The sequence below is a fragment of the Esox lucius genome, chromosome 3, assembly GCF_011004845.1.
Source record: "Esox lucius isolate fEsoLuc1 chromosome 3, fEsoLuc1.pri, whole genome shotgun sequence".
NCBI classification, from domain to species: domain Eukaryota; kingdom Metazoa; phylum Chordata; class Actinopteri; order Esociformes; family Esocidae; genus Esox; species Esox lucius.
The window spans coordinates 35503268-35777858 of NC_047571.1; the positions used below are offsets into that span (position 1 = coordinate 35503268).

At 41.8% G+C, this 274591-nt stretch overlaps 12 protein-coding genes, 4 long non-coding RNA genes and 25 other non-coding genes across 60 annotated transcripts; 6 read left to right on the forward strand and 35 right to left on the reverse strand.

Annotated features, from left to right (window-relative positions):
• The first annotated feature begins 13647 nt into the window (after positions 1-13647).
• Positions 13648-32679, forward strand: LOC105007564 (CMRF35-like molecule 3). Its single transcript, XM_029119055.2, has 10 exons — positions 13648-13776; positions 16253-16470; positions 18569-18692; positions 19160-19241; positions 20830-20984; positions 24401-24472; positions 24837-24945; positions 25128-25219; positions 29781-29830; positions 32471-32679. The coding sequence occupies exons 1-10, from the start codon at positions 13725-13727 to the stop codon at positions 32549-32551; spliced, it is 1035 nt and encodes a 344-aa protein (XP_028974888.1). The 5' UTR covers positions 13648-13724; the 3' UTR covers positions 32552-32679.
• A 13593-nt stretch (positions 32680-46272) lies between these two features.
• Positions 46273-47444, reverse strand: LOC114838406. Its single transcript, XR_003781505.2, has 2 exons — positions 47027-47444; positions 46273-46982 (listed from the first exon to the last, which is right to left on the reverse strand). It is a non-coding gene; the product is annotated as an uncharacterized LOC114838406 (long non-coding RNA).
• Positions 47445-47869: 425 nt separating this feature from the next.
• On the reverse strand, positions 47870-52865 carry LOC114828694 (protein THEM6). Of its 3 annotated transcripts, none has more exons than XM_029115883.2 (4): positions 52744-52865; positions 50500-50724; positions 48996-49275; positions 47870-48625 (listed from the first exon to the last, which is right to left on the reverse strand). In XM_029115883.2, exons 1-4 carry the CDS (start codon positions 52746-52748, stop codon positions 48446-48448), a joined length of 690 nt encoding a protein of 229 aa, XP_028971716.1. In that variant the 5' UTR covers positions 52749-52865; the 3' UTR covers positions 47870-48445. The 3 variants fall into 3 exon arrangements, with proteins under 3 accessions (XP_028971716.1, XP_034144743.1, XP_028971722.1); XM_034288852.1 differs by lacking the exon at positions 52744-52865 and adding an exon at positions 50958-52711; XM_029115889.2 differs by lacking the exon at positions 52744-52865 and adding an exon at positions 50811-50923.
• Positions 52866-53338: 473 nt separating this feature from the next.
• Positions 53339-58977, reverse strand: them6 (thioesterase superfamily member 6). Its single transcript, XM_010866549.5, has 5 exons — positions 58701-58977; positions 55624-55845; positions 54888-55076; positions 54216-54306; positions 53339-54122 (listed from the first exon to the last, which is right to left on the reverse strand). The coding sequence occupies exons 1-5, from the start codon at positions 58853-58855 to the stop codon at positions 53943-53945; spliced, it is 837 nt and encodes a 278-aa protein (XP_010864851.1). The 5' UTR covers positions 58856-58977; the 3' UTR covers positions 53339-53942.
• A 5451-nt stretch (positions 58978-64428) lies between these two features.
• On the forward strand, positions 64429-78217 carry LOC105007562 (leucine-rich repeat-containing protein 24). Of its 6 annotated transcripts, none has more exons than XM_029116713.2 (8): positions 64429-64654; positions 72169-72334; positions 72671-72949; positions 73058-73226; positions 74396-74553; positions 74740-75486; positions 76226-76573; positions 77023-78217. In XM_029116713.2, the coding sequence occupies exons 2-8, from the start codon at positions 72173-72175 to the stop codon at positions 77227-77229; spliced, it is 2070 nt and encodes a 689-aa protein (XP_028972546.1). In that variant the 5' UTR covers positions 64429-64654; positions 72169-72172; the 3' UTR covers positions 77230-78217. The 6 variants fall into 6 exon arrangements, with proteins under 6 accessions (XP_028972546.1, XP_028972556.1, XP_028972557.1 ...); XM_029116723.2 differs by having other exon boundaries at positions 76226-76564; XM_029116724.2 differs by having other exon boundaries at positions 76247-76573.
• Positions 78218-82188: 3971 nt separating this feature from the next.
• LOC105007565 (E3 ubiquitin/ISG15 ligase TRIM25-like) lies at positions 82189-87814 on the forward strand. Its single transcript, XM_029116106.2, has 7 exons — positions 82189-82975; positions 83963-84058; positions 84967-85200; positions 85902-86061; positions 86240-86314; positions 86799-86918; positions 87418-87814. The coding sequence occupies exons 1-7, from the start codon at positions 82373-82375 to the stop codon at positions 87483-87485; spliced, it is 1356 nt and encodes a 451-aa protein (XP_028971939.1). The 5' UTR covers positions 82189-82372; the 3' UTR covers positions 87486-87814.
• On the reverse strand, positions 85141-85967 carry LOC114829906. The gene is made up of 3 exons (XR_003777714.1): positions 85881-85967; positions 85473-85794; positions 85141-85220 (listed from the first exon to the last, which is right to left on the reverse strand). It is a non-coding gene; the product is annotated as an uncharacterized LOC114829906 (long non-coding RNA).
• A 30-nt stretch (positions 87815-87844) lies between the features above and the next one.
• Positions 87845-96101, forward strand: LOC106023828 (tripartite motif-containing protein 16-like). 2 transcript variants are annotated; one of them, XM_029116083.2, is made up of 8 exons: positions 87845-89149; positions 89195-89564; positions 90032-90364; positions 90763-90849; positions 94321-94554; positions 94784-94940; positions 95164-95268; positions 95343-96101. In XM_029116083.2, the coding sequence occupies exons 1-8, from the start codon at positions 88620-88622 to the stop codon at positions 95915-95917; spliced, it is 2391 nt and encodes a 796-aa protein (XP_028971916.1). In that variant the 5' UTR covers positions 87845-88619; the 3' UTR covers positions 95918-96101. The 2 variants fall into 2 exon arrangements, with proteins under 2 accessions (XP_028971916.1, XP_028971915.1); XM_029116082.2 differs by having other exon boundaries at positions 87848-89564.
• Positions 90293-94376, reverse strand: LOC114829905. Its single transcript, XR_003777713.2, has 3 exons — positions 94317-94376; positions 90988-91058; positions 90293-90768 (listed from the first exon to the last, which is right to left on the reverse strand). It is a non-coding gene; the product is annotated as an uncharacterized LOC114829905 (long non-coding RNA).
• Positions 96102-96201: 100 nt separating the features above from the next.
• eef1da (eukaryotic translation elongation factor 1 delta a (guanine nucleotide exchange protein)) lies at positions 96202-113260 on the reverse strand. Of its 7 annotated transcripts, XM_029116085.1 has the most exons (11): positions 113159-113244; positions 112587-112612; positions 110905-111453; positions 106526-106646; positions 105836-105907; positions 104241-104312; positions 100048-100126; positions 99825-99916; positions 99464-99649; positions 99034-99228; positions 96202-96341 (listed from the first exon to the last, which is right to left on the reverse strand). In XM_029116085.1, exons 3-11 carry the CDS (start codon positions 111420-111422, stop codon positions 96303-96305), a joined length of 1374 nt encoding a protein of 457 aa, XP_028971918.1. In that variant the 5' UTR covers positions 111423-111453; positions 112587-112612; positions 113159-113244; the 3' UTR covers positions 96202-96302. The 7 variants fall into 7 exon arrangements, with proteins under 7 accessions (XP_028971918.1, XP_028971936.1, XP_028971925.1 ...); XM_029116103.1 differs by lacking the exon at positions 110905-111453; XM_029116092.1 differs by lacking the exon at positions 105836-105907.
• A 92-nt stretch (positions 113261-113352) lies between these two features.
• LOC105007560 (zinc finger protein 501-like) lies at positions 113353-118511 on the forward strand. The gene is made up of 3 exons (XM_010866536.4): positions 113353-113889; positions 114105-114167; positions 116792-118511. The coding sequence occupies exons 1-3, from the start codon at positions 113784-113786 to the stop codon at positions 117826-117828; spliced, it is 1206 nt and encodes a 401-aa protein (XP_010864838.1). The 5' UTR covers positions 113353-113783; the 3' UTR covers positions 117829-118511.
• Positions 118512-119471: 960 nt separating this feature from the next.
• Positions 119472-119554, reverse strand: trnal-uaa. The gene has a single exon. It is a non-coding gene; the product is annotated as a tRNA-Leu (tRNA).
• Positions 119555-121039: 1485 nt separating this feature from the next.
• trnal-uaa lies at positions 121040-121114 on the reverse strand. Its single transcript has one exon. It is a non-coding gene; the product is annotated as a tRNA-Leu (tRNA).
• A 789-nt stretch (positions 121115-121903) lies between these two features.
• Positions 121904-121986, reverse strand: trnal-uaa. Its single transcript has one exon. It is a non-coding gene; the product is annotated as a tRNA-Leu (tRNA).
• Positions 121987-122923: 937 nt separating this feature from the next.
• trnal-uaa lies at positions 122924-122998 on the reverse strand. Its single transcript has one exon. It is a non-coding gene; the product is annotated as a tRNA-Leu (tRNA).
• Positions 122999-124901: 1903 nt separating this feature from the next.
• Positions 124902-124976, reverse strand: trnal-uaa. Its single transcript has one exon. It is a non-coding gene; the product is annotated as a tRNA-Leu (tRNA).
• A 1903-nt stretch (positions 124977-126879) lies between these two features.
• Positions 126880-126954, reverse strand: trnal-uaa. The gene has a single exon. It is a non-coding gene; the product is annotated as a tRNA-Leu (tRNA).
• Positions 126955-127743: 789 nt separating this feature from the next.
• Positions 127744-127826, reverse strand: trnal-uaa. Its single transcript has one exon. It is a non-coding gene; the product is annotated as a tRNA-Leu (tRNA).
• Positions 127827-129689: 1863 nt separating this feature from the next.
• On the reverse strand, positions 129690-129772 carry trnal-uaa. The gene has a single exon. It is a non-coding gene; the product is annotated as a tRNA-Leu (tRNA).
• Positions 129773-130561: 789 nt separating this feature from the next.
• trnal-uaa lies at positions 130562-130644 on the reverse strand. The gene has a single exon. It is a non-coding gene; the product is annotated as a tRNA-Leu (tRNA).
• Positions 130645-131433: 789 nt separating this feature from the next.
• trnal-uaa lies at positions 131434-131516 on the reverse strand. Its single transcript has one exon. It is a non-coding gene; the product is annotated as a tRNA-Leu (tRNA).
• A 789-nt stretch (positions 131517-132305) lies between these two features.
• Positions 132306-132388, reverse strand: trnal-uaa. Its single transcript has one exon. It is a non-coding gene; the product is annotated as a tRNA-Leu (tRNA).
• A 2363-nt stretch (positions 132389-134751) lies between these two features.
• On the reverse strand, positions 134752-134834 carry trnal-uaa. The gene has a single exon. It is a non-coding gene; the product is annotated as a tRNA-Leu (tRNA).
• A 1863-nt stretch (positions 134835-136697) lies between these two features.
• On the reverse strand, positions 136698-136780 carry trnal-uaa. Its single transcript has one exon. It is a non-coding gene; the product is annotated as a tRNA-Leu (tRNA).
• Positions 136781-137569: 789 nt separating this feature from the next.
• trnal-uaa lies at positions 137570-137652 on the reverse strand. Its single transcript has one exon. It is a non-coding gene; the product is annotated as a tRNA-Leu (tRNA).
• Positions 137653-138441: 789 nt separating this feature from the next.
• trnal-uaa lies at positions 138442-138524 on the reverse strand. Its single transcript has one exon. It is a non-coding gene; the product is annotated as a tRNA-Leu (tRNA).
• A 1013-nt stretch (positions 138525-139537) lies between these two features.
• trnal-uaa lies at positions 139538-139620 on the reverse strand. The gene has a single exon. It is a non-coding gene; the product is annotated as a tRNA-Leu (tRNA).
• Positions 139621-140317: 697 nt separating this feature from the next.
• Positions 140318-140400, reverse strand: trnal-uaa. The gene has a single exon. It is a non-coding gene; the product is annotated as a tRNA-Leu (tRNA).
• Positions 140401-141669: 1269 nt separating this feature from the next.
• trnal-uaa lies at positions 141670-141752 on the reverse strand. Its single transcript has one exon. It is a non-coding gene; the product is annotated as a tRNA-Leu (tRNA).
• A 951-nt stretch (positions 141753-142703) lies between these two features.
• On the reverse strand, positions 142704-142786 carry trnal-uaa. Its single transcript has one exon. It is a non-coding gene; the product is annotated as a tRNA-Leu (tRNA).
• A 938-nt stretch (positions 142787-143724) lies between these two features.
• trnal-uaa lies at positions 143725-143807 on the reverse strand. Its single transcript has one exon. It is a non-coding gene; the product is annotated as a tRNA-Leu (tRNA).
• A 147-nt stretch (positions 143808-143954) lies between these two features.
• trnal-uaa lies at positions 143955-144037 on the reverse strand. Its single transcript has one exon. It is a non-coding gene; the product is annotated as a tRNA-Leu (tRNA).
• A 790-nt stretch (positions 144038-144827) lies between these two features.
• On the reverse strand, positions 144828-144910 carry trnal-uaa. Its single transcript has one exon. It is a non-coding gene; the product is annotated as a tRNA-Leu (tRNA).
• A 790-nt stretch (positions 144911-145700) lies between these two features.
• Positions 145701-145783, reverse strand: trnal-uaa. Its single transcript has one exon. It is a non-coding gene; the product is annotated as a tRNA-Leu (tRNA).
• Positions 145784-146572: 789 nt separating this feature from the next.
• On the reverse strand, positions 146573-146655 carry trnal-uaa. The gene has a single exon. It is a non-coding gene; the product is annotated as a tRNA-Leu (tRNA).
• Positions 146656-147430: 775 nt separating this feature from the next.
• trnal-uaa lies at positions 147431-147513 on the reverse strand. The gene has a single exon. It is a non-coding gene; the product is annotated as a tRNA-Leu (tRNA).
• Positions 147514-160822: 13309 nt separating this feature from the next.
• LOC105007477 (pituitary adenylate cyclase-activating polypeptide type I receptor) lies at positions 160823-190944 on the reverse strand. Of its 4 annotated transcripts, XM_020044350.3 has the most exons (16): positions 190675-190944; positions 190338-190526; positions 180140-180335; positions 174945-175041; positions 172935-173042; positions 172330-172430; positions 171956-172053; positions 171720-171846; positions 171324-171477; positions 171024-171084; positions 170520-170589; positions 169134-169225; positions 168045-168128; positions 167047-167176; positions 162901-162942; positions 160823-161880 (listed from the first exon to the last, which is right to left on the reverse strand). In XM_020044350.3, the coding sequence occupies exons 3-16, from the start codon at positions 180194-180196 to the stop codon at positions 161662-161664; spliced, it is 1440 nt and encodes a 479-aa protein (XP_019899909.1). In that variant the 5' UTR covers positions 180197-180335; positions 190338-190526; positions 190675-190944; the 3' UTR covers positions 160823-161661. The 4 variants fall into 4 exon arrangements, with proteins under 4 accessions (XP_019899909.1, XP_019899910.1, XP_019899908.1 ...); XM_020044351.3 differs by having other exon boundaries at positions 190474-190944; XM_020044349.3 differs by having other exon boundaries at positions 190338-190944.
• A 23175-nt stretch (positions 190945-214119) lies between these two features.
• On the reverse strand, positions 214120-214472 carry LOC117594264. Its single transcript, XR_004575628.1, has 2 exons — positions 214381-214472; positions 214120-214261 (listed from the first exon to the last, which is right to left on the reverse strand). It is a non-coding gene; the product is annotated as an uncharacterized LOC117594264 (long non-coding RNA).
• A 4644-nt stretch (positions 214473-219116) lies between these two features.
• Positions 219117-246906, reverse strand: fyco1b (FYVE and coiled-coil domain autophagy adaptor 1b). 3 transcript variants are annotated; one of them, XM_029119004.2, is made up of 19 exons: positions 246859-246906; positions 245237-245343; positions 243501-243607; positions 242723-242848; positions 236511-236617; positions 236117-236260; positions 235905-235989; positions 233732-234223; positions 232187-233482; positions 231491-231583; positions 230224-230342; positions 226889-227056; positions 224979-225122; positions 223627-223835; positions 222561-222696; positions 220900-220998; positions 220369-220579; positions 220030-220139; positions 219117-219352 (listed from the first exon to the last, which is right to left on the reverse strand). In XM_029119004.2, exons 2-19 carry the CDS (start codon positions 245295-245297, stop codon positions 219283-219285), a joined length of 3777 nt encoding a protein of 1258 aa, XP_028974837.2. In that variant the 5' UTR covers positions 245298-245343; positions 246859-246906; the 3' UTR covers positions 219117-219282. The 3 variants fall into 3 exon arrangements, with proteins under 3 accessions (XP_028974837.2, XP_028974838.2, XP_034147400.1); XM_029119005.2 differs by lacking the exon at positions 246859-246906 and adding an exon at positions 246191-246255; XM_034291509.1 differs by lacking the exons at positions 242723-242848; positions 243501-243607; positions 245237-245343; positions 246859-246906 and adding an exon at positions 242481-242665 and having other exon boundaries at positions 219118-219352.
• Positions 246907-248673: 1767 nt separating this feature from the next.
• LOC105007480 (chemokine XC receptor 1) lies at positions 248674-253447 on the forward strand. The gene is made up of 3 exons (XM_034291580.1): positions 248674-248869; positions 249457-249725; positions 251396-253447. Exons 1-3 carry the CDS (start codon positions 248864-248866, stop codon positions 252357-252359), a joined length of 1239 nt encoding a protein of 412 aa, XP_034147471.1. The 5' UTR covers positions 248674-248863; the 3' UTR covers positions 252360-253447.
• A 15049-nt stretch (positions 253448-268496) lies between these two features.
• LOC114838810 lies at positions 268497-269962 on the reverse strand. The gene is made up of 3 exons (XM_029118999.2): positions 269700-269962; positions 269350-269599; positions 268497-269219 (listed from the first exon to the last, which is right to left on the reverse strand). The coding sequence occupies exons 1-3, from the start codon at positions 269879-269881 to the stop codon at positions 268566-268568; spliced, it is 1086 nt and encodes a 361-aa protein (XP_028974832.2). The 5' UTR covers positions 269882-269962; the 3' UTR covers positions 268497-268565.
• Positions 269963-274591: the final 4629 nt, after the last annotated feature.

Genomic DNA, 274591 nt, shown 5'->3' on the forward strand with positions numbered 1-274591 from the left:
AATATTATGTTGCTAGATGTAGCACACTGTTCCCCATGATTAGACAGGTTTGTCTTACTCTACACATTCTCCTGGACATTTCCTACACTGCTTTCTCTGTGGAATATTCAATAGTTTATTAGTTATGAGGCAATATGTATTGTCACAACAGGTGGTGTAGTGATGTGTTGCAAGAGCAAGGAACCAGGTGCAGGCAGGTGTAGTCGGTGTTGAGTCTTTAATAGACAAGAAATAAACAAACACCGAGCACAAAACACACAAAAGCAAAGGGCTGACTAAAGCAGCAAAAACGACAATATACAATGGAACACGTACTTACAAACAACGGCAACACACACGACATCCAAACACGACAAGAACAATGAGCCACAATGTGGGGAGCAGAGGGGAAACATACATACACATACAAATTAGCTAGATTGGGACCTGGGGCCTGTTGCACAAAAGTAGAATGAAGAAATCCAGGATAACTGAAAAAGCGCAGCTTGACTTAGCGTGATCCGCTCATCGTGGCTTAATCGGTTGCATGTTTGCCGAGCCAAGATGAGAAGGTGACGCTATGTCAAGCCAGGTGTAGATAGTCGGGATAAGTGCACGTGGAGGGGGCGCGCAAGATGGCGACCGGTGAGGAGGTAGTTTTGAGATGCTGAGGATAAAAGTTTGTTCCTTCACCTCATATCGTTCTTTTTGTTTTATAAATTGACCAATCCGACGTCTGAATGTAAGATTTTAATATTTACCAGACAATTAACACGGAAAGTTGCTGTAAATTGATTTTGAACTTTATAATTAACCCGGAGAGACTGCACTGAATGGCGGAAAAACGAGAGAGGGAGAGTAACCTTAAAGTCAAAAAGAAAAGCCTAACAAAGTCGCTGACAAAGATGAAGGATAAAGATGATGAAATGCAAGTTTGCAGCACTGACATTCAAACAGAGCACTCGTATGTAGTGCAAGGCATCACAGTTTCTTTACCGGATTCAACGCCCAGCACTCCTGATCCGAAGAAAAGTAAAAATGAACCGTCTCTGTCTGAAATTCAAGAAAACATCATGCGTTGCATTAATGAAAGAGTCAACGGATTAGAGGAGCTCTTAAGAGCAAATACGGTGAGCATTGAAGCTTTGAAGAAAACTACGGAATTCCTCTTCAATGAAGTAAAGGATGTCAAAGATGAGGTGAACATTTTGAAAAAGGACACGAAGGCGATGCATGAGGTCAGTGATGCGCATAGCAAGAAAATGTCGGAGTTCGATTCCAGACTTAACGAGGTAGAAAGGTACAAAAGAAGATGGAATTTGAGATTGTACGGTCTGACTGAGCAGACCGGTGAGGAGGTAAAGGCGCAAGTGGTGGATATCTGTTGTGCAATTCTTCCAGAGCTAACCACCAAAATACAACAAGATGTAGACACAGTACACCGACTCGGAAGAAAACTTGATGGAAACGTCACGAGAGGGAGAACCGTCATCATCCAATTTGTGTCCAGATCCGTACGTGATATGCTTTGGAAAGCGGCGAAAACCAGTACCTACCTGAGGTCCAAGGAGTTACGGTTTGGAGAAGATTTGACTACTATGGACAAAGCCATACGCAGACAACTGTGGCCAAAAGTGGAGGCTGCTCGGCAGGTAGGAAAGAAGGCTTACTTCGTCGGCGTACAAGCCTTCGTTGATGGAAAGGAAATAGCTCCCTAAGGTTTTGTATATGATTACGTTCATAATTCTTGATAAAGAACTGCACATGGACACAATTCTGCACGTGTTAGTATACGGTTACAAGTGCAGTTATAATCTGGATGGAATTTTGTGACATTTACGACGGAATATTTCTGTCAGTTTACGGCCAGAGTTTTCGAAAGGTTTGATTTAGTTCAAGTAATATTAAGGTCAATTTGGGTTGTAAGTTCTACTTTTGAGGTGTAGGAACATGTTTTGTTTCATATTTGTTAAATCTTAAATTGCTAATATAGCATACTGGTATCTTTGTCATTTTTATCTTTAAATGTCAGGGGAATTTGAGATTTGCTGAAAAGGAAAGCAGTTTTTTTGTTTTGCAGGAAATTTAAATGTGATTTTTATTTTATTCAAGAAACACACGCATCTTTGTCAGATCATAATTTTTGGAAGAGCCAATGGGGAGATGATTTATGGATGTCATATGGGAGTAATCGATCAGCTGGTGTTGCAGTATTAAAAGGTACATTTAAGGGGAAAATAATTAAAACCAAAATGCATGATTCAGGTTGATGGGTGATACTGGTTATAGAAAAGAATGCTGACATTTTTATTTTGGGGAATATTTATGCAAGTAATTTTACCACTCAAAACAAAACTTTATTTTTGAATTTTGAAGACCAGATTGAAAAAATAGTGGAACAATATAACAATGCAAAATTAGTACTCGGAGGGGATTTCAATTCTATATGGGATTCTGAAAAGGATTGTTTTCCACCTCGGCTAGGTAACAGGTCTGTTCTTCCAGAATTTAATAATATATGTTCTACTTTGGATTTGATTGATATATGGAGACATAAGTATCCAGACAAACTTCAATTTACATGGTGTAAAGGAAACCTTTCTCAACAGTCACACATAGACTATTGGTTAATTTCAAGGAATTTATTGAATTGTGTTAATGAAGTCTCTATAGAGCCTTCTGTTCTTACAGATCACAAAGCTATTTTTCTCTCATTAAATACAACTAAATCCAAAGATGTAAAAACTTTTACATACTGGAAAATGAACCAGAATATTTTGACAGATGTGCAGTTTAGAGATAAAGCAAAAGAGGTTATAATAGATTTTTGGAAGAATAAGATTAGGACTTTAGCCATAAGGAGAGGAAAGGAAATAGCCAAATATAAAAGAGAAAATGAAGGAAAAATTATACAGGAAATTATAAGTCTTTCTGGAAATTGTAATATAGATCAAGAAAATAAAAATACAATTAGACTTAGATAAAATATATGAATATAAAGCAAAGGGTGCCTTCATAAGATCAAGAAAGAAATGGTTAGAGGAAGGGGAAAAAAATACAAAATACTTTTTTAATGTGGAAAAAAGGAATGTAGAACATGCATCTATGGTCAAATTGAATATTGATGGACAGTTAACAGAAAATTCAAAAGAAATATCAAGATATGTGGCTGAATTTTATGAGAAATTGTATTCTTATGATAACAAATTGAGTAATGCACAGTCATTCTTAGATTCTATTAAAGATGATATTACAAAGATAAGTGAGTCTTCTATTGAAATATGCGACCAGGAGATTTCTTTAAAGGAAATATCTCATTGTATTAACAAACTCAAAGACAATAAGTCACCCGGGAATGATGGTTTAATTAGTGAATTTTATAAATATTTTCAAAATGAATTATCCCCTTTTTTGTTAGCTGTATTTAGGGAAGCTATACAACAAGGTTATTTACCCAATTCACTAAGACAAGGTTTGATAACTTTATTACCAAAGCCCAATAAGGATATATTATTTTTAGAGAATTGGCGTCCAATTACCCTAATCAATAACGATGCAAAAATTTTTGCACGAATATTTGCAGAAAGATTGAAGAACTGTCTTGATCCCATAATTGATGAATGTCAATCAGGATTTATGAAAGGTCGTCACATCTGTAATAATATTAGGCTCATTTAGGTTTTAATTGACTACAATGAATTTATTACAGATAATAGTATTGTTTTATTTGTGGATTTCTTTAAAGCATTTGATACTATCGATCATAATTTTATGTTGGAGACCTTAAATTATTTTGGATTTGGATTATACTTTAAAAAAGCTATTAAAACACTGTACAATGACTGTAACAGCTCAGTTAAGTTATCATATGGAACGTCATCCAGATTTAAAATCAATAGAGGTATACGACAAGGCTGTCCCATTTCGCCATTTCTTTTCTTACTTGTAACACAAACCATGGCCCTACACATTAAAAGAGATGCATTTTGTGGTATTAGACTTTTGGAGAAAGAGTTAAAATGTTCTCAATTAGCGGACGACACTGCTATTTTTTTAAAAAGTGAAACTGAAGTTAAAAAAGCTATTGAGTGCCTTAATATTTTCTCTTCTGTATCTGGTTTATGTTTAAACATAAAAAGATTTGTGTTATTCCCCTTGAAAACATGTAATCATAACAACATTCTTGGTATTCCAGTAAAGGAGGTAGTAGATTATTTAGGTATTAAGATCTGTAAAGACCAAAAAGAGAGAAATCTTTTAAATTTTACACCAATTATTAGGAAAATTAAACAAAAATTTAATTAATGGTTAATGAGAGATCTTTCATTAAAAGGAAGAATATTATTATCCAAAACTGAAGGATTGTCACGCTTGGTGTATACAGCTCTTGCATTAGATGTTCCACAATCAGTTATAAAAGAGGTGGATACTGTTTTGTTCAATTTCATTTGGAAGAACAGACCACATTATTTAAAAAAAACTATTTTATGCAATCCAATTGAGGATGGTGGTCTTAATGTACTTGACTTTAATACTGCTAATTGTGTATTTAAGAACAAGTGGATAAAGAACTACTTGAACTCTAAAGGCAAAATTTTGAATATTATCCCTGAGTTCATTTTTGATAAACTGGGGGGCTTAGAATTTTTTTTGAGGTGTAATTTTGATGTAAATAAGATTCCGATAAAGCTTTCTTCTTTTCATAAACAGGTTTTTCTATTATGGATGCTCATTTATAAGCATACTTTTTCTCCACACAAATCTGTCATTTGGAACAACAAATATATTACATTTAAAAATAAATCTTTATTTTACAAAAACTGGTACAATAATGGTATAATTTTGGTCAGACAGTTATTTAAGAATAATGGATATCTTTTTAATTATTGCGAATTCCTTAACTATTATAAGATCCCTGTAACGGCTAAGGAATTTGCAGTAGTATTTGATGCTGTTCCTAGTGGCCTCATTCAACTTTTATCAGGCAATGTATCTTCTGAAGCTATCCCCAAATATATTAATAAACAGTTAAGTATTGATGGTGACAACATTATAGAATTTTTTTTTAATAACTTTTATATTAGAGAATTATGTAGAATTGCATTAGTGCCTAAATGCAAACCTTTTTGGAACTCAATGTATAGTCAGATTGAATGGAAGGAGGTCTGGAACTTTTTTTATTATTTTTTCCCCGGTGTAATTTTATTTTATTTATTTTTATTTATTTTTCTTTGATGCTGTTTCTAGTGTAATAATACATTGTGTTCCTCTGTATATGTATGTTGTTCTGAATAAAAAAAAATTAAAAAAAAGGGATAAGTGCACGTCCACGGCGTTCTTAAATAGACCACGGTATCGATCACAGATTCACTGATTCAGAGATGGAGAAGACACGTGCGGCATATTTTTCACCAGAGGAGCAGCAACTAATTATGGAAAGTTATGAGGAGGTAAAGCATATAATATGCAGAAAAGGAAATACGGCGGCTGTTATTAAACTGAGAGAAAAAGCCTGGCATACAATAGCGGACCGACTGAATGCGGAAGGATTTAAAAATATCTACTTTCTAGAAAAGTTGTACACTGTTTTAATTGCTTTTAATATGCTTGTTTTATGTGTCGGTTTCAGTGCTGTATCTCGTTGTGTGCTAAATGTGCTGGTTGTACTGTAGGTGTCTTTGAGTAGCCTTACATGTAAAGCACAATATAAAACTCTCATGCGAGAATGTTTTACAACCATGTGCACAAATCTCTAGAAGCTATGTCTAAGTCTAAATATCTTCCTACAATTAATGTTCATACAGAACAAATGTGACTGGGCAAAATGCTGGACCCCTTTCCTTTCTCAGACAGGCAATATTGTGTTGGACCGTGCAGGCTACAGTAATGTCACAGGCCCTGTCTGGGGTGACCCTCAGGTGGTGGAGACAATGAAATCGTTACTTGAGAAGGCCAAATGCCATCTCAATTCGGGCCCTTGTTCTTGCATGGCCAAGATTGTATCCTTGCTGTGCTGCTGTCTGAAGGTCTGCAAGGGGAGTGAGAAGTTATGTCTCACAGGCATAACCCTTGTCTCCCAGCAGAACGCCAGAGAATTCACCTGAGAATACAAAATGTAATCATTACAACTACACAAGTAAAACCTTTGATGCAATTGTGTTTATCAGTGAAATGTGTGTGGCCTACCTTGTGATGGTCGCTGGGAAATGGTACTGGACCTAAAAACTCGGGAGTCATGGACGGACCCAGGCCACTTTGCCACCACATTGGTAATGATGCAGGCAGCATCACAGATCATCTGAAACAATGCAATGTTTCCTATTCAGTATACATGTCATGCACAGAATACATTTGGCCTAGTTGACAGTAACTAAATAATTTTTACCTGAACATTGATACTGTGGAAGGATTTTCTGTTGACACCATCTCCCTCGTGGGCCCCTGAGGGGCGTTTAATGTGGATCTGTGCAGTCCAGCGCACCAATGACATTAGGGAAAGCTGTAACACAAAATAGTCTGAGTATATCCTGTGACTGTTGTAATGTAACACGTTTTTGTAATCTGTAATTCATGTTACCTGCAATCTTGTAGAAATCTCTTTGATGAAGCACATTCTTCTGTGGCCAGCGAAGGTAATAAAGATGTGTGCCAAGGATTTCAGTGCCAAACACACTTCTGACACAACGGCAAATAGTGCCTTTATTTAGAATTTCGGCATCTCCCACGACGTATAAAAACATGCCGCTTCTAAGAAAACGCAGTGCCACACAATAACGGATTCCATCTCCAGTAGGTACTCATGCAGGTACTCGTCGGGAAAAGCTAAAGGGTCTGATCTGTCCCGAAACACCCCCTCAAGTTTAAAAACACATCTAAATATCAGCGCTTCTTCATCCAAAACGTCATTCAGAAATGTGCATGCCATGGTGCAGGGAGAAACACAGGTGAATGGGACTTCATATATTGCCCTCATCACTGACTTAATTGAAATCCCCGTTGCAAATTCATCAACCACTACAAACCATCTAAACTGCAATAGTAGGATTTAAATCAAACTCGTCACAGCAATAGTGACAAGTAATGCATGTTAATAACAATAAAGCAGAACACATTCAGAAGACAACGGAACGACTGTTAAAGACGTTTATTTCGGATCAGAGCGGCAGCGGATTTAACACATAAGACTCCAGGATTAATCTTAGCCTGGCTGTTAGCCTGCTCTGGAGCAGGCTAGCTGCAAAGAATAAATCTCCATGGTTACTTGGCTGGGTTTAATTCAGCCTGCTTTTGTGCAACCAAGTCAAAGCTAAATTAATCCAGGATAACTTGGATATCCCGGCTTAATCACTTATCCTGGTTTTGTGCAACATGCCCCTGGTGTGGAAGATTGGAAACATGTGAGAGTCCGGGATGTGTTTGTGAGATATGGGAACTGAGAAACTATGGCACGGTGGCGCTGCTGCTCACCGCACCATGACATGCATTCCATATTCTGTCATTGGCATTGTCTGAATTTTACCCTTGGAACGTGTTTTAACACCCACTAACACCCACTTTTTATCGAAATTACTCTTAAATATGATCATATTTGAATTGTTGTCAATGTTTTGAGAGGTACATGTTCTCAAACAATTAATAAACTCAATTTATCTCAGTTTTTAAGTAATTCGTTGGTCTCTTTTAATTCCAGATTTTCGTGACCCGGAAGTATTTCTTTAATGTTGCTCACAAGACGCAGATTAAAGTAGGTTTTACATTCAGCGATTCAACAAAGTCAAATTCTTGTTTATTGTCATGTGAACAAAATAACATAGTGTCATTCTGAGCAGTGAAATTCTTATGACATGACATCTACACAGTAAGCATGAAGTAAAGTATAAAGACAAAAAAATATATATACATAACAATGTAAACTAGCATATTGAAAACTGCCCCAAAACGACTTAGCTACCTGAGGAGACTCAAGAAGTTTGGCATGTCTGTAAAAACCCTCACCAATTTCTATAGGTGCACCATGCATTGTAAGCATCCTCTCAGGCTGCATTACTGCCTGGTATGACAGCTGTTCGGCTGCGGACTACAAGGCCCTCCAGAGAGTGGTGAAGTCTGCAGAGCGCATCATAGGCTACCACCTGCCCTCCGTGCAAGGCATCTACAATACAGGATGCCTGAGGATAGCATGGAACATCATCAAAGATCAAAGCCACCCAGGGAATGGTCTGTTCACACTGCTGCTGTCTGGTAGAAACTACCGGAGCATCAGGGCACGCACTTCCAGACAGACTCAGAGTTTTTTCCCTCAGGTCATTAGGCGCCTCAACCAGCAACAATGATCTATGATCATACTGAAGTTATCTTTGATGAACACACCAAGGAACTTGAAGTCGGAGGCTCACTCCACTTCAGCTCCATCGATGTGTATGGGGGTGTGACCCCCCCTGCTGCTTCCTGAAGTCCACGATCATCTCCTTAGTCTTGCAGACGTTAAGACAGGGACAAGAGATATGCTTAAACATTTTTGGATACATTTTATAAATGCTATATATATGCTATAACCTTTTTAGAGGTCGTTATGGAATATTGAAATTATTATACAGTTGTGCTCAAAAGTTTGCATACCCTTGGAGAATTGGTAATATATGTACCATTTGTAAAGAAAACATGAGTAAGCAGGAAAAACTAACAAAAATTACAGAAAAAGTAACAGACCCCTGTTTAAGTCTGCATGCCCTTAGTTCTTAATACTGTGTATTGCCCCTTTAGCATCGATGACAGCGTGCAGTCTTTCGTAATAGTTGTCTGAGGCCCCGAATTAGTGTAGCTGCCCATTCGTCTTGGCAAAATGACTCCAGATCATGCAAAGTTTTTGGTCATCTTGCATGAACCGTAAGTTTGAGATCTCCCCAGAGTGGCAACTTGACCATGCAGCTAATTTTTGTTCAAGTATCGTAGTATAGTGCTTCTTGAAACAACCACACCGTCTTTTTCCAGAGCAGACTGTATACAACCTAAGGTTACTTGTGGGTTTTTCTTTGTATCCCGAACAATTCTTCTAGCAGTTTTGACTGAAATCTTTCTTGGTCAACCTGACTTTGGCTTAGTATCATTTTCCACTTCTTAATAAGTGATTGAACAGTTCTGACTGGCATTTGCAAGGCTTTGGATATCTTTTTATATCCTTTTCCATCCTTATAAAGTTTCATTAACTTGTTACGCAGGTGTTTTGACAGTTGTTTTCTGCTCCCCATAGCTCAGTATCTAGCCTGCTCAGTGCATCCATGTGAGAACTGACAAACTCATTGACTCATCACCTTGTGTGTCTGTAACAACGCCAAACATTTAAGGGTATGTAAACTTTTGATCAGATTTGGGTGATTTCGGTTCTCATTATGATTTGAAAAGGAGCCAAACCACTATGTGATAATAAATGGCCTCATATGATCACTATCCTTGAATAATATATATTTTTTGGATGATCTGTCAATACTTTTACAAATATTCCCGCCTAATATAGAATATTCTGAACTTAGAGTTAAGTTTCTATGATAGTCTCTCAGGGGGATGTAGGGGATATGGTATTGGTGGAAGCACGGGTCAGGGGATTTAGCCGCGAAAAAGAAGGAAAAAACATTTCAGTGTTTTACATGCGGCGATATAGGTTGACGGTTAGACGGGAATGTGTGTGAAAGGCTAAGCAAACGGGCTGGGTAGGGCAAGGTCTGAGTTCCCAAGGTACGTTAGGGTTAGGGTTAGAAAGGCTAAGCAAACGGGCTGGGTAGGGAAGGTCTGAGTTCCCAAGGTACGTTAGGTTTTAAGATTGTGTAGCTGTGTCTTAGTTTATGAACCTGCTAATGTGTATGTTGTAAATAATGTGTGGGTGTATAAATGATGCTGGTTGGCAACTTGAATACGTTTTGTATGTTGTGTCTGAGAGGAACAGATTTTTATTATAGCTGGTGTTCCTGTCTAATTGCCGAGGTGTCGAAGATGTCAGTTGAATGGCGCTGACTATATACGGGAGTGTGCTGGTGTTTGTCTGGTGTTTCTGCATTGTAGTATGTTGGAGGCTGAGAGATAATAATGTGTTTTTGTTTATAGGTGGCTGTATAAATGTTTGTCACTGTTTTTGTAGGAAGAAGGATTTTGTTGTGGGTCTTGAGATAGTGTTGTTTTTGTATAGTTTTTTTTATTTCTTTGATTTGACACATTGGAAGCCAACTTGTCCACGTAGATGTTTTAAGAATCTGTATTTATTAAACCAGATAATCGCTATTTATTTAACCAATTAGTAAACTTGACTAGTAAACTTTTGTAACTATCTGTTTTTTGTGTTTCTGATTGCCTGATATGGGCTTGCTCCAGTGACATAGGGTCACATTAACCTAGGTGATTACGGCTGTAAAAACGATTCAATACATATACAATACAAAGATATGAATACAGCAATATACATTCTGTCATTAAGGAGGTTCAAACCTAATTACAGCCTGATTACGGATGTTGGTACCAAGACGACGTGTGGGGTGTTACGATTCGTTACTCCCCAACTCTGTTCATTAACTGTATTAGATACTTTTGAAAAATGTATGATAGTCTACTTATTGGATTACTGCAATTGAAAAATTTTTTAAAATTGTATTTAATGTTTTAAAAACATTGTTATTTGAACCCAAATATTAGTTGCGCGCCTCTGTTGTGTGTGATCATGTGCGCAAATGTGAGCGTTCATAACCTGGTTAGTGACTGATAAAGCGCTAGAGTAATTTTCTCCAGTTTTGGCTGGGAAAAACAGAGTATACCTATGATTATAGCGCTCTGCCAAAGGATGATGCATTTGATGCAGCCACCTCAACTCTATACAGAAAGAGCGGTGTGAATGTGCTTGGCTTGCTCTGGATCTCAGAAATGTGCGATCATTGGCTGCTGACTTGCTCTGGATCTCAGATATGTGCGATCATTGGCTGCTGACGACATTGACCCTATGCTCAGAGTGCAGGAGTATAATCACAATTTATTTCTGTAATTTGCGTTTTGAAAACCCATGGCTGGTGGCCCTAATAATCGCAGGTTACGTTTGCGCCGGTGAAACGTATTTGTGTGCGGGTGTTCAGGATTACGAACGTGCATTCGCGTGCCTGGGGTCTCTGCAACGTTTAGACAATGTTGGTGGTTGTGGAGCCAAACATCAGACTACAACAGGTTTAGTGTATGTACGAAAAGATACAGACATCCTGATTTTTGTGTACAATAATGTAAGTACCCTGTTCGAGAAACTTGCCATTTCTTATTCAACAATGTTTTGAAGCAATAAACAACATGAAACGCAAATAACACAATAGGATAACACATCCTTCAATTTTGAGTTATGTTCAGAAAAGTCTGATTCTGGAAGATCGGGTTACTGGATAAATTGGAATTACTATCTGTCAGTCCTTTAGTGTGTAATGTAGAGATGTAGCTCAATCCAGGGGCGGAACTCAGCTTTCTCTCTTATAGGTGTGATCCTTAGCTGCGGAGACCCCTGACCCCTGACCCCCCCTCAGCCAAGGTCGTAGGAGTTACTCTGATATTGGGGGGGACACATTTGACTACAGTGTGAATGTTAATGTATTCAATAAAATGCCTATTTAATATGTAGTTCTTCCACTTCTAGAATCCACTTCAAGTTTGATTCTCTGTCCATGACTACGTTAGATATAGACACGCTCTGTTTAAAACAGGCGTTGGCATTACTGACCAATGAAGTGTGAATAGGACCAGTGCAACCGACAGTTTCGCTCTGAGGAAGTCTGGTTGAAAATACTGGGGGCGATAATTGTTTCAACAACACTACCATACTCGCAATACTCATTATGTCTAGAAAGGGTGTAGCTAGTAGATAGTTACCCAAAATAATGTTGTGTTTCTGTACCGAGGCCTTGCGGGTGTTGATAGGACTCAAGCGTTCAGTGTGAAAATTCCTGTCCGACTTTAAGAAAGTAGCGATTTCTGAACATGCAATAGTCCTAACTAGCACTGGTAAATTATACTGTGTGAGAATTTTAGGACTTTTCTGTGTGTGAATGTTGGAAAGCCATTTCAGATAGATGATAATGAAACCAGAGTGCATCTTTCAAAATGACTAATACTATAATGATGTTGGGAGCATCTCAGTCAGGCATAATAATCCAGCTTTACGTTTTCCAATCTGCTTCTATAGACCACCTTGTATTAATACTTGTCACTATCTTACCTGTTGGTCTTTGGCCTCTCTCTTCCTCGCTCTGCCTGCCTTTCTGACCTGTGTTATTGTTATGACAGCCTCTCTTCTGCATGAAGTAAACACATACAGACCACTCCTAAATTCAGCTGCTGTCCTTTTATCAGAGATCGTTTTCAATAATTGTTTGATTTACATGATGACATTTCAACAGTCTGTCTTAGCGTGGCACTTATCAATGGTTTACCTGTTGGTTTGTTCATGTCAAGTGACTCAAGGTAAGTGACTCAAACAGTCAATATAATGCCCAAGGTAAGTGACTCAAACAGTCAATATAATGCCCAAGGTAAGTGACTCAAACAGTCAATATAATGCCCAAGGTAAGTGACTCAAACAGTCAATATAATGCCCAAGGTAAGTGACTCAAACAGTCAATATAATGCCCAAGGTAAGTGACTCAAACAGTCAATATAATGCCCAAGGTAAGTGACTCAAACAGTCAATATAATGTCCTAGATAAGTGACTCAAACAGTCAATATAATGCCCAAGGTAAGTGACTCAAACAGTCAATATAATGCCCAAGGTAAGTGATTCAAACTGTTAATTTTCATCCCTAGGTAATTGACTCAACAGGGGAGACTAAATTATTTACACACCCGTTTCATCAAAAACAAGTAAAATTACGAAAACATTTCTGTCCATTTGAAAAATTTTGAAACTTTAAGGTCTGGACGGTCACCATAGGGTTACAATGGTTATAAGTTCTGGACAGTCACCAAAGGTTTACTATTGTTACAAGATTTGGACGGTCTCCAGAGGTTTACTATGGGAATAAGATATGGACGGTCTCCAGAGGTTTACTATGGGAATAAGATATGGACGGTCATCAGAGGTTTACTATGGGAATAAGATATGGACGGTCGATGATACTAATACACAGAGACATACTGATTCTAATATACAGAGACATACTGATTCTAATATACAGAGACATACTGATTCTAATATACAGAGACATACTGATTCTAATATACAGAGACATACTGATTTTAAAATATGGGGACATACAGTAACTAATATACGAAGACATACTAATACTAATATACGAAGACATACTGGTACAAATATACAGAGACATACTGATACTCATACGGAGACATACTCATACTAATACACGGAGACATACTCATACTAATACACGGAGACATACTCATACTAATACACGGAGACATACAGATATTCACATGGAGGGACGTACTGATATTAGATTACATTTTTCACTTTCACCTCATGGGCTTCTTAAATCCAATTTACCTACATATTTCAACACAATCAAATGTGGTGAAGTCCAAGGGGGTGAATTATCTGAAGAGCCCCTGTAAAAACAGTAAAAACAGTTATTGCTAGATGTGACATTATTAATAGATAAACAGAACTGAAACAGTTAACCGAAATTCAAGGTCATGTGACCTGAGGGAAATGAAAGTTAGGGAAGGGGTTGTTTTAGGAAGATAGCTTAGTTGGTGACCAACAGTCTGCAACATAATGACTCCTTCTGACCTGATCTTCAGTTTGGTCCTCATCACACGTCTCCCAGGTAAGAAATGATCGGTCTGATTTCCTTAGAGGTTCAGATGAATAATCCTGCTCCTGGATTAATCACGTGCTCTGGGAAGAATCTCTGATGATAGTGAGGGATGTTTTCCTATTCTGAGGAAACGTGCTGTAACCTTTTCAGCTTGGTTGAAATCACTGCTCATTAATATGTCAACTATAATGATGAATTAAGTACAGGAAAGCTAGTAATTAGATTACAGATTTTAAATGGTTGAGAAAGTAATTTTATATTGTTGAAGATTGTAACTTCCAAACCTTTTATTTTTAGTAGTGATAACATTATGTTGCTGTATGTTTATTATGACCAGTAAAGAGCTGGAGATAAAAATGAATGTGCTTTAAATTATCTATGGTTGCACAATCATGGAATTGTTTTCGCTTTCTAATGATTTTCACTGTGTTGCAATTCTTTGGCATTCCACACTAGACAGTGGCCCTCATTTATCAAAAGTACGTACACCAAATTTCCAGCGTACACCTGGCGTACACCCAAAACCACGGTGACTTTGAGATTTATCAATATGGACGTTGGCGTACAGCACTCTCAAATCCTACGCCAGCTCAGGAGGTGGTGTACGCACGTTTTGAGTTAGTGCGGAAATGCGCATGTTGAGTGCGCATATATGTTCTCATCATTTATGTTATATTATGTTGTTTAATTATGATACTGACTGTTGTATACCCAAAATTGTGCAAGAGTTAATTGTGCGCATGTGTGAAGAGACGGGACTTTTATTTTGACCTGTCTCAAGTAAAAAATGTGTAGCCGTATACTCAGCCCCTGCTGCTGTTCCCTCGTGCACTGATGCTATGCCAGTGCATTGAGATGTAAACTCAAAATAAAACAGTATTAATAGTTATATTTGGAGTGATCTTTGGTGGATGGATGACAACAACATATTGCACATGGACATGTCGGAGAGAAATGAAACCTCAATAGCGCAGAAAAGAAAATCCTAACGCACTGACAAACTAAAAGATGTGATATATTATGACTTACTGTAAAAAAAAAAAAAAAACATAATTACAAACTTCAGTGTTTATTTTTGTGCAACATGGACTTCAAGGTTTCATTTGTGTGACTTTACCAAAGGATTTGACTTATATGTATTCCTTCAGATGCGAGCCTGTGCGCTTTACATGACGTTTCAGGGTTAGGCCCGGCAGTTGCGAATGGACTGGGTTCAGTAATAAAAGGCTTTAAATTAACAAAATATAATTCAGACTGACAAAATAATAAAAATGACATTCTTCTTCTTTTAGATAATAATAGAAATAATAATAATAACGACATTCTTCTTCTAAATAACAATAAACGTCATTGATAAATATCATAAAATAATAAGACGAATATTACAAATTGTCATGCAGTTATTAATGTGAATGAATGGTACTCCACATCACATCATCATCTTTTATTCCGCTATTTAAACTGCCAAATGAAACAATTTTATTTCTTTCTACCTCCCTGGTGATCGTCTCAATCTCCACGTCAGAGAAGTTTCTCTTTTTTGCCGTCTTCCGTGTGTCCATGGCGTAAAATGAGGGCGTGGGGGAAGCGGAGACTTGAATATATAGGGGCGTGTTATTCTAATGACGATCGTTTTCAGCCGCGGCATTTATCAAGGGAAGGTATTGCGTACACCTGGATTTTAAAGGTACGCACAGTTTCATAAATCAGGCGATGAGAGGAGTGTAAGCAAAATCTTACGCCAACATATACGTCCGTTTCTACGCAATAATGATAAATGAGGGCCAGTGAGAGCAAAGATCAATGTCAACCCGTCTTTTATCACAACCTCAAGCCAGACTGACCATCTGAGTTCAAACCCCGCTCCACTGTTGTCCCACTGAGCTAAAGGCTCGGAAATCATCCCAAATCCTGTTTATTCCTGGTCCTGATGTGTCCTCAGCACTGATCCTTTTCCACATGTGGATTGGGTCCACATTGGTAGGCAGGTGTAAACAGAAATGTAAACAGTCAAGATCATGGATGAATGGTAGAGACAGAGCTTTAGAGTGCTAATGTAACCTTCAGGCCTCAGGCAAGGAACAGGAGCGGTCGGAGGAGTGGGTGGGGAAGGGGGAGGTAGATGGTGCATGAGGGAGGAGGAATTGACAGATGTGGTGACAGAAGCAATTTTCAAGAAAAAGAGAACCAGAAGTGTGATGGAGGGTTCTATTCAGGACCACGTCTAAACCACTAGACCGCAGGGTCGGGGGGAGCACTGGGGAAGATGTGTGAAGGATTGGAGGTCAGAGGTTAAGATATGGTGTAGGTTAAATAGTGTATGGTGACCTGGTAGCACTGGACGGGTCAGGGGTTAACATTAGGGTTTCAAAGAGATCATTTCCCCCCCTGCCTGTTGACTTTGTATAGGATGACCAGAGGGGTGACCTTGAGGGGTCAGGGGTTATTGTGAGGGTTACCACCCCCCTTCTCTCCCTCCTGGTAGGATGTTTCTGTGGTGTGACCACAGTAGAAGACCATTCGGTCCTGGAGGGTGAGTCGGTGGTGATCCCATGCCACTATGAACCCCAGTACGCCGGCTATGTGAAGTACTGGTGTCACGGCAAAATGAAAGACTTCTGCACCAGTCTGGCCCGTAGCGATGCCCCCTGGACACCAGCTGGACAGGGCAAGGTGGTCCTGTTTGATGACCCGGTACAGCAGGTGAGAGGACATTGGCGCAGTCAAAAACTCTGATCTAACCAAGTAATCCTGACAAATCAGTAATTATGTATTTACATAAACAGGCCCATAGTGAAGTTACTCAAGATCAGATGTGGCATATAGATACTATTGATACTGTATATTTATACACCACTTAACAAATGTCTTAGATACTGTAGATACTATAGATACTGTAGAAACTGTAGATACAATAGATACTGTAGATAGTATACTGTAGATACAATAGATACTGTAGATACTATAGATACTGTAGATAGTATACTGTAGATACAATAGATACTGTAGATACTATAGATACTGTAGAAACTGTATAAACTGTAGGTACTATAGATGCTGTAGAAACTGTATATACTATGGATACTGTAGAAACTGTAGATACTATAGATGCTGTAGATAGTGTAGGTACTGTAGGTACTGTAGAAACTGTAGATACTGTAGATACTATAGATACATACACCACTGATACTGTATATTTATACACCACTGAACAAATGTCTTAGGCCATTTTTTTCAAATCTATTTATCTGAGCAGTGTGTATTTGCTGTTACAAATAAACATTAAAGATGCAGTCAACAATTTCTGTCCGCTGGTTGTAAAAGTTGGTCTCCAAAAATGGGTGTACTGTTAACTTATGTGCCAAGATTTTGTACCATGTCATCAAAACCAATGACTGTCAAATGTGGAGTTTCACGGCGATCTGAGATATGATATTGACTCTACTAATAGATGATAGGAAATATAGACAACATATTACACATCCAGCCACAACATGCTGCATCCTTTAACACAATAAAAAGTAGCAAGAATTTACAACTAATGACCCAATTCCAGAAGCACCCATACATATCACCTCCTCCACCTTAACATATCACCTCCTCCACCTTAACGTATCACCTCCTCCACCCATACATATCACCTCCTCCACCTTAACATATCACCTCCTCCACCTTAACGTATCACCTCCTTCACCTTAACATATCACCTCCTCCACTCTAACATGTCACCTCCTCCACCTTAACATGGCACCTCCTTCACCTTAACATATGTTTTGGAAATTCCATCAATAAGAACTCTTTATGGAAGTAAGTACAGAGACAAAATAATCTTGGCACAATTAGTGGTTTTATTTACTTAAGGGAGAAGTGTCAAAAGCTTACAGAATAAACCTGTGAGAAATCTCTGAGGAAAACACACAACAGTCTGTATATATTCAGGTAAAAGGGTTGTGGTAAGTCTGCTCTTTTGTTCCTTATCCTTTCTGCCCCCACTTGTCTTCCTCTATCTGTCTTAGGTGTTTACTCTGAAGGGGGCAACGGGAACATCATAAGTCACTCTCAGACAGCTAGCCACATTCCTGAAGAACAAAAGACAGATAACCTTATTGGTTTAGGCAGATTAACAGATGGTCAGAGGACCCAATGATCCACTGATTTCATTCAGACAAAGACCATAGATACATCCAAGAATATACACTCACCTAAAGGATTATTAGGATCACCATACTAATACTGTGTTTGACCCCCTTTCGCCTTCAGAACTGCCTTAATTCTACGTGGCATTGATTCAACAAGGTGCTGAAAGCATTCTTTAGAAATGTTGGCCCATATTGATAGGATAGAATCATGCAGTTGATGGAGATTTGTGGGATGCACATCCAGGGCACGAAGCTCCCGTTCCACCACATCCCAAAGATGCTCTATTGGGTTGAGATCTGGTGACTGTGGGGGCCATTTCAGTACAGTGAACTCATTGTCATGTTCAAGAAACCAATTTGAAATTATTCGAGCTTTGTGACATGGTGCATTATCCTGCTGGAAGTAGCCATCAGAGGATGGGTACATGGTGGTCATAAAGGGATGGACATGGTCAGAAACAATGCTCAGGTAGGCTGTGGCATTTAAACGATGCCCAATTGGCACTAAGGGGCTTAAAGTGTGCCAAGAAAACATACCCCACACCATTACACCACCACCACCACCAGCCTGCACAGTGGTAACAAGGGTTTGAAGGTTGGCCAATCCTCTTCTGGCTGTGCTGATGATGATGAGGAAGATTACAATGTGTGTATTTCCCAAGGTGTTCACAGTGACTATGAAGAACCTGCAAGAAGCTGACTCAGGATGGTATTGGTGTGGTGTGGAGGTGGGTGGAGTCTGGAGTGCTGATGTCACAGCCTCCCTGCACATTAATGTCTTCCAAGGTGAGGAGAATCAATTCCCCCTTAATGTCTCAGTCCCTTTATTTGTTTTATAGGCTGCATTCCAATTCTCTACCACTCAGTGTCCACTCCTTCACTACTTTGTCTAAATGGTACTCACAATTTATACAGATACGTGAAAAGCCCATTTTGAAAACTCCTGATAGAATTGTCTGCATCATTGGTTGGGTGTTGTATGTTGGTGTTTTGTTGTCATCAGTTACCATACGGTAGTTAACTGGTATGGTAATCTAAAAGATGAAGTGACTTTCCACAGAGTCTATCATTTTCCAATATAATTAATAGAACCCTGAAAAGTTACCCACTATGTTTTACATTTTGTATGATATGTTACATGCTTAAAAATAAGAGTATTTCAATCTACAGAAAGAGTACATTCTCTCTACAAGTCTCTCTACAAGAGACTTATTGTTTGTACAATACTGTATATCCCTGTTTGTCCTGTACAGGTTTGTCAGTGGTGAACAGAATGCTGAGAGGAGAGGAAGGGTCCAGCATCACTGTCCAGTGTCTTTACAGCCAGGGATTGAGGTACTTACTGTCCAGGGTCTTTACAGCCAGGGATTGAGGTACTTACTGTCCAGGGTCTTTACAGCCAGGGATTGAGGTTCTGTCCAGTGCTTTACAGCCAGGGATTGAGGTACTGTCCAGTGTCTTTACAGCCAGGGATTGAGGTACTTACTGTCCAGGGTCTTTACAGCCAGGGATTGAGGAACTGTCCAGTGTCTTTACAGCCAGGGATTGAGGTACTGTCCAGTGTCTTAACAGCCAGGGATTCAGGCATTGTCCAGTGTCTTTACAGCCAGGGATTCAGGCATTGTCCAGTGTCTTTACAGCCAGGGATTCAGGCACTGTCCAGTGTCTTTACAGCCAGGGATTCAGGTACTGTCCAGTGTCTTTACAGCCAGGGATTCAGGCACTGTCCAGTGTCTTTACAGCCAGGGATTCAGGTACTGTCCAGTGTCTTTACAGCCAGGGATTCAGGCACTGTCCAGTGTCTTTACAGCCAGGGATTCAGGCACTGTCCAGTGTCTTTACAGCCAGGGATTCAGGCACTGTCCAGTGTCTTTACAGCCAAGGATTCAGGTACTGTCCAGTGTCTTTACAGCCAAGGATTCAGGTACTGTCCAGTGTCTTTACAGCCAGGGATTTAGGCACTGTCCAGTGTCTTTACAGCCAGGGATTCAGGCACTGTCCAGTGTCTTTACAGCCAGGGATTCAGGTACTGAAGTGCTCTAAAATCTCCTGGATGGCAGCATTGACTCTGGACTTGATAAAACACAGTGGACCAACACCAGCACACCCCAAATCATCACTGACTGTGGAAACTTCACACAGGGACTTTAAGCAACTTGGATTCTGTGTCTCTCCACTCTGAATCTGAAGAGAGGACTTTGGACCACTGAGCAACAGGCCAGTTATTTTTCTCAACATCAGAAGTAAGACACTTCTGATGTTGTCTCTGGTTCAGGAGTGTCTTGACACTAGTAATGTGACACTTGTAGCCCATTTCCTGGACACGTCTGTATGTGGTGGCTCTTGATGCACTGACTCCAGCCTCAGTCCACTCCTTGTGAAGCTCCCCCAAGTTCTTGAATTGGTTTTGCTTGATATTCCTTTCAAGGCTGCGGTCATTCCTGTTGCTTGTGCACCTTTTCCTACCACACTTTTCCCTTCCAGTCAACTTTCCATGAATATGCTTTGATACAGCACTCTGTGAACAGCCAGCCCTTTCAGCAATGACCTTCTGTGGCTTACCCTCCTCTTGGAGGGTGTCAATGAGTGTCTTCCGGACAACTGTCAAGTCAGTAGTCTTCCCCATGATCGTGATTTTGTGTACTGAAGGCTCTGGGAGAAAATTAGCTGATTAGAGCTCTTCTCATGTTGACATTTCTGTATTGTAAATGTTTTATTCTAATATTTTGAGATACTAGATTCTTTATTTCCATGAGCTGGAAGCTGTAACCATCAAGATTAAACTTTTTTTTTTTAAATGTTTCACTTTATGTGTAATGAATCTAAAATATATGAAGGTGTCACTTTTTGATTTGAAATTACGGGACAAAATGACCTTTTCCACGATATTCTAATATTTTGAGGTGCACCTGTACGTTGGCAGGCTGACTGAGAAGCGATGGTGTCGTAGTGGTGACTGGAGCTCCTGTGTATTAACGGACAGTGAGGGGAGGTATGAGGACCAGGCAGTGGAGATCAGAGACAACCTGACCAATGCTTTCACTGTCACACTGAAGAGCCTAGCTCAAAAAGACACAGGTATACATCATACTACTACTATACTACAACAGTATTACTACTACTACTACTATACTACAACTGTATTACTACTACTACTACTTTACTACAACATTATTATTACTACTACTACTACCAACCCTACTACTACAAAATGAGAGGCACACTAGGGTTGGGTATTAAGAACTGGTTCCAATATGGAACAGGTTCCAAATTTCCAAGAACCGTGGATTCGAAATGACAAGTGCATTTAGATTGTGCTTCGGGTCCTAACGTTTGCATTGCTGAACATGAGAACTGAGAAGAGACACTTCTGTTTACATCCTGGACAGTGGCTGGCCACAGCAAACATTTGAAAGTTTGGCTTAGCTTCACACATTATGACACATCAAAATGTAAGACCTGCAGTAAAGAAATAAAAATGGAAAAAGAGGGGGTGCAGAAATGATGCTAATAATGACATTATTCACCCTTGACTTGGTTGACATTAATAATGACATTATTCACCCTTGACTTGGTTGACATTAATAATGACAATATTCACCATTGACTTGGTTGACATTAATAATGACATTATTCACCATTGACTTGGTTGACATTAATAATGACAGTATTCACCATTGACTTGGTTGACATTAATAATGACATTATTCACCATTGACTTGGTTGACATTAATAATGACATTATTAACCCTTGACTTGGTTGACATTAATAATGACATTATTCACCCTTGACTTGGTTGACATTAATAATGACATTATTCACCATTGACTTGGTTGACATTAATAATGACATTATTCACCCTTGACTTGGTTGACATTAATGACTGATCTGCAAAAAAAAATATTTAAGGCAATGGAGGAAGCACTTTCAAAATGATGAAGCATTTATTTCAACACAGCGTGAACTTGAAGGATTGTACCGTTTTCGAAGTGTCTCCCAGTTCCAGTTGTAATAACGTCCCAGATACCGCTAATAGTAGCGACATCTCAATCTCAGGTACACAAAACACAGTAGCGCTGTCAATCCTCCTCTATAATACTATTCGAATTGAATTTCTTATTATTTTGAAAATGTTAGTTATATTTGTATATTAATCCTTAAATGTAGCACATCAACTAATTGTCACTTAGACATCATTAGCAACCGCAGCGCACGAGCCAGCGTGGAGGGTACTGACTGGTGGCAAGCTAACTTAGCTAGCTAGCTAACGTGAGCATACTACACTAATGTACATGGACACCAAGTTAGCTAGTTTACTATAATATATGTATATCATAAATATTATTATATTATATATAAACTACAAACTGGTCTGTGGGTAAATTAATGTTTGCTTGTAATTTCTTTAAAACCATTAGCCCGCTTATGACAGTAACATTAAATGAGCTAACATATTTTTGTACTATTTATTTAAATAGTTTTGGTTTGTAATTGTTTATGTTGATCATTCCTTATAAGAAAGAATATTTATTTTTTTTAAATGAAGGGAAAAAGAAACCATTGCCAGTTGACTGATTATGTCCTAAATGTGCAAAGAATAAAAGTTAGGCACATTTTACTTATTTTAATTTATTGTATTTCTTCTCTCCCAAAAATATTGGAATTGGAACCAGGATTCAATAAGAATGGAGATTCGATAAGAACCGAATTTGATAAGAGGAATCAATGAAATTGAAATGATACCCAAGCCTACATACTGCATTACCACTACTATTAATCCTATCAGTACAACATGAGTGACAGAATATATTATACTACACTATAGTTCTATACTACCACTAAACAGGAACGGGTCTGGAGAGACGGGAGACATGGAAACAATGTTATATAATACAAGTCTAATGTTATATAATTCAACTTATTATAATGCTATATAATACAGTATTGTAACGTTTTAGACCCCTTCACTTCTTCCACATTCTTTCAGACTTATGCTAAAATAGATTTGTGTGAGGTTCTGTTCCGTTAGTTTTTTTGTTTTTGAATGTAACCTTGTTATGTTTTGTTTTTGCTTATGTTCTTTGCCGTAGCCTGTCCTTATTGTTTGCACCTGAGTCTTGTTTGTCCTAGTTATCTACCTATTTAGTTTGCCCTCCTCTGTTAGCCTTTGGTCAGTAATTTTTTTATGCTTGGTTTATGTCTGTCCCTGCAAACATTCCGTGTTTTTGCATCCGTTCCGTTAAGTAAAGAAAAGGCTTTACTCACAAAGTAAAGCCTTTTCTTTACTCTTCGTGTCTGCGCTTGGGTCCTGCTTCAACTCTAATCGTGACAATTTGTTTAATCAATCTACACAAATTAACTTGTCAATCTAATGGAGCAGAACACAACAAAAAAAACAGACATAAAATGTACATGAGTATTCTGATCATTTGCTATGACACTCAAAATGTATCTCAGAGCTTAGGGTTGTAAACAAGAACCCAGTGGCCACTCTGACAGAACTCCAAAGTTCCTGTGTGGAGTTGGGAGAACGTTCCAGAAGATTAGATATACAAAATAATTTTTTGAGATTTGCCAACAATTGTCAAGGTCACCAGACTCTCCTCCTTTATGTAGTGGAAAACCGTAAGCAGTGGAAATAATTCTAGAGATTACAATCAAATGATGCAACACAGAAATGAATCCAGGTCTAGATCTGACACAGTGGACTTCCTGTATCTATAGCCAGCTGGACTTAAGGGACATATATATATACGCAGGAAACTGGTGAAAATACGGTACTGCTGATGATTTGCATCAATTATTATTATTATTATTTGTAGGCTGGTACTGGTGATGATTACAATAAATTATTATTATTTATAGGCTGGTACTGGTGATTATTACTGTAAATTATTATTATTTACATGCTGGTACAGATGATGTTTACAGTAAATTGTTATTATTATTTACAGGCTGATACTGGTGATGATTACCATAAATTGTATTATTATTTATAGGCTGGTAGTGGTGATGATTACAGTAAATTATTATTATTTACATGCTGGTACTGGTGATGATTACAGTAAATTATTATTATTATTTACATGCTGGTACTGATGATGTTTACAGTAAATTGTTATTATTATTTTCAGGCTGGTACTGGTGATGATTACCGTAAATTATTATTATTATTTACAGGCTGGTAGTGGTGATGATTACAGTAAAGTATTATTATTATTTACATGATGGTACTGATGATGTTTACAGTAAATTGTTATTATTATTTACATGCTGGTACTGGTGATGATTACTGTAAATTATTATTTACAGGCTGGTAGTGGTGATGATTACAGTAAATTATTATTATTTACATGATGGTACTGGTGATGATTACAGTAAATTATTATTATTATTTACATGCTGGTACTGATTATGTTTACAGTAAATTGTTATTATTATTTACAGGCTGGTACTGGTGATGATTACCGTAAATTGTTATTATTACTTACAGGCTGGTACTGGTGTGCTGCAGGACAAAAACAATTGCCTGTTCACATCTTTGTTGCTACACCTGCCACAACAGGTACAGAACAATAGTCCACTAGTCAGGTTTTAGTATTGGGTGGAACCACAAACAACTAGTCAGGTTTTAGTATTGGGTTGAACCACAGACAATGAGTCCGGTTTTTGTATTTGGTAGAACTACAGACAATTAGTTCGTTTTTTGTATTGGAAATGTGCAATTTACAGGTCAAATGTTCATGTTAAATGGATAAATGTTGTGGGTTGGATTTGGAATTTGGAATTAGAGGTAGACCTATAAGTATAGAAGTTTATGTAGATTACATTTAGAGTTAGTGTTAGGTGTAGGTTTTGAACATTTATTTTTTATTTTAAATAAAACTGAGAATCTAGCAAAGACATGACTATTTGTGTTTGTTGTGCAGTGCTTGTTGCTAAAATGACATCCACACCAGAAGACACAGAGTCTAAGTTTGTCCCTACTCCTCCTTCTTCTCCTCCAAGACTAATATCTAATGGAGCAGAACACCACAGGTAACAGTCTGTCTGTCCCTACTCCTCTTTCTCCTCCTCCAAGACTACTATGTAGTGGAGCAGATAATTACTGTTAACTACAGGATTGTATTCCAGATGTAATGATAACTAGTAGATGATAACTAGTAGACAGTTACAGCTGTCTCTTTCTCTCTCTCTCTGTGTGTGTGTGTGTGTTGTAGAACATTGTGGGAATATTCTCTGATGGTGTGTGGAGTTCTGTTCATTGTGCTGGTTCTGGTTCTACTGCCATGGAAGATTCAGGTCCAATACAGTAAGTCCTGAACTATTTAACCTACAATACTGGATAACCTATAACCAACTATGTATGGAATATACTGGTCGACTACGTTGAATGTGTTTATTATTTGCAATGACAGGATGACATGAATATGGATGCGTCAGGTCTTGATGAACTAAATATATTAAAGATCAAAATCTTTACTGTACGTTGTGTAATTCTTTGAGAACAAAATGACACCACAACGGTCAATGGAAACCAAAATCAACCGTTTTTTAGGGCTGGATTCAAACACCAAAAATCAATTGAAAAACGATTGAAATCACAGGCTGTTAAATCACCCTAACCCAACTTGCGTGAATTTCATCAACAATCAAAAAAGGTCTCTTCAATTTCATTTCGAAGTATGACTCAGGCTTAAGAAACTACCTCGCAATGCCACGCTCACGAGCCCGGAAATTCAGAACGAGTTGGAGTGTGTGGCACCTTTGTTACTAAGGAGGATAAAAGAAGAAGTTCATTCTGCACCATGTATTTTGCAATACTAGCGGATGAATATAAAGATCAGTCTAAACGACAAATTATTTCTGTTTGCATTCGATACCAGGCAATTGGAAATATCTGGCAACCATTTTAACCATTTATTTATCTATCTAACATTCTTTGATGAGGTGGCCTTTGGCTTGTACTAGCCTATGGAGGTCTGGATGGCAGGTTTGGTAGAGGCATTTGCTAGCATCAAATGCCACTATTTTGTAATACACTAACAGCAACTTTCAGCTGTGGCAACAGGACTGTTAGATGTTTCATTTTTACGTGCCTGTGGAGATTGTTGGTGGAGCAAGAATGAATGGAAAGTGTTTTTTTGCAAATACTGCATACTGCATTTTGTAAAAAACGTCAACATTTGAGATCTTTTAGGAGTGTCACTCATGTTGGCATCTTAGCTGGAGTCTTTTCGCGGGTGCCACGCAGTTTTTTTTATATAGGCTATATAAAAAATTGATAATTGAACACATTCACAGATAGTGTATATTAGATGGTAATACGAATTAACATTTTACAAATGTGTTTTACAAGTTTTTGAGTTTTTATTATTATATTATATTATTAAAGTTTATATGTACATTTATGAATATCCTCTCGAATTCCGTAATTGGCCAATTAAATCAGTCAAGGGTTACGTCTTAGTGGATTCAGGCTATTCCTTTGGAATTATATTTTGGTTCAACGTTATTCATTAACAGTGGGCAACATTCTGAACAACAAGTTTATTTTAAAAATTGTGGTTTACGGCAAATGCCTTTTGTAAATGTCTTCTTTTAACAAAACTTGCCTCAAACGTATAAGAACCAAATGAACGGATATTTTCATCGTTCCTCAAAAAGAGACATTTCGTTCGCGAACGGCTATCACTGAAGAGCAGGGGGTTTCGAGAAGGCGCAGATGAATTTTGAGAAGTCACGGGATTTTGTTTTTGTGTTTCTGCTCTATCTTGTGTGCACATGAGTTTTCAGACTGATGTGTCGCCATAGTAAACCAGCTACACACCTTTATGAGTGGATCCCACAGCATGCTCGATTCACTGAAGCGCAGAAACCGTTGTATCTCGATAGACCAAGAATCCAGCTTGAAAGATCTTCGGATGTACGGTGGAGTTAAAAATCAGGGTCTGTGAGTAAAGTGCTGTTACTGCTTGATGTCGTTTCAGAGGTTCTTGCACTGTTTTCCGAGGCTTGTGGACAAACCAAATTAGAAGCCGATGCCCTGTTACAACAAATCCAGGACAATACGTTTTTATTCCTGTTTGTCACGTTTAGGAAATTGTGATTTTGCTACAAATGGATTACAAAGCTTTACATTGTCTGTGACTGACTGTATTGGTTTAATTGAAATCCTCAAAAGCAGAGAGAACTCATGGGGAGACTTTGATGAAGTTCTCAAGCTGACTGTTGAGATGATGATTAAGCATGATATTAGTAATTGGGATGTGAGCGCTTCACAGCAGCGAAAACTGTCTGTCAGGCACTTTAGTCACAACTTCATTAGGGGAAACATCCAGCATCAAGAGTGACAGTGACATGAGGAACTATGGAACAATATTCTAGACAGACAGATTACTGAGTTGAACTCAAGATTTCAAGAAGACATATGGGATCATGCAAGCAGAAGCCTCCTTTTACAGAGAATCTAAGATATGAAGCAGAGAATCCCATGCAAGGCCTTAAAGAGCCACTGCAGACCACATACAATCATTATGCAATATCAATTGAGGATGCTGAATTCACTGTTATTATTCAGCAGTTGAGTCGCAAAATGAACATGGGAAAGAATGACCTTTCCTCCCTAATCAGTGTACAGCTGTCGTGATCATTTCCCTAATCTAAACTCTCTGTTAAGGGTCATATTCACACTTCCAATGACATCATACATGGTGGAGAGACTTGGCTCAACAACAACTAGGATAAAAAAAATCGTCTTTGCACATCAATGGTGTCTTTTGAGCCTGAACTGACATGTGGGATATGATTAAATCATCACGTATTCAACTCAAAGCCTCACCGTCTGCGACTTGGATGTAAGTCACGCTTTGATACGTCTGATAAAGGGAAGGCACCATTCTATACTAGCCTACTATAGTAACTACTATAGTAACTACTATAGTAACTACTATAGGACTATACTATTATACTACTATAGTCCACCATGGGATACATTGAAACATCAAATATAGGCCTGTTGGCCCATCGAGATTAAAGTGTGTCTGAAGATGATGTTTATGTTGTTGGCAACTGGTCTAAATATTACTGTCTTATTTTAATATGCTGGGGTAGGTAATTAGTTGTATATGTAATGGGGTTATTTTAATATGCTGGGGTAGGTAATTAGTTGTATATGTAATGGGGTTATTTTAATATGCTGGGGTAGGTAATTAGTTGTATATGTAATGGGGTTATTTTAATATGCTGGGGTAGGTAATTAGTTGTATATGTAATGGGGTTATTTTAATATGCTGGGGTAGGTAATTAGTTGTATATGTAATGGGGTTATTTTAATATGCTGGGGTAGGTAATTAGTTGTATATGTAATGGGGTTATTTTAATATGCTGGGGTAGGTAATTAGTTGTATGTGTAATGGGGTTATTTTAATATGCTGGGGTAGGTAATTAGTTGTATGTGTAATGGGGTTATTTTAATATGCTGGGGTAGGTAATTAGTTGTATATGTAATGGGTTTATTTTAATATGCTGGGGTAGGTAATTAGTTGTATGTGTAATGGGGTTATTTTAATATGCTGGGGTAGGTAATTAGTTGTATGTGTAATGGGGTTATTTTAATATGCTGGGGTAGGTAATTAGTTGTATATGTAATGGGGTTATTTTAATATGCTGGGGTAGGTAATTAGTTGTATATGTAATGGGGTTATTTTAATATGCTGGGGTAGGTAATTAGTTGTATATGTAATGGGGTTATTTTAATATGCTGGGGTAGGTAATTAGTTGTATATGTAATGGGGTTATTTTAATATGCTGGGGTAGGTAATTAGTTGTATATGTAATGGGGTTATTTTAATATGCTGGGGTAGGTAATTAGTTGTATATGTAATGGGGTTATTTAATATGCTGGGGTAGGTAATTAGTTGTATATGTAATGGGGTTATTTTAATATGCTGGGGTAGGTAATTAGTTGTATGTGTAATGGGGTTATTTTAATATGCTGGGGTAGGTAATTAGTTGTATGTGTAATGGGGTTATTTTAATATGCTGGGGTAGGTAATTAGTTGTATATGTAATGGGTTTATTTTAATATGCTGGGGTAGGTAATTAGTTGTATGTGTAATGGGGTTATTTTAATATGCTGGGGTAGGTAATTAGTTGTATGTGTAATGGGGTTATTTTAATATGCTGGGGTAGGTAATTAGTTGTATATGTAATGGGGTTATTTTAATATGCTGGGGTAGGTAATTAGTTGTATATGTAATGGGGTTATTTTAATATGCTGGGGTAGGTAATTAGTTGTATATGTAATGGGGTTATTTTAATATGCTGGGGTAGGTAATTAGTTGTATATGTAATGGGGTTATTTTAATATGCTGGGGTAGGTAATTAGTTGTATATGTAATGGGGTTATTTTAATATGCTGGGGTAGGTAATTAGTTGTATATGTAATGGGGTTATTTTAATATGCTGGGGTAGGTAATTAGTTGTATATGTAATGGGGTTATTTTAATATGCTGGGGTAGGTAATTAGTTGTATGTGTAATGGGGTTATTTTAATATGCTGGGGTAGGTAATTAGTTGTATATGCCCAGAAAAGGATGAGAGAACAATTGTCTGTGGCCACCACCTGTAAAACCATTCCCTTTTTGGGGGTTGTCTTACTATTGCCTCTCCAGTGCACATTTTGTCACTTTCATTTGCACCAAAACAAGTGACATTGATTCACAATCGCTTCTGCTTCCTAACTGGACAGATTGATGTCCCTGAAGTTTCATTTACTTGGTGTTATACTGTGATGACTGTGTTCCTTTAATTTTTTGAGAAGTGTATATGCCTTAAGTATAAAATATATTAACTTCACCATGTCCTTCCAGTAAAAAACAAGAGGAAAAGACAGGCAGAAGAGCTGAAAGCCAAGCAAAGTGTAAGTTAACTGCAAAAACATCAGCTGATACAAGACATCTGTTAAAAGATCTATAGACATCTGATACAAGACCTATAGACATCTGATACAAGACCTATAGACATCTGATACAAGACCTATAGACATCTGATACAAGACCTATAGACATCTGATACAAGACCTATAGACATCTGATACAAGACCTATAGACATCTGTTAAAAGATCTATAGACATCTGATACAAGACCTATAGACATCTGATACAAGACCTATAGACATCTGATACAAGACCTATAGACATCTGATACAAGACCTATAGACATCTGATACAAGACCTATAGACATCTGTTAAAAGATCTATAGACATCTGATACAAGACCTATAGACATCTGATACAAGACCTATAGACATCTGATACAAGACCTATAGACATCTGATACAAGACCTATAGACATCTGATACAAGACCTATAGACATCTGATACAAGACCTATAGACATCTGTTAAAAGAACTATAGACATCTGATACAAGACCTATAGACATCTGATACAAGACCTATAGACATCTGATACAAGACCTATAGACATCTGATACAAGACCTATAGACATCTGATACAAGACCTATAGACATCTGTTAAAAGATCTATAGACATCTGATACAAGACCTATAGACATCTGATACAAGACCTATATACATCTGATACAAGACCTGTAGACATCTGATACAAGACATATAGACATCTGATACAAGACCTATAGACATCTGATACAAGACCTATAGACATCTGATACAAGACCTATAGACATCTGATACAAGACCTATAGACATCTGTTAAAAGATCTATAGACATCTGATACAAGACCTATAGACATCTGATACAAGACCTATAGACATCTGATACAAGACCTATAGACATCTGATACAAGACCTATAGACATCTGATACAAGACCTATAGACATCTGATACAAGACCTATAGACATCTGTTAAAAGATCTATAGACATCTGATACAAGACCTATAGACATCTGATACAAGACCTATAGACATCTGATACAAGACCTATAGACATCTGATACAAGACCTATAGACATCTGATACAAGACCTATAGACATCTGTTAAAAGATCTATAGACATCTGATACAAGACCTATAGACATCTGATACAAGACCTATAGACATCTGATACAAGACCTGTAGACATCTGATACAAGACATATAGACATCTGATACAAGACCTATAGACATCTGATACAAGACCTATAGACATCTGTTAAAAGATCTATAGACATCTGATACAAGACCTATAGACATCTGATACAATACCTATAGACATCTGATACAATACCTATAGACATCTGATACAAGACCTATAGACATCTGATACAAGACCTATAGACATCTGATACAAGACCTATAGACATCTGATACAAGACCTATAGACATCTGATACAAGACCAGACATCTGATACAAGACCAGACATCTGATACAAGACCTATAGACATCTGATACAAGACCAGACATCTGATACAAGACCTATAGACATCTGTTGCAATGCCTATAGACATCTGATACAAGACCAGACATCTGATACAAGACCTATAGACATCTGTTGCAATGCCTATAGACATCTGATACAAGACCAGACATCTGATACAAGACCTATAGACATCTGATACAAGACCTATAGACATCTGATACAATACCTATAGACATCTGATACAAGACCTATAGACATCTGATACAAGACCTATAGACATCTGATACAAGACATATAGACATCTGATACAATACCTATAGACATCTGATACAAGACCTATAGACATCTGATACAATACCTATAGACATCTGATACAATACCTATAGACATCTGATACAAGACTTATAGACATCTGATACAAGACCTATAGACATCTGATACAAGACCTATAGACATCTGATACAAGACCTATAGACATCTGATACAAGACCAGACATCTGATACAAGACCTATAGACATCTGTTGCAATGCCTATAGACATCTGATACAAGACCAGACATCTGATACAAGACCTATAGACATCTGTTGCAATGCCTATAGACATCTGATACAAGACCAGACATCTGATACAAGACCTATAGACATCTGATACAAGACTTATAGACATCTGATACAAGACCTATAGACATCTGATACAAGACTTATAGACATCTGATACAAGACCTATAGACATCTGATACAAGACGTATAGACATCTGATACAATACCTATAGACATCTGATACAAGACCTATAGACATCTGATACAATACCTATAGACATCTGATACAAGACTTATAGACATCTGATACAAGACCTATAGACATCTGATACAAGACCTATAGACATCTGATACAATACCTATAGACATCTGATACAAGACCTATAGACATCTGATACAATACCTATAGACATCTGATACAAGACTTATAGACATCTGATACAAGACCTATAGACATCTGATACAAGACCTATAGACATCTGATACAAGACCTATAGACATCTGTTTATCATGAGTGTGTGTCAATATTGTGACTTTATTCTATGTGTGTGTGTGTGTGTGCGTATATGTGTGAATATGTGTGTGTGGTTGTGTGTGTATATATATGTGTGTGTGTGTGTGTGTGTGTGACTTCCCCCCAGGACCCCCAATGTGGAGACGACTGGAAGAACAGCTCTGTTATCTTATTTAACTCCACCTCAGATAAAATGTTTGGTTTCTGATCCCAGGCACCTTCACTCACTTCCTGTGTCAGGCCGTTATTGTACATGAGAATTTATTCTTAATTGACTTGCCTGGTAAATAAATAAATAAACTCACTATATTCAGGGTTGGATGCCATCTTGCTGCACATTCCTTCCATCCTTTATAACAATATATACTGTCATTTGGTATTAACACATTTGTTTTTTATTTGCCTTCACATAAACAGGTAAGAACAAGTTATTTTAAATATAGAGATGTACACAATACACATACAATTTCTGTGAGGGAATTTTCTGTGAAATGCATATATAATCACACACTTATATATATATTAATGTGCATGCATAATTATACGCTTTATAAATATAGTAATGTGCAATCCAGACACTCAGACAATGAGTTCTTGTATGGTGTATTCCACACACACTCAGACAATGAGTTCTCAGAAATGTATGGCCGTTATGGTGTGGGTATCTTATCCTGACACCTGACGAGTGTGTTAACAGCTGTGCATCTCAGCAGAGCAGCTTCCTGTGCCCAGACAGTAATGACCCTGAAATGTATGGCCTTGGTGTTCACTGGTGGTGTGACCCAAGTATGAACCCTGAGTTTGTCAGGATTTACTGCTCTGAACTAAAGACACTCAGGAAGAGATAGGGACCAAGAGGTAAACCCCGCCCCTGGGGGACTTCCAAAAAGGATGGTCAGATGGCGTGATGTGTGAAAGTTTTGTATAAAAAGTCGGCACATAGAACTTGGGGGTGTATCTACAGAAGGACCTGGCTTTGACGACTGTCATTGTCTTATGATTTTCATTTAAATCTATTGGATTCACAAGTTCCTGAGTTGAAGTGCTTTTTGTTTTAGTCAGAGTGGACTTGATTCTCCACCACATCACATATGAGTTTCTATATTATAATAGTTCATAATTGTTGTATTTATACATTGAACCTCTGTCACTTGGTTTCATTGTCGTCATGATTCCTAACGTTTTATAGAAGCTGGAGTTATATTGTTGACTAGAGGTTAAATGGGAGCGAATTAATTTAAACGGGTTAATTACTACTCAGGAACACTTCTGAAAACCAATGTCTGTGAACACAGTATATTGTTGCATCCACAAATACAAGTTAAAACCATGCGAAGAAGAAACCATATATTAACAAGATCCAGAAATGCTGCTGACTTCTCTGGGCCCAAGCTTGTTTAAGATGGACTGAGGCAAAGTGGAAAACTGTCCTGTGGTGTGACAAATCAAACTTTGAAATAAAGAGAGGGACCATCTGGTTTTTATCAGGACACAGTGAGACTGGGGTGCTGGATGCATGGAGAGGTATTCCACCATCCATGCATCCACTTTACTAACGGATGTGTATATATTACAAGTCATCATACTGTTATAGTATTACAATTTACCATAATACTATTAAATAATACTAGTCATAATGTTATAATATTACATTAAACAATGTTACATAATACTAGTTATAATATTATAATATTATAACTAAACATAATGTTAAATAATACTAGTCATAATGATATAATATTACAACTAACCATACTGTTATATAATACTACTCATAATGTTATAATAATACAACTATTCATAATGTTATATGATACTACTCATAATGTTATAATAATACAACTATCCATAATGTTATATAATACTACTCATAATGTTATAATACTACAACTATCCATAATGTAATATAATACTAGTCATAATACTGTTATTAATACCATTAGTATATGGTCACATGCAGTACATTCCGCCCCTTTCCCTTCTTCCACATTCTGCTAAATTACAGCCTTTTTATAAAATTCAATCTGCTCACATTTATTTACAAATGTATTGAGAAACAGAAATATCACATTTACATAAGTATTCTGAGTCAGACCCTTTGCCATAACACTGCAAATTGAGCTCAGGTGGCGGCCATGCTAAACTGAAACATTTGGCACCATTTTGCACTGTGTTGTGGAAATTCTTGCACTGATGTACACTCACCTAAAGGACTATTAGGAACACCTGTTCAATTTCTAATTAATGCAATTATCTAATCAACCAATCACATGGCAGTTGCTTCAATGCATTTAGGGGTGTGGTCCTGGTCAAGACAATCTCCTGAACTCCAAACTGAATGTCAGAATGGGAAAGAAAGGTGATTTAAGCAATTTAGAGCGTGGCATGGTTGTTGGTGCCAGACGGGCCGGTCTGAGTATTTCACAATCTGCTCAGTTACTGGGATTTTCACGCACAACCATTTCTAGGGTTTACAAAGAATGGTGTGAAAAGGGAAAACACACCACCTTGAGGAGGATGGGCTACAACGGCAGAAGACCCCACCGGGTACCACTCATCTCCACTACAAATAGGAAAAAGAGGCTACAATTTGCACGAGCTCACCAAAATTGGACAGTTGAAGACTGAAAGAATGTTGCCTGGTCTGATCGATTTCTGTTGAGACATTCAGATGGTAGAGTCAGAATTTGGCATAAACAGAATGAGAACATGGATCCATCATGCCTTGTTACCACTGTGCAGGCTGGTGGTGGTGGTGTAATGGTGTGGGGGATGTTTTCTTGGCACACTTTAGGCCCCTTAGTGCCAATTGGGCAAATTGGTTTCTTGAACATGACAATGAGTTCACTGTACTGAAATGGCCCCCACAGTCACCAGATCTGAGTTAGAGACTCCTCGGACGATTATGTTAGTAAGAGTTTTTGACGCGTCTCTCTTATTTGCAAATAATAAACTGTTAATTGTGCCAAGAGAATTCTGTCTCTGTTTCTTACTCCTTTAAGACTGTCAATCGATGGAATTACCATCACACCTGTTTTCTGGATCGGTATTTCCTTCCGTTGTGTTTTTTTTGAAGACATACATAAAATAAAACGTACATGTTCTTGGGTGTGGTGTAGTTTCTGTGTGTATAAAGGCATCTCTGTTACCTTAGAACATTATTATAAAACAGATTTTGTTTTAAATTCACTCATCAATCTACACAAAATTTTCTGAAAAATAAAACTGAAATATCAAATTACTATAAGTATTCAGTTTCTTTGCTATGCCACTTATTGACGGAATTTGTTGTGAGGGTCAGAGACAGGATTTTACTGAGGAACAGATATGGGGAATGGTACCAAAACATTCTGTAGCATTAAAGTTCCCCAAGAACACAGTGGCTGATTTCTTGCATTTGGAAAGAATTCAGATCCCTTCACTTTTTCTACCTTTTGTTACTTTACAGCCTTATTGTAAAGTCAATTGAATTTATATTTTTCTTCTTAATCCTCACACAATACCCTAAAACAACAATGCAAAATAAGATTTTTAGAAATGGTCCTGAAAGGCATTTTGGGTATAGAAAATGTAAGATGCATATTTTATGCCTTTTAAACCACGTTAATGCTATTATCCTGACTACACATTCATCTGCAGTAAGTCATACTTTGGTTTGTCTCCATCTCCATCTTCTTCCGCTTATCCGGGGCCGGGTCGCGGGGGCAGCAGTCTAAGCAGGGATGCCCAGACTTCCCTCTCCCCAGACACTTCCTCTAGCTCTTCCGGGGGGACACCGAGGCGTTCCCAGGCCAGCCGGGAGACATAGTCCCTCCAGCGTGTCCTAGGTCTTCCCCGGGGGTGGGACGGGACCGGAACACCTTCCCAGGAAGGCATTCCGGAGGCATCCGAAAAAGATGCCCAAGCCACCTCAGCTGACCCCTCTCGATGTGGAGGAGCAGCGGCTCTACTCTGAGCTCCTCCCGGGTGACCGAGCTTCTCACCCTATCTCTAAGGGATCGCCCAGCCACCCTGCGGAGAAAGCTCATTTCGGCCGCCTGTATCCGGGATCTTGTCCTTTCGGTCATGACCCAAAGCTCATGACAATAGGTGAGAGTAGGAACGTAGATTGACTGGTAAATCGAGAGCTTCGCCTTGCGGCTCAGCTCTTTCTTCACCACGACTTTGGTTTGTCATTGCAGCTAATTCATTCTTAACTATGGTACAAAGCATATTGATTTTATGAGCTCATGAGCACCAGTTACCCTGTCAGGTTGTACCAGTTTATCGGCCTGGTTGTTAAAGCTTGGCAGTATGTGCTGTCTTCCTCTTCTCACAACTGGTGTGAAATTTAGTAATCTATAAAACAATTTTCAATAACTGAAATGTATGATATAGTTTTTTGTAATGTAGTAGACATGGGATTACATGTCATTTTCAACAAACTGTTTTCACGCACTTCTAAACCACTCCTTAGTTGCCCTGGCTGTGTGTTTCGGGTCGTTGTCATGCTGGAAGACCCAGCCACAACCCATCTGCAATGCTCTTACTGAGGGAAGGAGGTTGTTGGCCAAGATCTCGCGATACATGGCCCCATCCATCCTCCCCTCAATACGGTGCAGTCGTCCTGTCCCCTTTGCAGAAAAGCATCCCCAAAGAATGATGTTTCCTCCTCCATGCTTCTCAGTTGGGATGGTGTTCTTGGGGTTGTACTCATCCTCCTTCTTCCTCCAAACAAGGCGAGTGGAGTTTAGACCAAAAAGCTCTATTTTTGTCTCATCAAACCACATGACCTTCTCCCATTCCTCCTCTGGATCATCCAGATAGTCATTGGCAAACTTCAGAAGGGCCTGGACATGTGCTGGCTTGATCAGGGAGACCTTGCGTGCGCTGCAGGATTTTAATCCTTGACGGCGTAGTGTGTTACTAATGGTTTTCTTTGAGACTGTGGTCCCAGCTCTCTTCAGGTCATTGACCAGGTCCTGCTGTGTAGTTCTGGGCTGATCCCTCACCTTTCTCATGATCATTGATGCCTCACGAGGTGAGATCCTGCATGGAGCCCCAGACCGAGGGAGATTGACCTTCATCTTGAACTTCTTCCATTTTCTAATAATTGCGCCAACAGTTGTTGCCTTCTCTTCAAGCTGCTTGCCTATTGTCCTGTAGCCAATCCCAGCCTTGTGCAGGTCTACAATTTTATCCCTGATGTCCTTACACAGCTCTCTGGTCTTGGCCATTGTGGAGAGGTTGGAGTCTGTTTGATTGAGTGTGTGGACAGGTGTCTTTTATACAGGTAACAAGTTCAAAGAGGTGCAGTTAATACAGGTAATGAGTGGAGAACAGGAGGGCTTCTTAAAGAAAAACTAACAGGTCTGAGAGAAACAGAATTCTTACTGGTTGGTAGGTGATCAAATACTTATGTCATGCAATAAAATGCAAATTAATTATAAAAAATCATCCAATGTGATTTTCTGGATTTCTGTTTTAGATTCCGTCACTCACAGTTGAAGAGTACCTATGATAAAAATGACTGACCTCTACATGCTTTGTAAGTAGGAAAACATGGCAGTGTATCAAATATTTGTTCTCCCCACTGTAGATGGATGCAAACGTTACAGTTTTGGAGAAGAAAACAAAGTGCTTAATCGCACCATCATAGATCTTGGATCGACTGGAGCAGGAAAGACCACCCTGATCAATGGGATGATCAACTACATCCTTGGAGTGGAGTGGACTGATGAGTTTAGGTTTAAAATGATTGATGAGGGTCAGTCAAAATCCCAAGCTGAAAGCCAGACGTCCCTTGTCACGGCATATAAAATCTACCATCAAGAACATTTTCAGGTCCCCTACTCCATGACCATTGTGGACACCCCAGGCTTTGGCGACACTCGGGGTATAGAACGTGACCGGATGTTGACTGGGCAGATACACAATGGCCCTCATTTATCATTCTTGCGTAGAAACGGGCGTATATGTTGGCGTAAGATTTTGCTTACACTCCTCTCACCGCCTGATATATGAAGCTGTGCGTACCTTTAAAATCCAGGTGTACGCAATACCTTCCCTTGATAAATGCCGCGGCTGAAAACGATCGTCATTAGAATAACACGTCCCTATAGACGGCAAAAAAGAGAAACTTATTTGACGTGGAGATTGAGACGATCACCAGGGATGTAGAAAGAAATAAAATTGTTTCATTTGGCAGTTTAAAAAGCGGAATAAAAGATGATGATGTGATGTGGAGTACCATTCATTCACATTAATAATTGCATGACAATTTGTAATATTCGTCTTATTATTTCATGATATATATTATTAATGACGTTTATTGTTATTTAGAAGAAGAATGTCGTTATTATTATTATTTCTATTATTATTTAAAAGAAGGAGCATGTCATTTTTATTATTTTGTCAGTCTGAATTATATTTTGGTCATTAAAAGCCTTTTATTACTGAACCCAGTCCATGCGCAACTGCCGGGCCTAACCCTGAAACGTCATGTAAAGCGCACAGGCTCGCATCTGAAGGAATACATATAAGTCAAATGCTTTGGTAAAGTCACACAAATGAAACCTTGAAGTCCATGTTGCACAAAAATAAACACTGAAGTTTGTAATTATGTTGTTGTTTTTTTTACAGTGGGTCATAATATATCATATCTTTTAGTTTGTCAGTGCGTTAGGATTTTTTTTCTGCGCATTTCCGCACTAACTCAAAACGTGCGTACACCACCGCCTGAGCTGGCGTAGGATTTGAGAGTGCCGTACGCCAACGTCCATATTGATAAATCTCAAAGTCACCGTGGTTTTGGGTGTACGCCTTTTGATAAATGAGGGCCAGGAGGGTTTCAGTGAAATAGATGCTGTGTGCCTTAAACCCCAAGGAGCAAACAACAGTAGTGTTGAATTTCAGTGGCTAGGAAAAACTCCCTAAGAAGGTCGAATTTTAGGAAGAAACCTAGAGAGGACCCAGGCTCAGAGGGGTGACCAGTCCTCTTCTGGCTGTGCCGGGTGAGATATTAAGAGTCCAATTGGAATAATTAATACATTTCTCTGGGCTAAATCCAGAGTCTATTTGATTTTAGACTAGGTCATAAGTATGACCAGGTGGACAAGGACAGGGACAGCAACGGGCCCCCCAAACCCCCCCAAACACCTAATTATAAACTGTGCTGTAGAGATGAGTTTTTAGTAGACACTTGAAAGTTTGCACTGAGTTTGCATTTCTAACCTTAATTGGCAGATCATTCCACAGTAGTGGAGCTCTATGAGAAAAGGCCCTGCCGCCAACTGTTTGTTTAGAAATTCTAGGTACAATTAAAAGGCCTGCATCTTGCGATCTAAGGTTACGTGTAGGTATGTATGGCTGGATCATTTCAGCAAGGTAAGTAGGTGCAAGTCCATGTATTGATTTATAGGTTAAGAGTAAAACCTTAAAATCAGCCCTAACAGGCAGCCAATGTAAGGACGCCAGGACAGGAGTAATGTGTTAAATTTTTTTTTGTTCTAGTTAGGATTCTAGCAGCCGTGTGCAGCACTAATTGAAGTTTATTTATTAATTTGTCTGGATAACCAGAGAGAAGAGCATTGCAACATTCGGGTGCTGGTGACAATTGCAGATGGCCAACAGTTCTGGAGGCAATAAAGAACTCTGAAATACCATGCCCCAAGACAAAACAGGATCTTCCAGTTCATTTCAAATTCAACAATTCAGCACTGTTCGCAGACAACACAATGACATCCGGTTCCAAGAATATGCAGCAAAGGATGATGATGAGGATGACGAGGATGATAATGTCCAAAACTTTGATGAAATGTTTTGGAGCATGGGCGTTAGTAGCAAGAAGAGGTTTTTCTCTGCCGTAAACAAATTGGAGACCAAAAGCTTAGTGTTGACCAAAGAGGTCCTTAAAGAACGCAAACAGCTGGAAACGGCTGTAGAAGGTTTGCAGCCACAGGTCAATGCTGGGTTGACGAAACTTGAGGAATTAAGACAGACAACTCAGATCATAAAGAAACATGAGGCTGACATCACTGCAAATAAGTATTTTGAGTAAGAACTTGATATTACTAAGGCAGAGAAAATCGACATTTCTGGAACTGGTACCTTCATCACCAACTGCCAACAGTGCAATGTGACCTGTCATTACCCCTGCTTCATTCCAGATGATAATCTAAAGATAAATTGTGCAGCAATGACTAATGGACAGTGCAGAGTGTGTCCTGGGAAATGCATCTGGAATGTTCACTTCAATATGAAGTACAGATGGGTGTATACAACCGTCACAGAGAAGAGGACATATGAGGAGTTGAAGGAAAAGTATCAATCCGCTACAAAGGCCAGGATGTCTTATGAGGAAGTTATTAAGGAGCTCAAAGATGATTATCAGAATCTGCAGTCCATGGTGAATGACCTAATCAACCAATCAGCTAAGTGTTTAGCCCATCTGAGGAAGATCGCTCTGAAGCCCAACCCAATGTCCACTTTAGACTACATTGACATGCTCATTGAAGGAGAAAAGACAGAGCTCAAACCAGGCTACAAGGCCGTATCACAGAACTGGAGGCTATTAAAGGTCTAAAATAACTAAAAAAACAAAACAAGGCGTTGTGGCAATTGTGGAAACGAAGTGGATTACTAAGAAATTGAAATATTTCAGAGAGTACTTCAAGCCCAATGATAAATGACAAAACCCTGTTAGCAGATTGTAAATCTAGACCAGGCAAAAGACACATTAACACCATTATGTAGTAAATGACAACAACTGTAATATTTTAATCATATTCAGGCTTCCTGAAGCACAGTAGACAACATAGTGTCGACACATAAATAGATACAAAGGGAAATCAAATGATTGGTAAGTTTGTTCTGATTTTGACATTTTATTAAACTATCAGTTGTTGTTTATTCCCTTTTTGTGATGGTGGTGGTTTAAAGGGATAGACCCCATTGGCCACTGTGCTGGCTATTTTTACTTGATTCTCAGAAAATGGCTGGTATACTGCATTTGGGTACAACAGAGCATCTTAATTATCTCCAATTAGAGCCCCAAATCTTTCTGAATTAATTCCAGTTTACCTTGTGTCTATTATCTGTAACATTCAATAATGGCTGTGTTTTTCCATTATGGATTTTCAGGACAGTGGCTAGTTCGCCAAGGCCCTAAAAAAGGGCCGTAACATTTCCTTTAAACGTCACGTTCTCTGCATTCACTGGGTACATGTCACTCAAGCATTTGACTCTGGAGTTTTACCATCTTATTAAGTCATGTTTAGGTTTAGAGGAGTTGGATCTGATTTATTGTCTGCAATGTAAATCAATCAAAGAATGATTAAACAGAAGTAATTAAACATTATTCTCAAAAGTACATAGATTAGAGATAAAGTATTTTGATGTACTGGTTTATTTACTGGTTGATTTGTTTACTGTGTCTCTTCCAGTAAAATATGACTTCTATACTGTTTTATTAAGAGGTGGCAGATATAGTAGTCAATTCAATAGAATATATTCACCTTTAAAACTGAACTGAACAATGCTTGATTTTTCCTTAATTTACATGAACAAAACATTTTATAAATTTAAACCTATTTCATGAACTGCACAACTGGAAAAAATAAGTGTGTTCATCTTTACTGGCAACAGTGCCTGTATTTCCTCGAAAAGCTTCATTTCAACCAGTAGTTTATTAATGTGCAGAGACTGGAAAGGGCTGAACCATTTAACAAAAACCGTCACAAATATAGACATACTGTTTGGAATGATAAATGTATATAGATGTTACATTAACTATGGGGTTAAAGTGCTGACAGTCAGCTTTAATTAGATTTCATCAGTGTTTAAGAGTACATTGGGCTTGTTTAAAATGTGTTTCTGAAAGGCATCATTTTAAATGTATTATTGTCGCTTTTGATTCAGTTACATCCTCTGGACTGGTCCCAGTGTTTGTTTTTCTTGTACTTGTCTCTGGTCCACAAAGCCCCTTTTTCCATGTTACTGTACATATTACTTGTGTTACTGTACATATTACTTATGTTAAAATAAACCTTTGTTGAACATTGTACTTCTGGTGACTGTCATCCCTGTTTGCCCTCACAATTACACCTCATCACCAGCAAACTGATAAGACGGAAAAACATGGGCCAGAACAGAGACCCAACAGGACACAAAACTGTGAGAGGTGTAAGGTGACTTTCTCCTTCAAACAAGGAAATCTGGTTGCCACATCCACTCTTAAGGGAGTGGCCTCTACTAAACTCTGCTGTGAGCCCAGGGTCCAGAGTCTCTGGGGTTGTGTCACTCAGGGTAGCTAAGTGGTCCTTTGTACTTTCCAGGTAAGGGTCCTAGTTGGAAGGGGGATGTCTGACTGGGGTCTGTAGTCACAGTCACAGACCGGCTGGTCAACTGACAGACAGCAGCCACCATCAGGTATCTTGTCAGGAAATCAGAGCTGTGGCAAAAGTCAATCGTAAAACCGGACTCACCATTACAGGTGTTGAGGTGCAGGAGTTGTTATTTCTCCCCAGTTGATGTTGTGATAAGAGACGGTCCCAGATTGTTGAGAGGTTACAAGTTAAAAATGTCAGCAACTATTTTTTGGAAAACCAGTTGATATCACTTCTGGCGAATTAAGAGGTTTGCTAGGGAGGTCAGACTAGGCTTTACCGGGGGGAATCACTGCTAGGAATCCTCATTTGCTTCACAACCAAAATGCTAATTAAATAAAACAGGGACCTCTGAGGATCCTGACATTTCTATTTCCAGGGACACATCCCTGATGACAGTCAAATGAACAAACCATTAAAATAAATGTAACATTTAAGAGACCATTAAAATAAATTAAACCATTAAAATAAATATAAATTAAACTTTTATAAATTAACCATTAAAACAAATTCAACATTTATTTTATCTTTTACCATTGGTCAATTCTCAAAATCAGACAAACAAATGCACAAATACACAGACCTATCCATTAATATTTAGGGTAAGTATTACAAAGGATTGAAGTAGTACAAGGCATTTTCAATCCCTCAGCTTTGGAAAACTGGAGGTCAAAACAGTTCATTTGCGATTTAGCCACTGACTTCCCACTTCAAACTGAAGTTTGTGACTTGGTTTGACAAGTCAACTGTCATCATGAAGATCCTGAGGTCTGAACTACGACGCAGATTTAGATTTATTTTCGTTAGTTGGCTTCACTAAGCCTAACAACGGCACATAAGCGGTGTCTTGACAGTGTCATGTTAAATCAACCCAGGTTTTCCCAATCTAGCGACGAGCGATCGTTCACATAAAATGGGCAGCATTTGCACCATATGACCAATTGCAAACATGGACAATTTTACCACAGTCGGATATTTCACTCAAGAGGAGCAAACGATCATTTTAGATATATGAAGAACATAAAAATATAATCCAGGCGAAAAGCAACACACCTGCAAGGAAAGCTGGCAAAAAGTCGCTGATTGTGTAAATGCGTAAGTTACAAGGTTTATCGATATGACTGCCCCATCATTAAGGCACAACTGAGTATAATTACAATTGTGTCCTTCATTAAATGAATGTGTCGATCCATGTACGATTCAATCATTAGTTATCCCACAGAAAACAGGGTGAAAGAGAACCAATACAGCGCTTGTTTTTTGTGATTTCAAGCTGTGAGGAAATACAGAAATAGACACTATTCATTCTGTGTTTCTCACGGAACGTATTGCTTAGATGAATTCTTATGGTGTGTAAGACAGTTTTTGCTTCATTCTTTCAGTTGCGACCCTGACAGTTCAAGTAAAAAACAAGAAACCAGGCTAGCCTAGTTCAGCCAGCCTTATCAAAAAGATCATTGATGCCCTTCCTGGATTAAAACCCAGGTCCCCTACACAAAAGACTGTGCTGCAGAGCTATACAGCTGCTGAGAGCTGGTGTAGCATTTCAGCATTAGAGCATTGTGTTAAACTGAGTAATGTTTATTATTAAGTTTACCTCCACCACAAACAGTATCTATGAACTTTTGCCACTGGCCGTTTTAACAGCTTATTAGCAATTCGTGAATGACATTGAAACAATAACTATCAATATAAGTGACTATTTCTTCAAGTGAAAATACGACAGAATCTTGTAGCCTGAGAAATGTTTGTCTTTCCTAAACAAATCCTAAAATCCACCAGAACTGTTTTATTTCAGGCTTCCTGTTACGTAGCTACTGAAGGTTGTAGCCATTACAACCCTGAGGCATCACGTGTTTTGACTGGGATGGGAGAGGAACACGGGACCTGTTGTTCCATAGTCTGTGACTTAAACCACTAAGTTGGGTTCATTATACAAGAGGGGAACATTTCCCCCCACTTTTTGAAAATGGCATTTTGTCCCCCGCACTTTTATCGACATAACTCTATTATATGAACAGGAAACCAGGCAAGCCCAGTTCAGCCGGCTCGCAAAAGAAAGTGTCGCCCTCTTGAGATTCCAACCCGGGTCACCCACATGAAAGGCTGTGTCAACTATGACCCCAGAGAGCTGCACATTCACTGTGTATCAGTGTAGCCTCTTGTGTTTGTCTTGAACAAAAGCTCTTTTGCCACTGGCCATTTTAACAGTTAATTGGCCATTAATTACCTTCCTCCACAAATAGTGTCTATGCACTGTATTGTGTTTGCCACTGACCGTTTGAACAGTGTATTAGGCCTCATAAGCTTTACCGGTATCTACTAACTTACTGGAATAGTCATTAGAATTGAGCAATTCCCAGCGAATCTGCCAAAGTTACTTCATTTCATGGCATAAGAACAATCTTTTTTCTTTCATGGCATAACAACATACTTTTTTCTTTCATTCATGAATGACATTGATACAATAACTATCAACAAAAGTGACGATAACCAACTTTTTCATCAAGTGAAAAGACGAGAGAATTGTGGAATCTACCAGAAATAATTAATTAATGTCATTGCTCTCAATAGATTCAAACTTAGGACTTCCACATGAGAGGCACTGTCTTTAATCACTACGCCACGGCATTACACGTTTCAGCAGTCACCAGACTCCATTGAGGATTGTGTTAAACTGACTAACGTTTCTTATTAAGTTTACCTCCATTATAGCGTCTATGAACTGTATTGCTTTTGCCACTGGCCGTTTTAACAGCTTAGGCTGCTTAGGCAGTAATAGGCTTACTAGTATCTACTAACTTCCTAGGAATAATCATAAGATTTGAGCAATTTCTAGTGAGACTGAAGATGAATTTTTCCATTTCAGAAACAGACGCAATATAACCATATAAGGTTTTATGTAAGGCTTACTATAACATAACTTATGCTGTATCCAGCAAACGTATTTGTCTATCCTGTCCCAAAACGCATGCACGGATGCTTACTTCGAAAATCCACCAGAAACAGTTGCAATAGAACTGTAAACTGTTTTTTTTTCAGGTTTACTATAATGTAGATACTGTAGGTTTTAGCCAACTAAGTTTTCGTCTTTACGGAATAATACATAATGCATAACTTCACTTCGCCTGTGAGGAGATACGAACTTGGGACCTATAGTTTGCAAGTCCGCTTCTCTAACCACTAGGCTATTTAACAAGGAGCAGACAGTTGGCGCTTTTCTTGGCCGGCAAAAACTCAAACTCTTTACACTGGCCCCACACGCCTGCTGCCTCAGATGGATACAATTCCTTCTCTATGAACAGCATCAAGGCGTTGTGGGCCTCTCTCCTTCTCTATGAACAGCGTCAAGGCGTTGGGGCCTCTCCCCTTCTCTATGAACAGCGTCAAGGCGTTGGGGGCCTCTCTCCTTCTCTATGCTCAACTCCCACAATTTGGGCCACTATGGCTCTGTCCTGTACTCAGCACTGTTAGTTGCTGCCACCTGGAGGACAGAGCAGCAAGTGCATCCAGGATGTCCAATTCATCCAAACCTCATTAACATGTCAGTCAGAGGAAAACGTCATCAGCTTTAAATATCATTTTATTCAAAATGCATTCAGAAGAATTGACATGATTTCAATTCAATTGGAATAAATATTTCTCCTAGACAACAAACATTAAAAATAAATAGACAACAAACAATAAGTTATGTAATGCACATTACCAGTACAAGAAGAAAATAACATTGGAATCATGTTAAATGAATGGGTCAAGTCAATAATCAGTTTCAGTACAGAGCAATGTGGTCCAATCTGACCAAAGTCCTACTCACAGAATGGAGACACTTTATGTGAAACAAGTGTTTAGAGCCCAGGTCAACTGCTCAACGGGGTTCAGAACCCAGGAGAACTAATGTACCGGGTTCAGAACCCAGGAGAACTAATCAACAGGGTTCAGAACCCAGGAGAACTAATCAACAGGGTTCAGAACCCAGGTGAACTAATCAACAGGGTTCAGAACCCAGGAGAACTAATCAACAGGGTTCAGAACCCAGGAGAACTAATCAACAGGGTTCAGAACCCAGGAGAACTAATCAACAGGGTTCAGAACCCAGGAGAACTAATCAACAGGGTTCAGAACCCAGGTGAACTAATCAACAGGGTTCAGAACCCAGGTGAACTAATCAACAGGGTTCAGAACCCAGGAGAACTAATCAACAGGGTTCAGAACCCAGGAGAACTAATCAACAGGGTAATAATCAACTTAGTCAAAAAGTGCTGACTTCTTTAGGTACTCTGTGGATACGGTTCTGGTCCATCACCAATGTCTCACTAAACCTCTGTGGATACGGTTCTGGTCCATCACCAATGTCTCACTAAACCTCTGTGGATACGGTTCTGGTCCGTCACCAATGTCTCACTAAACCTCTGTGGATACGGTTCTGGTCCATCACCATGGTCTCACTACAACACTGTGGATACGGTTCTGGTCCGTCAGCACGGTCTCACTAGAAAGACTTATTTTGCTCCATTTTATTTGCATGGAGCATTGCTATGTCAGTTCGGTAGTTTAACATCAACTGAATGTTTTGTTCTCTCTGTGCCTCAGATTCCAGTGCAATAAGTAATTTACACAGCGCCTCACATCATTTAACTCATATATATATACACACACATCTCTGGAAAAAAATGAAGAGACCACTGCACCTTATTCTTTCCTTTCCAAAAAAGAGTGAGGGGGAAAAAGTATTTGATCCCCTGCTGATTTTGTAAATTTGTCCACTGACAAAGAAATGATCAGTCTATAATTTTTATGTGTAGTCCATTCCAGCCTTGTGTAGGTCTACAATCCTGTCCCTGACATCGTTGGACAGTTCCTTGGTTTTGGCCTTGGTAGAGAGTTTGGAATCTGATTGATTGATTGCTTCTGTGGACAGGTGTCTTTTATACAGGTAACAAGAGGAGATAAGAAGCACTCCCTTTAAGAGTGCGCTCCTAATCTCAGCTCGTTACCTGTATAAAAGACACCTGGGAGCCAGAAATCTTTCTGATTGAGAGGGGATCAAATACATATTTCACTCATTCAAATGCAAATCAATTCATAACATTTTTGACATGCATTTTTCAGGATTATTTTTGTTGTTATTCTGTCTCTCACTGTTCAAATAAACATACCATTAAAATTATAGACAGATCATTTGTCAGTGGGCAAATGTACAAAATCAGCAGGGGATCAAAACATTTTCCCTCACTGTATATATCTCTCATTAGACAGTATTCTTTATATTATACATCTTTATATACATATAGCTTATCTTTCATTCAAGTTCTTCATATTAAACAGCTGCAGTGCTGAGTATTGCTGCTGATGCTTTACATGCAGTTTGGCCAACAGCTCTGTGAAATGGAAGCCAGTGGCCGGGTTCTATCTACAGTCTAACAGTGCAGGGGTCAAGTCCAATTCCAGTTCAGAAACCAAATTGAAAACCCACTTCTTTTCAATTAAGCAACATCTGGAATTGGGATTTGGTTTTACTTTCTGAATTGACTGGAACTGGATTGGACCCCAACCCTGGGATGTCAGTCAGGTTTCACCAACCCCAGAAGATGAGTGCTACCAGCGTCATACATTTCACTTCTAGGGCCTATCTGATTTATTTTACCAACATGAAGATCAGGTGTCTTTGCAGGGCTAAAACCAAAATGTGTAATGTCAGGGCTACTATGTAACCAGGGTTTAGTGTGTGTCTCTGTGTTTCACTTGTCCTTGTCTTCCAGATGTTCCTGTTCTCCAACGTTCTCCTGTTCTCCAGTGTTCTCCTGGGAACTCTCTGCTGTGGTGTCCTTCAGTCCACTCTGGGCTCTCAGGGCCTGACTGCTGGCTGAGATGAAGCTGATCCAGTGCTGGAGCTCTTCAGGGTAGTCTGGACACTCCACCTGGAGAACAAAACATACACATGAAAGAGTCAAATATGATGTGTATTTCCAGAGCTCACTCACATTCTTTCCTTTAAAACCAATGTGCTGCTTTGTTAAGTCCACACTTTAGGGGGAGGTTGGAATGGTTGTTCACATGGAAACTGGAGGTCCTCTGCGTCTCAACACACTGGTCAATGTTCTAACTGTTGGAAAACCACAGGAGGAGACGAATCTGGATACCATCAAGTAAATGTTTATTCAATTTACAGGAACAAATTCATTGATTTCCTAGGAAATGAACCAGTTAAAGCTGATAACATCTTTATCCAGTGGTAACATGTGGGGCTACCTGTGGAGGGATGTTACAGTTCGTCAGCTCCAATCTCACCTTTCTCTTGCAGAGCAGCTGGAGGATGCTCTCTGGGTTGCTACGGAGAACATTCTGTCTGCACAGCATCACCGCGGAGATGAACCCGTCGCGCTGGGAAACAAACTGCTGCTCAACGAAGAAGGACTTGTCGTCCCAGGCCACAATGCGTGTGCGCAGGTCGAAGGCCTCCCAGAAGGCCAGGGAGCGGCGGTAGCGGATCGTAGACGCCCCCACCACCATGGTGGCCCTCAGGGAATGAAGCGTTCTAAATATCCCGTTCCGCATGTAGTAGTGGAACCTGGATGAGGGAACAGGGTGTTTAACAGTGGAACCTGGATGAGGGAACAGGGTGTTTAACAGTGGAACCTGGATGAGGGAACAGGGTGTTTAACAGTGGAACCTGGATGAGTGTCTCTCTTATTTTATTACATAGCCAAGAACTGAAATGTTTTCTAAAGCACAACAACAACCTGGGAGCAATTAGAGTGAAGGGAATTTGGAAACGCCTAGTCAGTCCAGTACAAGTTGTTAATGCTCAAACTCACAAATGTTACTGCATGGAGGAGTGAGCCTATTCCCACAGCCCTGTGAAAGACTCTGGAGGAGTGAGCCTATTCCCACAGCTCTGTGAAAGACTCCGGAGGAGTGAGCCTATTCCCACAGCTCTGTGAAAGACTCCGGAGGAGTGAGCCTATTCCCACAGCCCTGTGAAAGACTCCGGAGGAGTGAGCCTATTCCCACAGCTCTGTGAAAGACTCCGGAGGAGTGAGCCTATTCCCACAGCCCTGTGAAAGACACCGGAGGAGTGAGCCTATTCCCACAGCCCTGTGAAAGACTCCGGAGGAGTGAGCCTATTCCCACAGCTCTGTGAAAGACTCCGGAGGAGTGAGCCTATTCCCACAGCTCTGTGAAAGACTCCGGAGGAGTGAGCCTATTCCCACAGCCCTGTGAAAGACTCCGGAGGAGTGAGCCTATTCCCACAGCTCTGTGAAAGACTCCGGAGGAGTGAGCCTATTCCCACAGCCCTGTGAAAGACTCCGGAGGAGTGAGCCTATTCCCACAGCCCTGTGAAAGACACCGGAGGAGTGAGCCTATTCCCACAGCCCTGTGAAAGACTCCGGAGGAGTGAGCCTATTCCCACAGCCCTGTGAAAGACTCCGGAGGAGTGAGCCTATTCCCACAGCCCTGTGAAAGACTCCGGAGGAGTGAGCCTATTCCCACAGCCCTGTGAAAGACTCCGGAGGAGTGAGCCTATTCCCACAGCCCTGTGAAAGACTCTGGAGGAGTGAGCCTATTCCCACAGCTCTGTGAAAGACTCTGGTGGAGTGAGCCTATTCCCACAGCTCTCTTTCCATATCACGGATTTAATTATGTATGGTTATGTCTGATTGGTGAGAAACAGAACCTCCCCTCTCCCTGCTGCGATCAACAGGTTTCCCTTGGAAACCTCACTGAGACAACCTGCATAAATAAAGGTTAAACAAAAACATTCAGTATCAAAAACAGGCAGGAAATCAGACACCTGGCGAAGTCACACTCCCGGAGGTAGCGAGCGTTGTTCATGTGTCCCATGTAATCCAGGTCATGAGGCAGGACCCTGCCAGGGACACTCTGCTCAGCCAGGACGTCCCAGACCGGGGGCAGGAACCAGGCCTGCACGGCCACCACCACCCCACGCAGGAAATACCACACATCCACACTGGAGAAGAGCAGCAGCAGGGCCCCAAGTGAACACAGCAGCATCCCTCTGGAGGAGATATAAGGAGTGGTATTAACTACATTACCAGTTAAATGAATGAGAGAGGCAGAGAGGAGTGGTATTAACTACATTACCTGTTATGTGAATGAGAGAGGCAGAGAGGAGTGGTATTAACTACATTACCTGTTATGTGAATGAGAGAGGCAGAGAGGAGTGGTATTAACTACATTACCAGTTAAATGAATGAGAGAGGCAGAGAGGAGTGGTATTAACTACATTACCTGTTATGTGAATGAGAGAGGCAGAGAGGAGTGGTATTAATTACATTACCAGTTATGTGAATGAGAGAGGCAGAGAGGAGTGGTATTAATTACATTACCAGTTATGTGAATGAGAGAGGCAGAGAGGAGTGGTATTAATTACATTACCAGTTATGTGAATGAGAGAGGCAGAGAGGAGTGGTATTAATTACATTACCAGTTATGTGAATGAGAGAGGCAGAGAGGAGTGGTATTAATTACATTACCAGTTATGTGAATGAGAGAGGCAGAGAGGAGTGGTATTAATTACATTACCAGTTATGTGAATGAGAGAGGCAGAGAGGAGTGGTATTAATTACATTACCAGTTATGTGAATGAGAGAGGCAGAGAGGAGTGGTATTAATTACATTACCAGTTATGTGAATGAGAGAGGCAGAGAGGAGTGGTATTAATTACATTATTAGTTATCGGAGAGCGAGAGATAACAGACAGAATTAATTAGAGTGCACATTAATGTCTTTCTGCAGCTGATCTGGGGTGATTCAGAGGTCTACGGTGGTCTGGGGTGATTCAGAGGTCTACGGTGGTCTGGGGTGATTCAGAGGTCTACGGTGGTCTGGGGTGATTCAGAGGTCTACGGTGGTCTGGGGTGATTCAGAGGTCTACGGTGGTCTGGGGTGATTCAGAGGTCTACGGTGGTCTGGGGTGATTCAGAGGTCTACGGTGGTCTGGGGTGATTCAGAGGTCTACGGTGGTCTGGGGTGATTCAGAGGTCTACGGTGGTCTGGGGTGATTCAGAGGTCTACGGTGGTCTGGGGTGATTCAGAGGTCTACGGTGGTCTGGGGTGATTCAGAGGTCTACGGTGGTCTGGGGTGATTCAGAGGTCTACGGTGGTCTGGGGTGATTCAGAGGTCTACGGTGGTCTGGGGTGATTCAGAGGTCTACGGTGGTCTGGGGTGATTCAGAGGTCTACCAAAGGCAGTGTCTCTGGGGGAAATATACTGTTGCATCACAGGTTCAAATCTGGCCCACTGCTGTTAAATTAAAAACTTTCTTCGATATCATTCCCACCTTAATGGTCTAAAAAAAGCTTAGAAATGGAAAGACAAAATGTCTACATACCACTATGGAGTTGAGACACTAGGAAGCTTCGGCATCACCTAACATTTATTAACTATGCTGCCACTGGAGCAACATCTACAAAGGTGTACATTACACAACAGAGGTCCGGTTTCATTAGGGAACCAAACACTGGGCAGCTTTTGCTAGTTTCCTTTTGTGTCTCTGTGTGTGTGATGATACTTCAGGAAAGTAATATATTATGAACTGAAAATTTCAGAAAATTATTTTTGCGATTTGGTTTTACAAATGTATACATATATTAATATATACACATCGTTTATGTTTAGCTAGCCAAGTAAAGAAATGGATGCTCAGCCTCTAGAGACTCACGTTGCAGTAGCTGGCTATAGCCAGGTCATTGGCTAAACCGGCAGTAGTGTGAGACTAAATTCCACTTAAATGTAATTCACAACTAAATTCCACTTAAATGTAACTCAATCCATATATTGCTATCGTTCACTCGTACAATGACGTTCAATAACATTACGGACTAGCCTGCAGTGCTAGCGTTTGCTACTCGAATGACAGATAGGGGTGTAGCTAGGCTTACTAAGCTAGTTCAAACAAGACGTCGAGAATACCCCCATTTGCCGTCATTAAATTCTGAAGTATACATATGGACAAAGACAGTTACACTGTGTTCTAATGACTTTCGTAATTTAGTAAATCAATACAGAACTTACAGCATATTTTCTGAAGACGTGCTGCGAAGTGCAAAAGCCGGTCAATGCTGTTCTTACTTCCGGACCGCTCACACTGCATCAATCCCATTGGTCTTACAAAAACGTGATAGCTTGACAAACACTACTGCGTCAAGAACACTCATTTTCCCCTTACATACACTGAACAAAATTATAAACGCAACACTTTGGTTTTTGCCCCCATTTAAGTGTCAAGTGTCGCATATATAATTTTATTCAGTGTAATAGGGCAGAGTTACCATTATTTGTATGATTTTTTTGAGTCCAAAAATCAATAGATTTCAATTCACAATGACAGATGAACGTCTAGAATGAAACCTGTAGCGTTTCGTTAAGCTGGGCTTGGACGCTGCCACTGGACGTGACGCAGAACGAGCAGTGTAACAGCAGTCACTTATTTCAAAGGAGACGTTCCAAAACTGTTGACAGCTGATGGCAACGCAGAAAGCTCGATGGCTGTGGTGTAGCTTCTACTTAATGTTCAAAGTTTCTGAATAAAATGACGTTTATAGCGGTCATATTTAATAATCAATATTGGTAGACATATCCTTTAAATGCCTGACAAAAGACTCAAATCAATATTCAAATCAAAAGTGATTTTATTTAGCAACAACATAAACAAATGCAATTTACCCACTTGACACATGAACAATTCGTCCAAGGAATGGTCAGCACAGACAAGTGGCAACCCCCACCAGAAATTGCAGAAAACAGGTCACAACAATCCTGAATTGTCTAATGTCTCAAACTGACTCTACACTCAATGCACTTCAGACTGGAGAGGATCTTCAGGTCTAATCCGCCTGGAAACAGCTCCAACTGCCCCTTTAATGGGAAATGTCATTTCACAACATTGCTTATAACGGTCACATCCTCTCAGATCTTTGCAAGTGACTTCTATTTGAGAAAGACAGTGCCAGTGAACTCACCAGCAGACAGGAGATCAGAGTGAAGACAGATGAAGTTTAAGTTGTGATGTGTTTTTCCATAGCTTTGACCAGACAAATGAAGGAAGCTTCCTACACTTTATGTCAAAAGAATTATGAAATAGGCAGGTTTTTGTAGCAAACTGCTTCACTTCTGTTTGGTAAAATGTTACATCCCCAAATGAATACACCCCAGACCTGACTGAGTAGAGGCTGTTGTTCATTACAAATAATCAACCAAAACAAACCACCAATTCACTTGTCCTTGTCTTTTAGATGTTCCTGTTCTCCAGCATTCTCCTGTTCTTCAACGTTCGCTTGGGAACTCTCTGTTGTAGTGTCCTTCAGTCCACTCTGGGCTCTCAGGGCCTGACTGCTGGCTGAGATGAAGCTGATCCAGTGCTGGAGCTCTTCAGGGTAGTCTGGACACTCCACCTGGAGAACAAAACATACACATGAGACTGAATAGGACTGAGCGATACCTGACCTAAGGAAATGCCTTCCTGGCCATCTCCTCCTCCATCTCACCTTTCTCTTGCAGAGATATTGTAGTATTTTTTCAGGGCTGCTGCGGATGACATTCTGTTTACAGAACATGACAGCTGCTACTAGACCATCCCTAGAACATAAAACATAGATGGAATCCGCTGAATATTAATTCATGATAGGGGTGCATGATTTGGATAAAATACTGAATCGACATATTGCAATTACGACATATTGCAATTACGGTTGATATGTGATTTTCAAAACATGGGTGTAAACAGCGTAGATAACATCACTTAAAAATAGAGATCATAGCCTACATAGTGTGCAATTAAATTGACTAAAAATCTAGTTTAAGTTCAGTGTTTTTGAAACATAGTGACAGCCATTCAAGGCATCATAACCATTGTTCTAGCTGCTGGATATGATGCTAGCAGCGCTGACTCAGATTTTCTTTTTCAAATTAAAAGTAATCATTGTAATATATAAAGCATGTTTTATCTAGTCTTTCAATCTATTCATTTTATGTTTAATGTCCGTTCCAATGTTGTTTTTGTTTGTTCTTTTTTACAAACTAGATTGTTAAAGTTTTATTATCTTCAAATTTAAAAAACAAATCTGAGTGCTGCCAGCAAAATATCCTGCTCCTAAAAGAACTCTAATGAAGCCTTGTTTGACCATCACTAATGTGCACACAAGGTCACTCAAACACACCTGCAGGAGACAAAGCGTTGCTCCAGGTAAAAGGCCTTCTCGTCCCACACCACGATTCTGGTGCGTAGCTCAAATGCTTCCCCGAGAAAAAGGGCCCGGCGTAGGCGGATAGTAGTGGCCCCTACCACGAGTGTGGCCCTCAGGGCTCTGCAAGCCTTAAAAACCCCATTACGGCTGTACAAGGAGAACCTGGAGGGACAGGATGATATTACATTAATAACACCTGAACCTGGGTCAGTCCAGTATGTTAACCACACACAGAGACAGGATGATATTACATTAATAACATGTGAACCTGGGCCAGTCCAGTATTTTAAACACACACAGAGACAGGATGATATTACATTAATAACACCTGAACCTGGGTCAGTCCAGTATGTTAAACACACACAGAGACAGGATGATATTACATTAATAACACCTGAACCTGGGTCAGTCCAGTATGTTAAACACACACAGAGACAGGATGATATTACATTAATAACATGTGAACCTGGGCCAGTCCAGTATGTTAAACACACACAGAGACAGGATGATATTACATTAATAACACCTGAACCTGGGTCAGTCCAGTATGTTAAACACACACAGAGACAGGATGATATTACATTAATAACACCTGAACCTGGGTCAGTCCAGTATGTTAAACACACACAGAGACAAACAGCAAAGACACACACTATTCAGGGGTCCGGAGCTACTTGAGTTTATCAGTAGCCCAATGCCTTCCTCTCACCTGGCGAAGTCACACTCCCGGAGGTAGCGAGCGTTGTTCATGTGTCCCATGTCGATGTCTTGAAGCAGGACCCGCCCCGGCACGCTCTGCTCCCCCAGGACGTCCCAGACCGGCTTCTGGAACCAGGCACCGATCACCGCCCACGCCACCCGGAGGAAATACCACACATCCAGACTGCAGAATAACAGCAACAACACCCCCAACGCCCCCAGACACAGATCCCTGGAGGGAGTGGGAGAGAGGCGGGCGAGGAAAGAAAGAATAAACTTGAGTTTAGGGATGCACCGATATCGCCCACCAATTGGCAAAAACGTAATAATCGACAGACTGCATTTCCAGCGATTCTGCTGCGTTCGTTTTACCGTGGCACCACGGCAAAGTAAAGTCTTTGTTATATACACATCTATTGCATTTTCTTGGTATATACTCAATCTGTGGAGTTCCAACACTGTTCTTAAGGTCATTGAGCTCCTGGTGCTGTTGTAACTATGTGCCATTTGAGAAACACTTGTCCTTGGAGCCAGACAATGAATCCAGCACACAGACCAGCCGCACAAGCAACTTCAGACTGCGCACGGTCTTCACTAGCGCAAACGGAGAGACAGGGTGCAGCAACACGCATGGTGCTTTTAAATGTTAGTTTCACTTTAAACTGCAACTGCTAGCAAATTACCTCAGGACCAGGGTTGCCAGATGTAAGACTGTAAACAATATTAGCCCAATAGTATTGGAAACAGCTGCATCTGGTAACTCTGACAGAAGCACTTCACTTCTGTTGTCTCTGATGCCACGGTGACCTCCTTTCAGGTCCAGCGGAACATTTCTGATCTGTGATATTTTGGTTTACAGTAGACTCAGGTGAAGTCACAATATTGTTTTGTAAATTGAACACCAAAGTACCACGTTGGAAATATTTGTATTATTTTATCGAATCATCACACAATTATCCTAGTTTGTGTATTTTGTGGTGTAAAGGGATGGGAGTTGGCTGACAAAATGGCCAGTGAACCAAAAAGTTATTCTTCTAGGAAGTTTAGTGCTTTTAAGGCTGCAAACTAAATCAGAGTACTTTATGATCTTCAGAAACAGAGTTAACAAATTACTCTCCATCCAGAGACCAACAATGGCTTTTGTTAAATCAGTTTTGAGCTTTAAATACTGTTGGATTCCAACTAGGTTTATTACACATTTTACCCAACACAAATGAAAACTATACGGTCACTACCTAAGCTAAGAACTCAAACGAAGTATAAATAAATGTATTGTTGTTGGAATGTTTCTGCCATCATTTATTTCATGTATTTTCCCAGGTAGATGTACATGTTCCAGTTATCTTGAAACCCTATCGAGCCAATCTATGGTGGAGAACCTGCAGTGCTGTACCATAAATCCAATGTTCATTATAAGGACATCTTTCAATTCTGTTTTGTGAAAAGCAGTAGATGTATTTGAAAAGGGAAACATTTAATATTTTAAGTGATTAAAGTGATGAATAATCAGGGGTGGAGTCACTGGCTTCTTGTTGTCTCTCTGTTGCGCACTTGTGCAATTGGGCTGTACTCTGCTGGCAATACTCAGCCCTCATTCAGGGTGGTTGAGGTTGGTGGGGGTCCCTTTGGTTGATGCTTGGCAATGTGGGTGGACTGACTTCCTGCCTGTTGGGCCCTGTCCGGGGCCTCCCCCTGATAGGGCCACAGTGTCACTGGACCCACCTGTCTCAGCCCCAAGGTCTTATGCAGTAAATCCTGTCATTCTAAGGAATGCACTTTTCTCCGTCTCCTGCCCTGTTTAAACTCAGGAGGACATGAGGTCTTGGCTCACACCTCCGGAGTACCAGAGTCGAAAGACTTGTTGCTGTCCCTGTCCAAAGCCCTCCTGGTTGTGTTGCAGATCAAGACGATACCTGACGATTTCAGCTGCCACTCTGCTGGGCACATGCTCCACCTGTGCCATCGATGAGAACTGGGCCTTTGCTGCAGTCATGCTTCTGACCTGGATTAGGTTTTATAGACTCTGGACACAGCCCAAATGCATTTATTATTACAACTTGTACTTTTAAAATGTTCACCCGGCACAGCCAAAAGAGGACTGGTCACCCCTCTGAGTCTGGTAGTTTTTCATAGTCACTCTGCTTCAACAATGTTATTGTTGACCTGACCGGCTGCTACTCAGGAAACTGACTGACCTGACCGGCTGCTACTCAGGAAACTGACTGACCTGACCGGCTGCTACTCAGTAAACTGACTGACCTGACCGGCTGCTACTCAGGAAACTGACTGACCTGACCGGCTGCTACTCAGGAAACTGACTGACCTGACCGGCTGCTACTCAGGAAACTGACTGACCTGACCGGCTGATACTCAGGAAACTGACTGACCTGACCGGCTGATACTCAGGAAACTGACTGACCTGACCGGCTGATACTCAGGAAACTGACTGAGAATGAGTTACCTGAATTTGGCAAACAGAAGTGTGTTTTACTTAAATTGACGATTTGGCGGACTGATTGCACACCCCTGGTATGTGAAATCTGAAATAACTAAGAACTGGTCCTGCTGGAAGGGTGGTTCTGACAATGACACGGGACAACGACTCATTGACTGAAACAGCGTAAATACATCTGCAACAAATAAACTATCTCAGTTTTTCAACAAATCATAACTCATTTTACATTCACCTCCCCATAAGTGGCACAGCAGCATGTTACTCCACCACCTTGAAAATGATATGAACTCAGAAAGTGCAGAGCGACATTAGCATTCTGCTCCCAAAACAACTTAGATGACTGTGGTTTTATTGGAAATAGAAATCAACGACTGGGTTGCAACCTGTGTTCAACTATTGTAGTACATACAAATGGCAACAGCTCAGCCTATAAATTCGATATACAACAAAAACAATATTAAGACTCTAAAGAAAACGATCAGAGAAATCAGAATATTGTGTCGGTTTTGTTGTGACACCGATCTCACCGTTGGGCGGTGGAATCCATACTCGTACAGGCTACACTTCAACTGAAGTAATTCAAGTTTATCTAAGTTTTAAAACGTTGGTAATGAAATAAATACTGTACTTACGCTGTTTCCATGTTTAAACGTCCACAGTCCAGTATCGGGACTCCGTTCTCTAGTTTTGGTTCGACATGACGAACTACAGGTCTCCATAAACCACGATATTTCACCCGAGGGCGGAGCCTTACGCGGTACTTCTCACTTGGAGCAGGATAATCCATGTTCTCCGCATCAGCACTGGGGTGTTTCACAATCTACCGGCGCCTACAGGAAGAATGCTGTTTTACCTGAACATTTCACAAATGCTAAAAGACGAGAACAATACCAATCCGACGGATGAAGAATTGTTTAGAGGTTCGACTTTTGATAATGTTAACAAAGATTTCAAGCTGGACCATAGCCAATAACGTCAATACTTGTATTGCACCACTTTGAGGAAGCGTGTTGGATGGACTGACCGCTTATTGGGTACTGATTTGTTTCGAACTGATTTGTTTTCGAACTGTCCTGCTCTGTCCTTAATGAGATTTAAACACATTATTCCATTAAATATTTTGTAAAACATATTAGCCTAAACATGTGACAACACTCAATTGAAATCACAAATTCAGATTTGTATTATTCCGCTTTTCAAGTTCATATAATTATAGTATTACTTTACAAACTACTTCGAAAACAGCCTTATAAAAATTAATTGAGATCTTTTCGCTTGTAAGCATTTTGTTTTGAAACCTATGTATCTGTGTAGTACCGTGAATGTCCACCAGAGAGCCTCATCAGGAACAACTGCATGTCGTCCGGATAGCCGGGTAGTTGGTCTTTCTCCTGCCAGACCAGCGTCTGGTCGCGTCAGCTGAAACTACATTATGATGATTATTAAACTGTTTCCATTATTTCCCGGGAGCCTGATGAAGGTGTAGTTCAGTGCTCAGGAACCATCAGGAGTCAGGGACACTCATCCGCTAGAAGAGTAGTAGTGCGCAGGAGTGAGAGAACGAGAGGGGCAAAGAGAGAATGAGAGAGTGTGAGAGTGAGATGGACATAGATGTAGAGAGATTGTGAGAAAAGAGAAATATTGGACTGAGGAGAGAGATGGAGGAACGATGGAGATGAAGAGAGGGTCTCATAATGATTGTGTGAATGAGGTATTTGTTTGTCTGAGTGTGTGTGTGTGGGTGTGTGTGAGTGTGTATACAAATATGTATATTTGTGATTCATTGTGTTTTTATGGCAGTGTTACATATTGAGGTGTTTGAGTTTGTGTGTAACATATTGAGTTGTCTATGTGTGTGTGTGTGTGTGTGTATGTTGGGGGGTGTATATGCCAGCGTGTGTGTGTGTGTAACATATTGAGTTGTCTGTGTGTGTGTATGTTGGGGGGTGTACATGCAAGCATGTGTGTGTAACATTTTGAGCTGTCTGTGTGTGTGTTTTGGGGGGTGTATATGCCAGTATGTGTGTGTGTAACATTTTGAGTTGTCTGTGTGGGTGTGTTTTTGTGTGAATGGGGTGTACATGCTAGTGTGTGTGTGTGTGTGTGTGGGGGGGGGGGGGGGGTCATAATCCTCCCTTGGCCTCCATTCTCAGATTAGTGATAAAACATCTGTCAGTTACATTCTTCTGGAGGCTGTTGGTTTGGTTTATTCTCAGCTACTGAATTGTCTGTCTGAATGTTTATGACAGGGATTGACAGGTTAGCTCTTCAACATATTGTTTCTTATCACTTAGGCTGCTCCTGTTACACCGTTTAAGATAGACATTTTGTTCTGACTGGTCCGGATTAAGTTGCATTTATACAGCTTTCTGATATCTTTTATAGTTTTCAAACTATATTTCACTTTTATTAAACTTTAACCTTAATTGACCCAAATGAGATTTCTTCAGAATTCTGAAGTTTCCAATGTTGACACTCCAACATTATTATCAAGTTTTTTTTAAAGTCACAGTTGTCGCATGTAAGCCACTTTTACACCTTTCCAAACTGTTAGAGAAGAAATTAAAAGATGGTGAGAGTCCTCAAATTCTCAGCTGTTGTCATCTGTAACAATTATAAAAAAATATTATTCAGAACACAATTTATAGTGATTTAAACACTACACAAAATTCACAATATTTGAAACAACTTTTTAGAAACATTTGCAATTTGGATCACTTTACAAATGAGAGACAAAAAGTTAGAGTGTTTCATATCTTCGTCTACTTCTCAGTTTAGCCCAGCTTATCATGAAATATCTCTTACCAAACTAAATATCTCTTACCAAACTAAATATCTCTTACCAAACTAAATATCTCTTACCTAACCGGAGTTACCATAGCAACAGGACTTTTTCCTACTTTTTAAAACAGCTTCATTGAAATATAATTTCTGAACCAGATGCACAAACATGTTTGTACTAAAATGTATCTGTACTTCTCATTTATTTAAATTTAAAAAATAACAAAAATATCTATTAAGAAACTATATAGTGTATCCAGAGGAACCCTAATAACATGGATATGAGCCTTCAAAGACTTCTCACACTTTAAAAACATATGATTTTTCAAAGTTTGCTGCACCAATGTACTGCCGAAAACTTTGATATCACTAAAGCCCCAGTAACTTTACTAGTAGTTCAAATCTAGTTATGGAATTATAAACTGTCTGTCTGTATGTTTATCTGTGATTATAAACAGTCTGTCTGTATGTTTATTTGTGATTATAAACTGTCTGTCTGTATGTTTATCTGTGATTATAAACTGTCTGTCTGTATGTTTAATATGGGATTATCTGACTGTATGTTTACATGTGTTTATAGCAATGACAATACAGGAGAGGAAAGCGGAATCCATAGGAATGAATAGAGCAGAGAAAGAAGAAATGGGAAGAGAAGAGATGGATGAATACAGGGGAGAGAAGAGATGGATGAATAAAGGAGAGAGAAGAGGTGGATGAATAAAGGGGGAGAAGAGATGGATGAATAAAGGAGAGAGAAGAGATGGATGAATAAAGGAGGAGAAGAGATGGATGAATAAAGGGGGAGAAGAGATGGATGAATACAGGGGAGAGAAGAGATGGATGAATAAAGGGGAGAGAAGAGATGGATGAATAAAGGGGGAGAAGAGATGGATGAATAAGAAGAGGGAGATGAAAAGAGAAAAGAGAGAAGAATGAACAGGAGAGGAGGACAAAGACAAGAGTTTTCTTCCTTTGTGTCTCCAGACGTTAGTTTGTTCCTGATATGAATTATCCTGATGTAGGTTGACATGCACTTCTATTGTCCAGGGGATGGGAGAGAACACACACATATACTCTATATATACACACACATACACATATACTCTATACACACACATATATACTCTATATACACACACACACATACACATATACTCTATATACACACACACACACACACACACATAAATGTAAGTCAGTCAAAAGGTCAGTTGAAGGGTCAGCCAAAAGGTCAGCCAAAGAGACAGCAAAAAGGTCACCCAAAGGGTCAGCCTAAAGGTCAGCCTAAGGGACAAAAAGGAGGATTGCAACTATTTTGTAAATGTATCAGATTATATAAAGTGATTATGTCAATAATCAGAGGGTTGATTTTGACTGAGTGGTAACACTGGTGCTAAGCGTGTAGATGAGGTGACAAAGAGAAAGAGAGAAAACCAGCCTGAAATAGAGAGAACGAGAGATAGTGAACACACAAATTCAAACAGACCCCATACAGCCCTAGGACTGAAACACCATATGACCCAGACAAATCTTTAAAATAAACAACCAAAAAACACAACTAATTACAATGCTTTCTTGGTCCTAAACAGAGAGTACTGACAAAATGAAAGAAAACCAGACCTTGTACCGACTCAGTGAGCACAACCTTGACTATGTACAGACTCAGTGATCACAACCTTGACAATGTACTGACTCAGTGATCACAACCTTGACAATGTACTGACTCAGTGATCACAACCTTGACAATGTACTGACTCAGTGATCACAACCTTGACAATGTACTGACTCAGTGATCACAATCTTGACAATGTACTGACTCAGTGATCACAACCTTGACAATGTACTGACTCAGTGATCACAACCTTGACAATGTACTGACTCAGTGATCACAATCTTGACAATGTACTGACTCAGTGATCACAATCTTGACAATGTACAGACTCAGTGATCACAACCTTGACAATGTACTGACTCAGTGATCACAATCTTGACAATGTACAGACTCAGTGAACACAACCTTGACAATGTACAGACTCAGTGATCACAACCTTGACTATGTACAGACTCAGTGATCACAACCTTGACTATGTACAGACTCAGTGATCACAACCTTGACTATGTACAGACTCAGTGATCACAACCTTGACTATGTACAGACTCAGTGATCACAACCTTGACTATGTACAGACTCAGTGATCATGGTCTTAATTTACTATGTACAGATTCAGTGATCATGGTCTTAATTAACTCTGTACAGACTCAGTGAGCACAACCTTGACTATGTACAGACTCAGTGATCATGGTCTTGACTATGTACAGACTCAGTGATCATGGTCTTGACTATGTACAGACTCAGTGATCATGGTCTTGACTATGTACAGACTCAATGATCATGGTCTTGACTATGTACAGACTCAGTGATCATGGTCTTGACTATGTACAGACTCAGTGATCATGGTCTTGACTATGTACAGACTCAGTGATCATGGTCTTGACTATGTACAGACTCAGTGATCATGGTCTTGACTATGTACAGACTCAATGATCATGGTCTTGACTATGTACAGACTCAGTGATCATGGTCTTGACTATGTACAGACTCAGTGATCATGGTCTTGACTATGTACAGACTCAGTGATCATGGTCTTGACTATGTACAGACTCAGTGATCATGGTCTTGACTATGTACAGACTCAGTGAACGTGGTCTTGACTATGTACAGACAATGTGACCATGACCTGACTATTGAGAAAGGCCACCTGGCTTTTGAAAGAGGATAGGCTATGAAGGCCCAAATGAGGTGGAAACAAATCTGCACTTCCTAATCTCCTGACAGATTCTGACCAGAATAGAGACACATTTTCCCTCAGATTATACAGACTCACAAGAATTTGACAATATAATATATTTTATCTATATAAGGCACAAGCATATTGCATTGCATAAAATGTCAGTTTTGCTGTGTTTTATTTAAATAAAAAGTTCTTAAAAAGCAACAAAAACATCTGTATTAAAAGGAATATGCTGATTACTGCAAGAATTGTGGTGGGTTTCCATGAGAAAAGTAGTAGAGCACAATCAACATTGTAAACATAATCAATATTGATCCAGTTATTTTTTTAAATTTGTTATTGATACTTGAACTTTGTGTACATTTCTACCACACTGAAATAAACTAACATTTTAAATGTTGTCATGCTGTACTTTTTAAACGTTCTTGTGTCAGGTTTACGTGTAATGTCCGATTTTTATTAATCCACTTTTTTTAATGGCCATTTTTTATTTATTATTTAAATGTTATTCTTCTTATTTCCACTTGCTTTGACAATGTAAATAAATGTTTCTCGTTCCATTAAAGCCTTTTAAATCCTAAATGTAAATATATTGGAAGTGGAGAGAAAGAAAGGAAGAGAGAAGCAGATTAATTAAACATAACATGAGGACTATTGCTTCTGGCTGCAAACAGCAATAATAACATGCGGTGTGGTCAGGGGGTTGAACGCACAAAATCGTTGAAATTAACATGGCATGTTGTCAGAGCCTCCCGCTGCTTTAATCCTGGCATTTCTACCGGATGGGAGCGCGCGACACCCACGGGTGTCAGGATGAAAGAGCGGCAGCGGATCTGTTTAGCGGAGGGATCGAGAATGGTTATGGTGCTGCTTTCTGTCCGGAATTGGATAGTAATAACCAAGTGTATAAAGCGTCTTATTGTTTGTCGTTAGATTTTTCCTTTTATTCAACGTCTTGGTTTTTTAATACAGTGATCAAACGAGCATAGCGGAACAGTTTGGAGGTAGGGCAGGTAAGGTGATATAGCCTACCGACTCATGTTATGTTATGTTCTGTCATGTTATGTTATGCTGCTCTCCCTTGTGTATCTTCTGTTATTGAGTGTCTCGTCATTAGTTTGAGCCTATGCGAACAGATGGTCGGATTGTTTTGATAATATATACATGATTTAACTCAAATATACATGGCATTACATGGTGAAACTAATTCAGTTATTTCGTTTTCATTTTAAATATACTCCAATTAAGTGTCCCAATGTAAATAATTTATTCATGGGAATGTTAGATCAGCTGACAGTTTGATTCCTACCAGAAAATGTCTGTATTTGGAGAAGAAACTGTTTAATTTAAAATTACTTTAAATTCAAATCAATTGAAATTACTTCATTTGCATGACATAACATTGTACATATTGCCAAAGCATATCAGATATAATCTTGATTTACAACAGAACATTATTAAAGCAGCAACAATAATCAGTAGAAGAACAGCCAAGAAAAACATCTAATAATTATCCCTGACAGTGGGTCTGTTTAATGACAGAGTAAGGAGTTCAGAGTCTTCGTCGTTGTATTGAAGAGAGAGAGATGAGAGGGAGAGATCAGTATATTGGTATTCTGCACCAGGAGCAGCATAGCAGACTGGGGCAGGAAGTTGTTTTGTCACACACGCACACACACACACACTCACTCCCACACACACACACACAGACACACACATACAGCCAACAACATCCTGCCTGTGTTTAATTCATGACAGAGATCAATATGTGGTGCCACTAACCGACAGACAAAAGTTGGTGGAAACAATGAAATCAATACAAGCCTATGTAGCAAGCCAACCATTTGCACTCATATCTGCCTCTGTGTGTATGGTCCACTTTTATGTGTAGTCACATAGATGAATAGTAAAATAAACAGTAAAATCTGACAATCATCCCCACAATGTTTATTGGCAGAAATGATATCCCCTTTAGGAGAAATTATATTTCTGGCTTACATTAATTATATTTTCCGGCATTTATACTTCGCATGACTATGGTTAGGTTTAGGCATTGAAGGTTAGGGTTAGGGTTAAGTATTTTTCTGGTCCCCAAATAAATTGAAAAATGTATTTGGGGACGAGAATCCTATCCACCTGAATCCTATCACACACATATTTATGGACCTATTTGTTTCCAAACTACTCCTTTACAACACAACAAAATATTTTACAAGCGACCACAATCATTTACAACAGACAACGATCAGATACTTAACAACAGACCACAAACCTTTACAACAGACCGCAATTCTTTACAATTGACCGTGGGTCTAATCTTTTACAACAGACCGTGGTCAGATCCTTTACAACAGAACATGGTCACATCCTTTTCAACAGAACATGGTCACATCCTTTACAACAGACAGTGGTCACATCCTTTACAACAGACAGTGGTCACATCCTTTACAACAGACCGTGGTCAGATCCTTTACAACAGACCGTGGTCACATCCTTTACAACAGAACATGGTCACATCCTTTACAACAGAACATGGCCACATCCTTTACAACAGACCATGGTCAGATCCTTTACAACAGACCGTGGTCAGATCCTTTACAACAGACCGTGGTCACATCCTTTACAACAGAACATGGTCACATCCTTTACAACAGAACATGGTCACATTCTTTACAACAGACTGTGGTCACATCCTTTACAACAGACCATGGTCAGATCCTTTACAACAGACCGTGGTCAGATCCTTTACAACAGACCGTGGTCACATCCTTTACAACAGAACATGGTCACATCCTTTACAACAGAACATGGTCACATCCTTTACAACAGAACATGGTCAGATCCTTTACAACAGACTGTGGTCACATCCTTTACAACAGAATATGGTCAGATCCTTTACATCACATCATAGTCAGATCTTTTACAACAGACCATAGTCAGAACCGTGTTCAAATACTTTCAAATATTTAATATAAGAGCATTAATTCCCATGCCCAATTACACAGTAAAAGCAGGATCCCCACACAGCCCAGTTGTCTGTCTGTGGGGAGCAGATTATCTCTCCAAAATCTGACTGTCAGGATTACAACATGTTCATCACCAGATTACAGATTACCACAAGGAAAATGAACAAGTTGGCCTCACCAAGCATGTTGTCACAAATCATAGCAGATAACTCCAGAGGTGAAGACATAGGACTCCAACAAACAGCCATATCAGTATAGGACTGCTATACTAACACACTGACACCTGATCAGTATCTATCATAATACACTGAGACCTTGTCAGTAGCTATGTTAATACACTGATACCTGTTCAATAACTATAGTAACACACTGACACGGTCAGTAGCTATGGTAATACACTGAGACCTGGTCAGTAGCTGTGATAATGCACTGACACCTGGTCAGTAGCTAAGATAATGCACTGACACCTGGTCAGTAACTATGATAATGCACTGACACCTGGTCAGTAACTATGGTAATACACTGAGACCTGGTCAGTAGCTGTAATAATGCACTGACACCTGGTCAGTAACTATGATAATACACTGAGACCTGGTCTGTAACTAGTTACTCCAAAGTGCTAGAAAACAGAGCCCCCAAAAACTGTATTGGGATTAGTTACCTGTTGTGTTACTGTCCAGTGTCCAAATACTTTGAGTCCACATAGTTTACTTTGTTATTAACTATCGGTGTGGATTAATACATATATGTTAACTACATACTGTGGATGATTAGTGGTATGATGACTTTCATTGTGGATGATTAGTGGTATGATGACTTTCATTGTGGATGCATATTGGTATGAGGACTATCATTGTGGATGAGTTGTGGTATGATGACTATCATTGTGGATGAGTAGTGGTATGATGACTATCATTGTGGATGAGATGTGGTATGATAACTATCATTGTGGATGAGTTGTGGTATGATGACTATCATTGTGGATGAGTAGTGGTGTGATGACTATCATTGTGGATGAGATGTGGTATGATAACTATCATTGTGGATGAGATGTGGTAGGATCAAGTGAAAAGACCCAACTCTTTTACTGCCCAAGGGGTTTGGATCTAGCCTATGTTACTCCAAAAGGCACGCACGGATACGTCCACCAGAAATAGTCGCAATGTAACCGTAAACAGTTAAAGTTTAGGCTTACTGTAATGTTACTACTGTATATTATAGCCAGCAAAGGTCCATCCTGACCCAAAAAGCATGCATGTATGGAAATCTGTCACGGTCGTGGGGTGAGAAGGACACAGGCGCAGAGTAGAGTTGGTGAAGATAATCCATGTTTAATTGCAAAAATAAAGAAGGACTCCAACAAAACAAAAGGCAGCAACCAGTGACGTGGGAATTCCTTACACAGGATAAACAAAACCAAAATGAACCACGCCTTGGGGCCTACAAACTAAACTTAAATAGGGTCCCCAATTGGAGGCAATAACTAACACCTGCCTCCAATTGGGGAAACCAAAATAAGGAGTAGAGGTGGCTAAAGGCCACCTCCTGTCCTGTCCTGGCTATGCCCCGAGCCCAGCGCAGAGATGGCTAGGGGCACAGCCAGGACGTGACAGTACCCCCCCCCAAAGGCGCGGGCTCCCGACCGCAAGACCGGGACGACCACACACGGACCGGCGGAGGCTCAGCGCCCGGAGCCGCCGGCACAGGCCGGGGAGGCGGAGCCGCAGGGACAGGCCGGGGAGGCAGAGGGTCAGGAGACGGGAGAGCCGGCGGAGGGACAGGAGCCGGCAGGAGAGCCGGCGGCGGGTCGACAGCCGGCGGAGGAGCAAGAGCCGGGGGAGGAGCCGGCGGAGGAGTAGGAGCCGGGGGAGCCGGCGGAGGAATAGGAGCCGGCAGAGGAATAGGAGACGGGGGAGCCGGCGGGGGAATAGGAGCCGGTGGAGGAGCAGGAGCCGGGGGAGCCGGCGGAGGGTCTGGAGCCGGCGGAAGAGCCGGCGGAGGAGTAGGAGCCGGGGGAGCCGGCGGAGGAATAGGAGCCGGCAGAGGGTCTGGAGCCGGCGGAAGAGCCGGCGGAGGAGTAGGAGCCGGGGGAGCCGGCGGAGGAATAGGAGCCGGCAGAGGAATAGGAGACGGGGGAGCCGGCGGGGGAATAGGAGCCGGTGGAGGAGCAGGAGCCGGGGGAGCCGGCGGAGGGTCTGGAGCCGGCGGAAGAGCCGGCGGAGGAGTAGGAGCCGGGGGAGCCGGCGGAGGAATAGGAGCCGGCGGCAGATCGGCAGCCGGCGGAGGAGCAGGAGCCGGGGGAGCCGGCGGAGGGTTGACGGCCGGCGGGGGAGCAGGAGCCGGCGGAGGAGCAGGAGACGGGGGAGCCGGCGGGGGAATAGGAGCCGGTGGAGGAGCAGGAGCCGGGGGAGCCGGCGGAGGGTCAGAACCCTGTGGGAGAGCCGGCGAAGGAGCCGGAGACGGGGAAGCCGGCGGAGGGTCAGGGAGAGCCGGCGGAGGGTCAGGGAGAGCCGGGACAGGCGAGGGCGCCGCTGAGGCCGGGACAGGCGAGGGCGCCGCTGAGGCCGGGACAGGCGAGGGCGCCGCTGAGGCCGGGACAGGCGAGGGCGCCGCTGAGACCGGGACAGGCGAGGGCGCCGTGGGACGATGCGGGGGCTCCTGGGCAGTTGAAGGCGCTGCGGGACAAGGCGGCCAGTCAACCGCGGGCTCGGGCGGCGGCGGCCAGTCATCCGCGGCCTCGGGCGGCGGCGGCCAGTCATCCGCGGCCTCGGGCGGCGGCGGCCAGTCATCCGCGGCCTCGGGCGGCCAGTCAACCGCTGGCTCGGGCGGCGGCAGCCAGTCATCCACGGCCCCGGGCGGCGGCGGCCAGTCATCCGCGGGCCCTGACGGCGGCGAAAACAGGGCAGCGGGAGGAGCTGGCGGCTGAGGCCACTGGGCAGCGGGAGGAGCTGGCGGCTGAGGCCACTGGGCAGCGGGAGGAGCTGGCGGCTGAGGCCACTGGGCAGCGGGAGGAGCTGGCGGCTGAGGCCACTGGGCAGCGGGAGGAGCTGGCGGCTGAGGCCACTGGGCAGCGGGAGGAGCTGGCGGCTGCGGCCACTGGGCAGCGGGAGGAGCTGGCGGCTGCGGCCACTGGGCAGCGGGAGGAGCTGGCGGCTGCGGCCACTGGGCAGCGGGAGGAGCTGGCGGCTGTGGCCACTGGGCAGCGGGAGGAGCTGGCGGCTGTGGCCACTGGGCAGCGGGGGGCGCTGGCTGCGAGAACCGGTACGGCGGGTCCCGATAGCCCCACCAGTCCTCACATCTCCCTACATCAGGGAAAGCCCTCATAGGCCCCACCGGCGTTGTTGCCCGACGCCTAGGAGCTGGCACCGGGCAGGGCTGGGGCACCTGGACTACCCCACACGTGAGCACGGGTGGCACGGCCGCGTCCTTCCACTCCGCCTGCCCCCCCAGCACCCCCCCAAGAAATTATTGGGGTGAACACACAGAGGTTTGCTTCCTTCGCCTCTGTCGACGTCTCCTTTTGGGTGGACGCTGTGTTGGCCCGGTGTGCCGCAGGGGACGGTAGGGGTTCTCCTCCTCCTCAGTGTCGCTGTCAGGCCAACCGAGGAGTTCCCCTACCGTCCATTTCTGCCGTGTCCCTTTGTGGTGGTTCATTCTGTCACGGTCGTGGGGTGAGAAGGACACAGGCACAGAGTAGAGTTGGTGAAGATAATCCATGTTTAATTGCAAAAATAAAGAAGGACTCCAACAAAACAAAAGGCAGCAACCAGTGACGGGGGTATTCCTTACACAGGATAAACAAAACCAAAATGAACCACGCCTTGGGGCCTACAAACTAAACTTAAATAGGGTCCCCAATTGGAGGCAATAACTAACACCTGCCTCCAATTGGGGAAACCAAAATAAGGAGTAGAGGTGGCTAAAGGCCACCTCCTGTCCTGTCCTGGCTATGCCCCGAGCCCAGCGCAGAGATGGCTAGGGGCACAGCCAGGACGTGACAAAATCCACCAGAAATACTTGTATTATAACTGCAAAAATGTTTTGTAGGCTTACTATAATGTAGCTACTAAAGGTTGTATCCACGCAAAGTTTTTGTCAATCTGGAACAAATCCTAGTACATAACATGTTTTGACTGTGACTCAAACACAGGACCTATTGTTTGAAGGTCCGCATATCTAACCACTGCACTATTTAAAAAGTAGTAGTTAGTCACTAACTCAGTTGCATTGACAAATGCAAGGCCTTAAAAATACCTCAAAGGGGCTCATTTTAAATTTTTCGCACTTTGTTGGATGTTTTTAGATAATATTTGTAATAATAAAAAATTATGTTAACATTTATTGCTAACTTTCGGTACATTTTTAACAATTTAAGTGATTAATGGTTAATGAAGTTAACTTTTTGGTAAACTGATTTACGGTTAACCAAGTAAACTTTTTTATTAGCTGTGCCCAGCTATGACAACTACAGTTGTGCTCATAAGTTTGCATACCCTGGCAGAAATGGAGAAATGTTGGCATTTTTGGCTTTTTAAATTGCAAATGGTGTCTGTGTATAAATAATCAATGAGTTTGTTAGCGTTCATGTACATGCACTGAGCAGGCTAGATACTGATCCATGGGGAGCAGAAAATAAATGTCACAAGGCAATTTTATTTTAACTTTATAAAGATGGAAAAGGATAGAAAAAGATATTCAAAGCCTTGCAAATGCCAGTCAGCATTGTTCAATCACTTATTAATAAATGGAAAATTCTGGGATCTCTTGATACCAAGCCATGGTCAGATACCAAGCCATGGTCAGATACCAAGCCATGGCCAGATACCAAGCCATGGTCAGATACCAAGCCATGGTCAGATACCAAGCCATGGCCAGATACCAAGCCATGGTCAGATACCAAGCCATGGTCAGATACCAAGCCATGGTCAGATACCAAGCCATGGCCAAGTTGACCCCCCAGTGGTTACAGCAGAGAAAGGTGAAGGTTCTGGAGTGGCCATCACAGTCTCCTGATCAAGCCACTATCATCAAGCCACTCTGGGGAGATCTCAAAGGTGTGGTTCATGCAAGACGACCAAAGACTTTGCATGACCTGGAGGCATTGTGCCAAGACAAATGGGCAGCTATGCCACCGGCAAGTATTCAGGGCCTCATAGACAACAATTACAAAAGACTGCACACTGTCATTGATGCTAAAGGGGGTAATACACAGCATTGAGAACTAAGGGTATGCAGACTTCTGAACAGGGTCAGTAAATTTTTTTCTTTGTTACCATGTTTTGTTTTCTGATCGTGCCATTCTGTTATGAGCTACAGTTGTATATGTTTTGCCTGCTCACTCATGTTTTCTTTACAAATGGTACATATATTATCAATTCTCCAAGGGTATGCAAACTTATGAGCACAACGGTATCATTGTGGATGATAAGTAGAATGATTTAGTAACTATTAACAGTTGATCATTATATATTTTGGGGACTTGATCTGGTCATTTTGCAGTTCCCCACCTACTCCTCATTCTCCATCTCTCTTTCTCCTCCTCCTCCCCTTCCTCCTTGCAGTGTGATGTTTCTTTCTCAGGTCTCCAGGCTGCTCCTCCTCTTTCCTCTCCTCTTCTCCGGGGGCTGTGTGTCCTGTCCATCAGAGTGTCGCTGCTACAGCCTGACAGTGGAATGTGGCTCTCTGGGACTCAGACACATTCCTCAGAGAGTCCCCGACAACACACAGGTACATATAATACACTAATGTCTGTCCCTGACAACACACAGGTACATATAATACACTAATGTCTGTCCCTGACAACACACAGGTACATATAATACACTAATGTCTGTCCCTGACAACAAACAGGTACATATAATACACTAATGTCTGTCCCTGACAACACACAGGTACATATAATACACTAATGTCTGTCCCTGACAACAAACAGGTACATATAATTCACTAATGTCTGTCGCTGACAACGATATAATCTGTTTCCCTGGCTCTTCTTTCCTGTCTCCATATTATTGTCTGTCTCTCTGTGTCTCTGTCACCACCCCCTGGTCTTTGGCTCCTCAGACCATCTTCCTGCAGGATAATGCTGTTGTCAAGGTTACTGGTTTGGACCTGTCTGGTCTGGGCCAGCTCCTCTACCTTTACCTCCAAAACAACAGTATCTCGGCCTTGGAACCTGGAGCTTTCCTTGGACAGGGAGTCCTGCTGGAGTTGGCCCTAAATGGGAACCTTATTCACCTGCTTACCCCAGACACCTTCACCGGCCTCGACCATCTCCGCATTCTTTATCTGGCAGCCAATCAGATCACACGGTTGCACGATCACACCTTTACTGGTCTTCAGGTAAGAAACACAAACTTCATCCCTGACCTCGGACCTCTCCACAGAAATCCACTGTGAGTGAGGACTTCAGACCTGGAGTCTCTGACCTTTAACCTGTATTTTCCACAGCGTCTGCAGGAGCTTCACCTCCAGGAGAACAGTATTGAGGCGTTGGGTGATCAGGCTCTCTCCGGCCTGTCCTCTCTGGCCCTCCTGGACCTCAGCAGGAACCAGCTCCGTACGCTGGGACAGGCAGTCCTGAGACCAGTCATCAGCCTGGAGGTTCTGCGGGTCACTGGTGGGTGTCGGGGGGGCTGACACGTTTACATAGCAATATGACAGATTATATTAACACGTTTACATAGCAATATGACAGATTATATTTACACGTTTACATAGCAATATGACAGATTATATCAACACGTTTACATAGCAATATGACAGATTATATTAACACGTTTACATAGCAATATGACAGATTATATTTACACATTTACATAGCAATATGACAGATTATATTTACACGTTTACATAGCAATATGACAGATTATATCAACACGTTTACATAGCAATATGACAGATTATATTAACACGTTTACATAGCAATATGACAGATTATATTTACACGTTTACATAGCAATATGACAGATTATATTTACACGTTTACATAGCAATATGACAGATTATATCAACACGTTTACATAGCAATATGACAGATTATATCAACACGTTTACATAGCAATATGACAGATTATATTAACACGTTTACATAGCAATATGACAATATTATATTAACACGTTTACATAGCAATATGACAGATTATATTAACACGTTTACATAGCAATATGACAGAATATATTAACACGTTTACATAGCAATATGACAGAATATATTAACACGTTTACATAGCAATATGACAGATTATATCAACACGTTTACATAGCAATATGACAGATTATATCAACACGTTTACATAGCAATATGACAGATTATATCAACACGTTTACATAGCAATATGACAGATTATATTAACACGTTTACATAGCAATATGACAGATTATATTAACACGTTTACATAGCAATATGACAATATTATATTAACACGTTTACATAGCAATATGACAGATTATATTAACACGTTTACATAGCAATATGACAATATTATATTAACACGTTTACATAGCAATATGACAGATTATATTAACACGTTTACATAGCAATATGACAGAATATATTAACACGTTTACATAGCAATATGACAGAATATATTAACACGTTTACATAGGAATATAACAGAATATATTAACACGTTTACATAGGAATATAACAGATTATATTAACACGTTTACATAGCAATATGACAGATTATATTAACACGTTTACATAGCAATATGACAGATTATATTAACACGTTTCAATGTAAGTATGGCTGGTACCCTCCACCCCACCCTCGCCCCCCCATCCAGAAAACCCCTGGCGGTGTGACTGTGCCCTCCATTGGCTCCGTCTGTGGATTGATGCTGAGGGGCAGCGGCTGCTGAGCTGGTCAGAGCGTCGTCTGCTCTGTGCTGAACCCCCTCGTCTGGTTCACCTCAGTCTGCTGGAGGTTGCACCCAACAGCCTGGTGCGCACCACACACACACACACACACTCACACAGACACTCACACAGACACACACACACACACAGACACACACACACACACAGACACAAACAGACACGCACACACACACACACACAGACAAACACGCACACACACACATACCTGTAAACACACTCCTCAGCATCTCATTGGGTCTCTGTCCTCCAGGTGTGTATTCCTCCGGTGCTGCACCTGGAGGCGAGCCAGCTCACCGTGCCCCTGGGGGGCAGTCTGAAGGTGTCCTGCCAGGCCTCGGGGTACCCCCAACCCCTAGTTACCTGGAGGAAGACCTCCCAGGGCAGAGCACTGCTAGGACCCAGTGGATTACTGCAGGAGCTGGGAGGAGAGAGGGAGAGGAACAGGAGAAGGGAACAGGGGGGAGGACACATGGAGAGGAGAGAGGAGGAGAGATGGGAAGGGGTGAGGATAGAAAAGGGAGGACACATTGAGAGAGCCAGGCCAGAGAGCGGTAGGCAGGAAGAAGGAAGAGAGGTGTTAAGGGGTAAGACAGAGATGAGGAGTAGAGGAGGAGGAGACGTGCAGGGGGTGACAGGGGAGGGGGAGGAGGACACAGGAAGTGGGATGCTGTTTCTGAGCAATGTGACGGTGGCTCATGCCGGCCGCTATGAGTGTGAGGCCTGGAACCCTGGGGGTGTGGCCCACCTGACCTTTCACCTAGCAGTCAACATGACATCATCAACTGATCTGTGGCCTCAGCTTCACTCCTCCTCTTCGCCCGTCTACCCGGGACAGACGGGGGTGAGCCAGGAGCCCCTGTATGAGGGGGAGAGCATGGACTTCTCGGCACTGAGCACGGCCACTCAGACCGTTATCGCTGTGGGCATCTCTCTGCTGTCTCTAACCGCCCTGCTGCTCCTCTTTATGATCTACAGCCGCCAGCAGCAACACAAACAGGTAACTAACCCCAACACAAACAGGTAACTAACCCCAACACAAACAGCTGACTAATCCCAACACAACCAGCTGACTAACCCCAACACAACCAGCTGACTAACCCCAACACAACCAGCTGGCTAACCCCAACACAGACAGTTGGCTAACCCTAATACAACCAGCTGACTAACCCCAACACAAAGAGGTGACTAACCCCAACACAAAGAGGTGACTAACCCCAACATAACCAGGTGACTACCCCCAATACAACCAGGTGACTACACCCAATACAACCAGGTGACTACCCCCAATACAAACAGCTGACTAACCCCAACACAAACAGCTGACTAACCCCAACACAAACAGTTGACTTAGGGAGTTTTTCCTAGCCACTGAAATTCAACACTACTGTTGTTTGCTCCTTGGGGTTTAAGGCCGGGTGTCTCTGTAAAGCACTTTGTGACAACTGCTGTTGTAAAAAGGGCTTTATAAATAAATTTGATTGATTGATTGACTGACTGACCCCAACACAAACAGTTGGATGACCCCAACACAAACAGTTGGATGACCCCAACACAAACAGCTGACTAATCCCACCACAAACAAACTAAATGGGTTAACTGCTGCTGTGTTAAGGTGTTTCTGTGTTGGCACCAGACAGGTTACAGTAGCAGCAGCAGTAAAGATGGGAGGATCCTGTATGTTAATGTGTTAATATGTTTCATTGTGTTAATGTGTGTTAATGTGCTGCTGTGTTAAGGTGTTCGTGTGTTGGCACCAGACAGGTTACAGTAGCAGCAGTAAAGATGGGAGGATCCTGTATGTTAATGACTATTCAGACGGTCCCACTACCTTCTCTCAGCTGGAAGAGTACTGTGATGAAGCCGGACACGAGATGTACGTCCTTAACAGCTCCCGTCCTGCGCAGACAACGCACTCTGGACTCCTAGCCAATCAGCATGCTGGACTCCTAGCCAATCAGCATGCTGGACTCCTAGCCAATCAGCAGGCTGGACTCCTAGCCAAACGGCATGTAGGACTCCTAGCCAAACAGCAGAGGGTGCTGGTGCTCCAGGAGGCTCTACAGGCCCAGGGTCAGGTTAGGAAGGTGATAGACCCCTACATCCAGTACATTACCGTTGATTAATCACTATTTACCTTATGTTTTGAGGACTGGTTATTAGTACACTACATTACCATCTCTGTTATTATCTGTAGGGAGTTCCTATGCTGTTGTTTTCATTCATATGGACAGGATACATGAGGCAAACCAGAAAACTACATTCTTATTAGCAGTACTATTTACTGCTAAAAAGAAAACACAAACAGCTCATTTGAAATAACTTCACATTTAATAATGGGAGTATAATTATAATCATGCAGTATTTATACTGTCTGGTTATGTGTGTTTGTCAGGTGTTCAATAGAGACAGTGTAGGTGGTCAGACAGGTCAGGTGTTCAGTAGAGTCAGTGTAGGTGGTAAGACAGGTCAGGTGTATGATGGTTTGGGACTTACTAATGGCTCTTTATTTAAACTGTCTTTTACTATTTTGTAGGTCCATAGCAGGGTTGGGTGTCTGGGGTCTCAAAGGGCCCCTGTTGAGGGACTGGATGTACCCACAGTGGACCCTGGGGATCTCCTCCTCAACCAGAGTCTCCTCTATGACCCACAGATGGATGTACCCACTGTGGACCCTGGGGATCTCCTCCTCAACCAGAGTCTGCTCTACGACCCACAGATGGCATATGAGATCCACTGTTGAGGGAAGGATGACTGAGGGAAGATATTTTTAATGTTTGACTGAAGGCAAACTTAATTGGCAGCTCTGTCTGTCTGTCTGTCTGTCTCACCTTATAAACGTCGAACAGCACTTATAGGTTGACAGTTCAGCTGATGCTGAAAGACACTTCCACATTCAGAGAAGAAAGAACAAATGAAAAGAAAAATCATATTTAAAAAAAATTTATTCTCTCTTTTTATTAAGTTGTACATACACAAATTATAGATTTTTTAGGATAGTTTTTCCCCCAATCAAGGTTCTTCACAGTAATGAAATATAGATGATATATCTATAGGAATGGTATTTTCTCCAATCAAAGGACTGCACATTAAAGTTGTTTAGATTATTTTCTGGACTTATAGCACCTACCTAATGGTCTTCCCTGCTGCCTTCTAGAGCTTCACAAATTGTAGTTTTATGGAATAGCCATAAATGATTGGTGTCAACCCAGAATATCAATAAAGGGGCATCCCATATCGAATATCTAGTGGGGGGTGCCCTGTGAGGACATCTTGCACCCGGCCTGGCATCACCACGCTTCGCCAGTGTGTTTCACCATTGTTCAAGAAAAAAAGCATCCAGATCTTTGAAGGATGAAGGACGTAGAAAACTATTTTGCTCTCTGCGCTCCAGAAATTTCCATGACGGCTCAATGATGTTCAGATCGGGTGATTGGGAAGGCAATGGAAGGAATGTAATACCATCCTGGAGTTCTGGAAACCACTCTTTTGTTTAGCCTTGTTCAGCCGCACGTTCCTTCATGCTGCTTTGAAATATCAAAGTGCTAATTGTCAGACCATGTTAATAGCTGACACCTCTGTACTACTAACTGGCCATCAACCTAATGTGGCCTCTGCAGCTGTTGGTAATTTTGATTTATGACTTTTAAGTAACGGTCCTTTTCCATGTAGTGTTTCTGTTATTTTGTCCAACCCCTGTAAATGCGTTCAGTAAATGGATTTTAAAATGTGTCTATTGCATATTTATTTTAAAGGCAACACCTCAGTTGACAGGCCTCACACTCTGTAGGCTATAATCAGAAGTATAGTCACGTGGTCTGATTGCCTTTCTCTACCAATCCATGGCTGTTCTGCCCTGTATATGGTTCTGAATGGAATGAAAGCTCTCAACTGACAGCTTTGTCCAGATCATTTAAAATATTTCCTGGAGCTGTAGAGAGTACGTACAGTCAAATGTTGTACATAAAATGTGACCCAGTCAAGATATATATTTTTTATTGGTTGCATTTTAGAAGCATTCAGTTCGGGCCATGGTTGAAAACCAGTTTCATTGGGTGAACACTGACGCAGAAATTATGCAAACGAATGGAAGAAAGCAGCGACAGAACAAAATAAGCTTATTATTGGATTGTGAGTTATAAATAATGGGAATGCTATTTTGTGTTTTATTTTTCTCTGTGTAAGTAAATAAAAGCTTTTATGGATCCCCAACCCTACATTTGACATCCGGTGTAGAAGTCAGTTCAGTTTTACAGAAAACAGGGCAACAGTTGTTATCTTGAAGTAAACTGATGTAGGTCGGAACCATCCAGGAGCAGGAGTGTGTGGTGCTTGAATTGTGTGTTGGTTGGAAAATTTAAATGTACAAACTACACTGACAAGACCTCTAAAATGATTTATATCGTCATGAATGCAGCTGAACCACGTTTGGACATCGTCCAAGGAATCTTTACGGCTGATGCCTCACGCTAGTGATGGGTGCTGGTGAAACTTCGAAACCTTTGTGACACTACGGTACCAAAACAGTGTTAAAGCTTGTTTCAAAGTGGTCATACTGTTTCGAAGTGGTCAAAGCGTCATACCGTTTCGATCAGATTTGGAGTCCCTGAAATAAAAGCCAATGAAAATGGCCAGATTTCGAGCGTTGTTTCATGTAGAAGAGAGAGTGACTGGCATTATTATCAGAACTATTCAATTGATTTAGAGGAATGGAGTGTGCACGAAAATGCAAGGATTCACTGTGTGATCAGCTTCCTGTGTGCCATAGAAAGGTCTCACTGACAATGGCTCTGCATTCACTACGTAGTGTCTTGCTGATTACTTTTTAAATTGCGTTTATTTTCGTTCATGCTACACTGTCACTCATACCGTATGAATGACAGGCACTTTTGGAAGTTTGTTCATCACTGAATACTGACTTTTCCTTTACTTACCGTAGCGCTTGCTGTGATTCCCTTGTCCTGCCGCCGATGGGGGAGAAAGAAGAGGCAAACTGGCCGGTATCCTATGCAGATCTCAGACAAGATACTGTAATTCAGTGTTTACAGAGATGGGCAAAGATACATCAAAATGTATTTTAAACTAAAATACTAAATACCTTAATTTTAAGTGTATCAAAATAAACTACAAAATATAGCAGCCACACCATGTATCAAAATAAAATACTGTATTAAAAAAAAAAAATTATGTTTTACAAGGAACCATGAAATCACTTCGCAAATCTATCAGTCTATTTGATCCATCCCTTCACCAGAACACTGACTCAGTTGATTCCATCTATCAGTCTATTTGATGCATCCCATCACCAGTACACTGACTCAGTTGATTCCATCTATCGGTCTATTTGATTCATCCCTTCACCAGAACACTGACTCAGTTGATTCCATCTATCAGTCTATTTGATTCATCCCTTCACCAGTACACTGACTCAGTTGATTCCATCTATCAGTCTATTTGATTCATCCCTTCACCAGAACACTGACTCAGTTGATTCCATCTATCAGTCTATTTGATTCATCCCTTCACCAGAACCCTGACTCAGTTGATTCCATCTATCAGTCTATTTGATTCATCCCTTCACCAGAACACTGACTCAGTTGATTCCATCTATCAGTCTATTTGATTCATCCCTTCACCAGTACACTGACTCAGTTGATTCCATCTATCAGTCTATTTGATCCATCCCTTCACCAGTACATTGACTCAGGTGATTCAGTAGACAATGTTGATAGCAACAGTTTTCTCCAAGTCACATTTTCACATATCTCTGTGACAACCCCCAAAAGAAGGTTAGTTTTAAAGTAAGCTACAGTTTAATGTTTAACTAACAGTTTGCTAATGGCTCATTACTGTATCCTAATTTAGTTACTTGGTGTTTGGTAATGAAGGGCCTACTTAACATCAGCAACACTGACTCAATGACGAACAAATAATTCATAAGAAGACAACTGATGGTACCTTTATTCATTGCAACTAGTTCCTAAGTAATTAATCATTTGATTGTAAACCATAAATATAATAATAAATTATGTGTCAGGCAGTCATTCATGCAATGGTATGCAAAATCGTTATACTACTAAACTGCTTCTTCAATTAGGGTACAATCTCGTACCCTATCTCGTATTTTCGTGCACAATCGACGAAAACTTAACATAGGCTGAAAGTATCTTATAACTGGGGATCACATTAAAACTCATGTTAAATAGAAGTCATTACACACCTGCCATCATTTCAAGTGACTCTGATTAATCACAAATAAAGTTTGTAGGATTTTTCTGACATTTTCTTAGTTGCATCTCAGAGCAAAAGCCATGGTCCGCAGAGAGCTTCCAAAGCATCAGAGGGATCTCACTGTTGAAAGATATCAGTCAGGAGAAAAGATGGGAAGAAAACTGGTCAGGGAGGCTTCCAAGAGGCCTACATCAACATTAAAGGAACAGCAGGAATGTCTGGCAAGTATTGGCTGTGTGCTACATGTGACAACATTCTCCTGTATTCTTCATATGAATGGGCTATGGGGTAGGGTGGCAAGATGGAAGCCTTTTCTTACAAAGAAAAACATCCAATCCCGGCTGAAGTTTGCAAATACAAACATCAAGTCCCCCAAAAGCATGTGGGAAAATGTGTTATGGTCTGATGAAACCAAGGTTGAACTTTTTGGCCAGAATTCCAAAAGGTATTTTTGGCGCAAAAACAACACTGCACATCACCCAAAGAACACCATACCCACAGTGAGGCATGGTGGTGGCAGCATCATGCTTTGGGGCTGTTTTTCTTCAGCTGGAACCAGGGCCTTAGTCAGGGTGGAGGGAATTACGAACAGTTCCAAATACAGGCAATTTTGGCACAAAACCTTCAGGCATCCGTTAGAAAGCTGAAGATGAAAAGGAATTTCACCTTTCAGCACGACAACGACTCAAAACATACATCCAAATCCACAAAAGCATGGCTTCACCAGAAGAAGATTAACGTTTTGGAATGGCCCAGCCAGAGCCCAGAGCTGAATCTAATTGAACATCTGTGGGGCAATCTGAAGAGGGCTGTGTACAAGAGATGTCCTTGCAATCTGACAGATTTGGAGCGCTTTTGCAAAGAAGAGTGGGCAAATATTGCCACGGCAAGATGTGTCATGCTAATAGACTCCTACCCAAAAAGACTGAGTGCTGTAATAAAATCAAAAGGTGCTTAAACAAAGTATTAGTTTAAGGGTGTACACACTTATGCAACCAGGTTATTGTGATTTTTTTTTTCAATTGAATTGTTCTCGTTATAGGTCACATTAAAGGCGGAAAAAGTTCTGACATGATTTATCTTTGTTTCATTTATTTTACATCCCAATAACCTGTCATTCCACTGTGTATATATATATACATATATACAGCTTGGGAAAAAATTAAGAGACTAAGATTAGCTTTCGTTGACGCTGATACCTTCGTGAACCTCAGGTTGTGTGACCTTGAAGGAGAGGGGAAGGGGTCGGGTTAAACGCGTTTGTCTCCGCCCACATTGAGCCCCGCCCAGTTCCGCACACTACAGTGGGCTTCTAGTTATTTTCTGAGTCTTCCAGTTGCATTAAACATATTTGACAAGCAGATGTAGCCAGCGTGTGATGTTTCGAATTGTTTCGAAACAGTGAATCCTTTTTCGATACAATTGTTTCAATTGGCTCAATGTTTCAGAAAGCTTAGTTTCTCCCATTACTACCTTACGCTGGCTGTACGAATGGATGTTACTTGATTCTCCCCTCTCCTTCTGTCGGCTTTAGTTGCCACACCTTCTTGTGATGACATCCCCACAGACCACTCCTACCAGAGCCACTTCTTGTAAACAAAGCTAGTCTCTTTAACGTAACTGAACTCCTAGCGTTTGTTGTTTCTGATCGGAAAATGGCTGTAGCGGGATCGGGAGCTGGACTGTTCCTCGACCAGGACCAGTTCAACTGTTCGATATGTCTGGACGTCCTGAGAGAACCCGTCACTATTCCGTGCGGACACAGCTATTGTTTGGTCTGTATTAAAGGCTACTGGGACCAGGACGAATACATGGGTGTTTACGTCTGTCCGCAGTGTCGCCAGAGTTTTAACCCGAGGCCTCTACTAGGCAGAAACACCATGCTAGCCGACGTAGTGGACAAGTTCAAAAAGACGGGACTCCAAGCCGCTCCCCCGACGCAGTGCTACGCCGGACCGGAGGATGTGGAATGTGATGTCTGCACTGGGAGAAAGAATCGAGCAGTCAAGTCCTGTCTGGTTTGTCTGGCCTCCTACTGCGATACACACCTCCAACCTCACTACGAGTCCGCTGCTTTCAAGAAACACAAGCTGGTCCAGGCCTCGAAGAGTCTACAAGAGACGATATGTCCTCGCCACGACAAGCTTCTTGAGGTGTACTGTCGGACCGATCAGCAGTGTATCTGCTATTTGTGTTTAACAGGGGACCATAAGGGTCACGACACGGTCCTGGCAGAGAATGAGGTCCAGCAGAAACAGGTTAGCCCGCTCTCTGTCGATGCTAACCCTGTCCAGGGTTTCTTTATCTTGGTCAATTTAAGACAAGCCAAAGTGATTGATCTAGTATAGCTTTATATTCATGTACCAATGAAACTGTTAGTTACAGTTGTAATGGAAACTGTAGTTTTATATTCGACTTCGAGAGATGTAAAACGGGTGAACGTGCAGTCTGGGATTCAAACAACAAGCTATCGGCTGGTCGCTTGTTATGGTAAACCCTGGAAGGCTCGAGATTCGGTTTGTTTGCACACTGCAAGCCTCTATTAAATTCTCTATTAAGTCCAAATAATTTAGACTACTTTTTAAAGTGGATGCAAGAATCAGTGATTAAACTGTAAAACTGTTAATGATCTGCTTGTCTGTACCCGTGTCCCTCCATCCTAATGTCTGTCTGCTTGTCTGTACCCATGTCCCATCACCCTAATGTCTGTCTGCCTGCCTGCTTGTCTGTACCTGTCTCCCATCACCCTAATGTCTGTCTGCCTGCTTGTCTGTACCTGTGTCCCTCCATCCTAATGTCTGTCTGCTTGTCTGTACCCATGTCCCATCACCCTAATGTCTGTCTGTCTGCCTGCCTGCTTGTCTGTACCCGTGTCCCATCACCCTAATGTCTGTCTGCCTGCTTGTCTGTACCTGTGTCCCTCCATCCTAATGTCTGTCTGCTTGTCTGTACCCATGTCCCATCACCCTAATGTCTGTCTGTCTGCCTGCCTGCTTGTCTGTACCCGTGTCCCATCACCCTAATGTCTGTCTGCTTGTCTGTACTTGTCCCTCCATCCTAATGTCTGTCTGCTTGTCTGTATCTGTGTCCGTCCACCCTAATGTCTGTCTGCTTGTCTGTACCCATGTCCCATCACCCTAATGTTTGTCTGCTTGTCTTCATGTCTCATCTGTATTTTATCTGTATGTTTTGTCTGTCTGCCTTTGTGACTGTTCCTGTAATTGTCCTGTTGTCTCTGTCCTCAGTGCCAGCTGGGGGAGCTGAAAAAGAGATCCCAACAGAGGATCCAGGAGAGGGAGAAGGAGGTGCAGGAGTTGAGACAGGCCATCTGCTCCCTAACGGTATTTGTCTGTCTGTAGATTTATCTGCTCATCTGTCCCCCTGTCTACCACTCTAGTCTGTCCCTCTGTCTACCACTCTAGTCTGTCCCTCTGTCTACCACTCTAGTCTGTCCCTCTGTCTACCACTCTAGTCTGTCCCTCTGTCTACCATTCTAGTCTGTCCCTCTGTCTACCATTCTAGTCTTTCTGTCTGTCTAAACGTCTATCTCCAGATTTGTCTGTCTTTCTATGTCTGTCTACCATTTTTTATTTATTTAATGTATTTAACCAGGTAAAACAGCCTCACAATATTGCTGTCTGTCTGTGTGTCTGTCCACTCATCTATCTGCATGTTTGTCTAGTCATCTGAGTACCAATATTGGGAACAGACAGTTCCGATTCATGTTTTATATGTAGTGTCTGCTGTCTGTTTCAGCTGATTCAGTTTATCATAACGATCTTTAATGCTGCTTCAGCTGAGATGTCTGCTGCCTGTTTCAGTGGATTCAGTTTATCATGACGATCTGTGATGCTGCTTCAGCTGAGATGTCTGCTGCCTGTTTCAGCTGATTCAGCTGAGATGTCTGCTGCCTGTTTCAGTGGATTCAGTTTATCATGACGATCTGTAATGCTGCTTCTGCTGAGATGTCTGCTGCCTGTTTTAGCTGAGATGTCTGCTGCCTGTTTTAGCTGAGATGTCTGCTGCCTGTTTTAGCTGAGATGTCTGCTGCCTGTTTCAGCTGAGATGTCTGCTGCCTGTTTCAGCTGATTCAGTTTATCTTGATGATCTGTGATGCTGCTTCAGCTGAGATGTCTGCTGTCCCTCTACGCAGTCTTGTCTGTGACCTTCTCCAAGCTTCCTCTAGGAATCCCAGACATTTCCAATGGTTGTTAGTATTCCTCCATAACTGATGAACATGTCCCTTCAGCGTTCTGCTCGTTCTGCGGTCGAGGACAGTGAGAGGGTGTTCACTGAGCTGATCCGCTCCATGGAGTTGAAGAGATTTGAGGTGAGGGAGCTGATCCGGGCCCAGGAGAAGACTGCTGTCAGCCATGCTGAAGGACTGTTGGCTGTGCTAGAGCAGGAGATTGCAGAACTGAGGAGGAGAGATGCTGAACTGGACCAGCTCTCCCACACAGAGGACCACATCACCTTCCTACAGGTAACTAACACCCATTGGTTCTGTAGGAAGAGCACAGTATACAAGGTTTCAAATCCACCATTAGTTAAAATTAGAGTGATATTTCACCCCAAAAATAAATCATGGTATTTTGTTGATTACTCCAACGATAATGCAATCTCAAATCAGTGGGCATGTCAGGAGTTATGCTTTCAAGATGCAGTTCAGAGAATAATTACAATGCCATTTGTACTGGACAGTTTTGAATGAAGAATACACAATATTAACTATATTATTAATGAATGTTTTACTACCTGTTTGTCTTTGAGGACAAAATCACATCAGTTGTATACAGTATTTATGTTGTCCATTTGATTGCCACAGTAATGTTGGTGTTCTCTGGTATCTGAAAGTCTGCCTGATGTTTAGGTAGCCAGGTCTCTGTAACGATGCTAGCCTGTTGTTCAGGTAGCCAGGTCTCTGTAACGATGCTAGCCTGTTGTTCAGGTAGCCTGGTCTCTGTAACGATGCTAGCCTGTTGTTCAGGTAGCCTGGTCTCTGTAACGATGCTAGCCTGATGTTTAGGTAGCCAGGTCTCTGTAACGATGCTAGCCTGTTGTTCAGGTAGCCTGGTCTCTGTAACGATGCTATTGGTTAATGATTGGTTAAATTAGTGTCAAACTCACACAAGCTACACACAAACATTCCCCTCTATAATGCACCTTTGTTTATTGTTCTTTTAGAGCTGTCAGTCTCTGAGCTCCTCTCCTGTGATTGGAGGCCTGCCAACAGTGACCTTTGACCCCAATTTTACTTTTAACCTGGTGATGTCATCGGTAGCTGACTTCAGAGGGCTGTTGGAGGAGGTGTGTCAGGGGAGCTTCGTCAGCATCTATGAGAAAGGTACCAAACTTATTGGAGGGGAATCTCACTTAATATTTAGTTATACCCAAAATAACGGGCTTGAGTCATCCAATGTTAATATTGTGGCTAAAGCAGTAATTGGAGGAAAAGACACTCCACCTCAAACTGAACACTAACAGTCTGCCTACCTGTCTGTCTGCCTGCCTGGCCTCTCCAGTGAGAGAGGTGTCTATAGTAGAATCTCCTGAACCCACTGCCGGTTTCCAGCCTGAATCAACACAACCAACACAATGTGAGTTCCTGAACACATCTAATATAACCAACACCATGTGAGTTACTGAACACATCTAACATAACCAACACCATGTGAGTTACTGAACACATCAAACAACCAACACCACACAAGTTTCTGAACACATTTAATATAACCAACACCATGTGAGTTCCTGAACACATCTAACATAACCAACACATCTAATATAACCAACACCATGTGAGTTACTGAACACATCAAACAACCAACACCACACAAGTTTCTGAACACATTTAATATAACCAACACCATGTGAGTTCCTGAACACATCTAACATAACCAACACATCTAACATAACCAACACCATGTGAGTTACTGAACACATCTAACATAACCAACACCATGTGAGTTACTGAACACATCTAATATAACCAACACCATGTGAGTTACTGAACACATCTAATATAACCACATGGGTTTGGTAGTTTGTGGGTTAGGGTCTGACTGTTCCGTCTCCTCCCAGTGGGAGATCCTCCCCAAGCTCCAGCTGCAGTAGAGCAGGGCTCCGGTGGGGTGGGTCTCAACCCGTTCCTGAGTCCCAGAGCTGCAGCCCCAGTCTTCGGCTTCACGTTCTCACCCTTTGGTAAGTGGAGACTCTGTAGTAGAGACTATTCCCACCCTTTGGTAAGTGGAGACTCTGCAGTAGAGACTATTCCCACCCCTTAGTAAGTGGAGACTAGATAGTAGAGACTATTCCCACCCTTTGGTAAGTGGAGACTCTGCAGTAGAGACTATTCCCACCCTTTGGTAAGTGGAGACTGGATAGTAGAGACTATTCCCACCCTTTAGTAAGTGGAGACTCTGCAGTAGAGACTATTCCCACCCTTTGGTAAGTGGAGACTGGATAGTAGAGACTATTCCCACCCTTTGGTAAGTGGAGACTGGATAGTAGAGACTGTACATGACCAACAGCTATTCGACCAATGAAGCGACCAGTTGAATGGTCTAGTCAAGCACTGACTGGTAGTTATGAGTTTACCTCTGATGGGAAGTGGGAGGAGCCAGTCAGAAGAGCTGGACCTTTTAAAATAAATACTTTCACTTAAACAGGGATCTGCTGACCCACCTTTCTGTCCTCTCAGGGTCCAAGATGTCCTCCACTGGGAGTCGACAGAGGATGCAACGCAGGCCACACCCACGCAGGAAGTAACCAACTTAAGGCCTGCCCTTACAGGAAGTAGCAAATCAAAGCCCATACCTTTATATGAAGAAAAAAACTGGTCATTGAGATGACCACAGAATCCCCTAGTATCAGAAACAGTGTTCACACTTGAATCATTGTGGGTCGTATCCTGTCAAACATGAACAATTAATTCAGAAGATAATCAGTGTTATAAACACACAGCAATACAGTGTTACTTTTTTAAAACTATTTAATATTAATTTTAACCAGATTTCTGTAATTATATTTTTTCTCACATATGTAATGAATTAGTTACCTTAAGTGTGACAATGAAATAAAACCAGATTTTCTTTTTAGTGACTTTTTGATTGTCTTGAGTATATAGTGTGCGTATTTATAACCTTAACTTCTGTGATCCAGATTGAATCGCGCCCTGGTCATTATCATACGTCACTGGATTAGAGCGGGTTGCTAAATATACCAAATATAAACATCGCTGCTGCATGAGGGAAATGTCAGAGAACAGGTTGACATGATGTTTGACCTAATGCATGGGACAAAATGCATTGTGGATCCTTTCCCCTGCTCAGATGTCATATGTATCAACCAATCAGTGTGTTCCATGTCATCGTCTGTGTCATTGGCAGACAGATCGCTAAATAATATGGTGTCTTTAGCAGACACTTAAAATACACCCAGGCAGTGTAAGAGCTGCCATTCATCAGCATAGCGTGGGTAGAAGATGTGGACCAGACATTGTCAGTGTGGAACTACAACAGGAAGAACCAGTCCAGGACAGGAACATGTGTTTATGTAACTGTATACTTATACATACTATCAGCAGAAAACAACACCATTGGTAAATGGGATTATCTCATCCACTGATATGACCTATTGTTTTTGTGGTGATTCATAACTCCACCTGCATTCGTGCTGGTTATGGCTTACTTGGTTCAGAAGGAACTCGAGCCTGAGAGCCTGATTGGTTCAGGTGGTACTCTAGTCTTAGAGACTGATTGGTTGCCTCAGGCTTTGTGTTGATTGAGATCAGGTTTCACCACTACACACTGAAATGCTCTGCTCCGGACACGCCCTGCCTCTTTCTCAGCCAGCCAGTCACTTCCTGGTTTGAATCGGTAGGGAACAGGAACGATTAGCAGAATGTCAATGACTAGTAGAACGACCACGATCGACAGAATGGCAGCCATCAGCAGAATGGCAGCAGCCAGCAGAATGGCAGCTATTAGCAGACAAGCTACCACTAGTGGCAATTTCATTAGTCAGGATTCACAGAGGACTTCAAACAGTAGCAATAGTAGTTCATATCTGGACCAGATGGAAAGGACCAGTAAGAGCAGGCCTATCCTTCGAGACCAGATGGAAGGGACCAGTAACAGCAGGCCTATCCTTCGTGACCAGATGGAAGGGACCAGTAACAGCAGGCCTATCCTTCGTGACCAGATGGCATCCACCAATAACAGCAGGCGTATCTTTCAAAACCAGACGGCATCAACCAGTAACAGCAGGCCTATCCTTCGAGACCAGGTGGCATCAACCAGCAGGAGCAGTAGGTCAATTGGTAGAGACCAGATGGCATCAACCAGCAGGAGCAGTAGGTCAATTGGTAGAGACCAGATGGCATCAACCAGCAGGAGCAGTAGGTCAATTGGTAGAGACCAGATGGCATCAACCAGCAGGAGCAGTAGGTCAATTGGTAGAGACCAGATGGCATCAACCAGAAGCAGTAGTCTGCCTGTTAGTCGTAACCAGAGGGCATCAACCAGTAGCAGTAGCAGCAGTTCTTCTCTGGACCAGGTGACAGTTGCAACCAGCAGACGGGTAGTCACAGGCAGTAGTATCTCGCTGAATCTGGACCGACAGCCGTTCAGATGCCCCGTGTGTCTGGAGGTCCTCAAGGACCCGGTCACCATCCCCTGCGGACACAGCTACTGCCTGGCCTGTATAGAGGAGCACTGGGAGGGCAGGAGGAGGAAGGGGGTGGCCTCCTACAACTGTCCACAGTGTAAACACGCATTCATCCACAGACCTGGGCTCCACAGGAACACAGTACTGGCGGAGCTGGTGGAGAACTTACAGAAGACTGAGGTAATGGATGGAGGGAGACTAGGTTGCATTCTGATCCAGACGCTGCATACAAAGGCCATGTTTACACAGCCAGATCAATTCCATTTTCCCCACTGACTGCCATTTTGAATTAAAAAAATAAAAATTAAACAAATGTATGTGGGAATGTTTGTCTGGGTACCTGCTGAACAGGTGTGTCACTGCAGTATATATATCCTCCAAGCAGCTCTATTTACCAGAGAACATTCTCATTCTCAGCAATGACTTGGTAGCCATAAGTGTTAAACGCCTTGCTTGAGGATGCAGTTAAGCAACCTTTCAGTAGCTGGTTCAAATGTTGTAACCATTAGGTTACCCTCCCCCCATCAATTTATGAGACGAAGGTTTAGAGATTCATGAATAATGATTGTGTCTAGATTAAATGTGTTTTTCCTTGTTGAAAGGCCAACGTAATGTTCCCACCATCTCTATGTTTGTAAATGTGTCAGGACTCGCCCCCCCCCTCCCTGATGGGACCTGAAGATGTGGAATGTGATGTCTGCACTGGGAGGAAGAACCCAGCAGTCAGATCTTGTCTGGTGTGTCTGGCCTCCTACTGCAAGACACACCTCCAACAGCACGAGGACAGACACCAGCACAGACTGCACAGACTGACCAGTTCCCCTCAGCAACACCTCCAGGACAAGGTCTGTCCACGCCATGACAGACTGCTGTCAGGCTTCTGCTGGACTGACAGGCTGTGTGTCTGTTCCCTCTGCCTCAAAGACAGACACCAGGGTCACGAGACGGTCTCTGCTGCTGCAGGACGGACAGAGACGCAGGTGGGGAGACGTTTCCCATCCAGTGACTTGCAGCAGCTGCAATACTGGCACTGGTTTTTGTATTATAATTTGTAGATAATGTAGCGGAAGCCACGTTACCCTTCCTGATAATGTTGTTCCATCAACATGTTACCCTTCCTGATAATGTTGTTCCATCCCCATGTTACCCTTCCTGATAATGTGGTTCCATCCACCTTACCCTTCCTGATAATGTTGTTCCATCCACATGTTACCCTTCCTGATAATGTTGTTCCATCCCCATGTTACCCTTCCTGATAATGTTGTTCCATCCACACGTTACCCTTCCTGATAATGTTGTTCCATCCACATGTTACCCTTCCTGATAATGTTGTTCCATCCACATGTTACCCTTCCTGATAATGTTGTTCCATCCACAGAGCCAGCTGGAAGAGGGTTTGAGGAGAGGTCACCAGAGGTTAAATGAGAGAGAGAGAGAACTACAATACATTATCAGATCCATCAAGGTTAGTGTGCATCTGGTCAGGAAGTCATCATCAATGGCTGTCAGTTAAATAGCCAAATAATTCATTTCCTTGATAAAACAAAGTGAAGAAAGGTAGCCGAACCTATTAGATATATTTAGAAACTGAAAAACACCTTACCTGCTACTTTGAGTGTGTAAGGACAGCTTGCACCCAAGTACACTACGCCAATGTCCGACATATAGGACATACTGTAATTAGACATTTAGGACATATATTATAATCAGACATATAAGGCATATTATAAATCAGACATATAGGACATATTATTATTATATGTGTTGAAGGGTCTTGTGCATGGTCTGTAGGTCCCTGGGTTAGGATATCTGATGTGTTGAAGGGTCTTGTGCATGGTCTGTAGGTCCCTGGGTTAGGATATCTGATGTGTTGAAGGGTCTTGTGCATGGTTTGTAGGTCCCTGGGTTAGGATATCTGATGTGTTGAAGGGTCTTGTGCATGGTTTGTAGGTCCCTGGGTTAGGATATCTGATGTACTTAATCCTCCACAAGGAGAGCAGGACAGGGCGGTAGAAGGGCATCAGCCCAGCAGCAGGACCGGTATCTCCTGGTAGCTCCTTTGTGCAAAGAAGAACAGGAGGAGCACTGCCAGAGCCCTACAAAATGACCTCCAGCGGGCTACTGGTGTGCACGTTTCTAAACAAACTGCCAGAAACAGACTCCATGAGGGTGCCATGAGGGCCCAACGTCCTGTAATGGGACCTGTGCTCACAGCCCAGCACCATGCAGCTCTATTGGCATTCGCCAGCGAACACCAGAATTGGGAGGTCTGCCATTGGCTCCCATTCTCTTCACAGATGAGAGCAGGTTCATACTGAGCACATGACAGATGTGAAAGAGTCTGGAGACGCGGTGGTGAATGTTATGCTGCCTGCAACATCATCCAGCATGACCGGTTTGGTGGTGGGTCAGTGATGGTCTGGGGAGGCATATCCTTGGAGGGTCAGACAGACCTCCACGTACTAGCCAACAGTACCCTGATTGCTGTGAGGCACCGGAATGAAATCCTCAGATCCATCGTCAGACCTTACGCTGGTGCAGTGGACCCTGGGTTCCTCCTGGTGCAGGACAATGCCCGGCCTCATGTGGCCAGAGTGGGTAGGCAGTTCCTGGATGACTAAGGCACTGATGCCATTGACTGTCCCTCACGTTCCCCAGACCTGAATCCAATTGAGAACCACTGCCAAGTAGTGCCACAAACTGTCCAGGAGCTCACTGATGCCCTGATCCAGGTCTGGGAGGAGATCCCCCAGGACACCATCCACAATCTCATCAGGAGCATGCCCAGACGTTGTCAGGAGTGCATACAAGAACGTGGGGGCCATACACACTACTGAGTCACATTATGAGTTGCTGTGATAAAATTCACAGCAAGTTGGAACAGCCTGAGATTTCAATTGATAACATTGATTTTCGGTGTGAGTTAGAATCCAGCCCTCAATCGGTTGGTGATTTTGGTTTCCATTGACCGTTGTTGTGTCATTTTGTTCTCAACTAATTAAACAATGTACAGTAAAGATGTTGGTTTTTAATACATTTCCTTCATCGAGACCCGATGTGTGATTTGAGGGTTCCCTTACAGTGGGGCAAAAAGGTATTTAGTCAGCCACCAAAAAGTTCTCCCACTTAAAAAGATGAGAGGCCTGTAATTTCCATCATAGGTACACTTCAACTATAAGGGACAAAATGAGGGGGGGGAAATCCAGAAAATCACATTGTAGGATTTTTTATGAATTCATTGGTAAATTCCTCTGTAAAATAAATATTTGGTCACCTACAAACAAGCAAGATTTCTGGCTCTCACAGACCTGTAACTTCTTCTTTAAGAGGCTCCTCTGTCCTCCACTCGTTACCTGTATTAATGGCATCTGTTTGAACTTGTTATCAGTATAAAAGACACCTGTCCAAAACCTCAAACAGTCACCCTCCAAACTCCACTATGGCCAAGACCAAAGAGGACACCAGAAACAAAATTGTAGACCTGCACCAGGCTGGGAAGAATGAATCTGCAATAGGTAAGGAGCTTGGTGTGAAGAAACTGTGGGTGCAATTATAAGAAAATGGAAGACATACAAGACCACTGATAATCTCCCTCGATCAGGGACTCCACGCAAGATCTCACCCTGTGGGGTCAAAACGATCACAAGAATGGTGAGCAAAAATCCCAGAACCACACAGGGGGACCTAGTGAATGACCTGCAGAGAGCTGGGACCAAAGTAACAAAGGCTACCATCAGTAACACACTACGCCGCCAGGGACTCAAATCCTGCAGTGCCAGACGTGTCCCCCTGCTTAAGCCAGTACATGTCCAGGCCCGTCTGAGGTTTGCTAGAGAGCATTTGGATTGTCCAGAAGAGGATTGGGAGAATGTCTTATGGTCAGATGAAACCAAAATAGAACTTTTTGGTAAAAACTCAACTTGCTGTGTTTGGAGGAGAAAGAATGCTGAGTTGCATCCAAAGAACACCATACCTACTGTGAAGCATGGGGGTGGAAACATCATGCTTTGGGGCTGTTTTTCTGCAAAGGGACCAGGACGACTGATCCATGTAAAGGAAAGAATGAATGGGGCCATGTATCGTGAGATTTTGAGTGAAAACCTCCTTCCATCAGCAAGGGCATTGAAGATGAAACGTGGCTGGGTCTTTCAGCATGACAATGATCCCAAACACACCTCCCGGGCAACGCAGGAGTGGCTTCGTAAGAAGCATTTCAAGGTCCTGGAGTGGCCTAGCCAGTCACCAGATCACAACCCCATAGAAAATCTTTGGAGGGAGTTGGAAGTCCATGTTGCCCAGGGACAGCCCCAAAACATCACTGCTCTAGAGGAGATCTGCATGGAGGAATGGGCCAAAATACCAGCAACAGTGTGTGAAAACCTTGTGAAGACTTAAAGAAAACGTTTGACCTCTGTCATTGCCAACAAAGGGTATATAACCAAGTATTGAGATTAACTTTTGTTATTGACCAAATACTTATTTTCCACCATCATTTACCAATAAATTCATAAAAAATCCTACAATGTGATTTTCTGGATTTTTCTTTCTCATTTTGTCTCTCATAGTTGAAGTGTACCTATGAATTACAGGCCTCTCTCATCTTTTTAAGTGGGAGAACTTGCACAATTGGTGGCTGACTAAATACTTTTTTGCCCCACTGTAACTGTTATATATGTATGCTTTGAGGACAAGTACACTGCATTTGTCTAGTACACCTAAGGGACAGGGCAGATCTGGCCAGGCCCAGAGACCACTAAAAACCTGACGCCAATGAAGGAATAACACTGGTGTTTAGAGCAATGTACTTTGTTTAGTTCTAACTGTGAGAATATTGTTTTGTCCGTATAATAATCAGACATATAGGATGTATTAAAAACAGATATATATGACATAATCAGGCATACAGGACTTATAATCTGTCCTTCTCCCTACCCAGCGTGGGTCTCAGGCAGCAGTGCAGGATGGGGAGAGGGTGTTTGACAAGCTGCAACGCTGTATAGAAAAGAGACGCTGTGAGGTGATGGAGCTGATCAGAGAACAGGAAAACAATGCCCTGAGACAGGCACAGGAGCAGATGGAGAGACTGGAGAGAGCAGATGAGGAATTGAGATGGAGAGACACAGAGCTAGAGCGGCTCTCACACACCAAGGACCACATCTACTTCCTTCAGGTAAAAAACCACCAAGGACCTCATCTACTTCCTACAGGTAAAAATTCACCAAGGACCTCATCTACTTCCTACAGGTAACAGCCTGTGGATACCTCCTGCCAGGTTCAACCTTCTGATATCCTCTTCCAGTTAAGCCTTTTGCAGCTTATTCCAAGACCAGGAAGGATTTATTGGCGTTTTCTCTGTTCTCGGGTAACCCCTGATCATTGTGGTTCTCCTTTCTCTCCAGAGGTGCCCTAACCTCCCTAAGAGTGTGACTTTACCCAACATTGACCTGGACGTGCCTCCATCCCACTGGATCAGAGCAGTGAGAAGGGCACTAGAGGACATTCAGAAGAGACTGCAGGAGCTCTGCAACAAAGAATTAACAAAGATCGCTGACCTGAGTGAGTCAATCAGATAATGTGTACCTGTATACCTGTCCCAGATAAAATTCACTTTACCAGGAGGGCCTCTGATAGAGAATTGAGTTTTTCTGGGCAGAAATTCATAAACATTAAGGTCTAAAACACTCAATAAATGTTTCCCAAATCATTCCGTTCTTTCATTTATAAAAACAAATGCCTGGAGGTACATCAGCTCAACTTTCCTGTTCTATGTTTTCTGTAGTAGGAGACCAGAGTTCAGTGGAGACGGGCCAACCAGCACCTACTGCGCCCCAGTCAGACATCTCAGACCCACCAGAGCCAATCACGAGAGCAGATTTCCTACAGTGTAAATAGATTGGCTAGCGCTACATCCTTAGTGTTGCTGTGGTGTTGAGTGGCTGATGGTCTCTCTGTCCCCAGACTGCAGTCCCCTGGTCCTGGATGTGAACACAGCCAACCCCTACCTTTGGGTTTCTGAGGGGCGGAGAGAGGCGACGACACAGGGGAACCCGCGGCCGTACCCTGACCACCCTGACCGCTTCACCAGCTGGGCTCAGGTGCTGTGTGGCGGGGGTCTGAGCCGAGGGGGGCGGGGCGGCGGGCTGACTGGGCGCTGCTACTGGGAGGTGGAGTGGAGTGGACAGGGTGGCGTGTCGATAGGAGTTTGCTACAGAGACATGAAGAGGCACGGAGAGGGCGACGACTCCAAACTAGGACACAACCCCCGGTCCTGGAGCCTCGACTGGACCCCCTCTGGTTGCTCAGTGCACCATGCTGACAACAGCAGAACCCTGCCAGTACCCGGGTCCAACCGGGTTGGAGTGTACCTGGACCACAGGGCTGGGACTCTGTCCTTCTATAGCATCTCCTCAGACACGATGGCCCTGATCTACCAGGTCCAGACCACCTTCACAAAGCCACTCTACCCAGGGTTCTGGGTTGGCCTGGGATCGACTATCACCCTCTTACCACAAGATCAGAAAGGTTCACTGTAACGTTTCTAGACGGTCAACTGTCGGGATTCATGTTTCACACTTACAAACAGGACTGATTCCCTGAAGCGCTGTCTTCCTTGGATTTGTAAAACACACCTCTTCTATTAAATATTTTGTTTACTAATGTATTTGAGAAATGAATTGGCCAAAGAAACTTCTCTTGATCAGTTATATTACATAAAAGTAAATATTCTGCAAATAGACAATAAATGTACTGCATATTAGGAATTTATATATTGGGTTTTCCTTCCAGTCAGTGTTTGAGAGAGACCGGCAGACAGGTGTTTGTGCTTAAAGCTCAATGTTTTTATTAACTTTGGCAGCCAAGAGCAGCAGTAACACTTTGGATGAGTGGAGAGCGGAACAGGACCAGATGAGAATGGGCTCAGATCTTGTTGAAGGCAGCCACGTCGACACTCTGAACCTGAAACAGAAAACACACCAACTCAATACGGGTTAGAACCTGGGTAAAAGAGCAGCAGGGTACCAGGGTTAGAACCTGGGTAAAAGAGCAGCAGGGTACCAGGGTTAGAACCCTGGGAACAGGAGGAGCACTGCCGAGCCCTACAAAATGACCTCCAGCAGGCTACTGGTGTCCATGTTTCTGATCAAACTGTCAAATACAGACTCCATGAGGGTGGCCTGGTGAATAGGGTATTTTCCAAAGACATACAAGGAAACAAGCTGCCCTCAGCATTGAACAAGTTGATCTGTCAAACAACATATCTAGGAAGCCAAATCTCAAAGTGGTGGGCAGGGTGGATTGTGTGTGGCAATGACTGAATTCCACAAACACGATTCATTTCTTTTGGACAGCTGCAAAATTCTCTTATGTAGAGTATATCCTTCTATGTACAGCCAATCTATTTTACAGCCACAGAATGGAGGAATGCCACCACCGGGTATATTTTAATCCATTATTTAATCCATCATTTGTCTAATAGCTACAAAACTAAAATGACATTTTTACTGCTGTTCACCAGACTAATATTGCCTAACGTCACCATCTACTGGACACAATGGGCACAACACTGAACACCAGCCAAGATGCTTTTTTCCACACATACATTAATGTAAATATTCAAATATTATATATTTAAGAAAATACGAATATTGAAATATAGTTTTAGGAACACTAGTCTGAGTGACACATGACAGACAGCAGCAGTGTGGAAGGGTAAAACCTGCTGAGACTATATTCACAAAACATCTTAAGGCTAAAAGTAGCTCCTAACATGATGATTTCGGAGTAACTCTTAAATAAATGGGCACATCAGTCCTAACTTTGGGACTCCTACATTTTTGGTCTAAGAGTATTTCACAAAGCATTTTAGCGCTAAAACCAGATCTGTGAAAAGCTAGTAGTCAAGAGGACTCCTGAGTGTCTCAGGCACCTGTCGGTAGAATATTACATTGAACAATAAATGCCCCCCCCAGACCCCACACTGTCCGACAAATCATTTGGTTTCTTCATGATGGCCACACAATTTGACTTTGTGGCCATAGCTCACCCCCCCGGTCTAGTTGGGATGTCCAGATCCGATCACTTGATCGGAAATCGGGCCCGATCACATGGTTTCAGACTCGATCGGAATCGGACTTTACCTCCCGATCAGGACTCGGATATATATGTATATATATTCTCATTATTTAACACATCTGTAGTTATGCAGTGGCACAGAGTTAGACCCTTTTGACTCCACACAGAAACAGCAACGCGTGCGGGATTGTATCACTTTGTTGTAGAGACGCTATTGGTTAAATGCCGGCAAAGTAGAACACGGAAGCAGCTTGAAGCGGAAAGCGCGAGTATTTCTGCGGTCTGGAGGTTTACCCAGTCAACCCCGCTGAAGACGAGTCAGCTCACGCTGTAGGAGTGTTTGAAGAGGAGAGAAAACATGCCCGTGACCGCGCGAAGGCGCAGGACATCACAGTCAAGATAGCTCAAATGATCGCAATGAGTGACCTGCCATTCGCCTTTGTAGAGAACCCTGGATTTCTTATGCTTATGGAGCACGTAGAACCTCGATTTTAAATGCCGTCTCACCACTATTTCACAGAGAAAGCTCTGCCAGCCCTTTATAAGAAGATTTCTGACAAACTACTTGTCCTGTTATCGGATGTTTCGTTCACCACAGACATCCGGAGTTCGTACGTAGGTCCTGTTGTTGAATGTTTAAAACAAGGTGAATTAAATAAAAAATAAGGAACATCCTGGATCTGTTTTTTCGCTCTTTTTTATTCTTTTTTTATATATTATAGAAGTATCGGATCGGGACTCGGTATCGGTAGATACTCAAAATCAAATGACTCGGACTCGAGGGAAAAAAACCTGATCAGGACATCCCTAGTTGGTGCTATAGATGGGACACAATTGTGCCATCAAAAGATGAACGTGCATTTCTCTATGAGCCGCCAGACATGTAAGAGACTGACACTTAGCTGAACTTATACTTGGCTAGTCAGTATATCATTCTTAGCTGAACTTATGCTTGGCTAGTCAGTATATCATTCTTAGCTGAACTTATGCTTGGCTAGTCAGTATATCATTCTTAGCTGAACTTATGCTTGGCTAGTCAGTATATCATTCTTGGTTTCATGTTTATTCAGTGACAGTTTGCCTACATTTTTATTTGAATATCTTTATTTCAATATGGCAACATGACATCCTTCTACAGTACTGCTATACTAAACACAAGGGGGTCAACCCCGCCCTTCCTTTAAGCATAAGATTTCTCCCGATTCCTTAGTAAAAGTTGGTCTTAGCAGCTTTGTGAATAGGTTTTAAGAGGAAACTCTTAGCTAAGAACTTAGTGTTGTTTAGGAGTCCTAGTGGTTAGATTGAATGTTTTGTGTATATGGCCCACCATCTCCAATGTTCGATCAAGTGGTCAAAATGTTGACCACAGTAGATGTACGTGTGATGCAATGCATCAATTTGATTAAAACTATTTAACTCACTTTAGTCAATACAAAGTGCAAGAGTCTATTGTAATTTAACATCTCTGTAAGATATAATTAACATTTAAAACATTTAGTATGAACATATCTTCTTTCTGTGATTCTACATAGTTTGACTGACTGTGTGTTGTATGGTATGAGTGTGTAGTACTCACGTAGTCCTCAAACTTGGTGATCTCCTCCTCCAGCAGGTCTGTTCCCACCTTGTCGTCCTCCACAACACATCCGATCTGGAGCTTCTTGATACCGTAACCCACAGGAACCAGTTTAGACTGACCCCAGAGCAGCCCATCGGCCACCACAGACCTCACACACTCTTCCAGCTTCGCCATGTCTGTCTCATCATCCCACTGGAGCGGAGAAAGACAGAGGGACAAAGACAGGCAGAGAAACAGAGAATCATTAAAAATACACCTTTTGAAATCTAGTAGGATAGAGGACAGATATAGAACATACAGGTTTGACATCCAGTAGGATAGAGGACAGATATAGAACATACAGGTTTGACATCCAGTAGGATAGAGGACAGATATAGAACATACAGGTTTGACATCCAGTAGGATAGAGGACAGATATAGAACATACAGGTTTGACATCCAGTAGGATAGAGGACTTGGCGATGAGCGCAGGTTTCTTGGACTTCTTGGCAGCATATGCTGCGATCCTCTCTTCCTTCAGCTTCTCGGCCTCTGCATCCTCTTCTTCGTCACTTCCAAAAAGGTCAATGTCATCATCTTCCTCATCACCCCCACCATTCTCCACCTTCACAGACTGCCCGGTCATAGCCCAGGACGCGTGGAGAGAACTAATTAATACTTTAGTTCACTAAAACTGTCTAAACTTATTTTCTAGAGAACTATGTCTGGAGCATTCTGTCTGGATCACACCAGTCATAATATAGGATTGACAGATCTTCTGTGGTTAACTGGCTGAGCCTCTCACACACATTGGCACAGGGAACAGGAGCAGCAGGGCTTCTCTCCAGAACCTGAACTCTGGACTCAAGCTTCAGCAGGGCGGCTCGAAGATCCTCCACCACTGGAACACACAGACACGCACGCACGCACGCAACGCACGTACGCACAGACAGATGCCTTAGTGCTCTGGGACCAGTAGGAAATATTACTCCATTATCTAGAGAACATAACTAACCATGTCTAACCCCATACCTTTTTGCATTCCCTGGTTCTCCAACTCCAAACTCTTCACACGAGCCACCAAATCCTGGTCACCACTGGCAGAAGAAGACTACAGAGAGACAGTGGTGAGACTGGGCTGCAGGTGTTAACAGGGGCATCCACAGAACAGACAGGTTAATGAACACGATTCACATGCAGGATGGATAATACTGTCCAATCACAACAGAGCTGACCACATTCAGTCACCATGCTGTCGGTCGCGCATGGTTGAGCATGCGCACGTTTTACATGATGAACGGAACTCCTTTCTGATTGGTGCCTGTTGAGAACTAATCCATCTTGTTGGGTAACAAATGGTTTGTGTTCTGAAAACACGTTAGGCCCACTGATCTTGACATTAAGTTTAAATGTTTCACATTTCATATTTTTGAAATATCAGTCTAACACCTTGCCTTTAATCAAAAGAGATAGGAAGTTAATGTATATAGTAAAAATATGTTTAAGAATGTAGTAGCCAAAAGAAGAATTGTAGATAATACCAAAATGCAGTCCAGGCAGAAATTGAGAAAGTTATTAGGAACAGCAAAAGTAACAATACAGCAGAATTAGAATAACATCACAGAATTAGAATAACGATATACAAATAAAAACAGAATACAATTATGTCCAAATAATGTATCCCTATATTTAATTGAAAATAGTACAAAGAAAATGTTGAAACTGAGAAATGTTATTGTTTTTGGAATAATATATGCCCATTTTGAATTTGATGCCAGCAACACGTTTCAAATAAGTTGGGACGGGCATGTTTACCACTGTGTTGCATCACCTCTTCTTTTAACAATACTCTAAGCATTTGGGAACTGAGGAGACCATTAGCTATAGTTTTGAAAGTGAATTATTTTCCATTCTTTCTTGACATAATATATCAGCTGCTCAACAGTTTGGAGTCTCCTTTGTCGTATTTTTTGTTTCATATTGCCCCAAATGTTTTCAATGGGTGACAGGTCTGGACTGCAGGCAGGCCAGTTTAGCACCCAGACTCTTTTACAATGGCGCCATTCTGTTGTAATACATGCAGAATGTGGTCTGGCATTGTCTTGCTGAAATAATCAAGGCCTTCCCTGAAAAAGAGTCTGGATGGCAGCATATGTTGCTCCAAAACCTGTATATATTGTTCAGCATTAATGGTGCCTTCACAGATGTGGAAGTCACCCAATTCCATGTGCACTAATGCACCCCCATACCATCACAGATGCTGGCTTATGAACTGTGTGCTGATAAAAAGCCAGAATGTCCCTCTCCTCTTTAGTCCAGAGGACGCAGAATCCATGATTCCCAAAAATAATAGTTAAAACGTGTGCCTGCTCACGTTTGCCAAGATTTTACTATAGCTTGTTATTATAAATAGCTTTAAAATAGGGACCTCAGCAGTCGTAAGGACAATGATTCAAAAAGAGGTAGGCATAAACAGTGTATTTATTTACTTACACAGCGATGGCTATGACCATTATAAATGTAACTGGAAATACTAACATACTGACAGTGATGTAAATGTCATACTCTGAATATAAACTATCCAGTCTTCAAACTGAAATGTCTCCCATCGGGCCAAACCAGAAAAGAGGAAGAGAGGACGCCGGTGGCTTAATTGGCAGGAGGCAGTACGCAAGTGGAGAGAATCAGTGCTTAACTAGTTGAATGTCCACTGCAAACCAGTTGATAAATTGTTGTTCACTGTCCTACTACACAAACTGATTATTCAGCAATCAAAGATCAATATCTTGTGTAGTTTGTAATGCTACTGAAGTAGTTTCATTTACTAGTTGGGTCAAATGGAAAGCAGGCAAGGTGGTCTAACTACCAAACAGCAGACCGTTGTCATGGTTTAAAGTGGTTGTCAATGAAGAGCAGAAACCGGTTAGGACGACTCACTGCCACTACAAAGTGTTTGGACAATGTTCTACTGTACCATGCATGTGTTTCAATGCGGGGACATCAAAAATATTACAATGTTTTCATTCCTGGAAAATGGGGAGGATGTCTTGATGTGCTATGAAGGGAGGTCTGTTGTCTCAGATTTTGAAAACCCTGACAAAGTGTAATGATTTAGAAGAATTAGAGGCAGGCCCGGATCCATCGTGGGGCTTTGCTCCTCCACATAGAATCTGGGATCTGTGCCCCCAAATTTGTTTCCCCATAAACACTGCTAATTATATGATATAGAAAAAGCACCCTCAGTCAACTCATCCTCTGGTTGGGACTGAATAGAGGGGTGATTTAGTACAGCTAAAAGGTGGTTGAGGTTCGGTATGCACCTGTCTGTCCTACAGTGGGTCTCAGAGACATGCACCCGTCTGTCCTACAGTGGGTCTCAGAGACATGCACCCGTCTGTCCTACAATGAGTCTCAGAGACATGCACCCGTCTGTCCTACAGTGGGTCTCAGAGACATGCACCCGTCTGTCCTACAGTGAGTCTCAGAGACATGCACCCGTCTGTCCTACAATGAGTCTCAGAGACATGCACCCGTCTGTCCTACAGTGGGTCTCAGACATGAACCCGTCTGTCCTACAGAAGGCTTTAGGGACTTTTAACCTGTCTGACCTGCAGAGGGTCTCTCATACATACATACACATACATACATACACATACATACACATATATACATACATATACACACACACACACACACACACACACACACACACACACACACACACACACACACACACACACACACACACACACACACACACACACACACACACACACACACACACACACACACACACACACACACACACACACACACACACACACACACACACACACACACACGTGCTGGTCATTAGAATATCATCAAAAAGTTGATTTATTTCAGTAATTCCATTCAAAAGTGAAACTTGTATATTATATGAATTCATTACACACAGACTGATATATTTCAAATGTTTATTTATTTTAATTGTGATGATTATAACGGACAACTAATGAAAATCCCAAATTCAGTATCTCCGAAAATTTGAATATTATTTAAGACCAATACAAAAAAAATATTTTTAGAAATGTTGGCTAACTGAAAAGTATGAACATGAAAAGTATGAGCATGTACAGCACTGCTCAGGTGTTATGAGAGCCCAGGTTGCTCTGATAGTGGCCTTCAGCTCTTCTGCATTGTTGGGTCTGGTGTATCGCATCTTCCTCTTCACAATACCCCATAGATTTTCTATTGGGTTAAGGTCAGGCAAGTTTGCTGGCCAATTAAGAACAGGGATACCATGGTCCTTAAACACTGTGTGCAGGTGCCAAGTCCTGTTGGAAAATGAAATCTGCATCTCCATAAAGTTGGTCAGCAGCAGGAAGCATGAAGTGCTTGTCTTGTTCAAGAGTGGCTTGACACAAGGAATGCGACAACTAAAACCCATGTCTTGCATACGTCTGTGCGTGGTGGTTCTTGAAGCACTGACTCCAGCTGCAGTCCACTCTTTGTGAATCTCCCCCACATTTCTGAATGGGTTTTGTTTCACAATCCTCTCCAGGGTGCGGTTATCCCTATTGCTTGTACACTTTTTTCTACCACATCTTTTCCTTCCCTTCGCCTCTATATTAATGTGCTTGGACACAGAGCTCTGTGAACAGCCAGCCTCTTTAGCAATGACCTTTTGTGTCTTGCCCTCCTTGTGCAAGGTGTCAATGGTTGTCTTTTGGACAGCTGTCAAGTCAGCAGTCTTCCCCATGATTGTGTAGCCTACAGAACTAGACTAAGAGACCATTTAAAGGACTTTGCAGGTGTTTTGGGTTAATTAGCTGATTATAGTGTGGCACCAGGTGTCTTCAATATTGAACCTTTTCACAATATTCTAATTTTCTGAGATACTGAATTTGGGGTTTTCATTAGTTGTTAGTTATAATCATCAAAATTCAAAGAAATAAACACTTGAAATATATCAGTCTGTGTGAAATGAATGTATACATTATACAAGTTTCACCTTTTGAATGGAATTACTGAAATAAATCAACTTTTTGATGATATTCAAATTTTATGACCAACACCTGTACATGCACCTCTCTGTCCAAAAAAACGAAAGGGGGGGGGTCTCAGAGACATGCACCTGTCTGTCCTAAAAAAGGGTCTCAGAGACAATCACCCTTCTGTCCTACAGTGGGTCTCAGAGACATGCACCTGTCTGTCCTACAGAAGGCCTTTTCATGAAGACTTACATTCCTGTGTTGGCGCTTCTGGGGACGGGAGTGTCCTTTACCTTGCTCTTTAGCTTGGAGGGCTATCTTCACCTGGATCATATGGGGAAGGGAGGACAAACATAGAAAGGTACAGAGAGGACAGGAGAAAGACAGATGCAGAACGTGAAGAGAAGGTGTACTACTGTCAACAGGAGGGGAAAGAATTTAAGAACAGCTTGTAGATTGAATATAGCAGGTATCACTATGACGAACTGACCCGCGTCCACCCAGACCCGCATCCACCCAGACCCGCGTCCAGCCAGACCCGCGTCCACCCAGACCCGTGTCCGGCCCGCATCCACCCAGACCCGCGTCCAGCCAGACCCGCGTCCAGCCAGACCCGAGTCCAGCCAGACCCGTGTCCGGCCAGACCCGTGTCCGGCCCGCGTCCACCCAGACCCGCGTCCACCCAGACCCGCGTCCAGCCAGACCCGCGTCCACCCAGACCCGTGTCCGGCCCGCATCCACCCAGACCCGCGTCCAGCCAGACCCGAGTCCACCCAGACCCGTGTCCGGCCCGCGTCCACCCAGACCCGCGTCCAGCCAGACCCGCGTCCAGCCAGACCCGCGTCCACCCAGACCCGCGTCCACCCAGACCCGCGTCCACCCAGACCCAATACATTGTTTGTTATGGGGGGCAAGAGAGGACAAGCCAACTGGAAGATGGGGATGGTCAGGTGGCCACAACAGGAACATGTCAGGACACCGAGGTTAACACCCTTGATCTTACAATCAGTGTCAATTGGTCTTTAGTGACAAGAGAGCTGGGAGACTAATTTAATGTACCAACTGAAAGGTGTCACCTTACAAAAGTGGCAATGTTTCCTTCACTGCCCAGGGGAATTCTCTTTAGAACAGAGGGAAAGGCAAGCCAGCACAGGGTTGTACTGAACATACAGCATTTCTTACTATTGGTAATGGGCAGAACAACAGAAGTACAGTAGATCTACAGTAGGGGACAAAGTTGTACAGAACAGCAGGACTACAGTGGATTAAAGGAGAGGACAGTAGAACTACAGTTAAGAGGACAGTACAGAACAGTAGAACTACAGAGGAGTAGAGGACAGTACAGAACAGTAGAGGACAGTACAGAACAGTAGAACTACAGAGTAGAGGACAGTACAGAACAGTAAATATCCAGTGGAGTAGAGGACACTACAGAACAGCAGAACAGTAGGAGGACAGTACAGGACAGTAGAACTACAGAGGAGTAGAGGACAGTACAGAACAGTAGAACTACAGAGGAGTAGAGGACAGTACAGAACAGTAGAGGACAGTTCAGAACAGTAGAACTACAGAACAGTAGAGGGCAGTACAGAACAGTAGGGGACAGTACAGAACAGTAGAACTACAGGACAGTAGGGGACAGTACAGGACAGTAGAACTACAGAACAGTAGATGGCAGTACAGGACAGTAGAACTACAGAACAGTAGAGGACAGTACAGGACAGTAGAGGACAGTACAGGACAGTAGAGGGCAGTACAGGACAGTAGAGGGCAGTACAGGACAGTAGAGGGCAGTACAGGACAGTAGAACTAGAGTGGAGCAGAGGACAGTAGAGGACAGTACTCACTCCGTCTAGGGAATTCTTGATATTCTGGCGGGCAAGAACAATGTCGTGCAGGATGACACTAGTTGCACTGTCCTGCAGGGGGCAGCACCAAGCAGTCAGGGTGGGGGGTGAAGGGGTAGATGAGGGCGGGGAAGACAATGCAGGTGAGACACAGGCACAGACAGAAGCAGAAACACAGACACAGGGCAGCTAGCTGGATTTGAAGGTACTGGTAGAATAGCATTTCCTCTCCCCTGAGGTTTTTCCACTCCTTAACCACCACCAACAAATCTACCAGTACAGGCAATGGTTTACACCACACATTTGTGTGTGTAAACATGTTAGTTCACAGCCAACACATTGGAAGTACAGTATGTTTAGACACAGCCAGTCAGTCCACAAAACCTCTCAGAACAGGTCAACAATCAGATTGACAGTTCAGAGTAGGTTCTAGATGACAAGCCTGCCCAGAAAGTAAGGAGTAGAATCTACCCAGAGAAGATTCAGTTGGTATGCACAACAGTTTGGGGTGCCACAAAGCAAAAATACTGACGCTTAATGACAGTGTTGCTAATGCCAGGATGACAAAATGGGGTGAGGCTTCGCCAACTGTCAACTTTACCGTCATGCCAACCCAAGTGTGCCAAATCATGTTGACTCTCATTTGAAGTACAAGTGGAATGGGTGGGCCAGTATTGTGTGTGTGTGTACCTGGCTGTGTGTGCAGGGACCATTGGCTCCCTCGTAGAAGCGTCTCTCAGCCTCATCGTAATGTGGCTTCTCAAACCAGATGTTCTCCTCAGCAAGGCACTGCACAGCGGACATGATGATACTGATGGAGAGAAGGAAAAATGGAGGGATAAAAGTTCCACTGCCAACACCACAGTAGTCTTGTTTTTTGTAAACTATGCTTATTATTTGTATGGTCTTTCCAGCAATGACCTTTACCAATAATCAATTCATTTATTTGAATGGACCTACTCCTCAACAGTGCTGTCGTATTATCACCTGGCTGCAAATCGCTCTGGATAAGAGCATCTGCTTAAATGTCTAACATGAAAAATGATACATTTCCTCACTGGTACAAAAGCCTGAAATTAACACCTGTCAAGTGCCAAATGCAGGTAGATTTAGTTTGGCAAGTAAACGTTTGTACCAAAAGTCACAAAATACCTGTTACGACGACTCGACATTGCTCACTTGCCACCGGTCTGCTGCTAGCTACTGTTCATTATGTTGTTAAGTGACAACATTTTCCTGGAGTAAGCCAATGAAAAACCCACTGACGAAAAGGAGGACGAATCATATTCAAAAATAAAGTTTGGTACATTCCAATTAACTGAACCTCAGAGTTTTGAACTATTTTTGAATTTTGTATTTCAAACGCCAATAAAAAATAAGGGATAGGCAACAAGACCACAATTCTTCAATAATTGTAGGCCAGCGATTCTTCACTTTATCCAAAATAGCGTTGAACGGATCCTCTTCTCCAACAAAGCTCCTCCACATGAACTTCGCCAGGTAGGACTTGAGGAAATCTGTGCCCTGATGCTTGTTATTTCAACTTTCCACACTCCGCCACTTTTCGATCCAGACATCCTCTCCAAACATTGTGTGCACGCCAGCGTCGGGATTCACAAAGTTGTAGCGATAATCTGAAGTGTTCGAAGCCTGCATCCTCCTGCTCGAGCCTTGTAGCCCTTCCAAATGTCCGAGTGTTCGGCGTGTTCTAGAATGGCAGCCAGCAGGGTTGAAACGCTCCTGTTCGGCACCCCGATGAGGAAGCAATGCTTGGACTCACGGCAAGGCCCCCGAAAGGTCCACTGCTGAGGTAGAATCCAGCCGGCATTGTTCTTGCGTGTGGTGAGAAGCAACGCGAGAATTTCAACGATCATCCCCTCCCTTCAGATTTGTCCTTGATTCTGAGCCATAAGAGCCTCTACGCAAGCTTGCTGCTGATACCGAGCTCCCTATTGCAGTTTTTCCGATGTCAGTTCCTAGGCCCAGAGATGAAGCGCACCACAGTCACGAATGGAAGACGAGATTGAGAGAACAAATTGCCAGTGCAGATGTTGATCTTGTGATAGCAGGCCCTGATAGTGCACTTCCAGAAGATTTCCTGTCTGAAATTGCATCGTCGCTCCTTGGGAAGTAGGCCTGGATGTTGGAAGAGTCCCACGGCATCCGCGCTGGTGTTCGGCAGACTCCAGAGACGTCAGTCATTTCACCGACACCGAAGGCCAGGTAGGCTAAGGGTCTGTTATATTATATCAAAATTATGGCGTGAATTTTTATAAATCACATTTTGGCGTTTTCATAACATTTTTGACACCTGTTTTTATGGATTTTTTTTGTCTCTCACTGTTCAAATAAACCTACCATTAAAATTATAGACTGATCATTTCTTTGTCAGTGGGCAAACGTATAAAATCAGCAGGGGATCAAATGTTTTTGCCCCCTTACTGTATAGGCCTAACAGTAAATTTGTAATGATGCAACACAACATTGCACTATTTTTCATCAAGGCAAGTTACTTAAAGTGTAAACATGATAATGATACAGTGATTGCTAGATGGAGAGCCAGTCAGCTGCTGACATCACACACAGCTACATGTCACCACGATACCTCGTCGTTTGGAGTATCACAACTTGCATGCCGATAATTCACACTGCAAATGTAGGCTACGGGAATGGTAAATTAATAGGCTGTTCATTTGTTGGTCGAGCACATGGGGTAGGTGAGTTTGACCGAGGCTGCTCTCATTTTCAGGCACTGCTTCTCCTGTATGCAATGCTTCACTAGAAACGGACGCAGCTTTCTTAGCTTTTCTAAGGGGATGTCTGACTCCGCACACAGCCACAAAACCGCACACAGCCTTCTGACTGGAACCAGTCATCCGCCCGACACAGACATATCTTCTTTCACTGCAGCAGAAAAAACGTCTCGTCTGCAGACCGGAGGCTTTAGGAGAACAATGGGGTGGTCTTAACCCACCATTCAGGCCCCAGAACACTATCACATGACCTCCAAACCCACTACAGACAACAGGCAGCCCGGCGGTTAGACCCTCCGACTAAAGGATGACAGCATTAATCCCAGAGCGGCCTGAGTGAAACATCTGTTAACCCTTACTTGCACATTAAAGAAGCTCCCCACTCCACCTCAAATTAGGAAATGTTGGGTTAAATGTGGAAGCCAAATCTCAGTTAAACATCTGCACAAACTGACAAATAGGCCTTTTCCCAACAACACAGTAGGTTAGTCCTGAGGAAAACCAGACTCACCCCTAACCACTACCACACCAGTACTCCGGAGTACAACCAGACACACCCCTAACCACTACCACACCAGTACTCCTGAGGAAAACCAGACTCACCCCTAACCACTACCACACCAGTACTCCTGAGGAAAACCAGACTCACCCCTAACCACTACCACACCAGTACTCCGGAGTACAACCAGACACACCCCTAACCACTACCACACCAGTACTCCTGAGGAAAACCAGACTCACCCCTAACCACTACCACACCAGTACTCCTGAGGAAAACCAGACTCACCCCTAACCACTACCACACCAGTACTCCTGAGGAAAACCAGACTCACCCCTAACCACTACCACACCAGTACTCCTGAGGAAAACCAGACTCACCCCTAACCACTACCACACCAGTACTCCTGAGTACAACCAGACTCACCCCTAACCACTACCACACCAGTACTCCTGAGTACAACCAGACTCACCCCTAACCACTACCACACCAGTACTCCTGAGTACAACCAGACTCACCCCTAACCACTACCACACCAGTACTCCTGAGGAAAACCAGACTCACCCCTAACCATTACCACACCAGTACTCCTGAGTACAACCAGACTTACCCCTAACCACTACCACACCAGTACTCCTGAGGAAAACCAGACTCACCCATAACCACTACCACACCAGTACTCCTGAGGAAAACCAGACACACCCCTAACCACTACCACAACAGTACTCCTCAACAGATTTCAGATAACTCAGTTACTTACAGCTCCCAAAGCAAACTTGTGGCTCTTTATTTTTAGAGTTGTTATGAAAGCATGTCCTTGTATATCTGGATGTTAGAGTATCATGTTACAGGAGGGGTTCCCTGACTGCCCAGCCTACATTCTGGATACTTCTTCTCATAAGGCAGACTGACTGAATGGTCATGACGGTCTAGCCTACAGTACATAAGAGGCTGCCTTAACACAGGCCATTTGACAATGAGTTTAAATTCAAATTATGCCCCAACTTTTATTGTACACTGAACAGTGGGATCATTAACACCTTAGCTAAATGCTCTCTGTTCTCTCTGCAATGGGGAGTGTGTGATGGGAGAAGCTGCAAGGTGCATATTCGTTGACTAGGTGTCCATGTCATTGGTTAACATTGCTACTTTCGTCCCATTAGACTCTCCTGTAAGTTTCTAGGCTAACACCAAAGACTAGCTAGCATGAAATTTGAAACCTACCCTAGTTACAAGATTAGGGTGAAGAAAGGTACATTTGGAACGAAGGCAGGGAGGTAGTCCGCTTTACAAACGTGCTTAATCCCGTATCATTTAAGAAATCCAATTTCAATAATTCAGCGAATAGTGATCGCTGAGTTTTCATAGCTTGTCATTCTACCACACGCGATTGCAGCATACATATTTCCTCAACACTATCGATTGAGTACAACTACTATAAGCTCAGTTATCACCAACCTGTGATTTTAAGCACGTGAACAAACCTGTTCACTCAGAATTCAGTAAGACTATCATTTATTGCATACTAGAGCACTGAGTTTGACTGTATTTTTTAAATAGAACACAAGGAAAAATTCTTCAATGCAGATTGAGGGTCTGCATTTTGAAAATGCAGACTTTTGAAAGCCAATTTCACCTCTGTACATTCTGGACACTCAAAAGGCAGACAACTCTTACTTGAAAGGTCATGATTGACAAGGCTACTAAATCAATAAGTAGTTAGCAGCACAAATAATAATAAAAACATAAAATGTACTAAATCTGACAAAACAAAAGCTCTAAGGTAAGGGGGAAGCATTAAGGGTCAAAGTTCATACTTCCTCTGAGGACTCTCGGTCTCAGAGTGGCCCCTCCTTCTGATACCCTTAGCCCCCCCCTTGCCATGATGTGGCTCAGAGGAGGATGGTGCATGCTGGACACGCCCACCACCACGAGAGGAGGAGCCATGAGAGGTGTGATGCTCCTCCCCTTCCTCCTGCGGGGGATGGGGGCGTTTGGAGCGGAAGGTGAGTGTGCGGCCAGTGTTGTGGTTGTCCTTTGGGGAGGAGGGCAGGGTCCCGGCTGGGCGCTGGCTGGCGCTCTCAACCTGCCCGGAGATGCTGCGGTTGTACCAGACCATCTCTCCCATCATGCCGTGCAGGTTAGGGCTCTGCCCGTACAACCCTGCTGCTGGATCACTTGCAGCCCCTGAGGCCAGGCTCTCCGACTGGGAGGACGGATTCGGAGTCCTCCCACTAGCATTTCGGAACCCCATCATCACTGGTCCATTAGGACGATGAGGGATGGGCTGGGAGCGATCCGTGGGCGGGTCAGAGGGGTCACTGCTTGACTCCATCTTGTGTGTGTGGGGGGGAGACAGGGAGAATCTGGGGGGGGTTGAGGGTGAGATTAGTCCATATGGAGGTTAGGGGGGACGAGGCAGGAGGCAGTAAGCCAGGCAGTAAGCCAGGCAGTAAGCCAGGCAGTAAGCCAGGCAGTAGGATTCCATAGTGGTTCAAACACCAGGGAAAACACTAATTGACCAAACACTTTAGATGGAATGTTAAAGCTGCATTTTAACACAAACTGTTCTCATTACACTTAAACAGCAGTTTCAAGGTTTATTGTCTGATGCACCGAACAACAGCGTCATCCTGCACAATGACATTCTTGTGACATGGCACCCGACAACTACGTAGTGAGAGTTAAGAAGAAGAGTATACAACACTGACAATAATAAAGGTCAGGGTCCTCCAGGGTCAAACCTGTCAGAAGCATAAAAGCTGGGAAAAAAAGCTTTGATCAATTTCACATTGGACTTGAATTGGACTGCATGTATTGAAACAAAATCTTCAACACATATTCAGTACAGATCAAAAGTCAATCAAAGCACATCCAAACAGCCTCTGCTGATTTACCAGACATGCTGCAGCAGAGAGCCAGTGACCCTGCCAGGCACAAGTTCAAGGAGGTTTACATAAAATATCAGGACAGGAGAGGCATGTTTCAGCCCGCTGATCTACATTATAAACACACAGCCATGACAAGCCGTTTCTACAGGCAGCTGAAGCCTTGACAAGCCGTTTCTACAGGCAGCTGAAGCCTTGACAAGCAGTTTCTACAGGCAGCTGAAGCCTTGACAAGCAGTTTCTACAGTTTCTACTGGCAGCTGACGCCTTGACAAGCCGTTTCTACAGGCAGCTGACGCCTTGACAAGCCGTTTCTACAGGCAGCTGACGCCTTGACAAGCCGTTTCTGCACAGCAGTAAACCTGCTGTGCAGAGAGTCACTGAACCCCTCAATGCCACACTGCTCCCTAGTCAGTAGGCTACTTATGGCCCCTGGACAGGGAACGGAGTGTCATAGGGAACACACCAGGTCATCTTCCTCTCAAACATGCAGAGAAATGCAGAACTTACAACTGTATCAAACCGAACTCAAAAAAAATATTCACACAGTTTAAACCAAAACCACAAAGACAGGTACTGTGTGAGCAGCAGATCAAGCTGCAAACACTCACCTTGATGTTCTCAGCCTATAGGATTCCTAAACACATTATTACACAAACAGGATCAGTTTAGACACTGGTACACAAGACCTTCATAATAGTTCATGAAATTAACTAATGAGAATTTGCAAGTTCTATTTTTTATTACAGACAGGCCGGTCAAAATGAGATATTAGTAAGTACCGCCGGATACAAGTTAGGTTAGCAACAAAATATACATTATCTACCGATTGACATACTGCAGTAATGTAGGTCATGACCACTTCCCATGTATAAATCTTTTTTATTTATTTCTTTTCACAAATGGCAGTGCAGTTACTAAGCGTGGATGATTTTACTCTGTCAACACACGGTGCAGGGCCAAGATTCTACCCAACTGTGTGGTTGGGATTCGAAGCTGTAGTTTGAAGGGTGTCACTCAGAGACTACAAACTTCAACTGAAGTTAAACATGCAGAATTGTACAGCTCACTCAGCCACGTGGCGATAAAATATCTTATTTTAGACGTGTTTTCAAACTACATTAACATTTACACTTGGATATACATATTTTGCCGTGATGGAAAATACGTTCGTATTACTCACTCTGTGTTAAATCGACGTTTTACAGCTGAGTCGAAGTTTACTGCGTGCTCTCGGCGGTATTGAGCTGATCAAAAAGAAGTTGAACGGGTGAACGGAAAGTACTCGTTAAGATAGAAAAGGGGGGCGAAGGTGTTTATCAACGTGTATATCATTCGTGGTTGTGACTCAACGACATAAAGAGTTGGTAATCAAGATATCAACACGAAATAACTTTTACGTTTACGTTTCAGTCAGCCATTATAAACGAGTTTATGTTTATATGATTGGTAAATGTGTTTTACCTAATTGGTACGCTCCAAAATCAGAAACTCTGTCTCCCAGGATGCACCACGCTAAGGTTGCTTCCCAAAATTCCGTCCGGGTAAACGCGTAAGAAATGGAAAGGAATGTTTAGCAACGTCTACATTAAGACTTTCAAGTGCTTAATGTTAACTAGCTGTTATACAGAATCAGATTTAACGATGGCCCACTTGGAATAGCCGGAGGATTTCGCTCTACATGTGACCAGTTATATTTTTAAAAAATTGTTTAGAGTTTATATGCTTATTTTGCTTCATAGCAAGCTAACCGCTGACAAAAATTAGCCATACATGGTAAGAGAAGAAACGAAGGGCTAGCTTTAGAGATGGCATCAGTGAATACAGTGGACTGTGATCCAGTAACGCTACTCGGGATCAACGTTGTAGTAAAGAATGAAGAAGGAGAGATGGTGGATTATTCAGGTGATCCCAGTAAGTACCAAATCCTGGGAATGGATCGTGTAGTTAAACACTGATACTTTTTGGGATGTGTATAGTCCAATATTACACTATGAATTTACTATTTAATTAAATACCTAATAAAATAATAATTATAATCATTGGATTAGAATATTTTTAGAGGCTATGGGTCTAGCTCTAGATAAATGTCAGCTAAATTACTGAAATGTCTTTTATTCCCTTTACAGTAGGGTTATCCTGGGGTGTGAAGGAGGAACCAGAAGAGGTACCGTGTCACTTGGAAGAACACAGTAAGTCTGCTGATTATAGAACATGACAGAGAACCTCTATATATACTCTGATCTATTTTAGTATAACACTATGAAACAACATCTGAGATTACAGTCTCTCTTGAATCAAGTCTCTTGAATTGGCAGGTCTGCAGAATGTGGAAATCCTCTATGCTGTAAAATGGTTGTCACCATTTAAATTATTTTTCTATCAAGAACTTAAATTCAACAATTACATTTTTAATCAAGCACAGTTAAATGAAAATAAACATTGAACAGAACAGTAAGATATTCTTAAATTATTTGGAAATTGAAAAGTAAATAGAGCCTTGCCCAGTGAACCTCAGTATGTCTGCCTCAGAATGTCTGCCTCAGAATGTCTGCCTCAGTATGTCTGCCTCAGTACACCGATCAGCCATAAGATTATGACCACTGAGAGGTGAAGGGAATAACATTGATAATCTCATTATTATGGCACCTGTCAGTGGGTGGGATATATTAGGCTGCAAGTGAACCACTCAAAGTTGATGTGTTAGAAGCAGGAAAAATGGGCAAACCTAAGGATCTGAGCGACTTTGACAAGGGCCAAATTATGATGGCTAGACGACTGGGTCAGAGCAACTCAAACTGCAGCCCTTGCTCCCAGTCTGCAGTGGTCAGTACCTATCAAAAGTGGTCCAAGGAAGTAAAAGTGGTGAACCGGCAACAGGGTCATGGGCTCATTGATGCATACTGATGAAAGCTGGCCCGTGTGGTCCGATCCAACAGACGAGCAGTTGTCACAAAGTGCTTTTACAGAATCAGAACTGGACCATGGAGCAATGGAAGAAGATGGCCTGGTCTGATGAATCACATTTCCTTTTACATCACGTGGATGGCCGTGTGTCGCTTACATGGAGGACACATGGCGCCAGAATGCACTATGGGAAGAAGGGAAGGAGTCAAGCCGGCGGAGGCAGTGTGATGCTTTGGGCAATGTTCTGCTGGGAAACCTTGGGTTCTGCCATTCATATGGATGTTACTTTGACACGTACCACCTACCTGAGCATTGTGCACCTTTTCATGGCAACTGTATTCCCTGATGGCATTTTGGTGCCAAAAGAGGGACCTACACAATATTAGGCAGGTGGTCATAACGTTATGGCTGATCGGTGTATCTCCCTCTGTATATCTGCATGCCACAGTAAATCCATAGGCCTCAGTATCTCAATGCATCAGTATTTCTCTATGCATCAGTATTTCTCTATGCATCAGTATATCTCTATGCATCAGTATATCTCTATGCATCAGTATATCTCTATGCATCAGTATATCTCTATGCATCAGTATGTCCCTATATCTCAGTATATCCCTATACCTCAGTATATCTCTATACATCAGTATATCTCTATGCCTCAGTATATCTCTATGCATCAGTATATCTCTATGCATCAGTATATCCCTATATCTCAGTACATCCCTATACCTCAGTATATCTCTATACATCAGTATATCTCCATGCCTCAGTATATCTCCATGCCTCAGTATATCTCCATGCCTCAGTATATCTCCATGCCTCAGTATATCTCCATGCCTCTGTATATCTCCATGCCTCTGTATATCTCTATGCATCATTATATCTCCATGCATCATTATATCTCCATGCCTCAGTATATCTCCATGCCTCAGTATATCACCATGCCTCAGTATATCTCCATGCCTCAGTATATCACCATGCCTCAGTATATCTCCATGCCTCAGTATATCACCATGCCTCAGTATATCTCCATGCCTCAGTATATCTCCATGCCTCAGTATATCTCCATGCCTCAGTATATCTCCATGCCTCTGTATATCTCCATGCCTCTGTATATCTCCATGCATCATTATATCTCTATGCATCATTATATCTCTATGCCTCTGTATATCTCTATGCCTCTGTATATCTCTATGCATCATTATATCTCTATGCCTCTGTATATCTCTATGCATCATTATATCTCTATGCCTCTGTATATCTCTATGCATCATTATATCTCTATGCCTCAGTATATCTCTATGCCTCATTATATCTCTATGCCTCTGTATATCTCTATGCATCATTATATCTCTATGCCTCTGTATATCTCTATGCATCATTATATCTCTATGCATCATTATATCTCTATGCCTCAGTATATCTCTATGCATCATTATATCTCTATGCCTCAGTATATCTCTATGCATCATTATATCTATTCGCCTTAGTATATCAATATGCCTTACTATTTCTGCACACAAAACAGGTATGTGGAGCTGTTGTTACTTCTCCAAATTCCTCAAAATCTGTGTGCTTTCTTGGCTGCCATGTGATTCTCTTCCACTGTTTAGTCTCCAGCACAAAACTGCAGTTCCCAGGCCTTGGTAATGAAAAATAATGTAGGCTAACTTACTGTTTTCAAGTGAGTTTGCATCTTTTGCTACATTAATGGACTGCTTCCATACTATATATTTCTTAGACATTTAGTCTAAAGTAGGTCAAATAAGAGTAACTTAAAATAAGGCTTCGTTTTTAGATGGACAACATTTTGGTCTGCAATAGCACCAATAGTTCATGTGCCATTGAAAAATACAAAGCTAAGTGATCAACAATTGACCATTATGTCTGTTCCCCATCCTTCATACAGGTGTCAGTATAAACCAGGCTAAAGACCCTTCAGAATCTCTGCAGGAGAACCAGCAGTGTCATCAGTCCACCAAAACCAACTATCCATGCATAGCCTGTGGGAAGCATTTCTACAACTCTTCAACCCTGCGCAGACACATACGCACTCACACAGGTGAGAGGCCGTATGGCTGCTCTGAATGTGGTCGGCGCTTCAGCCACTCTGGCAACTTGCGGAGTCACCAGGTTATCCACACCGGGGAAAGACCCTACCACTGTCTGGTCTGTGGAAAAAGCTTTAGTCAGCCAGGAGGCCTGGCCAAACACAAGAGAACACACACTGGAGAGAAGCCTTTCCACTGCACTTTCACAGAGTGCGGAAAGAGTTTCTCCAAGCTGGAGCACTTACAGATTCACCATAGAACTCACACAGGAGAGAAGCCTTACCCATGCTCTTTCCCTGACTGTGGAAGGAGATTCTCCAACTCTGGCCAGTTGATCCAACACATGCGTTCTCACACAGGAGAGAGGCCGTATAAGTGCTTGGTGTGTCTGAAGACCTTTTCCCACCCAAGTGCTCTTAAAGATCATCAGAGGATTCACTCTGGAGAGAGACCATATGTCTGCTCTGTCTCCACCTGTGGCAAGAAGTTTATTAACTCTGGGGCTCTGAGGAAACACAGCCAGACCCACACAGGGGAGAAACCTCACCACTGCTCTGAATGTGGGAGGGGGTTCTCCCAGCTAGCTCACCTCCAGGCTCATCAGAGGACTCACACAGGAGAGAGGCCCTATCACTGCACCATCTGTGGGAAGAGCTTCACTCAACAAGGACACCTTGACAGGCATAGACACATCCATGCAGCAGTGGACACAAACACAGTCATCCATGAGGATCACTTATCACCTAGCATCAGTCCAAATCAGTACACCAAACCTATTGATGACTCATCTGAGGTCTCTGAAGAAGAAGAAACTGCTGCAGAACTACCTATCAATGACTCACTTGAGGACTTGGATGAAGTCACTGTGTCTCTACTACCTGTAGATGAGAAATAATAAGTGCTCCTAACTGATCCAGAACTAGTTTTCCCAGCTTGAGAATGTAGTCACTGTTTGGATAGAGGTGTTATATTTTTAGCGTATTGCAACATCTTAACCACCGAGATCTCACACTGAAACTGCACAAATTAGTTTTTGTAGTTTTCTATTTTGTGTCCTCTCAAACAGAGCTTTTCATCCAACCTGTCTGTTATCTTCATGCATATTCCTCATTTGGATTAATGTGTGCGTATTCCCCATAACAGTGTGAAGGCCATGGATGGACACAGTAAAACAATGATCATGCATGTGGAAAGTCCAACAATGCAAACAAATGATTTACTTAGAAGACATAACAATAGTGTGTAAGAACTCACAGATGACCTGTTGCTCACCTGAACCTAATTTAAAATGGTATATAATTGGTGGGAATTTGCCTGAGGCAGGGTCATTTAGACAAGGTGAGAACTTATAAAGAAAAGTGTGGCTTTTTACAGGTTGTTCATCATTTGAATGTGGCGATCATGTGACTATTGTTTCCTTTCAATTCCAATTGATTCAACACTTTTTTTCTTTTCAGCTTGGCAACTACTGAGTATTGAATTGTGCCTATAAATACTGGGATACAATATCATAGTAAAATTATTTCTATGCTTGCAACATTGTTTTAAATGTGGATTTACCATTCAGTAAATGAATATATTGGCTAAATGGTGTATGAGTGATTATTGAAGGAACATAATATTTTCAACACCCTTCTTAAACATGTGGCCGTCTGACATGCATTTTAAGTAAATTGATGGTGGAAGCTTGAACTGCAGTTTAAGTGTTGATTTATAGAAAGATATTAGCAAGTCAAAAGACAAGACACTACCAGGAGTGGGGTTCGAACTCACGAGGAGATGAGTCCATTGGATGTCAAGTCCAGCGCCTTAACCACTCAGACTTCCTGGTTGGCTCTGGGTCAACCACTTTTCAAACCTGTTTTCTAGTACTGGAATTGAAATACCAACATGAATTAAACCACTCAGCCATCCTGGTTGGTCGGATCCTGGAGTGCTTTTCAAACAAGTTATCATCGTATTGAAATTCTCGCATTTCAATCAAATGGATGGCGGATGCTTTAACTGCAGTTTAATTGTTGATTTATAGAAAGATATTAGCAAGTCAAACGACAAGACACTACCAGGGGTGGGGTTCGAACTCACGAGGAGATGAGCCCATTGTAAACAAGTTATCATCGTATTGAAATTCTCGCATTTCAAGCAAATGGATGGCGGATGCTTTAACTGCAGTTTAATTGTTGATTTATAGAAAGATATTAGCAAGTCAAACGACAAGACACTACCAGGAGTGGGGTTCGAACTCACCAGGAGATGAGTCCATTGGATGTCAAGTCCAGCGCCTTCCCCACTCAGACTTCCAGGTTGGCTCGGGGTCAACCACTTTTCAAACCTGTTTTCTAGTACTAGAATTGAAATACTGACAATCTCAACCAATCAGCCATCCTGGTTGGTCGGATCCTGTAGTGCTTTTCAAACAAGTTATCTTTGTATTGGAATTGAAATACTTGCATTTTAAGCAAATTGAAGGCGGAAGCTTTGAGCGCAGTTTAAGTGTTGATTTATAGAAAGAAACAAGCAAGTCAAATTGGAAGACAGTACCAGGAGTGGGGTTCGAACCCACGAGGACATGAGTCCATTGGATCTTAAGTCCAACGCCTTAACCACTCGGCCATCCTGGTTGGCTCTGGAATGTTTACTTTTCAAACCTGTTTTCTAGTACTGGAATTGAAATACCAACATGCATTAAACCACTCCGTCATCCTGGTTGGTCGGATCCTGGAGTGCTTTTCAAACAAGTTATCATTGTATTGAAATTCTCGCATTTCAAGCAAATGGATGGCGGATGCTTTAACTGCAGTTTAAGTGTTGATTTATAGAAAGATATTAGCAAGTCAAACGGTAAGACACTACAAGGAGTAGGGTTCAAACCCACAAGGACTTGAGTCCATTGGATCTTAAGTCCAACGCCTTAAACACTCGGCCCTTCTGGTCTGCGCAGGGATGATTACTTTTCAAACCAGTTATCTTTGTATTGGAATTGAAATACTTGCATTTTAAGCAAATTGATGGCGGATGCTTTAACTGCAGTTTAAGTGTTGATTTATAGAAAGATATTAGCAAGTCAAACGACAAGACACTACCAGGAGTGGGGTTCGAACTCACCAGGAGATGAGTCCATTGGATGTCAAGTCCAGTGCCTTCCCCACTCAGACTTCCAGGTTGGCTCGGGGTCAACCACTTTTCAAACCTGTTTTCTAGTACTAGAATTGAAATACTGACAATCTCAACCAATCAGCCATCCTGGTTGGTCGGATCCTGGAGTGCTTTTCAAACAAGTTATCATTGTATTGAAATTCTCGCATTTCAAGCAAATGGATGGCGGATGCTTTAACTGCAGTTTAAGTGTTGATTTATAGAAAGATATTAGCAAGTCAAACGACAAGACACTACCAGGAGTGGGGTTCGAACTCACCAGGAGATGAGCCCATTGTAAACAAGTTATCATTGTATTGGAATTCTCGCATTTCAAGCAAATGGATGGCGGATGCTTTAACTGCAGTTTAAGTGTTGATTTATAGAAAGATATTAGCAAGTCAAACGACAAGACACTACCAGGAGTGGGGTTCGAACTCACCAGGAGATGAGTCCATTGGATGTCAAGTCCAGCGCCTTCCCCACTCAGACTTCAAGGTTGGCTTGGGGTCAACCACTTTTCAAACCTGTTTTCTAGTACTAGAATTGAAATACTGACAATCTCAACCAATCAGCCATCCTGGTTGGTCGGATCCTGTAGTGCTTTTCAAACCAGTTATCTTTGTATTGGAATTGAAATACTTGCATTTTAAGCAAATTGATGGCGGAAGCTTTAAGGGCAGTTTGTGTCGATATATTGAAAAGAATAGAAAGATATTAGCAAGTCAAACGGTAAGACACTACAAGGAGTAGGGTTCAAACCCACAAGGACTTGAGTCCATTGGATCTTAAGTCCAACGCCTTAAACACTCGGCCATCCTGGTCAGCGCGGGAAAGATTACTTTTCAAACCAGTTATCTTTGTATTGGAATTGAAATACTTGCATTTTAAGCAAATTGAAGGCGGAAGCTTTGAGCGCAGTTTAAGTGTTGATTTATAGAAAGAAACAAGCAAGTCAAATTGGAAGACAGTACCAGGAGTGGGGTTCGAACCCACGAGTCCATTGGATCTTAAGTCCAACGCCTTAACCACTCGGCCATCCTGGTTGGCTCCGGAATGATTACTTTTCAAACCTGTTTTCTAGTACTGGAATTGAAATACCAACATGAATTAAACCACTCAGCCATCCTGGTTGGTCGGATCCAGTGGCGCTTTTCAAACCAGTTATCTTTGTATTGGAATTGAAATACTTGCATATTAAGCAAATTGATGGCGGATGCTTTAACTGCAGTTTAAGTGTTGATTTATAGAAAGATATTAGCAAGTCAAACGACAAGACACTACCAGGAGTGGGGTTCGAACTCACCAGGAGATGAGTCCATTGGATGTCAAGTCCAGCGCCTTCCCCACTCAGACTTCCAGGTTGGCTTGGGGTCAACCACTTTTCAAACCTGTTTTCTAGTACTAGAATTGAAATACTGACAATCTCAACCAATCAGCCATCCTGGTTGGTCGGATCCTGGAGTGCTTTTCAAACCAGTTATCTTTGTATTGGAATTGAAATACTTGCATTTTAAGCATATTGATGGCGGAAGCTTTAAGGGCAGTTTGTGTCGATATATTGAAAAGAATAGAAAGATATTAGCAAGTCAAACGGTAAGACACTACAAGGAGTAGGGTTCAAACCCACAAGGACTTGAGTCCATTGGATCTTAAGTCCAACGCCTTAAACACTCGGCCATCCTGGTCAGCGCGGGAAAGATTACTTTTCAAACCAGTTATCTTTGTATTGGAATTGAAATACTTGCATTTTAAGCAAATTGAAGGCGGAAGCTTTGAGCGCAGTTTAAGTGTTGATTTATAGAAAGAAACAAGCAAGTCAAATTGGAAGACAGTACCAGGAGTGGGGTTCGAACCCACGAGGACATGAGTCCATTGGATCTTAAGTCCAACGCCTTAACCACTCGGCCATCCTGGTTGGCTCCGGAATGTTTACTTTTCAAACCTGTTTTCTAGTACTGGAATTGAAATACCAACATGAATTAAACCACTCAGCCATCCTGGTTGGTCGGATCCAGTGGCGCTTTTCAAACCAGTTATCTTTGTATTGGAATTGAAATACTTGCATATTAAGCAAATTGATGGCGGATGCTTTAACTGCAGTTTAAGTGTTGATTTATAGAAAGATATTAGCAAGTCAAACGACAAGACACTACCAGGAGTGGGGTTCGAACTCACCAGGAGATGAGTCCATTGGATGTCAAGTCCAGTGCCTTCCCCACTCAGACTTCCAGGTTGGCTCGGGGTCAACCACTTTTCAAACCTGTTTTCTAGTACTGGAATTGAAATACTGACAATCTCAACCAATCAGCCATCCTGGTTGGTCGGATCCTGGAGTGCTTTTCAAACAAGTTATCATTGTATTGAAATTCTCGCATTTCAAGCAAATGGATGGCGGATGCTTTAACTGCAGTTTAAGTGTTGATTTATAGAAAGATATTAGCAAGTCAAACGACAAGACACTACCAGGAGTGGGGTTCGAACTCACCAGGAGATGAGCCCATTGTAAACAAGTTATCATTGTATTGGAATTCTCGCATTTCAAGCAAATGGATGGCGGATGCTATAACTGCAGTTTAAGTGTTGATTTATAAAAAGATATTAGCAAGTCAAACGACAAGACACTACCAGGAGTGGGGTACAAACCAACAAGGACTTGAGTCCATTGGATCTTAAGTCCAACGCCTTAAACACTCGGCCATCCTGGTCAGCGCGGGAAAGATTACTTTTCAAACCAGTTATCTTTGTATTGGAATTGAAATACTTGCATTTTAAGCAAATTGAAGGCGGAAGCTTTGAGCGCAGTTTAAGTGTTGATTTATAGAAAGAAACAAGCAAGTCAAATTGGAAGACAGTACCAGGAGTGGGGTTCGAACCCACGAGTCCATTGGATCTTAAGTCCAACGCCTTAACCACTCGGCCATCCTGGTTGGCTCCGGAATGATTACTTTTCAAACCTGTTTTCTAGTACTGGAATTGAAATACCAACATGAATTAAACCACTCAGCCATCCTGGTTGGTCGGATCCAGTGGCGCTTTTCAAACCAGTTATCTTTGTATTGGAATTGAAATACTTGCATATTAAGCAAATTGATGGCGGATGCTTTAACTGCAGTTTAAGTGTTGATTTATAGAAAGATATTAGCAAGTCAAACGACAAGACACTACCAGGAGTGGGGTTCGAACTCACCAGGAGATGAGTCCATTGGATGTCAAGTCCAGCGCCTTCCCCACTCAGACTTCCAGGTTGGCTCGGGGTCAACCACTTTTCAAACCTGTTTTCTAGTACTAGAATTGAAATACTGACAATCTCAACCAATCAGCCATCCTGGTTGGTCGGATCCTGTAGTGCTTTTCAAACCAGTTATCTTTGTATTGGAATTGAAATACTTGCATTTTAAGCATATTGATGGCGGAAGCTTTAAGGGCAGTTTGTGTCGATATATTGAAAAGAATAGAAAGATATTAGCAAGTCAAACGGTAAGACACTACAAGGAGTAGGGTTCAAACCCACAAGGACTTGAGTCCATTGGATCTTAAGTCCAACGCCTTAAACACTCGGCCATCCTGGTTGGCTCCGGAATGTTTACTTTTCAAACCTGTTTTCTAGTACTGGAATTGAAATACCAACATGAATTAAACCACTCAGCCATCCTGGTTGGTCGGATCCAGTGGCGCTTTTCAAACCAGTTATCTTTGTATTGGAATTGAAATACTTGCATATTAAGCAAATTGATGGCGGATGCTTTAACTGCAGTTTAAGTGTTGATTTATAGAAAGATATTAGCAAGTCAAACGACAAGACACTACCAGGAGTGGGGTTCGAACTCACCAGGAGATGAGTCCATTGGATGTCAAGTCCAGCGCCTTCCCCACTCAGACTTCCAGGTTGGCTTGGGGTCAACCACTTTTCAAACCTGTTTTCTAGTACTAGAATTGAAATACTGACAATCTCAACCAATCAGCCATCCTGGTTGGTCGGATCCTGGAGTGCTTTTCAAACAAGTTATCATTGTATTGAAATTCTCGCATTTCAAGCAAATGGATGGCGGATGCTTTAACTGCAGTTTAAGTGTTGATTTATAGAAAGATATTAGCAAGTCAAACGACAAGACACTACCAGGAGTGGGGTTCGAACTCACCAGGAGATGAGCCCATTGTAAACAAGTTATCATTGTATTGGAATTCTCGCATTTCAAGCAAATGGATGGCGGATGCTATAACTGCAGTTTAAGTGTTGATTTATAAAAAGATATTAGCAAGTCAAACGACAAGACACTACCAGGAGTGGGGTTCGAACTCACCAGGAGATGAGTCCATTGGATGTCAAGTCCAGCGCCTTCCCCACTCAGACTTCCAGGTTGGCTTGGGGTCAACCACTTTTCAAACCTGTTTTCTAGTACTAGAATTGAAATACTGACAATCTCAACCAATCAGCCATCCTGGTTGGTCGGATCCTGTAGTGCTTTTCAAACCAGTTATCTTTGTATTGGAATTGAAATACTTGCATTTTAAGCAAATTGATGGCGGAAGCTTTAAGGGCAGTTTGTGTCGATATATTGAAAAGAATAGAAAGATATTAGCAAGTCAAACGGTAAGACACTACAAGGAGTAGGGTTCAAACCCACAAGGACTTGAGTCCATTGGATCTTAAGTCCAACGCCTTAAACACTCGGCCATCCTGGTCAGCGCGGGAAAGATTACTTTTCAAACCAGTTATCTTTGTATTGGAATTGAAATACTTGCATTTTAAGCAAATTGAAGGCGGAAGCTTTGAGCGCAGTTTAAGTGTTGATTTATAGAAAGAAACAAGCAAGTCAAATTGGAAGACAGTACCAGGAGTGGGGTTCGAACCCACGAGTCCATTGGATCTTAAGTCCAACGCCTTAACCACTCGGCCATCCTGGTTGGCTCCGGAATGATTACTTTTCAAACCTGTTTTCTAGTACTGGAATTGAAATACCAACATGAATTAAACCACTCAGCCATCCTGGTTGGTCGGATCCAGTGGCGCTTTTCAAACCAGTTATCTTTGTATTGGAATTGAAATACTTGCATATTAAGCAAATTGATGGCGGATGCTTTAACTGCAGTTTAAGTGTTGATTTATAGAAAGATATTAGCAAGTCAAACGACAAGACACTACCAGGAGTGGGGTTCGAACTCACCAGGAGATGAGTCCATTGGATGTCAAGTCCAGCGCCTTCCCCACTCAGACTTCCAGGTTGGCTCGGGGTCAACCACTTTTCAAACCTGTTTTCTAGTACTAGAATTGAAATACTGACAATCTCAACCAATCAGCCATCCTGGTTGGTCGGATCCTGTAGTGCTTTTCAAACCAGTTATCTTTGTATTGGAATTGAAATACTTGCATTTTAAGCAAATTGATGGCGGAAGCTTTAAGGGCAGTTTGTGTCGATATATTGAAAAGAATAGAAAGATATTAGCAAGTCAAACGGTAAGACACTACAAGGAGTAGGGTTCAAACCCACAAGGACTTGAGTCCATTGGATCTTAAGTCCAACGCCTTAAACACTCGGCCATCCTGGTTGGCTCCGGAATGTTTACTTTTCAAACCTGTTTTCTAGTACTGGAATTGAAATACCAACATGAATTAAACCACTCAGCCATCCTGGTTGGTCGGATCCAGTGGCGCTTTTCAAACCAGTTATCTTTGTATTGGAATTGAAATACTTGCATATTAAGCAAATTGATGGCGGATGCTTTAACTGCAGTTTAAGTGTTGATTTATAGAAAGATATTAGCAAGTCAAACGACAAGACACTACCAGGAGTGGGGTTCGAACTCACCAGGAGATGAGTCCATTGGATGTCAAGTCCAGCGCCTTCCCCACTCAGACTTCCAGGTTGGCTTGGGGTCAACCACTTTTCAAACCTGTTTTCTAGTACTAGAATTGAAATACTGACAATCTCAACCAATCAGCCATCCTGGTTGGTCGGATCCTGGAGTGCTTTTCAAACAAGTTATCATTGTATTGAAATTCTCGCATTTCAAGCAAATGGATGGCGGATGCTTTAACTGCAGTTTAAGTGTTGATTTATAGAAAGATATTAGCAAGTCAAACGACAAGACACTACCAGGAGTGGGGTTCGAACTCACCAGGAGATGAGCCCATTGTAAACAAGTTATCATTGTATTGGAATTCTCGCATTTCAAGCAAATGGATGGCGGATGCTATAACTGCAGTTTAAGTGTTGATTTATAAAAAGATATTAGCAAGTCAAACGACAAGACACTACCAGGAGTGGGGTTCGAACTCACCAGGAGATGAGTCCATTGGATGTCAAGTCCAGCGCCTTCCCCACTCAGACTTCCAGGTTGGCTTGGGGTCAACCACTTTTCAAACCTGTTTTCTAGTACTAGAATTGAAATACTGACAATCTCAACCAATCAGCCATCCTGGTTGGTCGGATCCTGTAGTGCTTTTCAAACCAGTTATCTTTGTATTGGAATTGAAATACTTGCATTTTAAGCATATTGATGGCGGAAGCTTTAAGGGCAGTTTGTGTCGATATATTGAAAAGAATAGAAAGATATTAGCAAGTCAAACGGTAAGACACTACAAGGAGTAGGGTTCAAACCCACAAGGACTTGAGTCCATTGGATCTTAAGTCCAACGCCTTAAACACTCGGCCATCCTGGTCAGCGCGGGAAAGATTACTTTTCAAACCAGTTATCTTTGTATTGGAATTGAAATACTTGCATTTTAAGCAAATTGAAGGCGGAAGCTTTGAGCGCAGTTTAAGTGTTGATTTATAGAAAGAAACAAGCAAGTCAAATTGGAAGACAGTACCAGGAGTGGGGTTCGAACCCACGAGTCCATTGGATCTTAAGTCCAACGCCTTAACCACTCGGCCATCCTGGTTGGCTCCGGAATGATTACTTTTCAAACCTGTTTTCTAGTACTGGAATTGAAATACCAACATGAATTAAACCACTCAGCCATCCTGGTTGGTCGGATCCAGTGGCGCTTTTCAAACCAGTTATCTTTGTATTGGAATTGAAATACTTGCATATTAAGCAAATTGATGGCGGATGCTTTAACTGCAGTTTAAGTGTTGATTTATAGAAAGATATTAGCAAGTCAAACGACAAGACACTACCAGGAGTGGGGTTCGAACTCACCAGGAGATGAGTCCATTGGATGTCAAGTCCAGCGCCTTCCCCACTCAGACTTCCAGGTTGGCTTGGGGTCAACCACTTTTCAAACCTGTTTTCTAGTACTAGAATTGAAATACTGACAATCTCAACCAATCAGCCATCCTGGTTGGTCGGATCCTGTAGTGCTTTTCAAACCAGTTATCTTTGTATTGGAATTGAAATACTTGCATTTTAAGCAAATTGATGGCGGAAGCTTTAAGGGCAGTTTGTGTCGATATATTGAAAAGAATAGAAAGATATTAGCAAGTCAAACGGTAAGACACTACAAGGAGTAGGGTTCAAACCCACAAGGACTTGAGTCCATTGGATCTTAAGTCCAACGCCTTAAACACTCGGCCATCCTGGTCAGCGCGGGAAAGATTACTTTTCAAACCAGTTATCTTTGTATTGGAATTGAAATACTTGCATTTTAAGCAAATTGAAGGCGGAAGCTTTGAGCGCAGTTTAAGTGTTGATTTATAGAAAGAAACAAGCAAGTCAAATTGGAAGACAGTACCAGGAGTGGGGTTCGAACCCACGAGGACATGAGTCCATTGGATCTTAAGTCCAACGCCTTAACCTCTCGGCCATCCTGGTTGGCTCCGGAATGTTTACTTTTCAAACCTGTTTTCTAGTACTGGAATTGAAATACCAACATGAATTAAACCACTCAGCCATCCTGGTTGGTCGGATCCAGTGGCGCTTTTCAAACCAGTTATCTTTGTATTGGAATTGAAATACTTGCATATTAAGCAAATTGATGGCGGATGCTTTAACTGCAGTTTAAGTGTTGATTTATAGAAAGATATTAGCAAGTCAAACGACAAGACACTACCAGGAGTGGGGTTCGAACTCACCAGGAGATGAGTCCATTGGATGTCAAGTCCAGTGCCTTCCCCACTCAGACTTCCAGGTTGGCTCGGGGTCAACCACTTTTCAAACCTGTTTTCTAGTACTGGAATTGAAATACTGACAATCTCAACCAATCAGCCATCCTGGTTGGTCGGATCCTGGAGTGCTTTTCAAACAAGTTATCATTGTATTGAAATTCTCGCATTTCAAGCAAATGGATGGCGGATGCTTTAACTGCAGTTTAAGTGTTGATTTATAGAAAGATATTAGCAAGTCAATCGACAAGACACTACCAGGAGTGGGGTTCGAACTCACCAGGAGATGAGCCCATTGTAAACAAGTTATCATTGTATTGGAATTCTCGCATTTCAAGCAAATGGATGGCGGATGCTATAACTGCAGTTTAAGTGTTGATTTATAAAAAGATATTAGCAAGTCAAACGACAAGACACTACCAGGAGTGGGGTACAAACCAACAAGGACTTGAGTCCATTGGATCTTAAGTCCAACGCCTTAAACACTCGGCCATCCTGGTCAGCGCGGGAAAGATTACTTTTCAAACCAGTTATCTTTGTATTGGAATTGAAATACTTGCATTTTAAGCAAATTGAAGGCGGAAGCTTTGAGCGCAGTTTAAGTGTTGATTTATAGAAAGAAACAAGCAAGTCAAATTGGAAGACAGTACCAGGAGTGGGGTTCGAACTCACCAGGAGATGAGTCCATTGGATGTCAAGTCCAGCGCCTTCCCCACTCAGACTTCCAGGTTGGCTCGGGGTCAACCACTTTTCAAACAAGTTATCATTGTATTGAAATTCTCGCATTTCAAGCAAATGGATGGCGGATGCTTTAACTGCAGTTTAAGTGTTGATTTATAGAAAGATATTAGCAAGTCAAACGACAAGACACTACCAGGAGTGGGGTTCGAACTCACCAGGAGATGAGTCCATTGGATGTCAAGTCCAGTGCCTTCCCCACTCAGACTTCCAGGTTGGCTCGGGGTCAACCACTTTTCAAACCTGTTTTCTAGTACTAGAATTGAAATACTGACAATCTCAACCAATCAGCCATCCTGGTTGGTCGGATCCTGGAGTGCTTTTCAAACAAGTTATCATTGTATTGAAATTCTCGCATTTCAAGCAAATGGATGGCGGATGCTTTAACTGCAGTTTAAGTGTTGATTTATAGAAAGATATTAGCAAGTCAAACGACAAGACACTACCAGGAGTGGGGTTCGAACTCACCAGGAGATGAGCCCATTGTAAACAAGTTATCATTGTATTGGAATTCTCGCATTTCAAGCAAATGGATGGCGGATGCTATAACTGCAGTTTAAGTGTTGAATTATAAAAAGATATTAGCAAGTCAAACGACAAGACACTACCAGGAGTGGGGTACAAACCAACAAGGACTTGAGTCCATTGGATCTTAAGTCCAACGCCTTAAACACTCGGCCATCCTGGTCAGCGCGGGAAAGATTACTTTTCAAACCAGTTATCTTTGTATTGGAATTGAAATACTTGCATTTTAAGCAAATTGAAGGCGGAAGCTTTGAGCGCAGTTTAAGTGTTGATTTATAGAAAGAAACAAGCAAGTCAAATTGGAAGACAGTACCAGGAGTGGGGTTCGAACCCACAAGGACATGAGTCCATTGGATCTTAAGTCCAACGCCTTAACCACTCGGCCATCCTGGTTGGCTCCGGAATGTTTACTTTTCAAACCTGTTTTCTAGTACTGGAATTGAAATACCAACATGAATTAAACCACTCAGCCATCCTGGTTGGTCGGATCCAGTGGCGCTTTTCAAACCAGTTATCTTTGTATTGGAATTGAAATACTTGCATATTAAGCAAATTGATGGCGGATGCTTTAACTGCAGTTTAAGTGTTGATTTATAGAAAGATATAAGCAAGTCAAACGACAAGACACTACCAGGAGTGGGGTTCGAACTCACCAGGAGATGAGTCCATTGGATGTCAAGTCCAGCGCCTTCCCCACTCAGACTTCCAGGTTGGCTCGGGGTCAACCACTTTTCAAACCTGTTTTCTAGTACTAGAATTGAAATACTGACAATCTCAACCAATCAGCCATCCTGGTTGGTCGGATCCTGTAGTGCTTTTCAAACCAGTTATCTTTGTATTGGAATTGAAATACTTGCATTTTAAGCAAATTGATGGCGGAAGCTTTAAGGGCAGTTTGTGTCGATATATTGAAAAGAATAGAAAGATATTAGCAAGTCAAACGGTAAGACACTACGAGGAGTAGGGTTCAAACCCACAAGGACTTGAGTCCATTGGATCTTAAGTCCAACGCCTTAAACACTCGGCCATCCTGGTCAGCGCGGGAAAGATTACTTTTCAAACCAGTTATCTTTGTATTGGAATTGAAATACTTGCATTTTAAGCAAATTGAAGGCGGAAGCTTTGAGCGCAGTTTAAGTGTTGATTTATAGAAAGAAACAAGCAAGTCAAATTGGAAGACAGTACCAGGAGTGGGGTTCGAACCCACGAGGACATGAGTCCATTGGATCTTAAGTCCAACGCCTTAACCACTCGGCCATCCTGGTTGGCTCCGGAATGATTACTTTTCAAACCTGTTTTCTAGTACTGGAATTGAAATACCAACATGAATTAAACCACTCAGCCATCCTGGTTGGTCGGATCCAGTGGCGCTTTTCAAACCAGTTATCTTTGTATTGGAATTGAAATACTTGCATATTAAGCAAATTGATGGCGGATGCTTTAACTGCAGTTTAAGTGTTGATTTATAGAAAGATATTAGCAAGTCAAACGACAAGACACTACCAGGAGTGGGGTTCGAACTCACCAGGAGATGAGTCCATTGGATGTCAAGTCCAGCGCCTTCCCCACTCAGACTTCCAGGTTGGCTTGGGGTCAACCACTTTTCAAACCTGTTTTCTAGTACTAGAATTGAAATACTGACAATCTCAACCAATCAGCCATCCTGGTTGGTCGGATCCTGTAGTGCTTTTCAAACCAGTTATCTTTGTATTGGAATTGAAATACTTGCATTTTAAGCATATTGATGGCGGAAGCTTTAAGGGCAGTTTGTGTCGATATATTGAAAAGAATAGAAAGATATTAGCAAGTCAAACGGTAAGACACTACAAGGAGTAGGGTTCAAACCCACAAGGACTTGAGTCCATTGGATCTTAAGTCCAACGCCTTAAACACTCGGCCATCCTGGTCAGCGCGGGAAAGATTACTTTTCAAACCAGTTATCTTTGTATTGGAATTGAAATACTTGCATTTTAAGCAAATTGAAGGCGGAAGCTTTGAGCGCAGTTTAAGTGTTGATTTATAGAAAGAAACAAGCAAGTCAAATTGGAAGACAGTACCAGGAGTGGGGTTCGAACCCACGAGGACATGAGTCCATTGGATCTTAAGTCCAACGCCTTAACCACTCGGCCATCCTGGTTGGCTCCGGAATGTTTACTTTTCAAACCTGTTTTCTAGGACTGGAATTGAAATACCAACATGAATTAAACCACTCAGCCATCCTGGTTGGTCGGATCCAGTGGCGCTTTTCAAACCAGTTATCTTTGTATTGGAATTGAAATACTTGCATATTAAGCAAATTGATGGCGGATGCTTTAACTGCAGTTTAAGTGTTGATTTATAGAAAGATATTAGCAAGTCAAACGACAAGACACTACCAGGAGTGGGGTTCGAACTCACCAGGAGATGAGTCCATTGGATGTCAAGTCCAGCGCCTTCCCCACTCAGACTTCCAGGTTGGCTCGGGGTCAACCACTTTTCAAACCTGTTTTCTAGTACTAGAATTGAAATACTGACAATCTCAACCAATCAGCCATCCTGGTTGGTCGGATCCTGTAGTGCTTTTCAAACCAGTTATCTTTGTATTGGAATTGAAATACTTGCATTTTAAGCATATTGATGGCGGAAGCTTTAAGGGCAGTTTGTGTCGATATATTGAAAAAAATAGAAAGATATTAGCAAGTCAAACGGTAAGACACTACAAGGAGTAGGGTTCAAACCCACAAGGACTTGAGTCCATTGGATCTTAAGTCCAACGCCTTAAACACTCGGCCATTCTGGTCAGCGCAGGGACGATTACTTTTCAAACCAGTTATCTTTGCATTGGAATTGAAATACTTGCATTTTAAGCAAATTGAAGGCAGAAGCTTTGAGCGCTGTTTAATTGTTGATTTATAGAAAGTAACAAGCAAGTCAAATTGGAAGACAGTACCAGGAGTGGGGTTCGAACCCACGAGGACATGAGTCCATTGGATCTTAAGTCCAACGCCTTAACCACTCGGCCATCCTGGTTGGCTCCGGAATGTTTACTTTTCAAACCTGTTTTCTAGGACTGGAATTGAAATACCAACATGAATTAAACCACTCAGCCATCCTGGTTGGTCGGATCCAGTGGCGCTTTTCAAACCAGTTATCTTTGTATTGGAATTGAAATACTTGCATATTAAGCAAATTGATGGCGGATGCTTTAACTGCAGTTTAAGTGTTGATTTATAGAAAGATATTAGCAAGTCAAACGACAAGACACTACCAGGAGTGGGGTTCGAACTCACCAGGAGATGAGTCCATTGGATGTCAAGTCCAGCGCCTTCCCCACTCAGACTTCCAGGTTGGCTCGGGGTCAACCACTTTTCAAACCTGTTTTCTAGTACTGGAATTGAAATACTGACAATCTCAACCAATCAGCCATCCTGGTTGGTCGGATCCTGGAGTGCTTTTCAAACAAGTTATCATTGTATTGAAATTCTCGCATTTCAAGCAAATGGATGGCGGATGCTTTAACTGCAGTTTAAGTGTTGATTTATAGAAAGATATTAGCAAGTCAAACGACAAGACACTACCAGGAGTGGGGTTCGAACTCACCAGGAGATGAGCCCATTGTAAACAAGTTATCATTGTATTGGAATTCTCGCATTTCAAGCAAATGGATGGCGGATGCTATAACTGCAGTTTAAGTGTTGATTTATAAAAAGATATTAGCAAGTCAAACGACAAGACACTACCAGGAGTGGGGTACAAACCAACAAGGACTTGAGTCCATTGGATCTTAAGTCCAACGCCTTAAACACTCGGCCATCCTGGTCAGCGCGGGAAAGATTACTTTTCAAACCAGTTATCTTTGTATTGGAATTGAAATACTTGCATTTTAAGCAAATTGAAGGCGGAAGCTTTGAGCGCAGTTTAAGTGTTGATTTATAGAAAGATATTAGCAAGTCAAACGACAAGACACTACCAGGAGTGGGGTTCGAACTCACCAGGAGACGAGTCCATTGGATGTCAAGTCCAGTGCCTTCCCCACTCAGACTTCCAGGTTGGCTCGGGGTCAACCACTTTTCAAACCTGTTTTCTAGTACTAGAATTGAAATACTGACAATCTCAACCAATCAGCCATCCTGGTTGGTCGGATCCTGTAGTGCTTTTCAAACCAGTTATCTTTGTATTGGAATTGAAAAACTTGCATTTTAAGCAAATTGATGGCGGAAGCTTTAAGGGCAGTTTGTGTCAATATATTGAAAAGAATAGAAAGATATTAGCAAGTCAAACGGTAAGACACTACAAGGAGTAGGGTTCAAACCCACAAGGACATGAGTCCATTGGATCTTAAGTCCAACGCCTTAACCACTCGGCCATCCTGGTTGGCTCCGGAAAGTTTACTTTTCAAACCTGTTTTCTAGTACTGGAATTGAAATACCAACATGAATTAAATCACTCAGCCATCCTGGTTGGTCGGATCCAGTAGTGCTTTTCAAACCAGTTATCTTTGTATTGGAATTGAAATACTTGCATATTAAGCAAATTGATGGCAGATGCTTTAACTGCAGTTTAAGTGTTGATTTATAGAAAGATATTAGCAAGTCAAACGACAAGACACTACAAGGAGTAGGGTTCAAACCCACAAGGACTTGAGTCCATTGGATCTTAAGTCCAACGCCTTAAACACTCGGCCATCCTGGTCAGCGCGGGAAAGATTACTTTTCAAACCAGTTATCTTTGTATTGGAATTGAAATACTTGCATTTTAAGCAAATTGAAGGCGGAAGCTTTGAGCGCAGTTTAAGTGTTGATTTATAGAAAGATATTAGCAAGTCAAACGACAAGACACTACCAGGAGTGGGGTTCGAACTCACCAGGAGATGAGTCCATTGGATGTCAAGTCCAGCGCCTTCCCCACTCAGACTTCCAGGTTGGCTTGGGGTCAACCACTTTTCAAACCTGTTTTCTAGTACTAGAATTGAAATACTGACAATCTCAACCAATCAGCCATCCTGGTTGGTCGGATCCTGTAGTGCTTTTCAAACCAGTTATCTTTGTATTGGAATTGAAATACTTGCATTTTAAGCAAATTGATGGCGGAAGCTTTAAGGGCAGTTTGTGTCGATATATTGAAAAGAATAGAAAGATATTAGCAAGTCAAACGGTAAGACACTACAAGGAGTAGGGTTCAAACCCACAAGGACTTGAGTCCATTGGATCTTAAGTCCAACGCCTTAAACACTCGGCCATCCTGGTCAGCGCGGGAAAGATTACTTTTCAAACCAGTTATCTTTGTATTGGAATTGAAATACTTGCATTTTAAGCAAATTGAAGGCGGAAGCTTTGAGCGCAGTTTAAGTGTTGATTTATAGAAAGAAACAAGCAAGTCAAATTGGAAGACAGTACCAGGAGTGGGGTTCGAACCCACGAGGACATGAGTCCATTGGATCTTAAGTCCAACGCCTTAACCTCTCGGCCATCCTGGTTGGCTCCGGAATGTTTACTTTTCAAACCTGTTTTCTAGTACTGGAATTGAAATACCAACATGAATTAAACCACTCAGCCATCCTGGTTGGTCGGATCCAGTGGCGCTTTTCAAACCAGTTATCTTTGTATTGGAATTGAAATACTTGCATATTAAGCAAATTGATGGCGGATGCTTTAACTGCAGTTTAAGTGTTGATTTATAGAAAGATATTAGCAAGTCAAACGACAAGACACTACCAGGAGTGGGGTTCGAACTCACCAGGAGATGAGTCCATTGGATGTCAAGTCCAGTGCCTTCCCCACTCAGACTTCCAGGTTGGCTCGGGGTCAACCACTTTTCAAACCTGTTTTCTAGTACTGGAATTGAAATACTGACAATCTCAACCAATCAGCCATCCTGGTTGGTCGGATCCTGGAGTGCTTTTCAAACAAGTTATCATTGTATTGAAATTCTCGCATTTCAAGCAAATGGATGGCGGATGCTTTAACTGCAGTTTAAGTGTTGATTTATAGAAAGATATTAGCAAGTCAATCGACAAGACACTACCAGGAGTGGGGTTCGAACTCACCAGGAGATGAGCCCATTGTAAACAAGTTATCATTGTATTGGAATTCTCGCATTTCAAGCAAATGGATGGCGGATGCTATAACTGCAGTTTAAGTGTTGATTTATAAAAAGATATTAGCAAGTCAAACGACAAGACACTACCAGGAGTGGGGTACAAACCAACAAGGACTTGAGTCCATTGGATCTTAAGTCCAACGCCTTAAACACTCGGCCATCCTGGTCAGCGCGGGAAAGATTACTTTTCAAACCAGTTATCTTTGTATTGGAATTGAAATACTTGCATTTTAAGCAAATTGAAGGCGGAAGCTTTGAGCGCAGTTTAAGTGTTGATTTATAGAAAGAAACAAGCAAGTCAAATTGGAAGACAGTACCAGGAGTGGGGTTCGAACTCACCAGGAGATGAGTCCATTGGATGTCAAGTCCAGCGCCTTCCCCACTCAGACTTCCAGTTTGGCTCGGGGTCAACCACTTTTCAAACAAGTTATCATTGTATTGAAATTCTCGCATTTCAAGCAAATGGATGGCGGATGCTTTAACTGCAGTTTAAGTGTTGATTTATAGAAAGATATTAGCAAGTCAAACGACAAGACACTACCAGGAGTGGGGTTCGAACTCACCAGGAGATGAGTCCATTGGATGTCAAGTCCAGTGCCTTCCCCACTCAGACTTCCAGGTTGGCTCGGGGTCAACCACTTTTCAAACCTGTTTTCTAGTACTGGAATTGAAATACTGACAATCTCAACCAATCAGCCATCCTGGTTGGTCGGATCCTGGAGTGCTTTTCAAACAAGTTATCATTGTATTGAAATTCTCGCATTTCAAGCAAATGGATGGCGGATGCTTTAACTGCAGTTTAAGTGTTGATTTATAGAAAGATATTAGCAAGTCAAACGACAAGACACTACCAGGAGTGGGGTTCGAACTCACCAGGAGATGAGCCCATTGTAAACAAGTTATCATTGTATTGGAATTCTCGCATTTCAAGCAAATGGATGGCGGATGCTATAACTGCAGTTTAAGTGTTGATTTATAAAAAGATATTAGCAAGTCAAACGACAAGACACTACCAGGAGTGGGGTACAAACCAACAAGGACTTGAGTCCATTGGATCTTAAGTCCAACGCCTTAAACACTCGGCCATCCTGGTCAGCGCGGGAAAGATTACTTTTCAAACCAGTTATCTTTGTATTGGAATTGAAATACTTGCATTTTAAGCAAATTGAAGGCGGAAGCTTTGAGCGCAGTTTAAGTGTTGATTTATAGAAAGAAACAAGCAAGTCAAATTGGAAGACAGTACCAGGAGTGGGGTTCGAACCCACGAGGACATGAGTCCATTGGATCTTAAGTCCAACGCCTTAACCACTCGGCCATCCTGGTTGGCTCCGGAATGTTTACTTTTCAAACCTGTTTTCTAGTACTGGAATTGAAATACCAACATGAATTAAACCACTCAGCCATCCTGGTTGGTCGGATCCAGTGGCGCTTTTCAAACCAGTTATCTTTGTATTGGAATTGAAATACTTGCATATTAAGCAAATTGATGGCGGATGCTTTAACTGCAGTTTAAGTGTTGATTTATAGAAAGATATTAGCAAGTCAAACGACAAGACACTACCAGGAGTGGGGTTCGAACTCACCAGGAGATGAGTCCATTGGATGTCAAGTCCAGCGCCTTCCCCACTCAGACTTCCAGGTTGGCTCGGGGTCAACCACTTTTCAAACCTGTTTTCTAGTACTAGAATTGAAATACTGACAATCTCAACCAATCAGCCATCCTGGTTGGTCGGATCCTGTAGTGCTTTTCAAACCAGTTATCTTTGTATTGGAATTGAAATACTTGCATTTTAAGCAAATTGATGGCGGAAGCTTTAAGGGCAGTTTGTGTCGATATATTGAAAAGAATAGAAAGATATTAGCAAGTCAAACGGTAAGACACTACGAGGAGTAGGGTTCAAACCCACAAGGACTTGAGTCCATTGGATCTTAAGTCCAACGCCTTAAACACTCGGCCATCCTGGTCAGCGCGGGAAAGATTACTTTTCAAACCAGTTATCTTTGTATTGGAATTGAAATACTTGCATTTTAAGCAAATTGAAGGCGGAAGCTTTGAGCGCAGTTTAAGTGTTGATTTATAGAAAGAAACAAGCAAGTCAAATTGGAAGACAGTACCAGGAGTGGGGTTCGAACCCACGAGGACATGAGTCCATTGGATCTTAAGTCCAACTCCTTAACCACTCGGCCATCCTGGTTGGCTCCGGAATGTTTACTTTTCAAACCTGTTTTCTAGTACTGGAATTGAAATACCAACATGAATTAAACCACTCAGCCATCCTGGTTGGTCGGATCCAGTGGCGCTTTTCAAACCAGTTATCTTTGTATTGGAATTGAAATACTTGCATATTAAGCAAATTGATGGCGGATGCTTTAACTGCAGTTTAAGTGTTGATTTATAGAAAGATATTAGCAAGTCAAACGACAAGACACTACCAGGAGTGGGGTTCGAACTCACCAGGAGATGAGTCCATTGGATGTCAAGTCCAGCGCCTTCCCCACTCAGACTTCCAGGTTGGCTCGGGGTCAACCACTTTTCAAACCTGTTTTCTAGTACTAGAATTGAAATACTGACAATCTCAACCAATCAGCCATCCTGGTTGGTCGGATCCTGTAGTGCTTTTCAAACCAGTTATCTTTGTATTGGAATTGAAATACTTGCATTTTAAGCAAATTGATGGCGGAAGCTTTAAGGGCAGTTTGTGTCGATATATTGAAAAGAATAGAAAGATATTAGCAAGTCAAACGGTAAGACACTACAAGGAGTAGGGTTCAAACCCACAAGGACTTGAGTCCATTGGATCTTAAGTCCAACGCCTTAAACACTCGGCCATCCTGGTCAGCGCGGGAAAGATTACTTTTCAAACCAGTTATCTTTGTATTGGAATTGAAATACTTGCATTTTAAGCAAATTGAAGGCGGAAGCTTTGAGCGCAGTTTAAGTGTTGATTTATAGAAAGAAACAAGCAAGTCAAATTGGAAGACAGTACCAGGAGTGGGGTTCGAACCCACGAGGACATGAGTCCATTGGATCTTAAGTCCAACGCCTTAACCACTCGGCCATCCTGGTTGGCTCCGGAATGTTTACTTTTCAAACCTGTTTTCTAGTACTGGAATTGAAATACCAACATGAATTAAACCACTCAGCCAACATGGTTGGTCGGATCCAGTGGCGCTTTTCAAACCAGTTATCTTTGTATTGGAATTGAAATACTTGCATATTAAGCAAATTGATGGCGGATGCTTTAACTGCAGTTTAAGTGTTGATTTATAGAAAGATATTAGCAAGTCAAATGACAAGACACTACCAGGAGTGGGGTTCGAACTCACCAGGAGATGAGTCCATTGGATGTCAAGTCCAGAGCCTTCCCCACTCAGACTTCCAGGTTGGCTCGGAGTCAACCACTTTTCAAACAAGTTATCATTGTATTGAAATTCTCACATTTCAAGCAAATGGATGGCGGATGCTTTAACTGCAGTTTAAGTGTTGATTTATAGAAAGATATTAGCAAGTCAAACGACAAGACACTACCAGGAGTGGGGTTCGAACTCACCAGGAGATGAGCCCATTGGATGTCAAGTCCAGCGCCTTCCCCACTCAGACTTCCAGGTTGGCTCGGGGTCAACCACTTTTCAAACCTGTTTTCTAGTACTAGAATTGAAATACTGACAATCTCAACCAATCAGCCATCCTGGTTGGTCGGATCCTGTAGTGCTTTTCAAACCAGTTATCTTTGTATTGGAATTGAAATACTTGCATTTTAAGCAAATTGATGGCGGAAGCTTTAAGGGCAGTTTGTGTCGATATATTGAAAAGAATAGAAAGATATTAGCAAGTCAAACGGTAAGACACTACAAGGAGTAGGGTTCAAACCCACAAGGACTTGAGTCCATTGGATCTTAAGTCCAACGCCTTAAACACTCGGCCATCCTGGTCAGCGCGGGAAAGATTACTTTTCAAACCAGTTATCTTTGTATTGGAATTGAAATACTTGCATTTTAAGCAAATTGAAGGCGGAAGCTTTGAGCGCAGTTTAAGTGTTGATTTATAGAAAGAAACAAGCAAGTCAAATTGGAAGACAGTACCAGGAGTGGGGTTCGAACCCACGAGGACATGAGTCCATTGGATCTTAAGTCCAACGCCTTAACCACTCGGCCATCCTGGTTGGCTCCGGAATGTTTACTTTTCAAACCTGTTTTCTAGGACTGGAATTGAAATACCAACATGAATTAAACCACTCAGCCATCCTGGTTGGTCGGATCCAGTGGCGCTTTTCAAACCAGTTATCTTTGTATTGGAATTGAAATACTTGCATATTAAGCAAATTGATGGCGGATGCTTTAACTGCAATTTAAGTGTTGATTTATAGAAAGATATTAGCAAGTCAAACGACAAGACACTACCAGGAGTGGGGTTCGAACTCACCAGGAGATGAGTCCATTGGATGTCAAGTCCAGCGCCTTCCCCACTCAGACTTCCAGGTTGGCTCGGGGTCAACCACTTTTCAAACAAGTTATCATTGTATTGAAATTCTCGCATTTCAAGCAAATGGATGGCGGATGCTTTAACTGCAGTTTGTGTCGATATATTGAAAAGAATAGAAAGATATTAGCAAGTCAAACGGTAAGACACTACAAGGAGTAGGGTTCAAACCCACAAGGACTTGAGTCCATTGGATCTTAAGTCCAACGCCTTAAACACTCGGCCATCCTGGTCAGCGCGGGAAAGATTACTTTTCAAACCAGTTATCTTTGTATTGGAATTGAAATACTTGCATTTTAAGCAAATTGAAGGCGGAAGCTTTGAGCGCAGTTTAAGTGTTGATTTATAGAAAGAAACAAGCAAGTCAAATTGGAAGACAGTACCAGGAGTGGGGTTCGAACCCACGAGGACATGAGTCCATTGGATCTTAAGTCCAACGCCTTAACCACTCGGCCATCCTGGTTGGCTCCGGAATGTTTACTTTTCAAACCTGTTTTCTAGTACTGGAATTGAAATACCAACATGAATTAAACCACTCAGCCATCCTGGTTGGTCGGATCCAGTGGCGCTTTTCAAACCAGTTATCTTTGTATTGGAATTGAAATACTTGCATATTAAGCAAATTGATGGCAGATGCTTTAACTGCAGTTTAAGTGTTGATTTATAGAAAGATATTAGCAAGTCAAACGACAAGACACTACCAGGAGTGGGGTTCGAACTCACCAGGAGATGAGCCCATTGTAAACAAGTTATCATTGTATTGGAATTCTCGCATTTCAAGCAAATGGATGGCGGATGCTTTAACTGCAGTTTAAGTGTTGATTTATAGAAAGATATTAGCAAGTCAAACGACAAGACACTACCAGGAGTGGGGTTCGAACTCACCAGGAGACGAGTCCATTGGATGTCAAGTCCAGTGCCTTCCCCACTCAGACTTCCAGGTTGGCTCGGGGTCAACCACTTTTCAAACCTGTTTTCTAGTACTAGAATTGAAATACTGACAATCTCAACCAATCAGCCATCCTGGTTGGTCGGATCCTGTAGTGCTTTTCAAACCAGTTATCTTTGTATTGGAATTGAAAAACTTGCATTTTAAGCAAATTGATGGCGGAAGCTTTAAGGGCAGTTTGTGTCAATATATTGAAAAGAATAGAAAGATATTAGCAAGTCAAACGGTAAGACACTACAAGGAGTAGAGTTCAAACCCACAAGGACATGAGTCCATTGGATCTTAAGTCCAACGCCTTAACCACTCGGCTATCCTGGTTGGCTCCGGAAAGTTTACTTTTCAAACCTGTTTTCTAGTACTGGAATTGAAATACCAACATGAATTAAATCACTCAGCCATCCTGGTTGGTCGGATCCAGTAGTGCTTTTCAAACCAGTTATCTTTGTATTGGAATTGAAATACTTGCATATTAAGCAAATTGATGGCAGATGCTTTAACTGCAGTTTAAGTGTTGATTTATAGAAAGATATTAGCAAGTCAAACGACAAGACACTACAAGGAGTAGGGTTCAAACCCACAAGGACTTGAGTCCATTGGATCTTAAGTCCAACGCCTTAAACACTCGGCCATCCTGGTCAGCGCGGGAAAGATTACTTTTCAAACCAGTTATCTTTGTATTGGAATTGAAATACTTGCATTTTAAGCAAATTGAAGGCGGAAGCTTTGAGCGCAGTTTAAGTGTTGATTCATAGAAAGAAACAAGCAAGTCAAATTGGAAGACAGTACCAGGAGTGGGGTTCGAACCCACGAGGACATGAGTCCATTGGATCTTAAGTCCAACGCCTTAACCACTAGGCCATCCTGGTTGGCTCCGGAATGTTTACTTTTCAAACCTGTTTTCTAGTACTGGAATTGAAATACCAACATGAATTAAACCACTCAGCCATCCTGGTTGGTCGGATCCAGTGGCGCTTTTCAAACCAGTTATCTTTGTATTGGAATTGAAATACTTGCATATTAAGCAAATTGATGGCGGATGCTTTAACTGCAGTTTAAGTGTTGATTTATAGAAAGATATTAGCAAGTCAAACGACAAGACACTACCAGGAGTGGGGTTCGAACTCACCAGGAGATGAGCCCATTGTAAACAAGTTATCATTGTATTGGAATTCTCGCATTTCAAGCAAATGGATGGCGGATGCTTTAACTGCAGTTTAAGTGTTGATTTATAGAAAGATATTAGCAAGTCAAACGACAAGACACTACCAGGAGTGGGGTTCGAACTCACCAGGAGACGAGTCCATTGGATGTCAAGTCCAGTGCCTTCCCCACTCAGACTTCCAGGTTGGCTCGGGGTCAACCACTTTTCAAACCTGTTTTCTAGTACTAGAATTGAAATACTGACAATCTCAACCAATCAGCCATCCTGGTTGGTCGGATCCTGTAGTGCTTTTCAAACCAGTTATCTTTGTATTGGAATTGAAATACTTGCATTTTAAGCATATTGATGGCGGAAGCTTTAAGGGCAGTTTGTGTCGATATATTGAAAAGAATAGAAAGATATTAGCAAGTCAAACGGTAAGACACTACAAGGAGTAGGGTTCAAACCCACAAGGACTTGAGTCCATTGGATCTTAAGTCCAACGCCTTAAACACTCGGCCATCCTGGTCAGCGCGGGAAAGATTACTTTTCAAACCAGTTATCTTTGTATTGGAATTGAAATACTTGCATTTTAAGCAAATTGAAGGCGGAAGCTTTGAGCGCAGTTTAAGTGTTGATTTATAGAAAGAAACAAGCAAGTCAAATTGGAAGACAGTACCAGGAGTGGGGTTCGAACCCACGAGGACATGAGTCCATTGGATCTTAAGTCCAACGCCTTAACCACTCGGCCATCCTGGTTGGCTCCGGAATGTTTACTTTTTAAACCCCTTTTTCTAGTACTGGAATTGAAATACCAACATGAATTAAACCACTCAGCCATCCTGGTTGGTCGGATCCAGTGGCGCTTTTCAAACCAGTTATCTTTGTATTGGAATTGAAATACTTGCATATTAAGCAAATTGATGGCGGATGCTTTAACTGCAGTTTAAGTGTTGATTTATAGAAAGATATTAGCAAGTCAAACGACAAGACAATACCAGGAGTGGGGTTCGAACTCACCAGGAGATGAGTCCATTGGATGTCAAGTCCAGCGCCTTCCCCACTCAGACTTCCAGGTTGGCTCGGGGTCAACCACTTTTCAAACCTGTTTTCTAGTACTAGAATTGAAATACTGACAATCTCAACCAATCAGCCATCCTGGTTGGTCGGATCCTGGAGTGCTTTTCAAACAAGTTATCATTATATTGAAATTCTCGCATTTCAAGCAAATGGATGGCGGATGCTTTAACTGCAGTTTAAGTGTTGATTTATAGAAAGATATTAGCAAGTCAAACGACAAGACACTACCAGGAGTGGGGTTCGAACTCACCAGGAGATGAGCCCATTGTAAACAAGTTATCATTGTATTGGAATTCTCGCATTTCAAGCAAATGGATGGCGGATGCTTTAACTGCAGTTTAAGTGTTGATTTATAGAAAGATATTAGCAAGTCAAACGACAAGACACTACCAGGAGTGGGGTACAAACCAACAAGGACTTGAGTCCATTGGATCTTAAGTCCAACGCCTTAAACACTCGGCCATCCTGGTCAGCGCGGGAAAGATTACTTTTCAAACCAGTTATCTTTGTATTGGAATTGAAATACTTGCATTTTAAGCAAATTGAAGGCGGAAGCTTTGAGCGCAGTTTAAGTGTTGATTTATAGAAAGAAACAAGCAAGTCAAATTGGAAGACAGTACCAGGAGTGGGGTTCGAACCCACGAGGACATGAGTCCATTGGATCTTAAGTCCAACGCCTTAACCACTCGGCCATCCTGGTCAGCGCGGGAAAGATTACTTTTCAAACCAGTTATCTTTGTATTGGAATTGAAATACTTGCATTTTAAGCAAATTGAAGGCGGAAGCTTTGAGCGCAGTTTAAGTGTTGATTTATAGAAAGAAACAAGCAAGTCAAATTGGAAGACAGTACCAGGAGTGGGGTTCGAACCCACGAGGACATGAGTCCATTGGATCTTAAGTCCAACGCCTTAACCACTCGGCCATCCTGGTTGGCTCCGGAATGTTTACTTTTTAAACCCCTTTTTCTAGTACTGGAATTGAAATACCAACATGAATTAAATCACTCAGCCATCCTGGTTGGTCGGATCCAGTAGTGCTTTTCAAAACAGTTATATTTGTATTGGAATTGAAATACTTGCATATTAAGCAAATTGATGGCGGATGCTTTAACTGCAGTTTAAGTGTTGATTTATAGAAAGATATTAGCAAGTCAAACGACAAGACACTACCAGGAGTGGGGTTCGAACTCACCAGGAGATGAGTCCATTGGATGTCAAGTCCAGTGCCTTCCCCACTCAGACTTCCAGGTTGGCTCGGGGTCAACCACTTTTCAAACCTGTTTTCTAGTACTAGAATTGAAATACTGACAATCTCAACCAATCAGCCATCCTGGTTGGTCGGATCCTGTAGTGCTTTTCAAACCAGTTATCTTTGTATTGGAATTGAAATACTTGCATTTTAAGCATATTGATGGCGGAAGCTTTAAGGGCAGTTTGTGTCGATATATTGAAAAGAATAGAAAGATATTAGCAAGTCAAACGGTAAGACACTACAAGGAGTAGGGTTCAAACCCACAAGGACTTGAGTCCATTGGATCTTAAGTCCAACGCCTTAAACACTCGGCCATCCTGGTCAGCGCGGGAAAGATTACTTTTCAAACCAGTTATCTTTGTATTGGAATTGAAATACTTGCATTTTAAGCAAATTGAAGGCGGAAGCTTTGAGCGCAGTTTAAGTGTTGATTTATAGAAAGAAACAAGCAAGTCAAATTGGAAGACAGTACCAGGAGTGGGGTTCGAACCCACGAGGACATGAGTCCATTGGATCTTAAGTCCAACGCCTTAACCACTCGGCCATCCTGGTTGACTCCGGAATGTTTACTTTTTAAACCCCTTTTTCTAGTACTGGAATTGAAATACCAACATGAATTAAATCACTCAGCCATCCTGGTTGGTCGGATCCAGTAGTGCTTTTCAAAACAGTTATATTTGTATTGGAATTGAAATACTTGCATATTAAGCAAATTGATGGCGGATGCTTTAACTGCAGTTTAAGTGTTGATTTATAGAAAGATATTAGCAAGTCAAACGACAAGACACTACCAGGAGTGGGGTTCGAACTCACCAGGAGATGAGTCCATTGGATGTCAAGTCCAGTGCCTTCCCCACTCAGACTTCCAGGTTGGCTCGGGGTCAACCACTTTTCAAACCTGTTTTCTAGTACTAGAATTGAAATACTGACAATCTCAACCAATCAGCCATCCTGGTTGGTCGGATCCTGTAGTGCTTTTCAAACCAGTTATCTTTGTATTGGAATTGAAATACTTGCATTTTAAGCATATTGATGGCGGAAGCTTTAAGGGCAGTTTGTGTCGATATATTGAAAAGAATAGAAAGATATTAGCAAGTCAAACGGTAAGACACTACAAGGAGTAGGGTTCAAACCCACAAGGACTTGAGTCCATTGGATCTTAAGTCCAACGCCTTAAACACTCGGCCATCCTGGTCAGCGCGGGAAAGATTACTTTTCAAACCAGTTATCTTTGTATTGGAATTGAAATACTTGCATTTTAAGCAAATTGAAGGCGGAAGCTTTGAGCGCAGTTTAAGTGTTGATTTATAGAAAGAAACAAGCAAGTCAAATTGGAAGACAGTACCAGGAGTGGGGTTCGAACCCACGAGGACATGAGTCCATTGGATCTTAAGTCCAACGCCTTAACCACTCGGCCATCCTGGTTGGCTCCGGAAGGTTTACTTTTCAAACCTGTTTTCTAGTACTGGAATTGAAATACCAACATGAATTAAACCACTCAGCCATCCTGGTTGGTCGGATCCAGTGGCGCTTTTCAAACCAGTTATCTTTGTATTGGAATTGAAATACTTGCATATTAAGCAAATTGATGGCGGATGCTTTAACTGCAGTTTAAGTGTTGATTTATAGAAAGATATTAGCAAGTCAAACGACAAGACACTACCAGGAGTGGGGTTCGAACTCACCAGGAGATGAGTCCATTGGATGTCAAGTCCAGCGCCTTCCCCACTCAGACTTCCAGGTTGGCTCGGGGTCAACCACTTTTCAAACCTGTTTTCTAGTACTAGAATTGAAATACTGACAATCTCAACCAATCAGCCATCCTGGTTGGTCGGATCCTGTAGTGCTTTTCAAACCAGTTATCTTTGTATTGGAATTGAAATACTTGCATTTTAAGCAAATTGATGGCGGAAGCTTTAAGGGCAGTTTGTGTCGATATATTGAAAAGAATAGAAAGATATTAGCAAGTCAAACGGTAAGACACTACAAGGAGTAGGGTTCAAACCCACAAGGACTTGAGTCCATTGGATCTTAAGTCCAACGCCTTAAACACTCGGCCATCCTGGTCAGCGCGGGAAAGATTACTTTTCAAACCAGTTATCTTTGTATTGGAATTGAAATACTTGCATTTTAAGCAAATTGAAGGCGGAAGCTTTGAGCGCAGTTTAAGTGTTGATTTATAGAAAGAAACAAGCAAGTCAAATTGGAAGACAGTACCAGGAGTGGGGTTCGAACCCACGAGGACATGAGTCCATTGGATCTTAAGTCCAACGCCTTAACCACTCGGCCATCCTGGTTGGCTCCGGAAGGTTTACTTTTCAAACCTGTTTTCTAGTACTGGAATTGAAATACCAACATGAATTAAACCACTCAGCCATCCTGGTTGGTCGGATCCAGTGGCGCTTTTCAAACCAGTTATCTTTGTATTGGAATTGAAATACTTGCATATTAAGCAAATTGATGGCGGATGCTTTAACTGCAGTTTAAGTGTTGATTTATAGAAAGATATTAGCAAGTCAAACGACAAGACACTACCAGGAGTGGGGTTCGAACTCACCAGGAGATGAGTCCATTGGATGTCAAGTCCAGCGCCTTCCCCACTCAGACTTCCAGGTTGGCTCGGGGTCAACCACTTTTCAAACCTGTTTTCTAGTACTAGAATTGAAATACTGACAATCTCAACCAATCAGCCATCCTGGTTGGTCGGATCCTGGAGTGCTTTTCAAACAAGTTATCATTGTATTGAAATTCTCGCATTTCAAGCAAATGGATGGCGGATGCTTTAACTGCAGTTTAAGTGTTGATTTATAGAAAGATATTAGCAAGTCAAACGACAAGACACTACCAGGAGTGGGGTACAAACCAACAAGGACTTGAGTCCATTGGATCTTAAGTCCAACGCCTTAAACACTCGGCCATCCTGGTCAGCGCGGGAAAGATTACTTTTCAAACCAGTTATCTTTGTATTGGAATTGAAATACTTGCATTTTAAGCAAATTGAAGGCGGAAGCTTTGAGCGCAGTTTAAGTGTTGATTTATAGAAAGAAACAAGCAAGTCAAATTGGAAGACAGTACCAGGAGTGGGGTTCGAACCCACGAGGACATGAGTCCATTGGATCTTAAGTCCAACGCCTTAACCACTCGGCCATCCTGGTTGGCTCCGGAATGTTTACTTTTCAAACCTGTTTTCTAGTACTGGAATTGAAATACCAACATGAATTAAACCACTCAGCCATCCTGGTTGGTCGGATCCAGTGGCGCTTTTCAAACCAGTTATCTTTGTATTGGAATTGAAATTCTCGCATTTCAAGCAAATGGATGGCGGATGCTTTAACTGCAGTTTAAGTGTTGATTTATAGAAAGATATTAGCAAGTCAAACGACAAGACACTACCAGGAGTGGGGTTCGAACTCACCAGGAGATGAGTCCATTGGATGTCAAGTCCAGCGCCTTCCCCACTCAGACTTCCAGGTTGGCTCGGGGTCAACCACTTTTCAAACCTGTTTTCTAGTACTAGAATTGAAATACTGACAATCTCAACCAATCAGCCATCCTGGTTGGTCGGATCTTGTAGTGCTTTTCAAACAAGTTATCTTTGTATTGGAATTGAAATACTTGCATTTTAAGCAAATTGATGGCGGAAGCTTTAAGGGCAGTTTGTGTCGATTTATAGAAAGAAATGAGCAAGTCAAACGGTAAGACACTACAAGGAGTAGGGTTCAAACCCACAAGGACTTGAGTCCATTGGATCTTAAGACCACCGCCTTAAACACTCTGCCATTCTGGTTGGCTCCGCAATGTTTACTTTTCAAACCTTTTTTCTAGTACTGGAATTGAAATACCAACATGAATTAAACCACTCAGCCATCCTGGTTGGTCGGATCCTGGAGTGCTTTTCAATCAAGTAATCATCGTATTGAAATTCACGCATTTTAAGCAAATTGATGAGAGAGACAACAACAAGCCAGTGACTCTTTCCCCGAAAGGCATTGGAGGGAAGAGTTACTGGCTGTGGCAGCAAGGGTGGACAGTATCAAGCCTTCTGGTCACCTTCACGCCCCTGGGCCAGTCTACACCTAATCATAAACTGTGCTGTAGAGATTAGTTTTTAGTAGAAACTTGAATGTTTACACTGAGTTCGGATTTCTAACCACAACTGGCAGATCATTCCACAGTATTGGAGCTCTATGAGAAAAGGCCCTGCCTCCGGCTGTTTGTTTAGAAATTCTAGGTACAATTATCTTGCGATCTTGCGATCTAAGGTTACATGTAGGTAAGTATGGCTGGATCATTTCAGCAAGGTAAGTAGGAGCAAGTCCATGTATTGATTTATAGGTTAACAGTAAAACCTTAAAATCAGCCCTAACCCTAACAGGCAGCCAGTGTAAGGACGCCAGGACAGGAGTAATGTGTTCAATTTTTTTTGTTCTAATTAGGATTCTAGGAGCCGTGTGCAGCACTAATTGAAGTTTATTTATTGATTTGTCAGGGTAACCGGAAAGAAGAGCATTGCAGTAATCTAGTCTAGAAGTAATGAAAGCATGGATTAGTTTTTCTGCATCAGTTTTTGATAGAAAGTTTCTGATTTTTGCAATGTTTCAAAGATGAAAATAAGCAAATCTTGAGACATTTTATATGTTCTTAAAAGGAGAGGTCAGGGTCAAGGGTAACACCAAGGTTTCTTACAGTTTTTTGGCATACGACCATGCAGCCGTCGAGGTTCACAGTGAGATCTGCTAATAAAACTCTTGGGTCCTAAAACGAGCATTTATGTTTTTCTTTAAAAGCAAGAAGTTCTCTGTCATCCACTTCCTAAGCTGAAACCCATGCTTCCAAAGCAGCTAATTTTGGGGCTTCTCCATGCTTCATTGAAATATATAACTGTGTGTCATCAGCATAACAGTGAAAATTTACACTGTGATTTTGGATTACATCCCCCAGAGGCAGCATATATAGTAAGAACAATAATGGGCCCAGAACCGAGCCTTGAGGAACACCAAAGCATACATTTGACTTGTCAGTCTCTCTAAGAGAAGGGAGTGGTCAATAGTGTAAAAAGCAGCACTAAGATCAAGAAGCAAAAGGACGGATGCGGAACCTTTGTCTGAGGCCATTAGAAGGTCATTTGTTACCGTCACGAGTGCAGTCTCAGTACTATGATGAGATCTGAAACCGGACTGGGGCGTTTCATAAATGTTATTTGTCTTCAGGAAGGCATTCAGTTGAGAGGAACGGGAGGGATCCAGATTAAATTTTTAGGGAGTTTTGTACACATCCGGAGGTTTTATTATCTTCAACATTGGCTGACCTAGCACAGGAAATAGCTCCTTAAGTAATTTTGTTGGAATCGGGTCTAGCTGACAGTTTGTGGGTTTAGAACTCATAACAAATGTAGTGAATGTGTCTTGACACATGGTCAGGGAGGTTCAGGACATTCTCAGGACAACTGAGATTTTGTGGACCATAACTATTTACGGAGGAGTCAGTTATTTATTTTCTAATGGTGATGATCTTTTCATCAAAGTAGTTCATGTATTCATTACAACTAAAGTGAAGACCCACTTCAATTGTTGAGCGTTGCTTTTTTGTTAACTTTGCGACTGTTTGGAAGATACTTTTTTTATTGTTTTTGTTCACCTCAATCAGGTTGGAGAAATAAGCTGATCGAGCAGACGTGAGTGAATTTCGGTATTGTAGTGTACTGTCTATCCAGGCTAGTCTGAATACTTTCGCTCCAATTTTCTGGAGGCTTGCTTAAGTGCTCTAGTATTGTCTGTGTACCAGGGAGCAAGTATCTTGTTGCGTATTTCTTTTGTTTTTAGTGGTGCAACCGTATCTAATGTATTTCGCAGTGTTGAGTTTAGATCCTCGATTTGATCGTTTACAGATTTATTTACTCGGTCGTTAATGAGCGAACTTGTAAGAATATCAAGGAATTTATTTGTAGTCCAAAAATGTATAGTACAGCTTTTAAAACTCATTGTTTGCGGAGCAAGTGGATTTCTTCTTTTGACTGTAAATGTAATAAGACAGTGAACCGATAATCCAGGATTTTGGGGAGGAAATTATTAGATCTACAATATCTATGTCTTGTGACAGGACTACATCTAAGGTATGATTGTGTCAGTGCGTTGGACCTGAGACATGTTGGATTAAACCCATTGAGTCAATTATGGCTTCAAAGGCTTTTTGAAGAGGATCATTTAACTTTTCCATATGAATATTTAAATCGCCAAACATTTGAATACTATCTGCCATGACTACAAGGTTAGACAAGAATTCTGGAAACTCACTGAGGAACATTGTGTATGGCCCGAGGGTCCTAAAAATAGTAGCCATGTAAAACGATTTATCGGCCTGGTTAACTTTCATGAGTAAAACTTTGAAAGAATGAAAACCAGTGATGTGTTTATGAGTACATTTATATTTACTGTCATAAATATTAGCAACACCCCCTCCTTTTCAGGATGCACGAGGGATATGATCACTAGTATAGCCAGGAGGAGAGGCCTCATTTAAGGCAATGAATTCCTCAGGCTTTAGCCACCTTTCACATAAACCAATAACATCTAGTTTATTGGTTCATGTGAGTTTGTCAATGTTCCTAAATAAAAGAAGAGCACCACTCTAGCTAGGATGGAGTCCGTCGCTCCTCAGTAGATCAGGCCTGGTCCTATTTCTGGGAGAGTCCCAAAAAGAGAGCCAGTTATCTACAAAACTCTACCTCCTGTGACAGGCAGAACTCCGTTTTCAGCCAGCAATTAAGTTGCACAAGTCTGCTGTAGAACTCATCACTACCCCTAGCTGGGAGGGGGCCAGAGACAATAACTCGATGCCAACACATCTTAGCTAGTTTACACGCTGATGCTATGTTCTGCTTTGTAACCTCCGACTTTTTAATCCTAATGTCGTTGGTGCCAACGTGAATAACAATATCTCTGTACTTTCTATACTTGCCAGTTTTAGACTTCGCTAGCACCAGCCCCAGATTTGCGGCTACGTCAGTGGCTCTGCCGCCCGGTAAACAGTGTACGATCGCCGGCTGATTCTTTAGTCTAATACTGCGTGTAATGGAATCGCCGATGACTCAAGTTTTTAGTTTTTCAAGGCCACCGGTAGAACATGCCTGCCGATCATTCCCCTCCGAAGATGGCTCGGGCCTTTGACTCCGACTCCAGTGGGGAAAACCAGTTGAAAGTCCCAGTTGGATTTAGCAACGATTCACGTTTAACTGGTCGACGGCATTTCACCTCAGTGACCAAGGGAAAGTTCTTGCCCGGCTGCAGGAGCTGTGACGGGGGGCTATCAAGACTATCTTTTCTTCCTGGTGGCACAGACAGTTGTTCCATTTCTACACTAACATAATCCTTGCCTGACATTTGCGTCAGAAGCCGAGCCTCTGCTTTACCTGAAGACGATAGTTCTCCTCCGTGTTGTAGCTACACCAATTACAGTGATAAGGCATTTTAATGATACTTAGCCTTGGGTGTTCAGGGGTGAGTAGTTCTGTTAATTATGTCTAAAAAGAGTCCCGTTGTATTAACTATTGTATTACAATATTTTAGTTGGTAACGTAACGGATTACAGTGACTGTTTATTTAATTTTTTTACTTGTAATCTGTTACTCCCCAACACTGATGATAGGCAACAGGCCCACCTGACGTTATATCTTTTTCAGACAGGAATTATTTAGAATATTAGGCAACTGTTTGTTATAAAGCTGTAACATTGCACTGCCTTCAAGATAAAACATGATATGGAATTTATCACTATATTTGAGGAGAAAAGGTGTGACAGGAAGCACTTATAGCGGATGATTGCGTTTGATGTAGCCAACTGAACTCTGTCCATATAGGTAGGCCATGTGATTCTGCTTGCTTTGCATCTCAGAAAATTGCGTTTATTGGTTATTTGCGTTTGCATTGGCTACTGACAGCAGGAAGGAATGATGGAGAAAGCCTATAATGCAGTTTAAGTGTTGATATGAGTCTTCATATTAAACTCAAGAACTTTATAAAAAGGAGCGTTGGAACCGATTTTTGGGGGGTTGATTGGAGTTTAAGTCAAATACCTTAACCACTCAGCCATCCTGGTTGGTCCGCAATGCACTTCTATGAACAAAGCATATACTGTAATTTAAACACCTAAGCAGGGAAAGAAGCTTTTATATCAAACTAAAGGTTAAACCAGGGCTGGAACCTAGGGCATGTGAAGATTGGATTTGAGGTCCAAAGCCTTAACCTCTCCACCATCCAGATGAGCTGCCATAACCCCTCTTTTCAAACCAGTTGTCACAGTATTTTAACTCAATGACAAGAATATTTGAAGGTCGGTTCATGAAATAAATGCTGGACAAAGCTTTAACTGGGATTTATTGAAAGCAATGACGATGTCAAACAGTCTTTACCAGGAGTCCATTGGATCTCAAATCCAAGGGACTAACCTGGTGGCTTTGTTTCCTAACTCATATAAAGCTACCCCCCCCCCCCCCATCTGAATAAAAAAAAAAAATGAAAGTAATATTCGAGGCAGGGTTTATGAAATATACGCCACAGGATTGATGGAAAAAGCCTATAATGCGTTAACAATGTAGTTTTGCAGAAATAAATGATCAAACTGATGTTTGTTACCTCAAGTGGGGTTCCATTTTCAGTGAGGACATGAGTCCATTGGATCTTAAGTCTTAACTTCTTGGCCATCCTGGTTGCCCTGCAAATTATTTATTTACTAACCAGTTTTCCTTTTAGCTACATCTATTTTCTCTTCCTGTTTAGCTACATCTATTTTCTCTTCCTGTGTAGCTACATCTATTTTCTCTTCCTGTTTAACTACATCTATTTTCTCTTCCTGTTTAGCTACATCTATTTTCTGTTACTGTGCAGCTACATCTATTTTCTGTTCCTGTTTAGCTACATCTATTTTCTCTTCCTGTGTAGCTACATCTACTTTCTCTTCCTTTGTAGCTACATCTATTTTCTCTTCCTTTGTAGCTACATCTATTTTCTCTTCCTGTTTAGCTACATCTATTTTCTCTTCCTGTTTAGCTACATCTATTTTTTGTTACTGTGCAGCTACATCTATTTTCTCTTCCTGTTTAACTACATCTATTTTCTCTTCCTGTTTAGCTACATCTATTTTCTGTTACTGTGCAGCTACATCTATTTTCTGTTCCTGTTTAGCTACATCTATTTTCTCTTCCTGTGTAGCTACATCTATTTTCTCTTCCTGTTTAGCTACATCTATTTTCTGTTACTGTGCAGCTACATCTATTTTCTCTTCCTGTTTAGCTACATCTATTTTCTCTTCCTGTTTAGCTACATCTATTTTCTGTTACTGTGCAGTACATATATTTTTGTTCCTATGCCGCTGCCTCTGTTTTCTTTTTCCTTGTAGCTACAGTACATCTAGTTTCTGTTGAGCTACATCTATGTGCTGTTCCTGTTTAGCTACATTGTTTTCTGTTTCTGTGTAGCAACATCTACTTTCTTTTTCTGTGTAGCTACATATATTTTCTTTTTCACTGTAGTAAATTTTTTTTGCATGTAGCTTCATCTATTTTCTATTCCTGTGTAGCTACATCTACTTTCTATTCCTGAGTTGTTACATCTATTTTCTCTTCCTGTGTAGCTACATCTATTTTCTCTTCCTGTTTAGCTAGCTACATGTATTAACTGTATATATACTTTGAACTTAACCACTGTCACTATGACTAGATGTTAATAATTAAGAGCCCTGGAACACCTTTTTCCTTAAAATATCTTTCACAATTATGCATTTGTACATGTCCTGGAAAATATGGAAATAATCAGATTTCAATTGATCATGAATACATTATTAACAATTTCAGAAACTCATGAATGTTTTTATTCGACAGATAATTTAGTCACTCATATACACATTGTAATGTCCGTGTAACAACTGTTTTCAGACCAATCTATTTATTAACAATTACTTTATCTCTTCATCGGCAGTGATCTCTCACAAACACACACACACACACAATCTCTCACTCTATTTCTCTAACTCTTTCTAAACATACGCACAGTACACACAACCAAAGTCACCACAATAAGCCTGTATTTGTATAGATTAAAAAGAGATGTCACAATGTAGAAAAACTATATGTACTGATAAAAGAATGATTATGTACATAAGGTAACCGAGATGCAACAAACTAGCAGAGTATACTATAGAGAGGAACTGATCCAATAGCAGGCTGAGATACAGAGCTGATCAGCAAATAGCAGACTGAGATGCAGAGCTGCTCCACCAATAGCAGGCTGAGATACAGAGCTTTTGAACCAATAGCAAGCTGAGATACAGAGCTGCTAAAGCAATAATAGATCAGCCTAATAGAGATGATACATTCAATTTAATAAGTATAAATACTGTTAAATACAATTAACATTATCCACATACCAACAGGATCACATTCGTTGAAGGAGGCACTCTCTACACCTCGCAGATACCACTCATAATAGTCCCACACTCATAATAGTCCCACACTCACAGTAGTCGCAAACTCATATTAGTCCCACACTCATAATAGTCCCACACTCATAATAGTCCCACATTCATAGTAGTCCCACACTCATAATAGTCCCATGCTCATAATAGTCATACAGTCAGATTATTCACATTCATAATAGTCAAATGTGCAGAATAGTAACAAAAACAGACTAGGAGGACATATATGAGTCACAAAAGTTCATAATCCCAGAATAGTAATACTCTTAGTACTATCAGAATAGTCATACTCTTAATATACTCCTATGTTTGGTATACTAATAAAATCAGAATATTCATACACTCTTGATAGTCATTACATTTAGAATATTTATGTCTCACATTTAAAATGGTTATACTTCCAGAATAGTTACACATTGGCAATAGTCATAGTGTTTCACAAACAGCATCTTGACAAGCTGCCTTTCACACTGTATGCACAGCTCCCTTGCGTTGGGCAGAGAGATGATACACCTCCTATCACACATGGAATCACCTTGAAAGCATGGTGACAGTGGTGATTTACACAAGTATGCACACTTTCCACGCTAACAGCTTTGAGACATGGTCGTTTCACTCTGGCGTCACAGCTCAGAGAAAGCTGGTGACTAGAACATGGACAGCAGACAGGTTAAATTCACTTGTTAACACTTTAAAACACTATATAATTCTTCAGTATAACTACAGTTATAGAATGATTATAGGCAGTTATATACTTTACAAAAAGCTCTGGTTATAAACAGTTCTATACCTCATACTTAAGTTCACAGGTCACGTTATAAACAGCTCTATACCTTACACAAAGTTTGTCATCCATACCTGACTCCATACCTTAAACATTGCTCTTGTTATAGATAGTTACCCTTGCACAGCTGTCTTATCCTGCCAGCTCATATTCAAACGCTACATGGACATCAGTCAGATGGGTCTGTGATTCAAACCGTTTGGGATTGGGGCGTTTCTAATGGGCGCTGAGAAAAGATTGGATTGACCTTGAACTAATCAAATGAACAACGCAAATAACGTAGTACCAAAGTGCCACAATTCACAACAACACACCATACTGCACATCGAGCAACAGCAATTAAACAAGCAGATCAGTATTTATAGCTGATAAACATTAAAGGCACCTGAGCGAGTATAAATAAAATATTAGAAAAATCAAGAACAGCAAATTACAAAAATGTTAACAAAAGACTTATAGCATTAGGTTAACATTCCTGAACGTTCCTGAAAAAATCTATTTGCGTTAGTACTCATTACCTAGACCACATCCATAATTTCTGAAAGTCCACTGATTTGCCCGGTTAAACGCTCGCCAGCTCCAAACCTAAGCCTAGACATCAAAGCCAGACTGATATTGTGTATAAATATAAGCATGTGGGATCAGGCGGCTTGGCGAGGCTAACAGTTTCTTGCACTTTGTAGAAGTGCAACAAATGATAACAACTCTAACTATATAAATATTATATCTAACCCTAACCCAACACTAACAATATAACTATTATATCTAACCCCAACCCAACTCTAACAATATAACTATTATATCTAACCCCAACCCAACTCTAACAATATAACTATTATATCTAACCCCAACCCAACTCTAACAATATAACTATTATATCTAACCCTAACCCAACTCTAACAATATAACTATTATATTTAACCCCAACCAAACTCTAACAATATAACTATTATATCTAACCCTAACCCAACTTTAACAATATAACTATCATATCTAACCCCAACCCAACCCAACTCTAACAATATAACTATTATATCTAACCCTAACCCAACTCTAACAATATAACTATTATATTTAACCCCAACACAACTCTAAAAATATAACTATTATATCTAACCCCAACCAAACTCTAACAATATAACTATTATATCTAACCCTAACCCAACTCTAACAATATAACTATTATATCTAACCCCAACCCAACTCTAACAATATAACTATTATATCTAACCCCAACTCAACTCTAACAATATAACTATTATATCTAACCCCAACCAAACTCTAACAATATAACTATTATATCTAACCCCAACCCAACTCTAACAATATAACTACTATATCTAACCCCAACCCAACTCTAACAATATAACTATTATATCTAACCCCAACCCAACTCTAACAATATAACTATTATATCTAACCCTAACCCAACTCTAACAATATAACTATTATATCTAACCCCAACCCAACTCTAACAATATAACTATTATATCTAACCCCAACCCAACTCTAACAATATAACTATTATATCTAACCCCAACCCAACTCTAACAATAAAACTATTATATCTAACCCCAATTTCACAGTTTCAGACCCTCAATCTTCCTTCTGACCACTCTCATTCTGTTTCATTAATATACAGAATTACAGTTTCAGACCATCCTTACATCAGCTGAAATGAAATAATCGGTAAATAGTAAATACACAGATTCTTTGTTTTACATTTGTACACAGAGACAAAACATTTAATGAAGAAGTAATTATATACAGAATTTATAAAATTTAAATTCACCATTTTGTCTCTTTTTTTATTGATAACAGTTTAGAAGCAAACCTCATTATTTTAAAGGCCTTGTTACCTTTACCTTTCATTCTCTGCAGAACTAAATCAAGTGTAAATACATGGGAGCCTTGTGTCGTATTCGTGAATAACAGGCACTTTGGAATTGTAATCTAAAAACACAAAAAATTTAATAATGTTTAAACATCATGATATCTTTTGTCAAATCTGTTTCTAAAAAGAAAGGTTTGTTAGCTTTCTTTCTGTTAAACATGCATATACTTAAAAGAAAGTGGGTGATCCTGTTTGAACTCTACATGGAGGGTGATCCTGTTTGAACTCTACATGGAGGGTGATCCTGTTTGAACTCTTCATGGAGGGTGATCCTGTTTGAACTCTACATGGAGGGTGATCCTGTTTGAACTCTACATGGAGGAGCTCAGAGTAGAGCCGCTTCTCCTACACATCGAGAGGGGTCAGCTGAGGTGGCTTGGGCATCTGTTTCGGATACCTCCGGAACGCCTTCCTGGGAAAGTGTTCCGGTCCCGTCCCACCGGGAGGAGACCCCGGGGAAGACCTAGGACACGCTGGAGGGACTATGTCTCCCGGCTGGCCTGGGAATGCCTCGGTGTCCCCCCGGAAGAGCTGGAGGAAGTTTCTAGGGATAGGGAAGTCTGGGCATCTCTGCTTATACTGCTGCCCCTGTGACCCGGCCCCGGATAAGCGGAAGATGATGATGATTAGGACTGTAGTTATGGAACGGGGACATCTCTTTCAGGACTGTAGTGATGTCTCTATAGATATCTCTCTCAGGACTGTATTTATGGAACAGGGATATCTCTTTCAGGACTGTAGTTATGTCTCTATAGAAATCTCTCTCAGGACTGTAGGCATGGAATGGGGATATCTCTCTCAGGATATCTCTCTCAGAACTGTAGTTATGGAACAGGGATATCTCTTTCAGGACTGTTGTTATGGAACGGGGATATCTCTCTCAGGACTGTATTTATGGAACAGGGATATCTCTTTCAGGACTGTAGTTATGTCTCTATAGAAATCTCTCTCAGGACTGTAGGTATGGAATGGGGATATCTCTCTCAGGATATCTCTCTCAGAACTGTAGTTATGGAACAGGGATATCTCTTTCAGGACTGTTGTAATGGAACGGGGATATCTCTCTCAGGACTGTAGGTATGGAATGGGGATATCTCTCTCAGGACTGTAGTTATCGAACGGGGACATCTCTCTCAGGTCTGTAGTTATGTCTCTATAGACATCCCTCTCAGGACTGTAGTTATGGAACAGGGATATCTCTCTCAGGACTATAGTTATGGAACAGGGATATCTCTCTCAGGACTATAGTTATGTTATGGGAATATCTCTCGCAGGACTGTAGTTATGTTATGGGAATATCTCTCGCAGGACTGTAGTTATGTTATGGGTATATCTCTCTCAGAACTGTAGTTATGTCTCTTTAGATATATCTCTCAGGACTGTAGTTATGGAACGGTGATATCTTTCTCAGGACTGTAGTTATGGAATGGGGATATCTCTCTCAGGACTGTAGTTATGGAACAGGGATATCTCTCTCAGGACTGTAATTATGTCTCCAGATATCTCTCTCAGGACTGTAGTTATGTCTCTATTGATATCTCTATGAAAACTGTAATTATGTCTCTATAGACATCTCTCTCAAGACTGCAGTTTTGTCTCTATAGATATCTCTCTCAGGACTGTAGTTATGGAACAGAGATATCTCTTTCAGTAGTGTAGTTATGAAATGGGGATATCTCAGGACTGTAGTTATGGAACGGGGATATCTCTCTCAGGACTGTAGTTATGTCTCTAAAGACATCTCTCTCAAGACTGCAGTTTTGTCTCTATAGATATCTCTCTCAGGACTGTAGTTATGGAACAGAGATATCTCTTTCAGTAGTGTAGTTATGAAATGGGGATATCTCTCAGGACTGTAGTTATGGAACAGGGATATCTCTCTCAGGACTGGAGTTATGTCTCTAAAGATATCTCTCTCAAGACTGTAGTTAAGTCTTTATAGATATCTCTCTCAGGACTGTAGTTATGTCTCTAAAGATATCTCTCTCAGGACTGTAGTTAAGTCTTTAAAGATATCTCTCTCAGGACTGTAGTTATGGAAGGGGGATATCTCTCAGGACTGTAGTCATGTCTCTATAGATATCTCAGAACTGTAGTTATGGCTCTATAGATATATTTCTCAGAACTGTAGTTTTGAAACAGGGATTTCTCTCTCAGGACTGTATTTATGGAACAGGGATATCTCTCTCAGGACTGTAGTTATGGAATGGGGATATCTCTGACAGGACTGTAGTTATGGAACGGGGATATCTCTTTCAGGACTGTAGTAATGGAACGGGGATATCTCTCTCAGGACTGTATTTATGGAACAGGGATATCTTCTCCAGAGATATAATTTAAAGACTTTAGGCATTGACCAACTGGACTAGTAGACATACATTTGTACAACCCCATTTCCCAAACATTTGGGATGCAAGTTAATTTATATAGCACCTGGGCCATAAGATGCAAATTAAAACAGAATTCAATAATGTGCAAATCATTAATCCTTATATTTAATTCAATATATTAGAAAGACAACATATCAAATGTTGAAACAGATTTTTTTTTTTTGGAAGAATACATGTCCATTTTGAATTTTATGCCAGCAACACATTTAAAAAAAATGTGGGACAGGGGCATGTTTACCACTGTGTTGCATCACCTCTTCTTTTAACAACACTCTGAAAACATTTGGGAACTGAGGAGACCAATTTCTGTAGTTTTGAAAGTGAAATGTATTCCCATTCTACTTGATATAGGATTTTAACTGCTCAACAGTTTGGGGTCTCCTTTGTCATATTTTTTATTTCATGATCCGCCAAATGTTTTCAATGGGTGACAGGTCTGGACTGCAGGCAGGCCAATTTAGCACCCAGACTCTTCTACTATGGAGCCATGCTGTTGTAATACGTGCAGAATGTGGTTTGGCAATGTCTTGCTGAAATAAGCAAGGCCTTCCCTGAAAATTACATTGTCCGGATTAAATTTTTGCACCATTTGCCCGACCAGTTTTTCACAGAGTGGTGAACCCCTCCCCATTCTCACTTCTGGCAGACCCATCCTCTCTGGAATTACATTTTACTGTCCAATCATGTTACTGACCTGTTGCCAATTGACCTAATCAGTTGCGAGATGTTCCACCAAGTTCAGTTTTTTGTATTACATAACTCTTCCAGTGTTTTTTTGCCTCTGTCCCAGTTTGAATTTTTTTTATGTGTTGCTGGCATCGAATTCAAAGTGGACATATATTTTTCAAGAAACAATAAAATGTTGCAGTTTCAACATTTAATATGTTGTCTTTGTATTATTTTCGAATGAATATAGGGTTTAAATTATTTGCACTCTGATCATTGCATTCTGTTTTTATTTACAATTTACAAAGCGTACCAATTTTTTTGTAAATGGGGCTGTATTATCCCTGGTCAAATTGCTTTGCCATACAACATTGGAAAAGAGGTCACTCGCTAGCAGGCTATTTGGGCACATTTATAATTTTACTTCGAACCATTTAAATCTGTCTAAATACTGTGCTGATGAATGCATGAAACACCATAAGATGAGACAAGACGCTCTGTATGGCACTTTGAAAATGTCTGTACATGATTCAATATATACACGTTGTGGAACTACTGCAAAAGCCAAGATATGGCGTCACATTTTGCTAACTTCTTTTTACAAATTGTCATTGTTTGGTGAATACCAATTAATTCGCAATTGTTCATGTCAAAGTGTAAATTAATCTTGCACTGAATGAGAGAGAGCCTGGCTATCTACTGTGTTGCAAGCAGCATTGTTTTCATTATTGTGGAATATAAATTATCTCGAGAGGACACTCAAGAGATAATCTCAGCTAAACAGAAATGAGTTGCTAGGACAACCCCGGAATATGAGGAGGTCGTTTCCTGGTTCCCCGGATGGACAAAGGATCTTGTTTGGCTTAGGGTTGTTGGACGCTGGACTAATCTCCAGCAACTTAGTCTTTGGTAGATAGAGAGGGTGTGGTCAGGTTGCGGTCTACACCCATCACAAGGTCAAGTGAACAGGTTTAATATGGGCGGGGTCTTGGTTAGGATTCTCAGCCAATCGGTTAGGACAATATGGCGGGGTCTGTTAGAAGTTCTGAGCCTAACAAGTGGGCAGGTTGACTGTGGGTTTTCAATCAAAACTCTGAGACAATCAGGTGGGCAGGTTGAGAGTGGGTGGGGTCTCTGCAAGAGGGCTGACCATGCGTATCTGTGACGCAGAGCTGCTCTTAGAGCTGAGCATGGAAAGCTGTGTTCCTCCATTGGCTCCGCTGCTGGCCAGGGATGGGTGACGCTGCTGGTGCTTCAGATCAGCACTGAAATAACGGTTCACCCTCCAGCTGCGCCACTTCCTCTTCACCTCTGACTGAACCTGGAAAAACAGAAAATTCATTGGTAACAAATACACTAAATACGGTATTCATGGCTATATAGATATCTCTCTCAGAACTGTTATTACGGATCTGGAGATATCTAAATACCGTATTAATATCTCTATAGAAATCTCTGTCAGGACTGTAGTTATGGAACGGGGACATCTCTCTCAGGACTGTAGTTATGGAACAGGGATATCTCTCTCAGGACTGTAGTTATGGAACGGGGACATCTCTCTCAGGACTGTAGTTATGGAACGGGTATATCTCTCAGGACTGTAGTTATGGAACGGGGATATCTCTCTCAGGACTGTAGTTATGGAACGGGTATATCTCTCTCAGGACTGTAGTTATGGAACGGGTATATCTCTCAGGACTGTAGTTATGGAATGGGTATATCTCTCTCAGGACTGTAGTTATGGAACGGGGATATCTCTCTCAGGACTGTAGTTATGGAACGTGGATATCTCTCAGGACTGTAGTTATAGAACAGAGATATCTTCGCCAGTGATTACATTTAAAGACTTTAAGGGGCTGACCAGCTGAACTAGTATTACTAGTATTACTATTACTACTAATATAAATACCACTGCCAGTGCTGCTACTACTACTAATATAAATACCACTGCTTCTGCCAGTGCTACTACTACTAATAAAAATACCACTGCTTCTGCCAGTGCTATTACTACTAATATAAATACCACTGCCAGTGCTGCTACTACTAATATAAATACCACTGCTTCTGCCAGTGCTACTACTACTACTACTAATATAAATACCACTACCAGTGCTACTACTACTAATGATGATATCAGCACAGCTAAAACTACTACTACTACTACTACTAATATAAATACCACTACCAGTGCTACTACTACTAATGATGATATCAGCACAGCTAAAACTACTACTATTACTACTGCTATCAACACTTTGACTACCAATACAAATACTACCACCAACACAAGTAGTAATAACACTGTAGAGGAAACTTGGGAAAAGATGAAGAAGTCTTTTACCTCTCCATTGAGAAAACAGTAGAGCACAGCCACAACAAACCCCTGAAAAGGAAAAGAGAGGGGAGGAAGCAACACATCCCACAGAAAGTTTTACAGCTGCTAATATCACATCCCTCAGTAACGTTTTACAGCTGCTAATATCACATCCCACAGTAAGGTTTTACAGCTGCTAATATCACATCCCACAGTAACGTTTTACTACTGCTAATATCACATCCCACAGTAATGTTTTACTACTGCTAATATCATATCCCACAGTAATTTTCTACTACTGCTAATATCACATCCCACAGTAACGTTTTACAGCTGCTAATATCACATCCCACAGTAATGTTTTACAATTGCTAATATCACATCCCACAGTAACGTTTTACAGCTGCTAATATCACATCCCACAGTAACGTTTTACTACTGCTAATATCATATCCCACAGTAACGTTTTACTACTGCTAATATCATATCCCACAGTAATTTTCTACTACTGCTAATATCACATCCCACAGTAACGTTTTACAGCTGCTAATATCACATCCCACAGTAACGTTTTACAGCTGCTAATATCACATCCCACAGTAACGTTTTACTACTGCTAATATCATATCCCACAGTAATTTTCTACTACTGCTAATATCACATCCCACAGTAACGTTTTACTACTGCTAATATCACATCCCACAGTAATGTTCTACTACTGCTAATATCACATCCCACAAAAATGTTCTATATGGCACGGTGAGCAGCGGCGCCACCGTGCCATATATTCTCATGTTCCCATATCACACGAACACATCCCGGACTGTCACATGTCTCCAATCTTTCACACCAGGTCCCAATTTGTATCGTTTGTATGTGTTTAAATGTTTCCCCTCTGCTCCCCACATTGTGGATCATTGTTGCTGTTATGTCTGTTCGTATGCCGGTGAGTGTTGTTTGATGTACTGTTGGAATGTTAGTTGTTAAGTCGCGTTGTCGCGCACTTTATTTTCATTCAGTCCTTAGTATCGTTTTCCGTTTGTGTTCGGTTTGTTTGTTTGTTTTCATTAAAACCCACGAATGAGATAAATGCCTGCGCCTGGTTCCCTTGCCAACACTACAACACAACTACAACATTACAGAATTATCCACCAAAACCTGAATCAGCAGGCAGTCCCTCCAGGACTGAGGCCTCCCCAAGAAACTTTTAGGGGGGGGCTATGGGGGTGCCCAAGGAAGGTTGTGACGGCACCCCCTCTGCGTCCGGAGGCCTTCCCGGTGGTTGGGCGAAGTGAGGACTGGTGGGGCTCCAAGGACCCGCCGTACCGGTTCTCGCCGCCTGAAAAAGATTCCCCGGCCGGCTTGGCGAGGGCACCCCCTCTATGTCCGGAGGCCTTCCCGGTCTTTGGGCGGAGCGAGGACTGGTGGGGCTTCAAGGACCCGCCGTACTGGTTCTCGCCGCCAGAGGAAAAGTTCCCGGCCGGCTTGGCGAGGCCAACGCCTGGCCTACGACCGGCGCCCTCTCCTGTCCCGGCCGCCCCGGCGCCCTCTGCTGTCCCGGCCGCCCCGGCGCCCTCTGCTGTCCCGGCCGCCCCGGCGCCCTCTCCTGGCCCTCCGCCGGCTGCCGACCCTCCATCGGCTCTCCCGGCCTCTGGCACTCTGCCGGCTGCTTTTCGATTACTTTGGGAATGCTGAATCAGCAAATTTTTGATGGACAACATGGCCAATGCGTTGAGTCGCGGCTGTCCCATGGACCTCTTCAAGGTGTAAAAGTTACTCTCTAACTCAGATGTCGTCATAGGTTTTGTTATGATAATTTTCAACAGAGTGACAGTCTCAGCAAAAGCCTCCTCTAGGTTGTTCTCATGGATGGATCTTAACAGAGACAGTGCCGTCTTACCAGTCTGAAGCTCACTGTGGCGGTACAGAGTGGTCAGCTCAGACTTCAACTTTTCCTAGTTTCCTAGAGGCCATAGTTTCACCGCACAGTCAAGCTCAGATGTAGGTAATGACAGGACAAATTGTGGGAAGAGTGAGCGGTCTACCAGCTTGGCAGCGATCAGGTGGTCAGGTGAAAACCTCTGCTCCACCTGGGAGATGACTGTGTCGCATGCCTCCTTCCTCACCGTCGCTGTGTTGGTTACTTGTCGGCCTGGCTCGTCTGTTCCATCGTGAATGGTGGCAGCCCAGTCATCAGTTTGCTTCCGCATATTCTGGACATTCTCTTTGAAGCGGGTGAGCGCACTGCTAATCCCAGATGCATCAATGCTCCGTTTTTGCAGAGTGTTGTATAAAACATCAACTTCTGGCGTAAGGAAGAAGAAAATTCCAGCAGGTGCAGAAGGGCTCTGTCCCTGAGTTTTTTTGACAGGCCGTATGCCTCTCTTATGGTGGCCTCATCACATCCTGGTTTTGTGCATATGTCCTCCATACACAGGAGCAGCGCAGCGCGGTTTTCCCAAACTGCATTGACAGTTCTACTTTTAAAGTTCCATCGTACAGCGGGTGGCCTTGGAATGCGTCTGTGTGTTGCCTCAGCAAGTGCCGCAACATGTTTTGGAGCACCAGAGAAAAAGGTGGCAAAAGCAGTTAAATCTGAAAAAAAACACCTACAGGATGCTCATCCTTGCTGAACAAAGTTGCTGCAAGGTCAGGTTCAGCTGGTGAGCATAGCTGTGAACAAACTGGGCATGTGGGTATGTCTCTTTTATAAGTGGACTAGACATATGTATGGCAACACATGATGTCTCGTCCACTTGCTTGACTATCTCCTCCCTGTACACTTCATACATACAGTCTAACAGTTAATTTTGTACAGTGCTAGATGTCCCTTTGAAGATGGGCTGAGCGTCATAGTGCCTCTGAAGTCTTGAATCGCCCTCACACACAGTCTCAAAAATGCATCTGAATATTCCAGGATTCAGGGAGTCCACCGACTCGTCGTGCCCCCGCAGTGTGGTTTCACATTTTCCACACAGTTTAATACATGTTATGATCCGACTGAGAACGTACCTGTTTTCCTCCACCTGTTTGTTATGCTGCTCAATGGAGCGCCTGTATGCACTGTCAACTTGGGCTGTAACATTTACCCTTCCAAGTAAGCCCTATTTCACAGCATTGTCCAGATGACTCCCGCTGCTCTCATGTTTTGCAATCCTCTCAGAAAGATGTTTCAAATCTTTGAAAACCGTCTACGACCAAGTACCATCTCCACCAAATAGCCGACATGGAAAACAGAAGAGTGCCTTCTTTTGTATGCTAACCGTTAGCCACTTTTTCTTAAAAAAACACTCCACGTTAAACCTGCAGTTACTTTTACCAGCAGTTTGAGTGATTACAATATCCCATGGCTGATGGGCACCAAGTCGCACCAAGTCCAAATTAAGGGTTTCAAATTAGTGCTCGAGTATGAAATCCACTTTATTCATTTTCTCAAGTTATCTGGCGTTTGTGAAGCTAACAAGGTAGCTAAGACAAATCTACCCTCCTCACTCTTCTTGCAGACTAATGTTGGTGCCAGACAGACAGACAGCCAATCAACTCCGTCCATACAGGTAGGCCATGTGATTCTGCTTGATGTGCATCTCTGAAATGTGTGTTCATTGGTTATCATTGGCTGCTGACGTCATTTACTTTAAGCTAAGGTTTATAATCACAGTTTATTTCTTTCATTTGCGTTTTGAAAATCCATCACTGGTGGCCATAATAATCGCAGGTTATGTTCATGCGGGTAAATCATATTTCTATGTGGGTGTTCACAATTGCAAAGTGCATTTGCGTCCCAGGGTTTAATGCAACATTTTGTGGAGCAAATCATCAGACTACTGCAGGTTTAGTTTATGCGCGAAAAGCTATGGAAATCCTAATTTTATAACATTGATTGATCCCACAATAGGTGTTCAATTGGTTATAGGCTATTCCTGTTTGTTTTCCAGTGCCTCTTAATATGAAAGTAATCTAATCAGATTACCTTACTGAGTTTGAGTAATCAAAAAGTTACGTTACTGATGACAAATGTGGACAGGTAACTTGTAACTGTAACCCTAACCCTAATTTGTAACTACTACATTAATGACAAACACCACAGTAATGTTCTACAACAGTACTGACAAATCCCACTGTAATTCTGAAGGATCCCAGTTCTATCGTCAACTTCTCTCTAATGTGTGTTACCTGGAAAGATCCCAGTCCCAGCTCAAACACCAGTCTCTCTTTCTTGCTGACGTTTTCGGGTGAGAAGGCGAACACAGTGTAGTGGATCCCAAAGAGAGGGATCAGGAGCAGGGTGGATCTGGCAAGACGACTGACAATTACATAGAACAGTGTTATTACTTCAAGACAACCACACATCACATATTTCAACCTCAATGACACATACATGAAACAAAGAAAACTCGCAACATGAGAACCGCCAACACACCTGGTTTCTCAACACTGTCCCTGCGGATCATCAGATCTTTTACATATTTGTTTTAGTACCAATTCAGGGCTTGAGCAATGAAAAATCCTGTGGTCCCAGAGGACATGTTTGGAAGTCCTGAAGTACATAACATACAGGCAGACCTACACTGATGAGCCGAAACATGATGACCACTCACAGGTGAAGTGAATAACATGGATCATCTCCTAACAAGGTTCTGGGTAGATTAGATGGTGAGCCAACAATCAGTTGTCATAGTCAATGTGTTGGATGCAGGAGAAATGGACAGGAATAAAGACCTGAGTAACTTTGGCAGATCTAATGTCTATAGAACATACAAGCAGATCTAACATTTAAAGAACATACAGACAGATCTGAAGTTTAAAGAACATACAGGCAGATCTAACGTTTAAAGAACATACAGACATATCTAATGTTTAAAGAACATACAGACAGATCTAATGTTTAAAGAACATACAGACAGATCTAATGTTTAAAGAACATACAGACAGATCTAATATTTAAAGAACATATAGACAGATCTAATGTCTATGGACACAGGCAACAGGCAACAGTTCAGCACCTTTATCAGACTAAAGGGATATGATGAAACTCACAGACAAAAAGGTGACACAGTATCAGGTCATGGGGCAAATGAAACAGACACGCTCACAGAGAGACATTCACATATGCCCACACACACACACACACACACACAGACACACACACACACACACACACACACACTTACAGTGTGATGGCTGAGAGTTCTGTCATCCTGCAGGAATGTTGTACAGCCTGAGTCGGCTCACTGAAGCATTTCTGAGCACAGCTGCTACAGTGACAGACAACACAGAAAGTCACAGACAACACAGACAGTCACAGACAGAGACACAACATTTCAAACACACACACTCCCACGTACTCCCACACATACAGACATAAACACGCCTTCACTTCACAGCCAATCAGATGTCTCCTAAGACAGCTCACCCTTTGACAGACAGGCCTGAGAGAAACATAACAACCCCAATATAGTGACAAGACACTGAACAGGTAGATGATAATAGACTGGGTACTAAGAGGTGAATGATAACAGACGACGTACTAAGAGGTGAATGATAACAGACGATGTACTAAGAGGTGAATGGTAACAGACTAGGTACAAAGAGGTGAATGATAACAGATGATGTACTAAGAGGTGAATGATAACAGACTAGGTACAAAGAGGTGAATGGTAACAGATGATGTACTAAGAGGTGAATGATAACAGACTAGGTACAAAGAGGTGAATGATAACAGACAAGGTACTAAGAGGTGAATGATAACAGACTAGGTACAAAGAGGTGAATGGTAACAGATGATGTACTAAGAGGTGAATGATAACAGACTAGGTACAAAGAGGTGAATGATAACAGACAAGGTACTAAGAGGTGAATGATAACAGACGATGTACTAAGAGGTGAATGATAACAGACTAGGTACAAAGAGGTGAATGGTAACAGATGATGTACTAAGAGGTGAATGATAACAGACTAGGTACTAAGAGGTGAATGATAACAGACGATGTACTAAGAGGCGAATGATAACAGACAAGGTACTAAGAGGCGAATGATAACAGACGATGTACTAAGAGGTGAATGATAACAGACTAGGTACAAAGAGGTGAATGGTAACAGATGATGTACTAAGAGATGAATGATAACAGACGATGTACTAAGAGGTGAATGATAACAGACAAGGTACAAAGAGGTGAATGGTAACAGATGATGTACTAAGAGGTAGCTGATAAGAGGCTCGGTACTAAGCGGTAGATGATAAGCTAAACCCAGGTACTAACAGGTAGATACTGGACTCATTCCCTCCGATGTCAGGTGACTGAAGCTTCTGGACCAGAATCACTATGATTCCAACAAACAGGATAAAGTTTATCTAAAGAAACAAACAAGGATTAGAGAGATTACCATATTGTATTATTAATTAACAATTATTTGGTAATAAAGTGGAAATATAGTGATAATATATTAGTAATTTGCAGGAATTATAGTGATAACACTGTGGTAATTGTGGCAATATATTGATAATACTATGGGAAATCTGGTAATATAGTTATAATACAGTGGCAATTGTGGTAATAAATTGATAATATTGTGGGAAATCTGGTAATATATTGATAATACAGGGGTAATATAGTGATAATACAGTGGTGATTGTGATAATATATTGATAATACTGTGGTAAATCTGGTAATATAGTGATAATACAGTGGTAATATAGTGATATCCAGTGGTAAAATGGTGGGCATTATGGTTATATATAGCTATTATAATGATAATATAGTGGTACTATAGTAATAATACAGTGGTCATATACTGGTAATATGGTGGGCATTGTGGATTATATAGCTATCTTAGTGATAATACATTGGTAATATAGAGATAATACAGTGGTAATATGGGGGACATTGTGGTAATATATAGCTAATATAGTGATAATACAGTGGTAATATAGTGAGAATACAGTGGTACTATGGTGGGCATTGTGGTCATATATTGATAAAATAGTGATAATACAGTGGTCATATGGGGGACATTGTGGTAATATAGTGATAATACAGTGGTAATATGGTGGGCATTGTGGTAATATATAGCTAATATAGTGATAATACCGTGGTAATATAGTGAGAATACAGTGGTACTATGGTGGTAATATGGTGGAGATTTGGGTAATATATTGATAATATAGTGATAATACAGTGGTAATATGGTGGGCATTGTGGTAATATATAGCTAATATAGTGATAATACCGTGGTAATATAGTGAGAATACAGTGGTACTATGGTGGTAATATGGCGGAGATTTGGGTAATATATTGATAATATAGTGATAATACAGTGGTAATATGGTGGGCATTGTGGTAATATATAGCTAATATAGTGATAATACAGTGGTGATATGATGGCAATTGATTTAATATTGTGGTAATATGGTGGTAATATAGTGGTAATACTGTGGTAATACAGTCATAATATAGTTGTAAGATGGGGCAATATGGTGGTAATATAGTGGTATTTGAGTGGGAATACTGTCGTTTTTGTGGTAATATAGTGATAATGCAACAGCATAACTGCACTATACCCCCTAGATAGTGCCTTAGTCTTGTCCAGGGCCTATTCAAATGTCCTATCCAGGGAATCAATTGGGTCTGATTATCCTGTTTACATACCATGATGGAGACGACCGTTGGTCCCTTGAGCACCCACCAGAGGGCAGTGTTGTCATTCAGATCCCAGCACCTACAAACAGACAGGCTCACTACTGGTGCACTGATTCCAAGGTGCACACTACCTTTGGTTTAGTTCCTGTCTTAAGTGACCTGGTATAACTTTCACCTATAAATAAAAAAATGAATTAATAAATACATTATGCCGCTCCCAAGGGACCGGGTATAATTTTAACCTCTAAATTTACTATTCTGGGTTTACGTTTTTTGGTATAACCACCTATGTATAAATATATTACACTGCTTTTAAGAAGCTTAGTATAATGTTACAATAATAAAAATGTAAAATGATGCTGCTCCCAAGTGAATTTGTATAACCTTGAATTGGTACAAACTTACTGTTCTCATGAAATAATGAGTTACATGTTTGTTCTGTAATGTTTAGAGAAATGAACTGACAGGTGTCATATGGTTTTGTAGATGTTTATTTACATGGGTTGGACTTACCCTGCATCGTCAAACTGAAGCCTCAGAGCGGCCCAGACAGTCACACAGACTGTAGGAGTTCCTGTACAAACAAACTCAATATATTATAACTATTGTCTATTAATATTATTGTCATTAGTGTTAGTAGTTGTAGTATTAATGAGAGTATTAGCAGTTATCGTGTCTGAGATTTCAAAAGCATTGTTGTAGACTTGGAACACAGTGTTTTATTTTATTTAAAAAGGTTATTTAATCAATAAAAACCTTAAAATACTGGTGAAAAATTATTTGGGATACGACAGTTTAACAAGCCCTCCTTACCCCATCCCACGACAGTGTACCAATAGAAGTATCTTCTTTCAGGAAAGAAGGTTTGGACCAGCAAGGTGAATAGATACAGGCCTTCAATGAACAACCAGAAGTAGTTGGACATCACACAGTAATGGAAGAACACCATCACTGCTTTGCAGGCCACCTAGGGGCCAAACAGAGTAACAGCATCTTCAACTTTCACCTTTCCCATGTAAATCATACATGGGAAAGACGATAGACGATATAACAAGGTACAGTAGTGATTAGTGATTAGTAGTGATCTACCATCTTTGTATTACCGGTCCAATTCTTTAATCACTAGTATGGTTCTGCCACTCCATAGTAACTACATACAGGGAGGGTTCACTGGCCTTAATGAACAATATGTGTGTGTATGTAACTCACAGTGTGTAATGAGCAGTCCTCCTCCTGTGCGTAGAGAACCCCATCCTTGATGAAGACAGACACAGCCCTCAGCATGAAGGATATGAACAGGTTCATGTGGATGTAGTTCCTGGTGCAGTGGAGCTTTCTGTTGTAGTGTGTGTGGGGGGAGAGACCATGTAATGTTAAAATCATAAGTCCTCCAGTATCTTGTTCTCCAGCCAACCAGATGGGCCTGCACGGAGGTGGAGTCTTACCTGAACCTGCAGAGAATGACCATGGCGGTGGTGAGTGAGACCAGAGAGGTGGAGTAACCCACTGTGTACAGGGCCTGCACAGATGCATGGTTCATGTCCTACCAGGAGACATGACACCTTTAGCACATATCCAGGACCAGTACAGTTAGAACATTCTTAATTAGATCAGACAACCACACATCCAAGGGCTAGTTTAAAGGTTCTTATAGGTCAGGTGAAGTTCTGTGTTCTAAGTTCTAAACAGTAAGTTATTCCAGATCAGCTTCAATCTATTCTCTAGGTTCTAACTTTCGAGCAGAAATAGTTTCTTATAGGTGAGGTAAACTTTTAGGTTTGAGGTTCTACTGTAACTTCTAGAAGAGAAATGTTTCTACAGGTCTGGTGGCGTTGTCATCAGGCAGACAGGCATCTACGTAGTCAGGGAACATCTCGGACCAACCCTCTTCCGTACAGTTCCTGCTGACCCACCCAATCTCTGAAACACAAACACACACGTCAAACACACACATCAAACAGCACAGTCCTCTACACATGCTGATCACACTTCACTCACCCACACATACAGAAGAAACATTAAACCACCATAACAGTCCTGTGAAAGAGCACATTAAACCACCATAACAGTCCTGGGAATAAATCATTAAACCACCATAACAGTCCTGGGAATAAATCATTAAACCACCATAACAGTCCTGGGAATAAATCATTAAACCACCATAACAGTCCTGTGAAAGAGCACATTAAACCACCATAACAGTCCGGGGAATAAATCAATAAACCACCATAACAGTCCTGTGAAAGAGCACATTAAACCACCATAACAGTCCTGTGAAAGAGCATATAGCATCCCCACAATAGTCTTGTGAAAGAGTGCATTAAACTACCAGGACAGTCTTATGAAAGAGCCTATTTAGCTTTACGTGAGTAGATAAACACTATGGTTTCAGCAATAGTCCTCAGCAGAAGTGGTTTTACCTACCATCTTCAGGAATTAGGATGTGGAAAACCTCAGGACATCGAACTGACACAACCTCTCCCCTGGCTGCTGCCTTCCAACATGAAAAGCTATCCCACATCCAGGGACAACCTGCAACACACACACACACGAAACACACACACATAGACACACACACACACACACAGACACTAAAATATTGTGGCAATACAAGGGAGTAGTATATTCTCAATCAATGGCTCCCTCAGTTGGCCGAGACGAGACGGATCAGATTTTGGGAAATCAATTGCCAGTAAAAGACTCCACCAAACAGGAAGCAAATGGACTACTTGAGGGAAACTCATGTGGAGAGAGTAAAGCAAAGCTCCTCAGCCTCCTCGTACCTAGAGCCTCCTCAGACCCAAAGGCTCCTCAATAAAGGAGGCTCCTCAGTAAAGAATCCTATTGAGAGTTCACCAGCCCACTCGGGTCATCATCTCAGAGGAGAGAAGATGTGAGTTTACACACAGACCAGGAAGTTCCTCAGACCAAGAGGTTCCTCAGACCAAGAGGCTCCTCAGACCAAGAGGTTCCTCAGACTTGGATATTCTTCAGACCCAGAGCCTCCTCAGTCCTGGAGCCTCCTTAGACCAGGAGGTTCCTCAGACCAAGAGGTTCCTCCGACCCAGTGTCTCCTCCAAACAGGAGGTTCCTCAGACCAGGAGGCTCCTCAGACCTGGAGCCTCCTCAGACCAGGAGGTTCCTCAGACCAGGAGGTTCCTCAGACCCGGAGGTGGCACAGTGGTGGAGCCTAAATCATTTATCAATCAAGTCCTACAGTTAGACCACAGTCACATCCTGAGGCAATTCCCTCTGCAACATGACAGCTGAAAGTATTTATTATTTTATACATTTTTTTCGGAGAAGGTAGGTAGCTGAAGGTATCGCGTATAAGAAATCTACACTGACCAGGGTACCCCATTTATGTGGAAGGTATGACCAATCTACATAAGCTCCTCAAGCTCCAACAGATTAGGATGTCAGTCTATCACCCACAAATAGATGGGCTGGGAGATTGCTTCAGTAACACGCTAAAGTGAATGCTGAGGAAAGTGATAGAGAAGAATGGGAAAAATTGGTGCCCTAAGCCTCCACATGATTTCCTCTATTTGAACTGCTTCATGGACAATGTCCAGAGGGCACACAGGATGCCCCCAAATAACTGTCATTGCGCATGTTTAAAAGGTGAGAGTCAGGATGAAATACATATGGCCAATCAAATGACTTTTTATTGACCAGGGAGAAAACAAGCAGACTTAGACAGACACAGAAACAGAGTCGACTTGCAAAGCAGGTACCTATTTGAATGGGATCTCTATGGTTGGTTGCTTTTAAAAGACAAACTAATGACAAAATTAAACAGATTTAATCAACAGCCTTAGAGTAACTTTAACATGCAGCCTTACTGTAACTTTGAGCTACAGCATTACAGTAAATTTAACATACAGACTTACTGTAATATTGATCTACAGCCTTACAGTAAATTTAACATACAGCCTTATTGTAACTTTAATCTACAGCATTACAGTAACTTAAAGCTGTAGATTCACAAGCCATCTACACTCTTACATCTCTTCTTTACTCTTTCTTCTTTTCGTTCCCTTTCTCTTCACCCTCTCCTCTCTTCCACTCTATTTCTTCTTCCATTCCCTCTCTTCTATTGTGTACTATGTGCTGATGGCTGGTTATCCTCCCCAGAGATGTGTCTCTCTGATTGTGTCTCTCTGATTGTGTCTCTCTGATTGTGTTTAACCAAAACACAACTCCCTCTATTTCATAATAAAACACAACACAAGCTCTCTGTACTTCCAGAAACATAATGGTTTCCAGGTTTCATTTTAAAGAGTTTAAAGAAGAAAAAACTACCTCCATATGGTTTTAAAGAAGTGTGACTGTACAAACACACAGACACACACACACACACACAAAAGACAAACACAGACACAGAAACACACACACACACAGACATTCAAACAAAGACACACAGTGTCTTACCGTCGTTCAGGTGTGTGAGATTGTTCAGGGTAATCCTCTCCACACACCTTTCCTGCTGACGTCTGACCAGACAGTCCTCAGAATACAGGGAGCACACCTGAAACACACACACACACACCTGAAACACACACACCTGAAACACACACACACACACACATATGAAACACACACACACACACACATGAAACACACACACATGAAACACACACACCTGAAACACACACACATGAAACACACACACCTGAAACACACACACACACATGAAACCCACACACCTGAAACACACACACACACCTGAAACACACACACACCTGAAACACACACACACACACACCTGAAACACACACACACACCTGAAACACACACACATGAAACACACACACCTGAAACACACACACACACCTGAAACACACACACACACATGAAACACACACACACACCTGAAACACACACACATGAAACCCACACACCTGAAACACACACACACACACATGAAACCCACACACCTGAAACACACACACACACATGAAACCCACACACCTGAAACACACACACACACACACCTGAAACACACACACCTGAAACACACACACACACCTGAAACACACACACCTGAAACACACACACACACACATATGAAACACACACACACGTGAAACACACACACATGAAACACACACACATGAAACACACACACCTGAAACACACACACACACATGAAACCCACACACCTGAAACACACACACACACCTGAAACACACACACCTGAAACACACACAACTGAAACACACACACACACACACACCTGAAACACACACACACACACATGAAACACACACACCTGAAACACACACACACACCTGAAACACACACACACACCTGAAACACACACACACACGAAACACACACACCTGAAACACACACACCTGAAACCCACACACCTGAAACACACACACACACATGAAACCCACACACTTGAAACACACACACACACATGAAACCCACACACCTGAAACCCACACACACACACCTGAAACACACACACACACACATGAAACACACACACCTGAAACACACACACACACACATATGAAACACACACACACACATGAAACACACACACCTGAAACACACACACACACACACATATGAAACACACACACACACATGAAACACACACACCTGAAACACACACACACACACATGAAACACACACACCTGAAACACACACACACACATATGAAACACACACACACACATGAAACACACACACCTGAAACACACACACATATGAAACACACACACACACACACATGAAACACACACACCTGAAACACACACACATGAAACACACACACCTGAAACACACACACACACATGAAACACACACACCTGAAACACACACGCACTCACATACACACACAAATGAAACACACACACATGAAACACACACACCTGAAACACACACACACCTGGAATACACACACACCTGAAACACACACGCACCTGGAATACACACACACCTGAAACACACATGCACTGAGTGAATTAGAATTAAAACTGAACCTCAGTGTGTAGCTGTTGTCATGTCTGGAGCTAGTAATAGCAGTACATTTTGCAGTCAACCGCAGAGCCGACAACCAGCTGGCCAACCAACCAAAATCAACCAAGCAACCAACTGGCTAAACAACCAACCGACCAACTAAAAAAAAATTACAAATCAACTAAGCCAACCAATCAATCAACCGGCCAAACACCCCAACCTGTAATGTCCGCCTTCAGCTCAGGTCCTCGACCTGCCTCTCAAATCCATGAATGCACCTCACTCTCCCAATCCCATGAACGCATCTCACTCTCCCAGTCACCTGACCGCATCTCACTCTCCCAATCACCTGAATGTATCTCACTCTCCCAATCACCTGACCGCACCTCACTCTCCCAGTCACATGACCGAACCTTACTGTCCCAATCCCATGAATGCACTTCACTCTCCCAACCACCTGAACAGACCTCACTCTACCAATCACCTGAATGTATCTCACTCTCCCAGTCACCTGACCGCACCTCACTCTCCCAACCACTTGAACACACCTCACTCTCCCAGTCACCTGACCGCACCTCACTCTCCCAACCACTTGAATGCATCTCACTCTCCCAATCACCTGACCGCACCTCACTCTCCCAGTCACCTGACCGCACCTCACTCTCCCAACCACTTGAACGCACCTCCCTCTCCCAGTCACCTGACCGCACCTCACTCTCCCAACCACTTGAACGCATCTCACTCTCCCAATCACCTGACCGCACCTCACTCTCCCAGTCACATGACCGAACCTTACTGTCCCAATCCCATGAATGCACTTCACTCTCCCAACCACCTGAACAGACCTCACTCTCCCAATCACCTGAACAGACCTCACTCTCCCAATCACCTGAACAGACCTCACTCTCCCAATCACCTGAACAGACCTCACTCTACCAATCACATGAACAGACCTCACTCTCCCAATCACCTGAATGTATCTCACTCTCCCAATCACCTGACCGCACCTCACTCTCCCAGTCACCTGACCGCACCTCACTCTCCCAACCGCTTGAACGCATCTCACTCTCCCAGTCACATGAACGCACCTCACTCTCCCAGTCACATGAACGCACCTCACTCTCCCAGTCACATGACCGAACCTTACTGTCCCAATCCCATGAATGCACTTCACTCTCCCAATCACCTGAACAGACCTAACTCTCCCAATCACATGAACGCACCTCAGAATTCTGGTTACCTGTTTACTCACCCCAATATTTAGTTATGTTCAGTTCACCTTGTCCTTTGTGATGTATTGTTTATTTCATGATGACACTACTTAGCCTGTTTAAATTATCCAGTGTTTATTGAATTCCTTTTGTACTCTAATAAAGCCTGCTGTGGAGTAGATTCTAATAAAGCATGCTGTGGAGTAGACTCTAATAAAGCCTTTGTACTCTAATAAAGCCTGCTGTGGAGAATACTCTAATAAAGCATGCTGTGGAGTAGACTCTAATAAAGCCTTTGTACTCTAATAAAGCCTGCTGTGGAGTAGACTCTAATAAAGCCTTTGTACTCTAATAAAGCCAGCTGTGGGGTATACTCTAATAAAGCTTTTGTACTCTAATAAAGCATGCTGTGGAGTAGACTCTAATAAAGCCTTTGTACTCTAATAAAGCCTGCTGTGGAGTAGACTCTAATAAAGCCTTTGTACTCTAATAAAGCCTGCTGTGGAGTAGACTATAATAAAGCATGCTGTGGAGTAGACACTAATAAAGCCTTTGTACTCTAATAAAGCCTGCTGTGGAGTAGACTCTAATAAAGCCTTTGTACTCTAATAAAGCCTGCTGTGGAGTAGACTATAATAAAGCATGCTGTGGAGTAGACACTAATAAAGCCTTTGTACTCTAATAAAGCCTGCTGTGGAGTATACTCTAATAAAGCCTTTGTACTCTAATAAAGCCAGCTGTGGGGTATACTCTAATAAAGCTTTTGTACTCTAATAAAGCATGCTGTGGAGTAGACTCTAATAAAGCCTTTGTACTCTAATAAAGCCAGCTGTGGAGTAGACTCTAATAAAGCTTTTTTACTCTAATAAAGCATGCTGTGGAGTGTACTCTAATAAAGCCTTTGAACTCTAATAAAGCCTGCTGTGGAGTAGACTCTAATAAAGCATTTGTACTCTAATAAAGCCAGCTGTGGGGTATACTCTAATAAAGCTTTTGTACTCTAATAAAGCATGCTGTGGAGTGTACTCTAATAAAGCCTTTGTACTCTAATAAAGCCTGCTGTGGAGTGTACTCTAATAAAGCATTTGTACTCTAATAAAGCCTGCTGTGGAGTAGACTCTAATAAAGCATTTGTACTCTAATAAAGCCTGCTGTGGAGTAGACTATAATAAAGCATTTGTACTCTAATAAAGCCTGCTGTGCTCTGCACTTGAATCCAGACCTTTCTCTCCTGAGTATTCATTACACAACCGGCCAATCAACTGAGCAAACAAGCAGTCAATCAACCAATCAACAAAACAAACCAACCAACCAAACAGCCGACCAATCAACTAACCAACCAACCAACCAGCCAACCAATCAAACAAATAAGCAACCAAACAATCACCTAAGCAACCAACCAGCCAATAACCTAAGCAACCAACCAGCCAACCAATCAACTAAGCAGCCAGCCAACCAACCAACCATTCAACCAGATAGCCAGCCAGCAAGGCAACAAACCAGTCAGTCAATCAGCCAGCCAGCCATACAAGCAACCAGTCAGTCTGTAAATCAAGTAGCCAACCAAACAATCAGTCAGTAAGACAATCAGCCAACCAACCAGTCAGTCAGCAAGACAACCAGCTAACCAATCAGTGAGTAGGACAGCCAACGAGTCAGACAGTAAGACATCTTGCATGTCAGCCAGTAAGTCAGCCAGCCAACTAACCAGTCAGTCATTAAGACAGCCAGCCAAGCAACCAACCAGCCAGTAAGACAGCCAGGCAGCATGCCAGCCAAGCCAATCAGTCAGTAAGACAGCCAGTAAAGCAGTCAGTCATTAAGACAACCAGCCAAACAACCAACCAGCCAGTAAGACAACCAGGCAACATGCCAGCCAAGCCAGTCAGCCAGTGAGCCAGTCAGCCAGGCCTTCTCAGAAATCCAATAATGAGCAGAATAATTATATAAAGCTGCTGATGAACCATGGCATTGCAGGCTCTGAGTACAGACAGATCCAGCATGACTCAGTTCAGCATAAAACAATGAGCTCCCTGGTCAGTGAGGATGTTGGTTGACTCCCTTTAGTCACGGCACCTAGTGCCTTCACACCAGGGCAATCGCTGCCAGCGACCAAAGCAACAAAATAAACAAGCAGTATTGACATGTGAATAGGGACAACAGAATGGATTAACCCCCAGAAAATATTTACAAACCAGTGCTTTGGTTGATAAATGCGTCTATAAACTGTGTTAGCCCCCTACCTAGAGTGGCCAGATACATAGCTAGTGTGGTTGATTCAACCAGCTACCTAGCTAGATTTGTTGAGTTAGCCAGCTACCTACCTAGAGTTGTTGAGTTAGCCAGCTACCTACCTAGAGTTGTTGAGTTAGCCAGCTACCTACCTAGAGTTGTGTGTGTGTGTGTGTCTGTGACTCAGGTGTTTGAGTGTGTTTACCCACCATCGGCAGAAGAAGAAAGACAATCAGCAAGAGACCCCTCATGTTGTCAAGAAACATTCTCAGCAGACGTGTGTTTGTGTATATTTGTGTGTTCACTGTAAAACCCAGGGAACACCAAGCTCCACTCAGCTCCACTCAGCTCCACTCAGCTCCACTCAGCTCCACTCAGCTCCTGTCCGTTCCAGCATCAGAGGGTCTGAAAACAAATAAACTGACCAGTTATGAGACATAACATATCTGACAAATTAACATAATGTCCTGTCATTAAACATAACATACCTGACAGAGTCACATCTCCGGTCATGAGACATAACATACCTGACAACATACCTGTTGCTATCAATACATAATAATTCAGTGAAAAACTAAACGAATCAGTGAACATGTTGAAGTATCTGGAAACAAGAAAAAACATGCCTGCATTCACACAGTCACTACACAAAAATGTTCTGGAAGTCTGGGAGCCTGTCAGCCTGTCTCTCTGTCAGCCTGTCTCTCTGTCAGCCTGGCTGTGTGTCTATCTGTCTGTCAGCCTGTCTCTCTGTCAGCCTGTCTGCCTGTTAGCCTGTCTCTCTGTCAGCCTGTCTGTCTGTTAGTCTGTTTCTCTGTCAGCCTGTCTGTCTGTCAGCCTGTCTCTCTGTCAGCCTGTCTGTCTGTCAGCCTGTTTCTCTGTCAGCCTGTCTGTGTGTCTATCTGTCTGTTAGCCTGTCTCTCTGTCAGCCTGTCTGTGTTTCTATCTGTCTGTCAGCCTGTCGGTTTGTCAGCCTGTCTGTGTGTCTATCTTTCTGTCAGCCTGTTTGTGTGTCTATCTGTCTCTCAGCCTGTCTCTATGTCAGCATGTCTGTCTGTCAGCCTGTCAATTTGTCAGCCTGTCTCTCTGTCAGCCTGTCTGTGTGTCTATCTCTCTGTCAGCCTGTCTGTGTGTCTATCTTTCTGTCAGCCTGTTTGTGTGTCTATCTGTCTCTCAGCCTGTCTCTATGTCAGCATGTCTGTCTGTCAGCCTGTCTCTATGTCAGCATGTCTGTCTGTCAGCCTGTGTATTTTTTGTGTTTGTATTAGAGGGATTGCTGAAACTGCCAATTTAAACTGCTGTTTATGAGTCAGTCATCTCCTTCACATCCATCTTCCCTTCTTCATCCACTATCCTTCATCCATCTTTTAGCTGAGACATAGAGACAAAGAGACAAAGAGAGAAAGAGAGCGAAAGACAGACAGAGGGAGACTGAGATGGAAAAATAGAGGGGCGGAGGTGGAGAGAGGAAAGCAGAGTGAGATGGAGATGAAGAGAGAGATGGAGACAGAAATAGATGGAAACAGAAACAAAGACAGAGATGGAGACAGAGATGGATGGGGGGTTTGGAGAGGGAGGCAGAGGGAGACAAGTGGAAGAGAAAGAGTGAGACAGAGTGGGGGGGGGGACAGAGTGGGGAGGGGGAGACAGAGTGGGGAGGGGGAGACAGAGTGGGGAGGGGGAGAGAGAGTGGGGAGGGGGAGACAGAGTGGGGAGGGGGAGAGAGAGTGGGGAGGGGGAGAGAGAGTGGGGAGGGGGTTTTGGAGAGGGGGGGTGGGGGTTTTAGAGAGGGAGGCAGAGGGAGAGGGAGACAAGTGGAAGAGAAAGAGGGAGACAGAGTGGGGGGGGAGACAGAGTGGGGAGAGAAAGTGGGGAGGGGGAGACAGAGTGGGGAGGGGGAGACAGAGTGGGGAGAGAGAGTGGGGAGGGGGAGACAGAGCGGGTAGGGGGTTTTGGAGATGGGGGGTGGGGGTTTTAGAGAGGGAGGCAGAGACAGAGGGAGACAAGTGGAAGAGAGGGAGACAGATGGAGAGAGGGAGACAGAGTGGGGAAGGGGAGACAGAAAGAGAGACTTTCTATTTTATTTTCAAAATAAATCAGGTTACAAAGTTTTTTTAGCAGTAACTATGTGGTTTTCAATCCAATCTACTGATTTCTATATTCCACAGAACCATCCCATTGAGGAGATCCAAGCCCACCCACACCCCCACACACTAAACCCATGTGTTCTGTTAAAAAAGGAGATGTGTATGACTGCTGGCTACTGGCTGCTTCATGATTAAATTACCAGTGTGACCTTTCACAGGATTCGAGGTTTGGGTGCTCATTGATTGCAATCCTGAGATGTTGGATTCATAAAACGAATTCACCAAGTCAATCACACAGTAACACAGGTTCATCTAGTAAAGCCTGTTAGGTCCACTCCATCAGGAAACACTTTATTAGGATAGTTAATCTGTAGATGCTTTACAGACCATCTTCAGACCATCAATAACATTTCAATTAACTATTTACTAACACTAACCATAGCACTTGTTTACATTACGAGAGAATAAAACTCTAGGCTGACTAATCTTGGTTTACATAATAATTTCCATAGTGTTTGAATTTCCACTGACATGTTTGAGACAATGCAGGACCGTCACCATCAATCACGGGAAAACCAAGCAACATGCTTGGAACTTGATTCAGTTCTGACACAATTGTCTTCACACTTGTAGACACTTGAGGGGAGGGTCTGGACTGCATGAAAAGGCCTGTTTCCAAGTGTCCCCAAACAAGTAAAGATCTTTATAATGGTGACAGGTAAAAGGCCAGTACAGAGAAGTTGCGATATAAAACGATATTAAAAAGTCGTAAGAAGTCAGCTCTTGACATTTCTGGAAACCCCTCAAACTTTGCAAATGCAAATTAGTTCTTAACACTTTTCTTTTGTCCTCATTCTAATTTCAACAGTTTACACTCAGCAGGCATCCTAAAGCTAAAAAGCAGTATGCTTAAAGTGTTTTACTTTTGGACAGAAAGTCATATAGAAATAGTTCTGAGTGAAAATTAAACCATTTAAAATGTTCATTCATCATGCAAATGTATTAAAGAAGATTAGTCTAAGATTTTCTGGATTGTGGGCTTTGGGGAGGAATATTTTGGCGGGAATAACACTAGAATAAACACTACCTATTTATATAAATTGGCTAACACCTTGTTATTGAGTTTAACTTGATCAATAACTTGTTAATTACCATTTATCTATAGACATATTTATTTGTGAATTGTAGAAGGGGCATGGTAAAAGATTTTCACATTTATTGCTTTACTGCATTGGTTGAATATGTACATCATCTGTGATAGATGGCTCCAATACTGTACTGACAAAGGAATGTTTTGTTTTTCATATCTCAGGTAGAACAGTCCACACAACACTGGTGTGCTGGGATTAGTGGTAAATCAGATTAGTCTAAAATGCATTGATGAAGAATGGAGCGGGACTGACTTTGAAGGTAAGAAATAGCCTGACTGCAACCTCTTACATTGATTTATGGATTATAAAGCATATTATAATTGCTAAAACACCACACTTGACTTCTCAGAGGCAGCTGCAAGCAAATACTGGACACAAAGGGAGAAACATTGTTCATGGACAACCTGGACAAAGTAGAAAAGACGGACATCAAACAGCGGAGCCACAAGCGACAGGTTTGTTTGGAAGCAATGACTCATTTATCTTGACAAAAATTCGGCCATATCTAAAATGGGTTTGTATCCCTTTTCATATGAAGGTAAAACGACGACAAAATCAGAATTACTTTTTTCGTTGTATAAAAAATTAGCATAGTACCAATAACTTGATATTTGGAATCTTGCTGGCCAACGTAAAATATGGACACTCCGAGTTTTGTTACAAAATTTCCACTAGAACTGTGACCAAATTATTGGTTTGCAAATCACGTTGTACGTTTCACAGCGTTCACAAGCGGATATACCCATGGGGACTCTGATCGGAACAGCACAGGGTTTTCTGACCAATGAGCTGAGTGCACCGCAAGTGCGTCACGTTTTCATGTTTTAACCAATCTGAGTAGATTGAGTGTTTTAACTCATAATGATGTATTGCAGAGAAGGAAAAAACAGGTTTCAGCATGGTCAGCTTCTCCTACATGCTCGTATCTCAGTTGAAATTCAACACTACTGTTGTTTGCTCCTTGGGGTTTAAGGCCGGGTGTCTCTGTAAAGCACTCTGTGACAACTGCTGTTGTAAAAAGGGCTTTATAAATACATTTGATTGAGTGATTAATACTATACCAAACCTTTTATCCAGTTAGTTCAATGTGACAATGCATTTGAAAAGTACGAAAAAACTGTTTTGATTGAAAAAAATATAAACATAGGAATAATAACGTGCTAAATGAGTACGATGGAAAAATTGTAATTTGCAAGGAATTGACACTTAGCAAATAATTTTTCATGCTGAAACGGTACCACATTCTGTGGAGCAGAAATTCCTATAAAGAAAAAAAACTGTGATGACAGCCTTAGCAGATAAAACAAATGTGTTGAACAAATGCAAACCTATTAAGTGATAAACAAAAACTACATGTTATGATGTGAACCATATTCAGCTGGTATGTATACGCAGAGGGGACAGTACCTCTGGGATGGCAGACCGGGGCGGTGGTCCCTCTTTTTAAGAAGGGGGACCGGAGGGTGTGTTCCAACTACAGGGGGATCACACTTCTCAGCCTCCCCGGTAAAGTCTATGCCAGGGTTCTGGAGAGGAGAATACGGCCGATAGTAGAACCTCGGATTCAGGAGGAACAGTGTGGTTTTCGTCCGGGCCGTGGAACACTGGACCAGCTCTATACCCTCTACAGAGTGATGGAGAGTTCATGGGAGTTTGCCCAACCAATCCACATGTGTTTTGTGGATTTTGAGAAGGCATTCGACTGTGTCCCTCGCGGCATCCTGTGGAGAGTGCTTCGGGAGTATGGGGTCCTGGGTCCTTTGCTAAGGGCTGTCAGGTCCCTATACGACCGAAGCAGGAGCTTGGTCCGCATTGCCGGCAGTAAGTCAGACTTGTTCCTGGTGCATGTTGGACTCCGGCAGGGCTGCCCTTTGTCGCCGGTTCTGTTTGTAATTTCTAGGTGCAACCAGGAGCCGGAGGGTGTCAGGTTTGGGGACCACATGATTTCGTCTCTGCTCTTTGCGGATGATGTTGTCGTGTTGGCCCCTTCAAACCAGGACCTTCAGCATGCACTGGGACAGTTTGCAGCCGAGTGTTAAGTGGTCGGAATGAAAATCAGTACCTCCAAATCCGAGGCCATGGTCCTCAGTCGGTAAAGGGTGGCTTGCCCACTTCAGGTTGGTGGAGAGTTCTTGCCTCAAGTGGAGGAGTTTAAGTATCTAGGGGTCTTGTTCACGAGTGAGGGAAGGATGGAACGGGAGATTGACAGATGGATCGGTGCAGCTTCTGCAGTAATGTGGTCGATGTATCGGTCTGTCGTGGTGAAGAAAGAGCTGAGCCGCAAGGCGAAGCTCTCGATTTACCAGTCAATCTACGTTCCTACTCTCACCTATGGTCATGAGCTTTGGGTCATGACCGAAAGGACAAGATCCCGGATACAGGCGGCCGAAATGAGTTTTCTCCGCAGGGTGGCTGGGCGATCCCTTAGAGATAGGGTGAGAAGCTCGGTCACCCGGGAGGAGCTCAGAGTAGAGCCACTGCTCCTCCACATCGAGAGGGGTCAGCTGAGGTGGCTTGGGCATCTTTTTCGGATGCCTTCGGAACGCCTTCCTGGGAAGGTGTTCCGGTCCCGTCCCACCGGGAGGAGACCCCGGGGAAGACCTAGGACACGCTGGAGGGACTATGTCTCCCGGCTGGCCTGGGAACGCCTCGGTGTCCCCCCGGAAGAGCTAGAGGAAGTGTCTGGGGAGAGGGAAGTCTGGGCATCCCTGCTTAGACTGCTGCCCCCGCGACCCGGCCCCGGATAAGCGGAAGAAGATGGATGGATGGATGGTGTGAAAAGGGAAAAACATCCAGTATGCGACAGTCCTGTGGGCGAAAATGCCTTGTTGATGCTAGAGGTCAGAGGAGAATGGGCCGACTGATTCAAGCTGATAGAAGAGCAACTGAAATAACCAGTCGTTACAACCGAGGTATGCAGCAAAGCATTTGTGAAGCCACAACACGCACAACCTTGAGGTGGATGGGCTACAACAGCAGAAGACCCCACCGGGTACCACTCATCTCCACTACAAATAGGAAAAAGAGGCTACAATTTGCACGAGCTCACCAAAATTGGAAAGTTGAAGACTGGAAGAATGTTGCCTGGTCTGATGAATCTCGATTTCTGTTGAGACATTCAGATGGTAGAGTCAGAATTTGGCGTAAACAGAATGAGAACATGGATCCATCATGCCTTGTTACCACTGTGCAGTCTGGTGGTGGTGGTATAATGGTGTGGGGGATGTTTTCTTGGCACACTTTAGGCCCCTTAGTGCCAATTGGGCATCGTTTAAATGCCACAGCCTACCTGAGCATTGTTTCTGACCATGTCCATCCCTTTATGACCACCATGTACCCATCCTCTGATGGCTACTTCCAGCAGGATAATGCACCATGTCACAAAGCTCGAATAATTTCAAATTGGTTTCTTGACAATGAGTTCACTGTACTGAAATGGGCCCCACAGTCACCAGATCTTAACCCAATAGAGCATTTTTGGGATGTGGTGGAACGGGAGCTTCGTGCCCTGGATGTGCATCCCACAAACCTCCATCAACTGCAAGATGCTATCCTATCAATATGGGCCAACATTTCTAAAGAATGCTTTCAGCACCCTGTTGAATCAATGCCACATAGAATTAAGGCAGTTCTGAAGGCGAATGGGGGTCAAACACAGTATTAGTATGGTGTTCCTAATAATCCTTTAGGTGAGTGTATAGTTTTTAGTATATTTATTAGGGTGTGGTTATTTTGTAGTCCATTACTTAAAAATTTTTGCTATTTGTTTTTAGCCTTTTTATTGGTGCATTGCTGTGAGGTTAGTATTTTATAAAGGTTTCATTCACATTGACAATTTATATTATATTACTATTGTTACTCTTCAAAATCTGTACATTATTCCAAACTTTTGGCCGCCGGAGTCCTTTTGAGAACTTTCTATTCTTGTATTGCTGTGTGGAAACATGCAAACAAGAATTTCCCCTTTAAACGTAACTATTTGCACTATCATTAATTACATTGCTGTTTTTAGTAATGTGTCCCAATATTTATTTGATTTGAATTAATAAATGTAACTTGTTTTCTTGTAACCCTGTTAAATTGTTTGTATACTTTAAAGAAATTTCTGTTGCTACATCGCTGTGAGGATACATACAAGCATTTTCTTGTCAAACTTATTTACACTCCTTCAACAATTGTACATTCATTGTGAAATACTGTATTGTTTGTACTTAAAAAATAAAAGCACTTTACTGGTATACGCTTTGGCTGAATACATATGGGGGGGTATGAAAAAAGGGGGGTTCTAAATTTAGAAAAATATCCTTATGTCTTTACTGGTGGACACTCGTTAAATGTGAAGGTCTGGAATCATTGCCAGTCACCAGCTGTTCTCCATTGATATGTTTATACCTCACATCAGGGGGTGGGGTTGTGACAATGGAGAGGTTTGTGTTTCACGATATGTCCAAATGCCCAGGGGTGGGGTTTCCTTAAGAGTAGGGAAGAGTAGAAGAATGTTCCACGCTGGAGCTGTTGCCAGTCAGGATTCTAACTGTTCTTGACTGTTGATAGTCCAACCAGCTTTGGAGTGTTGAGTAATTAAAGACTAGTTCTCACGACTGGCCTGGAATGGGCAACATTCGTAAGAGGTGTCAAGATAACTAGGACTACTAAACAGGGGTATTTGGTGCAGTGCTGGGGTCTAATATCTGCAATCTACCACTACAAAATAATCAAGTGTCTCGAGCCTTACATGAAAACCAGCCCTTAAACTTCATCCTATCCTTAACCTTTACCTTTACACTAACACTCATCCAATCTCTAACCTTTAAACTAACACTCATCCAATCCCTAACCTTTACACTAACACTTATCCAATCCCTAACCTTTACACTAATGCTTATCCCATCTCTAACCTTTACACTAACACTTATCCAATCCCTAACCTTTACACTAACGCTTATCCAATCCCTAACCTTTACACTAATGCTTATCCAATCTCTAACCTTTACACTAACACTTATCCAATCTCTAACCTTTACACTAACACCTATCCAATCCCTAACCTTTACACTAACACTTATCCAATCTCTAACCTTTACACTAACACTTATCCAATCCCTAACCTTTACACTAACACTTATCCAATCTCTAACCTTTACACTAACACCTATCCAATCCCTAACCTTTACACTAACACTTATCCAATCCCTAACCTTTACACTAACACTCATCCAATCCCTAACCTTTACACTAACACCTATCCAATCCCTAACCTTTACATTAACACTTATCCAATCTCTAACCTTTACACTAACACTTATCCAATCCCTAACCTTTACACTAACACTTATCCAATCTCTAACCTTTACACTAACACTTATTCTAAGCCTAACCTTAACCTAGGCAAACCTACTTTGTTTATTATAGTATCCTGATATTATGAATATCTGCAGAGCATTTACACATGGTTGACTACCCAAATAATGTGTAACAAAAAATATATATCCACTATATCACCTTGGCCTATACATCTATTAAAATATATAGGTTATCTATTACCTTAGCATATTCATCTATTATTACCTATAGGTCCACTATATCACCCATGTATAATCACCTATTATAACCTATAGGACCACTATATCACCCAGGTATAATCACCTATTGTATCATATAGGTTCACTATATCACCTTGGCCTATTGATCTATTATAACCTATAGGACCACTATGTCACCCTGGCCTACTCATCTATTATAAGCTATAGGTCCACTATATCACTTGGGCTTACTCATCAATTGTAACAAATAGGTCCACTATATCACCCAGGTTTATTAATCTATTATCACCTATAGGTCTACTATATCCCCCTGGCCTATTGATCTATTATAACCTATAGGTCCACTAAATCAATCAGGCTTATTCATCTATTATAACAAGTAGGTCCACTAAATCAATCAGGCTTATTTATCTATTAGAACAAATAGGTCCACTAAATCAATCAGGCTTATTCATCTATTATAACAAATAGGTCCACCAAATCAATCAGGCTTATGTATCTATTATAACATATAGGTCCACTAAATCAACCAGGCTTATTCATCTATTATAACATATAGGTCCACTAAATCAACCAGGTGTATTAATCTATTATAACATATAGGTCACCCTGGCCTTTTCATTTATTTATTGAATTGTGCATGTTCTATCTGGGGGGAACCAGGGTAGTTTAGTAATTAGAGCATTTGACCAATAACTGAAAGGTTGCTGGATTGAATCCCTGAGCCAACCACGTTGAGTGTTATTCGTTCCCTTCCAGAGCAGTTAACCATAATGTCCTCAGGTCACTGATGTTGTTTTGAAATAATAGATTAACCAGCCAGCTAGTCATCATGACATGGCTTCACCACATACAAATACGACTATAGATACTGGATGTTTAGTTGCCATGACGACCAAACCCAGAAGCCTAACAGGTCCCAGATTATATAGGATATTTGTAATTAATACAGACTATAGGATGTCTAATATATCCAGACAATATAGGTTATTTCTAATCTATCCAGACTTCATCAGATCTATCCAAGATTGAAAAATAATTTTCTAATCTATCCAAGACAGTATAGGACATTTGTAATATATCCACGACTATATAGGAAATGTCAAATATATCAATGATTATATAACCTATCAAAGATTTTATCAGATATTTCTAATCTATCAAATATTATATAAGATATTTAAGTAGAGTGTTAGTAATTTGTCCAAAACAAACTAGGATATTTCTACCATCCAAGATTATCTAAGATATCACTAATCAATCCAATACTACATGGGATATTTGTCATATGTCCATGTGTCCAGCAACAAAACGCAATTAATCTACTGGGACCAAAGTAATGACTGTGTGAACTGAGCATAAGGAAAACATCCTGTATATACAACCCTCGTCTTTAACGCACTACTGCCTTCCTTCATCGTAACACACACCCAGCGGCTAGGCTTTATAGATGTGTTCTTAGCGCGCACAGTTTAGGCTTCGCAAATATGTTCTAATCGCGCCATACACCCATGGCTAGGCAGCGGAGATGTATGCGTGCGTAAGCCACCATCCAGCAATCATGCAGCAGGCTAGCTTTATGAACGTCCCAGCAAAGAATGAAACCGATGAAAGCATCTCTCTTACCATGAATCTTCTATGGTACCCGGTATGTCCCACTCTCGGTAAAGGTTTCCTCTCGCTTCACTAGGTTATATCTGGAGTATTGAGTGCTGCGCGGTAGATGACCGGTAGCTGATCACTGCAGTACGCGCTCACTCACCGTGGACCATGCTGCGCCACGATGAGGGGTGACAATACCCCGGGGCATTCAATCTGGATCGGAGAAACCGGAGACATCGTCACCTTCACAGACCCGAGACCGCGAGAATGAGACAACTTGTAACTGTGTATCTCACAGCATGTCCTGCCTGTCCGTTGGTTTGAAGGGCAGACACATTCCCATACAATAAAATCCACATACACTCTCAGATCTTTACTGTAGTCTATGGCCCCCTTTGTTACTGCATACATATAAACACAATATTTCAGGACAGCGGTGTCGGGAGATGCTGCCTGACTAGTCCGTCAGGATGATGTGAATCTGCATTTTACGGTGTCACGCGACTCGCGCCTGGACCCTGCCTCTGCCAGAGCAGAGGAGAGAGATGTTGAGAAAGATCGTTAAATATTTAGCCTTCATATTTCTGACTCTTTATTGCACTTTGGTTTAATGACAACGGAAAAATGAACTAAATGTCAGTGAATTGAGTGAGTGTGTGTGTGTGTGTGTGTGTGTGTAAGAGAGTATGAGAGAGAAGCAGGGATGAGAGTCCGTGGGCAGTAGCCAATCCGACGGCTCAGCGGCATCACTAGGCTGACAGAACATTAATAGAATCGTACGTATAGAAAGATAACGTGCTTTTAACAGCATGTCTAGTCCGAGTGAAGTCTTAGAAAAAGCCATGTTGAAAATATACCTCTAGACTATGGTGTTATTGCACTTTATACTGTATACAGCCAATTGTACTGGTCATACGTTTGGACACACCTACTCGTTCAAGGGTACTTCTTTATTTTGACCGTTTTACAAATTGTAAAATAATAGTGAAAACATCAAAACTGTCGGTAACACTATTTAAAGGGTTGTGCAGAGTGACATGACATTGTCTTGATACTGTCATAGCCATGAAATGACACATGTAAGAATCATTATGAACGTTTATAAATGTTGTCAATAGGTGTCATTCGGTTGATTATGTCATTTTTTATGCAAGGTTGAAATTTTTTGGGATGTCTTTTTTATGACAACTTGACATTAACTGAGTCAACATAACCTGTCAGTGTCTTTTTTATGACAACTTGACATTAACTGAGTCAACATAACCTGTCAATGTCTTTTTTATGACAACTTGACATTAACTGAGTCAACATAACCTGTCAGTGTCTTTTTTATGACAACTTGACATTAACTAAGTCAACATAACCTGTCAATGTCTTTTTTATGACAACTTGACATTAACTGAGTCAACATCACCTGTCAATGTCTTTTTTATGACAACTTGACATTAACTGAGTCAACATCACCTGTCAATGTCTTTTTTATGACAACTTGACATTAACTAAGTCAACATAACCTGTCAATGTCTTTTTTATGACAACTTGACATTAACTGAGTCAACACAACCTGTCAAGGTCTTTGTTATGACAACTTTAACCACGACAACATTAGATTAGATTCAACTTTATTGTAATTGAACAAGTACAGTATAATGAAATTGAAGGAGTAGTGTAGCTTGTGCAACTGAAATGCAGGGATAGCAGCAGTGAGGTTCCTGAGGTAGATACGTACCTGTAACAACTGAAAACATTAGGCTTGGCAAGGTAGTGTCAGAGTCCAGCAGTACAAAGGGGGGATATGGTTAGTGATGGGTCACAGAGTTCAGCAGGGTTACAGCAGATGGAAAGAAAGTGTTCCTGAGCCTGCTGGTGCGGGAACGAAGAGACCTGTATTGCCTGCCTGATGGTAGGAGGACAAACAGTTTGTGGCAAGGGTGTGAAGGGTCCCTGATGTTGCCACATACCCTGTGTAGACACTACTTATGCTGGAGGTCTACGATGGCTGGGAGCTGGGTACCAGGGATGTGCTGGAGGTCTATGATGGCTGGGAGCTGGGTACCAGTGATGTGCTGGAGGTCTATGATGGCTGGGAGCAGGGTACCTGTGATGTGCTGGAGGTCTATGATGGCTGGGAGCTGGGTACCAGTGATGTGATGGAGGTCTATGATGGCTGGGAGCTGGGTACCAGTGATGTGATGGAGGTCTATGCTGGCTGGGAGCTGGATACCAGTGATGTGATGGGGGTCTATGATGGCTGGGAGCTGGGTACCAGTGATGTGCTGGAAGTCTATGATGGCTGGGAGCTGGGTACCAGTGATGTGATGGAGGTCTACGATGGCTGGGAGCTGGGTACCAGTGATGTGATGAAGGTCTATGATGGCTGGGAGCTGGTTATCAGTGATGTGCTGGAGGTCTACGATGGCTGGGAGCAGTGATGTGCTGGGTGGTTTCCATCACTCGTTGCAGGATCTTCCAGATGGCTACAGAAAACAAATGCCAAACCATGCTGTGGCGCAGTTAGTCAGAAATCATAGCAGACCTGATTATCAAACTTGAATAAACTATTTAGCTTTATGTGTTAGCATTAAGTAGAACTGTCAAATGCATTCATAACAGTGTCATGAATATTTTTCTTGACCTCAAGTACAGTGGTACAATTTGGACTTGTCTAACAAATGCAGTAGTTACCTTGAACGAACATTGATGAACAATGATGAACAAGACATAAACAAATGATTAACAATGATAGCCCGTACTTTATTAATGGTGTACAAATGCATTAACAAACAGAGTATAGTGTCATTTGTTCATGATGACACAGGACATAAACTCAGGTCGTTTTTTGCAAGAACACAGTTAGTACTGTAATTTGTTAAGGTTGATACAGGACATCCATTCATGTACAGTACCTAGATCTTTGCATGAACAATAGCCTAAGTAATATAAACTATTCATAATATAATCATATTGAAAACATTATTTATAAAGTAGGCTAGATAGTGATAGTTTAACAAATTACCTTCATGTTAACACAAATAGAACATGGCTGAGCAAGTTGGCAAAGTGCTACCCGGAACTGACAAACACTTGACTGGAGCTAGCATACAGCTAACTGGAGCCAGCTAATAACAAGGAACTAGCTAATCGCTAACCCTTACAGTGCAATGATTACAAAGTTCCTAAACAATACAGTTACAAAATTAAATTATATTAATCCTAGGGATATTTTCAGGAGTGTTGTTTTCGGGAAAAAAACTAATTTGTTTTTTCCAAAGGAAGGCACCACCGTCACAATATTTTTATGTGAATCAGGCCTTTATGGTCAAATTACTGAAACCACTACGGAAGGAATTAGACCAGTGGAAAACTATCCTTTGGTCTGATGAATCAAAATTAAAGATTTTTGTCTATGTAAGGACAATTTGACAAAAACGTGATTGATGGTGTTGCATCAGATGACCTTGCCTCCACAATCACCCAGCCTCAACATGATTAAGATTATTTGGGATGAGTTAGACCGCATAGGGAAGGAAAAGCAGCCAACAAATGTTCAGCATATGTGGGAACTCCTTCAAGAAAAGCATTCCAGGTCACTACCTACCTCATGAAGCTGATTGAGAGAATGCCAAGAGTGTGCTAAGCTGTTATCAAGGCAATGGGTGGCTTCTTTCAGGAATCTAAAATATTATTGTATTTTGATTTCTTTGACACTTTTTTGGTTGCTACATGATTCCATACTTTTATGTCATAGTTTTGATGTCTTCACTATTATTCTACAATGTGGCAAATAGTAAAAATAAAGAAATACCCTTGATTGAGTAGGTGTGTCCAAACGTATGACTGGTCCTGTACCTGAGATATGAAAACAAACTTAAAGTTGATCCAGTGATCCAACAATAAAAGAATGGCCCCCTATGGTTTTCTTCACAACGGACAGGGGAACACAATCTCACGCATCTGTCGGTTCCAACAGAAAAACCCACAGAAATAAATAAAAACTGCCAGGATTATAATCACAACCAGAATGTGAAGTAATAAGTTACCTAAGACTAACACATTTCTGAGGTAATATTTACCATGATTGCATGCTATGAATAATAATATTTTCATGTCGATGATGACTGTGATTAAAATAATGAACAATTAAAAATAAGCAGAACTGTAGGCTGCAGGACAAACATAAGCATATGTCAGTGATTATGTAGTGGGCTTGGTCTAAACTCGAAGATTACATAATCGGTTGGGTTGCTAAAAAATTATAATCACAATGTATCACAGCACAAGTTCTCCATATTTAGTATTTATAGAGGTGTGTGTTTGTGTTTGTTTTCCTGAGGTTGAGTAGCCTCAACTTGTCAAATAGCTTCTCAGTAGTGTCACTACAGCTCCCAGTAGTGTCACTGGGCAAAACCCATCAGGGGGTCAATTGTCTGCATTAGAGTGGCAAGAGTCTCTATTATGGGGGCAGGAGTCTGTACTCAGCAGGGCAACAGTCTGTATTAGCGTATCGAATACAAATGTATAGCAGAACCCTAATCTTATCCCAGGAAGAGGGCGCGAAGAAGCAGTCAAAGTTCATGGATGGTGGGGGGACCTCAAAATTAGGTGGGGCAGTTTCAAGAAGAAACTAATAATGATTGAAAACATTACAATAAACTGAACAAAGATGAACTGGCTAACTATGTTAACGTTAAATATTCCCATACAGTACACTACTTTATACTAGAGATGACAACATATTCCCATACAGTACACTACTTTATACTAGATATGACAAGATATTCACATACAGTACACTACTTTATACTAGAGATGACAACATATTCCCATACAGTACACTACTTTATACTAGAGATGACAACATATTTCCATACAGAACACTACTTTATACTAGAGATGACAACATATTTCCATACAGAACACTACTTTATACTAGAGATGATAACATATTTCCATACAGTACACTACTTTATACTAGAGATGACAACATATTTCCATACAGAACACTACTTTATACTAGAGATGACAACATATTCCCATACAGTACACTACTTTATAGTAGAGATGACAACATATTCCCATACAGTACACTACATTATACTAGAGATGACAACATATTCCCATACAGTACAATACCTTATACAATAAATGATATCCTGTTTCCTTTATAGTACACTACTTTATACCAGAAATGACACCCTATTCCCATACAATACACTACTTGCTTTATAGTAGAGATGACAACATATTCCAATACAGTACACTACTTACTTTATAGTAGAGATGACAACATATTCCCATACAGTACACTGCTTATTTTATAGTACAGATGACAATAGATAGATTTGTACATAGTTGGCTCAGGATTAGATAACCAGATAATACTTTATTCCTATATAGTGGACTGTTCATCAACCTTATTCCTATATAGTGCACTGTTCATCAACCTTATTCCTATATAGTGCACTGTTCATCAACCTTATTCCATATATAGTGGACTGTTCATCAACCTTATTCCATATATAGTGGACTGTTCATCAACCTTATTCCATTTATAGTGCACTGTTCATCAACCTTATTCCATTTATAGTGCACTGTGCATCAACCTTATTCCCTATATAGTGAACTGTTCATTAATCCATATATAGTGCACTGTTCATCAACCTTATTCCTATATAGTGCCCTGTTCATCAACCTTATTCCTATATAGTGCACTGTTAATCAACCTTATTCCATATATATATATATATATTTTTTTTTTATGTGCACAAATAAGTGACAGGAATTATAAGATTTTCTTCTTTCTGTTCTATCTTTTTGTTGATGTTTTCTTTTCTTCATTCATGCAGCGTGTGTGCATGTGCATGTTTATGAATGAATTAATGGATAAGCATAAACATTTGTATGTATGATTTTGTGCAATAAATAAATATATAGTGGACTGTTCATCAACCTTATTCCTATATAGTGCACTGTTCATCAACCTTATTCCCTATATAGTGCACTGTTCATCAACCTTATTCCTATATAGTGCACTGTTCATCAACTTTATTCCCTATATAGTGCACTGTTCATCAACCTTATTCCTATATAGTGCACTGTTCATCAACCTTATTCCTATATAGTGCACTGTTCATCAACCTTATTCCTATATAGTGCACTGTTCATCAACTTTATTCCCTATATAGTGCACTGTTCATCAACCTCATTCCCTATATAGTGCACTGTTCATCAACCTTATTCCCTATATAGTGCACTGTTCATCAACCTTATTCCTATATAGTGCACTGTTCATCAACCTTATTCCTATATAGTGCACTGTTCATCAACCTCATTCCCTATATAGTGCACTGTTCATCAACCTTATTCCCTATATAGTGCACTGTTCATCAACCTTATTCCTATATAGTGCACTGTTCATCAACCTCATTCCCTATATAGTGCACTGTTCATCAACCTCATTCCCTATATAGTGCACTGTTCATCAACCTTATTCCTATATAGTGCACTGTTCATCAACCTCATTCCCTATATAGTGGACTGTTCATCAACTGTATTCCATATAAAGTGCACTAATTCTCAACCATGTTCCGTATGTAGGTCACTATTTATTAACCTGATTCATATATTCAAATACATGCAGAATAAAAGGCTTGGTGTCCCATAAAGACCAAGAGAAGCTCATCCATGCTTTTATATCTAGTAGGGTTGACTACTGTAATGGCCTCTTAACTGGACTCCCGAAAAAGACTGTAAAACAACTGCAGCTCATTCAGAATGCTGCTGCTAGAATGTTAACCAGGACCAAGAGAACAGTCAGTTACAGAATAGATTTGAAAGTGGTGCTTTTAGTTTATAAATCTCTGAATGGTTTAGAACCCGAAGACATTTCTGATATGTTTGAAGAATATAAACCGAGCAGGGCTCTTAGATCCATGAACACAGGTCAGCTAGTAGAGCTCAGGGTCCAAACTAAATAGAAGCTGAGTTTAACAGTTATGCTGCACACAACTGGAATAAACTACCAGAAGATCTTAGATGTGCCCCAAACATATCAATTTTAACTCCAGGTTAAAAACACTTCTCTTTTGACGTGCCTATGACTGAGCACTTAAACTTAACCACACTGTATAGCCTTATAGCTTCCTAAGTTTGTATTCCATTTTTAATCTTTATATGTTTTCTTACTTATGTTTTCTTATTATGATGTATTCATTTGTTTTTATTTTTTTATGTGTAGTATTTCTTGTTATATTATAGTAATTTCATATATTTTTCAAGATCATGCTGTTCATCATTACACTTGCAACTTCACGTGACCAGCAGGTTGATAAAACCTAAACCTAACATTAATCTTATCAGTTTGCCTGAACTTTACCCCTAAACTGAAAATAGCATTTGTCTTGTAGGATGTAAGGTCCCTAAATGGACATCTACTGTCCCTATGGGGGCTTCAGTCCATACAAGATTAGTAAAACACACACACACGTACATACACACACACACACACACACACACAAATGACATGGCCACGCACAGCGTCTCTCTCCTCAGCTATTTAGTCAGTTGGTGAACAGCCTGATGTCTATTTATAATCCTAATAGCAGGAAAAACAAACCTTGAATCAAAGAAGAGAGAGTGAAAACATTGGTAACCATGGTGAACATGCAGCACTGGAGTGGTTCTTACTAATGATCAAAGACAGGATATAGAGACAGACAGACTGACAGACAGAGGAGGGAGATTAATACAGAGGAGAGAGAAACAGGCAGACATACAAAGAGGAGATTGAAACACGAGAGAGAAACAGACAGAGAGGAGGGAGAGACAGATGGACAGGAAGGAGGGAGAGACAGATGGACAGGAAGGAGTGAGAGACAGATGGACAGAATGGAGGAAGAGACAGATGGACAGGAAGGAGTGAGAGACAGATGGACAGAAAGGAGGGAGAGACAGATGGACAGGAAGGAGGGAGAGACAGATGGACAGGAAGGAGGGGGAGACAGATGGACAGGAAGGAGGCAGAGACAGATGGACAGGAAGGAGGAAGAGACAGATGGACAGGAAGGAGGGAGAGACAGATGGACAGAATGGAGGAAGAGACAGATGGACAGGAAGGAGTGAGAGACAGATGGACAGGAAGGAGGGAGAGACAGATGGACAGAAAGGAGGGAGAGACAGATGGACAGGAAGGAGGGAGAGACAGATGGACAGGAAGGAGGCAGAGACAGATGGACAGGAAGGAGGGAGAGACAAATGGACAGGAAGGAGGGAGATACAGATGGACAGGAAGGAGGGAGAGACAGATGGACAGGAAGGAGAGAGAGACAGATGGACAGGAAGGAGGAAGAGACAGATGGACAGGAAGGAGGAAGAGACAGATGGACAGGAAGGAGGGAGAGACAGATGGACTGCGTGGAGAGAGATAAAACTGGAGACTATTTATTTACTTGCGTTATTTATTATGGCTTTTTATTTTTATTATAATTTCCCACTTGCATTGGCAATATAAAAATAAAATATCCTGTGCCAAAAAAGCCCTTGAAATGAAAATGAAATGGAAATAGAAGGGAGGAAAGACAGACTTACAGACAGACTCTGAGATGTGGAGAGGGAAAGAAAGAAAAGGTAGAGACAGAGAGAGAACTGAGGTAGAGACAGAGAGAGAACTGAGGTAGAGACAGAGTGAGAACTGAGGTAGAGACAGAGAGAGAACTGAGGTAGAGACAGAGAGAGAACTGAGGTAGAGACAGAGGGAGAACTGAGGTAGAGACAGAGAGAGAACTGAGGTAGAGACAGAGAGAGAACTGAGGTAGAGACAGAGTGAGAACTGAGGTAGAGACAGAGAGAGAACTGAGGTAGAAACGGAGAAGAGGGACAGACAGACAGGGAGAGACAGACAGACTGAGAGAGAGTTAGAGACAGAAAGGTAGCGACAGACAGTGACAGACAGACAGGTAGACATAGACACAGAGACAGACACAAAGAGATAGGTAGAGAGAAAGACAGGCTCACTGTGCCACCTGTATGACTACATATGAGACATTTCCATCTGATTGAACAGACCCACAAATAATTTGAAATCAAATCACACACATCACACATCACATCTTCTTCCGCTTCATCCGGGGCCGGATCGCGGGGGCAGCAGTCTAAGCAGAGATGCCCAGACTTCCCTCTCCCCAGACACTTCCTCCAGCTCTTCCGGGGGGACACCGAGGCGTTCCCAGGCCAGCCGGGAGACATAGTCCCTCCAGCGTGTCCTAGGTCTTCCCTGGGGTCTCCTCCATACTGAGGAGTATGTAAATGTACTTAAGACCCAAGAGCTGAGGAGTATGTAAGTCTACCTAAGACTCAAGTGCTGAGCAGTATGTAAATCTACCTAAGACTCAAGAGCTGAGGAGTATGTAAGTCTACCTAAGACTCAAGAGCTGAGGAGTATGTAAATGTACTTAAGACCCAAGAGCTGAGGAGTATGTAAGTTTACCTAAGACTCAAGTGCTGAGCAGTATGTAAATCTACCTAAGACTCAAGAGCTGAGGAGTATGTAAGTCTACCTAAGACCCAAGAGCTGAGCAGTATGTAAATCTACCTAAGACTCAATAGCTGAGGAGTATGTAAATCTACCTAAAACCCAAGAGCTGAGCAGTATGTAAATCTACCTAAGACTCAATAGCTGAGGAGTATGTAAATCTACCTAAGACTCAAGAGCTGAGGAGTATGTAAATCTACCTAAAACCCAAGAGCTGAGCAGTATGTAAATCTACCTAAGACTCAAGAGCTGAGGAGTATGTAAATCTACCTAAAACCCAAGAGCTGAGCAGTATGTAAATCTACCTAAGACTCAATAGCTGAGGAGTATGTAAATCTACCTAAAACCCAAGAGCTGAGCAGTATGTAAATCTACCTAAGACTCAATAGCTGAGGAGTATGTAAATCTACCTAAAACCCAAGAGCTGAGGAGTATGTAAGTCTACCTAAGACGTATGTAAGTCCTCCTTTTTAATACATAGGTATGTATTAAAAATAAAAACCCACTTGATTTTCCAATGTCAAGTTAAGAATGAATGTCCAGAACAAAATTCCTAAAAAAGAAGAAATCTTGTGGTTCCAACAGAATAAAAAACGAGATGCTCATCAACAGCACTCCAGACCTGCAGTCTGCATTGCTCAAATTATTCAACATTATCCTAAAATCTGGTTCTTTTCCTGACATTTGGAGCAAAGGACTTATTACCCCAATCTATAAAACTGGAGATAAATTTGACTTTAACAATTACAGAGGCATCTGTGTTAGCAGTAATCTGGGGAAGTTGTTTTGTAGCATTTCAAATGAATGAATTTTACATTTCCACAAAGAGAAAAAAGTTTTTACTTAAAAATAAGTAAAAATCTAATTGGATTCCTTCCATAGCATCGCACTACTGATTACATTTTTACTCTGCACACTCTAATTGAAAAGCATGTAAATCAAACCAAAAATGGAAAAATCTTTGCTTGCTTTGTAAAAAAACATTGGATTCTATTTGGCACAACAGACTATATCACAACATCCTCCAAAGTGGTATAGTAGCAAAAACATATGAAATCATTAAATGTATGTATATGGGAAATACGTGCAGCATTAGAATTGGAGATCAACATACAAATTATTTTTCACAAAGAAGGGGAGTTCGTCAAGGCTGTAAGCTGAGCCCCACACTGTTTAACATTTATACCAACCAGTTAGCAGTGCAGCTGGACCAATCCTCAGCCCCTGGCCTCCTACGCCACACTGTTTAACATTTATACCAACCGGTTAGCAGTGCAGTTGGACCAATCCTCAGCCCCTGGCCTCCAACATTTATATCAACCTGTTAGCAGTGCAGTTGGACCAGTCCCCAGCCCCTGGCCTCCAACATTTATATCAACCAGTTAGCAATGCAGTTGGACAAGTCCTCAGTTCCTGGCCTCCAACATTTATATCAACCAGTTAGCAATGCAGTTGGACCAGTCCTCAGCCCCTGGCCTCCATTATTTATATCAACCAGTTAGCAATGCAACTGGACCAGTCCTCAGCCCCTGGCCTCCATTATTTATATCAACCAGTTAGCAATGCAACTGGACCAGTCCTCAGCCCCTGGCCTCCATTATTTATATCAACCAGTTAGCAATGCAACTGGACCAGTCCTCAGCCCCTGGCCTCCAACGCCACACTGTTTAACATTTATATCAACCAGTTAGCAATACAGTTGGACCAGTCCCCCAAAATTAACCAGAATAATTGCATTAAAAAAAAAGCCCAAATGCCAGGAAAATTGACACCTCTTTACATTAATAAGCACCATCATAAAACACAATGCACTACACCTACTTAATTACAGCAACTTTGGAATGGCTGTGAATGCTCTAAAAGAACCAGAAACCAGGCAAGCCTAGTTCAGCTGGCCCGCAATAGGATATGGCACCACTTGTCTCTATCCTGAACAAATCCTCTTTTGCCACTGGCCGTTTTATTAGTTAATTGGCCATTCGTGAATGACATTGATACAGTTAAACTGACTAACGTTTCTTACTAAGTTTACTTCTCCCACAAAAAGCGGCTATGTATTGCGTTTGCCACTGGCCATTTTAACATCGTCTTAGCCAGTAATAAGTTTAACCGGTATTTACTAACTTATTGGAATAGGCAATTGCTAGCGAGACTGAAGATGAACTATTCCATTCCAGAAACAGTTGCAATATAACCGTATACAGTTTCAGGTTAGCCAGCAAAGTTTTTGTCAGTACAGAATAATTCACAATGCGTACTTCACTTCGCCTGCGAGGAGACACAAACTCGGGACCTATAGTTCACAAGTCTGCTTCTCTAACCACTACGCTATTTAACAAGGGGTAGACAGTTAGTCAGTCACTCAGTCACTCAGTAAGAGACATTCGTTTTTCTTAGCCTGCTCCACTTCCGCGGTCCGGCAAAAAGCTCGTATATCTCTCTATGCAGTAAGACAAAAGTTTTATAAGATAAATATTCCGAATAAATTTGTTGCAAAATATTTAATAGTGTCATCAAGTCACCATAGCTATAAAAAATGGGACAAAAACCCAATTGAGACTAAATACAGAATTCTGTAGAATTATTCTTAATATCCAAAGGAAAACACCCACATGTAGAGCAGATTTTTTATATACACCCAAAAAAAGTAAAATCTTTTTACTGTCAAAGATGTGAAGCAGAGACAGCTCCTTACAAAGTACAGACTCAGTGACCACACCATAGCAATTGAAAAGGAAGCCACAAAAGATCCTGGTAATCCAGAGTATGTGGTCACTGCAGGACAGATGAGATGGAGACAGAGATGCACTTTCTCCTGAAATGTGATAGAGACACCTCCATAAGAGAGAAATATTTTGAAACATTCTGTAATTTAATACCACAGTTTTAAGAATTGGACGACAAAACTAAATTACAAATTATTATTGGAGAGGGACCTATAGCAAATATTTCAGCCAGATTTGTTCACATTTGCCACACCCTGAGGAACAATCCCGTGAACACAAAACACACACACACATTCACAATACATTTTATTTATTTTAAACATGATTTTAATGATAATTGTATGGATCTTTTTGTTATTACATTGTAAAATGCTTTGGCAACATTGTTGAAAATTGCAACATTCATGCCAATAAAGCCCATTGAATTTAATTGGTAGATAGACAGATAGATAGACAGAAATAGTTAGACAGATGTAGATAGAGATAGATAGACAGAGATAGTTAGACAGAAATAGTTAGACAGAGATAGATTGACAGAAGTAGGTAGAGATATATAGACAGAGGTAGACAGAGATAGGTAGACAGAGATAGATAAATACACAGTGGTAGATGAACTGCTGAGGGGAAATGTGCATTCTCTTGGTTGAAAATATAGAAAGACCTGGCAGCTGACTATGTCCTGACCTGTCATTACAAAAGAGAAACAACAGCAACCAGAATTTAGATGATTGATTATTCTTATTTATTTATGTTTATTCTCTGTAAAACTGTCAATATTATTTGGTATACTGAATTTAGTTATTTTTGTGATTGTGATTTTATATTTTGATTGTATTTATTTATGTGCTGTATCACTATTGATACCTGAACAGTGGCAACCATCCATTCATGCCAATAAAGCACCTAGTGAACTGATAGACAGAGATTGAGAGAGATAGACAGAGATTGAGAGAGATAGACAGAGACAGAACCAGTAAGAAGGCGGGTGACAGAGAAAGAGTAGAGGGAGAGGTAGAGAGAGATAAGACAAAGACAGAGAAACCTGCCCCAGAGGACCTACACAGACTGCAGCTCTACCAGACCACCCCCACTGTAACCAATTCATTTTACAGGACCCTATAGAGGAATGCTAATATGGTATATACCAGACCTACCCCAGTCAATTCAATTAATTAGAACAGGAGACCATTTTATATCTGGTAATAAATATTAAAGTAAATATCATCAACAGATAAAAATGTCCTCCTGTGTCCTTCCAGCAGTAAAGCACCTCCCTCCTACCATAACATCTTCCTGGGTTCTCCTTGCAGTACAGCTCCTCCATCCTACCATACCATCCTCCAGGGTTCTCCCTTCAGTACAGCTCCTCCATTCTAGTTAGGAATTATATAAAGTGTTCCTCCAGTAAAGCAGAAGTGAAAGACTGTTCTCTGTTATATTTTCAGGTTGTCACACTGCTAAGCAGAGCTAAGGACAATGTTCTGACATTCAATGTTATAATATGATTTATCTTGGGGAATAATGTGCAGCCAAAATACTGTCAATTCACAATTAAAAACAGACTGATCAATTCAATTAAATACAAAACATTACAAAGCATTAAAACAGTAAAGGGTTTTCTGTGTGTGTGTGTGTGTCTGTGTCTGTGCTGACATTAAACAGAACTCTCTGCTAAAATACAAACTAGATTATGAGGCAGCCATGAGTTGGAGCCGTACTCTCCCTCTCTGACTACCTCCCTCTCTGACTCTCCCTCTCTGAATCTCTCCCTCTCTGACTCTCCCTCTCTGTCTCCCTCCCTCTCTGACTCTCTCCCTCTCTGACTCTCTCCCTCTCTGACTCCCTCTCTCTGTACTAATTTTTGTTGCCAGCGGTTTAGACATCAATGGCTGTGTGTTGTGTTATTTTGAGGGGACAGCAAATGTATACTGTTAAACAAGCTGTACACTCACGACTTTACATTGCAACAAAGTGTCATTTATTCAGTGTTGTCACATGAACAGATATAATCAAATATTTAAAAATATAACTACCAAACATAATACTACTACACATATAACTACTATTCATAATACTACTACACATATAACTACTAAACATAATACTACAACACATATAACTACTATTCATAATACTACTACACATATAACTACTAAACATAATACTACAACACATATAACTACTATTCATAATACTACTACACATATAACTACTATTCATAATACTACTACACATATAACTACTAAACATATAACTACTAAACATAATACTAAACATATAACTACTAAACATAATACTACAACACATATAACTACTATTCATAATACTTCTACACATATAACTACTAAACATAATACTACAACACATATAACTACTATTCATAATACTACTACGCATATTACTACTAAACATATAACTACTAAACATAATACTACTAAACATATAACTACTAAACATAATTCTACTACACATATAACTACTATTCATAATACTACTACACATATAACTACTAAACATAATACTACTACACATATAACTACTATTCATAATACTACTACACATATAACTAGCATAGCATCATCTTCCGCTTATCCGGGGCCGGGTCGCGGGGGCAGCAGTCTAAGCAGGGATGCCCAGACTTCCCTCTCCCCAGACACTTCCTCCAGCTCTTCCGGGGGGACACCGAGGCGTTCCCAGGCCAGCCGGGAGACATAGTCCCTCCAGCGTGTCCTAGGTCTTCCCCGGGGTCTCTTCCCGGTGGGACGGGACCGGAACACCTTCCCAGGAAGGCGTTCCGGAGGCATCCGAAACAGATGCCCAAGCCACCTCAGCTGACCCCTCTCGATGTGGAGGAGCAGCGGCTCTACTCTGAGCTCCTCCCGGGTGACCGAGCTTCTCACCCTATCTCTAAGGGATCGCCCAGCCACCCTGCGGAGAAAGCTCATTTCGGCCGCCTGTATCCGGGATCTTGTCCTTTCGGTCATGACCCAAAGCTCATGACCATAGGTGAGAGTAGGAACGTAGATTGACCGGTAAATCGAGAGCTTCGCCTTGCGGCTCAGCTCTTTCTTCACCACGACAGACTGATACATCGACCGCATTACTGCAGAAACTATCAACCAACACATATAACTACTATTCATAATACTACTACACATGAAACAATATGTTGCCCTTCTGAAAAATACACACTTCACAGGAATAACAATTTCACAGAAATAGACACTTTGCCGAAATAAGCACCTCACAGAAATAAAAACTTCACAGAAATAAACACTTCACAGTGCGTTTTGTGTTAATTGAGGACACTTGTATTAACGTTTTGTAAATGTTTACACATTAAAAAAATGTGTTTAAGCATTTAACCACTGTTATTCTGTGATTCTTTTAACGACTATTACAAAAACTGCTGTTGAAAATATTGAAGAGAATATTGAAGACAAGATTAGCATTATTTCAGCTGAATTAATATCCAATCAAAAGTTCTGGAACATGATAAAGAGTTGCTGTCACAAACTGTTTCGCTTTTAATTGACAAATACTCTCTCTTTCTCTCTCGCTCTCTCTCTCTCTCTCTCACACACACACACACACACACTTTTTTCTTGTCCCACAAAAGTGGATTAAACTGTAGAATGACCTTAGGCTTGAATGCCTCATGCTCTTGAATGAATTAAGCTCTGCTGGAGGTTTCAACTGAAGAAAAATTTGTCTGGTTTTGATATATGATTGTATGTTTGTTTGCTTTTTAAAACATTTTGAATGGTCTATATTTTATATGTTATTATGTTTTCAACTTTTATTATGTTTCCTTCATCATGTACATTGAGGCTGCCTGGTTACACTTTATACTGAGAGTCCCAATATCCATTTGAAGAGTTTTATAGATGGTAATACTATCAACAAACTTTAAACAAACTATTGGTTGATAAACAACTTCTTAATAACGTTAAGGTTAGGTTTAGAATAAGGTTGAGGTTAAGGGTTTGGGTTAGGGTTAGAATAAGGTTGAGGTTAAGGGTTTGGGTTAGGGTTAGAATAAGGTTGAGGTTAAGGGTTTGGGTTAGGGTTAGAATAAGGTTGAGGTTAAGGGTTTGGGTTAGGGTTAGAATAAGGTTGAGGTTAAGGGTTTGGGTTAGGGTTAGAATAAGGTTGAGGTTAAGGGTTTGGGTTAGGGTTAGAATAAGGTTGAGGTTAAGGGTTTGGGTTAGGGTTAGAATAAGGTTGAGGTTAAGGGTTTGGGTTAGGGTTAGAATAAGGTTGAGGTTAAGGGTTTGGGTTAGGGTTAGAATAAGGTTGAGGTTAAGGGTTTGGGTTAGGGTTAGAATAAGGTTGAGGTTAAGGGTTTGGGTTAGGGTTAGAATAAAGTCTAGGGTTAACATATAGGTAAGGGTTAGGGTTAGTAAATAGTTAGTTAAAATGTTACAGATAATCAGTAGACAATCTGTAAAACATCTACAGGTACACTTTTGGGACTCTCAAAATAAAGTGTTACCGGCTGCCTAATACTGTAATAACTTATTTTATTAGCTAGATTGTTTAAGTAAAGGGAAAACAATGTTGGGTTTGGACACAGGCTTGTTCGGTTGGAAGAAGGTTTTAGGGTTAGGAACTGGGACCACAAAGACAAAGAAAAGTGAGAATTGTTTGTATGAATGATACATTAAAATGTTGTTCTTTTGGACATTTTATATTAAAACACTGAACTTCCAAATCAATTATTAGAAGGTGGTATTGGTTTTCTGCTCAGAAATATCTTGAAGAAATAATATTAATAATAATAAAACCATTGAAATGTGCTATGTGCTGTGACGTGGAAGCTTCTTGTTCCTCCTGATGAAAGAAATTGCCCTTTTGAGGACTTTATTACCATTATCACTGTTGGCTTCCACTTCTACAGTTGATGTTAGATGTTCTGTTGAAGGATCATTGTTCAGGTTGTGAATCTAAAGGAAATTAAAAACCAAAAGCCATTCTATAGGATTAAAAGGCTGTCTTTCCAAACTCAGCAATTAAACAAGCAGGGGAAAGCTACCGAAAGGCAAAAATCACTTTGAAGGAGCTACAGAGTTCAGCGGCTGGGAGTGGAGTAATGGTGAACCAGTCAATCATATCAAGAGCTCTGTGTAAAACTGTACTACATTGGAGGGTGGCAAGAAAGAACTCTTTACTCAAAAAGTACCATCTAAAAACATTTCAGTGACGCAACTCTGATTAGAAAATATTTTTTTGTTCAGAATAGACCAACATTAAGCTTTTTGGCCAAAGTGCCATGTGTAGCGGTGACATAACTCTACCAATGCTTCAATATCTTCCATCCCTGGAGTGAAGTATGGGGTTGGGGGTGGCAGATGGCATCCAAACTGACCTGGGCACTAAAGCATCCAAACAGACCTGGGCACTAAAGCATCCAAACAGACCTGGGCACTAAAGCATCCAAACAGACCTGGGCACTAAGACATCCAAACAGAGGTGTGTGTTGTATATAGGGGTTAGTGTTATGTAGAGGGATAAGTGTTAGATAGAGAGGTGTGTGTTGTATATAGAGGTTTGTGTTGTATATAGGGGTTAGTGTTATGTAGAGGGATAAGGGTTAGATAGAGAGGTGTGTGTTGTATATAGGGGTTAGTGTTATGTAGAGGGATAAGGGTTAGATAGAGAGGTGTGTGTTGTATATAGGGGTTAGTGTTGTGTATAGAGGTTTGTGTTGTATATAGGGGTTAGTGTTATGTAGAGGGATAAGGGTTAGATAGAGAGGTGTGTGTTGTATATAGGGGTTAGTGTTATGTAGAGGGATAAGGGTTAGATAGAGAGGTGTGTGTTGTATATAGGGGTTAGTGTTATGTAGAGGGATAAGGGTTAGATAGAGAGGTGTGTGTTGTATATAGGGGTTAGTGTTGTGTATAGAGGTTTGTGTTGTATATAGGGGTTAGTGTTATGTAGAGGGATAAGGGTTAGATAGAGAGGTGTGTGTTGTATATAGGGGTTAGTGTTGTGTATAGAGGTTTGTGTTGTATATAGGGGTTTGTGTTATGTAGAGGGATAAGGGTTAGATAGAGAGGTGTGTGTTGTATATAGAGGTTTGTGTTGTATATAGGGGTTAGTGTTGTATATAGAGGTTTGTGTTATGTAGAGGGATTAGTGTTAGATAGAGAGGTTTGTGTTATGTTAAGGTTTGTGTTATACAGAGTAGTTTGTGTTATATACAGATGTTAGTGTTATATAGCAATTTTAATGTTAGAAGTTAGTGTTATTTAGAGAGGGTAATATTATATATAGAGGTTATTTTTAGATGTTAGTGTAAAATAGAGAGGTTAGTGTAATATAGAGAGGATAATGTTATTTATAGATGTTAGTTTTATATATAGGTTTTGGCTATATAGAGAGATTGTGGTTATAGAGAGGTTATATGGAGAGGGGATGGTTATAGGAGGAGTTGGAGGAGTAGGATAAGTCTAGAAGGAGATGGAGGACATCGAGGATGGGAATAGAAAACAAATCCTATCTCTCTCCCATTTCTCCATCAATCTGTCACCATGGTAACCCTGACCTGCTCTGTCTGGACTGTTTCACCTCCGGCTCCAGACCACTGTGTTTGGAGAGCAGACCCACACGCTTTAACAGTCAACACTATCCTGGGTTAAACAGTACAGACCCACACGCTTTAACAGTCAACACTATCCTGGGTTAAACAGTACAGACCCACACGCTTTAACAGTCAACACTATCCTGGGTTAAACAGTACAGAACAGACCCACACGCTTTAACAGTCAACACTATCCTGGGTTAAACAGTACAGAACAGACCCACACGCTTTAACAGTCAACACTATCCTGGGTTAAACAGTACAGAACAGACCCACACGCTTTAACAGTCAACACTATCCTGGGTTAAACAGTATAGTACAGACCCACACGCTTTAACAGTCAACACTATCCTGGGTTAAACAGTACATGTCAGTACAGAACCTCCATACAAACCTACAGGTCAGTACTGAGTCCCACAACTGCAAGTGGGTACTGATATCCTCTCCTGGAAAGGGTCACAGTGTCACTGCATGAAGTGGTACTTGCAGCCCATTCAGGTTGCACAGGTAGACCAGCTCTTCCAGGAGGGCACATCCATACGTGCCGTCACAAGAAGGTTTGCTGTGTCTCCCAGTTCAGTCTCAAGAGCATGGAGGAGACTCCAGCAGACGGGCCAATGCATGAGGAGAGCTGGACAGGGCCGTACAGGAACGTGGGGGCCAGACACACTACTGGGTCACATTATAAGTTGCCTTCATTAAATTCACGCAAGTTAGAACAGCCTGTGATTTCAATAGTTTTGAATCCAGCCCTCAGACGGTTGGTGATTTTGGTTTCCATTGATTGTTGTTATGTCATCTTGTTCTCAACAAATTACACAACGTACAGTAAAGATTTTGATCTTTAAATTATTTCCTTCAAGATTCGGTGTGTGATTTATGTTCCCTTAATTATTTTGGAGCAGTGTATTTAATTTAAAAACACAACTACAGTATGTGTGACCTAGTCTCATTTTCTGCACTTTTCTCTGACTTTCAGCACTTTCTTCCTCTCTTCTGTCTCCACCCTTTCTTGAATTTGTCTTTGACACTCCAGCTGGTGGCTGAGTGAGTGTGTGTATCTGAGTGTTCCTGTTTTACTATCTGATGTGTCTGTGTTTGTTTATGTGTGACTGTGTGAAGGATGTCAGATGCTGTTGGCATCTTGGTAAAGGAAAGAGTAGGAGGGCAAATGAATAAAACATCACCCTCTCTCCTCTTTACTACTCATTCTTCTACTAACTTCTCTCCTCTTCCACTTTCCCCTTCTCGCTCCTCCTCCTTTCTTCTTCTACTCTTGACCACCTTTCTCCCCAGTTCACCTCTTAACTTCAATCAGAAGTACAACAGGTTTTGAAGAGAAAGGTTAGTTAAGCAAATTGAGACGGGTGAAGAGGTCACTCCTGTATATAGACTGTCTGGAGAAGAGGTCACTCCTGTATATAGACTGTCTGATGAAGAGGTTAATTCTCTATACTGACTGTCTGGTGAAGAGGTCACTCCTGTATATAGACTGTCTGGTGAAGAGGTCACTCCTGTATATAGACTGTCTGATGAAGAGGTCACTCCTGTATGTAGACAGTCTGGTGAAGAGGTCACTCCTGTATGTAGACTGTCTGGTGAAGAGGTCACTCCTGTATATAGACTGTCTGATGAAGAGGTCACTCCTGTATTTAGACAGTCTGGTGAAGAGGTCACTCCTGTATGTAGACTGTCTGGTGAAGAGGTCACTCCTGTATATAGACTGTCTGATGAAGAGGTCACTCCTGTATGTAGACTGTCTGGTGAAGAGGTCACTCCTGTATGTAGACTGTCTGATGAAGAGGTCACTCCTGTATGTAGACTGTCTGATGAAGAGGTCACTCCTGTATGTAGACTGTCTGATGAAGAGGTCACTCCTGTACATAAACTGTCTGGTGAAGAGGTCACTTCTGTATATAGACTGTCTGATGAAGAGGTCACTCCTGTACATAAACTGTCTGGTGAAGAGGTCACTCCTGTATGTAGACTGTCTGGTGAAGAGGTCACTCCTGTATATAGACTGTCTGATGAAGAGGTCACTCCTGTACATAAACTGTCTGGTGAAGAGGTCACTCCTGTATGTAGACTGTCTGATGAAGAGGTCACTCCTGTATATAGACTGTCTGGAGAAGAGGTCACTCCTGTACATAGACTGTCTGATGAAGAGGTTAATTCTCTATACTGACTGTCTGGTGAAGAGGTCACTCCTGTATATAGACTGTCTGATTAAGAGGTCACTCCTGTACATAAACTGTCTGGTGAAGAGGTCACTCCTGTACATAAACTGTCTGGTGAAGAGGTCACTACTGTATATAGACTGTCTGATGAAGAGGTCACTCCTGTACATAAACTGTCTGGTGAAGAGGTCACTCCTGTATATAGACTGTCTGATGAAGAGGTCACTCCTGTATATAGACTGTCTGGTGAAGAGGTCACTCCTGTATATAGACTGTCTGGAGAAGAGGTCACTCCTGTATATAGACTGTCTGGTGAAGAGGTCACTCCTGTATGTAGACTGTCTGGTGAAGAGGTCACTCCTGTACATAAACTGTCTGGTGAAGAGGTCACTCCTGTATATAGACTGTCTGGAGAAGAGGTCACTCCTGTATATAGACTGTCTGATGAAGAGGTCACTCCTGTACATAAACTGTCTGGTGAAGAGGTCACTCCTGTATATAGACTGTCTGATGAAGAGGTCACTCCTGTACATAAACTGTCTGGTGAAGAGGTCACTCCTGTACATAAACTGTCTGGTGAAGAGGTCACTCCTGTACATAAACTGTCTGGTGAAGAGGTCACTCCTGTACATAAACTGTCTGGTGAAGAGGTCACTCTTGTACATAGACTGTCTGATGAAGAGGTCACTCCTGTATATAGACTGTCTGGTGAAGAGGTCACTCCTGTATGTAGACTGTCTGGAGAAGAGGTCACTCCTGTAAATAGAATGTCTAGTGAAGAAGTGGCCGCTGTATTAAGACTATTACTAAGGTGGTAAGTGGTAAGTTGCTGCGGAACAATGCTGAGATAAGTGGTTAGTTACTAAGATTATTTGTTAGTTACTACAGTTAGTTACCAAGGTTAGTGGTTAGTTACTAAGGTTAGTGGTTAGTAACCAAGGTTATTGTCTAGTTACTAAGGTTAGTAGTTAGTTACCACAGTTAGTTACCAAGGTTAGTGGTTAGTTACTACGGTTAGTTGTTAGTTACCACAGTTAGTAACCAAGGTTAGTGGTTAGTTAATAAGGTCAGTGGTTAGTAACTGAGGTAAGTGATTAGTTACTACAGATAGTTACCAAGGTTAGTGGTTAGTTAATAATGTTTTTGGTTAGTTACTGAGGTAGGTGGTTAGGTACTAGTTTGTTACCAAGGTTAGTGGTTAGTTACTAAGTTTAGTGGTTAGTTACTACAGTTAGTTACCAATATTAGTCTTCATTATTAAGGTTAGTGTTTGTGACTAAGCTTAGTAGTTAGTTACTGAGGTTAGTGGTTAGTTACTGAGGTTAGTGGTTAGTTACTGAGGTTAGTGGTTTGTAACTAAGGTTAATGATTGTTACTAAGGTTAGTGGTTAGTTGCTAAAAATAATATTTGTAACTAAGGTTAGTGGTTAGTTACTAAAATTGATATTTGTAACTAAGGTTAGTAGTTAGTTACTAAGGTTAGTGTTTGTTACTAAGGTTAGTGGTTAGTTACTAAAATTAATATTTGTAACTAAGGTTAGTGGTTTGTTACTAAGGTTTGTGTTTGTTACTAAGCTTAGTGGTTCGTTACTAAAGTTGTTTTTTGTTACTAAGGTTAGTGTTTGTTACTCAGGTTAGTCTTAGTTACTGAGGTTAGTCTTTGTAACTAAGGTTAGTGTTGGTTACTAAGATTAGTCTTTGTTATTAAGGTTAATGTTTGTTACTGAGGTTAGTGGTTCATTACCAATGTTAGTCTTTGTTACTAAGGTTAATGTTTTATACTAAGGTTTGTGGTTAATCAGTAAGGCACACCTCTCCTGTTTTCCATGATGTTCCAGAGATGGAGTGGCTCTAGGATGATTACAGCCTGTCCATAATGAACAGGTTCAGGTTGCTCATTCTCTCTATTAACCTCTGTGATTTTGTCTGAGTGTTGCACCTGTTCCGGTCATGAAAGACTATTCAGACCCAGAGACACACACACACATACAGACAAACACACATACACACAAACACAAATTCACACAAACAAACACAAACACACACACAATCATATACACACAGTCGCACAGATACATACACATACATACAGATGTCTACTCATCTTTCTTCTTATCTGTCTACTCAGTAATCTCTTCTCTCATCTGTCTTGTCTTTGTCCTTCTTCTCTTCTACTCATTTACTCCACTCCCTTCTCTTTCATATCTTCTCGTTTTCCCCTCCCCCTCTCCTGCTCCTATGCTCTCAGTGTAGGTATGCATTTACAGACGGTGCTTCTCTCTAACTGAAATCATTGACACAGAGCTGCAGAGCTCAGAACTGATGATCTCCATGGAAACAGAGTTGTGGCCATTGTGTCCAATGGAGAGACCATAGCGGAACATCAGAATTACATAACCATTAGTAGAACATTGCTTTCCTGGACTCTCCTCTGTGGAAATACTCTTTTCATCACAATGCTTTCTCTCTCTTGCTATTAATTATAGTAGGTGAACAGGTGTTCAAACATACACACACACACAAAATACGAAGGCAAGAAAAACAAACACAGAAAGAGAAATAAAAAATCACTAGACATGGAAGTGGAGAGATAAAAACTACAGATGAAAATATAGAGAAAGATTTTAAGCTTTGGAAATGTAGAGAAATAAAGATAACTAGAAAATAGGAATAGAGAAAAATAGAGATGGAAATAAAAAGATAACTAGAGTTGGAAATAGAGAAATAGCTAGAAATGTTAGAGTACGTCTGACCCAGAACGCAGAGAAATCACACAGACCACGTAAGGTAGGTTAAAAAAAAAGGTTTTAATGGAGAGCCAGGGTACTCCGAGAAAACTGTGTAGGCAGGTCCGAAGCTGGGGGAGAGCTGACGGCGAAGGCTGGTGGTGAGGCCAGGAGCTAGTAGGCGCAGCAGAGGAAGCAGCAGGTCTGAGCAGGTAACAGGAGAGAAACACAGGGTAAGTACAAACTCAGGGAACAAAGGCAAAATAGAGCACACGAGAATACACGGACGATAATAGCAAGTAATAGCACTGAGAGCCAAGTACCACATGGGTAGTAGATAACGAACTGGCGCCGAAGAGGTGATCAGCCCGGGTTTAAATATTGCTGGAGTGAATCATGTGGATGAGGTGCAGCTGCGAAGAATGGCTCTGCAGTGAAGACTCTGCCACGCCCCTTGCCCTACTGAACACACCCCCAGCACTCCAGGTGAAAAAACAAAACAGGGACCGAACCACCTGACTCAGGGCGGAGGGGAAGCAACCCGTAACAAGAAATGGAAATAGAAAGATAACAAGAGACGAAAATAGAGAGATAGTTAGAGATGGAAATAGAGAGATGGTTTTAAACAACATGACAGCATCTCAACCAAAACATTCAATCAGTCAAAATAAACCAAATTATAAAACAGTTCAAACAAACTTACATTACCCATTGGGGAACACACAAACAAACCACATTGAGGAAGGTAGGAGAAAATAGGAACTGAAACGTCCACAGCAGACAGGAAGGCTAACTTCGAATGAATTAGTATCCATTCAAATTACACTACTCAAAACATAAGTTAAATAGGATGTTCTCTGATATTTCTCCTCACATGACCAATGTCTGACTGTAGAGGGAACATAAGTCCACTTCGGAGCCCTGACATCTTACCTGCACAGTTACTGGTCTGGAATTAGTGGGGTTCTCTTGGATCTCCTCAAGAATCTGTTTTATCTAAATCTGATATTGACTATCCTGTGAGTTTCAGAGGCTCTGAACAAATCAAACAAACAAACAAAGATCCCAAAAAATTACTTTATTTGGTCTCATTCGGGCAACAGAAATATAACGGGTAGAATACTGAGGTCCCATCAACTAAACTATGTCTCAGCAAACTGGCAAAGATATTCAGAGAGAATTTGGTATTTAATGAGTGACAGTTAGATGGCAGAGTAATATGTCACATTCTAGATGATGCATACCAGTTTGTGAGTAGGACGTCTCCAAACCGGGGGGGGGTGGGGGGGGGGTAGAGAGGGAGGGGGGGTGTAGAGATGGAGGGGGGTAGAGAAGGAGAGAGGGAGGGGGTGTAGAGAGGGAGGGGGGTGTAGACATGGTGGGGGGTTAAGAAGGAGAGAGGGAGGGGGTGTAGAGATGGAGGGGGGTGTAGAGATGGAGAGAGGGAGGGGGATACAGCAAGGGAGAGGGGGGTGTAGAGAGGGAGGGGGGTTGAGAAGGACAGAGGGAGGGGGGGAGGGGGGGGCATGTAGAGAGGGGGAGGGGGTATTGGATGTGACATGGTTTACAATGCGATCATTAACCTTGAGAATCAGCCTGGCTTCTTCAACACACACACACACACACACACACACTTTTTCTCAGACAATTGAAACACCACATGTCCCAGTACACCTCTATTGAAGCATGTAATGTGGTTCAGGCCCTAGACCACTTCAATACTGTAGAACGGACATGATAATCAATTAGGATGTTTATGGTGTAAACATGACTGGGTGTGAGACTTCTCACCCTTTAACTTTCTCAGAGAAGACAGAGAGCTACAGTGGGTTCAGACTGCCAACATCCAGTAACTTCACACAGCTATTGAAGAGGAGTGGACCAACATCCCACAGGTCACAATCAACAACCTGATCAACTCTATTCGAAGGAGACGTGTTGCACTGCGTGAGGCAAATGGTGGTCACATCAGATACTGACTGGTTTTTGGACCCCCCCAATACAGTAAAACTGCACATTTTAGAGTGGCCTTTTATTGTGGCCAGCCTAAGGCACACCTGTGCAATAATCATGCTGTCTAATCAGCTTATTGATATGCCACACCTGTGAGGTGGATGGATTATCTCTGCAAAGGAGAAGTGCTCACTAACACAGATTTAGACAGATTTGTAAACAATATTTGAGAGAAATAGGCCTTTTGTGTACATAAAGAAAGTCTTAGATCTTTCAGTTCAGCTCATGATAAATGGGGGCAAAATCAAGTGTTGTGTTTATAATTTTGTTCAGTGTATATAGTTTGTAAGTATGTGATTTGAGATACACATCTGTATGTACACACAGCCCTGCAGAATCATGCTCTTTAATCGGGATTGGCAGGATGGGTGTTTTACCTGTATTAATTATGAACAGCTGGCATCCACTTTCAATTCATGAGGACATGGGATTCATCATTACAAGAGCATAAGTGTGAATAATTCTGCAGTTTAAGAACAGATCATGAATCTGATGTCGACTTTTCTTAGGACCTTTCTCAAGAACAAATTTAAGAAAAAAACGTAAGAAGATATTGGTGAATGGGGCCCATTGCTATCAGTTTGATTCTCCCTGTATAAATAAAATGATAAAAACAAGAATGAAACTAACAATGTGCAGTCTAGCCTGGTATGGTGTTGAGGGGAATTCATACAAAAAAGCAGGATCAATAAATAGCCATGCTAACTTTGATGAACAACTATTTAGATGAGTAATTAACTGTGAGTGCAATATCTTCCACATTGATGGAGACACCCTGTTTTCTGAGGCATTCCCACTCCAACATGAGAAGTTCTGCTAACAGAACCAGACTATGAGATGCCGTGCTTATATCCCACTTTGTGACTGTATCTCACTTTGTGAAATCAGTTTATTTTCCATCAAAGGAAAATCTCTTTTATAAAACTGTCTGTTGTGGCCTAACTTTACACTACAAACAAATAATTCATTAATAAAACTATGCCTTGGTTGGCTGCAATTTATACATGCCCACTGTTCATATCTCCCTAAATTCTTTCCTTAATTTACTGCAGGCAGGTTAGCAGGCTAACTGCTTAATATTGGTTTTTATTTAATCTGAAGTAGACAGTTAAAGGTGTGTCCAATAATTGCATACACCTGTTCAGACCCTGATGTCATTTTATTTTTACACACACACACACACACACACACACACACACACACACACACACACACACACACACACACACATGCACACACTTTACACACATATAACTAGGCACACAAGGTTTAAAAAAAGTGAATAGAGTGAAACATTTAAGAGTTATGTTGCTTTTAAATAGAATCTCAAACATTATCTTACAGACCGTAAAATAGAATCTCAAACATTATCTTACAGACCGTAAAATACAATCTCAAACATTATCTTACAGACCGTAAAATAGACATATGAAACATTCTTTTTGGCAATACATGACTTAGAAAAATCTGTTTCTCAATTGGAAGACTAGAAATATAAGCAGTTCAAACTGATAAATTGCATAATTTTCTTATTTTAACCAAATAATAATGAACAGTAGAAACCTGTAAATATATATAAACCGTGTTCTATCAGGTTAGCTAGCGCTTTTCACATTGTCTGAATATGTAAAGGCTTTAGTACTGTATTCAAGAAAAGTGTTCACAATCAGTTTTCAGTCACAATATATGTTGGTATTACCACATGATTTACATTTTCTATTTTGCAATGTTCAATGCTCCATTTGAAGTGGTACATTAAGGAATAAGTGTCCTTGTACATTCTGTAGTGTAAGTATATTTTATCAACAAAAGCCGTTTGGGATTCAAAATCAGAGAAAGATCATCTAATTGATAATAATTGCGGTTACTTTTTACGATTTATATTTATTTTTTGATAAATGTGAACAGTGGCATCCGTCAAAAAATGTATCCACTCTAAGGCTTAACTATTAAATTGCAACTATGAACCTATTAAATTGTTTATTACACCCCTCCTATATAACTATCAACCTCTTTCCTAACTAGCAAACTTCTAACTATCAAACTCTCTCCTTCATCTTGTTGTATAGAGTTTTCAGTTCACATGATCTTTCTTTTGGTACGATTGATCTAACCAGTCCAGTCAAGAAAGGTGTAGTTCAGAACAAACCCACCCAGATCAGAACAGATCAGAACATTGCAGATAAGACCAGCCCACATCAGAACAGACCAGTCCAGATCAGACGAGACCAGATCAGAACAGACCAGATCAGAACAGACCAGTCCAGATCAGCACAGACCAGTCCAGATCAGAACAGACCAGCTCAGTTCAGATCAGTCCAGACCAGTTTAGCTCAAGACAGACAAAACAGAAACAACGTCCATATCATAACAGGGACATCCTACAGGGGAAGTACAATTCTGACCTATACATGAAAAACGAGTCTATACATGAATGACCAGTCTATATATGAATGACCAGTCTATACATGAATGACCAGTCTATACATGAATGACCAGTCTATACATGAATGACAGTTCTATGCATGAATGACAGTTCTATACATGAATGACAGTTCTATTCATGAATGACTGTTCTATATCTGAATGCCTGTTCTATATCTGAATGCCTGTTCTATATCTGAATGCCTGTTCTATATCTGAATGCCTGTTCTATATCTGAATGCCTGTTCTAGATGGGTTTATAAATGATGTAAAGAGATAAAAAATGTAATCCATAACTGATATCAGGAATGCTGGTTTCTACTGGTCTCTACTTGTCTCTACTTTAACCACAATTAAACCACACTTCAACCAATATTTTTCAGGTAAAGAGAACAGTCACTGTGGATGAATGATAACCATGGCCTCACTCTCTCCCCCTTCACCCCCTCTCTCTCCCCATTCACCCCCTCCCTCTCTCCCCCTTCACCCCCTCCCTCTCTCCCCCTTCACCCCCTCCCTCTCTCCCCCTTCACCCCCTCCCTCTCTCCCCCTTCACCCCCTCCCTCTCTCCCCCTTCACCCCCTCCCTCTCCTCCTCTATCTTCTTCTCCTCAGTTTCCTCCTCTAGCTTCTTCTCCTCAATCTCCTCCTCTATCTTCTTCTCCTCAGTTTCCTCCTCTATCTTCTTCTCCTCAGTTTCCTCTATCTTCTTCTCCTCAGTTTCCACCTCTAGCTTCTTCTCCTCAGATTCCTCCTCTAGCTTCGTCTCCTCAGTTTCCTCCTCATCATTCAGTCAGTTCCATCATAGACTACTGGCTCATTAACAGTTAGACGATACTGGACCTTCTTAGAGATGAACCTAAAAGCACAAGGAGGTACAAGGAGAGTGAACAGGAAAGATGAGATGCAAGACAGAGGGGAGGTACAAGGAGAGAGAACAGGAAAGATGAGATGCAAGACAGAGGGGAGGTACAAGGAGAGTGAACAGGAAAGATGAGATGAAAGACAGAGGGGAGGTACAAGGAGAGAGAACAGGAAAGATGAGATGCAAGACAGAAGGGAGGTACAAGGAGAGGGTAGAGGAGAGAGGACAGAGAAGAGGAGAGAGAACAGGGAAAACAGAGGGGAGGTACAAGGAGAGGGTAGAGGAGAGAGGACAGAGAAGAGGAGAGAGAACAGGAAAGACAGAGGGGAGGTACAAGGAGAGGGTAGAGGAGAGAGGACAGAGAAGAGGAGAGAGAACAGGAAAGACAGAGGGGAGGTACAAGGAGAGGGTAGATGAGAGAGGACAGAGAAGAGGAGAGAGAACAGGAAAGACAGAGGGGAGGTACAAGGAGAGGGTAGAGGAGAGAGGACAGAAAAGAGGAGGGAGTAGAAACACTGATTAAAAGATATTCCGCCACTGATGTGTGTGTGTGTGTGTGTGTGTGTGTAGCGTGGGAGAGTAGATGGCTCTGTGTTAGTGTGTACCGTGAGAAGGAGTCATTGATGTGTGCGTGCGTGCGTGTGTGTTTAAGTCTCAGTGTTGGTGTGTACCGGGAGAAGGAGTTGTCGAAGATGAGGGTGAATTCCCCAGAGTTCCTGACCAGCAGTTCTCCTGTCATGGTCTCCTTGTGGGAGTGACATCGAGTCAGAGGAATCAGCACCTGGAAGACATAACGGAATGAAATGTCTGGGCTCTGCCTTGACTCAGAGACAACCAATGAAATGACTCAGGCTGGGCTCTGCCATGACTCAGAGACAACCAATGAAATGACTCAGGCTGGGTTCTGCCATGACTCAGAGACAACCAATGAAATGACTCAGGCTGGGCTCTGCCATGACTCAGAGACAACCAATGAAATGACTCAGGCTGGGTTCTGCCATGACTCCTACCTTAGTGTCCTCTAGTGGTGTGTGGGAGTCCTCCCGGTACAACACGCTGAAGGAAATGCTTTTGGGTTGGGAGGTGAATAGCCAGTGAATGGTAGCTCCAGGGGTTGTCACGGTGATGGGGATGGTGCTGTAACAACTTGACTTGATGAAGAGCTCTCTCAAACCATCTCCAAACACCGCTACCTCCTCCAGACTTAATGGAACACACAACCTGACAGAATAACCACAACACATCACCAACACAACCTGACAGAATAACCACAACACATCACCAACACAACCTGATAGAATAACATTAACAACACAACCAGACAGAATAACCACAACACATCACCAACACAACCTGACAGAATAACCACAACACATCACCAACACAACCTGACAGAATAATATTAACAACACAACCTGACAGAATAACAACAAAACATCACCGACACAACCTGATAGAATAACATTAACAACACAACCAGACAGAATAACCACAACACATTAACACAACACACAATGTATTTACAGGTGTGTGTGTCTTACGTGAGTTCCCCACTTCTAAGCAGACAGATCTCAGCATCCTGAACGGCTCCTATCTGGTCCTCTAAGTCTTCTGAGGTGTTGTCTCCAACACTGGTACTACTGTTAGGACACATACACACACACACACCCACACACACACACACACAGATTGGTTTACTTGTCTATTGGAACGAGGACACAAAAATTTAATGTCCTTAAAAATCCATATTTTTACTACTACCAACTCTAAACATATAACCCTAACCATAGCTTAACCCTAACCCTACCAACTCTAAACATAACCCTAACCATAGCCTAACCCTACCAACTCTAAACATAACCCTAACCATAGCCTAACCCTACCAACTCTAAACATAACCCTAACCATAGCCTAACCCTACCAACTCTAAACATAACCCTAACCATAGCCTAACCCTACCAACTCTAAACATAACCCTAACCATAGCCTAACCCTACCAACTCTAAACATAACCCTAACCATAGCCTAACCCTACCAACTCTAAACATAACCCTAACCATAGCCTAACCCTACCAACTCTAAACATAACCCTAACCATAGCCTAACCCTACCAACTCTAAACATAACCCTAACCATAGACTAACCCTAACCTCAGTAACCTAATATTTTAACTAAACTTAACCTAGCCCTAATGCCTAACCCTAACCAATAAGGCCTAAACACAAATTCCAACCCTTCCCAAATGTATGCCCCAAACCTAAAACTGTTTTTTTCAAAAATGGGGACAGAACAAAATATCCCCACTAGTAATGTTTTTATTCCACAAAGGTTTGGGGGCACTTTTGTACCCATAATATACATGAATAATATATTATAATATAGATATAGGTTGGAAACACAGGGGATAAATTCAGCTTCAGTCACAGGCTACTTTGTATGTGCGTGTGTCCGTGTGTGTGTTCATGTGTGTGTCAGTGTGTCCGTGTGTGTGTTCATTTGTGTGTCAGTGTGTCCGTGTGTGTGTTCATGTGTGTCCATGTGTGTGTGTCAGTGTGTGTGTGTGTCCGTGTGTGTGTTCATGTGTGTGTCAGTGTGTGTGTGTGTCCCCGTGTGTGTGTTCATGTGTGTCCATGTGTGTGTGTCAGTGTGTGTGTTCATGTGTGTCCATGTGTGTGTGTCCGTGTGTGTGTGTGTGTCCGTGTGTGTGTTCATGTGTGTCCATGTGTGTGTGTCCGTGTGTGTGTTCATGTGTGTCCATGTGTGTGTGTCAGTGTCCGTGCATGTGTCCGTGTGTGTGTGTTCATGTGTGTGTCCGTGTGTTCATGTGTGTGTCCATGTGTGTGTTCATGTGTGTGTCTGTGTGTGTGTGTTCATGTGTGTGTCTGTGTGTCTGTGTGTGTGTGTCCGTGCGTGTGCGTGTCCCCGTGTGTTCTCATGTGTGTGTCCGTGAGTGTGTCCGTGAGTGTGTCAGTGTGTGTGTGTGTGTCTATGCGTGTGTGTCCGTGAGTGTGTCAGTGTGTGTGTGTGTGTCTATGCGTGTGTGTCCGTGCGTGTCCCCGTGTGCGTGTCCCTGTGAGTGTGTTCATTTGTGTGTCCGTGTGTGTGTGTCCGTGTGTGTGTGTCCGTGTGTGTGTGTCCGTGTCCGTGTGTGTGTTCATTTGTGTGTCCGTGCATGTGTATATGTTTTTCAGTAAACACTCACAGCTCTGCTGCCCCCTGTGTGTTGTTGATAGGAGAGCAGGTAGTGAAGGAGAGGGAGTCGCTGTCATAAACACCACTCACATCCTCCTCTGTGATGATGTCATAGGCTGCATCATCTGGCCTCGGCACTGCCACGTCTGACAGAGAGACACATTTCCTAATATTGACCCCTTAAGAACTTAAACTCAAACTTTGATTGACTAGCATTTGTGGGGCAAATACCACAATCTGCAATCACAGCAGAATGATTTGTGACCGGTAGCCATAATAGAATGGCAACCAGTCAAGCAAAAAATTGTAACATTCAAAAATACTGATGACTATTTACTGTCCTTGACATTCATACATTGTCTAATACACATTATTACAACACCATACATAGCTAAATAAAACAAAAATGTATTGTGAGACTAATGTGTACCAGCAGAGAGAGTAAGTAAGAAAGAGACAGACAAATGGGTGAAAGATGGAAAGAGGAACAAACCATTAAGTGTATATACAATGTGTTAGTATATATTTAGTATGTGTTAGAATATATACACCATGTGTAAGTGCATATACAGAATGTTAGTACATATAGAGTATGTTTTCAAGGGTACATACAGTATGTGTTAGTACATATACAGTATGTTTTAAAGGGTATATACAGTCTGTTAGTACATATACATTGTTTTAAAGGGTATATACAGTATGTGTTAGTATATATACAGTATGTTTTAAAGGGTATATACAGTATGTTAGTACATATACATTGTTTTAAAGGGTATATACAGTATGTTTTAAAGGGTATATACAGTATGTTAGTACATATACATTGTTTTAAAGGGTATATACAGTATGTTTTAAAGGGTATATACAGTATGTTTTAAAGGGTATAAACAGTATGTTTTAAAGGGTATATACAGTATGTGTTAGTATATATACAGTATGTTTTAAAGGGTATAAACAGTATGTTTTAAAGGGTATAAACAGTATGTTTTAAAGGGTATATACAGTATGGGTTAGTATATATACAGTATGTTTTAAAGGGTATATACAGTATGCACTAGATGGTGAACATCTCTCACCTGTGTTGCTTGGTTGCATGGTTCTGCCGGGTTGTGGCAGTGGACTGAAGGGAGTATGTGGTGCAGTACCGGTGTCTTCCTGAGGATGGCGCTCTACCACAGCACTGTGCTGATTGTAACACACAGCGCAGCAGCGCTCTCTGGCGCCCCCTTCCTTCAGGCTGACTGTGTTACTACAGCAGTAGTAGCAGAAAGCTCGGCCACACAGTCTGGGGATAATACAGTAATACACACCAAAGTCTGACCCAAAAATCCATGTTCTCTCTATTCCTAACATTAACCAACCCTAAACTCAACCTAACTGGTATGCCTAGACACAGCCCAGCACCAGCGCTTAATCCTAAATCTAACAGGTGACACTTAAGCACGTAAGTGACTCCAATTCTAACACCATGCCCATTTGTTTTTTCCTAAACCTAAGCCGCCCCACCCACACACACACCTAACCTAGACTAGTGAACTAGCTCCTAAACCTGACCCTTAAGGCCTACATTTCACCCTAACTCTATTCTATCCTTAATGGTCACCCAAGCCATAAACGTAACCCCAACCTACCTGCAGGTGCCTGCACCCCCGAACCCCAACCTACCCCCAGGTGCCTGCACCCCCGAACCCCAACCTACCCCCAGGTGTCTGCACCCCCGAACCCCAACCTACCCCCAGGTGTCTGCACCCCCCAACCCCAACCTATCCCCAGGTGCCTGCACCCCTGAACCCCAACCTACCCCCAGGTGTCTGCACCCCCCAACCCCAACCTACCCCCAGGTGCCTGCACCCCTGAACCCCAAACTACCCCCAGTGGTCTGCACCCCCGAACCCCAACCTACCCCCAGGTGTCTGCACCCCCCAATCCCAACCTACCTGCAGGTGCCTGCACCCCCCAACCCCAACCTACCTGCAGGTGCCTGCACCCCCCAACCCCAACCTACCTGCAGGTGCCTGCACCCCCCAACCCCAACCTACCCCCAGGTGCCTGCACCCCCCAACCCCAACCTACCTGCAGGTGTCTGCACCCCCCAACCCCAACCTACCTGCACCCCCCAACCCCAACCTACCTGCAGGTGTCTGCACCCCCCAACCCCAACCTACCTGCAGGTGCCTGCACCCCCCAACCCCAACCTACCTGCAGGTGTCTGCACCCCCCAACCCCAACCTACCTGCACCCCCCAACCCCAACCTACCTGCAGGTGTCTGCACCCCCCAACCCCAACCTACCTGCAGGTGCCTGCACCCCCCCAACCCCAACCTACCCCCAGGTGCCTGCACCCCCCAACCCCAACCTACCCCCAGGTGCCTGCACCCCCCAACCCCAACCTACCCCCAGGTGCCTGCACCCCCCAACCCCAACCTACCTGCAGGTGTGTCTCCGTAGCCACCAGCTGAACTGACTGGTGCAGGAGAGACACTGTGTTACGTCTCTCTCTGTCTGCTCCTCCTCACGCAACTTCTGCTGAAACTCCAGCGCATCAGACTTTTGCCACAACACATCCTTCTCTCTGGAAATACACACACAGGTGAATAAACACAAAGCTTAACACACAATCAGGTAAATACACAAAGAGTTAAACACACAAACACGCAGAGATGAATACACACAAAACGTAACACAAACAAGTAAACAGACGAGTAATTTAAAAACACACACACAGAATTTAACATACACAGGTGAATACACACAAAGCTTAACACAAACAGGTGAATACATAGAATTTAACACATAAGCAACTACAGTGGTCTAAACCGGGGGTTCTCAGTGGTCTAAACCGGGGGTTCTCAGTGGTCTAAACCGGGGAAAATCAGTGGTCTAAACCGGGGGTTCTCAGTGGTCTAAACCGGGGGTTCTCAGTGGTCTAAACCGGGGGTTCTCAGTGGTCTAAACCAGGGGTTCTCAGTGGTCTACACCAGGGGTTCTCAGCGGTCTAAACCGGGGGTTCTCAGTGGTCTACACCAGGGGTTCTCAGTGGTCTACACCAGGGGTTCTCAGGGGTCTAAACCGGGGGTTCTCAGTGGTCTACACCAGGGGTTCTCAGTGGTCTACACCAGGGGTTCTCAGGGGTCTAAACCGGGGGTTCTCAGGGGTCTAAACCGGGGGTTCTCAGGGGTCTAAACCGGGGATTACACAGCAGTGTAATCCAGGGGTTCACCAGTGGTCTAAACCAGGTCCCCCTATTTTACATTACTTAAAAAACAGCAATGAACCCCACTTAACAGACCACAGGTGAAGTAGCTACAGTAATACTTTTTTTTAAATGCATGACTAGTGATTTGCAGATAACATTATCTAATTTTGCATCCACGTGGAAAGCTCTGCATTCATTATGTTCCTCCACTAAATTATTAATTTCTCACCTATCGGTGTATAAAGATGTTTGATATATATCCATTAAATCAAGTAAGGCCCATGCTTCAAGCTAACTGAAAAATATATCTGTAGTTATACAGTTTCTCTCACATAACAAATGCATCCACCATCCCCTCCTGTACAACCTGTATACCCATTGCACAACCCATGGCCACACACACCTCCAAAGACAAACGACAGAGACAAACGACCAAGAGACAACCTACAGACAGGTTAGTACCTGCCAGGCAAACAACCATCCCCTCAACATCACCAAAACCCAGGAGTTGATTGAACTTCAGGTTGAACAAAGGTTGCCGGGCAGTGCAGGAAAGGCTATAGCAACTTCCACTGACCACCAAATTATACACTGTAGAAACATGTTGTCAAACAAAAACAGGGGACTACAGTTTCTTATGAGCATATCGCTTATCTTTGTCCTCTGTATTTTGATGCTGTAGCTTGTTTTATGCAGTTGTACTGTTTTTATTGTCCAGTTTTTCAAAGCCCTGCAGTATCACCATGATGAGTGACTGAGAGACAATATTTCTTGCTCTTTGGCGCCATTTAGGCAATTCCTAATAGAGAAAGCAACTGTCCCAAATACACAGAGACACAGTTGTTAATTTCAATACCCCAAAGTAGTCCATTAACACTGTGCTGTAAATATCATGTGATTGAATCCCAAGTATCTCATTGGTGCAGCCACTTCCTGTAGGCACACAAATTACATGCAATTCCAGCACTAAGCAATGGTAGGAAACTGAAAATGTAGTTTTTAACACCATTTCTGTAAAATGGGAATATGTGAATTTAACATACTTTTAGCAGATTGTGTAAAACAATGGCTTAATGAGTCGTATCAAACTTCCCGCATGAACTTGGCTATGTATAACACAAAGACATTAAAACATGTATTACCTTATCAGTTCAATGAGTCTCTCCTCCAGGTTAATCTTGGTTCGATAGAGGTCATCCAGTTCAGCTGAAGTCCGGAGTTCACAACTCTGTTTGTCCTGACAGACTTTACTTAGTTCCTCCTTCAGCTCCTCACAGGCCCTCTGAGAAACTGCTAGGCTCTCCTCATACCTGATGTCATATACACAGTCATATATATGATATACACAATACACAGACTGATATACACACAGTCATATATATGATATACACAATACACAGACTGATATACACAATACTTATTTCACTCATTAAAATGCAAATCAATATAAAACATTTTTGAAATGCGTTTTTCTGGATTTTTTTATTGTTATTTTGACTCTCACTATTCAAATAGTAGAACCTCGGATTCAGGAGGAACAGTGTGGTTTTCGTCCGGGCCGTGGAACACTGGACCAGCTCTATACCCTCTACAGGGTGATGGAGGGTTCATGGGAGTTTGCCCAACCAATCCACATGTGTTTTGTGGATTTGGAGAAGGCATTCGACTGTGTCCCTCGCGGCATACTGTGGAGGGTGCTTCGGGAATATGGGGTCCTGGGTCCTTTGCTAAGGGCTGTCAGGTTCCTGTATGACCGAAGCAGGAGCTTGGTCCGCATTGCCGGCAGTAAGTCAGACTTGTTCCCTGTGCATGTTGGACTCCGGCAGGGCTGCCCTTTGTCACCGGTTCTGTTCGTAATATTTATGGACAGAATTTCTAGGCACAGCCAGGGCCCGGAGGGTGTCAGGTTTGGGGACCACACGATTTCGTCTCTGCTCTTTGCGGATGATGTTGTCGTGTTGACCCCTTCAAGCCAGGACCTTCAGCATGCACTGGGACAGTTTGCAGCCGAGTGTGAAGCGGTGGGGATGAAAATCAGTACCTCCAAATCCGAGGCCATGGTCCTCAGTCGGAAAAGGGTGGCTTGCCCACTTCAGGTTGGTGGAGAGTGCCTGCCTCAAGTGGAGGAATTTAATTATCTAGGGGTCTTGTTCACGAGTGAGGGAAGGATGTAACGGGAGATTGACAGACGGATCGGTGCAGCTTCTGCAGTAATGCAGTCGATGTATCGGTCTGTCGTGGTGAAGAAAGAGCTGAGCCGCAAGGCCAAGCTCTCGATTTACCAGTCAATCTACGTTCCTACTCTCACCTATGGTCATGAGCTTTGGGTCATGACCGAAAGGACAAGATCCCGGATACAGGCGGCCGTAATGAGCTTTCTCCGCAGGGTGGCTGGGCGATCCCTTAGAGATAGGGTGAGAAGCTCGGTCACCCGGGAGGAGTTAGAGCCGCTACATCGAGAGGGGTCAGCTGAGGTGGCTTGGGCATCTGTTTCGGATGCCTCCGGAACGCCTTCCTGGGAAGGTGTTCCGGTCCCGTCCCACCGGGAGGAGACCCGGGGAAGACCTAGGACACGCTGGAGGGACTATGTCTCCCGGCTGGCCTGGGAACGCCTCGGTGTCCCCCCGGAAGAGCTGGAGGAAGTGTCTGGGGAGAGGGAGGTCTGCCCCCGCGACCTGGCCCCGGATAAGCGGAAGATGATGACATGACATGATGACATGACTATTCAAATAAACCTACCATTAAAATTGTCAGTGGGCAAATGTACAAAATCAGCAGGGGATAAAAAAAAATATTCCCTCACTGTATGGTTTTGCTTGATAATGTTCTATTATAAATGTTGTGTTCACCATGAAATCCTTATTTAATCAGAATTGTTTTTTTCTATCTGACAAAATATGTTTATAGTTACAAATTCCATATGTTGGTTTAAGTAAAACGTTTAGTAGAAAAACAACACATGACCCCGCCCTCCCTCACTGACTCACCCACTATCCCCACCTGACACCGCCCTGCCTCACTGACTCACCCACCGTCCACACCTGACCCTGCCCTGCCTCACTGACTCACCCACCGACCACACCTGACCCCGCCCTCCCTCACTGACTCACCCACCATCCACACCTGACCCCACCCTCCCTCACTGACTCACCCACGGTCCACACCTGACCCCGCCCTCCCTCACTGACTCACCCACCATCCACACCTGACCCCACCCTCCCTCACTGACTCACCCACGGTCCACACCTGACCCCGCCCTGCGGTTTTGACTTAATGTATAATTTGTTTTATTTTTATAATAACTAAAACAACATATGGATTGATTTTCCCCATACATAAATATAGATTATTTATTTTATATTTATTATTATATTTTTTTAAGGGTGGGTGGGGTGCCCAATCGGCGCCCCCCATTCAAGTGGCGCTTGCCTATGCCAATATACACCTCTGCTGACGTCGGTTCACAGCTTTTCCTTCCTTGGACCAGTGTTGGTAGGTTCTGACCACTGCAGACCTGGAACACCCCACAAGGGCCACAGTTTTGGAGATGCTCTGACCCAGTCATCTAGCCATCACAATTTGGCCCTTGTAAATGTTTCTCAGATCCTTAAACTTGCCCATTTTTCCTGCTTCTAACACAACAACTCTGAGGACAGAATGTTCACTTGCTGCCTAATATATCCCACCCACAGACAGGTGCCATTATAGCGAGATTATCATCGTTATTCACGTCACCTGTCAGTGGTCATAATGTTATGGCTGATCGGTATGTACAGTACCTGACAGAAGCGAGTACACACCATTCCCATTCCCTTTTTGGGGGTAACAGTGTAAATTTGCTGTCCCCTCAAAATAACTTAACACGCAGCCATTAATGTCTAAACCGCTGGCAACAAAACTGAGTACACCCCTAAGTGAAAATGCCCAAATTGGGCCCAAAGTGTCAATATTTTGTGTGGCCACCATTATTTTCCAGCACTGCCTTAACCCTCTTGGTCATGGAGTTCACCAGAGACTTTGGACATTTGGACATTTTCACTTAGAGGTGTACTAAATTTTGTTGCCAGCGGTTTAGACATTAATGGCTGTGTGTTGTGTTATTTTGAGGGGACAGCAAATTTACACTGTTATACAAGCTGTACACTCAGTACTTTACATTGTAGCAAAGTGTCATTTCTTCAGTGTTGTCACATGAAAAGATATAATCAAATTTTACACAAATGTGAGGGGTGTATTCACTTTTGCGAGACACTATATATATATATATACACACACATACAGCTCCGGAAAAGATTAAGAGACCACTGCACCTTGTGAATCAATGTCAGCTGTTTTGGTGCAAATGAAACTGACAACAGGTGCACTGGAGAGGCGACAACAAGATTACCCCCAAAAAGGGAATGGGAATGGTGGTGTTGTAAAGACTCCCCTTGGCCAGGTTGTAAAGACTCCCCTTGGCCAGATTGTAAAGACTCACTTGGCTAGGTTGTTTGTTAGGAGCTCTATCTTCTCCTCTCTCTGTTGTAGGAGTTTCTGTGACGTGGTGATCCAACTGCTGTTATCCTCTAGGAGCTGACAGAAGCCCTGATTCTCCTTCTGCAGAACAGTTGTTAGAAGGAAGGAATTAGAAAACAAGTTGTGTGAATGTGTGTGTGTGTGTGTGTGTGGGTGTGTATGTGTGAATGTGTGTGTGTGTGTGTGTGTGTGTGTGTGTGTGTGTGTGAATGTGTGTGTGTATGTGAGAATGTGTGTGTGTGTGTGAAAATGTGTGTGTGTGTGTGTGTGTGTGTGTGTGTGTGTAGGTGTGAATGTGTGTGTTTCTAACCAAACTATTCCATGGTTGTCATAAAAATGTATGTCCCCATTTTGAACATAATACTACTTTGTCTTCAGGTTAGATAGGTTGGTAGGTTGGAATAAGGTTAGGTATTAACAGCTAGATTTAGGGATGAACATTAGGGATAGGTTAAGTTTAGACGTTTAAATGTTTAAATGTTAGGTTATAGAGGTTTTGGTTAGTGTAAGATTAATGGTTAGTAAAAGTAGGATTTCTTTCAATACAGTGTTTGGAGTCCCCATTTAGATAAGTATACATGTATATGTGTGTGTTGTGGTGAGAACGAGTCCCCGCCTGCTGAATCAGCATCACACCAACACCCCCACAGATGGCTGGTCAGTTCCAGAACCTTCCCGCCCTCACACAGCTGCTAACCTATTGGGACCTCATCAGGGGAGGTATCCCAAGGAGTAGCTGAGGCCAGAAAAGCAGAAGCTGAGAAATAAACACCCACAGAAGAAAGAGATGAAGTGAAAAGCCAGGCTGGTCTCAGTGCTGCTCCAGCCATGAATCAGCCAGGAGAAGGAAGCCAGCCAGGAGAAGAGGGTGCAGGAGCCAGGAGATGACCGCCCGCACCAATTCCTCTCAAACCACTACCAGGAGACCACGACCACCCGCACCAATTCCTCTCAAACCACTACCAGGAGACCACGACCACCCGCACCAATTCCTCTCAAATCACTACCAGGAGACCACGACCACCCGCACCAATTCCTCTCAAACCACTACCAGGAGACCATGACCACAGAAGATGATAAGCCAGCTCAGGGGAGCAGTTTGTTGTCTTCTGATTATTCTGTCTCCTCCTCTGCTGATACTTTTTTTAAAAGACGGCCCTAAAACCTTGTACAGGGCCCCCGAGTCCAGCCTAGATGTGTGTGTATGTGTGTGTGCAGGTGAGTCTGACCTCCAACTCCTTCAGCTTGGTCTTCAGGTTCAACTTCTTCTTTTGTTCCTCCTCTAGTTGACACCGGACAGACGTCAGCTCATCTGACACAGTCTGGAACAGATGCAAGACAATGCAATTATAGTGTCTAGTGGTTCATTCGTGACCTGTAGTGGTGGGGCTCAGTAATGACCTGTAGTGGTGGGGCTCAGTAATGACCTGTAGATATGCTGTTCAGTAATGACCTGTAATGATGGGGCTCAGTAATGACCTGTAGCAGTGGGGCTCAGTAATGACCTGGAGTGATGGGGCTCAGTAATGACCTGTAGATGTGGGGCTCAGTAATGACCTGTAGATGTGTTTTGTGGTTCGGTGCTGTCATGTAGTGGTGGGGCTCAGTACTGATCTGTAGTGTGGAATGTAGGCTCGGAACTGACATGTATTGGCGGAGTTCAGTACTGACATGTAGTTGTTGGCTTCAGTACTGAACTGTAGTTTAGTGTGGTGGTTCAGTACTGACATGTAGTTGTGGGGTTCAGTACTGACCTGTAGTTTTGTATGGAGATTCAGTACTGACATGTAGTTGCGGGGTTCAGTAATGACCTGTAGTTTAATATGGAGGTTCAGTACTGACCTTTAGATGTGGGGTTCAGTACTGACCTGTAGTTTAGTGTGGTAGTTCCGTACTGACATGTAGTGGTGGGGCTCAGTACGGACCTGTAGTTTGGTGTGGTGGTTCATGGCCTGGCTGCTGAGCTGGAAACGGAGTGCTTGGATCTCCTTCTGCAGCAGCTCCTTTTGAACTCTAGCCTCTTCTTGCACATCTCCACCCAGCCTCCCGTTCTCCTCCTGCTCCTTCAGCAGCTGCTCCTGTAGGCTGAGGTTCTTCTGATTGAGGGAGGTCATTATATCGTTCAATCTCTGCACTTCCTGCTCCGCTTCCTCTTGCAGCTCCTGCAGCCTGGCGGACAGTGCTTCCCAACGAGCACGCGCCTCCTCATTCTGGGCAGTTAACCTACAGACATGGACACCCAGCTCGGCCATCTCTGTGTTGGCCCGGTCCAGGGCATCTTGGAGGTCCCCATGCTCAAGGGCCAGGGCCTCGTAGCGTCTCTTCAGACTGTGGAGCTCCTCCTTGGCCAAGGCCAGCTCAAGGACTATGCCTTGTGAAGCCTGGGCCTCACGGCATTTCTCTTGCCCCAGAGCCTCCTCTCTCTCCTGGGCCAGCAGCAGCTCCTCAACGTGCTGCCTGTTAAGCTCCTCCAGCTGCCCCTCCAGCTGCTGGGTCAGGGTCTGCAGGTTGTCTCGGGTCTCCTCGGTCACCTCCTGCCTGACCTGGCTCCTCATCTGCTGGTCTACTTCCAGATGCAGCCGGGCTCTGAGCTCCACCACCTCCGTCTGCAGCCGCAACACCTCCCCCTGACTCTGCTGCAACTGCACCTCCAACACGGCTGGGGAGAGGTGCTGCTTCTGGATCTCTGCGGTGGACTGTTGTGGGTTGGAGGAGAGCAGCTGGGACTCCTCCTTGGAAAGCCTCTCAGCAGAGTCCGCCTTCACCAGGTCAGTGTGAACACATTCTGCTGCCCCTTTCTCCTCCTCCACCTGCCCTACCACATTAAGCAGAAACACCCGATCCTCGAGCTGTCTTATCTTAACTCTGCTCTCTGTCAGTTCTCTCTCTCTGGACACCAGCAGCTCCCTCAACTCCTGGAGATTCTCCTCCATCTTCTTTCTCTCCAGGAGATGCTCCTCCCTCTCCTGTAACTCCTCCATCTTCTTCCTATCCTGCAACTTCTTCTTTTCCTCATCCCTTACTACTCCCTCCCTCTCCTCCAGCAGTCTCCTCTTCTCCTCCTGATCCTCCTGCTCTCTAAGTAGGTGCTCTAGTTGGGCACGAAGGTTCCCTGCTTCCTTCTCTCTGAGGGACAGTGCTCCCTGAAGTCTGACCAGCATTTCCTGCAGCTCCTGAGTCTGTTGTTTGAGTGAATCCCTCTCCTGCATCAGACTAGACTCCTAAACATCACAAACATTAGTCAATCAATATGAAAGCAACAAACTCCTAAACATCACAAACATTAGTCAATCAATATGAAAGCAACAAACTCCTAAACATCCAATACATAAATTAGTCAATCCAACAATATTAAAGTAAAACTAATATTTAGCATTTTGTTTTAGTACCTATGAGGCTGTAGTGTAAATCCAGGTGCACACAGTGATTCTAATTAGAATGTGCTATAAGCAGTTGTTAACATGTCCTACCTGGTCAGAAAGAGGCCTTTCTAGTTTAGATAATAGATCCATGTTGAGGCTGTCCTCTGCAACGCTTTCTCTGGTCTGACGAGGGTGCCCTGTTGCCTCTCTGACTGTCTGTACTTCCTGGTTGGCTGTAGTTGCTTCCTGGTTGGCTGTAGCTGCTTGCTGGTTTGTTTCAGCTCCCTGGTTGGCGGTAGTGGCTTCCTGGTTGGCTATAGGTGCTTGCTGGTCTGTTTCAGCTTCCTGGTTAGATACCAACAATTTGCCCTGCAGCTCTCTGACCATGCCCCTCAGGCCCACAGCTTCTTGATCCAGCTCTCTGACACGATGCAGCAACTCCTGCTGTCTGAGCTCTGATTGGTCAAGCTGGATGCGGAGGTCATCTGCGGTGATGCAGGGTGAGGGGTCTCCCAGTAACTCTTCCCCCAGCTCCCCTAACTCCTCCCCCAGGTCATCCAACAGGTTGGAGCTATAGTCCTGAGCCTGAAACTCCTGGGCCTAGAGATGATCAATCAATCAATCAACCTGGGGTCTACAGACAACAAATCAATCAACCCTGGATCTAGAGACAACCAATCAATCAACCCTGGATCCAGAGACAACCAATCAATCAACCCTGCAATATTTCAGGCAGACTGCAGTTCTTAAAAAGTCTAATTCAGTACAATGAACACTAATAAACACTGTTCCACCAGAATGAAAACAACCTTTGTTAATGAAGATAGGGAAAAACATGAGTGTTCCATCTGGCAGGTAGCTGTTAAACCATGAAAGTGCCAGTTCTGATAATCATCTGCAATCTTGTGGTCAACAGTGTCAAAAGCCTTTGATTGATAGAGAAGCAGTGCTGTTTCCTGTCCCTGGCATGTGTTAAATCAGTAACAACATGAATGTCTGCAGTAAGGGTGTCATGCAGTTTCGATAAACCAGGCTGAAACTTGAGATGTCATTGACAAAGAAACTCCCAGAAACTAGGGACAACATAGACAGCTCAAAAACTGGTCTGTAGTTATCAATGTTAGACGGGTTACCTACTTCAACCTGGATCATAACAGTGACAGACTTCCAAATGCTGTGGATAAATTAGCTACTGCCTGCTGCTACATAATGACTCATGTTTGTCTGGACATACTCCTTGTTATTTTATCCTATATCAACAAATGCATGGTATCTGAACTTAATGCAGTCTTAAACAGTAAACCAGAATAAATACAATGATCACCAGTAGGTGACTGATACCTACCCCTCGGTAGCTGACCAGTAGGTGATCAGTACATACCCCTGAGTAGCTGACCAGTAGGTGATCAGTACATACCCCTGAGTAGCTGACCAGTAGGTCATCAGTACATACCCCTGAGTAGCTGACCAGTAGGTCATCAGTACATACCCCTGAGTAGCTGACCAGTAGGTCATCAGTACATACCCCTGAGTAGCTGACCAGAAGGTGATCAGTACATACCCCTGAGTAGCTGACCAGTAGGTCATCAGTACATACCCCTGAGTAGCTGACCAGTAGGTCATCAGTACATACCCCTGAGTAGCTGACCAGTAGGTGATCAGTAAATACCCCTGAGTAGCTGACCAGAAGGTGATCAGTACATACCCCTGAGTAGCTGACCAGTAGGTGATCAGTACATACCCCTGAGTAGCTGACCAGTAGGAGATCGGTACATACCCCTGAGTAGCTGAGTAGTAAGTGATCGGTACGTACCCCTGAGTAGCTGAGTAGTAAGTGATCGGTACGTACCCCTGAGTAGCTGACCAGTAGGTGATCAGTACATATCCCTGAGTAGCTGACCAGTAGGTGATCAGTACATACCCTTGAGTAGCTGACCAGTAGGTGATTGGTACGTACCCCTGAGTAGCTGACCAGTAGGTGATTGGTACGTACCCCTGAGTAGCTGACCAGTAGGTGATTGGTACTTACCCCTGAGTAGCTGACCGGTAGGTGATTGGTACTTACCCCTGAGTAGCTGACCAGTAGGTGATTGGTACTTACCCCTGAGTAGCTGACCAGTAGGTGATTGGTACTTACCCCTGAGTAGCTGACCAGTAGGTGATTGGTACTTACCCCTAAATAGCTGACCAGTAGGTGATTGGTACTTACCCCTGAGTAGCTGACCAGTAGGTGATTGGTACTTACCCCTGAGTAGCTGACCAGTAGGTGATTGGTACTTACCCCTGAGTAGCTGACCAGGCTGTTGATGCTGGAGCAGCGACTGGGAGGTTTCCAGAGGAGGGCGGAGCTAGAGCCTAAAGTCCTTCTAGATACAGAAACATTTAAAATAGTTTAGTCCTCTTAAATAGACAGATAGACACATCAGATTACATAGTTTAGTCCTAGTAACCTGGGCAACATCCATTAGTGTAAACAAATAGAACCGTTATTACCTGGCAAATGTGGGCCAATCAGCATCGAGGTCATAGCCTCTGGATGCCACATCAAACTGGACCTCGTTGAGAATATAGAGGTGACTGATGATGTCACTTGTCAGATGGGACTTCAGAAAGGGGCTACGAGCATAATACCAGTCACTGAAAAACAACAGAGACAGATAAAGACAGACAGAAGAGAGAGGGAAATCAGAGTGCAGTGAAAAACACACAGACAGATAAAGACAGACAGGAGAGGGAAAACAGAGTGCAGTGTAGTGTTTTTATTGGGATGTGAGAGAGGAAGAGAGACTACAGCCTGATCGAATACTAAGGAAGTACTACTACAAAGAGGAAGAGAAAGTATGGAGAGACGTCAGTGTTCAGAAACCAGGCGGGTGGGGGTGTGTACCTGGTAACCTTGTGGTTAAGGAGACATTGCTGCAAGGTATCAGCCAAACGCTGGTGAACCAGAGAATAGCGGAGAAATGCCCTGCCTTTACCCAGGGACGTCTTTAACTGTAACACACATAGAAACAACCCAGGGACATCTTTAACACACAGTAACAATACAGGGTCATGTTTAACTATTACACAAATAGAAACAGCCCAGGGATGTCTTTAACTGTAACACACATACAAACAACCCAGGGACATCTTTAACTGTAACACACAGTAACAATGCAGGGACGTCTTTAAATGTAACACACAGAAACAACCCAGGGAAGTCTGTAACTGTAACACACAGTTATGACCACTCACAGGTGAAGTGAATAACATGGATCATCTAACAAGGTCTGGGTAGATTAGATGGTGAGCCAACAATCAGTTGCCATAGTCAATGTGTTGGATGCAGGAGAAATGGACAGGAATAAAGACCTGAGCGACTTTGACAAGGGCCAAATTGTTATGGCCAGATGACTGGGTCAGAGCATCTTTGAAACAGTAAGGTTTGTGGGGTGCTCCCGGTCAGCAGTGGTGAGTACCTACTGACAGTGGTCCGAAGAGTGACAAACCGGCGACAGGGTGTTGGGCGCCCAAGGCTCATCGATGCACGAGGGCCCAAAGGCTATCCTATCTGTTCTGAACCAACAGAAAGTCTACAGTGACAAGTCACAGAAAATGTCAAAGATGATCTCGGGAGGGATGTGTCACAACACACAGTGCATCCCACCCTGCTGTGTATGGGGCTGCGTAGCCGCAAACCGGTCAGTGTTCCCATGATGACCCCTGTGACCATCATCAAAAGCGCCTACAATGGACACGTGAGCATTGAAACTGGACCTTGGAGCAGTAGAAGAAGGTTGGCTGGTCCGATGAGTCCCGTTTTCTTTTACATCACGTCTACAGGTGTGTACGTGTGTGCCGTTTACCCAGGGAAGTGATGGCACCGGGATGCACTGTGGGAAGACGAGGGAGGGAGTGTGATGCCCTGGACAATGTTCTGCTGGGAAACCCTGGGTCTGGGCATGCATGTGGATGTCAGTTTGACAAGTGCCACCTACCTAAACACCATGTAAGACCAGGTGCACCCCTTCATGGCAATGGTGAACACTGGCACAATGTCACTGGCACAATGTCACTGGCACAATGTCACTGGCACAATGTCACTGGCACAATGTCAAGCAGTGCTAAATGGGAGATCCATCGGTCAGGCATCAAGATTCTAAACTGACGTTTCTAAGAAAAGACATGGCCGACTCAGAAAGCCAGCAATATCTTTAACTACAGAACATCATAACACAGGAAATACAAGATGGTCTGTATTGATACCAGACAGATTTCCCTGATGTACAAGGAAGCATTAATAGTATAATGGATTCTTTAATTTTTTTAATCCATCAACTAATCAATAATCCTTTATACTTATGAATGTATTCCTTCAGGGTAGGTTGACACTAGGAGACACTGTGACTGAAGTGTATAACTGTATACCTTCAGGGTAAGTTGACACAAGGAGACACTGTGACTGAAGTGTATAACTGTATACCTTCAGGGTAAGTTGACACTAGGAGACACTGTGACTGAAGTGTATAACTGTATACCTTCAGGGTAAGTTGACACTAGGAGACACTGTGACTGAAGTGTCTACCTTTATTCCTTCAGGGTAGGTTTACACTAGGAGACACTGTGACTGAAGTGTCTACCTTTATTCCTTCAGGGTAGGTTTACACTAGGAGACACTGTGACTCAAGTGTCTACCTTTATTCCTTCAGGGTAGGTTTACACTAGGAGACACTGTGACTGAAGTGTCTACCTTTATTCCTTCAGGGTAGGTTGACACTAGGAGACACTGTGACTGAAGTGTCTACCTTTATTCCTTCAGGGTAGGTTGACACTAGGAGACACTGTGACTGAAGTGTCTACCTTTATTCCTTCAGGGTAGGTTTACACTAGGAGACACTGTGACTCAAGTGTCTACCTTTATTCCTTCAGGGTAGGTTGACACTAGGAGACACTGTGACTGAAGTGTCTACCTTTATTCCTTCAGGGTAGGTTTACACTAGGAGACACTGTGACTCAAGTGTCTACCTTTATTCCTTCAGGGTAGGTTTACACTAGGAGACACTGTGACTCAAGTGTCTACCTTTATTCCTTCAGGGTAGGTTTACACTAGGAGACACTGTGACTGAAGTGTCTACCTTTATTCCTTCAGGGTAGATTAACACTAGGAGACACTGTGACTTAAGTGTCTAACTGTATTCCTGCAGTTCAGAGTTCAGTGTCACAGGATGGGAAAGGATGACATCACAGTGTGTAACCAGATCAACTGTCAGGCACTCATGGGTTGCTTCAATCAACAGACTGATAGCCATGTCATGCACTTCAGTCCTACCAGAACCAGTGACTCAGCTTACAGTTTTTTTGGATTGCTTACACACTAAAATTAAAAGTAGTACACTATTAGCAAAACCTTACACTCAAGAAGCAAAACATCAGCCCATATTTGCACAACTATAAGCACAATGTCAACTTCACACTTGTTGCAAAACTCTACACACAGTGATTTGCAAAACACTAAACACACTTAACATACATTACACACAAACATCTGTCATGAAGTCACTTCCTTGCAATACCAAAGCACTGACTGTCAAATGACCACACCGTCCAACTAGTTGGTTCAACACAGTCATCAGGTGTGCAAACACTTGTTTGCTTAATTGAAAACACACCAATCAGGTGTATAAGCACTATAAAAAGCAGCAGGTGAGTTCATCAGTCTTCAAGCACAATGGAAAGAGTCAGAGAAAGAGTAAGATGAGGAGGAGAACAAGGAGGAGGACAAGGACAAGGAGGAGGAGGAAGGGGAGAAAGAGGAATCAACAGAGGAAGAGATGGAGGCCATGCTGGAGGTAGAGGTAGAGGTAGAGGAAGAGGAAGACAAGAAGGTCCTCAAAGAGGACCGAATCTGACAAATGAGATCCGTGCAACACTGGTTGACCACGTTGTCCACCACGGCCCGACGCTGAGGGAGGCTGGACTGTACAGACAAATCTAAGCTGATACACAGTGGCAAGTATGATATGAACATTTCGACTGGAAAATAGGTATTGTATAAATATCATCATATCAAAAACATCTGCACGGTTTCAGTAACTGCTTACAGTACTGTATTCTATGCACTATCAGCACTTCTGTTACCTTTTCCTGTGAAATTACTGTACTATTGTATACTGTTTGTTTTTTTTCTACATAGGATTGAGGGTCAGGAACGACAAGGGGGAAGGCCTCCTATGTTCACAGAACAGCTAGAGAGGGAGATAGTAAACATAGTTTTGGCCAACAATGCTATAACACTCAATCAGCTCCGAACTAACATTGTCAATAACCACGCCAGTTTCAACAATATCCATCAGGTCTCAACATCAACACTGGCACGCATCCTAAATAAAAACCATATTCAAATGAAGCAAATTTATCGAGTGCCTTTCGAGCGCAATTCCGAAAGGGTGAAACGACTGCTGCATGATTATGCAGAGGTATGTATTCACTTTAGCAGTGTGATCTTGCATACTGTCTCAATCTTTTACTGTACTGTAATATGTATACTACATCTACACTGAACTACACAATTTTGCCTGACACTGTTCTTCAGAGAGTTTTACGAATGGATGGAGAGGAGATCCAGCATGAGTTCATTTACATAGATGAGGCTGGGTTCAACCTGACGAGAACACGAAGGAGGGGAAGAAACATCATTGGCCACAGGGCTATAGTCAACGTCCCAGGGCAACGTGGGGGTAATATAACACTCTGTGCAGCCATTACACAGAATGGGGTCCTCCACCGCCATGCCCATATGGGCCCTTACAACACAGCACTCATACTTACATTCTTGGGCCAATTGCACAACATAACAGCAGCAAATCAAATCAATCATATGCAATACATTGTTGTCTGGGACAATGTGTCTTTCCACCGCTCTGCTCTGGTTCAGAACTGGTTTCAGCAACATCCACATTTCACCGTCCTATATCTTCCACCATACTCTCCATTACTCAACCCTATAGAAGAGTTCTTCTCGGCAGGGCGGTGGAAGGTCTCCAGGCTGAGGTACCCCTCATCCAAGCCATGGAGGAGGCCTGTGACCAGATGGAGGTAGCAGCAATGCAAGGATGGATTCGTCATTCAAGACGTTTCTTTTCAAGGTGTCTTGCTAATGACAACATTGCCTGCGATGTTGATGAAATTCTCTGGCCAGATCCAGCTAGGCGAAGAGACAATGTCTAGTTTTTTTTGTTTTAGTTTTTTTTTTACAGTAATCTTACAGTACAATATGTAAAGTGACATTTTGTTACAGTATTATGAATCTCCATGTCAACATTTTGGGCGTGTTGAGAAATAAATGAGTTTCTTCAGTCTGCAACATTGGTCTTGTGTAGTGTTTGGTGTATTTACATTATATTTGTACTTTGTTGATGGTAGCCTACTCTAATCATAGGGAAGTAGAAGTGCTAAAAGTGTTTTAGGTTTATCACAGCAGAGTGTAACTCGTGCAAGCAGAGTATAGTAATGTGAAACGTGTGTGTTTCATATGGTAACAAAGTGTGGTTTTTAAACAGAAGTGTATAGTTTTTACAAGAGTGTTTAATTATGCAAAGGATCTATAGTGTTTTGCTAACTGGGTGTGTGGTTGTGCTTATTGTGTGTAGTGTTTTGAAAACACGGGCCCTGTTTTGAAAATCGTGCTTAAGCAATCCAAAAAAACTGTAACTAGCCTCACTAGAGTAGAGCAACAGATGGACTTTGATGACCTAGATGTTTCCTAGATAACGAGGAGGATGTGTTACCTAGGTAACAGATGGACAGGATTACACTAAATGAACACGCCATCGGAAGGACAGATGGGACAGCATTGCTCTAACCTGTAAACAACCATAGCATATCCTGCTCACAAAATGACAACCACAACAAAACCTGGTCAGGTCATAACACATCACAACATTAACATTACCTGTTAACAAACTTGAGTAGGTGTTAAAAAAAAACATAACCTGTTCACAACATGACCAGGTTCAAAACATGACCTGTTTGTATTTTGACAACTATGACATTAGTTAGTTAGCGGTCAATTTGTTGCACAGCCAGTAGTACATTTAACCATCAACACAATTAACACAGTTAACTCCCCAAACACCACAAAACAACTGACACACAAAAAACAATAACATAGAATATCTTTGTTTAATTCAGAAGGCCAGTAGCAGCAGGGACAAAACAATTGTTAAATCTGTTGGTCCTGCATCTTGGTAGGTTTTATCCGCGACCAGATGGAAGCAACCTGAACTCACTGAACAAGGGGTGTCTAGGGTCAGTAAGGACTGACTGGGCCTTCTTTGTTAATCTGACTTTAGAAAATTGGAAGAGGTCAGTTAGATTTATGCCTGCAATTTTACTGCATGATCAACAATTCCCTCCAACCTATTTCTATTTTTCACAGACAATGACCCAAACCAGCACACATAACCTGGTCAAAGCATATCCTGTCAACAATATGACTACAAAATAAGCTATTCACGACCACAAAATAAGCTGTGTACAACATGACCACATTCACAACATAACCTGTTAACAGCATCACAATATAAGCTAGTCAGAACATAAACTGTTGATACCATGAAAACAACCACGCCATTTTCACAACACAACCATAATACAACCAGGACAAAACCTGTTCAAAATATAAGCACAACATTAACATAACCAGTTTACAAAATGATCACAGCCTTAACAAAACCTAGCAAACAAAGGTACCCCAAATTAAATTAAAGTTTGAACAACCTATTGAACAACCTATTGAACAACCTATTCACCACTCAACATAAACCAAACTACGAACAACCTTAAAAAAAAACAACATTGTTTCACTTTTCCTCACCTTGTTTACTGTCCAGTCCCAGGAGAGAAAGGAAGGAAGAGGCAGATGGAAATGAAACCTCAGCAGGACTGATTGACTGGACCTACCCAACACTGGACTACACATTGGAAACACGCTCTCTGACTGGACCTACCCAACACTGGGCTAAACAAACCTATGTCTTGACAACACATGAGGGAATGGATGATATGGCGGCAACTTGTGTGGGTGGATGTGTGTGAGAGCTGGTGAGCGAGGATTACCTCTGGAATAGCCTTGACGAATCGCAGGCCGTCGTTAGCTCCTCTGGTCTTGGCAAGACACTCTCTGAAGTAATCCCAATAGTCCTTCCTGTTGCCCAGGAATGACGACTTCTCCTTCTGGTCAAACTTCACAAACAAAAACATCTCAACTCTGGGACGACAATGACAGCATAGAGTTTTACCAGGCCAGATTAGGAAAACCAGAGCCCAGAGTGTTACCAAGACAGATTAGGAAAACCAGTGCCCAGAGTTTTGCCAAACCAGATTAGGAAAACCAGATCCCAGAGTTTAACCAAGCCAGATTAGGAAAAGCAGGATGCAGCTGTTAACTGAAACAGGTTTTCTAGTTCATAGTACATCTGTTACCTGTAGCATTAAGTCTAGTTCATAGTACATCTGTTACCTGTAGCTTTAAGTCTAGTTCATAGTACATCTGTTACCTGTAGCATTAAGTCTAGTTCATAGTACATCTGTTACCTGTAGCATTAAGTCTAGTTCATAGTAAATCTGTTACCTGTAGCTTTAAGTCTAGTTCATAGTACATCTGTTACCTGTAGCATTAAGTCTAGTTCATAGTACATCTGTAACCTGTAGCATTAAGTCTAGTTCATAGTACATCTGTTACCTGTAGCATTAAGTCTAGTTCATAGTACATCTGTTACCTGTAGCATTAAGTCTAGTTCATAGTACATCTGTTACCTGTAGCATTAAGTCTAATTCATAGAGCATCTGTTAGCTGTATCATTAATTCTAGCTCTTAATACAGTACATCTGTTACCTGCAGCAGGTATTCCAGTTTGTAGGATAGCTTGTGCAGGTTTGGGCAGTCATCTGTGATTGGTTCACCAGTCTCTCTGTGCTCTTTACACAGCTCTGTCACAGCATCTACAATACAGAACCAAACCATTAGGTCTACAAAACAGAACCAAATGTTAAGGTCTACAAAACTAAGTATTTTATTCATCAAATGCACCAAATAACACAGCATCATTCTGAACAGTGTCAGTCTTGTGACATGGCACACATCTACATAGTAAGAACTAAGAAATATATAAAGCAAAATACATCAATAACATACATAATGTAAACTGGCAGCAATTCCAAAGAGTGTAGAATGGGGTACATGGAAAATATGGATAGAAATATTAAATAAGTAGAAGTGTAATATTCTTATGAATGGTACATTCAAATATGATAGTGTACATTGAATGTACATAGAATTCATCAGAACATTTGAAATGTATATGTGATCAATATGATCATAGATCAGTGATGGTGGTAAAGAAGCCTTATGGCCTGAGAGAAAAAACTGTTAGTCTGGAAGTGCGTTTCCTGATGCTCCGATAGCGTCTACCAGACGGCAGCAGTATGAACAGACCATAGCCTGGGTGGCTGTGATCTCTTCTGATGTCCCGTGCTTTCCTCAGGCATCGTGTATGGTAGATGCCTTGCACGGAGGGAAAATGGCAGCCGATGACGCGCTCCACAGATTTTGTCCACCCTCTGGAGGGCCTTGTGATCAGAAGCTGTCATACCAGGCAGTAATGTAGCCTGAGGGGATGTTTTCAGTGCACCTGTAAAAGTTGCAGACATGCCAAACTTCTTGAGCCTCCTCACAAATTATAGTTGCTTTTGGGCAGTTTTCACCGCTGAGTTTGCTTGCCTGGACAAGGTGAGGTCAACTTTGATGGACACACAGAGGAACTTGAAGTCGGAGACTCTATCCACTTTAGCTCCATCGATGTGTATGTGGGCATGACCCCCCCTCTGAAGCTTCCTGAAATCCACAACCATCTTCTTAGTCTTGCAGACGCTGAGAGAGAGGTTGTTGTCCTGGCCCCATGTAGCCCGGTTCTTTACCTCCTCTCTGTAAGCGGTCTCATCACTGTTGGAGGTGCGACCCCCAGGATGGTGGTGTCGGTGTCAGGAAGGGTGGAGCTGTGGGTTCTGACCAGCCGCTCGAAGAACTTCATGATAATGTAATAACATATGACAGTTTGGTAGTTATGGTGTAGTTACCATGTGGTAACATATTAGGACAGTAAGGTAGTTAAGGTGCAGTTACCATGTGGTAACATTAGGACAGTAAGGTAGTTATGGTGCAGTTACCATGTAATAACATTAGGACAGTATGGTAGTTATGGTGTAGTTACCATGTGGTAACATATTAGGACAGTAAGGTAGTTAAGGTGTAGTTACCATGTAATAACATATTAGGACAGTATGGTAGTTATGGTGTAGTTACCATGTGGTAACATATTAGGACAGTATGGTAGATATGGTGTAGTTACCATGTAATAACATTAGGACAGTTTGGTAGTTATTAGGTAGTTACCATGTGGTAACATATTAGGACAGTATGGTAGTTATGGTGCAGTTACCATGTGGTAACATATAAGGACAGTATGGTAGTTATGGTGTATTTACCACGTAGTAACATTAGGACAGTATGGTAGTTATGATGTAGTAACCATGTAATAACATATTTCATTATGCTTGGTATGAGGTAATTACCATGTAGATCTCTGATTATTCTCTGGAGTTGTTTCTCTCCCACTGAAGTGTTATTGGACATGATCTCACTGCTGGTGGGTGAAAGGGGCGGGGGAATCTGGAACAAACTAAACATACAGAAACGTGTAGAATTAGCACAAATGACAGTATAAACCAGTTTAACAGCAGAAATGAATAGTCTGAGCTCCCCTTGTCATGGTCTCAGCTCCCCCCGTCATGGTCTCAGCTCCCCCCGTCATGGTCTCAGCTCCCCACGTCATGGTCTCAGCTCCCCCCGTCATGGTCTCAGCTCCCCCCGTCATGGTCTCAGCTCCCCACGTCATGGTCTCAGCTCCCCACGTCATGGTCTCAGCTCCCCCCGTCATGGTCTCAGCTCCCCCCGTCATGGTCTCAGCTCCCCACGTCATGGTCTCAGCTCCCCCCGTCATGGTCTCAGCTCCCCACGTCATGGTCTCAGCTCCCCACGTCATGGTCTCAGCTCCCCCCGTCATGGTCTCAGCTCCCCCCGTCATGGTCTCAGCTCCCCCCGTCATGGTCTCAGCTCCCCCCCTTCATGGTCTCAGCTCCCCCCCTTCATGGTCTCAGCTCCCCCCGTCATGGTCTCAGCTCCCCCCGTCATGGTCTCAGCTCCCCTTGTCATAGTCTCAGCTCCCCCTGTCATGGTCTCAGCTCCCCCAGTCGTATATAAAGCCATGTACAAAAGGTATGATAAAACATTTATGCTTACAATTGGTAACCATTTATAAGTCACCTCTGGGTAAATGTCTAATATACCATGGCTAAGAACTTTGTCCAGGCACTCAGTGTTGTGTCATACACAAGAACAACCTTAACTATGATACATCACACCTCCTTGTGCATCAGACCTAAAGGAACAACTGGAATTGAGCCCAGAATGCTGATTGGCTGAAAGCCGTGGGATGTCAGACAACGCCAAATGCGTGACAATATTACCGTTCTAATTAGACTGTCAACCAGTTGATGATGGAACCATGAAGACTCTAGGGATTTTGGAATATCGCCGATTTAATGCAAACTGTTGCGTCCTGCCTAACAAAGATTAGCCTTGATTATCCATCAGGAGTTCCAGCGCTCGCAGTAAACAATAATATCCATAAATAGGGTATTAGCCCTGATCACACCAATCCCATCATGATCACGTCACTATACTTCCATTGTTGTGAATAGCGATGTGTTCGTTATTGGCACTGCAGTGAAAAAATGCAGAATGATCCGTATCCTTTCGTATTATTTCATATCAGCAAACAGAAGGGCATGTGTTAATTAACCATCCTGTATACAGGCTTCAATCACAACATCAAAACCCAGCAATGCGTTTTCTCACGGACGTAATGGACTTCTCACATTTTACTTCATGTTCCAAAACGAAATGTAAGCTCTACAGCAGCTCATACAGCACCTAAAAACATTACTCTCCGAGTTAAATAAACAGAGCTGAATGCGCCGTTGGAACAGGCACCTGCGTTCACAAGTATCACCTCGGTCCGTCAGCACAACAGACGAAACATACATCAGTTACTTAAGCTCAGGTTTTAACCACTGTCATTAATACAGAAGACCCCGTTTCTATTAAATAATCAAATCAGAAGACGTAGACATACTTGTAACGACAGCTCTTGACAGTCTCCACACGAACTAACTTGCTATTGTTGAGGTGGGGCATTAATAATGATTGACATGTCCATTAGCCAATAACCACGGGCAATATCGTTTCAACCAGCATAGTTGGGTTGCAGAGTATTAGAAGGAATGCTGAAGTCATTTTGATCAAGTTATGATGTCATTAATTGAAAGTTTCACAACTTGCCAACAACGAAAACCAAAAAAATAGAAAATATTATTATAATGAATGTATCACAAGAACTGTAGGAGAGGTAAAAACGTGTAATAATATACAACGCCATAAATAAGAAACACTGTTGCTTTTCATAATTTTCTAAATGCAGTCATAACAGGTTATATTATCTTTTAAACATGGAAGAGGAAGACTTCATGTGGCCTTGTTGCTCTAACATCACTGGCAGGGTTAAAACGGGGTGTGGTCCTTGATTATCTCCTTGCTAAAAACCTGGAGGCAATAGTAAATAAAATGTCATGATCCTTTTTATCAGAAAATTGCATTTCAAACAGATTGAAATCTGGCTTTAGATCTGTTCACAACACCATTACAGCAACTACACTGGTGTATATGATATTGTCAAAGCCTCAGCTGTTCAGCTGTTTTGCTCTGTTTGTTAACCTACTGAAAGCATTCAATACACTAAACCTTCTTCATTGGGCCTGGCCATGGATACTTGCCTGTAGTTTCCAAATGGCCTTGGTGACAGAACTCTGGCCAATGATGGAATTAAATCAACATTTATTGTAGTCCACAAAGGAGTTCAAAAATAAATGTTTTATATTTATGCAGATGACACAGTGCTATAGGCTCCCTGTCTTCAACAAGCTGTTAAACTCCTGCTGTCTGGTTTCCAACAGGACCATAGGTTGGTACTAAATGCAAATAAAACTAATTACATGCTATTTCCCAGATCACAGAACCTAGCTTGGGATGACCCTAAAATTACTAGCCCAAATGTTTCTTTTATAAAATATCTTGCCTTTTACAAAAGGGATTTTGTTAAAATCCTGTTCCCAAAAATGTTGGGATGCTGCGTAAAATGTAAATAAAATCAGAATGCAATGATCTGCAAATTATTTAAAACCTATATTCAATAGAACAAATTACAAAGACAACCTATCAAATGTTCACACTGAGACATTGTATAGTTTCTTGGAAAATATATGTCCATCTTGTATAGTTTCTAAATATCGGGATAAACGATTTGCACATAATTGCATTCTGTTTTAGTGGCATTTTACTCAGCGTCCCAACTTGGAAACTGGGTTGTAGATACAAATATGTTTTTACTACTGAATTGGTTAAGAAGCTAAAGATGATTATTTCCTTCTTTCCTTCTTTTATAGGAACAGTTCATGATTATCACATCAATTATAAATAAATAATTAAAAGTTAACAAAAACAATTCCCAGAGATACAGGTGTTGGACAAAATATAGAGATATATGTCTTCATTTTTGAATTTGGTGACAGTACCTATTCCCAGTTCCACAGAACCTGATCAACAGTAGTGTAATATAAAGGGAAACAGTTGCCATTTGGGAGTAATGTTGCCTGTTTCTATACGGAACAGATACCCACAGTTTGTTTTCAGATCTTCACAGGTATGTCCAACTTGGCATACTATTCTCATTGTAGTGCACTAATTTTGACCAGGGACCTCAGAGGAAACATCCTATGAACTAATGCAGTGTATAGGGAATAGTGTTTAATTTGGAAGACGTTATATCCTCCACCCCAAAGTGTCCAGCGTCAGAGACAGTCAGACGAGACGTCAGAGACCTGAATCAAGACAGTCCGTCTCATCATTTATCTAACAGGAGGCACCCAGAAACAACCATTTTTATTTCCAGGATCGTAAACAGCCTGGTTCTATCCGTTTGGGTGTCAGGGCTTAAGTTTTGGCATAAGGGTTTATATAAGGTCCTGTGGCTGAGCGTGTTTATAGTGAAGACATATCAAGAAGAGAGGGATGCTAAAGTAGCCATGGAGGTAAGACAAGACATCCTGTTTTATGTCTAATATGTTAGACTACTAAAGTCTCTTCCTTCTTCAGTCCTGATTAGGGAGATCAATCAGGTTGGTTATTGATTATATCATTATATCAGGTATTCTAATATAACATGCACTTAAAAATGACTTTTGTGAATCAGATGTATTTATCTTGTTGCATTAGTGACTAGCACCCTCACTCAATTATGACCAATTATACGTATATTATTGGATTGGTGCTAGCCTAGCCAGCTGTTCAGACATAATTATGACATCTGCATGTCACCATTACGCAGTGACATCACATAAAAAACTGTGTTGGTAACCATTTAGTTACAGCAATAAGGCATCTAAAGGGTTTCTGTTGATTGCCAAAATGCCAGGACTAAGCATTGTATTCAAGCATACCACTATGCTTTGTGTCTAAGAACAGCTGTTAGCTGTGGAATAATGGCCACACATCACACTAACTGATTTATTATATTTTGCTAAATCAAATTTCTTTATAAATAGCTGATATGTACAGTACTAAACCATTTTGTTTATCTTAAAATAATCTCATTGACTGAATACTTCTTATTTCATAGTTGTCTCCCCAGCCTGCCATTGGAGAGGAATTTGGCTCATTAAATACCACAGACTACCCAACTATCACAAACTATGAAGAACACAGTCTTCCAGCCTCAGACACAACCATCAATTCGGACCAAACTACCGATTTCTATTCCGACGATGGTCACTTCTGTGAGAAGACAGAAGTGCAGAGATCGGGGGCTATCATCATGTCTGTGGTCTTACCTCTGGTAATTGCACTAAGCCTTCTGGGTAATCTGCTGGTGTTGGTGGTTCTGACCAGGTATGTAGTAGTATGATAGTTTGACAGTGAGACATTTTTGATGAATCTCTAACATTAAAGATCACCGTTCATATATTCCTCTACAGACAAATATTCTCAAAAAGTAATCAAATTGACAATAAGTGATGTCAGACAGTCCGAAAAATATCACAACCAATCCAAATCCTCCCTACAGTAGATTATTAGGGGGGTGACAAACTGATCTTTCTATTTCATAATGCAGTAATTAATTGATCCTATTTACAGTATCTCACAAATGCATGTCTTGTTCAGTTCCTCTGTTAACGGATGACAGACAGTGCTATATTCTGTTGTGCTAAATCATCCACCTGTTTAAATGCATGTCTTGTTCAGTTCCTCTGTTAACGGATGACAGACAGTGTTATATTCTGTTGTGCTAAATCATCCACCTGTTTAAATGCATGTCTTGTTCAGTTCCTCTGTTAACGGATGACAGACAGTGCTATATTCTGTTGTGCTAAATCATCCACCTGTTTAAATGCTTGTCTTGTTCAGTTCCTCTGTTAACGGATGACAGACAGTGCTATATTCTGTTGTGCTAAATCATCCACCTGTTTAAATGCATGTCTTGTTCAGTTCCTCTGTTAACGGATGACAGACAGTGTTATATTCTGTTGTGCTAAATCATCCACCTGTTTAAATGCATGTCTTGTTCAGTTCCCTTGTTCAGTTCCTCTGTTAACGGATGACAGACAGTGCTATATTCTGTTGTGCTAAATCATCCACCTGTTTAAATGCATGTCTTGTTCAGTTCCTCTGTTAACGGATGACAGACAGTGTTATATTCTGTTGTGCTAAATCATCCACCTGTTTAAATGCATGTCTTGTTCAGTTTCTCTGTTAACGGATGACAGACAGTGTTATATTCTGTTGTGCTAAATCATCCACCTGTTTAAATGCATGTCTTGTTCAGTTCCTCTGTTAACGGATGATAGACAGTGTTATATTCTGTTGTGCTAAATCATCCACCTGTTTAAATGCATGTCTTGTTCAGTTCCTCTGTTAACGGATGATAGACAGTGTTATATTCTGTTGTGCTAAATCATCTACCTGTTTAAATGCATGTCTTGTTCAGTTCCTCTGTTAACGGATGACAGACAGTGCTATATTCTGTTGTGCTAAATCATCCACCTGTTTAAATGCATGTCTTGTTCAGTTCCTCTGTTAACGGATGACAGACAGTGCTATATTCTGTTGTGCTAAATCATCCACCTGTTTAAATGCTTGTCTTGTTCAGTTCCTCTGTTAACGGATGACAGACAGTGCTATATTCTGTTGTGCTAAATCATCCACCTGTTTAAATGCATGTCTTGTTCAGTTCCTCTGTTAACGGATGACAGACAGTGCTATATTCTGTTGTGCTAAATCATCCACCTGTTTAAATGCATGTCTTGTTCAGTTCCCTTGTTCAGTTCCTCTGTTAACGGATGACAGACAGTGCTAAATTCTGTTGTGCTAAATCATCCACCTGTTTAAAAGCATGTCTTGTTCAGTTCCTCTGTTAACGGATGACAGACAGTGCTATATTCTGTTGTGCTAAATCATCCACCTGTTTAAATGCATGTCTTGTTCAGTTCCTCTGTTAACGGATGACAGACAGTGCTATATTCTGTTTTGCTAAATCAAACACTGTTGTGTGTCTCTCTTAGGTACGAGCGTCTGAGGGCGCTGACCAATGCTTTCATGCTGAATCTGGCTGTCTCAGAGCTGCTGTTCACCTGCGGCTTGCCGTTCTGGGTCTCCTACCACCTGATTGGCTGGAGCTACGGTGACGTCACCTGTAAAGCCATCAGTTTCCTGTTCTATGCTGGCTACTACAGCAGTGGCTTCTTCCTCATCGTGATGACGCTGCATCGTTACCTGGCTGTGTTCTTTCCGCTGTCTCACCTGGTGTCTGGACCCTCCCACTCTCAGGGCGTCTTGAGCCTGGTCATCTCGTTGGTTGTCTGGACTATAAGTCTGTTAGCAGCCACACCTGCAGCCATCTTCAGTAAGGTCATTGCTGACACCAACAACCCCATAGACCCCACAGACCCTGGCCCAGACTACTATAATGACCATGATGCAGCCAACGACTCTCAATACTTTCAGCACTGTCAAGTTGAAAATATCAGCTGGAGGGATCTGGGGGTCTACCAGCAGAACGTCCTCTTCCTGTTGATGTTACTGGTTTTCTGTGTCTGTTACAGCCAGATCCTGTTCAGGCTGCATCGGCCCAAAGCAGGAGTCAAGTTTAGGGTCAGTCGTCAGAACAGCGGTGGAGACAGGAGGAACCAGAGGACTGTACGGCTGATCTTAGGTCTGGTGGTGGTGTTCTTTGTGGGCTGGGCGCCTTTCAACTTGGTCATCTTCCTACGGACTAGAGGATTTGACTGTGATACGAGCAATGTGTTAGATTACTGCTTCTATGTGGCCAGACTGCTGGCTTTCTCCCAATGTTGCCTGAATCCTCTGCTGTATGTTTTTATTGGGATGAAGTTCCGGAACCACCTGAAGAGAATGTTGAAGGGTTGTTGTCATGGTGTTACCGTTGTCAATAACCACAACAGCAGTGTTCTGTTCAGGAGCAGCAGACTGACTTCACAGTCCAGTGGGGCGGATTTCTCACTGTAAACAACAACAGCATCAGTTTAAACAGCAAGATAATTGTTCTGAATTACAGCAACAGACAGACATTCGATACCATTGCCATTGTACTAAATTAGTCTCAAACCATCTTAATATATTTCACAACCATTTTCTGTTTGCTAGATAGTTTGCTTTACATTAACCTGTGCAATTCAATGCTAATGCATCTTATTGGTGTTGTAATTGGTAGATAATGATTCAGTGCTTATGCATCTTATTCGCATTGTGTTACAGCCTGTTACAGCCTTATTCCACCTTCTGTTATGTTACAGCCTTATTCTACATTATATTTTGTTACAGCCTTATTCCACATTCTGTCATGTACACAGACCTATTCCAAATTCTGTTATGTACACAGACCTATTCCACATTCTGTTATGTACACAGACCTATTCCACATTCTGCTAAGTTACAACCTTATTCCACATTCTGTTATGTACACAGACCTATTCCACAATCTGTTATGTTACAGACCTATTCCACATTCTGTTATGTTACAGCCTCATTCCACATTCTGTTATGTACACAGATCTATTCCACATTCTGTTATGTAAACAGACCTATTCCACATTCTGCTATGTTACAGCCTTATTCCACATTCTGTTATGTACACAGACCTATTCCACATTCTGTTATGTTACAGACCTATTCCACATTCTGTTATGTTACAGCCTCATTCCACATTCTGTTATGTTAAAGACCTATTCCACATTCTGTTATGTTAAAGACCTATTCCACATTCTGTTATGTTACAGATCTATTCCACATTCTGTTATGTAACAGCCTTATTCTGAAATAGAGTAAATTTTTCTTTCTTTATCCATCTACCCACCATGCCCCATAATGGCAGAGCAAAAATATTTTTTTAGAAAGTTTAGCAAATTTAAAAAAGGAAATATAACATTTACATAAGTATTTAGAACCTTGGAATTGAGCTCAGGTGCATTGTGTTTCAAGTGATCATTCTTGAGATGTTTCTAAAAACTTGACTGGGGTCCACCTATAGTAAATGTAATTAATGGGACATGATTTGGAAAGGCACACACCTATCAGTATAAGGTCCCACATAGTCCCTCCAGCGTGTTCTAGGTCTTCCCCGGGGTCTCCTCCCGGTGGGACGGGACCGGAACACCTTCCCAGGAAGGCGTTCCGGAGGCATCCGAAATAGATGCCCAAGCCACCTCAGCTGACCCCTCTCGATGTGGAGGAGCAGCGGCTCTACTCTGAGCTCCTCCCGGGTGACCGAGCTTCTCACCCTATCTCTAAGGGATCGCCCAGCCACCCTGCGGAGAAAGCTCATTTCGGCCGCCTGTATCCGGGATCTTGTCCTTTCGGTCATGACCCAAAGCTCATGACCATAGGTGAGAGTAGGAACGTAGATTGACCGGTAAATCGAGAGCTTCGCCTTACGGCTCAGCTCTTTCTTCACCACGACAGACCGATACATCGACCGCATTTCTGCAGAAGCTGCACCGATCCGTCTGCCAATCTCCCGTTCCATCCTTCCCTCACTCGTGAACAGTACCCCTAGATACTTAAACTCATCCACTTGAGGCAGGCACTCTCCACCAACCTGAAGTGGGCAAGCCACCCTTTTCCGACTGAGGACCATGGCCTCGGATTTGGAGGTACTGATTTTCATCCCGACCGCTTCACACTCGGCTGCAAACCGTCCAAGTGCATGCTGAAGGTCCTCTCTTGAAGGGGCCAACACGACAACATCATCCGCAAAGAGCAGAGACGAAATCGTGTGGTCCCCAAACCTGACACCCCCCGGGCCCTGGCTGTGCCTAGAAATTCTGTCCATAAAAATTACAAACAGAACCGGTGACAAAGGGCAGCCCTGCCGGAGTCCAACATGCACAGGGAACAAGTCTGACTTACTGCCGGCAATGCGGACCAAGCTCCTGCTTCGGTCGTACAGGGACCTGACCGCCCTTAGCAAAGGACCCAGGACCCCATATTCCCGAAGCACCCTCCACAGGATGCCGCGAGGGACACAGTCGAATGCCTTCTCCAAATCCACAAAACACATGTGGATTGGTTGGGCAAACTCCCATGAACCCTCCATCACCCTGTAGAGGGTATAGAGCTGGTCCAGTGTTCCACGGCCTGGACGAAAACCACACTGTTCCTCATGGGCAGTGGTGTCCATCATTCTTAATTGAAAGAAATTAGGAACCACCAACACTCTTCCTAGCTTTGGCCACCCAGTCAAGCTGAGCAATTGTTAGAGAAGGGCCTTGATCAAAATCCCAATGGTCACTCAAATCGAACTCCAGTTTTCGTGTGAACAAATGGACAACCATCTCTTCAGCTCTCCACAAATCAGGCCTTATAATAAAGTGGGTAGATGGAAGCCTCTCCTCAGTAAAAGGTACATGACAGCACAGAGACATGAGAAACAAGCACCCAGACCAAGAGAAACAAGCACCCAGGCCATGAGAAACAAGCACACAGACCATAGAAAACAAGCACCCAGACCATGAGAAACAAGCATCCCCTGCATCCCTACCTCTCGCAGCTATGCTAGCTAATTTACTGTACAATTCTTAACTTCATTTTAACATGTAACTTTCAGTGCTTATACACTGCCTAGCCAAATAAATGTGTGCACACGCTAGTATTTTGTTCTGCCTTTAGCTTTGATTACAGCGTGCATTCACCAGGGCATTGTTTCAACAACATTATGCAATGTCACAACATTTATATCCATCCAACGTTGCATTCATTTTTGTCAGAGATCTTGTATTTGCAGCAGGAGAGTCGAACCACTCTGTTAAGTTTTCTACAGCACATCCCAAAAGACTAAGGTCAGGTCTCCGTGGTGACCAATTCATGAGTGAAAATGATTCCCCATGTTCCTTGAACCACTCTCGCATAATCTGATCATTCAGTACATCACGTACTCAGCTGACTTAATTTTTATTGCCACATAATATTGTGGCCCATACAGCTAACCAACTGAAACAACCCCAGGTCATAACACTGCCTCCAGAGGCTTCTACAGAGGGCACTATGCATGATGGGTGCATTGCTTCCCTACTGACCCTGACACACCCATCGCTCTGGAATAAGGTCAATCTGGACCACATTACCTTTCATGGAGGTTGATTTACAACAAAGACCCACTGAAATGCAAACAAGATTTAAAAATGTGGGGTTAATACAAAAGTCCATAAAAGAAGACACCAGAATCAAATAACATTCATGTTGAAATTCTGGACAGGAAGGAGGCTACCCAAAATAAAAAAGATTGAATCAAATGGAATTGGAGTGTCTTAGAGAACATTCCATTAATGAATACCATTTTTTAAAGAGACGTATTTCTTGAGTGGGCTCGTCCCCACCCTATGGGACAAACTTGTGCATTTTCATTACTGTGATGGTGCATAATGAGTGCATAAAAGAGAGGCAAAAAGCAAAAAGATACAAAATGAACAATTCAAATGTCTTCAGTTTGTAACCGTAGAAACGCCCACCAGCACAGTCACAAACATAAACAATAATCTGTGAGAATATAAACACAACTAAACAGTGACTGGAAACAGGTGCGTCCTCGGGCTGCGTTGCTGCCATCACTCTCCTGCAGGTGGTTAGTACACCGCCGAGGTGGAGTGCCAGAGAGGCAGGTGAGCTGCAGTGCCACACAGAGTAGATGTTACAATTACATTTCAGTTATTTAGCAGACGGTCACTTCTAGAGCAATTTGCAGAAAGTGCATACATTCCACACTGCTCAGAAAAATTAAGGGAACACGTAATCATCACAGTACAACACCAAGTCAGTGAAACTTCAGGGATGTCAATCTGTCCAGTTAGGAAGCATAAGCGATTGTGAATCAAATCAATGTCACCTGTTCTAGAGTAAATGAAAGGGACAACCGGTGTACTGCAGAGGCAGGGGCAAGACAACCCCCAAAAAGGGAATGGTTTTGCAGGTGGTGCCCACAGACAATTGCTCTCTCCTTATCCTTCCAGACTGATTCTTCTCTAGTTTTGCGTTTTGCTAGTGTCCTTGTCAATACAGGTAGCATGAGGTAGTATCTGCAGCCCATCCGGGTTGCACAGGCCAGGCAGTCCAGCTCCTCCAGGATGGCACAACCACATGTGGATGTGCCATCCTGGCTTGCTGTGTCTCCCAGTACAGTCTCAAGAGCATGAAGGAGATACCAGGAGACGTGCTGAGGAGAGCTGGACAGGGCCATACATGAGGAGAGCTGGACTGGGCCATAGAAGGATATCAACCCATCAGCAGGGCCAGTATCTGCTCCTTTGTGGGAGGAGGAACAGGAGGAGCAGCCCTACAAAATGACCTCCACTGGGATACTGAATACAGAAAGTCTAATGGCTGCAGTCACGCCCCAGTTCTTATCGATGGCACACACAGGAGTGTGTTCAGCTTTAAATTCCTGGATGTCCACATCTCCAAGGACATCTCCTGGACCGTCTACACCTCAGCCGTGGTCAAAAAGACACAGCAGCCCCTGTACTTCTTGAGGAGGCTGAAGAAAGCCAGTCTGTCCTCCAAGATCCTTGTGAACTTTTACTGCTTGACAATCAAAAGCATTCTGACTGTGCAACAGTGTGGTTTAGCAGCTGTTCCACAGCCGACCGGAAGGCCCTGCAACAGGTGGTGAAAACCGCCCAGCACATCACTGGTGTCCAGCCTACAGCCATTGAAGATCTCCAGCGCAAGCGGTGTCTGCACAATCAATCAATTGTATCTATAAAGCCCTTTGTACATCAGCAATTCTCACAAAGTGCTTTTACAAAACACCTGGCCTTAAACCCGAAGGAGCAAACAACAGAGGTGTTGAATTTCAGTGGCTAGGAAAAACTCCCTAAGAAGGCCGAAATTTAGGAAGAAACCTAGAGAGGACCCAGGCTCAGAGGGGGTGACCAGTCCTCTTCTGGTTGTGTCGGGTGAACATAGTACAAATTGTAATAATTAATAAATGTATGTGGGCTGAGTCTAGAGTCTATTTAAACTTAGTCCAGGTTGGAAGCATGACCAGATGGACAAGGACAGGGACAACACGGGGGAGGGGGGAGGAGTCAGCACAGTGGCAGCTGAAATCGTCAGGTATCGTCTTGATCTGTAACACAATCAGGAGGACTTTGGACAGGGACAGCAACGGGTCTTTCAAGCCTGGTACTCTTCAGATGTGGGCCAAGACCTCATGTCCTCCTAAGTTTAAAACGGTAGGAGACAGGGAACATTTTGAAAATGCGTTCCTTAGATCTACAAGGATTTACAGTGGAGAAGGAGAACTGACCCTACTCCCCCAGCACAATAATATAGCAGCATAAGACCTTGGGGCTGAGACAGGGGGGTCCAGTGACACTGTGCCCCTATCTGGGGGAGGGTACAGGTGTCTACCTTGGGGACCTCATTGCTGCTATCTCTGCATCCCAGTTGCACATGTTACCTTACTCCTTCAATTTGCCTCGATTGCACAACTAGAATGCAATGTAGAATTGCCATTTATACCCACACGACTATTATCCCTCTTGTAACATACACTATACTTAATACTCTGATTTATGCCTTAATTGCTCATTTAATATTACCATTTTTACTGCATTTGCCTTCATTGCGCATCTATACATTCTACTTGTAATATACCTATACTTAATACTTGTTCTGCCCTCTTCTATTTGCACTTCTGGTTAGATGCTATCTGCATTTCATTGTACTGTACTTGTACTTGGTCAATGACAATACATTTTAATCTAATCTACACAATGTACAGCGAAGATTGGTTCCTCTTGTTGCTCCATAGGCAAGAAGTGGATTAGAGCTTCAACTGGAAACCAGTGCAGAGTGGAAAGAAGCAGGGTGACATGGGAGAACTTGGGAAGGTTTTACACCAGGCGGCTGCTGCATTCTGAATGAGTTGAAGGGGTTTGCTGGTTGCTCTGTGCAGTTGTCAGCTATGATGTACAGTTGTGCTCATAAGCTTGCAATTGTGACATTTTTACATAGATTTTGAAAATATGACTGATCATGCAAAAAAAAAGGATAGTGATCATATGAAGCCATTCATTATCACATAGTTGTTTGGCTCCTTTTTAAATCATAATAATAACAGAAATCACCCAAATGGCCCCGATCAAATGTTTGCATACCCTTGAATGTTCGGCCTTGTTACAAGCAAGCAAGTTTATTTATATAGCACAATTCATACATGGAAGCAATTCAATGTGCTTTGCAAAGAAAAAGAAAAAATATAAAAATGCAATAACATAAAAACAAATACTCAAATGAAAACATCAAAACAAATGAATACATCATAATAATAAGAAAATACAATAAGAAAACAAAGATAAAAAATGGGATAAAACAGTGTGGTTAAGTTTAAGTGCTCAGTCATAGGCACTTGAGAAGAGAAGTGTTTTTAACCTGGATTTAATAATGTATACGTTTGGGGCACGTCTAAGATCTTCTGGCAATTAATTCCAGTTTTGTACAGCATAAGTGCTAAACGCAGCTTCTCCATGTTTAGTTTGGACTCTGGGCTCTATTAGCCGACCTGTGTTCATGGATCTAAGAGCCCTGCTTGGTTTATATTCTTCAAACATATCAGAAATGTATTCGGGTCCTAAACCATTCAGAGATTTATAAACTAAAAGCACCACTTTAAAATCTATTCTGTAACTGACTGGAAGCCAGTACAAAGATTTAAGAACCAGAGTGATGTGCTCTGTTGTCTTGGTCCGGGTTAACATTCTAGCAGCAGCATTCTGAATGAGCTGCAGCTGTTTTTCAGTCATTTTGGGGAGTCCAGTTAAGAGGCCATTACAGTAGTCAACCCTACTAAAGATAAAAGCATGGATGAGTGTCTCTTGGTCTTTATGGGATACCAAGCCTTTGATTCTGGCTATATTTTTTAGATGATAGAATGCTGTTTTGGTGACCGCTTTGAAATGACTATTAAATGTGAGGTCTGAGTCAATCAAAACACCAAGATTACACACTTGATCCCTGGTTTTAAGGGGACAGAGAATCCAGCTCTTTACTAATACTTGTTCTTTTATTTTGTTGCCAAACACAATAATCTCAGTTTAATTGTAGACAATTTTGGTTACAGACACACAAAGTGACACACACAGGTGAAAATGGCAATTAAAGGTGAATTTCCCACACATGTGGCTTTTTAAATTGCAGTTAGTGTCTGGGAGTCAAGGAGTTTGTTAACTCTCACATGGATGCACTGAGGAGACTAGATACTGACCCATGGGGAGCAGAAAATAACTTTCAAAAGACCTGTGTAACAAGGTAATGGAACTTAATAAAGATGCAAAAGGATATAAAAAGATATCCAAAGCCTTGCAAATGCCAGTCAGTACTGTTTAATCACTTTTTCAGAAGTTGAAAATCCAGGGATCTCTTGATACCAAGCCAAGGTCAGGTCAAAAAAGATTTCAGGCAATACTGCCAGAGGAATTGTTCAGGGAAAATACTGTGTGGTTGTTTCAAGGAGCACAATACCACGATACTTGAACAAAAATGAGCTGCATGGTCGAGTTTCCAGAAAAAAGCCTGGTTACAACATGCTTGACAATACCTTGACATGCTTCACAGCTTGTGGCACACTGTAATTTGGAGTGATGAGACCAAAATAGAGCTTTATGTTCACAACCATAAGCGCTGTGTTTGGAGAGGGGTCAACAAGGCCTATAGTGAACAGAATACCATCCCCACTGTGAAGATGGTGGTGGCTCACAGATGTTTTGTGGGTGTGTGAGTTTTAAAGGCACAGGGAATCTGGTGAAAATTGATGGCAAGATGAATGCAGCATGTTATCAGAAAATACTGGCAGACAATTTGTATTTTTCTGCATGAAAGCTGTGTATGGGACGCTCTTAGACAGGGACAGCAACTTGACCCTCCAGTGGTTACAGCAGAAAAAGGTGAAGGTTCTGGAGTGGCCATCATAGTCTCCTGACCTTAACATCATCGAACCACTCTGGGGAGATCTCAAATGTGCAATTCATGCAAGATGACCAAAGATTTTGCATGACCTGGAGGCATTTTGCCAAGACAAATGGGCAGCTATGCCACCGGAAAGAATTTGGGGCTTCATAGACTATTACAAAACACTGTTTTTTCACATGTTTATGAAAAATGCTGTGTCAAACATAATTAATACATAAACATAATTAATTAATACCCCTTGAAATTGTTGCAAATATTTGAGAAAATGCAAGTTTCTATACCATTTACAATGGTCTTTCCACCAGGAGAGAGCATTCTAATCACATATAAACAGCTGACCAGCTGAACAGCAGTAGTTCTCTAGTCAGTTACTAGTCAACTGCAAGTCATGTCTAAAAACAGAAATAGTTCCGTTATTCATTTGTATCTCCAGCACAATGTCTTACCGTGTTTTGTCACTCTTTTATGTCATATCCAGCCAGAGGAAACCTGTTGGTCAAATAAAAATCCATTATAGCTCAAAATTTGGCATGTGTATGAATATTTTTGGCCTTGACTGGATAAATATAAAATCTGGTGTTGAGTCTAAAAGATGAAATAATGTGGTATGAACAGTGTATAATTTCCTGGGATTTCCAGTTGTAAAGGGAGATGACAGTTGAATCTGCTGGTGATGCCTTCCTGGGCCGTGATGTTGTCCTCTCACCTTTGCCTCTGGGAGATGGTGATCACCAGGAACTGGAAAATATTCAGTGAAACCAACGGCTGAACTGTCAATCTCATGGGGGAGAGGTGAGAGGCATTTCCTTCGATCAACCGCAGTCTTGTTGGATATTAATGGAATCAATCATCACACTTTGACGTCTTTGAGAGGTTTCTTTATTCAGCTTGACTGGGTCCTAGTTCTCCTCCCTAGTCTGCACACACACAGACACACACAGACATGCACCAACACACATACAGACACACACAGACACACACACACTGACACACACACACACATCACACATACAGACACACACACACAGACACACATACAGACACACACACGCACAGACACACATACAGACACACACAGACATGCACACAGACACACAAACACTGACACACACACAGACACACACACACACAGACACACACTGACACACACACAGACACACACACAGACACACAGACACAGACACACACTATGGCAGGTGAAAAGGGACTTTATTAAGCTATTGAAACGACCTAATGTGCATACCACCGCGTATGCGACCGTGTATACGTCTATACGCGTATGCGACCGTGTATACGTGTATACGTGTATGCACCCATGTATACGCGTTTCTATACCCGTATACACGACGCGTCAGTATACGCGCTCAGACGACTGCTTCAGTCGACTGACAAAAACGACTGAACGCACGTGTGTACGCGTGTAGATATTATCCTGTACAGTAGAGGGCGCAGAAACCCGGGGATCACTAGTCTGTACGAACAGGAAGTTGTGAAACACCTCCGACGAAGAGAGGCATAGGTTCGTTTTTCTACAGGTGAGTTACGGTAGTCATTCATCTAGCGAAAACCACCAGGCATGTTGAGTTATGCAATATATGCAATATATTGCTTGGTTATGCAATATAGCTAGTTAGAGTGAGTTTTGTTGCCTCTGTTTGCTAGCGACATTGTAAATAATTTTTCACTCTCGAACATTTCATCAATGTGGCCGTAAACCATCGGCTATAGCCTGTAGCCTCCTTCCTTCCCAAACCAATCTATATAACCGCAACGTCTTTTTTAGGCTACATTTTTGGTTGACCTTTTTATTTTTATTGTCTCAGCTATGTCTATGCTGTTTTCTCTGTATGAGTTTTAACACAAGCAATACTGGGTGGCTAGTTAAAACCACAGACAACGAGTTGAAATCGCAAACATGTTTTTTATTAGTATATTTACGATTTTGCATCTCTCTTACAGGTTTCCCATGAAGAATCTATTTTATTTCACCCTTGTCTGTAAACGGGACTTATTTCTCTTACATTTTTCTTCACAGAAAACTGACCGGCCTGCCTGTAATTAGTAGCCTATATACTTTCTTTTTCAGTATTGTAGATATAATTTAAATATACATTCTAAATATGGAAATAAATGCTTTAACGACTACTGCTTATTATTCAATAAATGTACTCTATACATATTCTAATATTTCAGTTTTGCCGTGTCTTCAGAATTTTCTTTTTTTTTAAGAATATTTAAGATTACTTTATAGGTGCTTCGTTTGTGCCGATAAAGGTTTGTTTTTGCGACTGCCTTTCTTACCGATAATGACAGAGCTATTGTGGAAAGTGAGTAAAGCAAGTGCGCTATCCAGTATAAATGTAGGTTATATACCAAAAACTGTTGCAGCACAAACAGAAGCAGCTGGGCAAAATGCTTCCATAACCAATGACACAATTACATGTCGACAAACATGGAGGAAAGAATAAGTTAACTCACTGACACTCATTTTCACTGACGAGTTTTTTTGAATCAGCGGTATATTTTCTTGTTCAAAGATAAATAGGCTAGAATGAGTGCATATTATGCATGTAATAATATATGCATAATATGACCATACAGTAAGAACATTTTTTCAAAAAATAAGCGCTCCCTAAAGTCCAAGTTGACTGCATGCACATGTGAGAAAACGATGAGTATGAGGAAACGATGAGCCCATCAATATTTGCAATCAATTTAAAGGCAATAGAAGTTATATTCGTTTCTCATTTTTATTTGAGAAAAAGAACAGATTCAAAGTATGGCAGCTGCACTACCTTGCCATACCCAATTGACGGATGTATTGTACATCAATATTAAAAGATCTATCATAGGGGCTACCAAGATTAATTTGTGGAAGAATAAAATATGTTTTTGAAAACCCTGTAACCCCAATTGTATCATATTTGCTACATGAGTTTCTGAGACCTCTACGTACAAGCAATCATCTGTGAAAAGGTTCCCTGGTGGAAAGTGTTTCAAAAATGTAGGCTAAGCCATGTATTTACTGCTGTGATTGAAAATGCAAAATCTGTGTATAAGCCTCAGTTTATAAACGGCGGTATTTGGCAAATCTCAGTCCTACCATAAGAAACACACATATTACAAAATATATTTTAAAACATTCAATAATAAAATAAGATTTTCTTTACAAATAGCGATCGATTGTATTAATTGAGCTAATTGGCTTGCCAGGTAATATTCATTATGTAAATAAATGCTTTAACGACTTCTGATTATTATTCAATAAATGTACTACATACATGGTCAAATATTTTAGTTCTCTCTTGTCTTTTGAGTCTTTTCATGGAATTCCTAACATGTGCATTGCAGTTTTACATTGTGATTACGCAGTACAGATCGGGAGTATCATATTTCCCTAGAGAGTAGTACAAATAATTTTGTACTCTCAACATTTTTTTATTTTTTATTCTGACCATTTTCAGTTTCATTAAATCAATAACTTTATTTAAATACCAACAGTAGAATTCTATTCAGCTATGACCATGTAGTCTTACCAACACCCGCGTCAATCTAATTACTCATGTATAGGCTACTACGTTTAAGAAGGTACTGAAAAAAACATCATAAATATGCCATAGCGCAAACTTGGCAAGAAGCGCTAATAAATAAAATGCAAAGCATGTTGTTCGTGTAAAATCAGACATATAGCAAGTTGTCATTTTTTCATGGCATGGCTAAAGAAATGTCATTTATTTATTGGGGATTGTGCCTGGCTGTATTAAATAAGTCTCAAAAGTTGTGCTGATATAGGTCTACTGTCAAAATGAATCGCGGCTCCAGTCATCCTTCATGTTTCTGGCCACAATAAACTATAAAACCGTTTTGTGAAATAGCCTATAAGTAATATTTGTACTGTAAAATATGTGCTGGTAAATAAATAGGTTTGTTGCATTACCTTGCTGCAAAACTTTGCAACAAACCTAGCATATATAAATATATTTAAATAAATATTCTTACCAAGCTATTAGCTAGGCTATGTTTTATGCCATTCCTAAACGAATGTCGAGCTATCACAAATCGATTTAATAGATTAACAGTACATAGGATACTCTGTCAAACATTACTCAGAATTGCTTAAGTCTGGGTTTCAAAATCTAGCCTAACTTTGTGCTAGAATAATCACGGTTCCACAAATAGTAATTCCATAACCATTTGGTAACTATTAACACCCTCCCTATTCTTTCATTTTCCATTCAATTCTAACTGTTAAATATGCATTGACTCTGGTATTGTGAAAAAAAAATTTGAACAATAAACGAAATAAGAAATATATGCTAGCCTATATAACAAACGTTTAAAATATATTTCCTTCAAATAAAATCATGTTTTAGTTTAGCTTCTATCAAATATCCTGCTCGAACAAATTCAGCAACATATTTTACTGTCCGAATTTGTCTGAATAGAACGGGAAACTACTTTTAGCCATCAAGTGGCTATTTGATCTAGAGTTCTTGTAGCAAGCGAATCGCTGAGCGATTTTTGACAGACATCAGGCATCACATGCATATATTTCTTTGCCCTTGTCAACACAGGGTTGTTCACTTGAAGTATATTAAAACAGAAAAAAACTGATTCGATTTCAATGATATAAAACACAGATGTTCCTTAACTGTTGGCTACACTGAATAAAATACTGTATAAACACGCACTAAACTTGCAAAAAGCACCTTCCGGTATACGGTTCAGCCTTCTTTAGAATAAAAATCCACGAGAGACCAGCGCCCTCGCCAGGATTAGTGAATAAATACATACATGTATACACGTGCGTTCAGTCGTTTATGTCAGTCGACTGAAGCAGTCGTCTGAGCGCGTATACTGACGCTACGCGTATAGGTGACTGAACAGTGCGACTGTGTTGGACGACTGAACGTGTATACCACCGCGTATGCGACCGCGTATACGTCTATACGCGTATACAACCGTGTATACATGTATACGTCTATGTATACGTGTATGTAGTGTATAGGGTTAGCACTAGATCCGTCAAATGCCTAAGCCAGGGGTGTCCAAACAGTTCCACGGAGGGCCGAGTGTCCGCTGGTTTTTGGTTTTTCCTATAAATTGGTTCCCAGTTCACCTAAACAACCAGGTGAGGGTAGAAACTTTAACCAATTAGTAACCTAACTTGTAAATCTAGTACAAGGTGAGAGCGAAAACCTGCAGACACTCGGCCCTCCTTGGAATTATTTGGACACCCCTGGCTTAAGCAAATTGGCTTTTGAGTTTGTAATTAAAAAAATGCAATTTTGAAAGCTAAACCCTCCTCCTTCCATAACTTGTCATAAATATGTGTATATTAGGCTACATTCGTCCTTTGTCAGAATTCTAAATTAACAAACTGAAAACTATTTAACCTGCTGTTTGTTGTTATCCTGTATTCCTAATCAGCCAAAAGCACACAAGTTGTAGTTGGTACCCAGGCAGGCGCTAATCACCCCGAAATGAATGACTGACTTCAATGGATGAATGGGCGATACGATAAAAAATCAGAGCCTAGATATTATACATAGGGATAGATGTGTCAACCCTTCTTCCTAAACAAACACGGCTATATAGGTACTGTTTTCATGATATAGTCATTGAGAATCTCCTTTGTTGTACAATTAATTGGCAAGCCTCTTATATAGCCTGCAATTATGCATAGAATAAAAATGTAACAGGAAAAGTAAAATACATTATATATAATGAATATTTCCTGCTTATCCAATTAGCGACAATGAATTACGATCGATCACTATTTCTAAAGAAAATCTTATTTTATTATTTAATGTTTTAAAAATATTTTGTAATATGTGTGTTTCTTATGTTAGGACAGAGATTTGCCAAATACCGCCGTTTATAAACGGTGGCTTATACACAGATTTTGCAAACATTTTCAATCACAGCAGTAAATATATGGCTTACATTTTTCCACCAGCGAACATTTTCACAGATGATTGCTTGGACGTAGTGGTCTCAGAGATTAATGTAGCAAATATGTTACAATTGGCGTTAGTGTTTTCAAAAACGTATTTTATTCTTCAACAAATTAATCTTGGTAGCCCCTATGACAGATGTTTAACATTAATGTACAGTGTATGCCCAGGCATCAACTGGGTTTGGCAAGGTAGGGCAGCTGCCATTCTTTGAATCTGTTTTTTATAAAATAAGAAATAAAAAATAATTTAACTTCAAATTGATTTGCAAAAATGGATGGGCTCATCGTTTCCTCATGCTCATCGTTTTCTCACATGTGCATGCAATATGATGATATAATGTATATAGCCTATTCATGTTGCACGTTTGGAGTGTTTGCATGTGTGTGTTTGTGACCACGTTACGTTCTACATAGCTAACTTATCAAAATGAATAGAGGCGGAAAGAAAAATCAGTGGTTGCTAGTTTGCAATTAACGAGCATGAACAAGAGATGAAACTACTGCTTTGGGACCTGTGAACTGTGTGACCGCGGGTGCTCCATAGAAAGGATCGATCTTTTTGAGAGTCAACTTGGACTTTGGGGAGCACTTATTGAAATTGAAAGTTTTTTACTGTATGGTCATATTATGCGTATATTATTACAACCATAATATGCACTCATTCAGGCATTTTGTTCAGCTGCTTTTGTTTGTGCTGCTACAGTTTTTGATAAGCTAGATTTCTATTGGATAGCCAGGTTGGGATAGCGCACTGGCTTTACTCCCTTTCCACAATATCTCTGTCATTATCGTTAAGAAAGGCAGTCGCAAAAACAAACCTTTATCAGCACTAACGGAGCACAAACAATTTAGCCTATTTGAGTAAATTAGATCTATAAAGTATTCTTAAATATTCTAAAAAATGAAAGCAGCACAAACGAAAATGTTAACAGCACAAACCAGCACAAACGATTTTGGGTTGGGGGCTTCACGCAGGTCTTGAACACCTACAATAGGTTGGCATGTAAGTCAATGCATTTCTTTATTTTCTGTTAAGTTTAAACAAATGACTAATGATTATTAGACCTCCACTCTCTGTCCTAGATGTCATGTCACATTGCCATGCCTCCGCTTTTGCTGAAATGACACCCCTGAATTATGTATTAGCCATAATTCTACAGGCAAATGCGGTTTATGTAGGCTATAGATGCAGTTAATACTGGGGTTTGTATACAAAGATATACAATTAATGGTGCGGTTTATACACGGTGCAGCTTATAAAAGGGGAATTATTACGGTATGGAAGTGGTGTCTGGTAAATAAGAACATTAGTCTACTCTTGGTCAAAAATCGCTCAGAATTGATTAAATTGTAGGCGTTTCAAATAACACCTTTTGCTAGAACTGTGGATCCAAAAGCCATTTGGTAGATACATAGTTTTCCGTTCTATTAATTTAGATATATTCTGACTGTAAAATATGTTGCTGAATTTGGTGGAGCGGGGCATGTGATATCAGCTAGATAAAAACATGATTTCATGTTAATTTATTTGTCATAGCAAACTGGCTACGAAGTAGGCTTTAGCCTATACATACAATGTAAAACATAGTATTCGTGGTCGTTTAAAATCAAATAGTATGTTGTCATGCTTTCATTCCCCTGATAAACAATAATTACAGTTTTTTTCAATCGCTAACAAGCGCTTGCCCATACTTTAGATAATTTTTCTAAACTCTTAACACAGACTCACACCTACAAAACACAATTGGCCAAATTGTTCATTTTCTTCTCAAAAACACATTTTGTTAAATATATACTAACTCTTAATTTCAAAACAGAACATGTTTTTCTCTACACCCACTAACTTTACCAAACCACTGGAAATCTGACTCAAAATGAAATAATTCTGTCAAAGAGTAACATTTGTTTTCACTTCACAAGGTACATGCAGTCAAACGAAGTACACCAGGTTTCAAAATTCTGGCTATTGTTAAAATTATAAAAACTGCATAGATTTTTATGTTTCAGGTAACATGCAATCCACCGTTTACACTAAATTTATTGGTTTGGAACTGTATGTGCACATGTACAGTAATGTTCACATTCAAACGCATTCCAGTAAAAAGCAAATCAGTTATTTCTTACAGTAACTGTTTACCAAAGAAGGTACAGTAGAACAGACAAGGTTTATTTTATTTTCAAGGTTTATTTACAAAATATCCATGAAACACAAGAGCATTCTGACCAAAAAAAAACAGCAAAAAGCCCAAATAAAAAGGGGGGGAACTAAAAATGGCACAAAATGTATGTATCTAATCCCTGCGATCTTCAGGGTTAGGCCACATGTTTTCGTCAACATCACATCTGATATCATCTAAGGCGATGCACCTGGGATAAAACCGCTTGGTATGTCGGATCCACCCTTGGCAATCTTGAACTGTGATATCCCTGCATCCAGCATCCATGGCTTCAAGTAGGGACATCTGGTCATGTGGCTGATGGTCATAAACCTTCCACCTCCATGCAGAAAAGAACTCCTCTATGGGGTTGAGGAAAGGTGAATAGGGTGGAAGGAAGAGACTCACCAGTACTGGGTGGACTTCAAACCATGCTGTTATTGCTTGTGAATGATGGAAAGCAACATTGTCCCAGGTAATTACAAAGGTCCTCATGTTTTCACCCTCCTGACCCTGCTCTGGTACCAGGCGCTGGTGGAGATCATTAAGAAACGCAAGGAGGCGCTCAGTATTATAAGGTCCAACCTGGCATCTGTGAAGGAGTAATCCTGTATTTGCCATTGCTGCACACATAGTAATGTTTGCCCCTCTCTGTCCTGGCACATCAACTGTGGCCCTTTTTCCAATTATATTTCGTCCACGTCGACGCCTTTTGGACAGATTGAATCCTGCCTCATCGATGTAAATGAATTCATGAGGGGCCTGGTTGGCTTCCAATTCCATAACTCTCTGAAACAAAGTTTAAGTCATGTCATTACTGTGTCTACCATACTGTACTGTAACCTATTACTGTGTAGGTAACCTACTTGCAAAGTGCAAAGGTTATATAACTGGACATTGAATTGAATATACACTATACCTGGACATATTGTCGTCGTAGCTCCTTGACTCTCTCACTGTTCCTTTCAAAGGGAACAGTGTAGAGCTGCTTCATCCGCACTCGGTGTTTGGACAATGTCCGCGTAATGGTTGTGAGGCTGATGCTTTCTATTTTGGCAAATATCTCATGGTCCTCCACATTATTTGCAACAACCATTTCTACAATGGCAAGCTCTTGATCATTATTGAGGAGCTTTCCTCTTCCCCCAGAGGGTGGAAGACGTTGCATTCTGTAGAGAAAAATAAAAATATCAACATATGCATTACTGTATGACCTTATTGACATGTCAAATGAGAATAGAAACAAACCATGTAAAATGCAATACTTACCTGTTGGTTTGTTGAAAGATGCGAATAATGGAGGCAACCGTTGACCGACTCAAATTGGGTTGGACTCTTTCACCAGCCTCTCTTAGTGAGAGACCGTGGTTGATTACATGGTCAATGATAGTGGCATGAATTTCATCACTGACTACTGTTCTTGCAGCCCTTGGAATGCCACCACCACGCATTCTTACACCTCTACCTTGCCCTCTCCTTGGGCCTGCACCTGCACCTCTCACTGCTCCTCTCACTGCGCCTCTTACTGCTCCTCTCACTGCACCTCCACCTCTCACTGCACCTCTTACTGCTCCTCTCACTGCACCTCTTACTGCTCCTCTCACTGCACCTCTTACTGCTCCTCTCACTGCTCCTCTTACTGCACCTCCACCTCTCACTGCACCTCCTTCTGCATCTCTCACTGGACCTGGTCTTCTCCCTGGGCCCCTTGCTCTTCCTCTTCCTCGTCCAGACATTACAATGTTTGTCTTTTTCTGTTACTGTTTCCAAAAACATCACTCCTTAAAGTCCTCCTTTTATAGTAATAGAAAAAATAAGCCCCTGCCACTGAGTCTAAGCCAGACTGGAATCAGCTGTGGTTGGCCCAATTCACCAAACATAAATCAGCTGTGTCAATTATTCAATTGTTTGTTTATTATCAGCTGAGATATATTTTTGATATATTTTGTTTTTGAACTGATATCATTTCAGAAGCAGAGGTTTTTATACTGTATTTAAGGTTTGGAATATTGTTTTTGCTATTGTGGGATGTTGTGTGTTAACATTTGTAAATACTACAAAAACAATCCATAATTTTGTTGGGAGGTATAGCTTGTCTGTTAAGAAAATGTAAGCATTGTGGAAATGTGTTCACTGACTGCATATTGTGTGAAAACGACATTAAATGTGTGAATGGTATGGCCACAAAAGACCGATGCTGTGCTAATTGTGTTTAGAGTTTTGAAAATGTGACTACTGTTTGGACAAACGCTTGTTAGCGACTGAAAAAAACTGTAAGGTAGCCTATCGATTTGTGATGGTAACGGCTTTATAAAATGTCTACAAACTTGTACGCTTAAAATAATTGGCGGCTCCAACTTTTGTCTTGTCAGTATGAAAGTGCTGGTAAATAAGTTTGTTGCATTACCATGACACACAACGACAAACTAAAGGAATACTACAACTAGGCCCATATTTAAATAGTCTTAGCAAGCTATTAGCTTTGTTTTTATTACGTTCTTTAACGAATGTCACGTTGTTTAATTGTGTTTCCAGCTAGGCCTATATTAAATCGATTTAGTAGACTAGCACGATAGAATACTGTCAAACATTAGGCTTGCAGTGGTCTCTGTTCCAAATTATAGCCTACATTTGTGATAGAATAGTCACGACTCCACAAAAAATAATCCAACTATAAACACCCTCCCTATGCTTTTATATTGCATTTACTTTTAACGGTTAAATATGCATTCACTTTGGTTACGAATGGGAAAATATAATTTGAAGTCAGCGTATACACTCCCTACTAAGCACAGTATAACTGAAATAAAATGTGCTGTGTAATACTCTGTTGAAATACAATTTCTTAATATAATGTTTTTTTTAGTACCTTTTTTAGTACCTAACAACCTTATTATATGGCGGGTGTTATAAGACTACCCGTCCATGGCTGGCTGTTATTATTTAAATAAAGCTATTGATTTTATAACTGAAAATGGCCAAAATAAGAAAAATGAAAATAAGGTAGGGAGTACATTTTCTTTATACTACTCTCTAGAGAAATATGACACTCCCGATCTGCACTGTGTAATCACAATGTAAAACTGCATTTCACATGTTAGGAATTCCATGAAAATTCAAAAGACAAAACTGAAACATTTGAATATATATATAGTACATTTATTGAATAATTACCAGATGACGTTAAAGCAATTATTTCCATATTTACAATGCACATTTAAATGATATCTACAATACTGAAAAATAAATTATATAGGCTACACATTATAGGTAAGCCTATCAGTTTTCTGTGAAGAAAAATATAAGAGAAAGAAGTCCTGTTTACAGAAAAGGGTCCAATAAAATAGATTCTTCATGGGAAACCTGTAGGAGAGATGCAAAATTGTAAATATACTAATGAAAAACATGTTAATGTCTGCGATTTGAATTCGTTGTCCGTGGTTTTAACTAGCCACCCAGTCTCGCTTATTAAAACTCATACAGAGAAAGCAGCATAGCTAAGACAGTAATAAACATGGTCAAATAAAAATTATAAGCCTAAAAAGATGTTGCAGTTATAGGGCTACAATGGTTTGATTGAGCAATGGACATGAACTTCGATTTGGGAAGGGAGGACGTATAGGCTAAAGCCAATGGCCGACATAGTTTACATTGATGAAATGTTCGAGAGTGAAAACAAATATTACAATGTAGCTCGCAAACCGAGGCAACAAAACTCACTGGTAACTAGCTGTATTGCATAACCAAGCATCTCCACATGCCTGGTGGTTTTAGCTAGATGAAAATAATATCTTAACTCACCTGTATTTAGCCGAAAAACTAACCCGTTCCTCTTCTCTTCGTCGGAGGTGTTTCACAACTTCCTGTTCGTACAGACTAGTGATCCCCGGGTTTCTGCGCCCTCTACTGTACAGGATAATATCTACACGCGTACACACGTGCGTTCAGTCGTTTTTGTCAGTCGACTGAAGCAGTCGTCTGAGCGCGTATACTGACGCGTCGTGTATACGGGTATAGAAACGCGTATACATGGGTGCATACACGTATACACGTATACACGGTCGCATACGCGTATAGACGTATACACGGTCGCATACGCGGTGGTATGCACATTAGGTCGTTTCAATAGCTTAATAAAGTCCCTTTTCACCTGCCATACACACACTGACACACACACAGACACACACACACACACACATAGACACACACTGACAAACACACAGACACACACACAGACACACACACAGACACACACTGACACACACACAGACACACACACTGAAACACACATCGTTTTGTTCTCTTGTGGAAATTGCGGTAGATCACGAAAGACAATTTCTCATGTTGAGCACACAAGTGCGTGTGTTGTTAATTTTTTAGCAAGAAAACAAAAAAGTGTAGCATCAAAACGTCATCACGCATTCAGAACATTAAAAGGAACTGCGATCCCTGAACAGTCATAACTACATGAAGTGACTAAGGACAGTAAATTACATGTATAACGTGTTATGTTTATCACTACATTACAGTTTTTTACAGTCGTTTGGACACATTTCCCAATACTTAGGCCACTTTTTCAAAACACTTCACACAGTTCTCCAAACCAACTTTCAGCTCGGCACAGCAGTTCATTTCACTTTCAAAATGCACTAAAACTACCAAATCACTTCATACATGTCTCAAATCAACTCATTCTTCCAGAACACTAGCAAAGGTTGACAGACAACAAACACACTTTGTCACCCACAAAACAATGACCTAAAAAACACTAACAACAGGTAGCATTTTACAATGTTTTCTTGTGTAAAACAAGGACACATCTCTGTTTATAATTCACTGCAATGTATTTTACTGGAATGAATCAGACATGATTCAGAAAGCCACAATATGTTTTATGTCTTTTATTAATTATTTATTTTCTGCAGTAATTCCAAAATACAAGAATTTGTATACACACCATCCACTCATACAATAGTAATGCTAATCTACTCGTTCTTCTCCATTTGGCCCCAGGTTCTCATCCACATCACATCTTATGTCATCTAGGGCAATACACCTAGGATAGAATCTTCTGGCATGCCTGATCCATCCCTGACAACCTTCTGCTGATATGTCCAGGCATCCAGCATTCATTGCGTCCAGGAGGGATATTTGATCATGTGGATGGTGGTCATAAACCTTCCACCTCCATGAGGAAAATAATTCCTCTATGGGGTTGAGGAATGGAGAGTAAGGTGGGAGAAAAAGTGACACCATTCTGGGATGGGCTGCAAACCACTCGGTGACTGCACGGGAGTGGTGAAATGCCACATTGTCCCATAGAATTATAAATGTTGGCTGATTTCTTCTCTCCATCCCTTTCCTCACCTAGCACAACCCTTCCATAGAGGTCATGCAGGAACGCAAGGAGACATTCAGTGTTGTATGGCACAATGAGTGGTTTGTGTAACAGCAGTCCATATTGCTGCGCTCATTGTGATGTTGGCACTCCTCTGGCCCGGGACATCCACTGTGGCTCTCTTTCCAATCACGTTCAGAGTTCCTCTCAAAAGACACAGTGTACAACTGTTTCATCCTTACCTGATGTTTTTTCAGGACTCTAGAAATAGTTGTTATGCTTACACTGTGAATATTTGCAAAAGTAACGTTGTCTGCCAAGACTCCGTCTCGAATCTCAATGAGTTTTATGTCATTGTTTCTGATGACCATATCAACAATGGCAGTTTCCTGCACATCAGTGAACATCCTTCCTCTCCCACCTGTGTGAGGTAACCATTGAGTCCTAAGCAGATATGCAAAAGCAATTACACACAAGTCTATTTACTTCTGTAATGTGCAACTCAGTCACATGCCCTTGCAGAATACAAGTTACCTGTTGGTTTGCCGGAAAACTCTAACAATAGATGCCACTGTTGAGTGTTGCAGATTTGGCTGCAATCTCTGACCAGCCTCTCTCATTGAGAGACCATGATTTATTACATGATCAATTACAGTAGCTCTGATCTCATCTGAGACTACAGCTCTTGATCTTCCTCTTATTCAATTTTCAGGACTTGTGACTTGCTTGATTAAAGTATGAAAATGACTTGACTTGACTTTGACTTGAGAACAAGTTACTTGAGACTTGACTTGACTTGAAGTGGAAGACTCGACAATGACTT

Bases quoted from the DNA above. Each gene is read 5' to 3' on its own strand.
- LOC105007560 (XM_010866536.4), top strand. From the start codon at position 113,784: ATGGCATCAGTGAATACAGTGGACTGTGATCCAGTAACGCTACTCGGG. The intron at 113,890-114,104 runs GTAAGTACCAAA...TTCCCTTTACAG, and splicing joins GGATTATTCAGGTGATCCCA to TAGGGTTATCCTGGGGTGTG. The intron at 114,168-116,791 runs GTAAGTCTGCTG...TCCTTCATACAG, and splicing joins GTGTCACTTGGAAGAACACA to GTGTCAGTATAAACCAGGCT.
- LOC105007562 (XM_029116713.2), top strand. From the start codon at position 72,173: ATGTTTCTTTCTCAGGTCTCCAGGCTGCTCCTCCTCTTTCCTCTCCTC. The intron at 72,335-72,670 runs GTACATATAATA...TTGGCTCCTCAG, and splicing joins GAGTCCCCGACAACACACAG to ACCATCTTCCTGCAGGATAA. The intron at 73,227-74,395 runs GTGGGTGTCGGG...CCCCCCATCCAG, and splicing joins GGAGGTTCTGCGGGTCACTG to AAAACCCCTGGCGGTGTGAC.
- LOC105007480 (XM_034291580.1), top strand. The intron at 249,726-251,395 runs GTATGTAGTAGT...TGTCTCTCTTAG, and splicing joins GTGTTGGTGGTTCTGACCAG to GTACGAGCGTCTGAGGGCGC.
- them6 (XM_010866549.5), bottom strand. From the start codon at position 58,855: ATGGATTATCCTGCTCCAAGTGAGAAGTACCGCGTAAGGCTCCGCCCT. The intron at 55,846-58,700 runs GTAAGTACAGTA...CACTCCCTCCAG, and splicing joins CGTTTAAACATGGAAACAGC to GGATCTGTGTCTGGGGGCGT. The intron at 55,077-55,623 runs GTGAGAGGAAGG...CTGTCCCTCCAG, and splicing joins CGGGAGTGTGACTTCGCCAG to GTTCTCCTTGTACAGCCGTA.
- LOC105007565 (XM_029116106.2), top strand. From the start codon at position 82,373: ATGGCTGTAGCGGGATCGGGAGCTGGACTGTTCCTCGACCAGGACCAG. The intron at 82,976-83,962 runs GTTAGCCCGCTC...CTCTGTCCTCAG, and splicing joins ATGAGGTCCAGCAGAAACAG to TGCCAGCTGGGGGAGCTGAA. The intron at 86,315-86,798 runs GTGAGTTCCTGA...GTCTCCTCCCAG, and splicing joins ATCAACACAACCAACACAAT to TGGGAGATCCTCCCCAAGCT.
- LOC105007564 (XM_029119055.2), top strand. From the start codon at position 13,725: ATGACTCCTTCTGACCTGATCTTCAGTTTGGTCCTCATCACACGTCTC. The intron at 13,777-16,252 runs GTAAGAAATGAT...CCCTCCTGGTAG, and splicing joins CCTCATCACACGTCTCCCAG to GATGTTTCTGTGGTGTGACC. The intron at 16,471-18,568 runs GTGAGAGGACAT...GTATTTCCCAAG, and splicing joins TTGATGACCCGGTACAGCAG to GTGTTCACAGTGACTATGAA.
- fyco1b (XM_029119004.2), bottom strand. From the start codon at position 245,297: ATGTCCAATAACACTTCAGTGGGAGAGAAACAACTCCAGAGAATAATC. The intron at 230,343-231,490 runs GTCAGACTCACC...ACTGTTCTGCAG, and splicing joins CCAAGCTGAAGGAGTTGGAG to AAGGAGAATCAGGGCTTCTG. The intron at 220,580-220,899 runs GTAAGACACACA...TTATTCTGTCAG, and splicing joins CTTAGAAGTGGGGAACTCAC to GTTGTGTGTTCCATTAAGTC.
- LOC105007477 (XM_020044350.3), bottom strand. From the start codon at position 180,196: ATGTTTCTTGACAACATGAGGGGTCTCTTGCTGATTGTCTTTCTTCTT. The intron at 173,043-174,944 runs GTAAGACACTGT...TGTGTGTTGCAG, and splicing joins TCTCACACACCTGAACGACG to GTTGTCCCTGGATGTGGGAT. The intron at 171,847-171,955 runs GTAAGACTCCAC...ACACTACAACAG, and splicing joins GTCATTCTCTGCAGGTTCAG to AAAGCTCCACTGCACCAGGA.
- LOC106023828 (XM_029116082.2), top strand. From the start codon at position 88,620: ATGTCAATGACTAGTAGAACGACCACGATCGACAGAATGGCAGCCATC. The intron at 90,850-94,320 runs GTTAGTGTGCAT...CTCCCTACCCAG, and splicing joins ACATTATCAGATCCATCAAG to CGTGGGTCTCAGGCAGCAGT. The intron at 95,269-95,342 runs GTAAATAGATTG...CTCTGTCCCCAG, and splicing joins GAGAGCAGATTTCCTACAGT to ACTGCAGTCCCCTGGTCCTG.
- LOC114828694 (XM_029115883.2), bottom strand. The intron at 49,276-50,499 runs GTGTCTGATTTC...TCCCTCATCCAG, and splicing joins CGGGAGTGTGACTTCGCCAG to GTTCCACTACTACATGCGGA. The intron at 48,626-48,995 runs GTGAGATTGGAG...TTTGTTCTCCAG, and splicing joins AGCTGCTCTGCAAGAGAAAG to GTGGAGTGTCCAGACTACCC.
- eef1da (XM_029116085.1), bottom strand. From the start codon at position 111,422: ATGGAGTCAAGCAGTGACCCCTCTGACCCGCCCACGGATCGCTCCCAG. The intron at 105,908-106,525 runs GTACACACACAC...TGCCCCCTGCAG, and splicing joins GTCCCTGCACACACAGCCAG to GACAGTGCAACTAGTGTCAT. The intron at 96,342-99,033 runs GTGAGTACTACA...TTTCTGTTTCAG, and splicing joins TCACCAAGTTTGAGGACTAC to GTTCAGAGTGTCGACGTGGC.
- LOC114838810 (XM_029118999.2), bottom strand. From the start codon at position 269,881: ATGCGTGGTGGTGGCATTCCAAGGGCTGCAAGAACAGTAGTCAGTGAT. The intron at 269,600-269,699 runs GTAAGTATTGCA...TTTTCTCTACAG, and splicing joins ATCTTTCAACAAACCAACAG to AATGCAACGTCTTCCACCCT. The intron at 269,220-269,349 runs GTATAGTGTATA...ACTTTGTTTCAG, and splicing joins TACGACGACAATATGTCCAG to AGAGTTATGGAATTGGAAGC.